At 43.1% G+C, this 288,358-nt stretch overlaps 2 protein-coding genes across 4 annotated transcripts; both read right to left on the reverse strand.

Moving 5' to 3' along the window:
• Positions 1-1,792: 1,792 nt before the first annotated feature.
• Positions 1,793-118,477, reverse strand: LOC126106338 (BTB/POZ domain-containing protein 9). Of its 3 annotated transcripts, none has more exons than XM_049912588.1 (10): positions 118,339-118,477; positions 95,790-95,999; positions 82,392-82,521; positions 61,597-61,827; positions 57,634-57,907; positions 42,910-43,132; positions 30,711-30,940; positions 23,853-24,042; positions 15,657-15,843; positions 1,793-5,934 (listed from the first exon to the last, which is right to left on the reverse strand). In XM_049912588.1, the coding sequence occupies exons 2-10, from the start codon at positions 95,972-95,974 to the stop codon at positions 5,365-5,367; spliced, it is 2,220 nt and encodes a 739-aa protein (XP_049768545.1). In that variant the 5' UTR covers positions 95,975-95,999; positions 118,339-118,477; the 3' UTR covers positions 1,793-5,364. The 3 variants fall into 3 exon arrangements, with proteins under 3 accessions (XP_049768545.1, XP_049768547.1, XP_049768546.1); XM_049912590.1 differs by lacking the exon at positions 118,339-118,477 and adding an exon at positions 117,975-118,031; XM_049912589.1 differs by lacking the exon at positions 118,339-118,477 and adding an exon at positions 117,642-117,748.
• An 81,227-nt stretch (positions 118,478-199,704) lies between these two features.
• LOC126106207 (calphotin-like) lies at positions 199,705-200,427 on the reverse strand. The gene has a single exon (XM_049912439.1). The coding sequence runs from the start codon at positions 200,425-200,427 to the stop codon at positions 199,705-199,707; it is 723 nt and encodes a 240-aa protein (XP_049768396.1).
• Positions 200,428-288,358: the final 87,931 nt, after the last annotated feature.

The following is a 288,358-nucleotide window of genomic DNA, read 5'->3' on the forward strand; positions in this document are numbered from 1 at the left end:
GATAGTAGCAACAGTAATCAGCAAAACTAAGAATTTTATGAACATTTTTGCAATAAATTACACTTGAAATTCACTGAAACAAGACTTGTGTAACTGGGTGTTAACACTCTTGCTCCACCACACCAGTACAAGTTCTGGATACAGTTGTGAATGTAGTAGTGTCTGGTTTCAGTTCCGATATGGTGATCAGGAAAATAACTGAACCCCAGAAATATATTTTTGGTCACTTGCTAATCAAACCCAGAAATCCAGTGATGACTTCATGGACTTCCATTAAAGCATTTCATACTGGGAACACCAGTGGAACTGGAATATCCGTCAATAGTAAACAACCAAAATAGTCTGGAAACTATCTTTTTTTGTGTAGACAGATAATCATTATTGGTGACCATAGAAATCAAGAAAAAGGAGACTAGAAATTTCACCATGCACATTAATTTTGTAAAAAGTTAGTCAAGATGGAGATATCCATTGATAAACTGAAGTAATCTTATTAACAAGTGCATATTGACCACTCCACGGTGCTTCATTATTTGTATTGAAGGGAAATGAACAAAATACAAAGACAAGAAAAATGTGCCAAAGAGAAATCTTTATATGATAGTCCACAAAACTGGAAGTTTTTCCTCAGCACAGTGTTTAGCAAAACAGTTTTCTGGATTACAATGTAGAACTTGACAATTACACATTTCCACACACGTGAAACAAGTCTGTTTTCATGATATTTAGGTACGCTAGGTGGTTTCACAATACTAATCCAGAAATTTCACCACGAATGACCATTTTAATATATGCATCCAAGTACACTACAACTTGTTCTGAGAAACTTTCAAAAAATCTAGGTAAGTCTTGTGTTAGAGCATTATAGAAGATTCTGCAGAGCCCTAGTGATCCATTCTGCTATGAACAAAGAGACTACCTCCTACTGCATCTACACCAGAAATGAATTTGACACAACATATAATGTCAATTTTGAAAAGCAATTACTCTGCAAATGCTTATTCCAAGACTGTCTAATTATTATAGCACAACTGTCCTACAAGGCTAAGCTGACTAAGATCGATATTATGAGGTGAAGATGATCTAATTAGAGGCAGGAATATTGTGGCACTTTTTAATGCCCAAAAGAGTTCATTGTACTTTTACCATAAGTAGCCAAATTGCTCCCTAGGTTATGTCTGCCATGTGCATAGAGGCATGTACATACCTTACTGATCATCACACAACATACAACTTTTCATCTCCTGCACTTTACAATTCTCTACTTACAGAGAAAAGTAAATAGGTACAATTCAAATTTTCTTTATAAATCAACACATAGGATACTTCGCTTTATAAACTGTCTATGGAAAATTTGACTGAATGTAAAAAACTGTTTTGTCTAAAAGCTTTTGAGCAGTTTTCAGTAAGACACTGAATATACACTGACTTCTTCCAAAAGTCATAGAGCCTAAAGTTACAGTACTCCTGCAGACAAAATTACATTCTGCTAGTATACATTATTAAAATCCAGAAACTACTCCATTCTTCAGTTGCTGCAAATTTAGGAAGAAAAAAAAACTATAAACACCAGAACTCATAAATGAAACCAAGGATATACCCTCTATTCTCTACGAAAGTCAGTACCTCCAAACATTCTTCATTAACCGTCACAGCCTATCACCAAATTATCCCTCAACTACCTCTTAAAGGAACATGATCACATTTGATTGACTACACCACAAGCCAGGAAGTATCTGAGGTTACACATGCTCAACACTAAATATAATCCATTAAACTTACACACTAAACACACATACTTAACTGCAAGTAAAATTGATCCAACTGCAATCAACAATCATTTTAAGTTGTATACTTATAAAATCATTTTTGTACAGTGCATAACTTTGCAAACAACTCCACAGCAAACACCAGACTACTGGAATATTGCTCTCACTAACACATCAAGATGTGGTTTCTATGTAATTGTATTAGGCTTACAACAGACAGAAAAATTTTATTCCAAAAAATTTATTTGTAGTTATACCCGTATCACATCATCTGCAGGAAAGACACTGCCATTTTTCAAGTGTTCCCTCAATAACAATGTTAACATCTCTGAAAGTTTCTTGGGGATGGTACTGATTGCCTGTAGTTTGAAGAAATCACCCAGTGACATAAAACATACATTCACTTTCTTAGAATCTTTTAATTCTGTGTATTTCATATCCTAGATGAATCACACTTTAATCAATTACTGACAATTCTCCTAGTCATTTCACAGGTATATTTATAAGCATGTATTCACAAAACCTTCTGTGAAAGAGTGGATGGAGACAAACCTCAAAGCATTCACTGACGATTCATAGCAGTCAGACGGACCACAGCCACAAGGAAACATGAGGAAATGATTCTCAATATAATAAATATGATTTCATTGTGAAGTTACACAAGAAAGTTCTTCATATTGAAATTCGGCCACACTGTTTGCAAATTAAGAACAACCAAGAAAGTTAAGAAGATCTACACAATGAATCTCGACGTTTCAACTCCCACACTAAATTACCTTGAGGCTCTTAAAAGAGAGGCTCTCAGACTATTCATGAACAGCACATTACACTACATTGCAACAAACACGAAAACTTTTTTTTTTCCATGTTGTGTTTGACCATACAAATACACAGGCAAGAAAGCTACCAAACAGCATATCTGCATAGCTAATATTGAGCACTGTATGCACTTTACTTATATCTTTGTATGTAACAACATTAAAAATTTTTTTTCATATTACGTTCATAGTCAAATAATAAACTTATTCATTGTGGTAACTTTATATTATAGCCAGAAGCACCATATTTTATGGAGTACTATCAATTTACAAAGTAAGTGACATCTAATGTTTTTTATCTTTTAATGTGAATTCTTCAATACATCTTATCAAGTTTTTATTTACCGATCTTTTTAAAATTTAAATACCAATTTATACATTTACTTATTTTCAATATGTATATATATGTGAGCACTGAATTTATATTTTCTCAAAAATTATATATCCTTGTATCTTAATAAATTATAATCTCTAATACTTGCATAAATATCTTCTTCATGCTTGGGTGGTATACAATATAAAACTTGTACTTGTTTCCAACAATGAAACCCCCTAATGGCAGTAAGTTAAAACTATTCACAAGCAATTAAAATCTAAATAAACAACAACTTCTCCAAAATTTATATATATATATGAACAACCAACGGTCATGTAAAAATCTAAACAAAATGGAAACCCACTAATGTGGGGAAATTTCCACTACAATGGTACAAACACACTCAGTACACACAATCTAATGGACAAAAACCCCAACTAAATATTAAAGTCACAGAGGCTGCTTTATCCACATATCACAAGACAAAACTATCAATAGCTAAGGTTCATATTTATCTTGCAAGAGATCAATGATGGAAAGTTATAGCAAAGCAGGAGGAAAAACTGGCAACAAACAAGGTGTTCTATCAATGGCCAACCTTAATATAAACTCCTCATCAAAGCATTCTCCATTTGTTTCTCTGTGTTTTTGGTTACACATCATGGAAAAGCCAGAACTGTCAAGTCACAGGGCTCAACACTGCTTTTCTGAAGAGAAGGTAACATTTTCTATCATCTTCATTATCAACAATTAAAAGTTAGCTCTGTATTTCATTATGCTGGTAAAAGTGGGTTGCAATTTATTTGTTAATGAATAAAATATTAGCAATATAAATAAATATGCATACGTAACTTCATCAAATCCAGTCCATAGCTGGTATCAAAAGAAGGGTATGAAATGGGCACTTCCTATCAATAGCAGCCATTTGCTGATGCTGTTTGTGTGTACAGTGAAGACAGCCACAGATACTGAAACTCAAAGCAGACAATGAAACAGAAAATTTCCATATACATTTAGATGGAGAATTGAAGGAAGAAAAAGAAAGGACAAATAATGATTTTTGTCTCTGTTTTGTTTCTCACATTTGCTTATTACTCAGCTCATAAATGCCAGGTACACACGATTCAATCATTTCTATGATTACCTTTTCTCTGTTTCTTCTTAAGACAGTCACAATTACTGAACAGTACTAAGACAATCCCACACATTCTCTCTTCAATGTACTGTCATTATTGCACAAAGGCATTGCGTGACCAGATCAAATCAATCTACCCACTGTTTCTTTATTGCAGTCTCATTTTTATTTTGGCAATTTACTTTTTACTTGTTTACCTAACACTATGATTGACAAGCTCTTCTCATTGCTCCTCCTAAATTTTCTTCGCTTAACTGCCTTCTTGAGAAGTGACTTTTTATCGAGGTAGCCATTTGCTTTAGTGAAACCTCAAAGCCTGAAGTTGAACTACTAGTGCCCTGAATGAAAGTTCAGAGTCTTAACCGTTTAGCACTGCAGGATGTGCAAGTGCAGTTTCTCATTACATTCCAGTCACTAACATTGAAACATCTTTTGATAAATTGGGACACAGTATGTTTCGATTTGTGACATATATTTCGGTGTGTGTGTGTGTGTGTGTGTGTGTGTGTGTGTGTGTGTGTGTGTGGGCACGCGTGCGCAGAAAGAAAAGAAAGAGGGGAGAGAGAGAGAGAGAGAGAGAGAGAGAGAGAGAGAGAGAATGAAGATGAAAAGCAAAATAGGAAATACATGAGATGTCCTCAACACAAGTGCACCCCTGTCATTCTGGAGTCTGAAATATCTGCCCTTCCTTTTTAGCATTCCTCGAACTGATCTCTCTCTCTCTCTCTCCTCACAAAGGAATCAACTATTAGTTCTGAAAACTGGGTTAGTGTTGCATATTTTAACATGTGTCTGTTAGCAGTACTGGTTTTTCACCCCCGAATGTGCGTAACAGGACAGCATTTCTGTCTCAAAATTTTACAGGAAGTCATAAATACAAGATGTGTATCTGGAATACTGAGGCACCAGTAAAATGCAGTCTTTCCTCAACTTTACTAGAGAGAGAGAGAGAGAGAGAGAGAGAGAGAGAGAGAGAGAGAGAGAGCATATGCATATGCCTGGATAATTAAGTACAATGTGAGATACATGTTCAGTAAGGTGTACTTGCCAAATAACATCTAACATGTCAACAATCTTTTCCAAGTAGCAGAGTAAAAAAAGGATTGTGGAATGAAAACAATTATCAAAAGGCAACAGAAAGTACACACAACAGCGTAACACAAACATAACTCAGGCAAAACACTATTTGTGCAGCAGTTACATGACATGACATCACAAACACACAGGATAATGACTCAGATGAACTCCCCGCCGGGTGGGCTACGAGGGCGCCCAGAGGAACACAAGGGCACCACAGTAGCTGCAGCAGGAAGGTGGAGGGGGAGATCACGGCGATCCGCCACCTTCTCGGGGCAGCCGCGCCTCTTCAACTTCCTCTCCTTCCCCTTCAGCCCTCGTGCCGTCAGCAACATCCGGCAGAGAGGACGATGTGGCTGGTGACAGCGAAGGGGGTGGGGGCGGACTGGCGGCAGGGAAGCTCTCAGAGGCAGGTGCAGCAGAAGGACCGGGCCCCACTGCCAGGTAGCAGAGACGGCGACGCACGTGCTCCTCACGCGAACCTCTCTGCTGACACTGGTGGCTGGGGTTGTCGTGCAGGCGCTGTAGGTCCTTTTCCAGTTCCTGCTGCTGTTGCTGCTGCTGGCGCTGCTGCTGCTCACGGTCCTCCCACTGCTGCTGCCGCTGCTCCTCTTGCCGATCGTCGTCGTCATCCTGCTGCCTCTGCGCCTGGAGTTTACTGCTGTTGCCACCACTGGTGCTGCCACTAGCAGGAGTCGGTGGAGTGGGCAGGACCTTCGGTGCGGTTGGTGGGCTATGGCCCAAGCTGTTGCCAGTGGAGGGAGGAGGCGAGTCTTCAGAAATCTGTGCAGGGCATTCCAGGTGCACACAGTGGAATACCTGGAAAGGAGTGTTCGTGTCCAATTCACTGGAGAATCAAAATAACAACCTATACAGTGGACGGAAGCCAGTTCTTCACCGCCAAAGAATGCAAAGATAATATCATTAGCCAGCATAGCATCAAAGTTTTTGGGTGCGAAAGGAACTGACGAACAGTCCACGAGTGTACCGCTGGTCCACAGTGTCCAACGAGTACAATATTTCTGGCAGTAAACCCGTGGACTGTTCGGGCAAGAAATACGCCGGGAGAAACTGAAGAATCACATTATAACTGAGGAAAATTGTTTTAATCTTCTAAAAGATCTGGACGCTAAGATTTGAGACACGTTTTGAAAAAGGGAGAAATGAACTGTCATCTGGACAACGCACCTACCCACAGAAGTGTCTGAACATTGGGAAAATTGACAGACTTGTGCTAAAAAGTGTTAGAACTTCAGCCCAGTTGCCCAGATTTAGTTCCCTCATACTTCCACCTCTTCCCAAAAGCCAATGTCTGCCTTAGCAGTCAGCATACTTTGCCCAACTGACAAGTGATTGCAACTGTAGGTGAATATTTTGATGCACTTCCAGGGGAACACTACAGGGATTCAATGTCGCTGGAATATCATAGGATGAGGTGTATTAATGTTAAGGCAAAAAATATTTCTGAAAACATGAATACTCATTTTCACTATGAAGCCAAGGAAATTTCAGACCAGTTTTGTATATCTGATCTGACAGCAGATACGCAACCCATTCAAATGTGTATGACAGGAGAGCACATCTACGAGTAGCATCACGTGGAGTTCCTCCCAGATTGATCTTGGAAGATCACAATCCTTGGCAAAAGGCTGTGTATGGGGCTTGCCCTACAACACTTAATGTACACGCAAATATCATCACTGTCAACTGTATCCAATATCTTCAGGCTGAAGCTCACACTGATCCACACACACACACACTGCAGAGAGTTGATGTGGAAGTGATAAAAGCGTCTAACAAGGAGACTGCACTCACTCATTGTCACTGACCAAATTATTGGTATATGCTTGGGCATCAATGAAAATGACAGAACTGGGAATTCCCACTGGCCAACTGTTTAGCATTTTTGGCACTGTCCGGGCAAGGCACGAGCCATTTATACTAGCTTAGTTTCCGGGCAGCAGTTGACTCAGCAGAAGGAGTGCAGAACAATAATAATCCAAAAATCATGGGGTAGAGTCCGTTTGGAGAAACTTCCTGTTTTCCTTTTATTTTTATCTTCAATTTTTATGTTACACACATTGCTAGTATATCCAAATAATGCTCAATACATTTTATTTATTAATACTTTTATAAGAGGCAAGAAAAGAAAAGGTGATGGAAAATCTGGGATTGCAAATAAATTTTCAGAAAGAAATTTTACGGCACACATGAGGACCTTGTATATAAAATTAAATCTTTTTGAGAACTTTATATGTAAAGTTAGGTACTTTTATTATTTTGCAGTTGATGATACACACATGCTGGAGATGACATTCACTGTGAACTGGCAGGAAGCTGTAATTATCCTGGCATCTTGCACACATTATAAATGTTACATTTTTACAATAACATGGTTGGTTTAGAATTTCTACACTGCAGAAAAACAAGCTTGGTTTACAGCCAATAAAGTTCATCTATCATCGCACACTTTGGCAGCAAACCATGCATAACGCATCATTTTACCAAATATTGGCGAAGATAGACGGTGCTTTACAGCAGAATGTATTTTCATGCAGTCTACCTGGAATAAGATTCCTTTTTCTCTCTGAATGAGAGAACAGCAGTTTGGAGGATTTTCAGTTAATTCTTAACCAGGCAACAAATATAGACATCGCAAGGTTGCAGTTGCAGAATGCATTCGGGAAGAAACACTTTGATAATGCACGATGGCAATCTTTCACCATCTTGAGAAATCTTGCCCTATGGTTTTGAATTTGTCTGTCTTCCCCCATGAGTAAATTAACAGAAGATTGATTGGTTGGTTGGAGAAGGGACCAAACTATGCGGTTATCAGTCCCTCCGACCTTAGATTAACTAAAACTGATAAAATCCCACATTAAAAGAGGGAACTACAATATCCATAAAATGATAAAACTATTGACAGGGAAGGAAGGAAAAGGATGAAAGAGGTGAGGGAAAGAAAGTGACTGATGACAGGAGCATGAAGGAAGAAGCACAGGAGACAAGAGAGATGCTCAAGACATAACAGACCCCAGAAGGAAAGGAGTGGGAAGGAAGAGGGCCAGGCTGAACCACCAATCCAGCTGAAGCCAATCCAGCTGAAGCCAATCCAGCTGAAGCCAATCCAGTTGGGGCGAAGGGGTGAGCTAGAGGGTCTGCCATACCCCCCACTCACCGATAAGATGGAAGGTCCCCCCCTTAAATAAAGCGATAAAAACCCCCATCACGAATACTACGTAAAACAAGATCCGCCATTGAGGCATTGTCAGCCAACACCATCGGTGGCGAGTCTGGAAAGCTGAAAGTCCGTCGCAGGGTGGCTAAGCTGGGGTAGTCCAATAAGATTTGAGCCATAGTCAACATCGATCCACAACGACAGAGGGGGGGATCCTCACGATGGAGGAGATAACCATGAGTCAGCCAAGTACGGCCGATGCGGAGCCAGCAGAGGACGACAAGATGCCTTACGAGAGGCCCAGGAGGAGGACTGCCATGGAGTTGTAGAATCGTCAATCACCCTGAGCTCGTTCGGTGAAGAAAGAGTGTGCCATTTTGCGTACCAAAGGCCGAAAAACTGATGACGTAATGCCGAGCGAAGGTCTATTTCCAGAATGCCAATAGCACGAGACAGCCTGGTAGTAGCTAACTTAGCCAGTTGATCGGCAAGTTCATTGCCAGGAATCCCAACATGGCATGGGGTCCAAATGAAAACCACCGAGCATCCATGTTGAGCGAGGAGAGAAAGTGAGTCCTGGATAGCGATGACCAACGAGTGGCAAGGGAAGCACTGGCCAATAGCGTGCAAACCGCTCAATGAGTCACTACAGATAGTGAAGGATAGTCCTGAGCACAGGCGGATACAGTCCAGAGCGCGCAAGATGGCTACCAATTCTGCAGTAACCACACTACAACCATCTGGCAAGGAAATAAATTCTGTGCATCGCGCCATAGGTGCAAGCAAAACCAGGCAAGCCAGCAACCATGGAACCATCAGTATAAATCACTTCAGAACCCTGGAATGAACTGGGGAGACAGTAGAACTGGTGAAGATCCATCGGAGGGACAAAATCCTTTGAATCGATTGAGAGATCAAGACAGATCTGTGGCCGAGAGACGCACCAAGGAGGGGTATGTGCATGAACAGAGAGGAGAGGCAGTAAAGGGAATTGCTGGAGTTCAGAAAAGAGCGACTGAATGCGGACAGCCATGGTAAGCCCACATCGTGGCCGCCACTGCAGCAGGGTGATCTCCGTGTCTGGATAAAGGAGACCATAATTAGGGTGCTTTGGGGTGCAGCGAATGTGGAGTGCATAAGATATCAGCTGCTGTTAGCGCAAAACTCGCAGTGGTGGAGTCCCTGCCTCTGCGAGAAGGCTAAGTACGGGGCTAGTCCGGAAGGCAGCAGTCGCAAGTCAGACCCCACGGTGGTGGATGGGGTCTAGGATCTGCAGCGTCAAAGTTAACGCAGAGCTGTAGACAGGACTTCCATAGTCTAAATGAGACTGGACCAACACTTGATACAATTGCAAGAGAACAGAGGGGTCTGCACCCCAGGCGGTATTGCACAGAGACCTAAGAACATTGAGATGGGACCAGCACATCCTCTTCAGCTGGCGAATATCAGGAAGCCACGTCAGCCGGTCATCGAGGAACAGACTCAAGAAATGATGGGTGTCCACTAACTCGAAGGGCTGACCACTGAAGAACAGTTCCGGATGGGAATGGACTGTACGGCAATAGCAGAAATGCACGACACACGTCTTGGCCGCCAAAAACTGAAAGCCATGGGAGAACACCCATGAGTGCGCCTGGTAGATTGCCCCTGTACGACAGCGTTTGGCAGCACCCCTTACGGAGGAAGCGAAGTAGATACAAAAATCGTCAGCATACAAAGAGGGGGAAACTGTTGGCCCAACAGCTGTCACCAGACCATCAATGCCTATGAGAAAGAGAGGGATGCTCAGCACGGAACCCCCCATTTTTTTGCCGATGGAGAGTGCTGTAGGAGCAGCCAACTTGGACCCGGAAAGAGCGACAAGAAAGGAAGTTACAGATAAAAATGGGCAGAGCGTCAAGAAGGGCCCATTCGTGAAGGGTGGTGAGGATGTGGTGGTGCCAGGTGGTGTCATAGGCTTTATGCAGATCAAAGAAGACTGCAAGGAGGTGTTGCCAATGGGCAAAAGCCAATCGGATAGCATACTCCAGGTGCACCAAGTTATCCACTGTAGAGCGGACACACAGAAATCCACTTTGAGTCGATGACAAAAGGTCGCGGGATTCAATGAACTGAAACAGCCGCCGACTCACCATGCATTCAAGGAGCTTGCAGAGGGTGTTCGTAAGGCTAATTGGACGGTAGCTATCCAACTGAAGAGGCGGCTTCCCTGGCTTCAACACCGGAACAACAATGCTTTCCTGCCACTGGGTAGGAAAGACTCCCTCGCTCCACAGACGGTTGAAGGGGGTCATTATATGACGGTGGCCAGCCACCGATAAGTGTCGGAGCATTTGGTTATGTATCCAATCTGGTCCAGGAGCCATATCAGAAACAAGGGCGAGGGCACTGGCAAATTCCCACTCACTGAATGGAGCCTTATATGGCTCCGAGCAGCGATAAACGAAAGACAAAGGCAATCGTTCCGAGCGCTCTTTCACGAAAAGGAACGTGGGCGGATACTGAGCCGATGCCGAAGCTTGAGCAAAGTGTTGAGCGAAATTTTCTGCTACAAAGTCCAGATTGGTAAGAACACCACCATGCACAGAAATTCCTGCAATCCCGGTGGGAGTACGGTGGCCAAAAATTCGCCTGAGTTTCGCCCAGACTTTTGAAGACGAGATGTGTGGTCCTATGGCAGCTACATATCGTTCCCTGCAAATCAGTTTCTGAAATTTGATTAGGTAGCGGACCCGGGCACTGATCAGTAGAAGGGTGCCGCTTGAAGTGTTGAAGAGCACAGCGGCGGTCTTTTATGGCTGCAGCAATTTCCGGAGTCCATCAGAGGGACCATCTTCCGACGTGGGGAACCTGAGGAAGAAGGGATTGCTGAAACAGCTGCTGAAAGGATGGCAGCAGTTAAAGTCTGAGTAGACTCATCAACACTGTCGTGTGGCAATACAGGGGGGATGGGAGCAGAGGAGAAGGCACCCCAATCAGCCTTAGATATGGCCCACCTGGGAGGGTGATGGAGTGAGAGACATTGAAGGAAGGTCAAACAATCGGCTAATGGTCGCTGTCATTTAAGTCATCGTGGACTCCTCACTGAATGGAGGGAAGAAGGCCGGGACTGCAGATGGAGAGGTCAATGGTAGAGAAAGTGCCGTGCACCACATTAAAGTGTGTAGGAGCGCCTGTGTTTAGTAAACAGAGGTCAAGCCCTGCCCGAACAGCATCAACTATCCTGCCCAGGGCAATAGTCGTATGACTACCCAAAGAGGGTAGTGGGCATTGCTTCCCTAATAGCAGGAAGGGAGAAAGGAGTTGCTGAAGAAGGGTGGTGAGGGCATGGGATGTGGGCAGCCTGTCAGGTGGGAGGCAGAGGTTACAGACTGTGATTGGAGTGGCCAGACGGACCCTGACAGCAATGGCTCCCAGAGTGGTATGGAGGGGAACCCATTTACTAACAAAGTCCTTGCGGACCAAGGTGCAAACACCACCGGAAGCCCGCAAGGGGCCAATTCGGTTCCGACAAAGCATGGAACCCACGAAGGGCAGGTGAGTAAGAATTGACAAAATGGGTCTCCTAGAGCGCAATACAAGTGGCAGAGTAGAAGGAAAGAAGTGGAACGTGATGCAAATATCCATTACAATTCCACTGGAGGATTGTCAAGCCAGAGTCCAAATGGGAAGTGAAAGTGCTGGAGTCGGTCACACCGCCGAGTCGCCATTTGTCGCCGATAAGGATGGGGTAATATCCAAACAGGTGGGATCAGACTGTTGGTTCACTGACTGGAGGACGGGGAGGCTGCACCTCAGAGGGTAGCAGACGGGCCTTTCCCTTATTCCTGTGTTTCTGCTGCTTCTCTTGGGAAGGAAGAGAAAAGCAGACTTTGGCGAGAGTGGGTACAGAATTACACCAGGCAATCTTGGCGCCCACATGCCACAAATCAGGCTGCCGATGAGGAGCAGTAGATCGCCTTTCAGAGGGGTGCCAGGGAAAGGAGTCCCAGGAGGGAGCTCCAGTACCGGCGGCCGCCGAAGTAGGGGAGCACTTCTCTGGTGGGGGAGGGGGAGCAGCACCCGAAGGGGTGGGTATGGGTACTGGCGGGGAGGGGGAGTGGGAGAGAAAGGAGGAGACTGAAGGCATGGGGTGAATGGGGCGGGGCTGGGAAGAGGAGGGGGAATGGATGTAACGGAAGCAAAAGTAGAAGACATAGACACAGGATGGAGCCAGTCATACTTTTGATGAGCCTCAGTGTAGGTGAGCCGGTCTAAGGCTTTGTACTCTTGAATCCTCCTTTCTTTCACAAACACCGGGCATACAGGCAAGTGTGGAGAATGCTGTCCATGACAATTTACACACACCGGAGGGGGAGAATAGGCACTCCCCTCGTGGAGTGGGCGCCCACAGTCACCGCAGAGGGGATCAGTGGTGCAGCAGAAGACATGTGTCCAAATCGTAAGCATTTGAAGCATATCATTGGTGGTGGAATATGAGGTTTTACATCACAGTGATACACCATTACCTTGACCTTCTCTGGGAGGACATCCCCCTCGAAGGCCAGGATAAAGGCACCCGTAGCGGTGCGTTTGTCTGGAGGGCCGCACAGCACACGGTGGATAAAACGAACCCCTGGCCGCTCGAGGTTAGCACGGAGCTCCTCGTCAGTTTGGAGAAGAAGTTCTCAGTGGAAATGAATGCCCTGTACCGAGTTCAAAGATTGGTGGGGCGTGACGGACACTGGGACATCACCGAGACAGTCACAAGCACGCAGGGAGCCAGATTGGGCAGTAGAAGATGTCTTTACGGGCAAAGCACCAGACCACATTTTACTCATCAATCCCACTTTGCCATACTTATCTTCAATTGTCTCCACAAAAAACAAAGGCTTGGTTGTGGCAAAACTTCCGCCATCCGTCCTGGTACAAGCCAGGTACCGAGAGAAATGTTTCAACCCAAGCCGGTGAGCTTGATTCTCCTCCCCAGGGAAGGCCGAAGGATCAGAAGGAGTGTCACGTCTGCTACCACTTAGAGACGGCCACAGAATGGCCAGGATGGTGAAGCTTTTGTCACTTCATGCGCAAGGCGCCCGCCCTAGTACCACCCACTCCGATCAGGGGCTTGCCCCGTGGGCGCCACCCAGCCACAGCTAGGGCCATCTGGTACGGCGGCCATTGTCGGGAGTTCTGGTGCCCCAAAGTGATGAGCATCGACTACTGGGTATACACAAGGCGTTAACAGCTGAGGTACTAGCAGTGTGATCCCTGTAGTTTCAGGGGGCTCAGCCAAGTGGGTGCTTAACAGCACCACCACACGGACTGGCTACTGTGCTGGTGACCTAGCAGGAGGGGAGACAGGGTGCAAAGGGAAAGGGGATGGGAGGGGGACAGGAACCTGCACCATGGAAGCTAGGTATGGCGTTCATCCCCAAATGGCTCACACTGAACAGAAAATCTTGGAAATGGAGGTCAAATCCCCAGGGGACCAAAAATGCCGAAAAGGAGATGGAAACAGCAAACTAAACAAAAGCACAGACGGAAATGAAGCCAGGAGGATAGCCAGGCCAACATGAAGTCCACTAAGAGCAAAAAGAGGGGGCGGGGACAAAGTAAGGATAGGGAGGGAGAGGAACAGGGATGGTAATGCAGCCCGGAAAGGAAAGGAGACTGCAATAGCTCGGGGCCCCGTGCACACCACACACATACCCACAAAAGGACTGTGGGCCCCCTGGGAGGAAATTAACAGAAGAAATTTGATTCTTGAACTTAGGGCTATATTTTCAATCTATTTTGTACATTTTATGAAAATATATTGAGGATTGTTTAGGTTTATTTGCACTGTAAATAACGTAAAAATTAAAAAAAGAAAATATGTTCTGCACAAGGATTCAACCCCACAACCCTCAGAGTGTCATTCTGCACTTTTTTTCCGCTGCACCAACCGCTGACTGGAAAACATGCTAACGCAAGTCGCTCAGGCCTTGCTTGACCTGCACCAAAACTGCTATTGCTTGGCAATATGGAGCTCTCACTTCCGTCACTTTCATTTCTGGCCATGCCCTGCACACACCGTAAATGTGGATGAAACTGATGATGACAAGTATGTGCAGTCCCCTCATAAGAAGTTTTAACATTTATAATTTTTAACACAGTGGAATCCCTCTTTTACACTTTTCACAGAGCAAATTTCAGAAAAATGCAAAATTGAGGGAAGTTTTTAAGAAAATACATTGGTTTTCCATTCCACGAGCATACTGGCCATTCGTACTTTTTTAACTAGAAACCCTTAATTATAGTGTGTTTCAATTTCTTATGGCTTTTCCCCCCCTATTTGAGAAATATATTCAAAAGTTTTGGTATCTGCATCAGACAGCTAGCAGAAATCTGAAGCAGGTTACAAAACCTGGACTATAGTGCAGAATGGTGCAGTGAAAGTTTAGCTTTGCTGTTGGGTGCCATCCTAACCAACACCTCAGAAATCAGAACATATCCCAAGGTAAGTGCCAAAAGTATGTAACAAATAATATCATATTAAATTGTTAAGGCTTTCCTTATTAGTTCAGAACTTTACAAATATTTTGAAAATCGCTACCATCACCCCACCTTTTTTTCCACAAAACAATATGCCAACAGTTCCCACATAGTTCACACTTTTTTTCACAAGAGGCTCTATATTTGCGACAGTTTGGACATAGTTTGTATATTATCTTTCTATATCACCCTGAAGATGCACTACCACAGCTCTCACTTATCACTGCAAACTTTCCATCTTTTCAGGCTAATACTAAAGTTATAGCTCTACCCGACACTTCGATAAACTATAAACAGCACTACATGCGGTATAGTTATTGTTAGGTTTGCAGTGTTAGGAGACAAAGCACTAACAGCACAAATTCCTCCAACTTTAATGATTTCCGCCGACTCAGAAATAGGGAGAACAGAGCATCTGTTTCTCCTCATTAAAGTTTCATTAGCTGTTAATAGCAGGAAATTTGTAATCATGACAATGCAAAAGCAGGTTGGAATGAATGTCCTGAACACAGATAATTTCAAGGGACTGATAAAAACATTGTGAAAAATGTAATTCTGGGAATGTAAAAGTAGGACCGTATTGAGTGAAGTGATTTCTCGAATTTTTCATGATAGTATTTCAAATGTACAAGATGTGTAAGCTTCCCTTTAAATGTAATACCCAGGAATGCCTCAAATTTAGTACAAGCTAAAAATGTGTGATTCGGGTGAACACAGGTATATTTTATATCAAAAAGAAATATGAATGTGTGTGTGTGTGTGTGTGTGTGTGTGTGTGTGTGTGTCTGTCCGTCCATCCTGACATTAACCCATCTCCACAGTCTCCAAGCAGCTTTCCACCGTGACTGACCTCATTGGCAGTGTTGTGTGTCCCAACAATGCGGATGAAGACGACGGGCCGGGGCTTGAAGGTAAGGGTTTGCCAGGACCTGCATGCCTCCCTCGTCTTGTCGGCAACCACCTCCCAGTCCCAAGTGTTCACTGACACCTCCACGTAGTAGCTGTAGCTGCGGCTGTCACAGTCCCACAGCAACAACCTGTCAAACAGAGAACATCAATGGTGATGAAATATTTCAGGGCTGAACTCTGAGCACCATCCACACATGAGTAAACTTCTGCAATCCAGCGACAGAATCTGAAATGTGTTCTTTACTCCGAAATAAAATAAAAAGTACCATAGAAGTCAATAAAATTTTTACAAATAAAGCCACCTAGATCATTTGATATGTTTATTTATTTATATTTATTTTACTCGTGTCAGTGTTTCTACTACTGCCACCATCAGATCTGTATTTAACACTAAAGAAACATAAGAATGAGCAGTGTTAATTATACCATGCCAGACAACAAAAGCTACGAAAGTAAAGAATTGAAGATTCACTCACCACAACCTAAAGCTTTTGAAAGAAGTTCAATGTCGATTGTGATGAAACCTATGCCCTAGAGTGCTATCAACTGCCAAACTCGGCTCAAAAGTTTGAACAGAAATGTAAGTGACAAAGCCGAAAGATGGCACCAGTAGTAAATATGTAGCATTTGTTTTTCAAGTTGTACACACATGGTTTCCCTTCTTGTTATAATTTTGTACACTCCACATGTACTAATTCTGCCATCCTAAATGTTAATTTTATGATTGTGAAAATGTATTCATTTAAATCACTTTTTATGATTTTAAAGTTTGTGTCAATTACCACAGCCGATTTCGAAACATGCATCCAAAGCAACACAAATATTTACTGACTGTAAGTGGTAGACTTAAATTTCGTAAGAACAACAATTCCGAGGATGACGAGGAACAAAATGAAAACAACATCTTAAAAGATATATATTGAAAGCCAGTCAGAATTGGTGTTGACATCCTAATAAACACGACAGCTAGAGCGCAGTTTGGGAATGAATTCTTAGGTAAGAGAAAGGTAAAGGAAGAGATGAATTAATCAGATTACAAACAAGCTAGGAAAGCAAAGCCTAAGTTTGCAGCAGATTACAGACTACGACACCCACTTGAAACAATGCCCCATTACAGACTTAACGAAGGTATGATCACATGGACAGGTTCTCAGATGTGAGTGTCTCAAATGCTTGTTAAGTAATAGAACCCAGCATATTGCTCTGGACGGCGAGTGTTCAGATTCAAGGCTGTAGTCAGGAGTGTCCCAGGGAAGTGAGCTAGACCACTGCTGTACTTGCTACCTAAACGATCTGACACACTATGGTGGTTGACGTCTGCGACTTTCACGTAATTGGTCAGCATGTTAATAGGATGTTGGTGTGTGTGTGTGTGTGTGTGTGTGTGTGTGTGTGTGTGTGTGTGTGTGTGTGTGTGTGTGTGTGTCACACAGTCATATTCTTATATCCTGTTTTCTTTCTTAAAAAGTGGGCTACAAACGGGTGAACATTGGGGTAAGTGTTCCCAACAATTGACACACACAGCACGTTTGTCCACAAGTACTACCTGTGTGGAGTGATCATATGCAGCTTCCACACTTCATGTCCACCCTGTGGTGGGACGACGTAAGACAAACATATGCATCGGAAACCATTGGTGGCGGGATGTGACATTTCACATTGTACCTATACGCCATTACTAACTTTTCCCAGGAAAAATATTTTCTCCAAAGACTACAATGAAAGTGCTTGTATCTGTTAGATTATACTCGGGGCGTTTTGTATGCGTGCCGCACTGTTAGAAATGAGCCAATAGTGCTTCATCTGCCAGGAGTGTTAGATATCTGTGGAAGGAGACTTCTTGGACTGTATTAAAATTTTTCTGTGGTGCAATGGTCACTAATAAATCACTCAGTCGTTCACATGTCTGGAGAGCCGTAGAGTGTGCAGCAGAGGAGGCTTTAATCAGTAACAATCCACTGTGCATTTTTCCACAGTGACTGAACTTCTCTAAATTTATCTCCAATGGGCCCCACAAAAAATAATGGTTTCGTCCTCCATCTGTTTGAGAAGATACCAGGTATCAGATGAAATGTTTTGCTCCCAATCGTCTGGCTTGTCCCTCTTCCCTCAGTATAGCAGGTTTGGGAAAGGAGGAAGATTAGCACCATCTTTATTGAAATTTCTAGACCTGTCTGATGACCTGCCAGATCAGAGCATCCATTGTTCTGGTTTAAATTGATATGTTTCATATGCAAAACATCCCCTTGATGTCACCCATCCCAATCCAGGATTCCCACCACAGCAGCCAGCCAGCTGCAACCAAGTCATCTGGCATGAAAGCCATTGCCGGGAGTCAAATACCCAAGAAGACTCCTTTGCATGCATGAGGAGCTAGTAGCTTGTTCATCGGCAATGTGATCCCTGAGTTGTCAGGAGGCTCTACCAATAAGGCAAATAATGACCCCCAAATAGGACTGGCTACCACACTGGCTTTTATGTGCATATGTGAGACTACACAGTTTTAGTGCACACATGGTCTGTAACATTGCATTCAGTAGGAGCAATTTAAGGTATTCTTCCCCCGTCAGGCCACACTACAGAAAAAAATTGAGAATTTAGATCAAACACAGATAGGAACAAAAAATTACTCCAACTGAAGGGTGATGTAAGGTAAATGAATGAATACGTCAAGAAAGGAAAGCCTAGGGGATAGCTAGGTCAACATAAAAGGCTGCCATCATGAGAACGTAAGGAAGAGAAGGAAGGATGGTTGGAGGAGAGGCACTGCAACACAAAAAAGGAAGTAGGTACTGCATTAGTTTGCGGCCCCATGCCCAATACTCCCGAATGTTCAGTTGCAGACAGGCACAACAAAAAAACTGCTAAACAAGTAAGCATTTGGCATGCAACTGTCTCACACATGACCACTGTCTTCACAGCCAGAGACAGTTGTCATGTGTGACAGTTACATTTACATGAATGAATGAGTGAGTGAGCGAGCGAGTGAAGTACAAATCTATCCTTTCCATAATACCATAATTATACAGGGTGTATACGTGGATAAGGAAAAAAAAAAAAAAAAAAAAATTCTCAGATTTCCCGGTTTAAAATTTGCCTTTTCCCAGATGTAAACACACTTTTTCTGTTTTAAATGACAGTATATTTTCCCTCAGAACTGTAAAACTTCTCAATCCTTTGAATTGTTATGGTTTTATACACGGGCACAGAATTTCCTGGCACTTTAGAAAACGAAACTCAGGAGGGGGGGGGGGGGGGGGGGGGGGGGGGTAGATCTGATCCAACGCTAGTACAGGCATTTATTAGAAATGCTGGTGGTGAGACTCAGTAGGGAGCTCGTTGGAGACTCTCGGCCAAACAGGGTTTTGAAATAGTTTTTTATTCCAGACGGGATTAGCTAATACACTGGAGACTAGTTCTAGGGTTAGAAAAAGCATGAATAACACTGTTACAACAGGAGCCAGTGCAGAAGTCCCAGGAGTGGATGCTAACCACAGTACCAAACACTAGCAGCATCTTAAGGCAACAACTTAGTTGCAAAACAATACATAATGAATATGACACTGTTCACTGAGGCACTCCAAGTGAGAGAGAGAGAAGACTTAGGCAGAGCTGGACCGAGGCTGGAGTTGACGGATGCGGATTCAGCGCTCAGATCGTCTGACTGAGAACTCTGCCAAAGTGCGAAATCCAGGGGTTTTGAAGAGTCACATGGGGCCACTGTTTTTACCACTTAAAGCCATCCAGCCAATCTCGTAGGTCTCTTGCAGGTACCTGACAATCATGGTTTAGTTAGGTCCCCACTACTGCTCCTAAGGCGGGTATGTTAATGCAGTTGCACTAAGTCCGTACTTGGTATCAAAATTGTTCAGCTGAAAGCTAAACGTAACTGCTCTGCCAAATAAGGCTTGCAACATTATTATTATACGTCATTTAGCCCTGCCCCTCAGGCTCCCCGGAGTAGGGACTGCAGGGTCAACAGTTTTTGGCGTTTTCGCTATCTTTCTAACCTTTGTGTGTCGTCGCTGTTCTCAGGGCTGGTATCAAGCTGGCTTTATACACTAGTACGTGCCTGTTGGTTACAAAGTTCTACGGTGATAACCTACTACAGCGTCTAGACGACATATGAAGTGACATGTTAATTCCTTGAAGAGTAACTAACGCCCTGGGAACACGTCTGGGGGCATCTGCATTTTCGCAAGGCTCTCGCCTTACCGTTTACTTCATGTAAAAATATCCCTCCTAGTTTTGTCCGCCCTCAGCATCGTCTCTGCTTCCGCACCTTGGAACGCCTGTCCTCCTTTCTCACAGCTTCAAGATAACACTACAGTAGTAAGGAATAATCAATATATTACAATAGTCAGCCAATGGCAACATCACTGTTAAGTAGTGCGAACACACCAAACAGGAAAAGTTAATGGTTTAAATTAATATACATAGCATTGCTACAAAAAAATCAAGCTTTCACATTATTACTGGGCTATGAGGTTAATAGGCTGCAAGAGAAACTAAGCATTCACATATAATATTGATCTTTTTTGCAAGTATTACACTTTTAAGATGTATCACACAAATGTGCCAGTAAAATTTTTAATAATGACATAAATGTCTGATCTTCTGGGCTCAAAATTCTTCTAAATGGCTCGTCATCAAAGAGCTGATTTTTAAATGATAGTCAAACGCTCTACGATTTAATTGATAGTACATTCTCGCACATAGTTCAACTTGCGTAAAAGGGGAATTTCGTGATCCATACTAAAACATGCAGATTTAAAGTGCGTGCTTAAAGTGCACATTTGTATGTCCAGATTCCCAATGAAGTAGGCCTCTAACTGATATTAAGCTTTTCAGTGTGGTTTTCGGAATGTAAATTTCCTTGGAGTACCAGTACTGTATTATCTCATGTTTGGTTTTTTATTATGGCATACTGCCACACATGTTAGAAGACGAAAATGTGCACTTGAAATGCAGCGAATAGTTGAAGCTAGCCAATAGTGTGGAATTTAAACACTTCGTTTCAAATATATTGAGTGCCTCAGTGGAAAAGATTAATAACAGTCAAATTTCTTTAGCAAACTGACAAAAATGATTTCAGTGTTCTGCAAGGCAATTAATGTCTGACTGTCAGAAAGGTGGAAATAAAACAAAATCAGAAACTATTAATATATTTTAGACTTCCATAATTATGTGAATGTATTTTAATTCACTTGATAGCTCTCAGCCACAGAAATCTGCTTTGTTTTCATTTGATGTGAGAGCAGTAAACCAAGAGTAAATAGCAAAATCACTGAATGTGAACACGGGTCACATGGAGACTACCCCTTTCACCACTATAACTCAGACTGCTCTGCGCATCAGCCCTGGATCTACCGATACTTCCGAACCGGGGCAATACTAGATAGTGATGCCATCCCCCCCCCCCCCCCCCCCTCTATCTATCTTGAGCATGAGAGACGGGATGTCAAAACGTTAAAAAATTGAATTTTCAAAAATATGTTCATTTTGTAGTGCACATTTCTCCGAAGAGTCCGATACATAAAACATGTGTGTTCAAGGAAATGTAAGACATGTTATTTGGTATTAAATGTGCCAAAGTGCAGTGCCACGCCTCTTCACACAGCATTATTCTATCGCACATCACTATATTTCACTCTGTGGAATTCAAACTTGCAATATTTTGTAATTGATGCTATCACACTGTATTCAGGGCAGTGGAAATTAAAATGTCCTGTGGTACCTCTCCTGTTCCCAGTCGGCCGATTTGACATCCTGTCCCTCTTTAAAAAAAACTTGCAATTAATACTGTATGGTATTATTTGTAATCGGGAGAACAAGAGTGCTTCAGAAAATTTGCATTGTTTATTGCCTACTAGCTAATAACTTGCTGTTTTGTGTGACATACAATTAAATATTGGATACATAAAACCAGTAAAGACAAGAGACAAGCAAGACAGTACACATTTCTTCAATTCTTAGCGCTTAGCATTTTTTTCTATCTAATATTGCTACAGCTTTATATGCTGTGCTTTCCTTTGTGTGAAAGAATCTACTACCTCTTCAAAATTCATCAAACTTTTGCTACATGGAAAATCGAAATGTTGCTGTCTAATACTGAAAAAGCTGTTAACACAAATAGTACTGAAGGCTAGTATGGTTTCTTGAGCTAATATCGTCTATTTTGTCCCTGTCTATTAGATAAAACAAAATAGGCCTTTCTAATATTGCAAAAATTGTATCAGACAACAAATAAACGAGACTGTTTTGGTACAATTGGTCATTTTTAAAACACAACAAAATATAATCCACAAAGTACTAATATCAAATGCCTATTAGGCCTACCACAAGCAAAAAACTTTATGTCAGGAAATAGTTTCACATTTCATTCATACGCTCCAGTTTCCAAGCACGAGATCGAAAAGTAGTACTAGTACGAAATTTTTATATAAATTTGGAATCATCATATTCTTCCATGATTTGTGTGATGTCCCTGTTTCTTCTCCTTCCTTGTTCTAACAAACAATCTTCTCATCACTAAGTCTAACTATTCCTGCCGTTTTCATAACTTATTCGCCAGCTACCTTCACTAACCCTGCCAGAATCAACGGTTTCGTTATCCCACAATTATTCTCTAATTAGGCGTTGTTACATGTTCGTACAATGCGTTTTCCACACTTCATCCACAACAGAACTTAAGAGGCTGCTAGCTGGGGATTGTACAAACTTTCTTGAATAGACCGAGAAGATTCATGTTTCATTGCTGCAGTATTATTCTGCAGTAGTGAGATACAGTAATATACTTTGTTACAGTACTGGCTCTTACCAGTCAAAATTACAAAAATTTAACTGAAAACAAAAACAATGAAAAACTCCCAGAATTTAAAAAATCTCCTGGTTTTTCCCGGATTTCCCGGTTTTCCTGGGTCGTATACACCCAGTTATGCCATCCTGGATTTTCCACTGTTTAAGAATGTTTTATCTGCATGCCCTATTTTTTCCATATAATCACCTTCCAGTTCTACAGTCTTTCTCCAGCTAGACATGAGTGCGTATATGCCCTGTTGGTACTTGTCCTAGTCACAAAACAATGTCTTCAGAATATGTCATCTCCTGGTAGTCCTCAAAATGTCTGCCATGAATACTATCCTTTAATGGTCAAAGCAAGTGGAAGTCCAGGGATTAGGTAAGCGCTGTAGTGTGAATGACTTAACTTTGTCCAAACCTGTTTGATGATGTGTTCTGAAGTCCTCAGACTTTTAGCAGGCCAAGCATTATCATGGTGAACTGAAACATCCCCAGATCATTATGACACCAAAGTTGCTTCGGTGTGTTGATGCTTACAAATGAGAACATCAACAAACTACAACATGTAAGGGACGCTGTGGGCGGTCTTCCCGCTTGCTGCAAAATTGTGGAACTCGGCTGAACTATCTTCTGATGGCCTTCCCTCTGTGTTCTTGTCAACTATACAAATTCCACTGACTTACACAAATATTTGAGAATATTTGCCATCGTCTCTTTCTCGACATTGAGAAACTCAATGGCAACATGCTGCTTATAACACACGTCCCTTAGCATTTTGAAACACTACTGTAAGTACACTGTGCATTGGAGGACGCAAATTTTGCACATGCACTCAAGAAGCTTCAAAGAATTCATACCTCACATTTCACCATTTTGAACACTGTTGTTGGTTGATTAAAAAAAAGTGAGACATTACTTTGTGGTGACCACCTTACATTTGTGATGTAGGAGTCACTTATTTTATACTATTACATAGTTAATTGTAGCCTCCTGTTCAAAGAATCAGACCACAGTCATGTTTACAACTATGAGCACCTCTCCAGGCCTGTTCAGGCGACAAGTGACAGTGTAACATACTCATTTACACATAACTGTAAGTAACAGTTCATTTCATTTCTGATTTAGTTACGTAATATTTTACTCTCTCCCATTTTCTTTCCCTTTTAAATGGATCATATTAGGATGACTTAGTAAAAAGCCAAAACCAGTAATAATACCGTTCTATGAACTGAAGCTGAACAAATGCATAGTGACTATTCAGAAGTTTGCTTTCTATTCAGATTACTAGCAATCATGTTTTGCTTTTCAAAATGCATGAATTACACAAGACACGAACCTCATAGACGAAATCATGTAGGGCTGACCGAGTTGGACAACTATGGCACCGCTGCCCAGCTGGTGACAGGTGTAGCCTGAGTCCCAGTCATATGTCCTCGTGTCCCCGTTCAGGAGGGCATTGCGACTCCGACTCACACCTTCGATTACCGATGCGCTCTTTTCTATGGTTGCCACATTCTCTTTTGGAGCTGCAAAGAAGAGAAGTAAAAGAACTGAATAACAATAAGAATCTGAATAACAATAAGAATCTGAACAACAATAAGAGCTTGCTGGAAGAAACACACACACACACACACACACACACACACACACACAGGTAGTGTAAGAGTATCCCGTTAAAGTGCACTTACGGTGTACCTGGCTCTTTTGTTGCATGCTGTTGTTGGTAATTTGTAAGCAGTGGTCACAGTCAATCAGGTGATGCTACAAGTTTGCCAATGACAATCTCCCAAATTTGTAAACTTGGTTGCCACACACATTTGGCCTCCCCCCCCTCTTGTCAAGATATACGTGGTTCTGGTTAGGTTTCTTAAAATCTTGGTTGCCCCAAATATTTCATTGTTTTTTCACAATGTCATGATTTCTGAGATGGTGGTTAGCCAGCTAACTGCACTGAAAAAGCAGAGTTCAATTGCGTGCACTTTTACGAAGCACCACCTCTACCCTCAACCCCTTTCCACATGGGTCACACACCTGTGGCAAACCCAAGTGCAAGACCTGTTCCATACAGCACGTCTTACTCCAGTCCTGTCATGGGCTTATCCTATGCTAGTAGAGGTGGGACTGCTGTGAATGCCGTCTCATCGTATACCAGTTCTTCAGCAACTCCGGTACAGCTTATTACGTGGGCATGACCACCAACCACCTGTCCACCTGAATGAAGTGCTACTGCCACAGTGCTGCTGAGAGCAGAGTTGACCACTCAGTGACAGAACGTGCTGCTAAGCACAGCATGTCCTGTTTCAGTGGCTGCTTCACACCCCGTGCCACATGGATCCTTCCCCCTCCAATAGCAGTTTCTCTGAAGTATAAAGATGTGAGTTGTCCTTGTAACACATCCTCTGATCCCGTAAGCTTCCTGGCCTCAATCTCTACTAGCCCCCTGCCCACACCGATCTCAGTACCCCTGCCCTGTGACCGTAATGTTACTCCTCCTCCATCTATGTACACTCCTCCCCAGTCACACTCCTCCTCCACTCCACGTCCCCCTCTCTATCTACTCCTCCATGTCACTGTGTGCTGCACAAAGCTTCCAACACCTGCAGTCATAACAAGCTCGCTACTGTCACGTCCCTATCCCACTCATCTGACTTGGTTTCCTCCCATTGGAACACAGCCAGGAAGAATAACTCCACTTGCTATAATAGCAATCTTAACATAAAACGTTTCTCTCTTTCTCCTCTCTTTTACATACGTAATAAATATACTACACATAAATGAAATATTCTGCTTCTTCAAGCTGCATTTTTCCTGTCTTATTATCCAGTGCTGACTGTTACCCATGGCTGTACTCACATAGCAGTAGTTTTGCTATGAGCGGTCATCGGTAAGCAAGCTAGTAACTTGTAAATATTTGGGTATATAGTGGTCAGATACGGATGGATGTATGTATGGCCGATGTACAGATATATAATGAATGTGTGTATTTTTTTACTGTACGCGCAATTAAACAGAACTTTTGTAAAATTATACAGAAAACTTCTCTTACTTATTAACGACAATTTTATAATAAATAAATAAAGACTTGCTTCATTTTTATGCCTATTACAAAAACTAAATTAAATACGGAGTGTTTCAAAAAGGACTTTTACAACTCTCAAAATTCATATAAATCATAGTACCTACAGAGGTGATTGTAGTATCAATTTTTTGGGAAATACATCAAGTTCTGTCTCGTGTAGCTCGCTAGTGCCCAATCGCACCGTAAGGAGCACTAGTGGCAGTTGTGTTAAAGATGGCTGTTTTCAATGGACCTGAGCATGTTAGCTGTGCGTTTTGGTCTGAAGAATCGAAGTCAGTGACAACAGTTCAGTGTAATTTCCGTACCGAGTATGCTAAAAACCTTCTTAGTAGGCCTAAAATTTACGAGCGGCATAAATGTTTTGTAGAAACAGGTCGTCAAAGCACATGTAACAACGTCGTCGAGCAAGTGAGACAACGTTTTGTCAACAGCCCTACAAAATCGACCTGGTGTGCATGTCATGACCTGCAGACCCGACATACGACTGTTTGGCATGTGTTGAGAAACAGTTTGCATTTGAAACCATATAGATTGACAACTGTACAAGCAATAAAAGACACTGACAAAATTGCTCACAGGAACTTCTGCAAGGGTATGTTAAATCGATTACACGAGGAACATTTCTTGGACAAAATCATCTTTTCTGACAAGTCGACTTTTCACTTAAGTGGCAAGGTTAATACATGTAACTGTAGGATTTGTGGCAGTGAAAATCCACATCAAACATTGTAACATGTTCCTGATATCCCTAAACTTAACTTTTTTTTGTACACTGATAAAGAACAAAGTGTACAGCCCCTTTTTTTTCAGTGAGAGAACCATCAACGGGATAGTGTATCTGGATGTGTTACAACAATTTTTGATACAACAGGTAGACGAGGATACCAAAGAACGAAATGTTTACTTCATGCAAAATGGTGCACCAGTCAACTACCGGCTGTAAAATAACACTAAATCCAGCTCTATATCTTCTTTCAACAAATTTATATGAATTTTTAAAGTTGTTATGTCCTTTTTGGAACACCCTGTATAAGACTGAAAATTACAAAATATCTACTACCTAACACAAAATTGATGTCTGTTTCAAGGAATCTAGTTTGGCACTAAAGCAATATGCACACCTCATAAAATTATTAAATAGTGTTACACTTATAAAGAAAAAAATAAATAATTTGCAGGTCAGTGCAGCACAAATTTTATAATATTTGTAGGCAGAAAAACATCAGCTGCCTTCAAGTGTCTGCCTGTAAGGATAAGCTCAGCTCCTCAACTGCCCCAACACACGATGCAGCACACGCAGCATGATGCAGCACTGCTGCTAATTGCACGAGTGCGCATCTATGCACCACATTACTGAAGTAGCTACACAATGCCCAACATGTACATCATGCAACAAGCTTAATGTTTTTTAACATGGCTTTTGTTCACTGATTATTTTTTTTTTTTTTTAATTTAACCTATATTCTTTATCAGGATTCAATTATCTCCACATCAAATTTCATCAAAAAGGGTTTAGTGGTTTAGTTCTCAAAACATAGCAGACACAGTTACTTTCACATTTATAATATCAGTTTAGGATTCGTATGGTTTGCAGGCTGCACGTAATAGCATGAAGAGTTTAATTAAAGAAATATTAAAAATTGAGAATTCCTGAAAACCACATGCACTTAAAAATTCAAATTCATTAATAAGCATTTGCTTTAAGACTGACGTATGTTATTTGAAAGCCTTTGGTTTCTTCTTTCCAACAAAGATCTTTTCAGGAAGCTGCATTTCAGAAGTTATCAGTATTTAAAACCACTGTCATCTTAAGAATTCTATACTGTTGAAATCTCAAAATGCAATCCTTTCGAAAATCCAGTGTCCTAGTATTGCAGCCCTGGTTCTTTTTTCTCCCAGAAATGTATGATTTCAACAAGTTAAAGAAACTATTCAATTAGTAATTTTGAATTTCCATAAAATTCTTACTGAACTTTGATAAACCCCAGTGATGAAAGCGAACACCCAAAATTAAGCTACATGTAATACAGGATGACAACTATGTGAAATAAAATAATCATTCCTTCTGAATGGTTTGTGTTAGGACCTTCAAACTGCACAGCTGGCCACGGGGCATGATGGGCATCAGTATCTGCATGCACGGTTTGGTTTAGTGATGAAGTCCACTTCCATTTGGATGGGTTTGTCAATATTCAAAATTGGTGCATTTAGGGGACTGATATTACGCATTTCGTGATAGAAAAGTCTCTTCACCCTCAATGAGTGACTGTCTGGTGTGCAATGTCCTCGATTGGCCACCATATTCTCAGATTCTGAACAGGTGTCTTCTTTTTGTGGGGCTAAATTAAGATGTACAGAAATAACTCCAAAAACAATTGCCGAGTTGAAAGAAGCCTTTCAGGATGTCATTGACAACATCGCTGCTCTGACACTTCAGCCGGTCATGCAGAATTTCTGCTATTCGTCTGCGCCACATCACCACCAATGATGGTAGGCATATTGAACATGTCATAACTTAAACTGAGTATCTATAGTGACATTTACATGTTTAATGAAGTGTCTGCGTGCCATAGTTTGTAACTAATTTACATTTTTTTTTCATACAGCCCATTAATTTCACTTTGTAAAATCTTCGTTCTCTAAACACACACACACACACACACACACACACACACACACACACACACACACACAAGTAAGGGTCAATCCTACTTTTATGCCAATATTTAAAATGTGATAAATTTGTATTAAGGCAATTTGTAAAAAATGTTATTACATGTCTTTAAATAGGTGTTGTAGCCAATGCCAGAGTCAGTCTGCCTCCAGCATTCAAAGAGTTCAGTCACTATTTTAGTCAGTCAACGACAAGGAATTACCGAGAAACATGCATTTAGATGGTTGCCACAGAGTCATAGGCTTAGATAGTCACTGTGTTACACAATGAGTAATTTCCTTAATAGCAATCTACAACTGAACATTCACAGAGTAAAAACACTGTATTATTGCCACTTTTTAAATTATGTTTCATTCATTGAAGTCTAGGCCATCTACTGACCTGTCGCATTACAAGAAAGGAGGTCATTATACAGTGTGTTTATCAATTATAGGTGCAAACGAAAGGGACATGTAAGGGGACAATTAAACAAGTAAGGGTACGAATACCGATGGTTTCCCGAACACGACATATTATGCTTCCGTACATGACTAAAGTCTGAGAGGATCCAGAATTACAGATATGTGCTTGAGAACAAATACATTAAACAGGTATTCCACATGGTCACCATTTACATGAAGGCAGGATTCAGCACACCTCCTCATCAATGACCTTATATGTTCAAAAATCCCAGGTTTGTTCCAGAGGCACTGACAACGACCACAATGTGTTCTCTCAGTTCATCGACACTATCAACTGGGATGACATATAACCAAAGCTTTTAACATCCAATGGATTCAAGATGGAGGACCTGGGGGGCTACAATACTGATGAGTCATGACATACTCTTAAGGTTGAAACGTTATGTACTAGTACTTAGGTATCCATAATCACAAAAGAATCAAACGAGGGCGACGTATCACTCTGTAATTTACGCCTCGCTTGTATTGTTTTGAAATAAACACTGGCATGACTGTACTTGTGAGTATCGTATTGGGGAAACCATCGGTTTCTGGACCTATATTTAATAGGATTATTTCTTTGTCTCATTATCCTCTATTTACCCCTTTTATTTGTACCTATGATAGTCAACCCCCGCCCCCTTTCCCCCAGAGTATGACTGACCACCGTTAATTTGGACATTGTAGATAAATGTGTGTCCCCAAGCTGGTCGTAGGTTGTGTTCCTAAAATGAACAGCATAGAGACAGAAGTGACAACACTTTCTGCAGGACCTGACCATCATTTTGCAGGACAATGCTCAAGCAAGTACAGCGCAAGCTGTTACTGATTTGTTTGACTGATGGGACTGCTAAGTGCTATACCATCTACTGCACTCCCCTGACTTAAGCCCTCCTAAGTTCAACTCTACTCAAACTGAAGGAAACACTTCACGGCATTCACTTCAGAACTGCTACAAATTCGTCAGGCAATAGACCACGCCACTTGAACTGTCAACACCACTGGCACTACTAAGAGTATCCTACAACTTCGACATCGTTGGCAACGGGTTATACATAATGCCGGTGACTACTTTGAAGGTCAGTAAAACTTTGAAACACTTATCTACTTTATACGAGCTATTTAAGTTCCAACCCTGGTATGTCACCTTAGATTTCAAGAAGAAAATAATAATTGCAATACCAAAAAAGGTTAGTGCTGATGGGTGTATTTTTCACCATCAGCTTAACACAACAAAGACAGAAATTTCAACACAACTTATCTACAGAAGAATGGAATAACTGGTAGGAGCCAACCTGGGGAGTGATCAGTATGGGGTTCCAGAGAAATGTAAGAAAATGCGATATACCAATTGTCCTCACAACTTACCTTAAAAGACAGGTTGCAGAAGCACAAACCAACGTAGCATTTGTAGTTTTAGAGAAAACATTTGACAATACTGACTTGACTACAGTCTTACTAATTCTGAGGTTATTAGAAATAAAACACAGAGAGTGAAAGTTATCTGTAGCTTGTACAGGAACCAGACTGCAGTTGCGTCACACAGGGGGGCAATCGTTGAGAAAGGAGTGGAATAGTACTGTAGCAAATCCACATGCTATTCAATCTGTACACAACAGCACGCAGTAAGAGAATCGGAGGAGGATTTTGGTGTACATCCTTTCATCAAAGTGAAACTTGGTCAAGGCAGTGAATCTAATAGATGAGAGATTGCAGAAAATGACAAAATGATGGGCTAGATTGATAGAATACATCCTGAGATGCCAAGGAATAATACTTTTGTAATAGAAGGAAGTGGAGGGGGTAAAAAATGCAGAGGGAGAAAGTGGCAAGTACAGTAAGCACATTCAGATGTAGATTGCAGTAATGCAACAACAATAAAAAGATACAAACACTAACTGTTCACAGACTTACTAAAGTAAATTGTAATGATAAAAGCACCACTGATTAGGAAGATTGCCATACGATCAAAGTACTGCAGCACGTATCTGTTCAACTCACCAACAAGTCCATCCAGGAGTGGTGGCATGGATGCGGTATACATTGCCTCAAAGCTCACTACGTGGAACACCTTGTTGACAGTGTTGTTGGTTCCCACAACCCTGATATATCGCACCACTCGTGGCTCGAAGTACAGCCATTGCCAGGAGCGGCAGTAGTAGCGAGTGTGGTCAATTACACGGACCCAGTCCAGCTGATCCATGGATACTTCAATGTAGTATGAGTAGGACCTGCAATACGCAGAATGGTTACACTAGGGACAATACATTCTACAATGCAAGCACAAAATTTTACTTACTATTACACAGAAAAAAGTAATTCTGGCAATAACTTATGGAAATCTGTAACTTAAGTTTAATTTTTTTTCCACGAGTTTAAAAAGCAATGCCAAGTTTGGTTTAACCTACAGTGCACTCTGGAGGTGGTACTTAAAAGTGAAATGTGAGCAATGTTGTTAATGCAATAGCAGAAACTACTAGTGGAACTTTTATTTACAAAGTATTAGATTCACCTGAGAATTAGTTCCAGAATTATAGCTTACTAGAAGGTGTTGCATTCCATAAAATTAAACACACATTTGGCAATCAAATCTTCACAGCCAGCCTCAGGGCTTTATGATTTAGGAACTGTTTCTCACAGTCCACTCGAATTTTTAACACCTAGTAGCCCTCCACTTAGGGAACACTCAGAGTCTCAGAACACCATCATTTTCACAATGAAAAATAAAAATATGATTAAAAATTTAACTTGTGTGTGTGTGAGTGTGTGTGTGTGTGTTTTTTTTGGTCCAGTACCAAACAAGGGCGCGTATGCTGTATTAATACCAATTCTTGCCTGGTGACAGAGCCAGTGCTTCACTGTGTGTATTACCTCATCCTCATCCTCATCCTCAAAATGTCTTCCACGAATAGCATCCTTTCATGACGAAAGACATCAGCAGCTCACTGCAACATGTCAGGTGTTACAGCCGTGGATGGTCTCCCCAAACACTGAAAATCATGGAGCTCTGCCGAAGTGCCTTCTGATGACCTCACCCTCCATGCCCAGCGACTAACTGTACTTTTGTCATCAGCAGTTGCTCCACAGACTTTGCCCAAGTGTTTGTGGATACTCCCCATAGTTTCTTTCTCTGCAGTGAGAAATTCACGTGATGGAAACTTAGCACACTCACTCAGGAGACTTCAAATAGTACATATGTAATGCTTTGCATTCACTGCATTGTTTCTGGATGAGACAAAATGTGGTACACTAAAATTTCATCATGTTATTGCACGGCATTTGTGTACAACAAAAACTGATAGCTGTATTTAGTGATGTGACCACTGATCTTAAACTCTTCTGCCTCTTCTTCTCTCCTCCCCCACTGTTTAATCACTAAGCAACCTCTCACTAACATTTAATGCATATTAACTGCCAGAAACCAGTTGCTTGTGCTTGGAGCAGAAGTTTTCCTATGCTGTATCTACTGTACTCTGCACATCAAGTGGCAAATTGTACCATCCTCCTGACACAGTTGTAGGAACTGCAACTGTCGTAAGAGTATGGTCAAAAGGAATCCAAAACATCTCGCAAATGTGGCCCAGTGAAATGATCTTCCTGGTCCTGCTGGTGCCATGAAGTTCATTAACATATCACCTTCAGCATCACAGCACTCTGTGAAACATCGTAAGGAACATTTGTCGTCAACAACATAGCAACCTGGTTGTACGTTGCCACTAATACACTCCTGGAAATGGAAAAAAGAACACATTGACACCGGTGTGTCAGACCCACCATACTTGCTCCGGACACTGCGAGAGGGCTGTACAAGCAATGATCACACGCACGGCACAGCGGACACACCAGGAACCGCGGTGTTGGCCGTCGAATGGTGCTAGCTGCGCAGCATTTGTGCACCGCCGCCGTCAGTGTCAGCCAGTTTGCCGTGGCATACGGAGCTCCATCGCAGTCTTTAACACTGGTAGCATGCCGCGACAGCGTGGACGTGAACCGTATGTGTAGTTGACGGACTTTGAGCGAGGGCGTATAGTGGGCATGCGGGAGGCCGGGTGGACGTACCGCCGAATTGCTCAACACGTGGGGCGTGAGGTCTCCACAGTACATCGATGTTGTCGCCAGTGGTCGGCGGAAGGTGCACGTGCCCGTCGACCTGGGACCGGACCGCAGCGACGCACGGATGCACGCCAAGACCGTAGGATCCTACGCAGTGCCGTAGGGGACCGCACCGCCACTTCCCAGCAAATTAGGGACACTGTTGCACCTGGGGTATCTGCGAGGACCATTCGCAACCGTCTCCATGAAGCTGGGCTACAGTCCCGCACACCGTTAGGTCGTCTTCCGCTCACGCCCCAACATCGTGCAGCCCGCCTCCAGTGGTGTCGCGACAGGCATGAATGGAGGGACGAATGGAGACGTGTCGTCTTCAGCGATGAGAGTCGCTTCTGCCTTGGTGCCAATGATGGTCGTATGCGTGTTTGGCGCCGTGCAGGTGAGCGCCACAATCAGGACTGCATACGACCGAGGCACACAGGGCCAACACCCGGCATCATGGTGTGAGGAGCGATCTCCTACACTGGCCGTACACCACTGGTGATCGTCGAGGGGACACTGAATAGTGCACGGTACATCCAAACCGTCATCAAACCCATCGTTCTACCATTCCTAGACCGGCAAGGGAACTTGCTGTTCCAACAGGACAATGCACGTCCGCATGTATCCCGTGTCACCCAACGTGCTCTAGAAGGTGTAAGTCAACTACCCTGGCCAGCAAGATCTCCGGATCTGTACCCCATTGAGCACGTTTGGGACTGGATGAAGCGTCGTCTCACGCGGTCTGCACGTCCAGCACGAACGCTGGTCCAACTGAGGCGCCAGGTGGAAATGGCATGGCAAGCCGTTCCACAGGACTACATCCAGCATCTCTACGATCGTCTCCATGGGAGAATAGCAGCCTGCATTGCTGCGAAAGGTGGATATACACTGTACTAGTGCCGACATTGTGCATGCTCTGTTGCCTGTGTCTATGTGCCTGTGGTTCTGTCAGTGTGATCATGTGATGTATCTGACCCCAGGAATGTGTCAATAAAGTTGCCCTTTCCTGGGACAATGAATTCACGGTGTTCTTATTTCAATTTCCAGGAGTGTACATCTGAACCCAGGACCAGACAGTGTGAAGACTTATTTTGTGCATGAACCTATAATTATAACCAGACAGACTGCTCATCTACACATTGTCGGAGTCCACCAGATAAAATTGATGTTGGCTCCTGGTGCCTGCAATAATTTTAACATGTTCAGTCTGCCTTTTAGAAACTCTTCAACAGATTTCACCTCATCTTTTGAAACACAAAATGATCGTATGACAGAAGTATTTTTCTGTCCCCAAGTAATTAACTGAAGAGGTGTCAGGATGCGGTCTTTTGTAGGGTGCCGCAGACTAGCTTGTAATGCTCTGCACTTAATGGTAGCACCAATACTGTTGCACACGTTTTTGCCATGACTTCTTGTGAAAAAATTCCATACTGCATAAATCTAAAAACATGGTAATGCATCCTAAATTTTTTAGATTTTTACAATTTTTGTACTAGCTAGCTGCCCCATCACTGAAGTATTTTGCAGAACGTATGCTTGCTTTTACATATGCCATTACAGTGAGCATAAATTGCAAATTGAAGAGTTACTAGGCTGTTGTCCCAATGGCATCCTTGATTAGCATCTAGCACTATTGATGCCTAATTTTCAGGAAAGTCCAGTATTACTAAAATTTCATCTTGTTTCAAATGATCCTTACAAAATTGGAGATACACAGATTGCACTGTTACTGTGGTCAGTTCGTTTTTTCACAACACAGTACAACAAACTCTTCCACTGTACTGTGCTTTGTTCCAAGAGTTGTGCATTTCATTTGTGTTCATTGTTTATAATTAGTAAATTTGTCATCACCCATAATGAACTCATCACACAGTTTGTTATTCATGTGTTACTTTGCCTTATCTGCACACTTTTCGCACCTGTGCATAATACATGGGCAGGAAGCAATGCCACAATTAGTGGTTTCATTGCATCTTTGTAATCCAGACCAGAGTCCTTTATAGCAGTAAACATCAACTTAGCATTTTGATGGGTTCCACATAAACAGACATTGTCTGTGCTCCTTGCTCTTACCATTTTGGCTGAAGACTGAAAAAAAATGATAAACCCACTTTGGCATTAGGATACTTTTCCTCAAATTTTACATATTTTTCAGAAATGTTACACAGCAACAGCCTATTTTCGCATCTGCACACATACCTTTCCCATTTTTACCGTAACATATTCTTTCTTGCCAGGCATTATTCTGCTGTAGTCAGCATTTTCGTAAAACTTTGATATCAGCACCTTTAGTTTTCAACTCAATTGTTTACCGTGAGCCAGTCAAAGTTCTGGAAGGACTCCTTGAGTTGCTTTAACTTTCCTGGTTTGCTTTACTATATACACAGAAACACCTAATTCCTTTGCAGTATGCTCAATAGAATGGACGGTGCAAGAGCAAGAATAGCTACATTTTTCTGGTGTGTGGATACCACACATTTTTCTTGTGTGGATACCACACATTTTTCTTTCAAATTGTGCAACATTTTGTCCAAATTGGTGCATTTCTGGCATGATTTTTGCTCCTTTGGAACCGATAGTTCTTCCTCCTCCACCATTACTGTGTCATTTTGAGCATTTCCATTTCAGCTTCTTGTAGTTTTCTACTACCATAATAACTGGGTCTGCCTCTTTTCCCAATTCTCTATGTCTTCATGGGAGACATACCGAGAGCAGTCACTGAAGAATGTAACTGCTCAGCCACTGTGGCTGATATTCTTCATCACTAACATGTACATTATCAAAATATCCTTCACTTTTTAGCAGTGTCACACACATTTTTGTCCTGTGCAGGGTTCCACATTAAGTCCTGTGCATTGGTTCACTTTCAATACTGATTTTATATCAACTTCTCAAAGGCTACACCTCACTGTCTTCTTATTGATCCAAAATTGGTCAAAACAACTTTCTTGTAGGAAAGAAAACTTATCCAGAAAAACTTCCATATGATGATAAACACTCATGTTTCACGAAACTGTACTTCTCGTGCCCTCAGTGTGAACACCATGTCTCCATAGCAAGAAATCTTAGTCTGATTCATTAAGATCGTGTACAAAGCAAATGCCACATTTAGTTCCATATGATATTTTACGACATTCAGACTCATGTGTTCTACAAATACTGCAACTTATTAGAACGAAAGCACCACCAGCAAACACTTCTGCCTCCATCCTGCCACTGCCACAACAGCACTGACCAGCCTGAACTAGAACCTCGAAAGCATGAGCAACCTGCGATGCTCACTTGTCTCCTTTCTTCTTCCTGCCAGGCAACGGCTCATCTTGCTCCTGAACACATACATTGTTTAACTTTCAGTTTCCAAATGATTTCCAACACTTGCTGCAACTTTGAGTGAAACATGAACTGAATCTCATCAGATATGGGAGACCACAGCTGTCTGCATCATCTCTCTGAATTGCTAAATCCTATTAAAATATATAAAACCACCACATACATCTGTCAGTTTTCATTGTACATTAATGCCTTGGAATAACATGTCAAAATGTTGAGACATTGCATTGTGGTCTACTCATGCAGTGTATGAAATTTGGCTCTTAATATCGCTTGTCCCTTTCGTGCTACAACACTTGGAAATCTCAGGCTTACTAGAAAAAGTATTATCCTCTACCAGAGCGGATCATATTTGTCATGGTGGGCACCTACAATATGTATTTTTTCACAAGTCACATTTTTAATCACATTTTGAGATTTTTTATTTTCCCTCAGAAACATGTTGTTGGTGCTTTCATACATCGTGTGTGTACCCTAAGTAGTTGTTACTTAGTGGTAAAAATTTCACTGGACTCTGAGGAATAGTTCCATAGTTATTAAGCCCTGAAGTTGTCTCTGGAGATTGATTGCCAAATGTGTGTTGGGTTTGCAAAGTCACACCATCGTCTTTCACAAGCTGCAAGTCTGGAACTAATTCTTAGGGGAATCGAATACTTCATATATGAGCTTTCCACCCATGGTAGCATTGGTGTGCTAAATATCAGCCAGGTCCAAGACTATGAGCTCGAACATATTCTCAAACTGGTTCAATTGACATGAAATTACCCTGCTCTCTCTCCTACCATGTACAGAACTTTCATTTACATAATTAATACTATTTGTCTACCTGCACTTACCCCAGGCAGACGCAAGATGATCTGTATGACAGAGATGACTGAAGCAAAACAGTATGTGAAAAACTGAATGAAGGACATTGCAAAATTGAGATAGACATACACAATGAAACTACTTTGTGCCTTGTAAAACAGTATAAGTGCAACATTCTGTTGTGCTTCATCTCATAAAATGCATAGTTCTGCAAAACAATGAGGAATTAGGCCAGAATCAACATCACCAATCAAAGGGCTACTTCAAAACCATGTGAGCAGATGGCATTTCCTGATTTGAGCGAAAAAAAGGGATAAAATGTCACCAAACCAAGCACAGAATGCCACTATCAATGATGTTTTATTTCAATAAAATGAAATGCATTTTGTGACAAGAATTTTCTTGTGGTTGGAAAGACAGATTTAAAATAGCTTCAATAGTGTAACAAACCAGTGAAGATCTGGAGATGGCATTTAGGGGCTGTGGCTGTAACATACTGAAGAGCCAAAGAAACTAGTACACCTGCCTTGTATGATGCTGGCTCCCGCAAGCATTCAAACGTGCCACAATACGTATGGCATTGACTCGACTAATGTCTGAAGTAGTATTGGAGGGAATTGACATCATGAATCCTGCTGGGCTGTCCATCAATACATAAGAGTGGGGATCTCTTCTGAACAGGCATCCGAGATATGCTCAATAATGTTCATGTCTAGAGAGTTTGGTGGCCAGCGGAAGTGTCTAAACTCTGAAGAGTTTTCCTGGAGCCACTCTGTAATAATTCTGGATTTGTGGAGTGCTGCATAGTCCTGCTGGAATTGCCCAAGTCCGTCAGAATGCACAATGGACAGGAATGGATGCAGGCGATCACACAGGATGCTAATGTACTTGACACCCGTCAGTCGTATCTACACGTATCAGGGGTCCCAAATCACTCCAACTGCACACGCCCCACACCATTAAGAACCTTCACCACCTGGAACAGGCCCCTGCTGACATGCAGGCTCCATGGATTCATGAGGTTGTCTCCATACCCGTACACGTCCATCAGCTCGATCCAATTTGAAAAGAGATTCGTCTGAGCAGTCAACATGTTTTCAGTCATCAACAGTCTAGTGTCGGCATTGACAGGCCCAGGTGAGCCAAAAAGCTTCGTGTCGTGCAGTCATCAAGGGTACACGAGTAGGCCTTCAGCTCCAAAAGCCCATCCTGATGATGTCTCATTGAACGGTTCACACGCTGGCCCTTACTAATGGCCCAGTATTGAAACCCACAGCAATTTCCGAGAAGGTTGCAATTCTGTCATGTTGAACAATTGTACTCAGTCGTCGTTGGTCCCATTCTTGCAGGATCTTTTTCTGGCCGCAGCAATGTCTGAGGTTTGATGTTTTACCAGATTCCTGATATTCACAGTGCAGTCGTGGAATAGTTGTACGGAAAAATCCCCAGTTCACCGCTACCTCTGAGATGCTGTGTCCCATCGCTCGGACGTCGAATACAACACCACGTTCAAACTCACTTAAATCTTGATAACACCTGCCATTGTAGCAGCAGTAACCAATCTAACAACTGTGCCGGACACCTCGTTGTCTTATAAAGGCATTGCCAACCGCAGCGCCATATTCTGCCTGTTTACTTATCTCTGTACTTGAATATGCCTGCCCATACAAGTTTCTTTGGTGTTTCAGTGTAAATAATCAGTTATGCATCATTAACAGTTGCTGTGGCTCTCTAGGACAATAATTCTCTAATTCTCTCTCTTTAATTTCTTATAATTGTGTATGCTACAATTATTCCTCATACTATCATTGTCAATTACATTTTTATACAGAGATTAGTGTGTCCACAATATATTTGCATTGTCATGGTTTCCATGTTTTAACCCTTTCACTGCACATTTACTCTCAGCAGCTCCTGCCCTGTGCGCGTTATTTTCACCCGGCGCATATATATATTTATGACTGTAGCAGTCTACCATTATTATTGAGATAAAAATGAGATGCAAAATCCAGTATTGTCGGTGTAAATTGTTTCCTTTTTTCAAAATCTTTGTTCAAAAAGTCTTAGTTTGTTCAAAAAAGTACTTTATTAGGAGAAAAAAAATACAAAACATATTACATTAGTAATACTTCAAAGTGTGATATCTCTCAAAACAAAAATTCAAACATAAAGGCACATTACATTTTAAACAAATGTATCTTGTGTCACTTCGTTTATCATGTTTTGCACATACAATACACCTTCTCTGGGCGGCCTCATTCTTTGAAGTTCCTGGGATTAGCGAGATAAAGTGGCGCTCGGTTAGGCATAAGGGATTGTCACCATCAGCCGATCTCCTTCCACTACGCCCCTCTGTTTGCGGTTGGTGGTGAATCTCTAGGATCTCCTTGATAAGTTTCTGCTGAAAATCAGATACTGAAATATTTCGTCCCGTTTGAGTTTTATATAATGCATGCGCATTAAGCAGAGACAGATCCACTAAACGAAAAAATAATTTTTTATACCATTTTACTGTTTTTTGTACACATTCTACTGAACTTAGCATCATGTCGCTCCATTCGACTGCCCCCATATTTTCAGTGTAGCTTATGATGCAAGCTGGTTTTGTTTTTTGTTCATTCGTGGTTCTGTCAATTTAGTCAGTCATGTAATTTCGCTTGTATGAAGAGTTGAAAGCATCCTCACTTCCCACTTGTCCTGCCACTTCAGTGTAAGAAGTTTATCTGTTGACAAACTCAATCTCGTCTTTTCTAAGTTTTTTTTTGATAAAGCAGGCATGCCTTTGAGGTTTGTTCTCACAGTTCCACAGGCATTAGTCACTCTGTCATGCAAATAAGAAAATAACGTTGGGCTAGCGTACAAATTGTCAACACACAATGTGAGACCTTTACCAAGGTAACGTTTCAAGTAAAGTGAGAACAATGCTTCCAGGTATTCCAACATTTACACCAAAGTCAGTTTCTTTTTTTACGTCTGTTGCTGCACCCACATAAATAATACAGTCAAGAATATAACCAGTTTCACAATCACATAACACAAAAAATTTTACACCAAATCTGTGGCACTTGGAAGGAATGTACTGCTTGAAGAAGACACGACCTTTGAAGAGAACTAAACTTTCATCAATGCACACATTTTTAAAAGGATAAAAAGCACTTGGAAATATTTTTCTTAAGTGATCCACAATTCGACGTAATTTCCAGATTTTGTCATCTCCAGGGTCCTTACTGTTATCAGCAAAATGCAACATTCTAAGTAACAGAAGATATTTATCTCTCGGCATGATTTGCACAAACATTGGAGTAGGTAGTAACTGATCATTGGTCCAATAACTGTTTATTTCATTTTTTCTCACTTGAGCCACCAGAAAATTTACAGCAAGGAAACAGTAAACTTCATCAATGTGCGTTTTTCCAACATCTCAGTCTTGATTTTTCACTGGCATCATTGCAAAGGTGTTCACATTGCTCAGCTATGTAGCTCACAATTTCTTGTTTTTTTTTTTAAAAAAAAAGAAAGAGAGAGAGAGAGAGAGAGAGAGAGAGAGAGAGAGAGAGAGAGAGAGAAAGAAAGGAAGCAGTCGTATACAGTACATAAATCATCTAAATTTACGATTTTGCAATCGGAACCATTGCTATCGAAATTATACACTTTACGGTCCAAATCAGAGTCTTTCCATCTAAAATCAACTGTTTTGTGTATCTTAGGAGATTTTTTAGGCATAAGCTCATGCTCTTCTTCGGAATCGGAGAAAGAATCGACGATAACATCAAAATCTGGATCTGCATTTACTGGTTCAACGTTTGTTGGTTAACAAATATTTTTTATGTTCATAGTGACATATTTATCAGCCAGCTCGTCGTCATTATCTGTTCACCCATAATTATGGGTGATTATAATCAGCTGGATTGGGCATGACGATATCATCGTCATCACTTTGGTTTAAAATACTAAGCACCTAATCGTCTGTAAACGGACGGTAACGTCGCATCATTTTATTCGGTAACGAGGAAACGGCTGCACACAAACTAAATAATATAGTGATACGAATGAACTCAGCAGAAAGAGAATTCAGTATTCAATAGTCGTTCAGGTATTTCCTAGTATTCCAACAATTAAACTGCATACTTGAAAGGATTTTGGCCTGAAGATAAACTACAGATGCTATATTTACAGGAAGATAGGTAGCAGAAAAGAAATGTGACTTTGGAATCATCATAGCTGTGTTCATAGATATAAAAAAGATTGAAGAGACTGTTAGAAGGGGAGAAATATGGCAAGGTCTGACTAAAACGGAACTGTGCTGAGGAATGCAACTCTGAAGAAATGTACAAAAAAATGGCTGAACAGTGTAGTAAAACATGGCAAAAAAGTGGAACAATTTAGAACAGATAGGGGGCTTCGTGAAGGAACTGTGCTCCTACCTACGCTCTTCAATTACATCATACACAACATCATAAATTAAGCTATCCAAGAAAGGAAACAAAGTAAGGAATTTCTGAGACAATAGAAAATTGCTCAAAATTTTATTAGTAACTCTGTCAGAAATAGGAATTGGAAAATACCTGGCACAACTTAGACCACAACATACAAATCATATGATCTACAAATTTTGGCATATGGATCAAAATACAAGCAACACAGATAAGGTTTCTATGAGCTATCATTGACACGTCAAGAATGGACGAGATAACGAAAAAATATCACACACTTCATACCACTCCCATAAAAGAAACTAGGGAGGTTAATAGGCTGAAATGGTTTGGCCACATTAACAGAAATATTAACAGGAAGAGCTTTGGAGTGAACAATAGAACACGACCAACTGGCAGACCACAAACATTAGGCCGAGAACATGTGAAAAACAGTTTGAATCAAAGAGGACTACACTGGAAAGAAATGCTGAACAACAGCATGTAGGAGAAATGAGAAGATTGGAAGAAGCTCTGAAGACCAGCATAATAAGAAATCTTCAGGAGAGGAGGATGAGGAGTCAAACTCACCCCCTAGTTTTGGGAATATGTCTGGAGTTACTGCATTAACTGCTGTTGGTACGCAGCACCATAGTTCACATAAAGTTGTTGGAAGAGAAGGCACATAGGCAGAATCATTCACAGTGCCAGTGCAAAGTACCCCCCCCCCCCCCCCCCCACAAAAAAAAGAGGGTCAAACTGTGAGACTGGGTGATCTTGGAGGTGAAATGGTACAATGTGTGATTCATATACCTCTTCCGCTCTAGCAGATGCAATTCCATACTCAACAAAAATCATGCTGCACATTTGTAAAAGCTGTACAGTAATTAACTACATTGTGTATGTTAAACAGATATTGTAAAATACCTCCTGTTTCTTTGCTACTGCCACTTCAATTCAACACACTTCGGTAATGCACAGACAAGTTGCAACAGGGAAACAGCTACTGGCTTGTAGTCTGGCATGTAAGGTAAAATTTCAATCTTCAGACACATTCCCAGATGAATTCCCGTTCTGCAGTGAAGTGTGTGCAGATTTGAAACTTCCCCGCAAATTAACGCTATGTGCCAGACCAAGACTTGAACCTGGGGCGTTTGCCTTTTGTGGGCAAGTGTTCTATCAACAGACCCATATGAGCACAATTCACAACCCTTCCTCACAGCACTACTTCCAGGGGTACCTCTCCTTCTATCTTCCAAGAGAGTAATTTCCACCAATGTATGCAAGGAAACTTCTCTGAAGCTCAGAAGGTAGGAGAACAGGTGCTGGTGGAAGCAAAGCTGTGACAGCAAGTTGAGAGTTGTACTCTGATGGCTCGTGCAAAGGTTCGAAGTTCAAGGCACATACTTTTAATCTCCAGAAAGTTTCATTCACGTAGAAGATACAATATTCTGAAACTGGAGGTATATTTTCAAAACACCCTACATTTCATACAATTGTAATTATGACAAACATAATATTTGTCTCAGATCTTGAACTTGGGCTACAAAAATCCATACCTGAGGTCACGGTCCCAAAGGAGCATGCGAATGCTGTTGAGGAGGGCCTGGGTGCCCAGCTTTATGACAATGCCGTGGTCACTGGCAGACTCTGAGATTGCGTGGCGTGTGTACCCGCGCTCCATGTCGTAGTTGTGGGAGTCACCGTCCAGCAGTGCAGCCCTCATCTCTCCCTGCAGAACCTGTGTGCCGTGCCGTGGATGCGCCATGTTCTCTTCTGGCACTGCAAAAACAACCCCTCAACATTTGGCAGTACAGGTACACGGAAATAACAAAAACAGACTGGAACTTTAAATGTAGAAAGTTGAAGCCATCAAATTTCTCATAAAAACCATTATCTAACAAACAAGAGATGAACATACAGGCTTTTCATTAATCCATCCACATACATATATTATTTTTCCTACAATGAACAAAATGATTGGTTGGAAGAAAGTAATGTTTAAAAAGTTTCGGCTGCAAAATTGAATTAAATCAGATTTATCTTTGTGATTCTTCACATTCTCCAAGCGCAATTCATGACGCAACTGCTCACGGGTGGATGGCTGAATGTCTGTGTCTAACTGGCAAAAAAAAAAACTACCACTTTCATCATCAGCTGGAATGATAGACTAGTGTTGTGCCTTTCTCTCTTCCCCTCCCCTCCCTTTGACCTGCCTCTCTGTCCACGGTCCACAGCCAGTGACAGGGGTGCGTCCAAAATCCCGCCCCTCTTCCTCCTGCCACTGAATTGCTTCATCCATGATTTGCACCCACATACACTTACTGGCAGCATTTTTGCTGTCATTTTACCTGCCCTCCACCAGGCTGTTGCCTACTTATCATCATCCCCTGAAATGAGGGACATCCTACCCAAAATCCTTCACATTCCTCCTAATGTGGTATTCCACCACCCACCTAATCTACACTATACTTACTTCATCCTTATGACATATCCACTCCCAAGCCCTTGCCATATGGGTCCTATCCGAGACCCCACTCAGTAACACCTCAGGCTTATCCTACCCCAACGGAGGCGATCAAGTCATACCTTATCTCTACTGAAATTTCTGCACAACACTGTAGGAAAAATAGATTGCTACTTATCATAAAGAAGACATTTAGTTGAACACAGCAAAATTAAAACTTACATAAAGCTTCCGGTCACAGCCTTCAGCAGCAAGAGAGAAACACACACACACACACACACACACACACACACACACACACACACACACACACACACGACCACCAACTCCGGCAGCTCAGGCCAGAAGGCCATTGGCCTGAGCTTCCAGAGCTGGTGGTCGTCTGTGTGTGAGGTATGCTTGCTTGTGTGTATGAATAGTGTATGTTTCTTTGTTTCTCTTTTGCTGATGAAGGCTATGGCCAAAAAGTATGTATACTTAACTGTGCCTGTCTGCAAGTTAACATGTCTTCTTTACGGTAAGTAACAACTATCTCCCCTATACTGTTGATATTCCTATGTGGAGTTTAAATTGTTTAAAATTCTGCACACCATTTGATGCAGGCATGATAACCAACTGTCTTCCCAAATATAAGGCTATCGCCAAACTGGCCGAGAGCAGAGCTAGCAGAACGCACTGCTGCACACAACATGTTAAATTTCACAACTTGTGCCACTGGATCTTCAAGCAGTTTCTCTGAACCACGCAGATGGAAGTTTTTCTTGCAACACACCAGTTGTCCCCTGATATCAATCTTCACTAGACCCCAGCTCTATAATAACCTTCATCCTGCCTAAAACCCTAATTTCCCCTCGTGGTTGGTTGGTTGGTTTAAAGGAAAAAGAGGGGGGGGGGACCAAATTGTGAGGTCATCAGCCCCTTGTTGCCAGTAAAATAATTACACAAGGGAAAGAAGAAAAGAAAGGAAGAACCAGAAGAACGACAGAAGGACAACCGAGACTACTATGTACAAAACAGGAAAAGAAAACCACAGAGAGAAGCAAGAAACAAGTAGAAGGGGAAAAACAAGAGAGCAGGTGACCATGGCAGGCCGACCATGAGAATATAAAAAGAAAAAGCCAGCCACTCTGCGACACATTAAAACATCCACCCTAAAAGCATTATAGTGGAGAACACCAAGGGACAAAGGACATGAACTAAAACTTATATAGAATGATAAAACCCAGCACCATGTATATAATGTAAAACTAAATTAGCCAAAGAGGCAGCATCAGCTAAAATTAATGGCAAGGAGTCCAGTAACTGAAGAGCCCGTCGCAGGGCAGCTAAAGAAGGAAAACTCACCAAAAAAGGTCAGCCGGGCTCCGCACTGACACTGAGGTGGGTCATCATGGTGCAGGAGGTAGCCTTGTGTCACCCAAGCATGGCTAATGTGTAGCCGACAGAGAACAACAAAGTCCCTGTGAGAGGCCCTCATAGAGGACTGCCACACATTCACAGTCTCCATAAAGGCATGCGGTTTGTTGTGCGTGCTGAGGTTATGCCATTTCATCTCCCAAAGCCGCAGAAACCTTGTGGCGTACTACTACACGCAGATCAGTTGCAGAGAAGCCTATCTCCATAAGCGGTTTCCACACAGCCTGTCAGTAAGTTCATTGCCTGGGCTTCCAATGTGACCTGGGGTCCAAACAAACACCACTGAATGACCGAACCATTCCAGGGCATAGATGGACTCCTGGATGGACACTACCACGGGATTAACTGAGTCCTTAGGGCCATATGAAAGGTCCAGGCAAAGCCACGGCCTAGGTGTACACCATGGAGGTGTACGTGAATGGACTTCAAGTATAGGTGGTAAAGGAAAGGACTCCAGGTCAGAAATGGACACGAACTGCAATTGGAAGCCCTGACCTGGGCCACTGATGCAGGAGACGAACCGCCGTGGGTGGAAAAAGGAGACGGTGATTAGGATGCACAGTAGAACTATGAAAGTGTGCAACATAACTAGCCAGCAGTTGTGCATGCCTGACCTGCAATATAGGGACTCCGACCTCTACAAGGAGGCTGGTCACCAGAAGCATCCTAAAAGCTCCTGTCTCTAGGCAAACGCCACAGTGGTGCATGGCTCGAGTAAATGCAATGCTGAGGATGCCGCTGAACCATAAGCCACACTCCCATAGTCAATGCAGGATTGAAGAAGGGCTCTGTAGAGCTGCAGTAGCATAGAGCGATCCACAGCCCAGTTTGTGTTGCTCAGGCAGTGGAGGGCATTGATGTGAAGCCAGCACTTCCACTCAAGCTAACGAAGGTGAGGAAGCAAAGTCAATCGGGCATTGAAAACCAGTCCTAACAATCTATGTATCACCACTACTGTGAGTGGATTGTCATTAAGGTAAAGTTCTGGTTCTGGATGAATGGTACAATGCCGACAGAAGTGCATAACACATGAATTTGTGGCCAAAAACTAGAAACTGTGGGCTAGAGCCCATGACTGCACTTTGTGGATGCAGGTGCCGAACAGCAAGACCAGTACTGGTGGAGCAGTACAAAATGCAGAAGTTATCTGCATACAGAGAGGGTGAGACGGACGGCCCTGCAGCTGATGCTAGACCATTATGGCCACAAACAATAGACACATTCAATACAGAGACCTGCAGGACCCCATTCATCTGCATATGACGGGGAGGGGGGGAGGAGGACTATTGGAGACACCAACTTGGACACGGAAAGTAAGAAGCGACAGGAAATTTTGGATAAAAATCTGGAGCAGGCCTCCGAGAACCCACTCGTATAATGTGGCAAGGATATGATGTCGCCAGGTGGTGTCACACACTTTCCGTAAATCAGAAACGACGGCGACCAGGTGTTGGCATCTAGAAAAGGCTGTTCGGATGGCAGACTCGAGGGACACAAGATTATCAGTGGTAGAGCGAACCTGACAGAAGCTGCCCTGACGTGGACCCAGTAGGCCACATGACTACAGGACCCATCCCAACCACTGACACACCATACCCTCCAGCAGCTTACAAAGAACGTTGTTGAGGCTGATGGGCCAATAGCTACCTACATCCAGCAGGTTTTTATCGGGTTTGAGCACCAATATGATGGTGCTCTCCCGCCATTACGATGGAAAGACGCCATCGCACCAGATCCGGTTGAAGATGACGAGGAGATGTCGCTTGTAGTCAGATAAGAGACGTTTGATCATCTGCCTGCGGATCCGATCTCGTCCAGAAACAGTGTCGGGGCAATGTGCAAGGGCACTGAGGAGCTCCCACTCAGTAAATGTGGCATTATAATATTCATTGTGGCGCATAGTGAACGAGAGGACTTTCCCTTCCAGCCGTCATTTGAGGTGCGAAAGGTTGGGTGGTAATTCCACGACGGAGAGGCTCCAGCATAGTGCTCAGTAAAGTACTCGGCAATCGTGTTTGCGTCAGTAGATAACATGCCATGTTAACATGGGGAACACCTGTTGGGGTCTGATACCTGAAAATACATTTGATCTTTGCCCAGACTCTGGAAGGTGATGTATGGCACCCAAGGGTCCAGACAAATCTCTCCCAACACCCCTGCTTCCGTCATTTGATAAGTTAAAGAACGCAGGCACGGAGCAGTTGAAAGGCTATGAGGTCCTCCAGGGAAGGTGCCGCTTATGCTGCTGTAGAGCCCCAGATGCTCCTTACTTGCGACTTCCGGTGACCACCAACATTTTTGCCGGGGGCGCCCTAAAGAGTGAGGGATCGTGTTTTCTGCCACAGAACAATTGTTTTAGTCACCTGCTCAACCATCACATCAATATTCCCGTGTGAAGGAGATTCAACGATGGCACCAGAAGTGAAAGTTTCCCAGTCCGCCTTGTTTAAAGCCCATTTGGGCAGGCATCTGTGGCTTTACACCAAGGCAGTGAGAGGAAGATGGGAAAGTGGTCACTACCACACAGGTCATCATATGCTCTCCAGGACATATGGGAGAAGTCCTGGGCCGCAAATTGATAAATCAATGGCCGAGTAACTACCATGAGCCACGATGAAATTTAAGAGGCACAGGTAGAGTTGGGACAGTAAATTTTTGACATTTCTGCCATGACCAGTAAGCGTGGTGCTACCCCACAAGGCGTTACGAGCATTACAATCTCCCAAAAGTAGGAAAGGTTTATTAGGGAGTTGATCATCAGTGCAGTTAATACATTCAGGGATACTGCACCATCTGGAGGAAGATCTACATTGTTGTTGTTGTTGTTGTTGTTGTGGTCTTCAGTCCTGAGACTGGTTTGATGCAGCTCTCCATGCTACTCTATCCTGTGCAAGCTTCTTCATCTCCCAGTACCTACTGCAACCTACATCCTTCTGAATCTGCTTAGTGTATTCATCCCTTGGTCTCCCTCTACGATTTTTACCCTCCACGCTGCCCTCCAATACTAAATTAGTGATCCCTTGATGCCTCAGAACATGTCCTACCAACCGATCCCTTCTTTTGGTCAAGTTGTGCCACAAACTTCTCTTCTCCCCAATTCTATTCAAAACCTCCTCATTAGTTATGTGATCTACCCATCTAATCCTCAGCATTGTTCTGTAGCACCACATTTCGAAAGCTTCTATTCTCTTCTTGTCCAAACTATCTATCGTCCAGGTTTCACTTCCATACATGGCTACACTCCATACAAATACTTTCAGAAACGACTTCCTGACACTTAAATCAATACTCGATGTTAACAAATTTCTTTTCTTCAGAAACGCTTTCCTTGCCATTGCCAGTCTACATTTTATATCCTCTCTACTTCGACCAACATCAGTTATTTTGCTCCCCAAATAGCAAAACTCCTTTACTACTTTAAGTGTCTCATTTCCTAATCTAATTCCCTCAGCATCACCCGACTTAATTCGACTACGTTCCATTATCCTCGTTTTGCTTTCGTTGATGTTCATCTTATATCCTCCTTTCAAGACGCTATCCATTCCGTTCAACTGCTCTTCCAAGTCCTTTGCTGTCTCTGACAGAATTACAATGTCATCGGCGAACCTCAAAGTTTTTATTTCTTCTCCATGGATTTTAATACCTACTCCGAATTTTTCTTTTGTTTCCTTTACTGCTTGCTCAATATACAGATTGAATAACATCGGGGAGAGGCTACAACCCTGTCTTACTCCTTTCCCAACCACTGCTTCCCTTTCATGTCCCTCTACTCTTATAACTGCCATCTGGTTTCTGTACAAATTGTAAATAGCCTTTCGCTCCCTGTATTTTACCCCTGCCACCTTCAGAATTTGAAAGAGAGTATTCCACTCAACATTGTCAAAAGCTTTCTCTAAGTCTACAAATGCTAGAAACGTAGGTTTGCCTTTCCTTAACCTTTCTTCTAAGATAAGTCGTAAGGTCAGTATTGCCTCGCGTGTTCCAATATTTCTACAGAATCCAAACTGATCTTCCCCGAGGTCGGCTTCTACTAGCTTTTCCATTCGTTTGCAAAGAATTCGTGTTAGTATTTTGCAGCAGTGACTTATTAAACTGATAGTTCGGTAATTTTCACATCTGTTGACACCTGCCTTCTTTGGGATTGGAATTATTATATTCTTCTTGAAGTCTGAGGGTATTTCGCCTGTTTCATACATCTTGCTCACCAGATGGTAGAGTTTTGTCAGGACTGGCTCTCCCACGGCCATCAGTAGTTCCAATGGAATGTTGTCTACTCCAGGGGCCTTGTTTCGACTCAGGTCTTTCAGTGCTCTGTCAAACTCTTCATGCAGTATCGTATCTCCCATTTCATCTTCATCTACATCCTCTTCCATTTCCATAATATTGTCCTCAAGTACATCGCCCCTCTATATACTCCTTCCACCTTTCTGCTTTCCCTTCTTTGCTTAGAACTGGGTTTCCATCTGAGCTCTTGATGTTCATACAAGTGGTTCTCTTATCTCCAAAGGTCTCTTTAATTTTCCTGTAGGCAGTATCTATCTTACCGCTAGTGAGATAAGCCTCTACATCCTTACATTTGTCCTCTATCCATCCCTGCTTAGCCATTTTGCACTTCCTGTCGATCTCATTTTTGAGACGTTTGTATTCCTTTTTGCCTGCTTCATTTACTGCATTTTTATATTTTCTCCTTTCATCAATTAAATTCAATATTTCTTCTGTTACCCAAGGATTTCTACTAGCCCTCATCTTTTTACCTACTTGATCCTTTGCTGCCTTCACTACTTCATCCCTCAAAGCTACCCATTCTTCTTCTACTGTATTTCTTTCCCCCATCCCTGTCAATTGTTCCCTTATGCTCTCCCTGAAACTCTGTAGAACCTCTGGTTCTTTCAGTTTATCCAGGTCCCATCTCCTTAAGTTCCCAACTTTTTGCAGTTTCTTCAGTTTTAATCTACAGTTCATTAGCAATAGATTGTGGTCAGAGTCCACACCTGCCCCTGGAAATGTCATACAATTTAAAACCTGGTTCCTAAATCTCTGTCTTATCATTATATAATCTTTCTGAAACCTTCTAGTATCTCGAGGGATCTTCCATGTATACAACCTTCTTTCATGATTCTTAAACCAAGTGTTAGCTATGATTAAGTTATGCTCTGTGCAAAATTCTACCAGATGGCTTCCTCTTTCATTTCTCTCCCCCAATCCATATTCACCCACTACGTTTCCTTCTCTCCCTTTTCCTACTCTCGAATTCCAGTCACCCATGACTATTAAATTTTCATCACCCTTCACTATCTGAATAATTTCTTTTATCTCATCATACATTTCTTCAATTTCTTCGTCATCTGCAGAGCTAGTTGGCATATAAACTTTTACTACTGTAGTAGGTGTGGGCTTCGTATCTATCTTGGCCACAATAATGCGTTCACTATGCTGTTTGTAGTAGCTTACCCGCATTCCTATTTTCCTATTCATTATTAAACCTACTCCTGAATTACCCCTATTTCATTTTGTGTTTATAACCCTGTAGTCACCTGACCAGAAGTCTTGTTCCTCCTGCCACCGAACTTCACTAATTCCCACTATATCTAACTTTAACCTATCCATTTCCCTTTTTACATTTTCTAACCTACCTGCCCGATTAAGTGATCTGACATTCCACGCTCCGATCCGTAGAACGCCAGTTTTCTTTCTCCTGATGATGACGTCCACTTGAGTAGTCCCCGCCCGGAGATCCGAATGGGGAACTATTTTACCTCCGGAATATTTTACCCAAGAGGACGCCATCATCATTTAATCATACAGTAAAGCTCCATGCCCTCGGGAAAAATTACGGCCGTAGTTTCCCCTTGCTTTCAGCCGTTCGCAGTACCAGCACAGCAAGGCCGTTTTGGTTATTGTTACAAGGCCAGATCAGTCAATCATCCAGACTGTTGCCCTTGCAACTACTGAAAAGGCTGCTGCCCCTCTTCAGGAACCACAAGTTTGTCTGGCCTCTCAACAGATACCCCTCCGTTGTGGTTGCACCTATGATACGGCTATCTGTATCGCTGAGGCACGCAAGCCTCCCCACCAACGCCAAGGTCCATGGTTCATGGGGGGGGGGGGGGGGGCAGATCTACATTACAGACAGTTATTTCTTGTCTCGCCCTTATCCTGACAGTCGCGGCTTCAATACAGACAGTTTAGGACATAAATACAAATGCCACCTGACACACTATTATAGTCACTAAGGTTCCTTACAGCTGCGGAGGGCAGGAGTCAGTATTGCTTGGAACCAGCTTTCCTGGAGGGCAATGCAGAAAGCAGGTGTAAAGCTTAACAGTTGCCGTAGTTCAGCCAGGTGGTGGAAAAAACCACCGAAATTCCACTGGAGGATGTCGTCATCGTGAGACTAGGATGGCATGGAAAATTCAATGAGGTAGTTCACACCTCTGGGTCAGCTGCTGCCACCGCCTTTTTGCCTGAGCAGCCTACATCCGTTGTGTCTGAGGGTCCGACTGGATCTAGTTCCTCAGTGGATGCCAGAATCCCCACCTCATCCGCAGACGCCGAGCTTATAGGTAGCGGTGGTGTGGGTGCCACTGCAATTCCCTTAGTCTTGGGGACCTTCTTTTTGGATTTCTCTCACTACTCCTTTGGTTTCCTGGTTTCCCTGGCTGGGAAGACTTTACTGAATCAGTCTCCAGGACTGAGGGTGAACGTGAAGCCCTACGGCCAGCTGCTTTTGGGCTCTTCAGCCACTGGCATGTGTCATCTTTCCCACAAGCAGAACCTGGGAATGGAGTGACCCAACGGACCATTTCCTAGCGAGAGGAACCGAAGAAGACTTATGCTTCTCCAGCTCATAAGTGGGGACTGATATCCCCGATGGTTGTGGGGATGATGCTCCCAAAGTAAGTGGTGCGGGAGCAACAGGGAGGGCCGAGAGGTTGTTCAAGCAGCTGGGAGAGACTTAATAAGCCAGAGCTTATTTCCATGAAGCAAGGACCAGTGGCAATGCCAAAGTGACGACACCTCCTGAAATATGCACAGAGATCATCAGAAGGAATATAAGAACTAATGGGCTGAGGTATGAGGACTGCAGCCTTGGCAGCAGTGTCAGCAGCCTCATATCCTGTCAGACCGACAAGACCAGAAATCCACATAAACATCACAGGGGCTATATCAAAAAGTGAGCAAGTGACAGTTTTCCTGGACACGTTGCACTAACACATGGGCAGTGTACAGCACACAGAGGCTTTGAAGGGCGCTGAGAGAGTCTGAGCAGATGACACAATTGAAAAGTCTGTGTCACTGGAGGTACTCTGTGGCCTGATACAGGGTGAAGAGCTATGCTGTAAATACTGAGCAGTGTGCCAGGAGCAGAGACCAAAGAACATCGGCACCAATGATGAAGGCACACCTGACACCACAGTCAGTCCGAGAGCCATCAGTGTACACATAGGTACAGTCGCGAAGTTCCACGAGAAGGTTGTGAAACTGAAGGCGATTGAGTGAGGATGGAGCAGTGTCCTTAGGATGTGAATGAAGATGAAGGTGAACATGAGCCGATGCATGAAGCCACGGTGATGAAGGGTTCACACTCCACAGGGAAAGTTGCAGAGAGCGAGAAATTAAGCTGCTGGAGCAAGAGCCGGAAGCGAACTTCAGGAGGTAACAGAAAAGAGGGACGCAACCCATACTGGCGATCAAAGGTGTCATCGAAGGAAGCGGCATAGGTAGCCACGCATGGCAGATAAACTGCGCGCGTACCTGCTGAGGAGAAAGTCACGGCAGTAGAACAGTGGTAGCTCAGCAGCTTCTGCATACAGACTCTCAACCTGGCTAGTGTAAAAGGCCAAACGAGAGTCACGATGATGGATAGTATTGAGACAGTGTAAGAGGGACGAATGTGCAGATGAATAAACAAAGCACCCGTAATCCAGTTTCAACAGGACAAGGGGCCTGTACAAACGGAGGAGGGTGGTTCGATCTGCACCCCATGAAGTACCATTCAGGACATGTATGACACTGAAGGACCGTGTTCAGCGGGCTGCCAGCTAAGACACTTGGAAGGATCAAGGGAGTTTCCTATCGAGCATGAGCCCCAGGAATTTCGTAGTTTCAATGAATGGAAGAGCAACAGGCCTAAGACGTAAAGACAGTGGGAGAAACGAACTGCATGCCCAGAAATTCATACAACAGTTTTGGCACTGGAAAAACAAATGCCACTGTCGATGCTCCACGAGTAAGGACGACAGACATCTCTGAAGACGCTGCTCAATGAGACAGGTCTGTGAAGAACTGCAACATATGGCAAAATTGTCAACAAAAAAGGAGCCAGAGATGCCTGGCACTAGAGGGGCCATTACAGGGTTAATGGCGATAGCAAGGAGAACGACACTCAGGACGGAACCATGAGGCACACCGTTTTTCTGGATAAAGGTGCCGACAAGGCAGAACCCACACAGACCTCGAAAACTCAATCTGTTACAAATTCCTCCAGGAAACGGGGCAGGTGGCCAGTGAGCCCCACGTATAGAGAATATGGAGGATACCAGTCCTCCAGCAGGTGTCTTAAGCTTTCGCCAAATAGAAAAACGTGGCCACAGACATGGGTGGACAAAGTGACGAGATGGTCAAATGCAGAACGGCACGCTCTAAATCCACACTGTGCAGTGGTTAGTAAATTGTGAGACTCGAGCCACCCTACCAGCTCACCTTGCAAACACAGATGGTGAGAGAGATGAGGAGGCAGCTATAAGGAAGGTGTTTGTCATACACAAACCTAAGTCCAGTAAGAACAGTGGCTTCTTGCCGGTGCACAGAAACGTGCCCTCTGCCCAGATGTGGTTGTACGTATTAAGCAGAAAGTGCTTGCCAGCAAGAGAAAAATGCTGCAACACCTGAATGTTAACAGCGTCTGGTCCTGGGGCAGAGGATCGGGATGAAGTGAGAGCATGATCTAGCTCCCTCATAGTAAAGGCTGAATTGTAGCACTCATGATTCTGAGAAAAAAAGGATATCGCCCGAGCCGCCTCCGCTCGTTTCCGATGGAGGAAAGGAAAGGTGATAGTGGGAAGAGTCCAAAATGTCCACAAAATGCTGGCCCAAGGTTTTGGAAATAGCAACAGGGTGCACTTTAACATCTCCCACTACTGTCAAGGCATGAAATTTGGGAATGGATCTTCGTCCCAGAGAGCCATCGGAGGTTGGCCCACACAACAGAGGAGGGAGTGGAACTGTTAAAAGAACTAGTGAATGGAATCCAGCTAGCTATCTTGCTATCCCAAATAACGCAACAACACTGTGCATGCATCAGTTTATAATGAATGCAATTTGCCATCACAGGATGACAGTTAAAAATATGGAGCACATCTCTGCGCGCAAACTGCATCACAGCATGCCTCAGTCCACCAAGGGACTGGGAAATAGCTTGGTAAAGAGGAAGTGCAGGACATGGAACGTTCTTCAGCAGTATGGATAACGTTTGTAAGATAGTTCACCTAGTCATCACAACATCATTGAAGGCCATCAGGGAGGAGCATGCCGCCAGTCAGCCTTAGTACGTTGCCATTTGGATGCGCACGCAGGTGGGATAGGAGTCAGCAAATGGATAGCGCACGAAAAATGATCGCTTGAGTAAGTGTCACAAAGAACAGACAACTCAAGACGATGAACAAGCTTGACCAGTGCAGAAGGATAAGTCCAAATGGGAATAGGTGTGTAGAGGAGTCATAAACGAACATGGGTGCTCCTGTGTTAAGGCAGATTATGTTGACTGAGAAGATCAGCCAAGAGAGCACCTCTCTGGCAGGTTCTGGGAGAACCCCAAAGGGGATGGTGCGCATTAAAGTCACTGAGCAGCAGAAATGGGTGAAGTAGCTGCTCAATAAGCTGGAGAAAGTCTGCCCTGCTGACATCAAATGACGGAGAGATGTAAATGGTACAAAGGGAAAATGTCAAGAGAGGAAGGAAAAGGCAAACTGCAACAGCTTCAAGACTGGTTGTCAGGGAGAAGATCAAAACGGACTGGGAAGAAATGTGAATGTTCAAAGCAGTCATGTGGACGCAATTTTGTTTCCGGAAGGCAGAATACAAGGGGACGCTGTGATTGTAAAAGCAGCCGTAAATCCTCTTTGTTGGATCAAAGGCTGCCAACGTCCCATTGTAGGAGAGTCACGATGAGCAAAAAATTAAGGGGTGTCACCTTGGCGACTGCCGAGTGCCAGCCTGCGAAGATTCGCTGCTACACAGGGCACAGAGGCAGGAGGATACTGCTCCTTGAGATCCACAGAAGCATCATCATTCTCGTGCTGTTGGTCTGCAGAGTCCAAAGCAGAAGAACGGTTGGTCGTGCACACCAGCGACATGGAGGCCAGCTGGGCAAAGTTATCATGAGGTGACACCATCGAAGAGTCAGCGAAGGAGAAGACCGTTTGCCTTTGTTGGACTTCTTCGAGCCTGTCCAGTTAGCAGAGGAAGACTCAGGTGTTGGTGGCTGGGGGGATGTAGGAAGTCTTCACGGGAGTACTCCTGTCCTTTCCAGCCTGCCAGATGGTGTAACTGGTGACTTTGTCCCTTGAGGCAAGTGTTTGATGGCTTGTTGCACAGCTGCATGAGAGGATGGCGATTCTGCCTTGACACTGGGCAATTTCACAACCTCAGAGCCGAATCTGAGGTTGCATGTCGACATGGCCATGTCCTTCATGAAGGAAGAGGGCAACTGGGGGGCCCCTACACAAGGGGGCGCACCTGACTTCGTTGTCCACAACTCAGGTCACACCTGACAGAGGGACCAGTTGGCAATTTGGGAACGTAGCAGCTTAGACTATCACCGCTCCTTGGGCCTGGTCTGTACCAGCGGGTACATGCGAACCTTACCTGTCAACCCAGGGCTGGCAATAATGCGTGACCCAGTCACCTGTTATACATCAGTCAGACGCCTGAGCCAGCCTTGAGGAGTGCACAGGGAGGAAGAAGAAAAAGAAGAACCTGAAATGCCAAAGTGGAGAAAGTAAACAAAGGAAAAGGGAAAAATAAATAGTGGTGAGACTGTTCTTACGTCAGCAACAGAACAGTACATTCCCACTAACACCCCAAACATGTTCCCAAAGGGAGGGGAAAAAGAATAACAAGATCATAGACGTGCAGCCTAGTAGGGAAATGATGCTGCAAAGGTTGGGGCCCCATGATAGCCAAGCACAAACTGGCCATGGCAAGCCCCCTGGGGGGTGGGGGCACTGGGTAAATATATTCACACTTTTGCCTCGGTAGGTTTTAACATTATTAATACACACATTTTTGACACCTCACCAAGAAAAAAACTGAATAAAGGAGATTAACTCTTTCGGGGCTACAGCCATGCATCTATGCCCAACAGGTAGGAAGGCCTGAGGGCTAAAAGCATTATGTACACCAGGGTGCAGGAGGTGCTAAATGGATAATATAGAATGGCAACTCACTGTTGTCCATGTTTCAACATTGCTGCCAATACTGTCAATATCTGCTTTTCTTGTCAGAAAGCATTACAGTTTTCACCTGCTCCTGGTTCATTTCAATTTACGAGTTGATCTGCTACATGCAATTTGACTTCCTAACCCACACAAAAGGAAAGATGCATACATGCGTAAGCTGAAGGGCTAATTAACTGACGTATAAGATGCCGCAAAAGGCAAACAGTGCAGCAAAATATATACAGTTTCTGAGCAACACTCATTGCTGCATGGAACAGAAGACTGTCCAAGTTCTGAGCGTCTATGAATGGCTCCTTTCAAAACTATGGATCTGGAAACGTACTTGTGCAGCATATACTGTAAATCTCAAGTTAAAGAATTCTTCAGTCACAAATAAAAACACTCATATCTCCAAAATAATTTTTTGTAACCCAGAATAAACTTATAGAAGAAAGGTCAGATTAGTTTTGAAGCTCTATTTCATGGTGACCGTAAACTGCAACCAATATGACGGTACAGTGAGATGATGATTTTAAAAAGAGTAATATTGAAAAGGGTTTCTATGTGCAAGTGGCCTACAGTGGCTGCAGCCTTCAGCGGTCATAGGGCCACGTCCACCGTCCGGAGGCCAGGCGCACAAAACATTCACCCCATTAGCCGGCCGAGCAGGCAGGAAGCTCGGCGCTAGCAGCCACGAAAGGGTTAATAATAATAATAAACAAGAAGAAAGCTATAAATTTTGTAGTATTTGAATCTAAAATATGGATAGCAAGGCAACTGGACACCAGAGGAAGTAACATCAAGAATTTTCACTTTTGCATTTGTTTCCTGGAACGTTCCTTGCTTTATTCCTCCAAATACAAACAGCCCCAGGTTTTGTACTCACGTTTTAAAAACAGCGCTGTTTGCAAATGTAAAATTTCACTTTACTCACAAAAAAAATTTATCAAATGTGAACTTACACAGCATGCCCCTGTAATGGAGATCCGAGTTCCGGGCCTGGGTCCGAGCCTGGATGGCGTCAAGGATCGCATCTGCGGAGACCAGGCCGGCAGGCCTGACAACGCCGAGCAGCTCTGAGAGGGACATGAGGGGCAGCCGCACTGTCGACACCACTTCCCCCAATGCCCGCTCACCACACTCAGGGTTGGCTGCAGCCCACTGGCACACAGCACGGAAGATGTCAACCTCGGGGGCATAGAAGGAGTCGCGTGACAGCAGCTCTGTGAGGGCTTCCTGCAACATGCCATACAAAATGGTTACTACTGACATTTTCCTGTTTTCTGTGGGTGGAGGAGGAGGACGAGATGGTGGTGGTGGTGGTAATTTTCAACTGAAGACTGGTTTGAAGCAGTTCTCCATACTAGTCTATCCCGTGCAATCTTCTTCATCTCTGCCTGACTACTGCAACCTGCAATTTTTGCACCTCCTAATGGTATTAAAGCCATTGTCACCCCCTGCAATTTTTCCTCCACACACCTACCTCCATTACCAAACTGCCGATTCCTTGACGGCTCAGAATGTGTTGTATCAACAGATCCCTTCTTTTATTAAGATTGCATCATAAATTTTTTTCCTCCCCAATTTGACTGAGTACCGTTTCATAACTGTACAAAACATTATCAGTTTATTCGTCACGTCAAATCTGGGTAAAATCTCAAGATTTCAATGAAATCTTCAATTCTCTTTGCCAGGAATAACTGACCAACTTGACTGCTGTTGTGGTGAACATTTACAGCTCACACATGGCTTGCTATTGGTAGGGACTCTGCAAAATTCGCAACTGGTGTTAAATATGAACACAGTTATGATATCTGACTCTAAACACAAAAATGTGAAATTACACAATAAATGCTATTTCACAGTGAACTGTACTCCTATGAACTATTTTATCAGACGTAGTTTGAAATGGCTTTACGTTCTTTATACAAACACTGAAAATGAACTCAGTTTTCGGTTACTGGTACTGCAGATCATCTAGTGAAGAAAGATTTCTAAAAATGATGTGCATAAGAATGTGTTTTCAAAACAAAAATTGCATGAATGCAATGACATATCACTGCACTTGATGCTCTGCTGCCACACTGATTGTGGGAAGTTTAATGGTCCATGTAAAGAGACAATCATATAATGCAATGTAGGACTCAATCGTGGGTCCTAGCAGCTTTAAACAAACACACACATAAGTTTGCCTACTAGCTGAAGTTCAAAAGCTGCTATAATGCTGACACTTTAACATGGCAGTTCTAGGTGACAGGTGTTCTGAATTGTGATTGCGTCAAATACTGTCAGGCGTTGGGTCTGAACCACCTCATTTATGGCACAGCCAGTATCAGCAAGCGATTGCACAGTAGCCCACACTAAACGCTTTGCATTCTGTGCTGCAGGCTGTTTTCTTATTTTGAAATGAGTGAAGAAACTAATCCTGGTCCACTATGGAGATTGATAATGAACATCAAAAACCAAATGGGACTGGCAATCCCCATGACCAGGCATAAGATTGTGCTACTGCAGAAACACAAAACATAGATGCAGGCTGGGTGCCCTGTGAGAAGGCTTGTTTCCCCACCCTGCTTCTCTCCTCTCCCATTATAGTTTGTTTTACACTCGTGGCCATGTGCCGATTTATAGTGTCCGTACCATGCACTGTAAGGTGACCGGAAAACAAAATCCGTTAATATATTTTGACTTCAATGAAAGTCTTCCCCTAACATGTGAATAGACATATTTTTGGTTCTGCTTCCACGTCATCTACCTTGTGGGTTCTATCTGTAGCATTGTAAATTATGGGTCGCAGAGCTACGAATTCCCATGAAAAACATCAAATTTGCTACCCTACAGATTTTTTAATTATCAAACTGGGTGGGAAAAGAAAAATAATGTTGAGAATGGCCTTAAATCAGAGGCATGAAAATGGCACTGCTTCTCAACAGAAACATTCTTTTTCTTTTCAGTCAATTTCAAAGCACTAAGGCTTATTTTCAAGCATGAGGTGTGACAACTCTTTAAAAGTAAAGGCCTAATCATTTATTAAAATATTATATAGGCAAATTTCACCAAAGATAGTCTCGAATTTTGCCGAAAATACATGCTACAGTTTCAGATCCCTAGTAATCGGTTGGTGTACATTGTCATTGTCATTACGTCGTGCTGCCAGAGGCTGTGTCTATGTCTGCATTGAGGGAGCCAATAATCTCATAGGAACGTAGATAATTCAGTGCACTTATGAGTTTTCTCAGTATCAAGAGCTTGCTTCCAAACACTTAAGATTGCAACCACTGTCCACATTAAAGGCATCCTGATTACTGATTCTTTAATACAGAATCCTGGTGTATAGAAGGAAAGGACATGATTTTAGCTTATTCATGTTATTTTTGTTTCTTTGTGAGACTATGTTCATCAACTACTGATTTCACAAGTTCTGGATTTTGAAAGTTCATTCAGTGTTCCACACAGCACTCAGTAACACTACCAACAGACCAACTAATTTAGTTGTTTCCATACTAACAATGAATCTGTACTAAAGCCTACAGCAGGGTCAGCATAAGATGAGCACTGACAGTTGCAGTGTGCTGGGTGCGCCTGCTCCATGGGTCTATCCCAGACAATAACTTGGTGTCTGCTTCATGGGCCTACATCAACCAATAACTCAATGCAACTTTGTAAATGTCTTTATGGCAACACCTCAATGTTGTCACAGCACTGTAGATGGCTATTGTTCCACATACAGCTATTGTTCCCAGATGCAGCCATAAACCATAAATGAAAGCTGGCAAAGGCACGGTGGGCTGTCTCGGGGACCTTTTTACACCACCTTGACCATAGGATTGGTTTCTCTACGATTTTTATCTCCCCTTCACCCCACTCTACCCTTCATTTGCAAACTGACCCATGAATCAGTATGTGACCTATCAATCAATCTGATGTTTTAGTCACATCCTGTGACATCTTTCCTCCCCAGTTTGAGTCAGTACCTCTTCATTAGTTATCCAATATAATGTTCAGCATACTTCTGTAGCATCAAATTTCTTATCTGGACAGTTTATTGTCCACATTTCATTTCTGCACAATGCTACATTCCAGACAAATTTCTGCCATTATCAGGTACTTTGTTTCCCAAGTAACAAACCTCATCTACTACTATTACTGTGTCACATCATGGTGTAATTCCCTCTCTGTCTTCGTAGTCCTTTTGTGAAATCAAAGTTGGCAGCTGTAGAATTTTTCTGCCGTCAGTCTCAAATGCAGGTTCTCTAAATTTTGTCATTAGTGTTTCACAAAAACCATGTCATCTTCCATCCAGAAATTCCCATATGTATCTTCATGAAGTACTTCTGTAGTACTTGACATTTATCGAATTTACCAGTACAAATCTAGCTGCAAGCAACTGAACTGCTTCGATATATTTCTTTAATACGACACGGTGGGGATACAAACAATCGAGTACTCAGGAATGGGTTGCACTAGAGTTATATTTACTGCCCCCTTTGTAGATGAGCTACCTCTTCCTAGAATACTCTTAATAAACCAAAGTCGACTATCTGTCCCTATTACCGACCATAAGCATTCACTCAATTTCATATTGCTGTGCAATGTTTATGCCTTTATATTTAATCAACATTACTGTGTCAAGCAATGGCCACTAATACAGTATTCTAACATTACAGGACTGTTTTTTCTTACTTACCTGCATTAACCTACATGTTCTCTACATTTAGAGTAAGCTGTCATTCATTACACCAAAGAAATTCTGTACAAGATACCCTGTATCATCCCACAGACACTCAACTACATTTTATCACCACTGTTTTACTTTTGTTGATGTTCATCTTTTAACTTTGTTCAAGATATTATCCAGTCCACTGTACCTCACAAATACTGGGCAGAATGCACTGACAATGACAGTGGCCATTGGTAGCACTCACCGGTGACAGCTGCAAGAAAGTCTGGTGCCTAAGCATCTCGGCAGCATGCCTCTCCATGTAGGCGGCACATACCGCTTGCAGGTGGGTAAGACCGTAAAGCCGCGCAGCATCAAACACAATGCAGGCATTCCGCACCTGCAAGGCCTCCCTCAAGTAGTCTGAAATACTCGCCTCCAGGTCCACAAAACCGTACTGGTGGGCTAGGCCTAGAATGTCCAACACCACATCTTCCTGCAAAGCAATTGTACACACTATTAACAGCAACATAGTAAAAAGTCTGACATTATTCTACTCTGAAAACATTTAAGTGTATAAATTTCACCTCACAGCTGGTTGATTTTTTTTTCTTTTTCATGGGGGAAGGAGGGGGGAGGGCAGGGGGGGACAAACAAGCACAGTCGTCAGTCCCATGTTCTAAGTAATCAATGGAGGAACAGCACAAATAGCACAGTCCAGTCAACGAGAAGGGAGAGCAAGGCACCCCAGAAACACTACACATGGTGGGGCACCAGCACCGCCACCAACCTGTCCCAGCACCGCCACTGACCTGTCCCAACATCCATATTATACCATCATCATGATAAAACAGAGATGACACTAGGGGAAAAAGCACAAGAAATGGGGAAACAAAACAGACCAGACAAAATGGAGGAAAAAGATGGGGAGAACCCGACCAGTGTGGAGACAAGGTCAAGGCCATCATAATCAATGCCTACGATAACAGACTCAAATTCCAGAGGAAGGAGGGAGAGCATATTTAGTGTGAAGGGCCAAAAGGCGGGGATAGTCCAGCAAAATACAGATCACCACGAGGAAAGCCCCAAAACTACAAAAAGGGGGAGGGGGGGGGGTGTTTGCTCCTTGCAGAGTAAAAAAACCCTGGGTCAACCTAGAATAGCAATTATGAAGGTGACAGAGGATGGTAGATTACCACCTGGAGAGGAAGAGGGAAGACGCCACGTGGTAGGTGTCTCCTGTATTGGGCGAGGTTTATTATTGGGGAGGGGTGTTGGGTGTGGAGTGGTAGCCTCCCAAGAGTTAGCACAAACCCATCTCTGGACGTCACAGGGAGAATGGGGCATAGGTTCCCGGCGAACACCCTCCCACCCAGACGATCAGCAAGTTCATTATCCAGGATACCTACGTAGTCAGGGATCCAAAGGAAATCAATCGAACACGCAGCACCAACCAGTCCAGCAAGAAGGTAGTGGATGGCAGATACCAGAGGGTGGCTGGAAAACTTCTGGTGATAGCCTGAAGGCCACTCATTGAGTACATACATAACACAACTTGGCAAGTGACGGCCATTTAATTAAGCAGAGGGCTCCATAGATGACCATCAATTCTGCAGTGAACACCTCACATGTGGCAGGCAAGAGATGGTGTTCCATGCCAACAGAAGATGTGACGGCATACCCCACAATCAGTGGATTTAGAGCCATCGGTGTAAAATAAACAAGGGCATCCTGAAACTGCCACAAGGAAATTTGGAACAAACAACAGAACACGACTGGAGTGATGGACACTTTTGAACCCTAGAAGAGATCCATTCAAATCCGGGACACCAAGGGTCTAAACAACGGGAGGAAAGGGGATAGGGAGAAAAATGAGGAAGAGCACAAAGAGGTAAGATGAAAATCAGAGCGAAGAGAAGACAAAGCCCAACTGGCCAATCAACCCGTGGGTGGGCAGCAGTAAGCCACAAAAAGAATGTACCAGGATAGGTGGGGTTGGGGTTGGGTTGTTTGAGGGGAGAGACGAAACAGCGAGGTCATTGGTATCATCGGATTAGGGAAGGACAGGGAAGAGAGTCAGTTGTGCCCTTTCAGAGGAACCATCCCGATATTTGTCTGGAGCGATTTAAGGAAATCACGGGGAAACCTAAATCAGGATGGCCGGACACGGGATTGAACCGCCATCCTCCCGAATGCGAGTCCAGAGTGCTAACTGCTGCGCCACCTCGCTCGGTCAGGAGAGGTGAGCAGAGGAAGAGTGGATACCGAGAGCATAGGGAAGCAGGAGCTGGGACCACCAAATCTAAAGGGGAGGAATCCCAATGTCAACCAGAAGTTGTTGACAGAGCTAGTGCAAAAGGCACCAGTGGCTAAACAGATACCAGGATAGTGAGCCATGTCCAAGAGGAAGGAGCAGCTGGTCTATAAACTTGATAGTCATAGTCCAGACAAGACAGAACTGACGCCCTGTCCGCCGCTCGTGGTCTCGCGGTAGCGTTCTCGCTTCCCGAGCACGGGGTCCCGGGTTCGATTCCCGGCGGGGTCAGGGATTTTCACCTGCCTCGAGATGACTGGGTGTTTGTGTTGTCCTCATCGTTTCATCATCATCCAGGAAAGTGGCGAAATTGGACTGAGCAAAGATTGGGTAATTGTACGGGCGCTGATAACCATGCAGTTGAGCGCCCCACAAACCAAACATCATCACCTCAGAACTGACGCCCAGTAAAGGCAGGGAAAGGTTGAATGATCTGCACCCCCCAAGAGATGTGGGCAAGGATGCAAAGGACACTGAATTTACAACAGTCAACATTCAGATTATGGATATGGGGGCAACCAACTAAGCTTTTTGTCATAAACAAGACCCAAGAAACGGAAGCAGGGGACCCCAGTCAGGTGTTGGGCATCAAGCTAGAGCTCCAGATCAAGATGGACTGTATTACGGTGACAAAAATGCACCACCCTCGACTTAAGGGGGAAGTACTGAAAACTGTTTAAGTATCCACATGGAAGTGCACCAGATGGCACCCTGGAGCTGTCATTCCGCAGAGGCCACTACCATATTTACTCGAATCTACGCCACACTCAAATCTACGCCGCACCTGAAAAATGAGACTTGAAATCAAGGGGAAAAAAAAAATTTCCAAATCTAAGCCGCACCTGAAATTCGAGACTCTACATTCAAGGGGAGAAAAGTTTTAGACCGCGCCTCCAAATCTAAACAAAGTTGGTCCATTGTATATGCGACACAATTTAGATCGAGTGGCACCCTGGAGGTACAGGTACAGTAGTTTGGTTCGAGCCATAAGCTTAAGAGTTAAGCTTTACCAAGTAGCCATTGCTATGTGTCAGGCGCTCCGTTCATATTTATACGGTTACCCTTCCTTTTTCACGTGTTTCGCCTGGTTTGAATCGATTGCTTATTTTGCTTTGATCTGGTAAGTGCCATTTTTTTGTTATAGGTGTTTACGTCACACTAAGCTGAAAATGCATTATTGTACTGTGTCATGCATTGTTTGTCGCATTCTGATAATGAGTTTTTACGACCTGTCACCGCTCGTGGCGTGGCTTGCTTTTGTGCGCCCTACCGCAGCTTACAATTTTATTATTTTTTTTTTTTTAAAAAGAGAGGAATTGAGTGAAAAGAGCGAAACAATGGCAAGAGAATGTTATTTGTTGTTACTTACACTGCTGCTTTCTTTGATAATGATGAACAAGAACCAAATAATAGACTGCGTACGATAGAAGATGTTCTGAACGAGAGTCTAGCGAAAATTTTTCTCCGTTTGAAAATCTTTGCAGATGTCTCTTTAGTACATTATATTCTGCACAGAAATTAAGAGTATCTTAAACTTAAAAATCTAGTCAGTTGCCGTGCTTCATTTCTGACTGTATCACTATTCAGCATAAGAATAATACGAATATAAACATGACATGATATGTATATTCTTCTGCGTTTGCTATTCTCTCCCTCTAGTTTCGTAGTTTATTTGGCACACAGGATTTAAATGAGATAGCAGCAAAGACGAAAGAATACATGGCATAATGTTTACATTCCTCTACATTTTCTTTTAATTTATTTACTGACACAGAGGTTTTGGTGCCAGTATTTATCTTTGTGCCTGCAAAGCATGACTGTGTAGCACTACATATATTCGAAGGCAGAAGTCAGTTGTGGCAGCACCTACCAACATTTTTCAGAGCTTCCGCTTACTTTGCACTCGATTCTAAGCTGCAGGTGGTTTTTTGGATTACAAAAACTGGAAAAAAAGTGCAGCTTAGATTCGAGTAAATACAGTAACTGTGAGCTAGCGCAAATACAGAAATCATCCACGTACAGAGCAGGGGTGACAAGTGGTCCACCAGAGCATCCTTAATTCACTACATCTTTGTTGTCTTTCTATGGACTACACTGTTCTGTGGTAGACTTCTTACCTGACATGTGGGTAGTCTGGGTTCGATTCCTGGAATTGAATATTTTTAATCAAAGGTTCATGTTCTACAACCATTTCTGTGGCACTTAAAATACACACAGATGGAACAATTATACTTTTTATTTTAAACCATTTTTATTAATCTTTTATGAAAGATCAGTGACTAAGCAGTTATATTTGCAACAAGAATAGGAATTTTGTTGCATGATGTGGAATTAGAAATAAGAAGACGTGCATTTTTCATTAAAAAATTACAGTTATATATGTTTTAATTAGCATATATTTAGTAAATTTTATATCTAAATGACATAGGCATTCAGCCCCCCCACCTCCCCCCCCAGAACCATGGACCCTGCCGCTGGTGAGGCGGCTTGCATGCCTTAGCGATACAGAGAGCCATACCACAGGTTTAACTACAATGGAAGGGTATCTGTTGAGAGGCCACACAACCGTGTGGTTCCTGAAGAGGAGCAGCAGCCTTTTCAGTAGTTGCAGGGGCAACAGTCTGGATGATTGACTGATCTGGCCTTGTAACATTAACCAAAATGGCCTTGCTGTGCTGGTACTGCGAACGGCTGAAAGCAAGGGGAAACTACAGCCATAATGCTTTCCCGAGGGCATGCAGCTTTACTGTATGGTTAAACGATGATAGCATCCTGTTGTGTAAAATATTCCAGAGGTAAAATAGTCCACCAATCAGATCTCCGGGCAAGGACTTCTCAGGAGGACCAAGACGCATTCTACAGATCAGAGTGTGGAATGTCAGACCCCTTAATCGGGAAGGTAGGTTAGAAAACTTAAAAAGGGAAATGGATAAGTTAAAACTACATGTAGAGGGAATTAGTGAAGTTCAGTGGCAGGAGGAACAAGACTTTTTCTCAAGTGAATGCAGGGTCATAAATACAAAATCAAATAGGGATGACGTAGGAGTAGGTTTAGTAATGAATAAAAAAAAACAGGAGCACTGGTAAGCTACTACGAACAGCATAGTGAACGCATTATTGTAGCCAAACAGACACTAAGCCCACGCCTACCACAGTAGTACAAGTTCATATGCCAATTAGCTCTGCAGACAATGAAGAGATTGAAGAAATATATGATGCGATGAAAGAAATTATTCAGATAGTGAAGGGAGACGAAAATGAGGGACTGGAATTCGATAGTAGGAAAAGGAAGAGAAGGAAAAGTTGTAGGTGAATAAGGAATGGGTTTTTTTTTTTTTTTTTTTTGTGGTTTTAGGGCGCACAACTTCAATGGTCATTAGCGCCCTGACTACTCTAAGAATGCACCGCGAGGCACAAGTTGACAACAACAACTAAAAGGGAAAACACGATAAAAGACAGACTGACAGGCATAGGATTAAAAAACAGCATCATCAAATGTCCTTAGCGAGGTTTGTCAAATTGATAAAACGAAGAACACGAGCAGCTGCTCGTGGGTCATCCGCTAAAATGGCATCGAAAGTATTTGGCAGGTTAAGATCGAGGCGCAGTGTGTTAAGATCTGGACAGGACATTAAAATGTGTCGAACCGTCAGCAAGTGCCCACATGGGCAGAACGGCGCCGGCGCAGCTGTCAGCAGATGGCGATGGCTGAACTGGCAGTGTCCAATTCTTAACCGGGCTAAAACGACCTCCTCCCGCCGAGAAGGGCGTGAGGAGGACGTCCAAGCCACAGGAAGAGGTTTTAAGGCCCGAAGCTTGTTGTCGGTAAGTGCAGCCCAATCGGCATGCCACAGCGATAAAATGCGCCGACAAATGACCCTGCTAAAATCGGACGAAGGGACACAACAAGAAGCTGTCCGAGGCTGGAGGACCGCAGCCTTGGCCGCGGCATCTGCAGCTTCGTTCCCAGGGATACAGACATGGCCAGGAACCCACATAAAGCTAACCGGAGAACCGACGTCCACCAGCTGCTGAAGAGAGCGTTGGATCCGGTGTACGAAAGGGTGAACCGGGTACGGATCACTGAGGCTCTGGATGGCACTCAGGGAATCTGAGCAGATGACATAAGCAGAATGTCGGTGGCGGCAGATGTAAAGAACAGCCTGGTAGAGGGCACAGAGCTCAGCTGTGAAGACCGAACAATGGCCATGGAGCCGGTATTTGAAACTGTGTGCCCCGACAATAAAGGAACACCCGACCCCGTCATTGGTCTTAGAGCCATCTGTATAAATGAAAGTCATGTTGATGAACTTCGAACGAAGTTCCAAAAAACGGGAGTGGTAGACCGAACCGGGGGTGACCTCTTTTGGGAGCGAGCTGAGGTCAAGGTGAACGCGGACCTGAGCCTGGAGCCAAGGTGGCGTGCGGCTCTCGCCCACTCGAAAGGTTGCAGGGAGTGAAAAAATTAAGGTGTTGAAGGAGGCGACGAAAGCGAACTCCAGGGGGTAGCAGGGCAGAGACATACAACCCGTATTGACGGTCAAGAGAGTCGTCAAAAAAGGAACGATAAGACGGATGGTCGGGCATTGACAGTAGCCGACAGGCATACCGACAAAGCAGTATATAGCGCCGGTAGGTGAGTGGCAATTCGCCAGCATCAGCATGAAGACTCTCTACGGGACTGGTATAAAATGCTCCGATCGCAAGTCGTAAACCCCGATGTTGTATGGAGTTGAGGCGGCGTAAGATGGATGGCCGTGCAGAGGAGTATACGAAGCTCCCATAATCCAGCTTGGAGTGGACGATCGACCGATATAGACCAAGTAGGACGGTTCGATCCGCTCCCCACGACATACCACTGAGAACACGGAGGACATTGAAAGAACGGGTACAACGGGCGGCCAAATATGACACATGTGGAGACCAGCTAAGTTTCCTGTCAAAGGTAAGGCCTAAAAATTTGGTTGTCTCCACGATTGGGAGAGCAACGGGACCGAGTCGTAAGGACGGTGGGAGAAACACTTTGTAGCGCCAGAAGTTAATACAGACCGTCTTCTCGGCAGAAAAACGGAAGCCATTGGCGACACTCCAGGAGTAAAGACGGTCAAGAGAACGCTGAAGACAGCGCTCCAGGACACGTGTACACTGCGCGCTGCAATAGATGGTAAAATCGTCCACGAAAAGGGAGCCTGATACATCAGCTGGGAGGCAATCCATTATTGGATTGATCGCGATGGCGAAGAGAGCGACACTCAAAACTGAGCCCTGTGGCACCCCATTCTCCTGGCGAAAGGTGTCGGACAGGACAGAACCCACACGTACCCTGAACTGTCGATCCATTAAAAAGGAACGAATAAAAAGAGGGAGGCGACCGCGAAGGCCCCATGTATGCATGGTGCGGAGAATGCCCGCCCTCCAACAGGTGTCGTAAGCCTTCTCCAAATCAAAGAACACAGCCGCGGTCGGGCGCGTCCGCAAGAAGTGATTCATAATGAAGGTCGACAAGGTAACCAGATGGTCAACAGCAGAGCGGCGCCTACGAAATCCACATTGTACATTGGTAAGTAGGCGGCGAGACTCGAGCAGCCAAACCAATCGAGAGTTAACCATGCGCTCCATCACTTTACAGACACAGCTGGTAAGCGAGATAGGTCGATAACTGGAAGGCAAGTGCTTGTCCTTCCCCGGCTTAGGAATCGGGACAACAATAGACTCGTGCCAGCATGCGGGAACATGTCCCTCAATCCAGATGCGATTGTATGTACGAAGAAGAAAACCTTTACCCGCAGGAGAAAGGTTCTTCAGCATCTGAATATGAATAGAATCTGGCCCTGGAGCGGAGGACCGTGATCGGCCAAGTGCGTTTTCGAGTTCCCGCATGGTGAATGGGGCATTATAACATTCACAATTCGAGGAGCGGAAGTTAGGTGGCCTAGCCTCCTCTGGCTGTTTGCGGGGGAGGAAGGCAGGGTGGTAATGAGCGGAGCTCGAAACCTCTGCGAAAAAGTGGCCAAAGGCATTGGAGACAGCCTCAGGGGCCCCAAGGACGTCATTCGCGACCTTCAAGCCAGAAACTGGTGAGTGGACCTTAGTGCCAGATAGCCGGCGCAGGCTACCCCAGACAACAGAAGAAGGAGTAAAACTGTTGAAGGTGCTTGTGAAAGCAGCCCAGCTGGCTTTCTTGCTTTCTTTGATAATACGACGACACTGAGCACGTAATCGTTTATAATTGATACAATTCGCCACTGTAGGGTGGCGTTTAAATGTGCGTAAAGCACGTCGCCGAGCACGTAAAGCGTCTCTACATGCTGCGGTCCACCAGGGGACCGGAACGCGACGTGGAGAAGGAGGAGGGTGAGGGATGGAATATTCAGCAGCAGTGAGAATGACTTCCGTGAGGTGTGCGACCTGACGATCGCAGCTTGTGAAGGTTTGATCCTGAAAGGTCGCCCTGGAAGAGAAGAGCCCCCAGTCTGCCTTGGAGATGGTCCAATTAGAGAAGCTCGGAGAGGGGGTATGCTGCAGGAGATGGATAACACACGGGAAGTGGTCGCTCGAATATGTATCAGAAAGTGCATACCACTCAAACCGGCGTACATGGGAATAGGTGTGAGATGTGTCCGAAAGAAAAGTAGGGGCGCCAGTATTGAGGCAGACAAGATTGAGCTGGTTGAAAAGGTCTGCTAACAAGGAGCCCCTCGGGCAGGATGCTGGAGAGCCCCAAAGGGGATGGTGGGCATTGAAGTCTCCAGTTAACAAAAATGGTGCAGGTAGCTGAGCAATAAGTTGCATCATGTCTGCCCTGGTAACGGCAGATGACGATGGAGTGTAAACGGTACAAAAGGAAAACGTAAAAGTGGGGAGAGTAATGCGGATGGCAACTGCCTGCAGGCCGGTGTGCAACGTGATGGGATCGTAGTAAATATCATCCCGGACCATCAACATAACCCCTCAATGAGCTGGGATACCTACCACAGGGGGTAGGTCAAAACGCACAGAGGTGTAGTGTGCCAAGGCAATTTGATCGCATGGGCGTAGCTTCGTTTCCTGGAGGGCTACGACGAGCGGACGGTGCAAGCGGAGCAGCAACTTCAAGTCCTCTCGGTTGGAGCGAATGCTGCGAATATTCCAGTGAATAAGTGCCATCGTAAGAAAAGGAAGATGATAGAAGGGGTCACCTCGAAGGCCGCTTAGGGCCTGGCTTCGAGCGAGCACTGCCGCCGCTATCAGTAGGCGGACAGTCATCGTCCTTTGGGTCTATAGGGTCATCGGCCATCTCGGAAGGATGGCCGGGAGGGGGAGCTTCCTCCGCCGGTGAACGGCCAGATGTACGGCTACCAGCGGTGCGGCCAGGCGAAACGGATGACGGCCTGGGGCGGCAACCGCTGGGTGGCGCACGAGAAGAAATGCGCCGTGGCGGAGAAGGAGAACTGTGCTTCCTATGCGCCTTTTTCGAAGGACGTTTGGTGGAAGTACCGGTCGAAGGCTGGGAGGTCGAGGTACGGAGGAAGTCTGCACGGGATGGTTCCTTCTTGAAGGCCCGTGCATCTGACTTCAGGGTCTTCGTCTTAGCAGAAGCTGAGGAAGGGGCTGGTGTCTGTGGGGTGGTGGGAGGAAGAGGAGACGTCGATCGCGCGATCTTAGCACTGGCCGAACGGACGACCGTGGTGCTGAAGGTCAGATCGCATGTCTGGGTTGCTACCTCCCGGGTAGTCCAAGGAGAGGCGAGGACAGTGCTGTATTTCCCCGCTGGGAGCAGCGTGGGCTTCCTACTAGCCAATAGCTTGCGAGCAGCCGAGGTGGACACTTTCTCTTTGACCCGAATTTCTTGGATACAGCGTTCTTCCTTATAGACAGGACAGTCGCAGGAGGATGCGGCATGGGCACCCTGACAGTTCACACAACGAGGAGACGGAGGTGGACAGTCACCCTCATGGGCATCCCTGCCACAAGTGACACATTTAGCCGCATTGGAACAAGACTGTTGAGTGTGATTGAAACGCTGACACTGGTAGCAGCGCGTAGGTGTCGGGACATAGGGGCGAACAGAAATAACCTCGTAGCCCGCCTTGATGCGCGATGGCAGCTTAACACTATCGAAGGTCAAGAAAAGTGTCCGGGTCGGTACAAGGTCATTGTTGACCTTTTTCATGACCCTATGGACAGCCGTCACGCCCTGCTCAGCGAGGAAAGATTGAAGCTCCTCGTCAGTCAATCCGTCGAGGGAGCTAGAATAGGCTACACCACGAGACGAATTCAAAGTTCGGTGGGCCTCCACCCAGACAGGGAACGTGTACAGGAGGGTGGCCCGAAGCAGTTTTTGTGCCTGAAAGGCACTCTCAGTTTCTAGTAATAAGGTGCCGTTAAGCAACCTGGTACAAGATTTGACAGATCCGGCTATGGCATCTACGCCCTTCTGAATAACGAAAGGGTTAACAGAGGAAAAATCCTTTCCGTCCTCAGATCGAGAAACTACGAGGAACTGTGGGGCAGGCGGTAGTACTTTTGTCACTGTTGGCTGGTCACGTTTCCGTTTTTGGGTCGAAGTCGAGAGAGATGGAGTAGAATCCATTGCGGAGGAATCCCCCATGATTGCCAGCGTCTCCGATGGCGCGCTCCTTCCTTGTGGGGATCCTCTCAGAGGGCACTCCCGCCTTAGGTGAATGTTTACACCTCAGGTCACACCTCCCGAGAAACAGACGGAGGGACCAATCGGCATGGTCAGAAGGTATCAGCTCAGGCAATCACCCCTCCCCGGGCCTGGCCTTTACCAGGGGGTACGCGCGTGCCTTACATGTCTACCCAGGGCGGGGAATTACGCGTTACCCCGTCACCGGCTACGCGTGCAAACGCGTGGGTCGGCCTTCAGGCACGCACAGGGAGGAAGGAAGAAGAGGAAAAAGAAGAGAGAGGGAGAAAGTGGACAGACTGTCTCAAACGCCGAGGCGGAGACCAGAGAAGACAAGGAGAAGAAGGCAATGAGAAGGCAAGGAGAAGAAGGCAATGAGAAGGCAAGGAGAAGAAGGCAATGAGAAGGCAAGGAGAAGAAGGCAATGAGAAGGCAAGGAGAAGTCAAGGGAAAGAGTAAGGAAGACAGTGAGGTGGAGAAGAGCAAAGAAAGGAACCAACAAAAGGAAGGAAGAAACGAGAAGTGAAAAACCAAAAGGACCACAATAATAGGTCGAGGAATCGTCCGTCTCCGGACGCAGGCGCTAACTACCCCCGTGAGGGGGATGGACTCCTTTTAGTCGCCTCTTACGACAGGCAGGAATACCTCGGGCCTATTCTAATCCCCGGACCCGCAGGGAGAGAGAAGGCAAGGAGAAGAAGGCAATGAGAAGGCAAGGAGAAGTCAAGGGAAAGAGTAAGGAAGACAGTGAGGTGGAGAAGAGCAAAGAAAGGGACCAACAAAAGGAAGGAAGAAACGAGAAGTGAAAAACCAAAAAGACCACAATTATAGGTCGTGGAACCGTCCGTCTCCGGACGCAGGCGCTAACTACCCCCGTGAGGGGGATGGACTCCTTTTAGTCGCCTCTTACGACAGGCAGGAATACCTCGGGCCTATTCTAATCCCCGGACCCGCAGGGGGGACGGAATGGGGGTAAGGAATGAAAGAGGAGCCATCTGCTAGAAGTTTGCACAGGGCACCACTTAATCATGGCTAACACTTTGTTTATAATGTTCAGACAGATTTAGGAACCAGGTTTTAAATTTTAAGACATTTCCAGGGGCAGATGTGGACTCTGACTACAATCTACTGGTTATGAACTGTAGACAAAACTGAAGAAACTGCGAAAAGGTGGGAATTTAAGGAGATGGGATCTGGATAAACTGAAATATCCAGAGGTTGTAGAGTGTTTCAGAGAGCATTTGTTAACAACTGACAGGAGGAGGAATGGGTAGCTTTGAGGGATGGAATAGTAAAGGCAGCAGAGGATCAAGTAGGTAAAAAGACAAGAGGAAACATCTCACAAATGGCTAAACAGGGATGGCTAGAGGACAAATGTAAGGATGTAGAGGCATATTTCACTAGTGGGTAAGATATATATGCTTACTGGAAAATTATGAAGACCTTTGAAGAAAATAGAACCACTTGTACGAATATCAAGAGCTCAAGTGGAAAACCAGTTCCAAGCAAATAAGAGAAAGCAGAAAGCTGGAAGGAATGTATAGAGGGTCTATACAAGGGCGATGCACTTGAGGGAAATATTATGGAAATTGAAGAGGACATAGATGAAGGTCAAATGCGAGCTATCATACTGCATGAAGAATTTGACAGAGCACTGAAAGACCTAAGTCGAAACAAGGCCACAGGAGTAGACAGCATTCCATTGTAACTACTGATAGTATTGGGAAAGCCCAAACTCTGCCATCTGGTGAACAACATGTATGAGGCAGGCGAAATACCCTCAGACTTAAAGAAGAATATAATACTTCCAATCCCAAAGAAAGAAGGCGTTGACAGGTGTGAAAATTATCGAACATCAGTTTAATAAGTTATGGCTGCAAAATACGAACACGAATTCTTTACAGACGGGTGGAAAGACTGGTGTAGAAGCCGAGCTCAGGGAGGATATGTTTGGATTCTGTAGTAATGTTAGAACACGTGAGGCGATACTGACCCAATGACTTATCTTAGAAAATAGATTAAGGTGAGTATGTATGGTGAAATTGGTCAAAAAAAGTGATGTTTTCTGATTATTATCTCATAATATTATCTGATCTCTCTTGAATAATTTTATGCATCATTTGTACATTAATTACAATTAGAAGTGTACTTTTTATGATTTGAAAGTCAATAGCGCAAGTGTAAAAAAAATCCAGTCTTTCTGCATTGACTTGCTATCTCTGGAACTATTCAACCAAAAAGGCTGTGGTTTTCAGCTACTTGTACCTTGAATTCATGTTAAGAGAGCAGATGCATTGTGTAAACAGAAATGACAGTATTGCACATGCATCTTGTGGATTTACTTTGTGGGTGTATTGTTTTGTAGGTGTTCAACTGTAAACATATTGGTTTGGTGTACTATTATCCGTTCTTATACCTTTTTTCAACAAGACAAAAAGAAAGATTTTGTTTAAGAAGCGATGTTTCCATGGAAATCAGCATATGACAGGATCTGAATCCATTGCTGATCCTGAAATAGGTGTTTCACAGGCACATGAAAAGGACACGCCAACTTGAAAAGGACACGCCAACTACTGCTTTGAGGATGAAACTCTGAAACCATGAGGATTTATTTATTGACAAAGGAGATCATGTAAATAGTTTAGGTTATGTTTTATTAGATTTCAATGTGTTAGGACAAGTTTTACAAGATACTGTATCATGTAAGGTTTGTGGTGGGCAAATTAGCATCTTTGAGGGTACATCTGTGAAGAATGAACTAGCTAACAAACTTGTTCAGTGAAAAGTTTGCACGCTCCCTACATCACTTTGGACTTCTCAGAAGTGCAAGAATGACTTGTTTGAGAGCAATGTTAGATTGTTGTATGGAATGAGGTGCATAGGTAAAGAATTGACTGCAGCTCAAGTATTATGTGCGATGCTGAACTTGTCAAACCCACCAACCATATCAAGTTAAGTACACAGAAGTAATTGGTGAATGTGTCAAACCTGTTGCTGTTGCTTCTATGAAAGCCACTGCTAAAGAAGCAGTGCTAACAAAATACTGCCATCAGTGTAAATCAGTAGACAATGAAGCAAGTGAAAGACACAAAACAAATTGTGCTAAGAATTATGAGGGAACTAGCGGGGGTATGGAGGCTGCTGCAGTTGTTTCTATGTTCAGACGCTCACAGCACAGCAGGAAAGAGGTGTGTGCTATACTGAGTACTTGGGGGATTGTGATTGAAAGGCCTTCAAATCAGTCATGGTAAGCCAACCTTATGGCAAAAAAACATATTTTGAAGATTGAATGTGTGGGCCACATTCAAATACAAGTGGGAACAAGTCTTCAAGAATTGAAGCAGACAAAAGGAAAAAAGAATTTATCAGATGTAAAGACTCTAAATGGGAAAGGAAGACTTACAGACAAAAACACTGATGAATTCCAACAATATTACGGAATGGCAATAAGGAACAACACACATGATCTACAAGGAATGAAAAGAGCAGTGTGGGCTACATTCTTCCACAAATCATCCACTGATGAGACACCTATATATGGTCTCTGCCCACCTGATGCTGATTCATGGTGCAAGTCCCGCTAAGCTCAGGCAGCAGGTACAGAGGAAAAATTTAGGCACAAAAACAGCATACCATTTGCAATGATAGAGGTAATTAAGCCAATATATAGAATATTAGCTCATCCTGATCTTCTTTCAAAATGTCTCCGTGGTCGAACACAAAACCCGAAAGAGTCTTTCAATAATGTCATTTGGACCCGCATACCAAAAAATGTCTGTGTATGCATGGAAACTCTATGCTTGGGTGTTTTTTATGCTATGATAATGTTTAATGATGGTAATAAGGGTACTAGAGCAACTTGGTATCACTCCAGGACCCAACACACTGCAAGACTTCCAGCGAATGGATCGACTCAGGATCATGAAAGCGTAGCATGCAGTAGAGGAAATGACTAAGAAACAAGAGGCAGGAAAAGAAGGAAGCTTCTACCTTTGCAGGATGATCAAGTGCATGATCCAGATAAAGCTGGCATGGCTCCATATGTGAGTTAATATCAAACGAAATGTTTAAACTTGATTTCCCGGATATGACTTTTTTTTTAAATTTTTGACCCATTATCACAGGAACTATTTCAGATACATATGTCTTATTTTACACTATGTTACCTCTTAATATACTGCACCTGTTAAACCACCAAAACATCTCTCCTTGTAATGGTTTTTACTTAGAGAAGGAACAGTGGACTTTCTTAAAAAATTGAACACAATTTTTGAAAAATCATAACTGATTATTTGTCACCATATTCTGATCCTGGTTCAGTAATCAGAAAAGGAGTGAAACTATACTTCCTAAAATTTCAGATCTCTATCTCTCAAAGGTTCTGAGATAATGGGTCATCAATATTGCAAATTTAACACTGTAGATATAGGACGTACATATTCCCCTTAAAGAAAGACAAACATACGTTTCTAGCATTTGTAGACTTTGACAAGGCTTCTGAGAATGTTGACTGGAATATTCTCTTTCAAATTCTGAAGGTGGCAGGTCAAATGCAGGGAGCGAAAGGCTATTTACAATTTGTACAGAAACCAGATGGCAGTTCTAAGAGTTGAGGGGCATTAGGGAAGCAGTGGTTGGGAAGGGAGTGAGACAGGGTTTAGCCTATCATCGCTGTCATTCAATCTGTATACTGAGCAAGCAGTAAAGGATACAAAAGAAAAATTTGGAGTAGGAATTAAAAGAAGAGAAGAAATAAAAACTTTGATGTTGCCGATATTTTAATTCTGTAAGAGACAGCAAAGGACCTGGAAGAGCAGTTGAACAGAATGGACAGTATCTTGAAAGGATATAAGATGAACATCAACAAAAGCGAAATGAGGATAATGGAATGTAGTCGAATTATATCAGGTGGTGCTCAAGGAATTAGATTAGTAAATGAGACACTTAAAATAGTAGACGAGTTTTGCTATTTGGGGGGCAAAATAACTGATGGTGGTCGATGTAGAGAAGATATAAAATGTAGACTGGCAATGGCAAGGAAAGCGTTTCTGAAGAAGAGAAATTTGTTAACATCGAATATTGATTTAAGTGTCAGGAAGTCGTTTCTGGAAGTATTTGTATGGAGTGTAGCCATGTATGGAAGTGAAACATGGACGATAAATAGTTTGGACAAGAAGAGAATAGAAGCTTTCGAAATGTGGTGCTACAGAGGTTGGTAGCACATGTTCTGAGGCATCAAGGGATCACCAATTTAGTATTGGAGGGCAGCATGGAGGGAAAAAAACGTAGAGATAGGCCAAGAGATGAATACACTAAGCAGATTCAGATGGATGTAGGTTGCAGTAGGTACTTGGAGATGAAGAAACTTGCGCAGGATCATGTAGCATAGAGAGCTGCATCAAACCAGTCTCTGGACTGAAGAACACAGGGACAGGTATTCAACAGGAACAGAAAAAAGTAAGGACAGAAATGACACTATAAACATATATTCTTTATCTCGAGAGCTACCAATGCTTTTCTTTCTTTTTCTTTTTCATCTCTACGCGTTTTACACTTTATGAAAATGTTCGTAAAACATGCAACTTTGTTTAACCGTCAACATAAAACCCTGAGTTAAGTCACTTTTAATATTTGACAGAAACTTAAAATCCCGAATATACTCGGGCAACCTAGGAACAAACCTTCAAAAAAAACAAAACCGCACTTACATCTATTTCATGCCAATAGTAAAGTGTCTGTCCACTAAAGAGCAACCAGTGCTACATATGTAGCCTGGCTGTTGAGGTAGTTCGCACTAGATATTGCCTTTACTGTGTGCAGCTTTGGATAGTCAACAACAAAACAGAAACTTTCAGACTCTCTCCTATATTGTTGCTTGGCAATGCTTTCAAAGAAAACGATGGCTGTAATGCTCCCGAGCTTCACATTGAATTCGGTGGCTCAGAAAGTGAAGAAGAATGTGATGTTACTTCCTTAGAGACAAAGTGACAACATTTCATCAGCTGACTGAAAAGTGCTCATCAGCAGTATGACATGAATGCGCCTACTGTGCTCCGGCCAGCTAAACCGAGATTTATGTTCACAGAAAACTGTTGTGAAATACGTAGTTAAACTTCGTGGCTCCACCGAAACTAAAAAATGACTGGGTTTCGGGATTTTAGTCGAAGTCCAGTGCAAGAGTATACTCAGGATTTTATTATTGGTGCTCTTCAAAATTTTATAACGAATTATTTTGAGCTTTAAAAGATGTCTTTATATGTCTGCATGTAATGTCATTCACTATACGATGTTTCTCATTAATAAAAACTACTGTTTTCTGGAACATCATCAGCCAGAAATCAAACCTGGATAGCCCACACGGCAACAAGCATTATACCACAGAGCCGTGTGAAGTGCATAATTTCACATTTCTACACATTACTTTTAAATCTTATCAAGATCCACCGGAATATTTCTGCAACTTTCTTCTGTCAATACTTCATTATACATAATAATACTACATGCAAAGACTGTGAGACTACTATTACTATTTTCTGTCATGTCATTAATACACAACATGACCTGCAAGAGTCCCAACACACTTTACTGAGGAATGCCTGAAGTTACTTCTGCTTATGTTGCTGTCTCTCCATCCAAGATAACATGTTGCATGCTGCCTACCAGGAAATCCTCCACCACATCATAAATTTTATTTGATACTCCATATAAGCATACTTTTGTTAAAAACAACGTGGTCAAGAAATACTGCATTCATCTGATTGCCCGAATCCATGGCTTTCAGGAACGTATGTGAGAAAAGTCCAAGTCGAGTTCCACACGGTTGACGTTTTCAGAATCCGTGCTGGTTAGCTTCGAGCAGGTCAGTCTATTGTGAATAGCTCATTATGTTTGAGCATAGAATATAGTCTAGGACCCTACAACAGATGGACATTGATAAGATTGGACAGCAGTTTTGTGACCACTTCTGCTGCTCTTGTAGTAGACCATAGAGACCTGAGCATTTCCCAAACTCTCAGCACAGTTATTAAGGGATCTATCTACTACGAGGCTTGTTTGATTTTGATAAGTCTGGTTAAAAAAAAAAAAAAAAAAAAGTTTGTTTCGTAAACAACTCACCTTACTTCTCCACAGTCTTCTTTGAGGGATATACACTTGGTCCAGGGATTTTCCAACTATTTCATCCCATCAGAAAAACAGGTTCTGTCAAACCCAGCAAAATACTCGTTAACTTACTGCCACTTCATCATTTGACGAAACTTTCTTCCCAGCAAACCACAGTTCCAGGAACTAGTCACTTGCAGCTATGTCTAGTGAATTGGGTGGACGAGGAACCAATTCAAAGCCAAATTGATGTACTTTCCACACTGTTATCACTGATGTGTGGGATGGTGCACTATCCTGGTGAAAGAACTTTTTTGCGCGCCAACCTTTATCTTTTTTTCAGTCAACCCAAGTTTCAAACAATCCAACAAAGAAGTGTAATAGGGTGAAGTTATATTTCTGCCTTTTTCCAAGTAGTCTATGAGAATTATTCCTTGGGAATCCCAAAAAGCAGTGGTCATCACATTATCAGCTAACAAAACAGTCCTTGCTGTCTTCAGTGCACTTTCATCAGCCTTTCTCTATTGCTTTGACTGGCGTGTAATGATGGATCCAGGTTTCATCCACAAATTGGCAAAAAAAGTTTTGCAGGTTGCAGTTAAACATCTCCAGACACTTTTAATGAAATGTTGTGACATTTGTGCTTTTTGTCTACTGTGAACGATTACGGCAACCGCCTCGTACACACAGCTTCTTCACAGCCAATTCTCTGCATAGGATATTATGCAATCGATCAACTGAAATGTCTACTGTCTCAGCTATGTCAATAATTCGGTGGTCTTACATTACCACAACATTTTGTCCACGACTTCCTTTGTGGTGACTTCAATTGGACAGCCAGATCGTGCTTGTCTGATCACATTTAAATTCATTATTCCAAAAGTAAATGGTCTTCAATGATGGTGCAGAGTCCACGTGAATTTCATCCAATTCTCTTTCCATCTGTGTGGCAGTCCAATCCTTAAGATGAAAATGTTTAATAACTGCAGCAAACTGTTTCCCCATTTTCAGTTGCAGTTGGCACTGATCAATTCAGAAAGCTGTCAACAATAAACTGTACACTTTACATGGTGAAATTCTTTGTGATCCTTAGAATAATCAAGCTTACCAATCATGAAGGCACAACAAAAACGTTGTTCTCTCTGATGGAAATTTGTCAGACTCTTCTAACCACCCTTGTAAATATAATGATTATAATAGCAGTTTACTTAGCTGCAAATTCTGTATAGCATCTGAGAGGGATTCTACTGGGTCCTAGAGTATCGATTATTTTAAAAAATTTTAACTGTTTCACAATGCCACTGGTAATAATACCTGTATCACTCGTCTATGCAGTGGTCCAAGAAGTAACCTAAGGCACTACAGATGTGTCTTGCGAAGGAAAGCAACATTTGGAAACCAACTTCAAAATTTCTACTTATGCTTTGCTCCCCTAAATTCAGTTCCTGTGTCGTCCATAAGTGGTTGGACACTATCTTAGGTGCCTTAAGGATGAGCCGAGAAATGCTAGTTAGAGTGCTGTAGCTGAAGGTCACAGGTGTTGCTTCTACCAATTACAGCTCTTCTGAACTTCCATTAGGCTCAATAAGAAGAGCCTGGAGGGATCGTTCTGATCACCACACAACTTCCTTATTCTTGTGCTTATAATAAAAGAGAATCTACAGAATGGTTGAGACTTCATGCTCAAATCCCTGTTTCTGTGTGTCTATATTTACTTTGATGAGTCCTTGATGCTTGCCAGTAATGCTGTAAATTCTATCCACCACAGTAAAGGCATGCAAAGTCTGTAAATATCTTGCTGGAGCGCACCAGAATATGGTAACAAGTGTCATCACTTAGTAAGAACTTTGTGATTACATTAAATAAGGCTTTCACAAAACCAATGTTAAACTGTTGTCTCAATCACTTATTTACAGTGTAAAAAACACTGATTTTTATAACCATAACCTCTTATCCATTACAGATAAAATCAGATGCCACCAAATATGTTGCTAGTTTCAATTCCTAACCATTTCCTCACTGACATTTGCACAATAAAGTGTGTTAGTTGCAAGTTTCTTTTTATTTCTTATGTGTACATTAACAGTTTTCACAACCCATGCACTGAAACATGAAAAAATGTTCACTTTAAGACATAAGCGAAAAATATAAAAGAATCTGTTGGACACACTGATTTTCAAATATCTGATTGCACTGGTGACTTCTGCACTGCCGCATAATGGACAAAATACTGGAGTATGGAATATCAGACCAGCTGTGTGATTGATGGAAGAGTTTCTTGCACAAAGATCATCATATTATTCTCAATGGAGAGAAGTCTTCAGTTATAAACTTAACTTTGGGCATATCACAAAGGAGCAGCAGTAAAGTTGGCTGCGTGCTTTCGAAAGTACTGTGATTATGGTGAGACTGTACATTCACGACATACCACAGTTGCCACAACTTACGGAATGACCTTCGTATATTGCCTTGCAAATGCTCTGCAGTCCATTCAAAATACACACACACACATTTCATTCATAGTTCCACCATTCACATCTTCCACTTTTAAGTTCTGTCATGAGACCTGAAAATTCTCCAAGAGATTGAACAAGGTTCTTCTATAGATAAAAATTGTATGCTCCCTTCGAGCACACAAACAAAATTACTCAGCAGTGATGGCATACAACTGTATTTATGAGTTGGGGCAGTTATTAAATTAACAGTTTCCTATAATTAATAGCTCATCAAATGCATAATTACAGAGACAGTCTGTAACTTAAGGAACAAGATAAAGGCGTACCACTTTCTGCAGAATACTCTACAGATAATTTAAGTAGAACATACAGTAAAAAGTTTTATGAAAATATCTAGGGTTAGGGAGTGGGTAGTGGGAGGTTTGGGGGGTGGGGGGAGGCATGTGTACACGCGCGTGCCAGGAGCAGGGTAAGGAATGAGAAAAGGCTAGGAAGAAAGATTCACAAACTTCATGGTAAAAAGCAAAGCACAAACAAATGCTACAAAAGTTTTATCATACCTTTTGGTTTGCCAGGGACATATGACCAGTGTAGATGTACTTGAGGAGGCTCTTAAAAGCACTTAATGAGGTTCCCTTAAGCTCAATTTCTGATTGCTGTGATTCTCGAAGTCCACCAAAAAGCATAGCTCTGCAATTAGAAAAAACACCTATTACTTTATCAAGGTACTGTATAGAAAGGTATCATTAACAGCAAAGTTGACACAAGTGATCAAAAGTTGACACAAGCGATCAAAAGTTGACACAAGCGATCAAAAGTTGACACAAGCGATCAAAAGTTGACACAAGCGATCAAAAGTTGACACAAGCGATCAAAAGTTGACACAAGCGATCAAAAGTTGACACAAGCGATCAAAAGTTGACACAAGCGATCAAAAGTTGACACAAGCGATCAAAAGTTGACACAAGCGATCAAAAGTTGACACAAGCGATCAAAAGTTGACACAAGCGATCAAAAGTTGACACAAGCGATCAAAAGTTGACACAAGCGATCAAAAGTTGACACAAGCGATCAAAAGTTGACACAAGCGATCAAAAGTTGACACAAGCGATCATAGCAGAGCTTGAATGTTTACTATTGTCCACAGCTCATCAATTGTGCTTATGGGGGCATCGGCAATACCGTAGCAGAGGGAGGGCAGTACGAATTGGCAAACAACATATAATTACATTTTGTTCCAGACAACAGAGTCATATTTATCTACAATAATGATGGAAGCTGAAGAAATTAATTAAAATAGTGACAGTCTAAGAAGGGGAAAGTAAGCTGAAGACTTGAATAACTTTGTGACTAAGGTAGTCCATGCAGCTATGTTAGCTATAGTACTGTGCTGTGGTGGTGTCATGACTAACATACCTGTCTAGAAAGCAAGACGACTCAGTTTCAAGGCCAAGCAACAACACAAATTTTAATTCATTTTGTCAGCTTCCATCATTATCGTAGAGCAAATAACAGTTCAGCTGATCAACATTCGCATAATTGACGCTCTACTGTAACATCTTTACACTGACTAATTCTATAGTGTCTGACATTTTCCCCCCCTCATCCTGTCTCCCCGTACCAATGTACCACACTGCCCAATAATTATAACTATTGAAATGCTGCACACTTAAATGCTACTGACCACTTTTCCAGGAGTCAATTAATAACAATGGGTAATAAGTTTACAGTGGTCCATTCTTCATACACTGAGTACATAGTGATATTCTGACACACAAAACTGAAAATTCCAATCCCATTTCTGCTTTGATGATCAATGATACCACTTATCCGAAATCTCTAGCAACTTCTGTTTCTTGCCAAAAACATGGCGAGCTTATAATAATTTCTTGGCACCAAAAAGCTTTGTCTTAAACATATAGCAGTACAAAAACTATGATTCAAGTTTCTGAAGACCTGCAAAGAAATAACCATGCCACAATGCCACCTGCCACTTGTACTTTATCAGACTGCTTAATGCATTATCAGCAACAAGGACAAGTTGTAAAATGAAAGCAAGAGCCGATTACAAATATCGCGATTGTAGCAATTTTGTGAGAGTCACACATTTTCTTCATCTAATGGCAAGCCACTAGCAATCATGGTTGGTAGGTTTAAAGGCAGGAGAAGGGACCAAACTACGAGGTCATCAGTCCCTTGTTCCTAATAAAACAATGCCAAAAGTGTGAAAATGAAATGGACAAAACATATAATACAAAATGGAAAGAAAGGGAAAGCCATTAAGAATGAAGGGAATGCAACGAACACTAAAAGGAACAAGAGAGAACAAGAAAACAACAGAGACACTAGAAACAGAAGAGAGTAAAACACGAAAGCACATTACAGTGGTTGGCCAACCATGAGAATAAAAAGGGCAAGCCAGCCACTCTGCAGCACATTAAAACCTCCACCCTAAAAGCACTAGGATGGAGATGACATAGGGACAAAGGACATGCACTGAAAACTACACAGAAGTATAAAACCCACTCCCACAGATAAAACGTAAAACTAAAGGTGCTGTGGAGGCGTTGTCGCCCACCACTAAAGGCAGGGTGCTGGGAAGTTAAAAGTCTGCCGCACAGCGGCTAAAAGTGGGCAGTCGAGCAAGAGGTAGACGACTGTCATTTGGGAGCCACAGCGACACTGAGATAGGTCCTCGTGATGGAGTAGGTAACCACGCATTAGCCACGTATGGCCAATGGAGAGCCGGCAGAGGACAACTGATTCCCTGCGAGAGGCCTGCATGGAAGACTTCCACACATTCACAGTCTCCTTAACAACACACAGTTTGTTGTGTGTGCTGTTATGCCATTCCATCTCCCAAAGCCGAAAAATCCTCCGGTGTAAGACAGAACACAGGTCAGCTTCGAAGATGCCTATCTCCAGAAGCAGTTTCTGCATCACCTTTTTGGCCAGCCTGTCGGCAAGTTCGTTTCCGGGGATTCCGGCATGCCCTGGGGTCCACACACACACACACACACACACACACACACACACACACACACACACCACGGAACAGCATGACTGTTACCGGGCATAGATGGACTCCTGAATGGACACTACCAGAGGGTGGCGAAAGTAGCACTGGTTGACAGCTTGTAAGCTGCTCAATGAGTCAGAACACAGGATAAATGACTCACCAGGGCATGAGAGGATGTACTCAAGAGCACGAGATATGGCCACCAGCTCTGTAGTGAAAGCACTGCAGCCAACTGGCAAGGAGTGCTGCTCAATATCTCCTCCGTGAACATATGCAAAGCGTACGTGACCATCAGCCATTGAGCCGTCAGTGTAAACCACTTCAGAGCCCCAGAACAGGTCAAGAATAGAGAGGAAGTTACAGAGGGTTAACGGAGTCCTTAGGGCCATGCAAAAGGTCCAGATGAAGCTGAGGCTGAGGCGTACACCATGGAGGTGTATGTGAAAGGACCGCAAGTAGAGGTGGTATAGGGAAGCAGTCAAGTTTGGAGAGAAGGAACTGCACACAAACCAGAATCGTTAGCCCCCATTTTGGGCTGTCGACGCGGGAGATGGATTGCCACGGGCGGGGAAAAAGGAGACGGTAATTCGGATGCTCAGGGGAACTATGAATGTGTGCTGTGTAACTGGTGAGCAGTTGCGCATGTCTGATCGGCAGTGGAGGGACACCAGCCTCCACCAGTACACTGGTCACCAGACTCGTCCTAAAAGCTCCTGTCACTAATCGAACCCCACAGTGGTGTACAGGGTCGAGTAAATTCAATGCTGAAGGCACTGCCGAATCATAAACCACACTCCCATAGTCTATTCAGGATTGGACAAGGGCCCCGTAGAGCTGTAGCAGCGTACAGCGATCTGCACCCCAATTGGTGTTGCTCAGGCAGTGGAGGGCATTGACGTGCTGATATCACTTCTGCTTAAGCTGACGAAGATGAGGGAGCCAAGTCAATCGAGCATCGAAAACCAGTCCTAGGAATTGATATGTCTCCACTACAGTGAGTGGATCATCATTAAGGTAAAGTGCGGGTTCCGGATGAACGGTACGACGCTGACAGAAGTGCGTGGCACATGACTTTGCAGCTGAAAACCGGAAGCCATGGGATAGAGCCCATGACTGCAACTCGTGCATGGCTCCCTGGAGGTGCCACTCAGCAACAACAGTACTGGAGCAGCAGTACGAAATGCAGAAGTTGTCTGCATACGAAGAAGGTGAGATGGAGGGCCCGACAGCTGCTGCTAGACCGTTAATGGCCACTAAAAAGAGAGAAACACTCTGCGGGTCTCCATTCTCCCAGATATAGATAGAACTATGGGAGTCATCAACTTGGACACGGAAAGTACGGAGCGACGGGAAGTTTTGGATAAAAATCTGGAGTGCTCCCCCGGAGACCCCACTCACTCATACAATGTGGCAAGAATATCTCACCAAGTCATGTCGTATGCTTTACGGAAGTCAAAAAAGACGGCAATCAAGCGTTGCCACTTGGAAAAGGCTATTTGGATGGCAGACTCAATGGACACAAGATTATCAGTAGTAGAGTGACCCTGCAGAAGCTGCCCTGACATGGAGCCAGCAAGCCACGTGACTCCAGGACCCAACCCAACTGCCAACATACTATACACTATACATTCCAGCAGCTTACAAATAATGTTGGTGAGGCTGATGGGCCGATAGCTATCCACATCAAGTGGGTTTTTACCAGGTTTGAGCACAGAAATGATGGTGTTCTCCTGCCATTGCAATGGAAAGACACCATCACACCAGATCCAGCTGAAGATGATGAGATGTCGCTTGCAGTCAGATGAGAGACGTTTAATCATCTGGCTGTGGATGCGATCAGGCCCAGGAGTTGTGTTGGGGCAATGTGCAAGGGCACTAAGGAGCTCCCACTCTGTAAATGGGGCGTTACAGGATTCACTGTAGTAAATGAGAGGACATTCCCTTCCAGCCGCCGTTTGAGTGTGCAAAAGGCTGGGGGGTAATTCTCCGATGCAGAGGCTCAGGCAAAGTTCTCAAAGTGCTCGGCAATCGCGTTTGCCTCGGTACATAACTAGCCATTTATGGTAACACCGGGGACAGCTGTTGGAGTCTGGTACCTGGAAAGACATTTGATCTTCGCCCAGACGTGTGGCACCCGGTGGTGGAGATGTATCTCTCCCAACACTCCTCCTTCCGTTGTTTGATAAGGTAGTGAATACGGGCACAGAGCCATTTGAAGCTGTGAGGTGCTGCAGCGGAGGGTGCTGCTTATGCCGCTGTAATGCTCGCCAACGCTCCTTAATTGCTTCAGCAGCTTCCGGTGAGTACCAAGGGGCTGCCTTACGCCTCAGGCACCCTAAAGAGCAAGGGATTGCTTTTTCTGCCACAGAAACAATTGTGGTAGTCACCTGCTCAACCATCACAGTGATGTTACCATGTGGGGGAGATTCAGTAGTGACAGTAGAGGTGGAAATTCCCCAGTCCGCCTTGTTCAAAGCCCATCTGGGCAGGCGTCCATGTGCCTGACGAGGGGACAGTGACAGGAAGATGTGGAAGTGTTCACTACCACACAGGTCGTCATGTGCTCTCCAGTGGATAGATGGGAGAAGTCCTGGGCTGAAAACTGATAAATCGATGGCCGAGTACCCTGAGCCACAATGAAATTTGTGGCGGCCACAGTACTTAAGAGGCAGAGGTAGAATTGCAACAGTAAGTTTCGATGTTTCTGCCTCGGCCAGTTAGCAAGGTACCACCCCACAAGGGGTTATGGGCATTAAAATCTCCCAGAAGTAGGAAAGGTTTAGGGAGTTGATCAATCAGTGAGCTAATACATTCAGGAGTACTGCACCATCTGGAGGAAGATATACATTGCTGACAGTTATTTCCTGAGCCGTCCTTATTCTGACAGCCACAGCTTCAAGAGGGGTTTGAAGGGGCACATGTTCACTACAGGACGAGTTTAGGACACACGCCAACTCCACATGACACTCGATTATAGTCGCAACGGTCCCTGTAATGTCCCTTATAGCCGCAGAGGGCAGGGGTCCGCATTGCTGGGAACCAGGTTTGCTGGAGGGCAATGCAGATAGCAGGTGTAAAGCTCAACAGTTGCCGTAGCTCAGCCAGGCGATGGAAAAAAACCGCCGCAATTTCACTGGAGGATGACATCGTGAAACTGGGAAGGCACGGAACATTCAATGAGGCAGTTTATGCCTCACAGTAACCTGCTGCCACTGATTTATTGCCTGAGCAGTCTATATCCATTGTGTCTGAGGGTCTGGCGAGATCTAGGTTCTCAGTAGACGCCAAAATCCTCATTCTCAGCTGCAGAGCTCCTTGGTCTTAGTGGTTTTCTTTTTGATTTCTCTCGCTGCTCCTTGAGTTTCCCTGGCTGGGAGGACTTCACTGGCTCAGTCTCTGGGACTGAGGATGAGCGTGAAGCCTTATAACCAGCTGCTTTTGGGTTCTTCATGGGCTCTTCATCCACTGGCTAGTGTTGTCTTTCCCACTAGAAGAAACGTGGGAAGGTTCCCAAGGGACCCCTTCCTAGCGAGAGAAGCCAAAGAAGCCTTACGCTGCTCCGGCTTAGAAGTGTGTACGGATGTCCCCCATGGTTGGGGAGGGGATGGGGGGGTGGGGTGCTGCTCCCGAAGTAGGTGGTGCAGGAGCAACAGGGAGGGAAATGCCCCCCCCCCCCCGCCCCCCAATCAATGGGGCAGGTGTAGTCTTCCGGCTCTGAAAGGTGACCTGAGATGGCGAAGCTGACTGTGCCAGAACTGTTGTAGCAACGGCTTAAGATGATGTCATATGCACAGGATACGGGCGTTCAACTTTTCTCTTAGCCTCAGTGTAGGTCAGCCTGTCCAGGGTCTTGTACTCCATGATTTTCCTTTCTTTCTGGAGAATCCTGCACAGTCAGACGAGCAAGACGAATGGTGCTCTCTGCATCTGACACAGATGGGAGACGGGGCACATGGAGTATTGGGATGTGATGGGCGTCCATAATCTCAGCATGTGACGCTGGAAGTACAGTGGGAAGACATATGGACGAACTTCCAGCACTTAAAGCACCGCATTAGGAGAGGGATGTAGGGTTTTACATAACACAAGTAGACCATCACCTTGACCTTCTCGGGCAACGTATCACCCTCAAAGGCCGAGATGAAGGCACCAGTGGCAACCTGATTGTCTTTTGGAACTCGGTGGACATGCTGGACGAAATGTACACTTCGCCAGTCTAAATTGGCACGCAGCTCATCGTCTGACTGCAAAAGAAGGTCTCTGTGAAATATGATACCCTGGACCTTATTTAAGCTGTTATGGGGCGTGTTGATTACTGAAACATCCCCCAGCTTGTCACAAGCAAGTGACTCCTATGACCGGGCAGAGGATGCTGTTTTGATGAAGACTGACCCAGATCTCATTTTGGACATGCCCTCCACCTCCCCGAACTTGTCCTCTAAATGCTCAACAAAAAACTGAGGCCTCATCATCACTTAAGATTCCCCATCAGCTCTCGAACACACAAGGCACCGGGGCGAATAAGATCCACTGCCATCCTTAACCTGACATTTCTCCCATGGTGTGGCCAGGGAGGGGAATGATTTGGGGTCGTACTCCTGTACACTGAATCGAGCTAGTGATCGCTTAGAGACTGCTGGTGTTTCACCACCAGCAAGAGATGGACTCTTGCTTCATCACGTGTCATCTGCCCTGTCCCACTCTGACCAGGGGCCCTCCCCACGGGCTGCCACCCAGTTGCACAAAGGCCACCTGGCAGGATGGCCATTACCCCGAGTCCTGATGCCCCAGGGGGGATGGGCATCTACCCCTTGGCATACGCGGGGAGTTAACATCGCAGGCATCTGCAGAGGCTACAACCAGCAGGGTACATGGCGGCCCCACCACAACGGACTGGCTACCATGCTGGATATCAGGTGCAAAGAAGTCCATGGTCTTCGTCAATGCAGAAATAGTCACTGCATAGTGCATGGTGGAAAACACACCCAGGAAGGTGGCCTCGCCCAAGAGATGGAGAATGGGCAGGACTGTAATGCAAAAACGAGAAAGTCTCAATGCATGATGGACGTGATGCACCTTTTAAGGCGCCCTTCCCCAATTGGCTCGCTCTTTGGGAAAATTTTGAAGAATGGCGGTCAAACCCTACAGAGGGCCATCACACAAACGTCGAAACGTGTGAAACTCCTTTTCGTCACCTCGCACGACAGGCAGGGATACCTCGGGCCTACTCTAACCCCCGTACCCGCAGAGAGGGGAGGGACAGGAGGTTAGTAATTGCATACCAAGTCGGATTGTTTCCATGAATTATTGTGTGCTTTAAAATGTTCAAGAAGAATGATATACCCAGTCACTGTCTAAACCAGAAAAACATTTTTTTCTGAATACACTTGTTAAAATGTGAAACTGGCATACCTTCCTGTACATCGTGAGAGATCTGCTAAAATGATTGATTGATTGATTGACAGAATGGCCATTAAATGGTTGAAGTTTATTCAATGTTGAGGCATAAAGAATAAATACTCAGTCATATACAGCTAAACGCCGGAAATTTGGCAAGTCATTTGGGTGGGAAGAATATGTCTTACAGCCATTACTTTACATTAAGTGGTTTCCATCTTTTCCTTCACGTGAAAAACTCTTCAGGTTGTTATCAAAGAAGATGATGATGAGCGTCTTCACATTTTCACAGTGCAATGAATCCTCCTTTAGACTTCAGGTCAGCAACCACAGAAACCATTTCTCTCTCTCTCTCTCTCTCTCTCTCTCTCTCTATATATATATATATATATGGGAAACATTCCACGTGGGAAAAATATCTTTCTTTTTAAACATCTTTCTTTTAAATTTATATATATATATATATATATATATATATATATATATATATATATATATATATATATATATATATATATATATTAGAGGGAAACATTCCACGTGGGAAAAATATATTTAAAAAGAAAGATGATGAGACTTACCAAACAAAAGCGCTGGCAGGTCGATAGACACACTCTTCCCTCTTTCCTGACGAGGCAACCGTTGGTTGCGAAAGCTAGAATTTTGTGTGTATGTTTGTGTTTGTTAGTGTGTCTATCGACCTGCCAGCGCTCATATATATATATATAATAGAAGGAAACATTCCATGAAGGAAAAATATACCTAAAAACAAAGATGATGTGACTTACCAAATGAAAGTGGTGGCAGGTCGACAGACACACAAACGAACACAAACATACACACAAAATTCAAGCTTTCGCAACAAACTGTTGCCTCATCAGGAAAGAGGGAAGGAGAGGGAAAGACGAAAGGATGTGGGTTTTAAGGGAGAGGGTAAGGAGTCATTCCAGTCCCGGGAGCGGAAAGACTTACCTTATGGGGAAAAAAGGACGGGTATACACTCGCGCACACACACACACTGGAATGACTCCTTACCCTCTCCCTTAAAACCCACATCCTTTCGTCTTTCCCTCTCCTTCCCTCTTTCCTGATGAGGCAACAATTTGTTGCGAAAGCTTGAATTTTGTGTGTATGTTTGTGTTCGTTTGTGTGTCTGTCGACCTGCCAGCACTTTCATTTGGTAAGTCACATCATCTTTGTTTTTAGGTATATTTTTTCCTTCATGGAATGTTACCTTCTATTATAACCATATCATTAATTTGAACCCAACAATTACCTTTGTTATTGTCGCCTTTGCATTTCGAAATCTTTCCTGTCGTCTTATTTCTCTTTATTTTCTCTTTCTGTTTTTACCAGTAGTTTCACTTTGTATTCACCTTCCCCTTTTACCGTAATCTACTATACAATTTTATCCCGCCTATATATGCTCAACAATACGTAACCCACTTCCCAACCATAACCAAAAAATTTTATTTTCCGCTTTCAACACTACCGCTGCTATAAAATCCACCGTTTCTAGTTCAATAACAGCTGCTTTCACGTATTTAACAACCATTTCGGCTAGTTCTAATAACTTTAACTTTATTTCCACTTCCGTTTTTCGCACATCACTGATCATTTTAGCCGTTCCCCACAGGTTTTAACGGCATTATTTCTACAATTGTTAGCCCCATTTTCGTAATCTTTCACCACAACACCACTCCTTTAATACGTTTTTTCGAAATTTTCTCGAAATTTTCCCGAATTTCTCCGTCCTTTAACGTGATTTAGCGGCAACACAACCACCTAACCTTTTTGCACATCGCTGTCTACCAACCCAAGTTCACCACAGAATCAACTTAACCAACACTTTTTCGCCTTTTTTCATACCAGATCTCCAATTGCTTTCTGGTTCACCTTCATCTCTCCCCATATATTTCTAACTTTCTTTTTCATTTCAACCTCATGTTAAACTTTCCACCTTCTAATACCACGTCACCCTCACAACACCCCCACAACGACCCCATTAAGTTTTATTTACACTCCCTCCGCAAACATGCCTTCACCCTAGCCAGATTACGCTCACATATTTTATTTTCTCAGGCTTGTCTGACATTTGGCATAACCCCCAAAGGCCTCACACTTAAAGTTCCCATCTCTGGCTGCAACCCTTCTTTCCATCAGTCCCTATACCAGTTCCAAACTGAACAATCCATTGCCCTCACCCACCTAATCCTTCACCTACACATCAACTCAGCCAATGAACACACCCGTCAACTCCTATCCTTAATAAAAGTCCTCAATCTTTCCTCTCCCACATCCACACCGGCTATTCAGAGCATCCTCCTACCGGCCAACCGCCAATTAGAACAGCATGCCACCCTTCACCTCAAAAAACTATCCAATCTCCTGGTTTCCCACTTCCGGAAAGGCAACTCACTCACCCTTCACAACCTTTCCAGCAAACCTCAACCACCTCTCATTGCACACAAACCCAGTCTCTCCCATCTACTCAATCTCCCACTTCCAGATCCACTCCCTCCAAAACCTCAAAATTCCGATCAACACAATCTGGCACCACAACACCCTAATTCAGTAGTTAACCTTTCCTCCAAACCTCTCTCCCAATCCGAAACCTCTGTCCTATCCAAAGGCCTCACCTTCAGCCCCACTCCCAGATTCAACCAAACAGCCCTCGTCAAAGATTTACTATCCTACACTCGTACTCTCTGCTGGAAGTATCACTTTGCCACGAAGAAAAATGATCCTAATCCTACCCCTAATGATCCAACTCCCCAAGACACTATCCAAATTGAACCCTGCCTGGAACAGTTCCGTCCTCCGTCACAGCGGGACCCACCTCCTCTTCCTCAAAATCACCCTCTCCAAACCTTCCAGGAATTTCTGACTTCCAGCCTTGCCTCTCAATCCTTCTTAAAAAACCTTAATCCTACTCCCAACATCACCACTGCTGAAGCCCAGGCTATCCGTGATCTGAAGGCTGACCGGTCCATCGTCATTCTTCCGGCGGACAAGGGTTCCACGACCGTGGTACTTGATCGTCGGGAGTATGTGGCTGAGGGACTGCGTCAGCTTTCAGACAACACCACATACAAAGTTTGCCAAGGTAATCCCATTCCTGATGTCCAGGCAGAGCTTCAAGGAATCCTCAGAACCTTAGGCCCCCTGCAAAACCTTTCACCTGACTCCATCAACCTCCTGACCCCACCGACACTCCGCACCCCTACCTTCTACCTTCTTCCTAAAATTCACAAACCCAATCATCCCGGCCGCCCCATTGTAGCTGGTTACCAAGCCCCCACAGAACGTATCTCTGCCTACGTAGATCAACACCTTCAACCCATTACATGCAGTCTCCCATCCTTCATCAAAGACGGGATATATGTGTGTGTGCGCGAGTGTATACCCGTCCTTTTTTCCCCATAAGGTAAGTCTTTCCGCTCCCGGGACTGGAATGACTCCTTACCCTCTCCCTTAAAACCCACATCCTTTCGTCTTTCCCTCTCCTTCCCTCTTTCCTGATGAGGCAACAGTTTGTTGCGAAAGCTTGAATTTTGTGTGTATGTTTGTGTTAGTTTGTGTGTCTGTCGACCTGCCAGCACTTTCATTTGGTAAGTCACATCATCTTTCTTTTTATATATATATATATATATATATATATATATACCTAAAAACAAAGATGATGTGACTTACCAAATGAAAGTGCTGGCAGGTCGACAGACACACAAACGAACACAAACATACACACAAAATTCAAGCTTTCGCAACAAACTGTTGCCTCATCAGGAAAGAGGGAAGGAGAGGGAAAGACGAAAGGATGTGGGTTTTAAGGGAGAGGGTAAGGAGTCATTCCAGTCCCGGGAGCGGAAAGACTTACCTTATGGGGAAAAAAGGATGGGTATACACTCGCACACACACACATATCCATCCACACATATACAGACACAAGCAGACATATTTAAATATATATATATATATATATATATATATATATATATATATATATATATATATATATATATATATATATATATATATATATATGGTTAAAATCGCTTAAAATTCAGTAAAACTACACTGAAAAAAAATTGAAATTGTTTACTTATATTTACTTTGTTCTTATATTAGTTCTTTTGTTTAAAACAAAAGGCAGAACCAACAAAGAAGTGATTAAGACTCTCAGACTGACTGGCCGATCACTAGAAAAAAAAAGTAAACCAGCAACTAAGTAACACACTAAGGGCTACAATTCAGGAGCCCAAATTTCATCCCATTGTTAGTTAAAATAGCCACTGTCTTCTTGGCTCAATATAAAATGTATTAAAAACATGGCTTACGGTCAATCATATGACGAAGATGTCAGCAGAAGCACGAAGCCGTGTGTTAATGTTCTGTGTCCTATTCAGAGCTGGACAATGATAACTTCATCTCACTGCAGTTACCAGTATGAGGTACACCACTTCCAGATTGTTGGCTCAATCGACCACAGTTTATTTTTCCTCCTCCTGTCTTGCCAATCCTCCTCCTCCCCCACAGTTGCATGAATTTTTCATGACATGACAGCCTGGAGAGTTGTGGTACATAGATTCCCCAGCTACAGTGGCTAGGTTGTTTCCCCAAAAACCTCACTTGCTCTGGTACCCAGCAGAATGCTACCTGCTTCCACAGCTGTTGAAAAATAGCAGTTTTTCCTGTACCACTTCAATCATTTTCTCTACTTGATCAATTTGCTGCAATTCATGCAGCACAGTAAGGGAACCAGAGCAGATGGAAAATGATTTCGTTCAATGAAACCATATCTGCTCCAGTACCTTCAGAACCATACATAGTTCAGCACTGAAAAGTGTAAACCGACTGGGAAGTCGATACCTGATGACACGATTGAAATGGCCAATTGAGCAGCTAATGTCATCCCCTTGATTTCAGCTGCCTGTATAAACTTTGTAAAATAAGAGCTTATTTTAAATATTACAAAAAAACTGTAAAATAATTCTCTGTTGATGACAGGAAACTGGTGGAAACTGTATACAGGCCTACAGGTAGCCAAGATGTGTGCATTGCATCAAAAACATTAATAATAAAACCACATAATATTCTGAAAGAATAACCAAGAATGGAGATTGATGTCCAATTGAGAACTGACCGAAATGAAACAAAGAAGACTGTGCAAGATGAGGTAGAATACTTCTACTGAAAAGATGCCAGTGAGAATGAAGATCTCTGTGGTCCAATTACACAAATAATTGAATTTAAAATGAGAAAATATTATGATTTGTAAAAAGAAAACTACAACTGTTAATGCTTTGAACACAGTGAAACCCATCTGGTCCCAACGATTTCATAGTCACAAAAGGCATAATAGCCCTCAAGTCAATTGTAGAACTGCAAATGTGGAAGACAAGCTTCAAAAACAAAGAAACAACAAATACTTAAGAATTTTTATAGTACCAAGAGGATACTTTCCATCGATTTTTCGTAACACATGTCTAAATTAGCAACAGTAACCATATTTCACAGTACAGTAGTTAAATATTTGCTGTACCTGAAGTAATCACTTCTCGCTGCAAGAATAACTTTATGCCCGTGGAACTTGTGCCCATCAACAGAGAGGACGACGTCGCTGTACTCATCATTCAGGTACAAGGCCCCGATATGCTCAGATAAGAAGTTCATGTGTTCGATCTCTCCAGTTGGGGCATTGGGCCCCAAGTGGTGGTGACTACTCATTGCACACAACTGCAAATTTTCTTGCCTGTAACAAATTAGTTGACATCACAAGATTAAGTAAATTATCATTAGTCACAGAACAAAGTTATCAGCATTAATTATTGGTTAAATAAAACAACATTACAATAAAAGTAAATAAAAACCAGTCATACACATAACACAAACACAACATAAATTTATTAAAAATTCCAAGAAATAGATTCCCAAGCCACTATACAGTGCATGGCCTTTTTATCAGTATTAGCATTTTTTGCCCTATTCCATTTGTGCAATGATGAGGAAAAACAAAATTATCTATATGTGTGTGTACATGCCTCAATCTGTCTTATTCCCAAGACTCATACTCAAGATATAAGACTCTAGTAGCAAAACGTGACAGTCTCCACTGAACACCAGTTTTTTAAATTTATTTAACAGCACTCACTGACGACAATCTTGCCTTTCTTTCACAAAGTCTCACTTACATTCCGTCGAGTGTGTCTGTTGAACTTTCACATGGACTACGTAGAACTGTTACGATCCCAGAACATCTATGAATTTGTTCAACCCTACCTCACTGAGACTTCAAACACCAGAGGGATACTGCAGAATTGATTGCACAAGCACCTCTTAAGCAATTCTCTTTGTAGATGCACTGTACTTACGCAGAATCCTTCTGGCAAACCAAGCGCTTCTACTTGCATTCCCTACTGCAGCCTTTGCATGTCTGACCCCTTCTGCAACACTTCTCAGTATTATTTTATATTTTTAAACTATGTAACATGCTCCAACTGATGATCACTGACCTTTTAACTGGCAATACAATCAGATTACTTCATTTCGTTAATGCTGTTATGATACACATTTACCCACAATTATGCTGCGATTTCTCTCTGCAGATATCTACATCTACATGACTAATGTGTAATTCACAATTAAGTGCATGGCAGAATGTTCATCAAGCCATCTTCAAGCTTTTTCCCTACCATTCCATTCCCCAACAACGAGTGGGAAATACAAACAGTTAAATCTTTCTGTGCGAGCTCTGATTACCCTTATTTTATTAAAAGGATCATTTCTTCCTATATAGGTGAACTCCAGCAAAATATTTTCACATTCAGAGGAGAAAATTGGCACCTGACCCTAAATAATGAAATGTGGTCATCCACATGAGTGTTAAAAGGAATTCGTTAAACTTCAGTTACACAATAAATCAGTCTAATCTAAAGGCCATAAATTCAACTGAATACCTAGGAATTACAATTACAAACAAATTGAAAGGAACACACAGAAAATGTTGGGGGAAGGAAGGCTAACCAAAGACTGCACTTTATTGGCAGGACACTTATAAAATGTAACAGATCTACTAAGGAGACTGCCTACACTATGCTTGTCCATCCTATTTTAGAATATTGCTGCACGGTGTGGGATCCGTACCAGATAGCACTGGCGGAGTACATTGAAAAAGTTCATAGAAGGGCAGCACTTTTTGTATTATCGCAAAATATGGGAGAGAGTGATATTAAAATGATACAGTATTTGGGCAGGACATCACTAAAAAGAGGTGTCTTTTGTTGCAACGGAATCTTCTCACAAAATTCCAATCACCAACTTTCTCCTCCGATTGTGAAAATATTTTGCCGACACCGACCTACATAGGGAGAAACGATCACTATGATAAAATAAGGGAAATCAGAGCTCGTACAGGGAGATATAGGTGTTTGTTCTTTCTGCACGCTATACGAGATTGGAGTAATAGGGAACTGTGAAGCTGGTTTGACAATCTCTCTGCCAGACACTTAAATGTGATTTGCAGAGTATTCATGTAAATAGGTAGATAGCAGATACAAAGTTGGTAATAGGAATTCTGTGAAAAGATCCCGCCAAAAAATAAGTGTTTTAATGTTTGCCGCTCCAACTCATGGATCATATCCATGGCACTCTCTTCTTCCCCATTTCAGGATAATACTGCTGCTCCTTCTTTGAACCTCTTTTGTACTATCAATCCGATCTTCAGCAGATCCCACATCATGGAGCAATACTCCAGAAGGAGACAAACTTATTGCAGGCAGTCTCTTGAGTAGACTTGTTGCTTTTTCAGAGTTATCTCCCAATAAGTGACAATCCTGGTTCACTTTCTCCACAACATTATCTATGTCATTGGTCAAATTTAGATTTAAGTTTAAATTATTCATAATTTTTATCCCTAAGAATTTAGTTGAATTTGAAGGCTTTATAAAGTGCAATTTATGGTGTAAACAAAATTTAGACGTTTCGTTTTATTACCCATGTGGATGACTTCATTTAGAGTCAATTGCCACTTTTTCCATGATACACATACCTTATCTAAATTATTTTGCAATTAGTTTTGATCTGACGACTTTACTATATAGTAAATGATAGCATCATCTGTGAACAATCAAAGAGGGGAGCTCATATTGTCTTAAATTGTTTATGTAGATCGGGACCAGCAGAGGGCCTATATCACTTCTGTCTCTCTCGATGACTTTCGATCAGTTACTATAAATAGTGAACTTTCTGACATGAAATCACTAATTCAGTTGCAGAACTGAGATGGTACTCCAGAGGCATGCAATTTGATTAGACATCATTTGTGAGGAACACTGTCAAAAACCTTCTGGAAATCTAGAAATATGTAATCAATCTGAGACACCCCGTCAGTAACACTCATTACTTCGTCTGACTGAAGAGCTAGTTGTGTTTTACAAGAACAATATTTTCTGAATCTGTATTAGCTATTTGTCAATAATTTATTTTATTTCACACAATGATGATTTCAGCTTTGTAGCCATTTCAATCGCATGTTGAAATGTCTGACCTGTCTGTGACATGTCATCGTTGAATAAACATCTGTGGCCTTATAGACCAGTTGTGTCTGTAACACCAGAAATTTTTTGAAGACATATTTTAACATTTCAAAATGTACTTAAAAATGGCTACAAGGCTGAAATCATGATTGTGCAAAATAAATGAACAATTAACAGTCAAATGGCACAAATTACTTCCAAAAAAATTCCTGGCCACCATAAAGTAAAGATTGTCAATAAATAGTTTTTGGCAAATCGATATTAGTGATATGGGTCTGTAATTTAGTGCATTACTATTTCCTTTCTTGAGTATTAGTGTGACCTGTGGAACTTTCCAGTCTTTAGGTATGGGCATATAGGTTAGTGATCGGTTGATTGTGATTGTTAACTGTGGTGCCATTATATCAGCATACTCTGAAAGGAACCTAACTGGTATACAAACTGGGCTGAAAGCCTTGTATTCATTAAGGAATTTCAGCTGTTTCACTGCAATGAGGATGTCTACTTTTACATTACTCATGTTGACTGCTGTTATTCTTTCAAATACTGAAACATCTTGTTTAGCAACTCCATTTTAGTGGCATGTCATCAGCAAGATTACCATTGCTATCACACAGTGAAGTTATTGTGTCTTGTCACTGATGTGCTTTACATAGACCAATATATCTCTGGATTTTTTGCCACATTTCAGGAGAAGAGTTTCTATGTGGAAACTATTAAAAGCACCTTGCATTGAAGTCCATACTAAGTTTCAAGCTTCTGTAAAATATTGTTCTTTTAAATTTGGTATTTTTCTTTTCTTTGTTGCCTCTGCAACAGTGTCCTGACCTGTTTTGTATACCTTGGGGGATCAGTACCATCTATTATTCTTTTTTTTTTGTCATCAGTCTACTGACTGGTTTGATGCGGCCCGCCACGAATTCCTTTCCCGTGTTAACCTCTTCATCTCACAGTAGCACTTGCAACCTACGTCCTCAATTATTTGCTTGACGTATTCCAATCTCTGTCTTCCTCTACAGTTTTTGCCCTCTACAGCTCCCTCCAGTACCATGGAAGTCATTCCCTCATGTCTTAGCAGATGCCCTATCATCCTGTCCCTTCTCCTTATCAGTGTTTTCCACATATTCATTTCCTCTCCGATTCTGTGTACAACCTCCTCATTCCTTACCTTATCAGTCCACCTAATTTTCAACATTCGTCTATAGCACCACATCTCAAATGCTTCGATTCTCTTCTGTTCCGGTTTTCCCACAGCCCATGTTTCACTACCATACAATGCTGTACTCCAGACGTACATTCTCAGAAATTCCTTCCTCAAATTAAGGCCGGTATTTGATATTAGTAGACTTCTCTTGGCCAGAAATGCCTTTTTTGCCATAGCGAGTCTGCTTTTGATGTCCTTCTTGCTCCGTCCGTCATTGGTTATTTTACTGCCTAGGTAGCAGAATTCCTTTACTTCATTGACTTCATGACCCTCAATCCTGATGTTAAGTTTCTCGCTGTTCTCATTTCTACTACTTCTCATTACCTTTGTCTTTCTCCAATTTACTCTCAAACCATACTGTGTACTCATTAGACTGTTCATTCCGTTCAGCAGATCATTTAATTCTTCTTCACTTTCACGCAGGATAGCGATGTCACCAGCGAATCGTATCATTGATATCCTTTCACCTTTTATTTTAATTCCACTCCTGAACCTTTCTTTTATTTCCGTCATTGCTTCCTCGATGTACAGATTGAAGAGTAGGGGCGAAAGGCTACAGCTTTGTCTTACACCCTTCTTAATACGAGCACTTCATTCTTGATCGTCCACTCTTATTATTCCCTCTTGGTTGTTGTACATATTGTATATGATCCGTCTCTCCCTATAGCTTACCCCCTACTTTTTTTCAGAATCTCGAACAGCTTGCACCATTTTATATTGTCGAACGCTTTTTCCAGGTCGATAAATCCTATGAAAGTGTCTCGATTTTTCTTTAGCCTTGCTTCCATTATTAGCCGTAACGTCAGAATTGCCTCTCTCGTCCCTTTACTTTTCCTAAAGCCAAACTAATCGTCACCTAGCGCATTCTCAATTTTCTTTTCCATTCTTCTGTATATTATTCTTGTAAGCAGCTTCGATGCATGAGCTGTTAAGCTGATTGTGCGATAATTCTCGCACTTGTCAGCTCTTGCCGTCTTCGGAATTGAGTGGATGATGCTTTTCCGAAAGTCAGATGGTATATCGCCAGATTCATATATTCTACACACCAACGTGAATAGTCGTTTTGTTGCCACTTCCCCCAATGATTTTAGAAATTCTGATGGAATGTTATCTATCCCTTCTGCCTTATTTGACTGTAAGTCCTCCAAAGTTCTTTTAAATTCCGATTCTAATACTGGATCCCCTATCTCTTCTAAATCGACTCCTGTTTCTTTTTCTATCACATTAGACAAATCTTCACCCTCATAGAGGCTTTCAATGTATTCTTTCCACCTATCTGCTCTCTCCTCTGCATTTAACAGTGGAATTCCCGTTGCACTCTTAATGTTACCACCGTTGCTTTTAATGTCACCAAAGGTTGTTTTGACTTTCCTGTATGCTAAGTCTGTCCTTCCGACAATCATATCTTTTTCAATGTCTTCACATTTTTCCTGCAGCCATTTCGTCTTAGCTTCCCTGCACTTCCTATTTATTTCATTCCTCAGCGACTTATTTCTGTATTCCTGATTTTCCCGGAACATGTTTGTACTTCCTCCTTTCATCAATCAACTGAAGTATTTCTTCTGTTACCCATGGTTTCTTCGCAGCTACCTTCTTTGCACCTGTGTTTTCCTTCCCAACTTCTGTGATGGCCCTTTTTAGAGATGTCCATTCCTCTTCAACTGTACTGCCTACTGCGCTATTCCTTATTGCTGTATCTATAGTGTTAGAGAACTTCAAACATATCTCGTCATTCCTTAGTACTTCCGTATCCCACTTCTTTGCATATTGATTCTTCCTGACTAATGTCTTGAACTTCAGCCTACTCTTCATCACTACTATATTGTGATCTGAGTCTATATCTGCTCCTGGGTACGCCTTACAATCCAGTATCTGATTTCGGAATCTCTGTCTGACCATGATGTAATCTAACTGAAATCTTCCAGTATCTCCCGGCCTTTTCCAAGTATACCTCCTCCTCTTGTGATTCTTGAACAGGGTATTCGCTATTACTAGCTGAAACTTGTTACAGAACTCAATTAGTCTTTCTCCTCTTTCATTCCTTGTTCCAAGCCCATATTCTCCTGTAACCTTTTCTTCTACTCCTTCCCCTACAACTGCATTCCAGTCGCCCATGACTATTAGATTTTCGTCCCCCTTTACATACTGCATTACCCTTTCAATATCCTCATACACTTTCTCTATCTGTTCATCTTCATCTTGCGATGTCGGCATGAATACCCGAACTATCGTTGTCGGTGTTGGTCTGCTGTCGATTCTGATTAGAACAACCTGGTCACTGAACTGTTCACAGTAACACACCCTCTGCCCTACCTTCCTATTCATAACGAATCCTACACCTGTTATACCATTTTCTGCTGCTGCTGCTGATATTACCCGATACTCATCTGAGCAGAAATCCTTGCCTTCCTTCCATTTCACTTCACTGACCCCTACTATATCTAGATTGAGCCTTTGCATTTCCCTTTTCAGATTTTCTAGTTTCCCTACCACGTTCAAGCTTCTGACATTCCACGTCCCGACTCGTAGAACGTTATCCTTTCGTTGATTATTCAATCTTTTTCTCATGGTAACCTTCCCCTTGGCAGTCCCCTCCCAGAGATCCGAATGGGGGACTATTCCGGAATCTTTTGCCAATGGAGAGATCATCATGACACTTCTTCAAATACAGGCCTCATGTCCTGTGGATACACGTTACGTGTCTTTAATGCAGTGGTTTCCATTGGCTTCTGCATCCTCATGTCGTTGATCATTGCTGATTCTTCTGCCTTTAGGGGCAATTTCCCACCCCTAGGACAAAAGAGTGCCCTGAACCTCTATCCGCTCCTCCGCCCTCTTTGACAAGGCCGTTGGCACAATGAGGCTGACTTCTTATGCCGGAAGTCTTCGGCCGCCAATGCTGACCATTTATCAAAATTTAGGCAGTGGCGGGAATCGAACCAGGGGCCAAAGAGGTTTTCATTATGGATCAAAGACGCTACCCCTAGACCACGGGTACATGTATATTTGGTATATGTCTTCAAATTGCCATCAATTAATATTTCACTGGACCCAAGCCACACCTGGCATACGCTTACATAGTCAGTTTGGAAAGCGCAGAGACTCACTACTAGGAAGGTGTCACGCAAATTTTTACCTACTTTTCTAAATAGATGAATTTTGCATTTATTTTTCATGGATTTGGATGTTATGGTGTTCAGTCTTGCGAGGATAACCTTTTGGTTACTAATCCCTTTATCCGTCATCATGCTCGCTATTTGAAAAGGATTATTTGCAACCATCTACACTTTGAGTGAGCTCCTGAACTAATTCTTCAAGATAATTTTCTGAGAAAGCATTTAGCACAATTTTTTGTACTATGTTGTATGCCTTGCACCACCTTTAAACAAGAATTTTTGCCAGCATATCGAGGTAGACTGAAGTCACGAACTCCCTGAAATGTTCAGCAACTGTTTTATCAGAGTTGAGGTTCAGTAAAAGGAACCAATCATTAATTTGCTCTGGCTATCAAGTATAACCTCTATCCATACTAACTGAAAGGAACTGTTTCAGTTTCGCAACAAGGTAAACTACTTCTAACAGGAATAAATGCTCCACCACCAAATGTATTTAATATACCCTTTCTGAATACCATTAGGTCATTTGTAAAAATTTCAGCTAACTTTTCTCCAGCTTCAGCCAGCTTTCATTGCTTGGAACAATCTGAGATTCAGTACTCTCTATTGGCACTTGGACGTCTGGTTTTTTCCCAACAAAGCTATCACAATTTACAACTACTGTTTGACCATAACAGCTTGACGATTTCACTAGTGCTGCCAGAAGCGGAAAAAATTGGCACTACTTGAAAGATACTCATTTGTCTCAGAGTAGCCAACATCAAACTGCCCCCCAGACAAGAAGTATTACGAAAGCTTGTGTCCACTATCAACTGGCTTCTGTAAGCACTTGCTGAGGTGTTTACAGTAGAACAAAAACTTACTCAAGATACTTCAAGTCACTTAGGAAAGTTTATTTCAGGAAGTAGTTGCAAGTACTTGTTGCAGAAGAAGTGCAGTAATTCTTAAAAATCAGAGTAGTCGCCACTGTTGTTGCACTATTACTAATGAATGACAGTCATGACTAAACACAATAATGAAAAAGTAGGAAAAGATGTTAGAGGAGTACACATTGATGTTACCGAGAAATGATATTCAATTAAGTAAAGTTAGAGGACTTCACTTACATTAAAAACATTAACGATTTCATATGCAAATTTCAAACATGTCTTGCCTATTGTACAATGAAATATTCGATAACAGGAAACAAAAGTGTGGTGTGGTATCTCATCAAGAGACTGTCTTAATTACTCTTCGACTTTTGGAAGCAGTATTTATTACTTATATAAAAAAAATGTAATGCATATCTGTTTACAGTCACATTAAAAAATACGATAAAATTTAATGACATCTGTACTGCCATTCTACTTTCCCTCCTGGTGAAAAATTGATTGATACCGAATAAATATGATTTCAGGATCACCAATTTAGAGTGGTTGCAACATAGGCATATAAACTGCAATGACTCAATGAGAAAGCTGAACTGTTATCTAAAATAAAAGAAAACGAACCAGTTGTGGATAAACTTTCTGAGAACAGAGGCCACAACATGTCTGTTTACCACCCTACAATTGAGATCTAATTCTGATAGTATTTGCATGGCCCAAAACAAAATTTCGTGGATAACAATGTTGCTGATGACATGTTGAAGAAAAGACTGTAGAATCTTGTTAATGCTTGTTTCCTTTCAGTTACTGTAAAAGACTAGCAAGGTTACTGCAGGAAAGTTCAGCAGCTAGAAGAAGAGTATTGAACATGAGATGCAAGAACGAAATAGCCACCGACGAAACTATCATCAATACCACGCCCTCAAGTGGTGGTGGTGGTGGTGATCTCTAAGCAAACACAGAGGACAGTGATTTTTAGGGAACGTCAATTTGACACTTCTTTCAGGCACTTAGTAAACACTACTACTGTGCTGTGTTTAATAAATACAATGTGCAAATAGATTGCAAAAATCAGTTTTTGATTTTCAGTTCACAGTGTCGTAAATTGTACATTCATCTATTTTCATTTTTTATTATTTTCGATAAATAAATAATATGTAAGTAATAGGTAAAACTCCCAAGCAAGAATATGTCAACAAATTATATGATTTCCGATCCGACGGAAGAGTCACTTCACCGGGCAATACATACGCGAGTGTCGCCTCTGATTTTGTGTGAAGCACAAAACATGCCTTCCCCTCACCGCGTCTCTCCCTTCCACAGCCCCAATGTGGAGGCACAGCCGTTCCCAACAGCTACCGCACCAATCGTCAACGTATCGTGGCCAAACAGTACAATACCGCTTGTTGCTTGGTATAACCTCGACCTGTGTTAACATTGCACCCATTTTGAGTGGTTCACTTGCTGTAATTTCCAGAGGCCTTCTAACCTAAAAATCTGCCTATTCCCTCCACATAGCCCCTACTATTCATGTAATCACATCCTGTGTTAGTACGGCCCTGACCTGTAAGGCGGAATCTGAAAACTCACTGTCCTCTGGCTCATGTCAAGGAATCTGCAGCCTACACCATCACAGAACCATCTGCGCCTCTGATTCAGATTATCCACTTGGCTCTGTACCAAAGGTTGGCAGTCAGTCCCGTTGAAGATGTTGCAGATGATAAACTCTGCCTCCATTTCACAAGCAAAACTGGACGTCTTTACTGCTTCAGATAGCCACCCAAAATCAGACAATCTCTTCTAATCCAAAGAAACACACATTGTTAGTACCAGTATGAACCACCACTTGCTGTTGGCTGCACTCTATGCTCTTCATGACATCCAGAAGTATCTATTTCACATTTGGGATGACCCCCCCCCCCCCCCCCAACTCCCATACGCAACAGAGCACACACTGAACTACTTCCACTTCCTGGCAGCCATATCGTAAGTGGCCCCATTATGTACCTACCATTGGAGCTCCCAACTATCAGTAATCCCACCCTCTGTTACTGCCCAAACTCTGCAGTCTGAGAAGCTTTCTCTGAAACAGGGACAGTGTCAGACAGGATATTTAGAGAGTCAGAAATCTATTCGTCAGATGAACCATGGAGACCCTTCGATTGGCCACCTGAAAAGTCTTTGCTGCCGTTGGCACCTTGAAACAACTTCCCACTCTACCACAGGTCAGGGGACAACCTCAAGTGTGGGCAGTACCAACGGTAGTCACAGAAGTGTAGTAATCGGGGAACACTTGTGACATGCTGAATGTCCCTTGGATCCCCATGTACGGCTCCCCACAGTGATGCCCACTGACAACAGCCTCAAACTGACCAAAGCCAGCATAGGTGGAGATGTAGGTGAAGAATCACCAACTAGGCTCACATCTGAACATGGCAACTACAGTCCTTATCCGTAATAAAGACAGTGAAACTTACACTAAACAGTTATTGAAGTTATTAAAATGCGGAATGCTGCCTGGTAACTACATGAATATGCAATAAATTTAATAATTTTAACCTATAAAGCACACAGGAATATCAAAAATATCTCACTTCTTATTAGAAGCTGTGTTGACTCTCAAACAAAACAGAGTGTTTGATCCACTGTTTCTGGAATGGGAGCTACCACGTTAACTAATGTGTGCACAACTCTCGCTTCACATAGTACAAGCTGGCTTTCTTGATGGAGGAGGCAAATACTTCACAAACATTATGCATTTATTTCACATCACATGACTCATCTTCTTTTTAAATCGAAGCGGACGTCCTCAGAGATTTAAGAGCATTATGTGCACAGCAAATTAAGCATACGTAAACAACAATAATTACTGCTTTATCATCTCATGTAGACTTTTATCAAAAGTTGTCTTAAACTTATGGATTCCCATATGACATAGAAGATGAAACTACCTCATTTTACACAGGTAGTCATCATGAAGTGCTTGTATTTCTATTACAAGTGGGTCTTATAAACTGCCACTTTTCGATGTCCTTAAACGTCACAGCCACAACACCAATTTCCTAAAGGAGCACAAAGCTATTCAATTTTTTTAAAAAAAGCTCAAAGTTAGCAAGATACCAGAGTGCTGTGAAAAGCAAACCATTTTGCTCTACTTTACTGACATGCCCACGTTCAAGTATTGTAAGCATGAGATTGATGATAGTTCCTTCAGATTTTTTCTAACTTTTACCTGAAGTCAATATCTTATCATATTGAAACATCATTTAACAAATATTGACATGAACCACAATTTTTAATCAAAATAACGTTTTCATTTTTTATTATTATTTTAACACAAAAACAAGTATTCATAATGAATTAAAATTTGGTAAAAAATGAGAAAAATCAAACAGAAAATAACTTAAATACTGGGTCATTCCATGTCAGTTCAACCACGGGCTCCCACTCAGTCTCAGGTTTGACTGAAATTCAGTACATTAATTCTACCATGTGTGGAACACTCGTGTACAAAGTATTACTTTCCCCTGCCAATTAGTTCCACAATTATGACTTGTGAAAGAAAGTGGCGTGGACCCGGAAATTGCAACCCGCATCTGGCAGTCAATCTTCAGACCCAACTTCAGGTCTTAATAACTTTGGAACTATTCCACACAGTCCAGTGAAATTTTTACAACCCAGTAACATCCATTTAGAGAACACACACTAGGAATCAAAACACCAACATGTTTCTGACGGAAAATAAAAAATTCCAAAATGTGATTAAAAAATGTAACACATTAAAAGGTACATATTGTAGGTGCCCTCTATGCCAAATATAATTCACTCAAAAAGGGTATAAATTTTTTTGTGGTAAGCTTAATGTGGCCTAAACACACACAGAGCTCATCATTCCCATATCAGTCACAAAAACTGAGTTACATGCACACAAATATATATAATTATGGTCTACTTATGCAGCGTATGAAATTTGGCTTGGATACCACTTGTCCCTTTTGTGCTACCACACTTAGAAAATCCATGTTTTTCAGGTAATTTTTCAAATTTTTGTATATTTGTGTGCATGTAACTCAGTTTTTGTGACTGATATGGGCATGATGAGCTCTGTGTGTGTTTAGGCCACATTAAGCTTACCACAAAAAAATTTATACCCTTTTTGAGTGAATTATATTTGGCATAGAGGGCACCTACAATATGAACCTTTTAACGTATTACATTTTTTAATCACATTTTGGAATTTTTTATTATCCGTCAGAAATATGTTGGTGTTTTGATTCCTAGTGTGTGTTCTCTAAATGGATGTTACTGGGTTGTAAAAATTTCACTGGACTGTGCGGAATAGTTCCAAAGTTATTAAGACCTGAAGTTGGGTCTGAAGATAGATTGCCAGATGCGGGTTGCAATTTCTGGGTCATGCCACCTTCTTTCACAAGCCATAAATGTGGAGCTAATTGGCAGGGGAACTTAAAATTTTGTACATGAGTGTTCCACACAGGGTAGCATTGGTGTGCTAAATTTCAGACAAATCTGAGAATATAAGCTGGAACATTTTCTCAAATTGGTTGAATTGACATGGAATGACCCTACTATATAACTAAAAATATTTAATTTATTGGGAAGGCTCACTTTTCATGAGATCAGTAATTAAAAATGAAAACATTATTTTGATTAGAGAATTGAAAATCATGTCAATATTTCTTAATCAACATTTGAATTACATGAGTAAAAGGGGATTTCTCTCTATTTGTAGGCCAAACAGCTTCAGTTTTCTTTTAAAGAGAGGTTTCCAATCATGGTACACTATAATCATTGCGTTTTATTAATTTAATAGCGCCATGCACACTGCATAGCAAAATTAGTAATTCAAAAGTAAAATTTTACTAATTTGGTACATTATTTACAAAATGTATATTTGTGATGCCCTGTACCTCCTGATCCCATTGAGACCCCATGACAGAATTTTGCTATACGTATTAAGACATTACAAACTATATTTGATATTTTTTTTTTTTTTGAATTTTTAAAATAGCCACTTTGAGAAATTTAAATTTTAAGATTTTCAATTTTTTTCAAAACTGTAATGCCTACCGTGTTGCATATCATATTAAAGACCCATTCAACAGCTTTAAAATGAGACAACTCCCAGGATTTTAAATTTTTTTTCAAAAAATTTAAATCTTTAAAAATCAATAACTTCAAAAATAATTGCACTGTATAACTGAAATCTGTTGATATATTGCTGCAAACCAAAAATCATGAAAACCTGAGACATCAATTCTGAAAATCCAAAATTGAGTTGATTTGACATGGAATGACCCGTAAGTAATCTCGGTACGTCATGACAATCATCATCTTCATTAATGTTTTTGTCAAATTTAATTTTCTATGTATTACTTTACAGGGTTTCTTAAAATTTCGTTCTGATGAAGAAATCCTTAGAAGTGTCAAAACCTAGGACAGTGTACCTAACAGTTATTTGCAACCGGCTGGCTGTATGATTCCTATGTTGAAACTTACATATGGTTGCCGAGAGACAGTCATGTTTAAAACTGTGTATCAGTTGTGTTACTAACCCAAGGAAAGTTTACTTTGGGTAAAAATTGCGTAGAGGACCCCCCACCCCCCCGATATGGTTTTTGTTCTTCATGTGTAATATATATATATATATATATATATATATATATATATATATATATATACACAAAAAATGCATCAAAATACTCTTCTGACACTTACCCACTATCTAATACAAGTGTTCTTAAATTACCTTGAAGTTTTAGTGTTTACGATGAAAAGTTCATTAAATACGGCGAAGCACGGTTAAATACGGCATGGGCATAAACGTGTGGCTATGCTAAACCTCGGGCTATGCTACAGGTCAGTCTGTCGTCTTAACAAGTACCACATTTTCCTGATCACAACAGCCAGAGACAGTACTCGTGTGCATGATTCATACTTGTGTGAAGTTCTGCATGTCTGCTACTTCAGAACACGATTGGCAAAAAGCATAAACATATAGTAGTCTTTTCGCTGTGCCTCTCTGTGACAACCTCTCCTCTACACAGTGAGTAACAAGCTGTTCTTTTCATAATATTATCATTATTTCATCCTGGGATTTCCATTGATTTTAAACTCATTTTGCTACAAAAGAAGAGAAATTACAGCCACCGTGTAAATCATCTTTAATGGACACACCAAGGTAACATAGTGTTACAATTAGAACTTGTGTTGTGTGGTGTTAACATGGCAGCACAGTTCTGTTCATGGATGACAGCTGAAGAGTAATTACCGGATTTAAACAAATAAAAATTAATTAGGTTTAGGGATATGTGGATATTTTTAAGAAACACGCTGTCAGAATAAATATGCATGTATAGAAGTCTAGTCTGCACATGCTGTGCATTGTGTGGATGAAGTAAATTGCTCGTGCACAACTAGTCACACTATTGTTGTAAGGTTTATGCCTTCAGCAGCACCAACTCTTTGCACTTCCATTTAATTATCATGATTTATTTCATGCTTCATGTTCCTCCACATTCGTTGTGTGAAATGTGAGAGGTCTACTAGAATCCCTTATTCTCGTGCAAATGAGCAAGGTCATGTCTGCAAATTACTGGGATAAGCTACTGAAATACCCCCCCCCACCCCAATGGAATACAACTATGAAAAAGTCAATTGGCAATGAAACTGTCAATTAACACTGCAGGTTAAATTGTAGCAGAATATCATATCTGCCTCTCTCAGTGTAGGTATAATAGGACTCCATTTCATTTCATTTCATTTCATACATATGAAACGACTTTTGTAGGGGCCCATCTGCTGTGTCTGCCAACAGCACTATCATCAGTGGACTAGCAACACAGATAAACAGAATCAATAGGAAATCATTAGCAAATGCTGATAGTTCTTGACACAGGTAAAATTCTCCGCATCTAAAGTACACCAGACAGAAGTTAATGGCAGCACAGTGTGCCCTGATATGAAACTTCAAAGCAGACTAAAACTGTGTGCCGGACCGAGACTTGAGCCTTTGCCTTTCAGAGGTGAATGCTCTATCGACTGAGTCACCCAAGCACGGCTCATGACCCATTCTCACACTTTACTTCTGCCAGTACCTCATCTCCTGCCTCCCAAACTTAAAAAAAGTTTCCGGTGATACTTGCAAAACTACCACTCCTGGAAGAAAGGATACTGTGGAGACATAGCTTAGCCACAGTCTGGAGAATGCTTCCAGAATAAAATTTTCACTCTGCAGCAGTGTGTGTGCTGATCTGAAACATCTTGGGAGATTACAACTGTGAAGTTTGTAAGGTAGGAGACGAGGTACTCGCAGAAGTAAAGCTGTGAGGATTGTTTGTGAGTCATACTTGGGTAGCTCACTCAATAAGCACTTGCCTGCGAAAGGCAAGGGTCCTGATCTCACGTCTCACTCCATCACACATTTTTATTTGCCAGGAAGTTTCATAAATTAATATAATGTTTCTCTAGCTTTGACTGGTATTATTTCCTTTAAGAATATGACAATTTTTTTGGATAGCCTCTATACCATATAGGTGCGAATAACACCAAACCATCAGTATAGCAAGTTATAGTTGCAAAATATTCACACAAATTATTTGCTGAAGACATGAAAATTTGGTGGAAGACAACTTATGACCTAGACATTAAATTGAAGATAGGCGTACCTATGAATAAAATAGTTTTCGGGTTTCCAATCGTGTCAAACAATTAAAATTGCAAGAGCTTTTGACCACTGTCAAGTGTCATGAATGCCGGTGGACTGCTTGTACGCCCCTCATATACACTAACTGATGACTGATGTCACTGAATGCCTGCGGCATCGCCATATATGGACATGCATCAAGAGCCAGCATTTGATGCGCAGTGTCCCAAATGTGGAGCGAGGAGATCGGCAAGCATCATATTAAAAATTCAGCAGATTTTGTCAACAGAATCAACAGTCATCAACAAAATCAACAGTCATCAACAAAGTGAAGACAACATTATGGTAGCACTGTTTACTGCGACTTTGCAATGGGTTGCCCATTAGCTCCAGCTGTTCCAGACCTCTTCTTGGAGAATTTTGAGGCTACTTCCCGAGACATAACGCCATTAAAGCCTGGCTCTTTATTTCACTACGATGGCGACATGTTTGTCATTTGGCCCCACAGACGTGATAAACTTCACACGTTCTTAGCGCAACTCAACAGTAACGAAGTTTACCAAAGAAATAGAAACTGACGATCCATTGCCCTTCCTCAACATTCTCTTCTGCCGCTAACGAACTGGATGCCTCGACCACAACATCTATAAAAAAGCCACCCACACCGATCTGTACTTTCACACACTCGGCCATCATCGTCTGGCACAGCAGCACACTGATTTACAAAATTTGGTGCATCGTGCAAGAATGATATCAGCTGCTGATAGCCTGCGCCATGAGTTGGGCCACATACACAATGTCTTCAAGAACAATGGCTGTATCGTCTGTCAAATAAATAAAGCGACTCACAACACGACCACCGATGAGGGGCAGGAAAAGAAACTTCTTTTCTTGCCATTCTGTGGATTTGTGCCAGGCAAGGTAATCCAGCTGCTGAAATGACACAAAATTAGATTAATCTTCAGGCCTCTGACAAAAATCCGTCAATTACTGGCACAGTTAAAGATGCAGCAGGTCTCTGAACACCTGGGGCCTAAAATGCACCTTGTGAGTGTGGCCAGTCTTATGTCAGAAAGACAGTACGCACTGCGGAAAAACAGAGGAAGGAGCACGACAGATTTTACCACCTATGCTACCCTGAGAAACCTGCTTTAGTTGAGCACAGTTTAGAAAACGGTGACCAGATAAAATCTGCCAAAACTACCATTAAAGCTTGGACAACTGGCTTCTTGGATAGCGTAATTAAAGAAGCTATTGAAATAAAGTCAGCATTAACACCCTACATAGAGACAATGGCCTGCAGCTCAGCACGGCATGGGATCCAGCAATCGTGCAGTTAAAGCTGGCCCATAGAATGCAGAATCAACATATATCCGTGTATGGCGATGCGAGAGGCACCAGTGTTGTCACAGCTGACAGCTAGTGTAAGGGCCTTACCAGCAGCCCACTTGCAGTTGTACCACTTAACAATGGCCAAGGAGTATTTGGCCGAAAGCTCTTGCAATTCTAATTGCTTAACCAGACTGGAAACCCAAGAACTTATTATTCAATGTTACCGCCTGCGAGACTCTGCATTCTTATAAGGCATATCTTTGTTTATAGGACCCACACATTTAGAGAATGCATTTTACTACACCGAATTAAACACACAATAAAATTATGAAGGTAGCAGGAATAAAATATAGGGAACAAAATGTTATTCACACCTTAGACAGCAGTTATTAATCAAGGACCATGAAAAGGATGCAGTATTTGAGAAGGGAGTCAGAAAGAGTTTTAGCCTATCACCGATGTTACTCAATCTGTGCAACGAGCGGGCAGTACACAAAAACAAGGAAAAATTTTTGAAGGTAATTTGACATTTCAGGGAGAATAAATAAAAGCTTTGCCATTTTAGACAAACAATTCTGTAGGAGATGACAAAGGATTTGGAAGGGCAATTGAATGGAACAAACAGTCTCTTGAAATGAAGTGATCATATGGCATTTATTGGTCGAGATATCCCCTTCGGGGTTCGGCCACTGTATTGCAAGTCTTTTTAGTTGACGCCCCTTCGGCGATTTGCATGTCAATGATGATGAAAGACACACAACACCCAGTCCCATGATGGAATCGAACCCAGGCCCCCTTTTGTGGTAGGTGGTAACACTACCGCTGTACTACGGAGGCGGACAGTATCTTGAAATGAGGTTATGAGTGAACAACAAAAGCTAAACAAAAGTAATTGCATTAGTCAAATTATATCAGATGACACAAAAGTAGTCAACAAATTTCATAATTTGGGCTGCAAAATAACAAATGATAGCCAAAGTAGTAAGACCATAAAATGCAGACTGACAACAGAAGAAAAGAATTCACGAAAAGAAGGAATTTGCCAAGATATTTGAAAGTCTTTTCTGAAGGTATTTGTACGCAGTTTAATCTTGTACAGAAGGTAAACATGGATGACACACAATTCAGAAAAAAAGAAATGGGAGCTTTTGATATGTACTACTAAACAGTACTGAAGACTTGATGGGTAGATCAAATAATTAATGATGTATGTAATCAAATTAAGGAAAATTGCACAATTTATTGCACAATTTTATTTAAAGGAAGGATTGGTTGATTAGACACATCCCAAGGCATCAAGGAATTAATTTAGTGATGGAGAGAAATGTATAGGAGGTAAAAAATTATGGAGGGATAGGCATGAATAAAGAAAGCAGGTCCAAAGGGCTGTAGGTTGCAGTAATTATTTAGGGATGAAGCAGTTTGCACAGGATAGTGTGTGGAAAGTTGCATGAAACCAGTCTTTGGACTGAACATCACAATAAGCTAACACATCCTTTATCATTTTAAAATGATCCCTGTGGAAATAAATTTGTGTTACTTATCGAACCCAGCCAAAATGAATCCCACAATATAACATCCAGCCTCGACTGATTTGGAAATTATGGTAAAAGGCAGGCTGAGGGCCAGTGGCATATTTACACATTTCATGCAGTAGTGTGGTGGTCACTCGCCATAAGGTACAATGGGGAGGAAAGAGGGCTTGTGTGTTACTTGGCCTACTCAGCCAATAAGAAAACTGTGGGCAGACAAGGCATTTCAAAGGGATACTGTCACATTCTCATGCCTATATATCACATCTCCCTAATTCTAACACAGTCGGAAGAAACAAGCAAACATTTTGACAACAAAGATTAGCCTATTAACTTACAACATGCTATTAGTTTCCAATCAAGCTACAGCCTCATAATCTATGAACTATTCAGAAGAAACAAATACATGAGACTACAAATACTATTAATTTAATTGGGAGTAAAACTGTCACTTCAATGTAACCCAGGCCTCGGGCTAAGCTACATATCATTTTGGCCCAACCAGGTTTTTTTTAGCTTTAACATTCGTTGACTCTGCCAACTTACAACCAAACTGTCACACACTAAGATAATCACAATCTCTTAATTCTTGTGCCTCATTTCACTTGCAGCAATTTAAGCTGCACTATTAGCTCCCAACCTAACCACAACTTCATGCTTCATAACATTTTCTCAAAAAAGCAGCGGAGAAGAGAATTTTTTGTTATTTTGTAAAAAACTGACAGTGTTTCTATTTCAGCACTAGAAATTCATTTTCTTGCCTTTCATTGGTTATGTAACATATCATCCCCCTAGCTATGCAAAACTGACATGTTATCAACCTATGAGCTGTAGAGAAACACCTCTGTCACTGGTGCAGGCCTTGATCCACAGACGTACCTAATAATGGCTTATCAGCTAAACTGAGATGAAGTCCGATATAAAATGTCAAAAACTGTGTTCTTCATGCAGGAAAGACTCTCCCACATAGAAAACTACACAGAAATTAATCCATATCAACAACATAAAGCTGAAGAGACCAATACTTCTGACTCAGATAAATTTAATGAAGTACTAATTTTTAAAAAAAATCTCTTTCTGCTGGGAGAGACCAGTTTGAATTATAACCATCATCAAATCACAACAGATTTACCCTGACAAGCAAGTACACATTGGCTCCGAGCTGTGGCTTCTATGTGATATGTGTAAATTAATTTTAATCTGGGTAAATTAACTGATGTGATTATGGTTATTACTACAGAAACTTGTCATCGCCAATAGAAAGAAAGTAAATTTAGAGTGGTACTTTTTATTCTTATAATAAGAAAGAAACAACAAAATTACAACAAGCTCCCAAAATTTCTTATTTCTGAAGATGTAAATGCAAGCTCGTCAGTTGTTGCAGTATCACCACCAAAATTTCAATGAATTGGTTAAAAACAAAAAAGGCTATGCAAAGCAGAAGATGATGATCTTAAGAAAACTGCAACAATTGTTGGACTTTACCCTAGTGAACTGGAACAACCTACAGTAATCAAACAATGAACTGATCAATTACAAGAAGCTGATCAGATTACAAGAAGCTGATCACAGAAATGAAGGAAAAGTTAAATATATCCAATCATCAATAAGAAATAAGCATTCTGGCATCAATTCCTCAGAGCTGATACATTAAAAACAACTATGAAAGAATTACATGTTTCAGAAAGAAATTCAAAAGCAGCAATGAATTGAAGGATAAAGGGATACTGACTTAACCAAAACTTAAAGCATGGAAAGAACTTCCGGATGACATAGGACAATACATTACAGATTTTGTCCAGGGAAACAACCACCAGCACCAACTGTGCTTCCTCTTCAGTAGGCAGAAAAAAGGTTCAAAAGCTGAAGTACGTGCTACTGAGCAATTTGCTCCTTCACTGAAATGAGGACAAACTTAAGTGTTTCAGATAAACTTAAATGTAGGATATTCTTCTCGGTGGCGTTAACAATTATTAAGTCAGAGGTACGATACATAGTGTTGGCGGGAGGGGGGAGGAATTTCCTACATTTGCTACTTTTAGTAAATTCAGAGGCTGATAACATAGTGAATACATATGTAAGAAAGTTAATAATTTATTAATTTTCTGGCATGCTGACAGACAATGCACTGGCAAATGATCATGTTTCCAGTGCAACATCAAACAATGGTAAATCCAGGATAGAATGTAAGGAAAAAAATCAAACAACAGAGTGAATATTGTTAAAAGTTTCCAGTGTCTTTTACTCACTATCTAACCAGTTCCTGTACGGAAATGGGGGATACACAATGTGAAAATTTTTCATCCAGTGTGAAGAGAGACCGTGTCATGGTTACTTGTTTCTGTTTGTAATGGTTACTTGTTTCTGTTTGTAATTTACCTTTGTTATTTATGTGTTATGTGCATAAATTGTGACACAATGACAAAGTATTGCTGAATTTGAGACGTTTTGCAATCATTCTGAGGAAAATGGCTCTTGCAAACACTGCCCTAGAACCTATGCCATGTTACAGATGGTGCTGTTAGTTTATGTATGTTCCCTGTGTACAGGCTCTACAATTTTCAAAACATAAAATTATTAAGCTGAGAGCATTTTCCAGATAGGCTTAATCAATGGCAAATGGGTCACAGCAATTTTTCACTGAACTGTTGTGCCACTGATAATCAGCAGGATTCTGCTATTCAATGATCCCGAGACTATTACAAATTATAACAAACAGGCTCTCTTAGCATAAGAGTTAATCAGTAATACTGAGCAACACTTTTCTAGCTGGAGGTGCAAGCATGTTCTTAATTATATGAACTGAACAAATGCAGTGCATCTAAACATAAAAACTGCATGGAGTCTACAAATTTCACTAATAAATTAAGCATCTACACTGCTTCATAGTAGGAATGAGTTGTATTACCCAACTGCAAATTAGCCTATATCTCTTCTAGATAAGCACTATCAATGAAGATGTCGATGTAATGTCTGTAATTTGGTGCTCATTAAATCCACGCGGCTTGTTATTTATTACTACTGGGTGTTCTCGCAATTACTAATTGGTGTTCTGGCAAGTCGGGACTTCGTTAGTGCGTATTAGTACAAAATGACAACTTGAGCCTCTGTATGGTACACATGAGCTATAACTAATTACAAACTTACCTGTTCTTAACAGTTACAAACACGTACTATAAAAAATAGAAGTAGTTTTAAGGTTTTTAATCCTGTAGGCACACATGCCGGCACCATATGATGGCATAAAGGCAGGCACTAAACGTCGCACTGCACAAAAAACTAATCGCAGCACCAAATGAATAGTTATTGAACACTGGGTCCCTCTTTCCTTCGTAAAATCCAGTAATTAATAGAATCTTATTTCAACAGAAATGTTATTTTATGCAAAGCACGACTGATTCCGACCCGTTGTACACACAACATACATCGGAAGCTTTCATAACGTCTACTAATTACTTCTAGTCATTTCCGTGTACTCACACTTCCCGATTTGTGTCAAAGTCGAGAATGGTAATAACACTCAAATTTACGACTGTAAAAAAAACTATTACATACAAATGCCAAAAATACTCGTTACGTAAGCAAAACACAAGGTACTGACAGTTAGACACACGAATGGATTATAGCGTCTTACAGGTAATGCTACAAGAATATTTATCTGCCGATCACCCCTTTTATAAATGATACATACGCATTCCACGTGTATTTTCTGTTCCCCCAGATTGACGTCTCCATATAAAACAAATAATATTCCAAACCGTCCATTTAATACTTAAATACCCAAGCATTTCAAGGCTGCTGTGAAAGAAAACATGCTCGATAGGCACCTCAAGTAAAATTTTACCTGTAATTTCAATATGATAAACGGCAAACAGTCCCATCAGCATGTATAACAACTGGAACTCACACACTAAGTTTATTTAGGAACACTTCGGCGAAAAGCTGCACATAACAACTGCCGACATGTTTACTGCGTTCCACTGTTCGCTCTCGAAACGTAACGACCCGTTGCGCAGTTCTTCAGCGAGGCGGGAATTTTAAACTCGTTACAGGCGTTCCTTTCGCTTACGCAAATTCTAGTAGCATACTTTCTTGACATTTTGTAATAATTGATCTGAAAGTGGCTTATAACCGCAGTTTTTATTCCTCTTGAATGTAGTTTTCAGCTTCTGTAGCGACAAACAACTTCTCTAACCAGGGTTGCCAAGTTAGCGAAATTTCCGCTAAATTTGACAGATTTTACACACCCTCCGTGGGTGAAATTTTGCATTTAGCGGTCAACGGATTTGTGGATTGATGTCTGCAACAATATTTTTCCGTTTAATTCAGCCTTTCCATAACACAATTTGTAATTATATTTACCGTGAAAAATCCTAAACTGGCAACAATATGGCTTCAGCTAACTCTTAATAATCAGATTTCGATTTAGTGTTTCCCCTGTCTTAACACAACAGAACAATCCTTTCCAGTCTTCGGTTATTTGCTTTTAGCATTGCAGTTACAAGTTACCTGGAACGAAGTTGGTGCAGTGCATAGTGTTGAATAGTTAATGTTTATAGTGCGTTTAATCGCGTTGTAATCAGTGATTTTTTTTTACTTTTTTATTGGTTGTCTCGTCAAAATGTCGAAGCAAAATGACAAAAAATACACCCAAAAGTTTAGAAAAGAGTGGCTTAGCAACAAACAATTTAAAGACGGACTTCTTGAGATACCCGCCGATCCTTCTAGTGTGCGATGTCGATTTTTGCCAGTGCAATTTAAATTCACGTCTGTCGGATTTATTGAATCATTCAAAAAGCAAAACGCCTGTAAAAGCCGCGGCATCTTTTTCTTCACAAAGGCAGTCGAAACTAGATGCACAGGTAGTTAGCCAGTTCAATGAAATTTCTGTTGCAGAAGCTGCGTTATGTTCATTTGTGGCTGACCATCCCGCAATAAGATCTGTGGATCACCTCTGCAGCCTTTCAAAACGGTGTTTTATAGGTACTCACCATGGCTCTCAGATGCATTTTCATAGAAGCAAGTAGAGTGGTGTGATTAGAAACAATGCTTACCCACATTTCATTGGTTGTCTCGTCAAAATGTCGAAGGAGACGGATGTTTCAGTGTACTTCTGGATGAATCTACAGACATTAGTGCCAGTACATTGTTAACTGCGTGGTGATATACTTTCTTGAGGCCCAAGGTCGCATTGTTCCCACATTCTTGGGAACGGTAGAGTTAGAGGAAGGCAACGCAGTGACAGTAACCAATGGTTTGAAATCTTTGCTGAATGAGTACGACTTCCACATTCACTTAATGCGCGGTTTGGGTACTGACAATGCAGCAATTATGGTAGGCATCAATAATGGTGTGTATCAGAATTTGAAAAGAGAAGTTGTCTTGCCTTAATTCCTCGTGCCTGCCATTCCGTGCAGCTGGCGGTATCTTCTGCCGCCGCTGAAACTTTGCACAGAGTTTGGAATTTTAGTTGTCAAAAACGTATTCTTGGTTTTCCAAGTCTTCATCTCGCAAACTAATTTTATAATGTTATTCAGTGCAGTAAATGACGGAGCTAATCCACTGAAAATAGTTCAGAAGTGCAATACACGTTGGATGTCTATTTTAGAGGCTGTTTCTCGTGCTTTGTCTCAGTGGTTTTAACTAAAATCACACTTTGAGATAGCAGCGTTGCGAGAGAAGTGCTATACTGCCCAAGTCCTCCATAATATGTACAGTGATGATGTAAACGAAACTTATCTTACGTTTCTGAAACCGAATTTGGAAGAATGTCAGCTGGTAAATAAGAAATTTCAGTCAAATTCTGCAGGCCAATTACGGCTCGCTCCTAAACGATGTTGTTTTACTATTCAGTGGGCTCGTAAGGAGAATTGTTGTACCAGGGTATAGAGGCGATCTTTTAACAGCAGATGTTCGCAAGTAGAAGTCGCCAAGAATATACTTATCGGAAGGTCATGAAGTCGAAATCTTACTGCAGCATATGAATACTTCCAACGAAATTTCATCTGAGGTTGAGAATGCCATATGGAAAAGATGTGAACATTTTCTTGTTTCCCTTGCTTCTGAACTGCAACACTTCTTGCCCCAAAATGTAAAAGTGTTGCTAAAAGTATCCTTAACTGCTCCTAGAGAATACTTGAGAGTGATAAAAGAACGAATAGTATCACTGGCTAAGGAAATAGGCTTGTCAGACAGTACAGTAACTAAAATTGATTTTCAGTTGTCCAAAATGACTACAGTCCAATGGAAACAAATCAACAATACTGCAGCGTCCTGAAATGAAATTAGGTCACACGGAGATGCCAGCGGCTTAAATCCTTTCCGAGAAATCTCAGATCTGGTTGTTATGCTTTTGGTTTTACCGTGGTCCAATGCAGAGGTGGAAAGGACCTTTAGCCAACTAAATTTGATAAAAACGTCTCTCCAGAACAGAGTAACTACGTATTATGGTGAACGCCATAATTACAATAAGAGCTGGTCTTAATTGTGTTGGTAAGTGCTGTCACGATTACGAGCTGCCGGAGAATGTTCTCCACGAAATCGGCACCGTGACAACTTATGCCCCAGAGATACCTTCACCTCGGTCTCAGTACTTCAGCAGACAACCTACTGCAGGGCGAGGAGGAAAATGAAATACTGTGGCTTCAATTACATTAATCTGCTGAGTGGAATCTGAAATTAGTAAACTTCCTTTTAGTAGCAGTAGTAATAATAATAATAATATGCCATGACGATGACAAAAAATTTCCTTGTAAGTTATCAATGCAGTGAAATTTCTTTTTTAGGAGAGTAAATAACAATAATAAGTATTTAGTGGAATTTTAACTTCAGTTTAGTGCAATAATTTTTTCTGTGTTGGCAACACTGTCTCTAACCCACATACCGTACAATGTTATTGCTCATCCTTAAATATTGAGCAGTATTATTGACAATCTAGTAGCCCCTTTAGTGCTTGACACAATTCATTGTTTTTGGAACAATGCTACTTTCTTGTGCAATATTTGCTGATTTCTTTCAAATTAATGGAACATAATTATGTTAGCAAATAGCAGGATAATGACAAGTACTTGAAGAGTTTGTTTTGTATTCCAGGCTAGTTAATCGTTGTATTTAAAGCAAACTGAAGCTGTCGAGTCTCTCAGAACTGGCTGAGATTATCTTCAATGACATATGGTGTATCAGAAACACTAACGGACGTAGCATGGATTCCAGGAGTACGCCTAATTCAATATCCTTCCAACTATAACAGGCTCTCTCATCTTTTTGTTGTATAGCAACCATCTGTTTTGTGTTTTTGTGATAGGATGAGAACCACCTCAAAGATTTTACTTTGAAAACATAAATAGTTTTTTTGTGGAGCATTAGCTTGTGGTTTACTGTGCCAAATGCTTCAGAGAGACCACGAAAGATACTGGATATACACAGCGATTATAAAAGCATTTGCTTATTTCTGTGGTTATTTTGTTAATAGCGTGTACAATACTCTGCCCCTTTCTAAATCCATAATGATTATTCAGACTATTGTTATTTGTTTTTTTATACTTTCCTAGTTAATTAAACTATTTACACAATTATTTTAGAAAAAAAAACTGGATAGGACTGATAGTGTGTGAGATTTTCGTGTTTCACTCTGCTCCTTTTGTGGATATGTCGAACTTCCGACATTGTTACTACGTGGAAATTGCGTTGTTACTGCAACAGGCAGAAGATGGCTATGTTGGTGCTGCACATTTTAGCGATTTCTGGTCGAGATGAACTTACGCTGTAGTGTTCGCCTTCGGCCCGCCAGTGTAGAAGTGTGCACAGAATTAGCTAAGTGAAAAATCCGTGCTGTACGCACGTTTGTTTATAAATGACAGCCGGCTTAGGAATTTTCCCTTACGTAAGACCGCTTGTACAAGATCGTGTATCGATTTAAAGTTCTATATTCGCATATTTTACTGTTCGCGTAGGTTCTTTTGCATAATCTTTCATTGAGTGTAGCAATACACCCTTGAAATGTGATACATAATGAAATATCGAACATTCGCGAGCCCCGCGAATTGTTATTAACTGTTATTGTCAATTGTAGACGTAAAGAAAATTGTGTTTTTCTTAAGTTTTTAAAGACAGTACACCTATTCTCGTTCAAAACAATCTTTCATTAATTTCATTGTACAATTACGTGAGAAATAGGTTAGTTTCAGAATTTTCTGACGCTTAGAAACCTAAGTTAGTGATACGTGTGTTTTGAATACGTACTGTAATTTTGTAGCAAATCAGCGTTTGTGGTTCATAATTCAGCTAAAGTATGCATCATCCTTGAATATCATTGTATATCAACGCAAATAAACGTGAGTTTTTGATAATTTTCGGAAGCTATCATTGTCCTTTATATAATCTGAGAGCAATTCGTAAGAAATCGGTGAGTGTGTGATTTAATTACTCCAGCAGATTTTCTAACATCTAGTTTTCTCGTAAGAGGAGTAGTTCTATATATTATCTGCATTTATCGTAAATTACGTTTTCGAGTTTGCTAACAGCTACAATTAACGTCAAAACGTTGTAGGAAACTACTAACTTTTATGACTACGAAGTCTTTCGCGACGGAGTCCTTGCATAAAAAGTTCTCGGTTTACTTGCTGCGTCAAATTGGGTAAAATCCCAAGCTTCACCTCGGTACGCGCCGTTTTCACCGTGACGTCATCCAGCCAATGAGAAGCCGTCCACTGCTCATAAAAAGCGGAAGCCTCACCGTTCCACGACAGTCTGTTTTACCCCTGACGAAGATGACGGAGGTAGTCATCGAAAGCTTGGGATGTTATCCAAATTTTACGTGGCAAGTAAACAGAGAACTTTTTATGTACTAACTTTTATAACACTTTTTTGTGTTATCTTTACAGACATCTCATTTTGTGTTTTTGCTTCAGTCACATAAGGAACTGGCAACTTTTTAGCTCTACAGATTAAAAGATAATAAGCAGGTTCGATTTAGAGTCCTTTGTCCACTGCCTTGTAATACATTACACCAGCCAAAAAGCAGCCCCACTGTGAATGCTCTTCACAAACACGGGATGAGTTGGCTGACGTTTGCAAGCGGCCGAAATCGCCCTGTCTACTGTCAAACGCTTGACAGCTGCTGCAAATTGGTGTGTTCGAGGAGCTCCCGAGAGTCATTTGCCTGCGATACCTGTACCAGAGGTACCTCAAGTACTGTTCTCTTCTGTGAATCCTATATCCTCTGCAGAAAGTACAGGATCTGTCATTACCTGACCGCTTGACTACGAGTGGAGCGTCAGTGGTAGATCTAGGCGTCCTGTACATGGTGGACAGGGATTAGGAAGGACTCAGGGTGCTATACTGATACCCCTAACCAACAAGTTTGAGGTGCTGTCTTTTACTGAAACTGACCCACAGGGACTCACTTCACCTGCTGTGAGGAAACCTGTGGAAATGGAAATGAACGTACAGCATTGTGGGCCAGGTGTCCTCCATTCGGGGAAGTTTGGCAGCCGAGGACAAGTACTTACTGCATTCGACGCCACATTGGGCGACTTGCGCGTCGGAGATGGGGATGAAATGATGATGAAGAGAACACAACACCCAGTCCCTGAGTGGAGAAAATCTCCTACCCTGGCCGGAAATCGAACCCAGGCCCCTTGGTGTGGCATTCCGCCATGCTGACCACTCAGCTAACGGGGCAGGAAACTGGTATCAGGAGGCGGCAAATGCAAAAGAGTAGGCGTCAACTAATCATTGGCAGTTCAAACATACGGGAAATAGTAGCAAGGTACAGGAAAGGACACCAGACGCATCATTGTGTATTGTGGTGGTGGTGGTTAGTGTTTAACGTCCCGTCGACAACGAGGTCATTAGAGATGGAGCGCAAGCTCGGGTTAGGGAAGGATTGGGAAGGAAATCGGCCGTGCCCTTTCAAAGGAACCATCTCGGCATTTGCCTGAAACGATTTAGGGAAATCACGGAAAACCTAAATCAGGATGGCCAGAGACGGATTGAACCGTCGTCCTCCCGAATGCGAGTCCAGTGTACATTGTGTATTCAACATGCTGAAGAGGGTACTGCGGCATCCATTGTAGAAACAGGTTGTAACCAACTGCAGACTGTGGCGCACGTTGGAACGAATGAAGCCTGTCATCTGGGCTCTCAAGTCATTCTAGGATCATTCCAGTGACTGGCAGAGGAGACTGAGAAGATCAGCCTTGCTTGTGGAGTTCCAAAGAAGCTCACAATTTGCAGCATTGTTCCCAGAACCGATCGTGACCCGTTTGTTCTGAGTCAAGTGGAAGAAATAAACCAGAGACTTCGAACAGTGTTGAGAACTGTACGATATACCTAAATAGGTCAGGTGTGCACTACACATCAGAGGCCGCTACTCAGGTAGCTGACTGTGTGCGGGGTGCACACAAGAGTTTTTTTTAGATTTTGTGACTCTCCAGCCACTCCAGATAAAGATAGCTGTAGGAAACAACTAAGTTTCAATGTGAGATCAAAATAAATGCCTCCCACAGGAGAGAGTATTAAAATCCTAATGGTAAGCTGCCGAAGCATTCACGACAAAGTATCAAGAGTTTGAAGCGCTCATGAAAAGCAGCGAAGCTCACGTAATACTAGGTACAGAATTCTCGTTGAACCCTGAAATTGATACAGTGAGATTCTTTGGGAAAATTTAGGTGTATATCTTAAGGACAGACAAATAGAAAATGAAAGTGGTGTATTTGTTGCAGTAGACAATAAACTCAAATCCACTGAGACAGAAATCGAAGATGCATATGAGACTGTTTGGAGAAGACTCAGCATCAGGGGTGGGCGTAGCATGATAGTGGGATCCTTCTACTGCCCATCTCCTGATGTAACTGAATACTTCAGAGAAAGTGTACGACGGTTTTTCAATTTGGAGACATTAGCGTTCATCTGTGCTAAGTTACAACACTGCAATTGACATTGATTATTTTTCAGGAAACTCTCCTCTGCAACACTGTTTATTACCCAAAATATCCTAAATTAAAAAATAACCGGTTGAAATGACCTCCAAAGTGTGGTACTGAAATTTAGAAAATCCACTTTTTAGACCCAAAAATAACAACCAAGGAGTGATTTGTAAGAGTTTACTGTTTTTCTCTAATTATATTTCACAAACTACTAGCCATATATAGAGCAAGAACACTGACAAACGTTTCTTTAATTTTTTATAAATTTTTGAAATTTGAAAAATTTTAGTTTTTGTCAAGTTTGGGGCTAGTTGTCTCTGATGGGACTCAATATACAAATTTAATTTTTGCACATTTTGTACACCTGTATGATAGCAATGTACTGTAAAGATTTCAACTTTGATGTTTGAGTGTGAATAAAGAAATATTCACATTACACTACAGTTGATCTTACTGCTGTTGTCTAATTCATGTGTGATATTGGCTAGATGTAATCAATTATTATTGAAGTTAAGGTACGGAATTATATGCAGAAACTCGAAAAATTACTGAACTAAACATTTATATTAGCTTGAATTTTCAGCTAACATACTGTCAAGACGTGGTGCTTCCTACTCCTAGTGGTGATCGTTAAGAGCACTTATTTCTTCAGAAGCTTCTGTGATGTAGAATAAGGTCTCCCAGTTGGTGTGGTAAGTTCAAGCACTGAAAGCTTCCTTAATATGTTTTCCAATGGTATCCAGACTTTGTCAATGGTAGATTTCTCGAATGACATTCTTGGGCCAACATGGCGATAAAAATGCATAAAAACATCATTGTTTTCCAAACTTGTTCTTGCAAATGAGCTAGCCACCATTGTCCATCATACACATATGCCATATTCAATGTTATTAAAGACAGAGAGACACTGTAAAACCAAATTGGTATGCCTGTCTCCAATCACGCAGAAGTGGCGCAACACGACGTGGGATGGACTGAAATAGTGCTGGAGGGAACTGACACCATGAATCCTGCAGCGCTGACCATAAATTCGTAAGAGTATGAGGGAGTGGAGATATCTTCTGAACAGCATGTTGTAAGGCATCCCAAATATGCTCAATAATGTTCATGTCGGAATGCACAATGGGCATTGAATGGATGCAGATGATCAAATAGTATGCTTGCTGTTACCCATCAGAGTCGAATCTAGACGTATCGGGGGTCCCATATCATTCCAACTGCACACGCCTGACACCATTACAGAACCTTTACCAGCTTCAACAGTCCTATGCTGACATGCAGGGTCCATCGATATTGGTACACGTCCGTCCACTCAATTCAATTTGAAATGAGACTCGTCCGACCAGGTAACATGTTTCCAGTCATCAATAGTCCAATGTCGGTGTTGACGGGCTCAGGTGAGGTGTAAAGCATTGTTGTGCAATCAAGGGTACACGAGTGGGCCTTCGGATTCGAAAGCCCACATCGATGATGTTTCTTTGCATGGTTTGCACGCTGACACTTGTTGATGGCCCAGCATTGAAACCTGCAGCAATTTTCAGAAGGGTTGCACTTTTGTCATGTTGAACGATTCTCTTCAGTTGTCGTTGGTCCCGTTCTTGCAGGATCTAACAACTACGCAAGATACTTGTCTTTTATAGGCGTTGCCGACCACATCGCTTTATTCTGCCTGTTTATGTATCTCTGTATTTGAATATGCATGCCTATACCGGTTTCTTTGACACTTCAGTGTACAATTTTACTGACTCCGTGATCCTAGTAGATATTGGTTTCTGATGTTACGTAACATCAAACTAAGTTTTTTGCAGTGCCAAGGATTTGTGGGATTACTTGTTCGTTTTGTTGCTATACAGTTTTCATATGTGGTTTGAAATATTGTTGTGCTATGAAGGCTGAGAACTGCCTCTTCTTTCTTGATGAGAAAGTAGGTGATGCCTATAATATTATCCTTGCACAAGGCACTCTCCTTCTGTTTTAAGAATTTGGTCTGTGATCGTTCATTGTAGGCTGGCTTCAGTCTTTCACATTTTGTCATACCTCCTACTCCATTGCATGCATTTTTACCACAGCAAGAGGGTTGCAAAGATTTGAAAAATTCTTTTTGTTCTTGTATTGACTACGAGTTCCATCTGAAAGGTATATGAGCTTCTCAACCTTGAGCAACTTTTCTTTATGTAATTAGTTACATACTTTGGAACACCTGGACAACCGAAGTGTTGTGCTCCAAGTAGTCAACGTAGAATGCAGATTGAAGAACTGCAAACTTCATCTTTCTCATTTTTGAACTACAGAACAAATGAATGCACTGCTGCCTGGTCATTAACCCAATGGTAACATTTCCTGCAAAATCAGCTAGGATTATGCATTCAGTTTCATAAAGTTGTGCTTATTTTGCCCTTCAAAACCCAGCTTTGGATTTTAGAGACATAGTGGTGACTTTTGAGATTTTCTAAGTTATCAATTAAAGATTTAACGAACTCTTCCTAAGATTTAACCACTGTTAATATTTCAGCTCTTTCGGTTGTGACCCACTGTTTGAAGGTAATACTGTCACGCATTTCCTCCTCAGATTCGTTAAGCAATTCAAGAGCGGTTTCTTTACCAGAGCATTTATCACACAAACTCATCATGCAGTCATAATTGTTAGCGTCACAGGCCATTATATCTAGTAACTCTTAGAAGTTAACCTCATTGAGTCTTGAACGCACAGTCATCAGGTTGACATTTTGATGACATAACCATATACACATGGAGTGTGTTCCTCAGGATCTGGCCAAAATACACCACTTAGGGCGAAGGTCGCAAGATTTTGACCTTCCATTTTTGCATTCAGGATGAGCGTTTTTGAAAGCTACATGAAGTTCGTTTAAATTTGACAGCACAAGCCCATTTCTGCTTTGTTACTTTGACTCCTTTTACAACAACTCTTAGCTGTCTTTGCTACCTGGACACATTCTACTGTTTTCACCGTCTTCAAAAAACTGCTGGATCTTTTCAGTTGTTTCTTTTATACCCGCTCCTTTCCTCTTTCCTAAAACTGGTAGAATGCCTCGCTCTTTCACTAATTTTTGAGTTAGTCTAATCAAAGAACCAGAAAATTTGAACTCGTGAACTATTTTTTCTCATGAGAGCAAACTTAAAATTTTAACTTTTCTTCTGTAGGTATCACTGAACACTTACTTTTTGATTTCTCGATTAAGCTCAAATAGTCAGTGTCAGATGATTCTGGAGATAGGTTTTCTTCCTTTTTAGAAGTACTGTTGGTGTCTGCATTATTAAAGCATGATTCTAAGTCTTTACTAATTTTGTCTGAAATTCGTTGAATCTTGCTTTTTACAGCTGCTTTCTTTTTCTGCTACTCAGTTTTCTTATTTTCAAAGCAAGAGACATATCTAAATTAGAACAAGCAAAATCTAATTTGTTAATAGCTTCCTCATGAGGAATATAAGTGTCATTAAAAAGGTTACCTAATTCTGGTTCCAGATTCATGATAAATATTTTTGAGTAACAATTTGAGCACATGGAATTTCCAGGAACGTCAGTAAGTTTCACTCGGGAACCTAATTAACTCGCACTTAACAAGGACAAATGTTCTAGTTTTATTTCCCTCAAACCTTTAATAACTGGCTTCTTATGAATTTTGAGTGGATCAGAGCATTTTTTTTTTCAAAAATGTGAATGTACTTTAGCACTTTGAGCAGATTATAGCATTTTTTTTTTTTTACAAAAATGTGATTGTACTTCAATATATATTTTTTCTCATGATATTCTAAAACTGATGGTACAGAAGAACTCACACTTAATGTAAACAAAATATACGTTTATCTTCATCAAGGTTATTAACTTTTTTAAGTTTTTTGACACATTTCGCTTACTATCTGTCCAATAGAGCACTGTTCGTACACTTTCTTACATTCCAATTAGTCTTTATTATTAAATCTTTAAATGATTTTAGTTAATAAAAATTACACTCACGCAAAACATAAAATATTCTGCACTCTCAGTGAAGTATATATGTCCACTCTAACAGAGGTTTCTGAACAGACTGACTACAGCAGTACCACAACCAGCAAATGTAATGGGGATACACAGTTCATGTACAGACTTGTCACTGACTCTGGGACTTGTTACTCTGTCCACTGATCTCCTGTACACCCCTGTTTTGAGGACTGGACTCATGCAAAAACTGTAGCCTTCTCAACAGTAGAGATATTCCACATGCTTTTTATTTTACTTTTATCGTTTGTAGCTTGTAATAAAGTGCTACTTAACTGAGAATAAGCCAATATGTAAAGGTCATTAAGTGTAAGTTCCTATTGTTTATTATTTTATTATTAAGATAAATATCACTAACTAAATACAGGGTCATAGTATTAACTAAATATAGGTTACAGCTAAATTTTATTACTGTGAAACAATAAACCATTTAAATAGGCAAGAACCATAAGATCAATTGCAGTGTAATGTGAGTTACTTCGCTATTTTCAAAAACTCATATCTTTGTTCACAGACAAATATCAATGTTGAAATTTTTCCAGTACTTTGCTATCATATAGGTGTAGAAAATGTGCAAAAATCGAATTTTTATATTCAGCAACACCATAACTAGCTAAAAAACTGTACAAAAAATTTAGATTTTTCGAATTTCAAAAATTTATAAGAAATTAAGGAAACATTTGTCCGTGTTCTAACTCTATATAGGGCTAGTAATTTATGATATCTAACTAGAGGAGAAAATACACTTTGATTAATCACTCCTTGGTTAGTACTTTTGGGTCTGAAAAGCAGGTTTTCTGTTTTCAGTACCAAACTTTGGAGGTCGTTTTGACTGGTTATTTTTGAATTTAGGGTATTTTGGGTAATAAACTATGTTGTAGAAGAGACTTTTCTAAAAACGGTCATGTCAGTTGTAACTTAACCCAGTGCAGAGATATTCAAATTAACACAAATGTCTCCAAATTGAATAACCGTCGTGCGCTTACAAATAAATGTGGCTGCCATTGAGGAAGGGTGTAAGGCAATTTTTTTAAAAAAACTGTTTTAAACTTCTCAATTATGGGGTAATTAGATATAAAAAATCAAAATATTTAAAAATGGTCAAGTAACCCTCCTGGGATCAGTTCATATGGATTGACCCTTTTGATAGTGGTGGGTGTGATAAGACATCCTGTGAAACTTTACTAAATGCTTTCTCTGAAAACTACCTAGAACAGATAGTTATAAACCCAACTCATGATGGAAATATGACCTCTCTGAGGGAGTCTTCATCGAAACTGGTATCAGTGACCATGACGTGGCTGTGGCAACAATGATTACAAAAGTACAAAGGACAACTAAAGCAAGCAGAAAGATGTATATCTTCAGTAATCTAGATAAAAACTCAGTGATGTCATACCTCATCACGAAACTTCCAGCATAAGTCAGGAGCATTTAGAGGAACTCTAGCTCCAGTTTAAAAGAATAGTTGACCATGCACTGGACAGATATGTACCCACTAGAACAGTTCCACCACCATGGTATACAGTCACTATAAAAAAAAAACTTCTAAAGAAACAGAGATTACTGCATAATAGGTGTAAAACAAAACATAGGCCTATAGATAGGGAGATGGAGAAAAAATAAGTTCACTTGTCAAGGGAGCAATGCATGACTCCTTCGTGACTACTGTAGCAGAATATTGTTCACGACATCGCAAACGTAAGAACAGGAAACAGTTCGTAAAAACACAGTAAATACTATTGAGACACACAATTTGATACAAGTCATGCAACAAATAACACAACAGTTTACAAAACAGGGAAGTGTAACACTATAACTTAAGGACATGCCACATCAGGAAAATATAGGACAATAGCTTACACAGCAAAATTAGTCATTTAGCGATTTCAAGAATAGTATTAGTCAACAGTTCAGTGAGGTAAGCAAAAGTATACACTCTGAATTATCTGACGAACTATATGGTGAGTAGCAACTTTCCTTTTCATAATATTGAAAAAGCATCGTCCTTGGACGATAAATAGGAATAACTTGCAGGAGAGTTAGAAAATCTTAGTGAAGCACAGTCTCAAATTCAGATGCGGCGGAAAAAAATTGTGATGGACGCAGTCAGCGAGCTGCAAAACGTGTGCAAAAATTTAACTACAAAAGTACAGAAGTTAAGTCTGAGAATAGACCAGTCAACTTTATAATCAAAATTTGCCAAAAACAGAGAGATAAGACATGTAAAGATGTAAAGGAAATAACTGAAAAAAGCTGAAGCTGGGATGCTGAATAAGGGCAGCACCCTTACTGAAAAGGTAGTGTCAGAGTGCAAAATTTATGTAGATGCTGTAAAAGAAGGTCAAGAGAAAGAAAGTCAATTTCTAGCTAAAATAGATTCAGGTTTAAAGGAAGCAGAGGAAAGGTTGCGAGGCATTACTGCGAAAACTACTGACATTCCAAAACATTTGACAGAAAACAAACCCATGCTTTTAGAGAGGTTAGATACTTTCACTGGCTACCCACAATACGTGGGTTGCCCGTCGAAGGAAAACAGCGAATGTTGCAGAATGCAGCGACACTTGATGCAGCTGTAAGTGTGGCACATGCGCATTTTCCATGCGCTACGCCATAAACGGAACATAAAAACGCCTTCCACTGACAGCGCGGCATCACAACATTACTGGCAGATGAAGGATTACTAAGGCATCGACAGTTTCCGGTATTTACCTCCGAAGGGAAAAGAATACACTCCGTTATTTTTATCAGAGCATCTCGAAATGTTTTACCTCGTACCTGGACCGAAGCCCAGAAAATGAGATTCGTTCTTGTAGACACACTGTGTGACTTTCTGTTATGGGCTACGGACACGGCGGAACGTTGCCACTCCTATGAACAGTTTGAGAGCCTTTCTGGGTAAATATTGGTCTGAGGCCGTACAAGAGAAGCTCAGACAGAAAGTATTCAACCAAGCCCCATTTGATAGCAGTCATGGAAGCTTAAGGGGCTATTTTGAAAAATATTTTAAAAAAACCAGATACAGGACGAGCTCGGCATCTCAAGTAGACGTGCTGAACATTGCAAAGAGCCGCCATCCTTCCCACTTTAGGGAAAAACTCATTAACATTTCGGAAAACGACACAGAATACTTTCTATCTGTACTGGACTTAGTAGATTTGATATCTAAAGACGGACCAGTACAACCCAGGCCTGTTAATACGCAGATACTGCCACAGAGATTTACGGACCAACAAGTGAACAACGGATTAGTAGTACAACACGGATGGCAACCTGACCCCACACAGACCTATGGTAACGGTAGCGGTATTCACAACGGCACTGGAGAACGCCGTAAATTCAAGGGCGGATATAAAAGAAATGGGCAAAAAATTAACAAAAACAACTACAACGGACAATTAGCGTATGGCCAGGAAGTGCAATATGTACAGACACAAGCTACCCGCAATAATCAGCCGATCGCTTGGCAAACACAAAAAAATACCAGAGAGACGAATAATCCATACACAGCGGAATTCGGCCAGCAAAGTAACGCACATATGCCAGATAACGCGAAGAGAATTTCAGTCGAGAGCCTCACAAGATATTAATTGGCGTAATCAAACGCCATCAGTCCAGGTGTACGCAGCTGGTGGTCATGCGGTAGCATTCTCGCTTCCCGCGCACGGGGTCCCGGGTCCGATTCCTGGGGGGGTCGGGGATTTTCTCTGCCTCGAGATGACTGGGTGTCGTGTGTCTTTCATCATCATTTCATCCTCATTCACTCGCAAGTCGCCGTAGTGGCGTTAAAGAACTTGTGGAGCGGCGGACGAACCGCCCCGCATGGCCACCAATGCCATACGCTCATTATCATTATTACTGTATTATCAGTCCACGTAGTGGAAGTTATGCCTAACTCAGAGACCGATGACATCGCGACGCCACAAAACCTGAACCGGTCACGGTAGGCCCCCGTTCTGTGAGTTGGGAGGAGAGTGCGGGCACGAGCTTGATCGGCACTTGCTTTATGAGATACGGTCAAGGTAGAGATGTGAAAAATGGTATACCAAAGTAGTAAGGATACACAGACAGAGGACAAGGTACAAGCTACTATTAAAGCCAAAATATTTGACCTTGATCTATCCATTGCGCAACACAGGTGCTATGACTAATTTGATGTCACAGGGATTCTTTCAAGAACTGAAGTAGCGTGGGCGTATACCCACACTGCCAGTGCCAAATTGCAAAGAACAAACTGCCACTGGTCAGAAATCGAAAGGAGTCAAAATTCAAGCCTTAAATCCCATCCAATTAGGACAGTTTTCTGTACGATACAATTTTTTGATAGTAGAGAAATTAGTAGTTCATTGTTTAATCGGTATGGATATATTTAGGACATACCAGGCACAAACTGATATAGGAAAGCGCCAATGTCATTTCACTTAAACAACTCAGTTCCATGAAAAAGATTCACAATGATCCAGAACTCTTAAATTTCTACCATATATACAAAAAGATCTATAGGAAGGTGCTGATTGCTGCAAAAAAGTCATTTAATGACAAAATAATATATAATGCAGAGAATAAAAGCAAAGAAGTCTGGGATGTTATAAAAAGGAAATGTGGAGAGGCAAACAAACACAGACTAACATACTGCTAAGGGAGGGGGATAAGGTAATAAATGATCCACAACACTTAGCAAACTATGTAAACGAGCATTTTTCAAGCATTACATAGAGGTTACAACAAAAATTCCCCCAAACAAATATATCACCTGTAAATAATGTTGAACTAAATACAATGATGTTACTTCCAACCACAGAGAATGAAGTCAATAAAACTGTTCAAAAACTAAAAAAATTAAAAAGTCAGTAGGCTTAGATGAAGTACCAATGTGTGTACTGAAACAATGCATAGGGATTATACAAGGCCCCTTAACAAATATAATAAATGAATCTTTCACATCAGGGACATTTCCAGAGCAGTTAAATAGCCAAGAGTTGTACCTTTGCTTAAGAAAGGTAATGCAGAAAACATAATGAATTTGGCTTCCTCGAATGCTTCAGCTGGTTTCACCGCTTTTGTAATGGCATATCGCGTCAGATAATCAGTGCAAACAATAATCCATCTATTTCCACTAGCAGACATTGGAAATCGTCTGAGGAGGTCAATCCCGACACGCTGGAAAGGCGTTTCGGCTGCTGGAATTGGTATGTGTCGGCCAGGTGGTTTCTCAGGAACTGCCTTTCTCCTCTGGCACTCTCGACAGTGCGACACATAGTGACGGACACTACTAAATAAACCTGGCCAGAAAAATCTCTTGTGGATCCTATCATATGTCTTAATAAATGCTAAATGTCCGGCCTCAGGTGTGTCATGGAATTTCTGGAGAACATCTGGGCGCATGTGTTTAGGAATCACTGGTAGCCACCTCTTTCCAAATACATCAAAGTTTTTCTTGCAAATTAATCCATTAACTACCTTAAATTGTCCTTTCACATCCTCTGACTGATTTAAGGCAAGCATAATTTGAGATATATTGGCGTCCTTCTTCTGCTCAGCAGAGATATCCTGGAGTGCAGAGTGACAGTCACTAACTTCATCAAAGTCTTGATGGTCTTGCACAGGGTTTCTTGAGAGACAGTTGGCATCTTGGTGTTTTCTTCCACTTTTGTACACTGCGGTAATGTCATACCCTTGAAGATGTAGTGCTCACCTGGCGAGTCGTCCTTTTAAGACCTGTGAACCAACAAAGTGAATGATGGTCTGTAACAACTGTGAACGGCCTTCCATAGAGACACTGTCAAAATTTGCACATGGCCTAGATCACAGCAAGACATTCTCTTTCTGTTTCTCTTGTCTTTTGTATGTGTCCTAGAAGCATAGGCTACCTTCTGCTTTCCATCCGAAATCTGCACCAGAACATCACCGACCCCTTACCCACTGGCATTTGTGTGTAGTTCTATAAGTGCTCTCTCTCATCATCAGACCAAGTACATGGTCAGTCATCAGAGCTTTCGCAGCACATCGAAAGAATCTTGTTGAGCACCACCCCAGATAAATTTAGCATCGGCTTTTAACAACTCTTGGAGTGGCCTGGCTTTGACAAAAAAAGTCTTTGAAAAAACGACGGCAATAAGAACACAATCCGAGGAAGCTGCTCATATCTCTAATGCCTTTTCTGGGTCTGGTTGCACACATTCATTTGACACAAGGTGCCCAAGTATTTTGATTTCTTTTGCTCCAAAGAGACATTTTCCTGGATTAAGTTTCAGTTGGGCTTGTTGGAGACACTTAAGAACGGCCCTCAGTCTTTTTGTGTGTTCATCAAATGTCTCTGAGAACACTATAATGTCATCTAAATAACAAAGACACATCGTCCACTTCAGATGACTTAGAAGATTATCCATCACCCATTCAAAAGTTGCTGGTGCATTACACAAATCAAACGGCATTACCGTAAACTCATACAGGCCCTCAGGGGTGACGCATGCAGTTTTCTCACGATCAGCGTCATCTACTTCAATGTGCCAGTATCCCGAGTACATGTCCATGGTTGAGAAAAACTTAGCCCCCTTCAGACAATCTAGTGTATCTTCAGTTCGCGGAAGAGGGTAAACGTCCTTTTTAGTTATCTTGTTAAGCTTCCAGTAATCAACACAAAAGCGCCAACTGTCATCGTTCTTCCTGACGAGAACTACTGGTGACGACCATGGGCTCTGTGAAGGGTGAATGATGTCTTTCTTCATCATTTTCTCTACCGCATCACGAATTATTCGACGTTCCGTTGCTGACACTAGGTATGCTGTCTGGCTTATTGGTTGATGGTCTCCAGTGCTAATCCGGTGCTTCACCATCGATTCGTCTAATTTGCTCTTCACCTGTGGATTGAAGCCTTCAGAGAACTCTTGAAGAATGGCAAGTAGCTTCGTCTGTTGTTCCTTAGTGAGACCTGGTGGTAGTTGAGCTAGAAGATCTCGTCTCGTAGTGGTAGCGTTAATTTCGCCCACAGACTTGGCATGGGAGGTTTCTATGATGCTCAGCTGTTCTGCAATTAACGGCTCAGCGTTTGCTACGCACATGCGTCTTAGAAGGATCTGCAGTTCTCGGTGACAGTTAACTATTCACAATTTACCAAATCCGTTCTGAAACGAGGCAACAGAGGCTGGGATGACCAAGTTATTTGTCAGTGGTATGCTTCTCTTACATTCCACTACAAGATCCGACACATGACAGCTACCTTTCTAGCGTTGACTGCAGGAACGATCACTTCATCCAGCACACACAGCCTCCACACACTCAGATGCTTATCTTGCTGTCCACAGTATCTCATCTCGTCTAGCATAATCTTCGAGCGACCACAATCTATAACTGCTTGAGAAGCTTTCGAAAAGTCCCATCCGAGAATGACGTCATGACTACACCCTTGTAAGACGATGAATTCTAAGGGCTGTGTATGGCTACTTATACCCACACGAATGACACATCTTTGTGTAGGTTTTACGTATTTCCCATTAGCCACCTTCAGTAGAGATGTTTTGTTGTCAGCAAATATGGTTTTCTGCAACTGGCGACGGTACTTCTCTGAAATGACTGAATATGATGCTCCAGACTCCACAAGAGCTTGGGCTACTTGGCCATCCATGAAGATATCGACGTAGTTTCCTATCATTTTTGTAGTGATCGACGTCGGAGGATTTTTCTCTTCAGCGGCCTCACCTCCAAGGAAGATTGGACCCACTAGTTTTCCAGGTTGCAGCGGCTAGGTGATTGGCTGGAGCTTCTAAACAGCGATGGAGATCTTGATCGGTATGTTGGGGAGTGTCCTCTCCAGTGGATAGCTTGCGCCGATGGTGACCTTCGTCATCCTGCACCCACATCTTCTTGTTCATCTTTATTGTCCCGGAGTTGGCGTCATAAGATAGGTCTACGTCTTTTGGCGCGAGCGTCATCAAATATCAGCCGCCTTTCTCGACAATAGCGCACCACATGTCCTGGTCATCCACAGTGGAAAGATACTGCTTGGTTATCCTGGATCCTCCAGACATCAGTCTTCCTTGGTGCCTAAACAGGTTCCTCATGTGGCATTCGCTGGGGTCTCGACTTTTTTACCATCTTAAAGGGAAATGAAGGACGAGAGATTGGGTTCAACGTCTGTTCCACTTCCTCCCTTATGACCTCTTGAAGCGTCTCGGTTTTTTGCTCGCTGTGCAATCCAAGTGCATTCTGAACTTCCTCTCTCACTATCTGACGAAGAACGCTTGTGAAATAAGTTACTTCCTCCATCACAGACATCGTTTGGAAGCCATTCAAACTTCTTGCATGTAATTCTTTTTTGATGCATTGTCTTGATATACTGGCACCATTTTATTAGTCATCTGCTGTCGAAACCTCCTTCAGGACTAGGGCTTGATACATGTCGTCAGCAACACCCTTCATGAGATGTGGAGCCTTATCCTCCTCCTCCACTAGAATAATGTCACATAGAGAAGGTGTAAATAGATAAATGACAAACACTGACTTCACTTAACGAAGGTTTATTCAGCACTTGCACATACAAGAGAGCAGAGCGAACTGCCTCCAACCAGTACACATATGGTATATATACAGCTACAGAACATTCCAGTACAATGATTCTTGCCATTTGTGGATACTTCTAGAATGTACTCGAACAGAATATAGAAATATGCAACAATCCAATATCATAACCACTATACTACAGCGACTGCATTACTCGGCTTCTTCTGCGACAATATTGTTCCTACTGAGGTCGAAGTTGACTGTGACAATAATGTTATCTGGTCATGTATAACAGGTGTATGTGAAACCAAGTTAATTGTTGGATGTTTTAACTGGCCACCTGACTGCTGTGACAGTTTGTCATTCAAAGATAGTCTATGATGATGGTGAGTATCATGTAAATACCAAGATCATGCAATACTAGTTGGAGGTTGCAGGGTGGGGGGTTGCAGACAGACAGTCATATGAAATACTGTGGAACACAGTTGTCTAAAATTGCTTTGAGCAGACCTCATGCAATGGAAATATCTTAGGCCTTGTAGCTACAAATAGACTGGACCTTACAGAAATGTCATTACAGAAATGGATATTAGTGATCATGATGTCATTGCAGTAAATGTGGTTATGAAAGCTAATACATCAGACTAAGAGTGTGTTTCTGCTAGATAGAGCAGTTAAGTAATTGTTAGCATCTCACTTAGACTGTGAATTGACATCACTTAGTTCCAGCAAGATCGATGTAGTGGACTTAAGAGCAAAGTTTAAGCAGATTGTAAATTGTGGTCTGGAGATATATGTGCCTAGGAAGTGGATAAAAGATGAAAATGGCCCATCATGGTTTAATAATGAAATACGGAAGATGCTGAGGAAACAGAGGCTCTTGCGCTCTTGGTTCAAAAGAGAATGCACAAATAATGACAAGCAAAGGTTAGGAGAGCTCTGTGCATCTGTGAAAAGATCTATGCGCGAAGCATGCAACTACTGTCACCATCGTACCATAGCAAGAAATCTGGCAGAGAACCTGAGAAAATTCTGCTTGTGTGTAAAATTGTTAAGTGAGTTTAAGGTTTCCATTCAGTCCCTTGTTGACCTGTATGGTGTGGCAGTTGAAGATAGCAAAATGAAAGCCAAAGTTTGAATTTTCATATTCAAGAAATCATTCACACAGGAGAATCTCACAAACATAGCATCATTTGACCATCAGATAGACTTCTGTGTGGATGACATAGTAGTAAGCATTCCTGGTATAGAGAAACAACTGAAAGATTTGAAAGTAAATAAATCACGAGGTCCAGATGGAATTCCAGTTTGGTTTCGCAAAGAGTACTCTATGACATTAGCCCCTTACCTAGCAAGCATTTATCATGAATATCTTGCCCAGCACGAAGTCCCAAGCGATTGGAGAAAAGTGCAAGTAACTCCAGTGTATAAGAAGGGTAGAAGAGCAGAACCGCAAAATTACAGACCAATATTTGTAACTTCTGGTTGCTGCTGAATCCTTGAACATATTTTCAGTTTGAACATTATAAACATTTTTGAGATTGAGAACCTTATGTCTATGATTCATGTGGTTTTAGACAGCATCACTCCTGCAAAACTCAGCTTGTCCTTTTCTCACGTAATATACTGAGGACTACAGATGAAGAGCAACAGGTTGAGTCCATATTTCTAGATTTTCAGAAAGCATTTACCTTAGTGCTCCATTGCAGGCTGTCAATGAAGGAATGAGCATACATAGTGAGTTCAGATATGTGAGTGGCTTGAAGACCTCTTAAGTAATAGAACCCAGTACATTGTCCTCGATGGCAAGTGTTGATCAAAGATGAGGGTATCATTAGGAGGACCGAAGGGAAGTGTGATGGGACTGCTGTTGATCTCTATATACATAAATTATTTGATGGACAGGGTGAGTAGTAATCTGCGGTTGTTTGCTGGTGATGTTGTGGTATATAATAAGGTGTCTAAGTTGAGTGACTGAAGGAAGATATAAGATGACTTAGACAAATTGTCTAGTTAGTGTGCTGAATGGCAGCTGTCTCCAAATGTGGAAAATGTTGATTAATGAGGATGAGTAGGGAGAACAAATGTGTAATGTTTGTAGTGTCATGCTTGACACAGTCAAGTCATTTAAATATCTGGGCGTAAAGTTGCAAAGCGATATGAAATGGAATGAGCACATGAGAACTGTGGTAGGGAAGGCAAATGGTGGACTTCAGTTTATTGGAAGAATTTTATGAAAGTGGTTCATCTGTGAAGGAAACCACACGTAGGATGCTGGTGCAACCTGTTCTTGAGTACTGCTCCAGTGTTTGGGATCCATACGAGGTCAGATTGAAGGAGGACATTGAAGCAGTTCAGAGGTGGGCTGCTAGGTTTGTTACCGGTTGATTCAAACAACTCCTAAGTGATATGGAGATGCTTCGGGAGCTCAAATGGGAATTCCTGGAGGGAAGGTGATGTTCTCTTTGAGGAACACTGCTGAGACAATTTAGAGAACTGGCATTTGAATATGACTGCCAAATGATCCTACTGCCGACACACATTGTATGTAAGGACCGAGAAAATACGAGAAATTAGGGTTCATATGGAGGCGTACAGACTGTTGTTCCTCATTTATTTGTGAGTGGAAGAGGGGAGGGAATGACTAGTAGTGGCACACGGTGCTCTCTGCCATGCACCATACAGTCACTTTCAGAGTATCGATGCAGAGTAGAAATGGGCACCATTTCTTGTTATTTTCAGTATGTGTAATTGCATTGTATCTTGTAATCATTAATCATATGAATAATTTCTGATAAAACATTTTTTTAAATTATAAACAGATAATTTGTGCAAGTCTTCTTTTTTCCAGAAACTTTAATTGTGTGATTGTTACCTCCTAATTTAGCTCCAATGAAACCACCTCTCTTGCATCCGTAGTGTGTATAGTTTCAGGAATATAATGTTGACTTATTTGAAGTTGATCATGGATAATAAAATATTGGTATTACTGGTTTGAATATTTTCAACTTTTCCAGATAATTGTTGTTATCTACCATAAGTGTAAGTGGGGTTTAAAAATAGTATAATTTTGATGTAAAATACTGTTGTGTGTGGTCTCATATGACTCTTACAAAATGGGTGTGAAGAGCTACCTGTAGTGATGCTGTAAATTTTCAGTCATAGTGATGGCATGTGTTTCGGTACTAGAGAGGCGTGCAAGTAAAAAGGCAGATGCATGATGCTGTCTTTGTAGGGAGAGATGGAGAATGTAGTTGTGTAATACAGGGTGACAGTTATTGAACTAAATGAAATAAAATTGCCATAACTTCTGAACAGTTTGTATTAGAACGTTCAAGCTGGACTGTTGGCCGCATGACGGGAATTACTATGTGCCTTGCTGTTGTCAGCCACTTTCGTTTGGATGGGTTCATCAATAAACAAAATTGGCGCATTTGGGGGACTGAGAATTCATATTTCACGATAGAGAAGTCTTTCACCCTCAACGAGTGACTGTGAGGTGTGCAATGTCCAGTCGTGGAATAATCTGTGAGATAGTCCTTGATGCCACGGTGACTACCGAACAGTATGTGAAGGTTTTGGAAGATGATTTCATCCCCATTATCCAAAGTAATCCTGATTTTGACAAGATGTGGTTCATGCAAGACGGAGCTCGACCCCATCGTAGCAGGAGTGTGTTTAATGTTCTGGAGGAGCACTTTGGGGACTGCATTCCAGCGCTGGGCACCCAGAGCCCACTGGCATGGGCCTCAATTGGCTGCCATATTCTCCAGACCTGCACACATGTTACTCATTTTGTGGGGCTATATTAAAGACAAGAGTATGGCAATTATTCCAAAACCACTGCTGTGCTGAAAACAGCCATTCAGGAGGTCATCGACAGCATCAATGTTCCGACACGTCAGTGGACCCTGCAAAATGCCGCTATTCGTCTGTGCCACATCATCACCAATGATGGCAGGCATATTAAACATGTCATAACCAAAATCTGAATATCTGTAGTGCCATTTACATGTTGAATAAAGTGTGTGCAAACTGTAGTTTGCAACTATTTTATTTTTATTTTTTCATATGGATCAATAATTGTCATCCTGTACAGCAACTGTGCCATGTTCCTGCTTCTGACTCCCACTAGGAAAATATATATGCTCAGAAAGCTGTTCTTCTTGTCTTGTTTGCTTAATGCCACCCATAATGAAGCACCTTCACCTTACTAAACTAACACAAAAACCTGCACTAAATGTTTTGTGTGTCCCTTGAAGCATACACTAGAGGTGGACTTGGTAGAATTACATTGAGGTGACGAAAGTCACGGAATAGCGATGTGCACATATACAGATGGTTGTAGTATCACATACACAAGGGCAGTGCATTGGCAGAGCTATCATTTGTTCTCAGGTGATTCATGTAAAAAGGTTTCCAACTTGATTTTGGCTACACGACTGAAATTAACAGACTTCAAACGCAGAATGGTAGTTGCAGCTAGAGGCGTAGGGCATTCCATTTTGGAAATTCTTAGGGATTTCAATATTCCGAGATCTGTCACAACAAGAGTGCCATGAATACCGAATTTCAGGCATTACCTCTTATCACAGACAATGCAGTGGCAAATGGCATTCAATTAATAACCTAGAGCAGTGCGTTTGTGTAGTGCTCTCAGTGTTAAAGACAAGTAACACTGTTCGAAATAATCGCAGATATCGATGTGGGACATGTGATGAATGTATCCATTGGGCCAGTGTTGTGAAATTTAGCAATAATTGGCTAAGGCAGCAGACGACTGATGCAAGTGGCATTGCTTACTGCACGACATCATCTGCAGTACCTCTCTTGGGCTTGCGACCACATCCGTTGGACCCTAGACAACTTGAAAACCGTGATATGGGCAGATGAGTCCTGATTTCAGTTAGTTTGAGCTGACAGTAGGGACTGAGTGTGGCACAGACCCCACAAAGCCGTGAAGCCAGTTTGTCAACAAGGCACTGTGCAAGCTGGGGGTGGCTCCATAAAGGTGCGGGCTGTGTTTACATGGAAGGATTGAGTCCTCTGGTCCAACTGAACTGATTATTGACTGGAAATTGTTATGTTTGGCTACTTGGAGACCATTTTCAGCCATTTGTGGACTTAAAGTTCCTGCGCTAGCAATACTTTCAGTATTCTGGACACCCATGGAGGCAGCATGACTCAATATTTCTACAGGGCTCTTCCAGTGACTAGTTGAGTCCATGGCATATCTTGTTGTTGTACTACACTGGAAAAAAGGAGGCCCAACATGATAGTAGGTATCCCATGACTTTTGTCACCCTAGTGTATGGTACTGGCTGGGTTGGAACGTGGTTCACTACTGCTTGCCATTGTGCATCAACTCATCACCTACCTTATTATTTGCACACATGTAGAATACTGCCCAGAGGTGAAAAATTCTTCCAGATATCAAAGGACAGGATGTGGAATGGATCAGCTGATCCTACCAGTACTGGGAGTCGGCCTTATCCCATTACATAATGCAACAGAACACTGACAACATTCCTTATTTGTCTGTATTAGTTTTTAGAATGTTGTTCTGATAACAGATGGGTCAGTTGTGTAACCTGAGATCTATCTTAGGATCAAATGTGACAGTTCAGTTGAGATTTGATGAAGCTAACTGATATGCAGATACAGTGACATACTGCTCTGGTGTAAGGTAGGATGAAAGATGATGGTTGCGAGTTGGGAAAGCAGTATCAAATTCTTGATTAATTCCTCTCCAACGCAATGTTTCTCTTCAGAGTGCCAACTCGGTAGGGGATGAAAGAGAACTTACACGCAGTTTCAGAAAAGCATGTCACAAGTTGATGCTTGTTGTTGTGTTCATATGACTGCAAGAGAGGGAATACTGGGACTGAGTTCAGATCAGGCACAAGTACTCCTCCAATCACAGTGTCTCAGTACAATGTGGTGGAACAGGAGGCAAAAATTCCAGTGGTGCCCCTGTGTGAGTGCCCCAGTCCTAAGTTTTTGTACAGCTGTGCTGTATCTCCGTAATCTGACTTTTCCTGCAGATTGCATGTGATTTAAGTCCAGGTCATCAACCGGCAGCTTGCCAAGATGACACTGACTAAATCAACTACTGCACATTTCTCATATTGCAGGAGTTGTATTTATGTTCCTTAGGTGTAATGAATTAAATACACAGAAATGAATGGAAGAATGAGGATGAACTCCATGAAGGTGCAATGATGTGAAATGACATTATTTTAGCCTTGATGGTTTGAGAACACCCGGACTGTTTTTGTAAATATCACTGAAGAAAAAACTGCAACCTGCCACAGTTGTTGAATGAATGATTTATTTTTCTATAACTGCTTTAATGCCTGGGCCCATCATTGTATGCCAGTGAGAATTTATTGCACAAATTCCACATTTTGTCCTTTGTTTGCTGTGCAGCAATATTGTTGTTCTTGATGTTCACTTTGATGAGACTTAGAATCATTTTTTTTTTGTTATATGCTTTTTGTTCATCACAGTTCCTAGTTACAGAGAAATAAATCACTCATTCAAGAAGTGTGGCAGGTAGCAGTGATGTAGACATGAGCTAATACCAGTGAAAATGGTAGAGTGATATTGCCAAACCTGCGATGTGATGCACTGATTTCATCCCCATAAAAGAGTTTACTTACATTTGATTCATTTTGTGTCTGTCCCTATGTCTGTGTGTATCTTGGTCCTTGTGACAAGCAGGAATCACAGGTGTGAGTCATGATCTAACGCAGACTTTCCGTTGCCGTGAAGTAATTATTTGTATTATGTGGACTGGTCTTTAATTGTGATTTGTTTATTCTGCATTGCAGTTCTAATAACTCATTTACTTTCATTCAGGTGGAGACTGGTCCACTTGTATCTGTGAAACAAGAGATCGAGTATGTATGCATTAAGCAAGAATCTCCATTAAGTACTAGAATTATATGTAGGCTTTCATTGGATAGTTTGCACCTATTTTCAGGCATATGCCAGTTTATTTCTTTCAGCATTTCCATGACACTCTCTCACTGGTTAAACAGATCTGTGACCATTCGCTCTACTTATATACTGTCAATATCCTCTGATAGTCCTATTTGGTATGGGTCCCACACACTTGAACAATGTTCTAGGATGTGTCACACAAATGTTTTTTGTGAAATATCCTTTGTAGACTTATTGCATTCTTCTAGTATTCTAGCACTGGAGCACAGTCTGGCACCTATTTTGCTTAAGACTGAACCTATGTGATCATTTCATTTCATATCCCTACATTGTGACATCCAGGTTTGTAAGCAATGATCCACTCCAACTGTGACTCATTCAGTGGTGGATACAGATAAACCTCAAGGAGGGGACACTGAAGATATCTTGAGCTACCTTTACTTTTACCATAATAAAAAAATAATAAAGTCACATGCAAAGTTTAAGAAAGTTTCATTTAAACTGATTGTACACATATAGAAGACAATGCCATCTTTTGATATAAAAAAGTTAAAATTGTGGTTCTCTTCCTTAAATGATGAATTCTATGCACCTGGTCTTCCTGGGAAATTGGTTAATTACATCATCAATAGGACAATCAGTGTCAGAGTAAGTGTTCAACAGAGCTAAGCGATAAGTCGATCCTCCTTCATTGTCGACCTCAGCCATGTCTTTGGATGCCGCAACGTTGAAAAACTTCTTTCTACTATAGCAATAGATGCAGGTAGACAAGCAAATATTTTGTACAGTTTGTGCAAAGTAGGATGTAAGATCTAGGACAAACAGACAACGCTTGCATAACAGAATCTATGCACTAGACAGAAACGTATGAAATAACGATGATGTGGATGCGCGTGCTACATAGGAAAGTAAAACTACTCAATAACTTGGTTCAGTTGAGTCGACTAATGAAAGAAACTAATGAATAGCATGCGGGCTGACTGGTGGGGGTGGCACAGGTGGCAATGCGGGTGGCCCTGCAAGGGGGGAACGCGTGCCCCGCGCACCCCCATATGTATCTGCGACTGGATTCATTTATGTTGTAGTTGTGGGATACTACATGTTTCCATTTTGTGATGAGCACAATTGTATATTTCTGAACATTTCAGCAAGTTGTGAACCTTTACACTACTTTGAATTCATATCAAGATCTGACGGAATATTTGTGCAGCTTATTTCAGACACTGATTTGTTATAGATAACTGCATCATCTGCAGGAAGTTTGACATTACTACCATCTATGGACTACTTTGATGCATGACTGTCAGGCTGTCATGTGTGAGAAATGTGTTGAGTTTCATGTGATCTAAGTTTTCAACATTATCCTGGTTGGAAATGAGGTGGTCATTCTGTTCAAGATATCTCATTAAGTTTGAGCTTGGAATATATTCTAAGGTTCTGCACCAAATGAATGACAATGATTGGTTTTCTGATCATTTCTACTATCCTCCTTGTAGACGTGTTGTGATCTGTACTTTTTTCCAAACACTCAACACTGTTGGTTTAAAGTATCTACGGTATATCTCAGCTGCAAATTCAGTATGGAATATGATAGGACCCCAGAGTGTTGCTAATCCTTTCAGACCTGAATTTTTTTCTGGAGGAAGGAAAATTTTTCTTTCTCTGCTAATGCTCTTAGGTGATTTTTTAATGATTTTAGTTGCAATATTTCTTCAAAAATATGTATCCATTTTTGAAAAATGCTTTGTACACTGACTTCATTTTGTGGACTAAAATAACTGACTGCAAAATATTTTCTATTGTAGTAGATAGTGAAATGATCATTCAATAATTACCATGAAAAATAACAATAACAATATTCAATTATACAGTGGAATACAGTGAACTAACCACATCCGTGTGTTCTTGTGGTTACATGCAACGCTGCACTCTTACATTGACTAGCTGAGTTTTTGTAGTGATGCCCAACAGTTATCAGCACTTGCACTTGACGAAAAGGTTGAACATTCACAAAAGTGTACCTCAGGTTTCCATTGAGAAAAAATACTTCTGTTGCAGCTAAACCACAGTAAAACTTAATGTATATAATTGTAGCCAGGGGATGTGAAAGGGTTAAATTGTAACAATTTCAACTGTTTCTCAGTACCATTGATCTCTGCACTGGTGTGAGAATTACATTGGAACAATAATCCTGGATTTTTCTTTGTAAAGAAACATTTGAAAATGGAGTCCAATATTTCTGCATTTGTTTTTACCCTCAATTTTAGTTCATGTTTGTACATGTGTCTGGACACTGTTTTACAACCAATAACTTTTACGTATGATTTGGATTTTTTTTTTCTTCTGAGATCTGTCAATACTGTCCTGTCCCAATACATACTGAAGACTTCACACATTAATATATTGACAGCTAAACTCATTTAATTCAACATCTCTCTATCTATAGCCTTACATTTTGTATTACACCTATTATGCAGAAGTCTGTTTCTGTACAGCAGTTGTATGGTATGGAGGGTCCCTTGGATTATGAACTGTTCTACTCAGTGCATATCATCTAACCAGTCCATGGCCAACTATTATTTTAAACTTGAGCCATATTTGTTCTGCACTCTTCAGTCAACATCTAATATTTCTAATTCCCCGAGAGGTCATCAGGGACTCTTTATCTAGCTTGCTGAAAACAAATTCTTTCTGGTACTTGTATTACTTGGTAAAACTGCTTAGTGGTTAGTGATGCAAGTTTCTATGTGGCCATCATCAAAGAGGCCAGGTCTGTTTGTTGCTGTTAGATCCAATATATTCTCATCATAAGTGGTCTTCTGTACTATCTGCTCTAGGTCCAGATAGTTTGCAGAGAAGGCATTTAATAATGTTTCACAGGACAAATTATTGCATCTGCCTCTCACAAAACTGTAATTACTCCCATTTATTGCTGAGTAACTATTCTTCTCTGGTAAGAACAGCACTGTGTACTGTGTACTGGAGTATTATCAGAAGGTTTCAGTTACATCTCAGGGTGAATCTGACGGTTGATATTCAGTCTTGCCCAAATGATCTCACCTGTAGCTTCAGTGTCTATCATGGTGGATTTGAATTTCTTGCCTTCTGAGACAAATACATCACCTTCATTTCTCTCTAACCTATCCTTATGATATGCACTTAAATTTTCCCCAAATATCTCATTGCTATCAGTTTTGAGTTTTAAACAGCTTTCTGCACCTAATATTATGTGATCTGCACTATTTTTCAGAAGCACTTCAAACTGTGGAACTTTGTTGGCTCAACAATTAATCACTAGGATTTTAATACTCTTGCCTGTAGGTGACATGTCCGTTGGCCTTACACCAATTCTTCTGGGTCTCATACTGATCTTGTTATCTATACTTGGAGAGTTGTCCAATCTGAAAAACACTTGTGTTCACTCCACAGTCAGCTACGTGGTTAGCAGACTCCATATATGAGGTATATCCACAAAGTAAGTTCCGTTTGGTTATATAAAACAAATGTGTACAGATACTGAAAAAGTATTTATTGTAAAAAAAATCTACAACTGTTAAACTACTTTTCTACATAGCTTCAGAAATTTTGTAGGCACTTGTCATAGCGTGGCACAGGTCTTATATGCCTTCTTCATAGAAGGCTGCTGCTGTGTATTCAACTGTGTGGTAACGAGTACTTTCAGCTCGTCATCATCATTGAAGTGTTGACCACCAAGGACAGATTTTAGATGTAAGAAGAGATGAAAGTTGCTAGGAGTGAGGTCTGGGCTATACGGAGGATATCCAAACTTGCCTCCAATTCATCTGTAACCACAGACGGGCGTCCACTTCGTTCTTCACCGTGCACTTGATCACGTCCTTCATTGAACAGTCTGACCCATCTTCTAACCATTGAATCACTCATAGCATTTTGTCCATAAACCTTGCAGATTTGCTGATGAATTTCCTTTGGTTTAACTTTCTTTGCAGTTAGAAAATGAATCACAGATCTGATTTCACACATAGCGGCATTTCCAATTATGGTTGACATTATAAAGAAGCACTACAAAGAACATGTCGGTGGTAGCGATCTTAAAATGGTGTACATGTCTTCTCTTTGAGTCACAGTAACTGCCACGCATGCTCGGAACTGCGATTGTAATGCTGCCGCAGACAGATATAAAAACGGAACTTACTTTGTGAATGACCCTCATATAATGCACCCCTAGTTAATAAGGAGGGCCCTACAATTATCAACCCTATGATGCAAGTCTTGGAAGTTGAAGCCTAACTTGTCACAGAATCTTCAAAGCTTCTTTTGAAGCCTACCTTTCAGCTCAGAACAAAGGGCAACAATCAGTCCTGGGGCCATTGCTGCAAATTGTGAGATGTGCGGATTATGATGTTCATTAAAATTGTATGTGCAGGGCTGCTGGTCTTATCAACCTTCTCTGACTGTCACACAAGATCAAAGTTTGACTTTGGAGCCCAGACAACAGGTATAATTTGCTATGATGTCTGCCATAGTCTGCAGTTGTTTGCATCCCATCCCCTCGATGGCTGCCAGAATAGTTAGCATGTTGAATGAGGCTTCATTGCTGCAATTTCTCTAAAGGATGTCATTATTTGCCATAGGTTTGAACTCTGGAAGATTTATAGTCCCATGCCATTTTGCATTTCCTTCCTATTTACTTCTGACACAGCAGGTTCCCACCAGGGGAAGTAAATCTCTCTAGCTTGTGTTCAATTTCAGTGGAAGACAGCACCTCAAACTCTTCCATTAATCCTTGTCTCCTCCCGTACAAGGTGCCTAGCCCTACCATTTACACTCCACTCACACCCATTGGTACACTCGATTTTTAAATTTCATCATCAGTACTGGCACATCTGAGCTACCAATTTCATCTTTATTCAAGAGGCATCTACTTTGTTTGGAACACTTGGCTTTGCAAATTACACATTTCAAAATTTGGCAAATGCACCAAATTTATTGATTTTTGCTACTTTCCTCTCTAATGTTACATGAAAATGGAGTGAATGAGTAAAGCACAAGTGAAAATTAAGTAGAATCATTTTGGTGTTAAACCTGTTAATATCAGAGTCATACTGTAGTTTTCGAATGATACAACTGATCTATCACTGTTTTTTGAAAACGTTCAGTTTTGATCATCTCCATGTAGCAGCAACATCTAATGTAGTAGGCAAATGTAGCTGCAGAATTAGAAAGTGTTTTCTTTTGCATTTATGTGACACTTTGTTGCCTAACAACAATGTAGTGGTCACAAAGTAAAAGTATCTTTGGCAAGCATGCTCAGACAGCTGCAGTTTGGCATTCAGTTAGAGCACAGATGATTATTTTAGCTTCATTTATTTAGTCATCCTGAAATCATCTCACAATGCTATAGTATTTGTCATCATAATGCAATGAAAACAGAGCTTGAATATAGACAGACAGAATGTGTAAGTATGTTGTTTGAGAATAGGGCAGGTTATTGGCCAAGACCTGTTGCTAGAAATTATTTAGGAAAGCCACAGACAATCTAAATCAGTACGACCAGATAGAGCAGAATCCATCCTTGTGCATATGAGGTCAGTGACTTACAACTGTACTGCCTCATTCATTTGATCTCTGTTGTACAGTGCTACTTTGATCACAGCAGTTTGCACTAGGTGGAACTATACTACGAAACATAGTTTTCCCCTGCATCACTATTCACGCTATAGACACCCAATGGTAACTCCAGGACTATGAACTTGCTCCATGCCCCTTGGACTCCCTTCAGTCCCCCCCCCTCCCCCCCACCTCTGCCCCCGGGGGATTCGTGGTTATTTTGAGAGTTCGTACATGGCACACACGGGGTCCCTTGAGTTATTGCAGCCCATTCTTCTTCCTGGGATGCATTTTCTTCACCGTGCACCTCTCTCCCCATCCTCTCTCCTTCCCCACTGCCCCCTCCTTCGCCTCTCTTGGTGTTGTGATTTAAGTTGACCTGGCTATCCACCTGATACCCTGTATTCCTTGCGATTTTGTTCCTCTTGCCCATTCTCTTTCATCCTTCTGGCATTTTGGTCCCCTTTGGGGTTTGACCTCCACTTCTAAATTTTCTTAGTGTGAGCCATTTTGGGAAGAACTCTCTCCCTAGTGTCTGTGGCACGAATTCCTCTCCCCCGCTTCCTTCCCTTCTTCCTATCCCACCGTAGACCCCCTCCTCAATGCTAGGTCACCAGTCCATGTGATGGGACTGTTATATACCAAACTGGCTGAGTCTCCTGACAACACAGGGATCACACAACTGATACCTGAGCTGCTGCCTCCCCATGTATGCCAAGGAGGGGCTGCTTGTCATCCTGGAACATTGGAATTTCCTGACAGCCCTTACCATGGCTGAGTGGCACCCGTGAGGAGAGCCCCTGATCAGAGTGGGTGGTTTTAAGACAGTTGCTTGGCGCATGAAGCGTATTGAGCCACAAACATCTGGCCGTTCTCAAATGGCCACCCCTTTGCATGGTAAAGGGTAATTGAATGCTGCTTCGTATGACCTGGCAGCCTCCCCTTCCCTAACTACACCCCAGCAGGAGAAACAGGCTCGCCATGTTCGGATCAAAAACTTTTCCCGCTACCTGGTCTGTACTAGGCTGGACAGGGACGCAATCAATGCCAGAAAACCATCGTTTTTTGTGGAGAATATCAAGGACAAGTTTGGTGAAATGGAGTGTCTGTCAGATGCGGTTGGGCTCCCTGTTAATGAAAGCTTCTTTGGCCACCCAATCTGCAGCTCTTCATGCTTGGGATCATGTTGGCAATGTTCCAGTGTCTGTTACCCCTGGCATGTCTCTGAATACATTCCTGGCAGTGACTTATCATAGGGACCTTATCCCACAAACTGATGAGGAACTCCGGGCTAATCTGGAGTGACACACAGTGTTCATTTTGTTTGACGTGAGTAGAAGGGTCGTAAAGACAACTGCACCAATATTGGTGCCTATATCCTGGCTTTCGAGGGAGATACCCTCCCATAGAAAGTCGAGGTTATGTGCTACAGATGTGATGTGAAGCTATATGTCCCACCACCCATAAGCTGCTTTCGATGCTTGTGTTTTGGATATGTGTCTTTCTGTATATGTGTCTTCCTGCTATGCAGCATACTCTCTGTGTGGTGACTGTGGACACCCACTCCATGAGGGAAGCCCCATGTTCTTCCACCTGTGTCTGTTTCAATTATCATGACAGCCACTCTCCTCACCAGATTGCTCAGCTTACAAGAGAGGAAAGAAGGTCCAATATTACAAGTCCCTGAACCACCTATCTTATGCTGAGGCTCACCAAAAATATGACTGGCTCCACCCAGTGTCACTTTCTTCTAATTTTGCCTCTGTTACATCCTTTCTCCCTCCTACCTCTTCCTTACCCCAGCCCCATCCTCCTCTCCCCTATTCTACCCCTATCATTCCCATGCCCTGGCCTGTGGGTGCCGCTCTCCTTGCTGAAGAAATGCCTCCTCTTCTTCAGCACCTGCTCGTGATCGGGCTCCACCTCAGGACCCTTCCACCCGCATCTCTCAGACCAGAAGCCTACTGCCACAACTTGGCCATGAGACATACCGTGTGTGCACTGCGAGCTCACCTGCTCTTTTTCAGTTCTCGATCTTGCAGAAGCCTGCTCACCCTCTGTGCCCTGCCCTCCTCAACCTCTGAAAGAGAAGAAGAACAGGAAGAAGAAGAAACATAAATCCCAGGACAAGGCCACACCCTCCACCCCTCCCACTCTCCTCCCTCCCTCGTGGTGCCCTGGAGGTGCCATCTCCTCCCTCACAATATGAGTCTGACATCTTATTTATGAATGTTACCCAATCCTTGTAACAACTGTCCAGGTGATGTGATGCCCCGTCGTTTCTTTATGCCTAACCTGGATTCTCACCACATGCTAATCCTGTGGAATTGCAGTAGATATTATTGTCACCTACCAGAAATTCAACACCTTGTTTCCTCTTACTCTCGCTCTTACTCTCTGTTCTGTCTTGCTCTTCAAGAAACATGCATCTGTGATGATGGATCTCCAATGTTTTGTGGCTATCGGGCATTCTGTCAGATCTGTGCTGGCCTCGGCATAGCATCTGGAGGGGTCTACACTTTGGTTTGCCCCGATGTCATTACTGACTGGATCCCCCTGTGTACCAAACTGGAAGCAATAGCGGTTAGAGTGCAAACAGCCTCAGCAATCACTGTTTGCAATGTCTACCTCCTTCCACGTAGGCCATTTCCTTATTTTAACTGTCTACCTTTATACATCACCTCCCACCCTGTATCTCCTCCTTGGGAACTTCAGTGCCCACTACACCATATTGGGGAGTGCCTCTTTCATGGGCGGGAGTCTTCCAATTGACCAGCTTATTACAGATGTTGATTTGTGTCTCCACAATGACAGTTTTCCTACCCACTTCAGTGCCTTTCGTGGCACCTTCCTGCTGTCAGTCTCACAATCTCCTCCCACACTCTCATGGCTTCCCTACATTGGTCACCCCATGATGATCCTTGTGACAGTGACCACTTCCAGTGATATTGTTCCCCTGCCCCCCCCCCTCCCCCCATTGGGCATTCTGCAGAGCCAGCTGTCCCTTATACTCTTCTGCTGTGCACTTAGACACCTGTCTCTCGGTTAGCATTGATACGGTCATTCAAGACAACTCTGCTACTATTCTTCATGCTGCTGGCACTGATATCCCTGTATCCACAGGTCCCTCTCATTGTTGACTGATGCTGTGGTGGACCAAAGACATAGCAGTCACTATCCGGGACCACCGATGGGTAGTGTGGGTAGTGCAGCGATTTAAATGATACCCTTCGCAGACCAACCTTATCACTTTTAAGTGTCTCCATGCTACCTTATTAAGCAGAGTAAATGGAATGTTGGGAGTGCTACTTTTCCTCCCTGTGAACGTATGTGTCTTCATTGCAGATTTGGTCCAAGCTCCGTAGCCTTCTGGGCCGCAGTGACAATCAACTGTCCAGGGTGCTCTGCGGACTGGTCCATTGGTCCTTGCAGAATACCTCATCACAGCACCTGCATCCTCTTATTGTCCTGCTACCTTTCTTCAGCAGAAACAGAGAGTTGTACAGCCCCCCCTCTGTTTCCACCTCCACCAAGCTGAACCCTATAATGAACCCTCCACTGAATGGGAATTTTTGCAGGCTGTTACCTCTTCACATGCCACAGCCTCAGGCCTGCATTCATCCACAACCAGATGATCCAACTCTTGGATGTTACCAAGAGGCAACATCTCTTCAGGGTCTTCAACTGCATTTGGCTCACAAGTGTCTTCCCCTCACAACAGCGAGACAGTAAAGTTATCCCCATCCTTAAGCCCAGAAAGAACCCAATGTCTATTGACAGCTACTGCCAGATTATCCTGATGAACGTACTTCATAAAGTGCTAGAGAGGATAGTTAGCTTCTGATTATGGTGAGTGCTCGAATCTCAGGGTATTTCATTCCTGTATCATACTGGCTTTTGAGAAGGAAGATTTACAACTGACCATTTACTCAGATTGGAAACAGCAATCTGACAGGCTTTTACTACCCACCGACATCTTGTTGCAGTCTTCTTTGGCCTACATAAGGCATACGGTACAGCTTGGTGCCATCACATTTTAGTGACTGGGGCTTTCATGGCTCTGTTCCAATTTTCATCCACGAGTTTTTATTCCTCTTCCGGGTTAGAGATGGGACTTCACCCAGCACACCTCAGGTTCAGGAGAATGGTATCCTCTGTGTTGTCACACTCTTTCTCATAGCCATCAGTGGTTTGTAACCTCTGTTGGGCCTCTGTTTACTCTGGCATTGTATGTTCATGATTTTTGGATCTGGTACAGCAACCACTTGGTAGCATCTTGCTGGATCCAGGGCACCACCTGCAGCTCGTGGTCTAGTTGCTAGCATTTTTACCTCTGGATCACAGGGTCCTGGGTTCAATTACTGCCCAGATTGGGGATTTTCTCCACCCGGGGACTGGGTGTTCGTTTTGTCCTCATCATAATTCAGGAAGTGGCAAGTTGGAACAGGAAAGATTGCAAAACTGTATGGGTGCTGATGACCTCAATGTTGAGTGCCCCCAAAAACTGACATCATCATAATCATGATGCAGGGAACCATCAATGGGCCTCTGTGTGCCTCTCCCATGGCTTCCAATTTTCTCCCTCCAAAATGTAGGTTATGCATTTCCCGATTGACCCACAGTACACTCCAATCCAGACCTTTATGTAGGCAACTAGTGCCTAGATGTTGTAGCACAGTCTCATTTCTTGGCCTTATTTTTGATAAGCTGACATGGCTGCCACATTTTCACCACCTGAAGGCTACATGCATGCGGAAACTTAATGATCTCCACCTCCTAGCTCACACATTGTGGGGTGCAGACCGTTCTACTTTTCTCCACCTTTACCATGCTCTGATTTTGTCGAGACTAGATTATGGTAGTCAGTTTTATGGCTCAGTGGCTCTTTCTACTCTGAAACTACTTGACCCTGTTCATCATTGTGGGATGCGTCTGTTGCTATTGGTCCCTTTCACACTAGTTTTGTTGATATTCTCCTCGCAGAAGCGGGGTTTCTGTCTCTACAAATATGATGGAGCCAACTCCTGGTTACTTATGCAATTGCCATTCACTGATTCCTTGACCAAACTGTGTTCCCTGTCCCCTTTTAAAACAGTGGCCTTGCCAGTTGGAATTCATCTCACTTCCTCATGTCAGGATTTCCATCTCCACTCACTGGAATGTGCCTCATATATTTCCTTCCACACCCCCTCCCCTTGGATGGTGCCTAGACCGCAGATTAGGACTGATCTGTTCCAGGGTCCTAAGCTCTGTCAGCCCTATGGTCTTCTGGCGCCTTGTATGTTCCATCTTTGCAGAGTTCCAGCATGCTACCATCTTCTACACTGATGGTCCTAAGACAATAGATAAGGTGGGATATGCTTTCATGTCTCACACTGGCTTGGAACACCATTTACTGCTGGGATCATGTATTGTGTTCACAGCAGAGCTGCTGGCCATTAACAGGGTCCTGCATTTTGTTACTCAGGTGCCCTTCCACAGCGTTTTAGTATGCACTGACTCCAGCTCACATACCGATGCTACTCTCATCATCTTTTGGTCCCTGCTATCCATGACCTGCCATCCATGACCTGCCATCGTGCCTGCTCAGTTATCTTTCTCTTGGTTCCAAGTCATGTGGGCATTCCAAGGAATGAACTGGCTGACCATTTGGCTAAGGAGGCAGATACATACCACAATTCCCCTTCATGATTCCTGGTGCACATCGAATCTCTCTCTGCCCAAAAGTGAAATGACATCTGGTGCACTACTGCTCTCAGCTATAAACTCCACACAATCGAGGAGACTTCAGCAGTTTGATGCTCTTCCTTCCACTCCTCTCAAAAGGAATCCACTGTCCAGTGCTGTCTGTGCATTGCTCATACCAGGCTCACCCATTGTTTTCTCTTGCATAATGAGTCACCCCACAATGTGTCTGTGGAGCCAAACTGACAGTATCCCATATCTTGGTGGAATGTCCCCCTTTTTTGGCCCTTCGTACTAAATTTAGCCTTCTGGATTCCTTGTTTTTCATATTAGCAGATGATTCATGGATGGCTGAACTGGTCCTCAGTTTCCTATGTGAAAGTGGTTTTTATTTTCAGGTATAAGGTTTTACTTTACCCCTGGAGCAAGGTGGTTGCGGTCGGGGCCTCTCTCCTTTTCTTGGTCTGGGACTTATGACCACTCCCCTGTGCAAATACTGCTATTTTATCCCTCTGTTTTTACAGTTTTTAGATTTGGCCTACCCTTTTATGCCTTCTACTGTGTGTTTTAACTTCCTCATTTTATAGTTTGGCCCCTCCGACTGGATCTGTGCGCTTTTAGTGGGCCCCCTCTCTTCTGCAAGTAATTTTGGAATCGTGAGATTGCTAGCCTCACCATTTAGTGTCATAACCTTAATCAATCAATCCATCAGTCAGTTAATGGTCAATACATCCCTCGAATCTCTTTGGAAACTGATCAGAGATTCATACACATGCTAATGTGCCCCCCTGAATCTCTCCATGTTCTCCCTTTAGTTCATATGGAAAACACAATCCAGCATCCCTCTATGAAGATTGGAATGTTAAAGTACATCATGCATGATAAATGTCCAAACCCGGTGCCAAGGCAGCTGCGATGCACTGTGCACCACAGATGACTAATGAATGCAAGCTGTTGAGATGTGTACTGGCAAATAGATGCGAAAATATTGAGTAACAGACTACACAGATGAACCAAAGGACTAGCAAGAGCATCTCCTCAATGACAATCCAACAAACGTTACCGCAGAAGGGCCTCAGCAGCAAGTGCCCAGTTCATGAACCCATGCCGACTGCTGTTCATTGGCAATGAAGGCTGGAATTTGTGTGCCATTACCACAGCTGGATGTCTACAGAGTGTTGACAGGTGACCTTTTCAGATGAATCACATTTTATACTCCATTGGATTGTCGGTTGTTGGCACTTACTGTGTGAAAAGTCTGAGAACAAACACCCTGTAACAATCATCAGAAGGGTCCAGGGAGGAGAAGGGAGCATTGTGACCAGGGAATGTTTTTGTGACAATCTCTGTGTGATCTCGTCTTTCTGGAAACCACAGTGGATCGACACAAGTACGCACCTACCCTCGGGAATCATATCTGTACATACACGCAATTAGGTTTTCCTCGCCACAATGGCACTTACTGGCAGGATAGTGTATTGTGTCACACAGATTGCAGTGTACATTTTTAGTTCAAAGACAGTACTCCTGTTGTCTCTATAAACTCCCCAGACTTAAACCCAGTCGAGAATCTGTGGAATTACCTCATTCGGGTTGTTTGTGCTGTGGATTCTCAACCGAGAAACCTATCACAGCTTGCCATGGAATTGGAGGCAGTATGGCTTCACACATCTATTGGTGCCTTCCAGAATGTGATTGGCAGTCTTTCTGCATGTCTCATAGTGGTCTGTGCTTTTTACAGCTGATAACATCAGTGTGGCTGGACATTATAGAACCCTAAGAACATAAAATGCTGAAGGCATTCCTTTTGCCAGTATCTGTGTGTAATTCCATGTTAACTGATAATCATCTCTAAATACTTTATTACACAATCATAGGTCTGTGCTTAATGCAACAACCTTTTCCCTCTTTATGCTGCAGTGCATGCTTTTTATTTTATTTGTGTTCATTTGGGAACCTAACACAAAAACTTACAAATGGTAGCCCCCATATGTACCCAAAAAAATTATTAATTGCAATTGGCATCAAATTACATAGAGCAGGTGCTTCATATATCATTTGCTACATAATGTAGAAAGAATATAAAGTTGGGTCAGGATCTTGACATCACTTAATGGACACTGTAACTTGCACAATAGTAACTCAGTACACTCCATTACAGGATGTGCAGGAGTGGGAGGTGCCCGACGATAGGAATGATGCACAGGATCCACTAAGCGTCGATAAAGAGGTGAGTGCATCTTTGTATTTGTCTTGTGTTGTTGTGAATATTAGCACTGCATGGGATGGAATGATAATTTATCTATACTTCACAGAAAAGTGAATGGTATGCTTAGGATTTTGAACTTATGTTGAAAATCTTGTCATAACTTGCTGGAAATAATTACAAAACCACAGTCTATCTCAGTTCTCTACAGATAGTATGGAGCAAAGATAAAGCTTACTTATTAGTAAGTTGCTCCCTCAAAGCATCTTCCTTTTAGATTGTTTGAAAATCAAGCAGTTTGATCCCTGTGTCATACAGGGACTGATGTCTGCATCTTTTTTGTGGTGTCATGCCAGGTGATAAGCACAGTCTTTTGTGGTGTTACAGATATCATGACCATAGTCTCTGGCAGCTTAAGGCCAGACTGCAAGCAGCAGGGGTAACCGGGTCATGATAAGAAGGGTGGAAAGGGGGAGGGAGGGATAGCAGGGTAGGGGTGGGGGATGGTAAAGTGCTGCTAGTGGGAGCGTGCAGAGATGAGGTTATGAGGTTGAGAGAGGGTAGGGCAGCTAGGTGTAGTCAGGAGGTTAGACAGAGGGGGGATGGGGGGGGGGTTGGGGTGCTGAGAGAGCAGGGGTAGTGGAAAAGGAGAAGTAAAAAGACTGGGTGTATTGGCAGAATAGAGGGCTGTGTAGTGCCGAAATGGGAATAGAGAAGAGCCTCGATGGATAAGGACAACGAATAATGAAGGGTGAGGACGGGAGGGTTATGGGCACTCAGGATACATTGCAGGGAGAGTTCCCACCTGTGCAGTTCAGAAAAGCTGGTGTTGATGGGAAGGATCCAGATGGCTGTGAAACAGTCATTGAAATGAAGAATATCATGTTGGGTAGCATGCTCAGCAGCTGGGTTATCCGGTTGTTTCTCAGCCACAGTGTATTGGTGGCCATTCATGTGGTCAGAAAGCTTGTCGGTTGTCGTGCCTGTGTAGAACGCAACACAGTGGTTGCAGCTTAACTTGTAGATCATACGACTGATTTCACATGCAGCCCTGCCTTTGATGGGATAGGTGATGTTCATGACCTGACTGGAGTAGGTGATGGTGAATGTATGGGACATGTCTTGTATGTATGTCTATTACAGGGATATGACCTATGAGGCAAGGGTTGCCAGGAGGGGTTGTGTAGGGATGGATGAGGATATTGTGTAGGTTTCGTGGGCAGCAGAATACCACTGTAGGAGGGGTGCGAAGGACATTCATCATTTCAGGGTACAATGAGAGGTAGTAGAAACCCTGACAAAGAATGTTGTTATTCCTAGGTGGTACTGAGTCACAAGGGGAATGCTCCTCTGTGGCTGGGTGGTGGGACTTTGGTGGTGGTGGTGGTGGTGGTGGGTGACTAGATAGGAAAGGCATGGAAGATCTGTTTCTGTACAATGTTTGGAGGGTAATTACAGTCTGTAAAGGCCTCAAAGAGACCCTCGGTATATTTTGAGAGGAACTGCTTGTCACTACAGATGTGACAGCCATGGGTGGCTAGGTTGTGTGGAAGACAATTCCTAATATGGAATGGGTGGCAGGTGTCACAGTGGAGGTGTTGCTGGTGTTGATAGGTTTGATATGAACAAAGGTAGTGATGTAGCCATCTTTGAGGTAGAGATCAACATTGAGGACGGTGGCTTGTTGAGTTGAGAGTAGGACTCGGTGGAGTGAATGGGGAAAAGGTGTTGAGCTTCTGGAGGAATGTGGATAGGGGGTCCTCATCCTTGATCTAGATCACGAAGATGTCATTGGTGAATCTGAACCAGGTGAAGGGTTTGGAATTCTGGGTGTTTAGGAAGGATTCCTCTAGATGGTCAACGAATAGGTTGGCATAGGATGATACCATATGGTTGCCCATAGCTCTACCCCTGATTTGTTTGTAGGTAATGCCTTCAAAGGAGAAGTAATTGTGGGTGAGGATATAAATGGTCAAGGCGACTAGGAAGGAGCTTGTCAGTTTGGAATCTGTCAGGCATTGGGAAGGGTTGTGTTCAGCAGCTGGAAGGCTATAGGCATTAGGGATGTTAGTGTAAAGATGCAGCAGTGACAAGCTGGGCACCATGTGGTAAAGGAACAGGAACTGTGGAGAGTCAGTGAAGGAAATGGTTGGTATCTTTTGCGTAGGAGGGGAGGATGCAAGTAATAGGCTGGTGTTGGTCTAAGAGAACAGAGATTCTCTCAGTGAGGGCATAGTAACCATCCACAATAGGGCATCCTGGGCGATTGGGTTTATGGACTTTAGGAAGCATGTCGAAGGTAAGAGTGCGGGGAATGGCAGGGGTGAGGGGAGAGATCGACTCTGTGGAGAGGTTCTGGGATGGGCCTAAGAATTTGAGGAGAGACTGGAAATCCTGCTGGATTACTGGAGTGGGGTTACTGGCAGGATTGGTAGGGGGATGAATCTGACAGCTGGGGGAGTCCTTCGTCCAGGTAATCCTTGGAGTTCGAGACATTGATGGAACTCTTGTCAGCAGGTAGGATTATAAAGTTGGGATCATTTTCTAGGTGCTGGATTGCGGTTCTTTGTGCAGATGTAAGGTTAGTGTGCATGTTGATGGATTTGGGGAATGCTGGTGAAGCAAGGTTCGAGGTTAAGGTATTTTGGAAAGTTTACAGGAGGTGATTTTAATGCAGTGGGGGTGGATCATGATTGTATGGAGGAGTGAACTGAGTCAGGCAAGATTCAATGTCAGTATTTAGTTGAGACTGATTCGTAGCGTTGGTGTCGAAAAAGTTTTTCCACTGTAGGGACTGGGAGAAGGAGAGTAGGTCTGTAACAAGTTGTGCATGATTGTATTTGGAATTAGGGCAAAAGGTGAGGCCTTTGGACTGGACATGTGGGATGGTTGGAAGTTGTTGTATAGGTGGTGGATAGTGGTAGTCCAAGGCAGGAGTAGGAATTGAACAGGGTGGAGGGTTTTTTGAGGTGGTGTTGTGCATGTTGCTCTACTTCCTGTAGGGTAAGACGTTAGATGTGTGTTATGCAATTCAGTAGTTTGGGATTGCATAGCAGGAGAATTTTGTGGATGGAGAGGAGGTACTGCAAGGCCTGATTGATATGGTTTTGCGGGCTGTGTTGGTGAGAAGTAAGGATTGGCAGAATCTGGACAGGTGGAGGTCATTATGGAAGGAAGGGTAGCAGCTACAGATGGGTAATTTGATCGTAAGGCCATTTTGGGGGATTCCAGGAGCGAAGCAACAACCCAAGAACAGTGTAGGGGACTGTATTCTGTCTAGGGATAAGAAAGCTTATCTGTATTGATGCAGATGGAAGGAGCAAGGATCTATGGTGGTAGGAAAAACACATAAAAATACATAAATAATGTGGAATTGTGTCCAAAAAATTTCCTAAATGCATCCAAACACATGAAAAAATCACGAAAAGGATGAAATGGATGAAATAAGGGGAAATAAGATGAAATTTGAGGGACTACGCTGATAGTAGAGGTGAAAACCAACTATTTCACAATGAGATCAAGGAAAAAAAGAATAAAAAGATTATAATGTCGATTAGTGGTCTGTAGGTGCATAAGTGTGAAGAAGGGAAATGGCAGATATAACCAGATTAGGTGAAGTTAGTAGGTGGGAACTGGAGTAGAGAGGAGGAGGAGGAGGAGGAGGAGGAGGAGTAGGGGGGAGGGGTTGGGAGAATGAGATAAGAGTTTGTGTGGCACAGGAAAGATGCGGGAAATAATCACATGAGAAAATAATCACATGAGAATACACGACAGTGATGCAGGGAGAATGATCAATTTGAAGGTATAGGATTAATGATATTAGTGGGGGTAATGTGGGAGATGTGCTGCACCAACAATCAGTGTGGTCTAGTAGCTATCTGTTGTGCACAACCAAGATGGTCGATACAGTGTGGCTTCTAAGTAGAGCATGCATTGCAGTTTGTAAGGTGAAAAAAGAAACAAAGGAAAGAAGAGAAAGAAGGATGAACACTGACTATAGTGATGCTTTAGCAAGTAGTAACAAAAGAAAACAGCACTGGATTACAGGATGGAAGAAAAGCCGTCAGCCAAAATTAAACAATGGAAAATCCAGGATGGAATGCAACAATGTCATGAAAAGGGTAGTTGCTACTTCACCATATAGTGGATGTTGATTACTTTAAATTATGCGACATTTTTCTCACTGCATAAACTAGTTAACTTAATGTTTGGTGTATGAGATCAAACCAATGTTCAAAAGACACAGATAGCTTATTAACAAAGAGATAAGGAGGCAGTTGTGTCACGGTTATCCCTTCATCATTGACCCACCCAGATAGCTGTATGTGTTAATGTACCACTTCCGGGATGGGGAGGTGCGCTGGCCTCGGATCGAATCTGCCCAGTGGATTAACGACGCAGTTCAGTGCACTGGCCAGCCTGGATGCAGTTTCTAAGTAGTTTCCCAAATCTCACCAGGTTAATACCAGGCTGGTACACAAGACTGGACCCATGTAGATGATTCACAAAAATTTAGATAACTTTCAATGTCTTTTATGTGAATAACTTCACACGCAAACAGTTGGGGTACATACATTCTTTCCCAACGGGTAACAGAGTAGTGATTGGGAGGATATCTGGCACCTCTTAAGCTAACCATGCCAAATCCATTCATGACAATGTAGACCCTGTGCTGACATGGGACATGGGGAGAACGAGAAGAAAAAAAAAGATTATTATTCATTTGATGTTGGATAGTTAAATAGCTGAAGGTACAATTTAACTGTGGATGAGCAAATGATTGGTTCAGAATTTTACCCTTTTATGCAGTGCCTTTGTAATAATCTACATCCTAACTATAAAGCTGATAAATTGAAAGGTACTGAGCAAATTTCAGCAATTTGTGGAATCTGTCAGCAAAATAAAATTGCCAAAAGTAAAAATGGTCACACTTGTTTGCTGAAAAAGTGAAACAGAGTTTCATTATATCTCATGGTATACTTAACATTTCGCATAGAGGAGCATTTTCTTTGAGAATAGTGTTTTATTTGTAATGCATGGCTAGGAGAAAGGTAGATGACATCTACAAGAAAATTAAGGAAAACTTTTGGAAAAAGAAAAAAAGCTGTATGAAGACAAAGAGGTCAGATGGCGAGCCAGTACTAAGCAAAAGAATGGAGAACTGGAAGGTGGAAACAATACATAGAGGGCTATACAAGGGAAATGATCATGAAAGGGAATATTATACAAAGGGAAGAGGAAGTAAACTAAGATGAGCTGGGAGACATGATGTAGATGTAGATATGATATTGTAAGAACAATTTGACATGGTATTGAAAGATGCAAGTAGAAAAAAGGCCCCTGGAGTATACAACATTCGACTAGAATTTTTGAGATCCTTGAGAAACTATTCCACCTGGTGTGAGAGATATGAGATGAGTGAAATACTTTCAGATTTCAGAAAGAAGGCAGTAATTCCAATTCCAAAAAAGGTACATGCTGACAAGTGTGAATATTATCACACTACCAGTTTATCAAATGATGCTTGAAAAATACTGTCACAAAGTATTTACAGAATAATGGAAAAACTGTGAAAAACTGGTAGAAGCCAACATTGGAGAAGATCAGTTCATGTTTTGGAGAAATATAGGAGCACTTGAGACAGTACCCACACTATGACTGATCTTAGAAGATAGGATGAAGAATGCAAACAATTATTTATAACATTTGTAGATTTGGAAAAAGATTTTTACATTGTTTGTGAAATTTTGAAGTAGCAGAGGTAAAATACAGGGAGTGGAAGGTTATTTACAACTTATACAGAAACCAGATTGCAGACAGAATAGTGGAAGGACATAAAAGAAAAACAATGGTACAGAAGGCAGTCAGACAGGATTGTAGCCCATACCAGATATTAGTTAATCTGTACATTGAGCAAGCAGTGAAGGAAACCAGGGAGAGATGTTTGAAGGGAATTTAAGGTCAGGAAGAAGAATCAAAAAGTTTGAGGTTTACTGATGACATTTTAATTCAGTCAGAGATCCAAAAGACTTAGAAGAATAGTTTAATAGAATGGATAGTATCTTGAAAAGAAGTTACAAGATTATAGTGACCAAGAATATCAGTGAAGGAATCAGTGGGTATACTCAGTGTATGAGCTCTGAAAGAGGAAACTGTTTTGTATCGCAAGTTACCTGAAACAACGTGTGTGTAAATGAAGGAACATACACAATAGAGAATTACCGAGTGAGGCAGTGCAGCTGTTAGAACACTGACCTTGTATTCGGGAGGATGGAGCTGCTCTGTCTGGCCATCCTGATGTGGGTTTTCCTGTATCACTAGGGCATATGCAGGAGAGGTTCCTTAATGTAGGCCATGGCCAAATACCAGTTGTATCCCTGTATGGCACCTGTCCTATTCTGTTAAAGCCTGTTACAGGTATGCTGTGTATTATGTCCAATTGATTGGCATTGTATTACCTGGGAAAATTGTGTATCATTGTGTGATAACATTCTGATGAATAAACATAAGTAAATAAATAAATTAGTAAATAAGTGAACAAGTGTGACTACCCATGCAAGTAATGATCCACAGGCAGTACAACCATCACCATCATTTTATTTCTAACACAGATCCTGAAAGTAATTCACAAATAAATGTCCACGGTGATGCAGTTCCGTATAAGTCTGATGGATGCACACACACAAACACACAAGCAAAGAAAAAACAGTTTTATTGAGTTAGGATTTACTAGAATAGTGTCATTGAAGTAACTAGTTCATATGTTGTGGTGAAGAACACTGGAATTGCTTCAATTAGTCTCGGGTGTGACGTTCGGTAATGTTTTGATAGCTACACAATATAAAATCAGCACCTGGAGACGAGGAGTAGCTGTCTCATTGAAATATTGTACAGCTTTCACAACATGATCTGATCTGACATTGAAGCAGTTATTATGTCAGGGAAGTCTCAAACAGTGTAACACAGGAATTATATGAAGTTCAGAATAAATGTCTGTCCCTTAAGGCAAATGCTTGACACTGGCACGAAGTCTTAAGTTCAGCCAGCATATACCATCCCAGGAGCACAGCGTAGGGCACGGTAGGTGGAGGCAAAGGCTCTGGTTGCGACTGCCAGAAGCTCGTCGGTAGTGTGGCTGTGTCGATCCTTTGCGATTGGTGCTGGGGTTGGAACTCTGGATGTTGTGAGGAGTAGATCCTGTTGTAGCTCCATGGGTAGAACTGCATACCTGCTGCCAAGCATTTGCTTAAGTTACCTATCTGGTGTGCTTGACATGGGATTGGCAGGTGCAGTATAGTGCTGTGAAAGCACTAAAGTTCCATTGGCGCTGATATGGGTACCACTCCTTACCACAGAGTCTGTTAGAGGCTAACTCGTAAATGGATCAATGTGTTTTGATTATCTGCTGTGTTGGTATGTAATCCAGCCTGTTGTGAGGCTGGTGTGCCAGCCTGTTGTGAGGCTGGTGGGGGTCTATGGTGCTGTAGGTGTAGATGTAGGTGTGGGACACAGCAAAGATGGACATTGACAAAGCTAAAATGAGGGAAATGCAACATAGTGAAACTACTCCCTTTATCATGAAAGTTTCAGGACAGGTTTTTTTAAAATAGAAAATTGCACTTACCAATTAACGATCCTAGGTTTATTGACATAGTCTCCTCGGCTCTCTATACACTGTTTCTCAAAGTCTCAGAAGTGAGCAGGGAAATTTTCAACTGTGATGCTTGTAAGCTCATTTGCCACAGCCTGCTGAATGTCTGTGATATCTGTACAGATCTTTCCTTTCAGTTGCCTGTTTACTCACCGTACGAGAAAAAATTGGAAGGTGAGAAATCGGATGAATACGGTGGATGTGGGATGGCAACAACAGAATGTTTAGGCAGATATTTGGTAAGAGATAAAGCAGCGTATGGCCTTGCATTGTCGTACAGCAAGAATCGGTCCTGAGAATGCCACAAATCGGGGTAGTGGCGTCGAATTGCTTGTCGCAAATGTTTCGAGACTTAGACGTAAAGGGTTTCGTTCGCTGTTTGACCTGGAGGAACGTACTCGTGGTGAACTAATCCTTTACTATCAAAGAATGTGATAGACATTGTCTTTGTTCTTGAAGGTTGCCATTTGACTTTTTTTGAGGCTGGTGATGCGGGACTCTTCCATTCGGCACTCTGACACTTCGTGTGAGGGTCATACTAGTCACCAACTTTCAACCCCAGCTATAATCTTTGACAAAAATGTGGTCTCATGTCTGGCTCTGTCCAGTAGTTCAGCAGAAATGCTTCATCTTTCCTCTTTCTGTTTGTCTGTTAGTGAGTGAGGGATGAGTGTCATATTTCCCTAAATCTGTGGATAAAATATTATGACACCCACATCACAATTCTATTTAAGTTCTTCTGACATTTCACACACAGTTACATGACAATCTTCTTGCAATAACTACCTTACACACTCCACGTTTGCATCGGTGCGTGCTGTAGATGGATGACCAGCTCTCGGATCGTCTTGCGCTGAATCTCTGCCTTCACAAAACTTTTGTGCCACTCAAAAAACTCAACTTGTTGAGAACGCTTTGCCTGCATATGCTTGCTTAATCATTGTCCACGATTCACTATGAGTTTTCCTGAGCTTAATGCAGAACTTAATGTTCAGTCTTTGCTCACAATCACATCCTTTGTGTCATGGTAACTAATGTGCCGAGAACCAAAACAGTGTGTTGCTAAGCACAACCCTGCCACCTAGTGAGATCACACAGAAACATAGCCAAGGTCGTTTTGAGGATGCACACCTATCAGGTAACATAAAAACAACATTTGTTCTTTTTTAGTAGTGCAAATGCAGATAAAGAAACCTGTCCAGGAACTTTTCTGACAGAGGGAGTAAATCAAGAGATGCTGAAGGAATTGGATAAGGAAACAGGACACTAAAAGTAGTCAGTGATTTTCATTTTTTGGCCAGCAATGTAACTGTTTATGGTTGATGTAGAGGGGATATAAAATGCAGTCTGGGCAGTACCTGGAAAATTTTTCTGAAAGAATAATTTGTTAAAAGTGGTAAAAATTTAAGTGCTAGGAAGTCTTTTTCAAAAGTATTTGTCTGAAGTGTATTCTTCTACAAAAGTGAAACAGGGATGATAAGCAGTTCAGATAAGGAAAGAAGCTTTTGAATTGTTGTGTTACAGAAGAATGATGAAAATTAGAGTAGTACATCAAGTAACTGATCAGGAAATACTAAACTAGGGAAAAATAAATTTATGGCTCACCTTGGCTAAAAGAAGAGGTGGGATGAGAAAACGAAACTGAAGCATCAAGGAATTGTTAGTTGGGTAAAGGAGGGGGGAGAGCGAGTGATTGAGAGAGAGAGAGAGAGAGAGAGAGAGAGAGAGTGTGTGTGTGTGTGTGTGTGTGTGTGTGTGTGTGTGTGTGTGTAGGATTTGTAAAGAGAGATTAGCATGTAGAGTTGCATCAAAACAGCCTCTGGACGGAAAACCTAATTTGTTGTAATGAACTATATTATGCTTCGTGGCAAGAGTTGGGGCAGTGGGTAAGTGGTAGCCTTTGAAATTCAAAGGTCTGGGATTTCTTTCTGTCATTTATCATATTTTCTGCATTTGGCAGTGATTTGTCATTGAAGAAAATGTCAAGTTGCACTTTTGTGTGGAATCCATGTTAAATTGGGTTAACCAATTCTGAAACCTAAAGAAAGTGCAGGGATAAGAGAGACAACAGGGCAATGCACACTAAAGCAATCTATTTTTCAAACCAACTTCCAGGATGACTAATTCTTCACTTCTTAACGTCAAAATGATCAGGTGTTCAGCATTTATTTTAAAAAGCCATGAAGCAAAAATGGTGGTTATTTATTAGTCACTGTGCATTTAATGTGAGTAAAATATTTTCTTTTCATATAACTGGCCAGAGCCACAGATTCGTATAGTTATGAAGAAAACATGTATTTCATTGTTCGTAATTTAATCTTCTTGCTTTTGATGCTACAGTTAACACTTTGACTGTGGTCATGTAAACATTGTGGCTGTTTAGAATGCAAGCCATTTTTATTGATTTTCAGTATTTCTTATTAAGGAAAGTAACCAACATTTTACTTTGATGCTGACCTTTTGTGAAAGCTAAAACTACTTCACTTGTATTACCTATCTCCAGCTTCTTTAATGTTTAGTTTTTTCCCTTGCATTTTTAAGGAATGTTTAGCAAAAAATATAAAAATTTACTGAAGTAGAGGGTTTGGGTGGTAACTGTTCTAGTTCTCATAATCTATTATTTTACTTTCACTGACTAAAAAGTAACATGCTAAAACCCTAATTATAAATTTTCACACTTTATTTTCACATAGCAAATTTTGTGATACGTGTCCTCAGACTTTGCCTGTCGGCAGTTTTGCCCACCATACCATTATGAGTTTAAACAGTGGCATCTTCTTATTTTTTACTGTATTTCGATGAATGCATACATTCACTAGATGTATGACGAATCAGTGAAATCTAAGACACATAGGGCCCATCGATATACACGATTTCCTATATATGTCACATCAGTGGATGGGATTGGCAGTTAATGTGTGAACAGTACTCCTGCTACTTTAAATCCAATCACTATCTTCAGACCTTTCTGCACCTTTCTAGTTTCTTCCTGTTAGAAACTAACTTTGCTTACATTCCACTAAATATGGAGCCAGTATCATATGTAAATCACTGTTATTTATTTTGACATTTTATTTGTGTGCATTCAAAAGTCAGGAGTAGATTTTAAACGATTTTGTTCTTTTGTGTATTTCTAATCCTTCTGAAGCCTGCTATTATTTTCAGAGTGGCACATTATCAAATCAAATTATGCTTATCTTATTCAGGGGATAAGTTTATGTCCTGAGATCTTGGTGCATAAGTAAACACACGAATAAAAGTATTTACTTACTTTCAAGCTTTTATTACAGTAAATCATCAAAGCACTGAAACGTGAACAATACATTATGAGCCAAACAAACACTGACCCCACGTAAAACAGTCTGAAGCCAACACAAATAAGGCACCAATGAAAGATGAGGGAAGAGATAGTAAATTACATGACCCCAACAGCAATCACCTTCATAATCATTCACCAGTCAGTATACTTCTAGTCTTACTAGAATTTATTTTTAGAATTAGATTTATTATACTTAAACAATATTTAACAGACTACATGTGACATATTACTCAAAATTTTTCTAAAATATGTTGACTTAAAGTTCTCTTACAAAATGTGCCTCTCTGGCACAGATGTAATGCTCTTTTTCATACAATTTAGAGACTGTTCCATATTCACATAAATTCATACTTCTATCATGGTTTGTTAACTGCTCTCCTGTATACAGTTATTACCAGTATACATTACATAAAATTATCCAAGCTCTGTTTCATAACAACTGATCTGTTTTAAACAACATGAAACAGTGCATTAAAACAGTGAAGTACCCATCACCCATTACTTATTATTATGGAATGTAAGTTACACAAATTTGAATAGCAACACACTTTGTATTGTGGGCAACCACAGCTGTAACAATGCATTATTGTTAAACACAACTGCAACAGCTGTTGAATAATCCTTTATTATCCTTTATTTGTACAACCAGTTTTGCAGCACTTAGTTGCATTATCAGGTATATCTGAATATAAAATAATAGAGATTGGAGGAAAACTTGAAAACTTTTTGACAAGAGCTCCAGTGAAATAAATATGTAACTTCAATGATGAATAGAGACAAAATACTCAAAATAGACAATAACCCTCAAGAGAATTGAGTAGGCAGTTAGCAGAATACTTACATTCAAGTCGTTAACATTGAAACATAGACATTATTTGACACCCCCATCACTCTGTCGTGTTGTATTAAAATGTCCTGAAAGGAACTGCAGTTGAAATAAGGGTGGCAGAATGAAGGAGATGGCTGTGGTAAATGTGTCAGTTCTAAAAAGGAACACAGAGAAACATAAAATAAAATGTATCAACTGGATCAAGGACCGGACAAAACTAAAGACAATCTATTGTGTCATCGTTACCCAGAGAACAATAACCATATCATCATGCAGGGCCTTGAAATGCACGGTACTATAAAAGTTCTAAAATCATATAAATTCATATAAACTGGAACCCACGATGAAAATAAGATGGACGGAAGACAAAACAAGTCGCAAGGGGAAACAAATGAGAGGGTAGGGTAACCGTATGTGCCCGTGCTGGCTCTTGGTGTGATATGTTGGGTGCATCGATAAGACCCAGGACTTTTATCATTCTATTTGTTTCTCTAGCCACTTGCTTTGTCTTCCTCCTATGTTATTTTCAGTATGGACTTCAGTATTTAATTACAGTTTATATGATTTTGGAACTTTTTTTGTACTGTACATTTCAAAGGCCCACATGATAGTATGGTTATTGTCCTCTGGGTAAGCATGATGCAATAGATTTTCTTGTTTTGTCCAGTCGTTGATCTGGTTGATATATTTTTATTTTATTGTTGTCCATGTTCCTTTTTAGAACTTGAGGCATTTACTATGGCTGTCTCTTTTGTTATGTCATTCTTATTTTGACTACTGTTCCTTTAAAAGATGTTTTAATACAACATGATGGTGGTGGAGATGTCAAATTATCTCTAGGTTTCACTGGTAATGATTTGAATGTGAGTATTCTGTGTACTGCCTATCAGATTCTCATGAGGACTGTCTATTTCAGGTATTTCATATCTAACCATAATTGAAGTTACATTTTGGTTTCACTGGAACTCTTGTGAAAAAGTTTTAATTTTCCCTACAATCTGTTTTTTTTTTTTTCTGTTCAGTTGTACCTGATGATGCAACACTAGTGTTGCAAAGCCAGTTGTACTAATAAAGGAGTATTGAACAGGTGCTGCAGTTTTGTTGAACAAGAATACAAATTTCAATAAATTCAAGATGAAACATAATATTTAAATATTCAACCAAAAGTGTTAATTGTGTACTCAGTCGATACTCTGAAATGAAAATTTGTAACATCAAAATATATAAATTTATTGCCTTCTTCATTAAAAGTATACACATATAATATACTAATAAGTCATAGTTGGTTACATGTTGATACTAAAAAAACAAAAAGATCTTAAGATATTTGCATTGAAATGTATGAAAAACTACTGCTTAAAATGGAAGGCAGTCAGCTCAGTGCATGTATTTTGACTTCTTGCACTTCCTGTCCAACCAAAGGAAGATGGAATCTTCCAGTGGGAAGGAAAAAAACCTTCAGTTCTGAAAAGTCTTGTGACTGACACTGACATTGGCTGTGAGAGTCCTTCTGAAGCACCAGGGGGGAGGGGGAGGGGGGGACTAGTGATCCACAGGATGTTTCCTCATAGCTGTATTCTTCGTTGTCATCCACGCACACCAAATAAATCTGTCAGCACACCATGGCTGTGTCTTCCACTGCTGTATCCATTTATCCTTTGTGTCTGAGCAATGTGATCTGGTGTGAACAACCACCATATGCTGTGACCTGGCATTATGTTGACATCCATGTGAATCGGTGTCAAACCACCGATAGCAACATTATGTGCTGGATTTTCTAGACTGAGAGTAATTTATTTAGTACTTCCAGTTTCATTGCATGGATCCATTAAAATGATAGACTTCTTGTATTTTTCTTTAAAACCTACAGAGTAGTAGCTTTATAAACCAGTGTAGGTCATGTACACTTTGCATGTGCGTAATCTGATGTGGTAGGAGTTTGTCGAGAATTACTTCAATTTTGGCAATGTTCAGCTACCTACTATGTTTCTAACAGGGCAGCAGCAGAACCATGCTTTAACAAAGGTGAGTAGAACTCATTCCATTTGTCATCATACCTTTTCATCTTGAGTAAAGAATTACATTTCTTCTCTGCTAGTGTGTATTTAAGGATAATGTTTGAGCGTTCTATTTTGCATTACAACTTTTGTTAATTCTGGCACAGCTGAATCGAGATGCACTATCACCTGACAAAAGTGACCAGAATAATGAAAATCTAAGTTAGTGAAGCATAAGTGTCTGAGGCATATCACCCACCAAATGATGACGTAATGTGGTTTATTGATACATTTACCAGTATAGTTGGTCTGACTGGCCTTAATAATTTTACTAAATTTGATGATTTTAATACAGATGTAAGTTCACAACCTTTTAAATATAGTAAGCTCAGACACTACACAAACACACACACTAAAATGGATTATGCTACAATCAGCAAAACTGTTAGAGATAATGTAAACTACAGTTTGTAGTGTGTCTGTTCATGTAGTGTCTGAGCTTACTATATCTGAAAGGTTGTGAACTTGCATCCGTATTAAAATCATCAAATGTAGTAAAATTATTAAGGCCAGTCAGACCAACTACACTAGCAAATGTATCCACAAACCACATGACGTCATCGTTTGGTGGGTGATATGCCTCGGACACTTTATGCTTCATTAACTTAAGGTCATCACTGTGGAACACAACACTCATTTTGAATCCTGCTTCTGTGGCATTGTGTTAAAGAGGAGAATTTTTTTAACCACTACATGTTTTCTGACATAAACTGTCACACCATTGCTTTCATGGCATTGGCTGCAAGAACTATTTGCTAATAAGTAGCCTTTTAATTGGTAATATATTATTTCCCTGGACTTTCATCTGAGTAAATAGTAAAAATTGTGTTTACTGTTCCTTTATGAATATTTGCAATATGTAGAGTTTGTTTCTGAAGTATGGTGCATTTAAATGCATCATCTTTAAAGGTGGTATTCCTTTGTTGGATTACTGTTTTGCGTGAGTTACATTTACTTAAGTTACATTTATTATTACAGTAGCCTAATGCATTAATTGGGCATTTATGATTGTGTTGCAATAGTTATATATTTTACAGCCTGGATTTTCTCCAAATACGCAGGACTCTGACATATCTGAACTACATCCCTGAAGATTAGTTGACAGTACAGTATAAATTTGCTACATGATGCCTGTATAGTGCCACTTTCATAACTCTAATCATTTCATTCAAAGGCATTTGTTAGGCAGGAAATCCAGGGAAGTGGATTGATCATTTCTCTGTGATTTTGCTTGAAAGTTTGTTGCTCTCCATGCCTCACCTTAAAGGTTATTTTCTTTTAACTTTTTCAGGAATGTCCATCTCCAGAAGACCATCTTATTTCCAGTACATTCAATATTGTCAAAACAGAGTATGAGGATTATGAGGGGCACACAGGGAGCAGTGATGACGGGGAGGTGAGTCACATTCCTCTGTAACACAACGATCCTATTATTCAGGCACTCCACGTGTCATTATGTATAATTGTGCCTAATGAGGAGAGAGTTCGACTTCTTGAAACAGTCTATGCAGTGATGTAGATTAAGGTCCAAAGTATCACACCCTGCAGTCATTCACCCTGCTGGTCTCTTGTTTGCGAGAAGTGGGCGAAAAAATATTTTGGAATTTGGCGTGATGTTCTATGGCTTTAAAAATAATTATGCTAATCAAAGTATTTTCATAGTGTAGTGATTATCGTGAGGATGTCACATGAAAAAGTTTGTGGGTTCAAATCTTGCCAGCTGCATTGAAATGTCTTATATTTAAATCTTTATTGAAATTTCTTTAAGCATTATTTTTATTCAATTAACTGGTTTAAATGTAGTTTTTTTTGCTTCTATTCCTTTGCCACATCATTTTAATCAGCACATTAACTGTGTCAGTTGCTCTCATTTCTTCTTCCTATCATTCTTTTTCCACTTGGAATCTTTCTGCATGTAAATTTCATTATTTTTATTTATCTGTCATAACATTTACACATTTAAAACTGCTGATTTGTTGGTTAAAAACAAAAGACAAATCTATTGTATGGACTGTGCAGTGGTGTCAAAAATGTTTTTCTCATTACTAGCTGTCCATTATTTTTAATGAAAATTGTCACATAAACATTTAAAACATATATTCTTATTGCATTGTGTACAAAATAATGCAGATGAAGGTTAAAACAAAAGAAGGGATCATAGCCTATGTAAAACAAGATTCAGAAAAATGAGGAATAAACATAATTGATGCAATTACATGAACAGAAATAGAATATGATAAAAGAGAAATAAATAAATTGAAACCAGTAAATAATGATTATTAAAATCACATTCACAGAGGTTCAAATTGGAAATGGAATGATAGGAAGAAGAAATGACAGCAACTGAAACAGTTAATATACTGATTAAAATGATATAACAAAGGACTAGAAATAAAAAAATTACATGTAAACCAGTTAACTGAATAAAAATAATGGTCAGTCATTTCAATATAGCTTAAAAACATACAAAAATTCAAAGCACATGACAAGATTCAAACTTAAAATCTCTCGTTTGCAAGGATCACACAAGAACTAGAAGTGCCTCAAGAATTTCGGTGTACATTCTAGAAACACTCAGCCTTCCACCATCTCAAACACCCGATATTTTACGTACGAGTGTGGGAGACTGAGAACATTTCTACCAATCCACCTGTTTCTATGTGCAGGTCGGAAGTTTGTTATTAGAAGACTGTAAGGGGGGCAAGTCACAGACGATGACAACTGTTTGCCGCCATCGCCACAGAAGACATGATGAAAACTCAAGGAATAATTATGGAATATTCTTTGATGTGTTAGTGAAAGTGATTATTGTAGAAAAAGAGAAGAAAACAATTGACTATATACTTTTAACTCACTTCATGTGTTGGACTCGGAGAAGTCAAGATGCATGTTCATATTTTAATATGGTTTTCAAACCAACTATTATGTCTCAATGTACTTAAATATTTCTAAACCTTGAGATACAAGTGAGACATCGAAGATATTTATATTTTGTTCTGCATAGCAATTCTAGTACATCGTTAATCAATGAGTACGTTGGCACTAAAGTTCATATATGTGATCAATAGATTACAGAAATAAGAATATATTATTTTCTGTCACGATAAACATTAGATTGCAGCAACCAAAGTGACAAAAGAGAAGATGCCAACTTTTTGAATAAGAAGGTTGGGTGTGGAAAGTAAGCAGTTTTCACACATGTACATTGCGCCGACAGCAATGCAGTATCCAGCCACCAATGCCGACTGCACCAGTTGCTGCTCACCAGTGCTGACTCTGTGTCCACTCGCCAACAACGATGCTGAAAACAACATTCAATGCTGCTGGTGCCACTGCTGTCCACTGGCGCTGATTACACATCCGCTCACCAACACAGCTAGAACTCTATGATGGGTGAGCAAAAACCAATAATTATTTGGTAAAGTTGAGGAGACGGTTGAATGATAAACTGTTAGTGTATTTACTGTACTCAGTGGTGAATTTTCTTCTAGATGATTATTAGGTCTAAGATCAATAAAATTGTGGATCAAGAATACCAACAAACTTCAGAACCAACCATGGCCATTAAAGTGACTAGGGGAATGTCAGATTGGTCTGAAGTAGTGAATTTAATCAAAGCTCAAAATGCCCGAACTGCAACTTTAAGTGAAAAATTAGATTCACAGAGTGCAAATTCAACCACTTTAAGACAAGAACTAAATGCTAGATTAGATGACCAAAGTGCTAAGTTGGATGACTCAGCCACTCTAGGTGAAATATTAGATGCTCAGAGTGTAATTCTAAGTAATCAAAGTGAAACCTTGAACAGTCAAGCAGCAAATATAGTTTTAATAAAAACTGAATTTGAGTCTAGTTCTTTGAATACTCATGTTAATTAACTATTTACTGAATTTAACCAGAGACAGGATGAGCAGTTTCAGAATTTATCTAAAAAACTAGAATTGATATTGAAGACAAATATAATAATGTAGAATCTGAATTTAGTGAAAAATTAAAATTTTGTGGAAATGTATGTAATGTTAAATTTAATTCCGTAAGACAGGAAATGAATACTTTGAAAGAAAGCACAGCTCAACCTAAGGAAGTAATGTCGATTGTTGTTGTTGTGGTCTTCAGTCCTGAGACTGGTTTGATGCAGCTTTCCATGCTACCCTACCCTGTGCAAGCTTCTTCATCTCCCAGTACTTACTGCAACCTACATCCTTCTGAATCTGCTTAGTGTATTCATCTCTTGGTCTCCCTCCACAATTTTCAACCTCCATGCTGCACTCAAATACTAAATTGGTGATCCCTTGATGCCTCAGAACATGTCCTACCAACTGATCCCTTCTTCTAGTCAAGTTGTGCCACAAACTCCTCTTCTCACCAATTCTATTAAATAACTCCTCATTAGTTATGTGATCTACCCATCTAATCTTCAGCATTCTTCTGTAGCACCACGTTTCGAAAGCTTCTATTCTCTTCTTGTCTAAACTATTTATCATCCATGTTTCACTTCCATACATGGATACACTCCATACAAATACTTTCAGAAACGACTTCCGGACACTTAAATCAATACTCGATGTTAACAAATTTCTCTTCTTCAGAAACGCATTCCTTGCCATTGCCAGTCTACATTTTATATCCTCTCTACTTCGACCATCATGTTATTTTGTTCCCCAAATAGCAAAAGTCCTTTACTACTTTAAGTGTCTCATAATCTAATTCCCTCAGTATCACCCGACTTAATTATCCTTGTTTTGCTTTTGTTGATGTTCATCTTATACCCTCCTTTCAAGACACTGTCCATTCCGTTCAACTGCTCTTCCAAGTCCTTTGCTCTCTCTGACAGAATTACAATCTCATCAGCAAACCTCAAAGTTTTTATTTCTTCTCCATGGATTTTAATACCTTCTCCAAACTTTTCTTTTGTTTCCTTTACTGCTTGCTCAATATAAAGATTGAATACCATCGGGGAGAGGCTACAACCCTGTCTCACTCCCTTCCCAACCACTGCTTCACTTTCATGTCCCTCGACTCTTATAACTGCCATCTGGTTTCTGTACAAATTGTAAATAGCCTTTGGCTCCCTGTATTTTACCCCTGCCACCTTCAGAATTTGAAAAAGAGTATTCCAGTCAACATTGTCAAAAGCTTTCTCTAAGTCTACAAATGCTAGAAACGTAGGTTTGCCTTTCCTTAATCTTTCTTCTAAGATAAGTCATAAGGTCAGTATTGCCTCACTTGTTCCAACATTTCTACAGAATCCAAACTGATCTTCCCCGAGGTCGCCTTCTACCAGTTTTTCCATTCGTCTGTAAAGAATTCGCATTAGTATTTTGCAGCTGTGACTTATTAAACTGGTAGTTCGGTAATTTTCACATCTGTCAACGCCTGCCTTCTTTGCGATTGGAATTATTATATTCTTCTTGAAGTCTGAGGGTATTTTGCCTGTCTCATACCTCTTGCTCACCAGATGGTAGAGTTTTGTCAGGACTGGCTCTCCCAAGGCTGTCAGTAGTTCTAATAGAATGTTGTCTACTCCTGGGGCCTTGTTTCGACTTAGGTCTTTCAGAGCTCTGTTAAACTCTTCATGGAGTATCATATCTCCCATTTCATCTTCATCTACATCCTCTTCCATTTCAATAATATTGTCCTCAAGAACATCACCCCTGTATAGACCCTCTATATACTCCTTCCAACTTTCTGCTTTCCCTTCTTTGCTTACAACTGCATTTCTATCTGACCTCTTGATATTCATGCAAGTGGTTCTCTTTTCTCCAAAGGTCTCTTTAATTTTCCTGTAGGCAGTATCTATCTTACCCCCCATGAGATAAGCCTCTACATCCTTACATTTGTCCTCTAGCCATCCCTTATTAGCCATTTTGCACTTCCTGTCGATCTCATTTTTGAGACGTTTGTATTCCTTTTTGCCTGCTTCATTTACTGCATTTTTGTATTTTCTCCTTTCATCAGTTAAATTCAGTATCTCTTCTGTTACCCAAGGATTTCTACTAGCCCTCATCTTTTTACCTACTTGATCCTCTGCAGCCTTCACTATTTCATTCCTCAAGGCTACCCATTCTTCTTCTACTGTATTTCTTTCCCCCATTCCTGTCAATTGTTCCCTTATGCTCTTCCTGAAACTCTCTACAACCTCTGGTTTAGTCAGTTTATCCAGATCCCATCTCCTTAAATTCCCACCTTTTTGCAGTTTCTTCAGTTTTAATCTACAGTTCATAACCAATATATTGTGGTCAGAGACCACATCTGCCCCTGGAAATGTCTTACAATTTAAAACCTGGTTCCTAAATCTCTGTCTTACCATTATATAATCTGTCTGAAACCTTCTAGTATCTCCAGGTTTCTTCCATGTATACAATCTTCTTTCATGATTCTTGAACCAAGTGTTAGCTATGATTAAGTTATGCTCTGTGCAAAATTGTACCAGGGGGCTTCCTCTCTCATTTCTTAGCCCCAATCCATATTCACCTACTACATTTCCTTCTCTTCCTTTTCCTACTGTCAAATTCTGGTCACCCATGACTATTAAATTTTCATCTCACTTCACTACCTGAATAATTTCTTTTATCTCATCATACATTTCATCAATTTCTTCATCATCTGCAGAGCTAATTGCCATATAAACATGTACTACTGTAGTAGGCGTGGGCTTCGTGTCTATTTTGGCCACAATAATGCATTCACTATGCTGTTTGTAGTAGCTTACCTGCACTCCTATTTTTTTAAATTCGTTATTAAACCTACTCCTGCATTACCCCTATCTGATTTTGTATTCATAACCCTGTATTCACCTGACCAAAAGTCTTGTTCCTCCTGCCACCGAACTTCACTAATTCCCACTATATCTAACTTTAACCTATCCATTTCCCTTTTTAAATTTTCTAACCTACCTGCCCGATTAAGAGATCTGACATTCCATGCTCCGATCCATAGAACGCCAGTTTTCATTCTCCTGATAATGACATCCTCCTGAGTAGTCCCCGCCCGGAGATCCGAATGGTGGGCTATTATACCTCCGGAATATTTTACCCTAGAGGACGCCATCATCATTTAATCATACAGTAAAGCTGCATGCCCTCGGGAAAAATTACGGCAGTAGTTTCCCCTCGCTTTCAGCCGTTCGCAATACCAGAATCAAGGCCATTTTGGTTAATGTTACAGGGCCAGATCAGTCAATCATCCAGACTGTTGCCCCTGCAACCACTGAAAAGGCTGCTGCCCCTTTTGAGGAACCACATGTTTGTCTGGCCTCTCAGCAGATACCCGTCTGTTGTGATTATTCAATCAAAAATCCCAGGTGTCACTACACGCATTGTTAGTTTGCGAGTAGATAATATAGGACGATGTTTTAAAGGAAAAATAGCCAACTTTGACATTATAAATGTACGTAGTTTGGTGGAACAATTTGAAATAATTAAAGATCGAGAAGTTACTGTGAGTATAATCTCTGGAAACATTTCGATGGTTGCTTTTTCTGAACTTAATGATGCTAGCAAGGTTATGGATGACTTGTGCGAAGAATTCAAACTTGTCCATGACAAAGTAGAAAATAAAATAACTTAACTTAATGTTGTGTTTCCTAGTAAAGTGGTAATTGTTTTGCTGTGGGAAGACCTTCACACAAAATTTAATGTGAAGTACTGGTCTGCATTTGCCCAAGTGAGGCTAATGTCAGATCCATGGGATCCGGGTGGAGTCACATTTCTGTCCCAGGGATGTTAACGTTCGGTGTTAATGGAAGAAGTGATGACTGTCAGATCCCTAGTTGTTTTCAGTGTTTCTTCTGTACTATTTTTCCTGTATCAAATTCCCTTCAAATCTTGAACTATTCTGTAGTCTATTCTTGAATTCTTAAACTGTCCCATAGGTTTGGTGTATATGAAACCGGAATATGACTAAAAGATATACTGATTAAAGAGGATCACAGATAAACAGTGATCTCTAGAAATGAAATGAAACAAATAGAATATTATATTAGTGGAAAGTATAATATGAGGGTACTAATTAAACAGAGTGATACTGAGATGACATAAACAGAATAGAGTATTGTATGTGTGCAAAAGATACTAATGTGGTTAACTAAACAGCTAATATGCTATAGTAAGGTGAAGGTGAGAATGTCGATTCTGTAGGAGACATTTAACATAATACCTCCTTCAGCTTCTAACTCAAGTACTGGTGAAGTAGTGATCCTGGGGAAGGGGGGTGGGAAGGGTTTTCCTTTCATTGGGGCTATCTTCTTTCACTTCTTTATGTTAGCAACTTTTTCCTTCATACTTCTCATCTGGGTACGTGCTTTTCTTTTCTTACCATATTGATATACTTCTATCATAGAAGTCCTTCTCTTTTTCCATGGTTACAAAGAACCTTCAACTTATTTCACATAAGTAGGCCAAGGAATCAGGATACGCAAACACACATCTACATACACACAAAGACACACTTAATCACAAACAGGGGAATTATGAATTAGAAACCTGAAGTGATGTCAGAACTGCCAAGGGATGTAGGGGAATAAGGATATATGTACATCTGAGTAGATTCACACATTATATGGTTTGATATGTGACTGTTCTGCATCGTTCAATTTTTTTTCTTCGTCACTTCTTATATATACATACATGTATATAAAGAAAGAAAGGTAACAATCAACTCATCCATCTTGGAGGCAAGTTTATAGGGAAACAGATGTAAACAAAAACTACAATTCATTTTTAAATGAATTCATGTCTTAACTTAGTCTTGGTACTGACTTCCTTCTTGCAGAAGAGAGTAGATCGTAGCTGAGCGCTCACTGCATTAGCTTTGCTACACCTTGCTTCCAGTTCTTTCACTATGTTGCCATCCTGTGAGAATATGCATCCTAAGTACTTGAAACCGTCCACCTGTTCTAACTTTGTTCCTCCTATTTGGCACTCAATCCGTTTATATTTCTTTCCCACTGACATTACTTTCGTTTTGGAGATGCTAATCTTCATACCATAGTCCTTACATTTCTGATCTAGCTCTGAAATATTACTTTGCAAACTTTCAATCGAATCTGCCATCACAACTAAGTCATCCGCATATGCAAGACTGCTTATTTTGTGTTCACATATCTTAATCTCACCCAGCCAGTCTATTGTTTTCAACATATGATCCATAAATAATATGAACAACAGTGGAGACAGGTTGCAGCCTTGTCTTACCCCTGAAACTACTCTGAACCATGAACTCAATTTACCGTCAACTCTAACTGCTGCCTGACTATCCATGTACAGACCTTTAATTGCTTGCAAAAGTTTGCCTCCTATTCCATAATCCCCCTAGAAACCTGGTCATATGCCTTTTCTAGATCTATAAAGCATAGATACAATTCCCTGTTCCACTCATAACACTTCCCCATTATTTGCCGTAAGCTAAAGATCTGGTCCTGACAACCTCTAAGAGGCCTAAACCCACACTGATTTTCATCCAATTGGTCCTCAACAAATACTTGCACTTTCCTTTCAACAATACCTGAGAAGATTTTACCCACAACGCTGATTAAAGAGATACCTCTGTAGCTGTTACAATCTTTTCTGTTTCCATGTTTAAAGATTGGTGTGATTACTGCTTTTGTCCAGTCTGATGGAACCTGTCCTGACTCCCAGGCCATTTCAATTATCCTGTGTAGCCATTTAAGACCTGACATTCCACTGTATTTGATGAGTTCTGACTTAATTTCATCCACCCCAGCCGCTTTATTGCACTGCAATCTGTTGACCATTTTTTCCACTTCCTCAAATGTGATCCTATTTCCATCATCATTCCTATCCCATTCTACCTCGAAATCTGAAACATTACTGATCGCATTTTCACCTACATTGAGCAACTCTTCAAAATATTCCCTCCATCTGCCCAAGGCATCAACAGGATTCACCAGCAGTTTTCCTGACCTATCCAAAATACTTGTCATTTCCTTCTTACGTCCCTTTCGAAGACTGCAAATTACACTCCAGAATGGTTTTCCAGCAGCTTGACCCATAGTCTCCAACCTGTTTCCAAAGTCTTCCCACGATTTCTTCTTGGATGCTGCAATTATCTGTTTGGCTTTGCTTCTTTCTTCAACATAACTTTCTCTGTCTACCTGGTTTCTGGTATGTAGGCATTTTTGATACGCCTTCTTTTTCCTTTTACAGGCTGCCTTGACTGTATCATTCCACCAAGCTGTTTGCTTCATCCTACTTTTACACACTACTGTTCCAAGACATATTTGAAACTCCTTTTTCTGTTAAATGGTTGTTATGTTATCTAGCTGACATTGTATCTATTACTGTATTTATAGTATGTCTTACTTAAACTATTTACAATTCAACATTGAATTTCCCTAGTATTTATAGTAAGTTTAAATTGAACCCTGTACAATTTGACACGTTCCATATCCTTGTGATTGACTTACTAACTGGATCTATGGAACATGAAATAAATAAATAAATAAATAAAAAGAGAGACAGGAGCAGGAAAAAGGGCATAATAATTGTAAAACAGTGATAAGCTAAATTGGAGTTAATCGCAATAGTCATTTTTGAAAAAACAGGACTACAAGTACTCTGATGAGTTATAGCATAGTATCTACTGAGAGTGAGTAAATACAGGTAGACATAGCATCTACTATGAGTTGAAATATATGTGTAGGCATAATATCTGCTTATATGAATATAATAGAGGGAAACATTCCACGTGGGGAAAATATATCTAAAAACAAAGATGTGTGACTTACCGAACGAAAGTGCTGGCAGGTCGATAGACACACAAATAAACACAAACATACACACAAAATTCAAGCTTTTGCAACCAATGGTTGCTTCGTCAGGAAAGAGGGAAGGAGAGGGAAAGACGAAAGGATGTGGGTTTTAAGGGAGAGGGTAAGGAGTCATTCCAATCCCGGGAGCGGAAAGACTTACCTTAAGGAGAAAAAAGGACAGGTATACACTCGCACACACACACATATCCATCCGCACATAGACACAAGCAGACATTTGTTGTTTTTAGATATATCTGCTTATATGGTAGAAGTGAGGAGTGAAAGAGGACTCTAGGTTATTAAATGAAGTATTAGAAAGTAGAATTGAGGTGTAAAGTAGATTTGTAATTTTACCAGGGACTATTTGATCGTAGTGAACATGAAGAAGTATATTAGGGCAATGAACCATGAGGCCTAATCGGGAAGGATATGGGGGGCGCACCCAGCTTTTATGGGATATAAAAGGCAGATAGGCAGACCTATGGAAGGCTGACATATACTGTGCAGACAGGGGCACTAAGAAAGGGATTGACCTGTACCAGAGGAGGATAGGAATAAGAAAGGGGTGTACCTACCAAAACGGAAGGAGAAAGTGTACTCCTAGGATCAACCCATGTAAGATACAAGTACCGTTCCTAAAGGGAAAAAGGGGAGTACTGTGACAGAAGTCATACATTTAAAGGAAATAGTCTGGTGAGTTTGAATTCTATGCATCAATAGCCTTATTATGTTTCATGTTACAAATGTCCAAGGAGATAACACTTTTATTTTACCCAGAGTTTCTCCAAATTACAATATGTGATAAATAAGTACTTATTTAGAAGAGGTAGTACAAAAAATAGGAACAAACAATATATTACTCATGAGTCAGGTACACCTGGGATTTACGATTGGAAGAGGAATAGAAAACAAAAATTTGGTACTCACGAATTTTTGGAGATTGAAAAGAGCTAACTCCAACATGGATTGAAAGCTTCACGTTTTACAATTGTGGTAAAATATGCACGGTTATTAGTAGAAAGAGATGTACTGTTAAAAGATAAAGAATTATTTTGTGTGATATTATTGTACATAATGAATATGTATAAAATATCGTGTGTTCGAGCCATGGGGAGGGATATGTAGTGCCTCAAGAATTTCGGTGTAAATTCTAGAAACACTTGGCCTTCCACCATCTCGAACACCCGATATTTTAGGTATGAGTGCGGGAGAGTGAGCACGTCTCTACCGATCTACCTATTTCTGTGTGGAGGTTGAAAGTTTGTTGTTAGAAGACTGTAAGAGGGACGAGTCACTGACAATGACAAGTTTTTGCCGTCAGTGCCACAGAAGACGTGATGAAAACTCAAGGAATAATTATGTAGTATTCTTTGATGCATTAGTGAAAGTGACTATTGTGGAAAAAGAGAAGAAAACAATTGACTATATACTTTTGACATACTTCATGTCTTAGCTCTGCTTCAGGCAGAGTGCATGTGGTGTCCATAAATTATTGGATTATTAAGACCTATGATATTGCACTTGTGTTTTATTGAGTCTGACGTTTAAAGACACCCGCTGGCTTGCCAGAATTTACATACTTATGTGAAAAAGCATAAACGTTGCTTTGTGTTGAGAGTTGAAAATATACTATGAATGAATTTAAAGTGTTCCACAAGTACACAAATTATTTCAAGAATAGGGAAGTAGCTTAATAAATTCCTGTAACCCACTATAGTCTTTGGAAAAGAAGCTTTTAGAGATCAATGTAACTGATTACCCAGGGAAGATGATCAGCTGCATTTCAAAATTTTTTCCCATCGATTGCTTGGAAATGAGGGTCCACCACCGTGAATAGCTGTAGGGTGTGATACCTTATACCTTAACCTACATTACTGTATAAATGGTTTCAAAATGTCATTCCCACCATTGGGCACCTCTATGTGTAAGAGACCCCAAATAATTATTTGAGAATAAATATTCCAGATCCAACACCTTCCTGACCTCCTGAGAAAGAGTAGACTGGTCTCTGTTTTCAGAAGCAATTGTTTTAAGAGAATTTAATTATTTGTTCAATACAGTAGCAACCATTAAATTCAGATAATTCCAACAGCTTCTTTCTTCCTCAAGGAGGCAAAGTGATACACAAAAATGTTATGGCGGTTGGAGCCTTGGCAAAATGTGAAACCTTTCTGAACAAAAAGTTCTGTCCACCAAGTTACAGCAGGCAGTACTTGGCCACTACTCCTCCTAGATGTTGACACTGGGCCTATTTTTCTGAGGTCAGAAGCTCATTACAGAGTGGATGCTCTGAAGACAAAAAACTCTGGTGCACTTTTTGCCAGATTCTCTTTGGACCAACAACAGCAGCCAGATGACTCCAATGTTAAGACGGTCTGTTCTTCGTAATTTCCATCTTTCATCGAATTACAGTTTTCCTCATCATTACCTTGACCAGAAGATTGTAATATCCCTGACATATTGGATCACATTGTACTACCAGTTATTAGCATTTCTTCCTGTTCCATTCACATATGGAGCATGGAAAGAATGATTGTTTGAATACCTCTGTGCTTGCTGTAATTATTGTAATCTTTAGGGCCCAGATTTTAATTACCTAAAAAACAGTGAAAAATGCAAGCATTTATGACCTAAAACGTACATAAATATGACCCTAAAAATAAAATATGACTTGATAGAAGTTTATTTAAAGCATTCTTGTTTGTTATTTAATTTTTTATTAACCAGAAAAAAATTCACTTTTCAAAATATTGTAAGTATAGTTCTTTCTTTCTGTAGGGTTTGTGGCTAATTTGCACCTATTTTTTGAATGTCTGAATGTTTTATTTTCTAAACACAAAGTGCAGTGAAAAGATCATCTATCCAAATAGTAAAACAATGTTTTTATTTCTACATAGTATTTAAAGTGTTTCATCTTATTTAATACCATATGTTAATCTTCAGTATCTGTAAAGTTGTACTGGATCACAAGGTGCATTTCCAGGTTTTCCACTGTCAAAGATCTAGCATTGTCGCTGAGGATAATTTTGGACCTGGAAAAGCTCCTCTCCACTTCACAAGACATCACTGGAGCGTATTTGAAGGCAGCCAGGTCACTGGAGTTCAGCTTTGTTTCAGTATCTTCAAATGTTGTAGCATTCCCTGAAAGACTGTCACAAATTTAGCACAGTATAGAATATCCAGGATTCTGTTGGAGAACACTTCGCAATTTGGTTTTCACTTTGTCAGCCACATGACCACGAGCTCGACCCAACGAACTCTGCACATGTTGCACAATACTCAGGGTCTCACATAGTTGAGTGCCAACAGCTTCCAGTCATTTGATGGCTTTTGATACCACTGAAAATTTGGCGTTGATGTATGCCAAATTTCGAGACAATGTATCAGTAAAAACTTCTTTCACATTTTTGATAGCAATTGATTCATCGCTATCAAGCTCACAGAAAGTCTTTATTTGGGTGTAGTTGGTGCAGTAATACTCAGCAGCATTAAGCCAAGAACCCCTACGTGTAAGAACAGGTTTAGGTGGGAGGGGTGTTGAAGGTGCTTGTTCCTTCAATTTCTGCACCCGTAGCGGAGCCTTCACATAGATGTTCTTGCCACAGGAAATTAATTTGTCCATGTCAGGGTAATTTGATCGCACCTCTTCGGCAACTCTATGCAACGCATGTGCAAGACAAGTGGCGTACACCATACTGGGATAGAGAATCTGAAGCCCTTTGGCTGCTTTAGCCATATATGAAGCACCATCTGTTACAAGCAGCAAAACGTTGACTCTTTTCACACCATACAGCCACAGTAGATTCAGAGAGTTGTCAAACAAAATAGCAATTGTCAAATTGTTTACTCTGTAGAGAGCTTCACACGTTAGTAGAAACATATCTCCAGGGCCATCAGCTTTTGGAACACCAACAACAACATTTGCAATATATCGCCCACTAATATCCATAGTTTCATCTATCAACAGCCAGATCTTTTGCTCAGCAATATTAATTTTTATTTTCTTGAGCACATCATTGTAGCATTCAGATAAATAGTTCTTTCTCAGTGTAGATTCATCTGGAACTGGATGTGTTGTGTACTTCTCCAAGAACCATCCGAAGCATGGATTCTTCAGCTTTTCCAATGAGATGTTGCAGGACACCATCTCTCACAAATCCTTGCAGAATGACTGCACGGCTGACGATTGACCTGTCTGTTCAAATAACAGCATTTGCCTGCTGTTATTTTCAGCACTTCGTTTCACACAGCTGCTGCGTTTAGCGGTATTACAGTGTTGTTGCACATTAAAGCACTTTTCTGTACTAACTTTAACTTCACACAGTTTACAAAATAATATTTTCCCATCAGTACTAAAGAACTTCTCTCCAAATTCTCTAACATATCCTCGCAACTTCATGCTGTCGGAGCACTTTGCTTGAGGCATGTTGAACAAGGCAAAGGCCGTATTCAAACTGGTTACTGGGAACACCTGTGTGACTTCGATGATTATTACAGCAGAATCTGCCTTTGTTGGCTCTGAGAGCGTATTGTCGACTCTGCTTTATGTTCACTCTGTTTTATGTTCATGAAATGACTGTTGTGGTACACCGATTTTCTGCTACAGTCCTGAGAAATAATGTTGTGTATCAATTTATCTTTCATATTAGCACGTTAAATATTGTCTCATGAGCAACATATTAATTTTGTTATTCGTGTGTCCCGTAACATACAAGAAAAACGGTATGTGCATTTTTGGCAAAAGTTGACGGAAATATGACCTATTACTAAAATTTGTTGAAATATGATTTTATATGCACAGTCAAAATACATTTTTTGACACTAAAATGCCTAGGTTTGTGTATAAATTGTTCTAAAATTTGCCCTATAGTTCAGAAAAAAATATCACTTGTCATTAAAATACGGGCCCTACTAATCTTATGCTCATGATCCTAATATGAGCAATAATAGGAGTTGTAGCATATTTCTAGAGTCCTCATTTAAAGGCAGTTCTTGAAACTTTGTTAATAGACTTTCTCAGGACAGTTTACGTCCATATCCAAGAGTCTTCCAGTTCAGTTTCTTCAGTATCTCTCTTACACTATCCATCGGATTAAACAAACCTGTTACCATTTGTGCTGCCCTTCTCTGTACACATTCTGTACACCCTGTTAATCCTATTTGGTACAGGTCCCACACACTTGAGCAATATTCTAGAACTGGTCGCACAATTGAGTGATACTAAATTTTTCTGGGGCAAAAAGTGGGCAATATGAAATTTTTGTCATGTGATCTCAAGAACAACTTACAGAGGCCCCTTCAATGAACTGTGGCTACTAACTGCTGCTTCCCAATATAATTATTTATTAATGAAATTTGTGATGAATAAATCTCTTTTTGAAACAAACAGCTTGCCTCATGAATCAGTACTAGAAATAAGAATAATTTTTATACATAATTAAAGCCATTTTATAGGGTCAAGAAAGGTGTCCATGATTCAGGACACACATTTTCAGCAAGTTTGCCAGTAGCCATAAAAATAATGACAAATTAATTTACATTTATGAGGAGCCTAAACGATCTATGTGTGACCAACTCTTCTACTACAATAATGTGTTTCATGGTAGAACTGACTGATGTCTATATTATTAATAATATCAAATGATGTGAATGTTATATAAGATCTGAATTACTGAGGAGAGCACCATTCTCCGTTCTAGCCAGAGTGCAGGATTCTCCAGAAAGAAAGGAAAATCATGGAGTACAAGACCCTGGACTGACTGACCTACACTGAAACTAAGAGAAAATTTGTACACCTGCATCCTGTGCGTATGATATCATCTTACACCGCCACCAGTTTGGCAACCCAAGTAACCTCTCAGAGCTGGAAGACTACACTTGCCCCCTTGATGGTGGGGGGGCATTTCCCTCCCTCTTCTTCCTGCACCACCTACTTCGGTAGCAACACTGTCCCCCCTCCGCCCCCCCTTCCCCAACCATCGGGCACAATCCTCCCCACTTCTAAGCCAGAGAAGCGTAAGTCTTCTTCGCCTTCTCTCGTTAGGAAGGGGTCCCTTGGGTCACTCCCTTCCCATGTTTCTGCTATTGGGAAACATGACACCCACCAGTGGCTGAAGAGCCCAAAAGCAGCTGGTTGTAGGGCTTCACACTCATCCTCAGTCCTGGAGGCTGAGCCAGTGAAGTCCTCCCAGCCAGGGAAACCCAAGGAGCAGCGAGAGAAATCCAGAAAGAAAACCCTTAAGACCAAGGAAATTGTGGTGGCATCCACGTCACCGTTACCTACAAGCTCTGCGTCTGAGGATGGGGTGGAGATTTTGGCATCCACTGAGGACCTATATATCGCCAGACCCTCAGACGAAATGGATATAGACTGCTCAGGCAAAACGTCGGTCGCAGCAGGGGACTCTGAGGCATAAACTGCCTCATTGAATGTTCCACGCCTTCCCAGTCTCATAATGATGTCATCCTCCAGTGGAATTGTGGCGGTTTTATGCACCATCTGGCTGAGTTACAACAACTGTTAAGCTTTACACCTACTATCTGCATTACCCTCCAGGAAACCTGGTTCTGGCAATGCAGACCCCTGCCCTCTGTCGCTATAAGGGATATGAACTGTAGTGACTATAATCACATTTTCGTTATTTTATTTGAATAGCCGGCCGGTGTGGCCGAGCGGTTCTAGGCGCTTCAGTCTGGAACCGCGTGACCGCTACGGTCGCAGAATCCTGTCTCGGGCATGGATGTGTGTGATGTCCTTAGGTTAGTTAGGTTTAAGTAGTTCTAAGTTCTAGGGGACTGATGACCTCAGATGTTAAGTCCCATAGTGCTCAGAGCCATTTGAAGTGATTAAACGTAAATTAAATGTAATGCTCATTTGCAACACTCAAAATAAGATAATAATCGAAGCAGACGAAATGAATTAAATTTTGTACTGCGGCTGAGACTCGAACCCGGGTCTTCTTGCTAGCTACGCGGAAGTGCTAACCATTACACTACCTCAGTACAATGGTCAACACTGCTGCATGAACTACCTACGCTGAGCGCGTTCCCCAACACAAACTTCAATTTATTTTTTGTCAATACTGCCAATGCTCTCCGTTACAGGCAAGCACTGGACGTAATGGGACGTCCTTGTACCATTAATGATCTCATAGATCTTATAATTAAATGTTTTCCTGAGACATTTAAGCCTCTTTTTATTATCTACGATAATGATCGAAGCAGACAAAATGAATTAATATTTGTGCTCTGGCCGGGACTCGAACCCAGGTCTTCTTGCTTGCTAGGCGAGCACGTCCCATCACGCCCAATGCTGGGGTGCTTGCCTATATTGGAGAGCCCTGGCAGTAGTGACAATATGTAAGGGAAAAATGAATTCAAATTTGTGTTGGGGACGGCGCTCAGCTTAGGTAGTTTGAGCAGCAATGTTGACCATCGTACTGTGGTGGTGTAATGGTTAGCATTTCTGCCTAGCAATCATAAACACTTGTTTATTATTATATGTAAGCTTGTTATTGAATAGCTTTATAATATCTATAAATGGTTCCATTAAAGAGAAAAATTCTTTATTAGATTTTTTATTTTTATTAATAATTATATATATACCACACACAGATGCAGGTTCTTTAATAAATATCATTGATGCTTTGGTTTAATCTTATAATTTTTTGAGTGTATATAAATTAAGTTAGTTCTGCTACAGTTGTTTGTGAAAATAGTAATTAGTGATGATGAAGATTGTGCAGTAAAATATTTATTTGATTTTGGTTATTTGAATAATCCATTAACAAGCGAAATAATTCAAATCAGTGATGATTTAGTGAAAGAACAATTAATATTATTTTAAATAACACACAATCTTGAGATAACTGGTGAATTAAGTAAAGAATTTTTAAATTTTATGGACAGTCCGAGATGTGGTGTACAAGAATCATTTGGGAGCTATAGAACTAGTATGTATAAATGGAATAAGGAAAATATAAAAATGGAATTATAAGTGAGCAAAGAAAAAATGTTACAAATAACATAGGCAGCATTTCATTTATGGCAAAATGTATTAATATTAAATTTGCTCTTAATTTTAATCATCCTGATATAGTAATTACAAGTAAAAGACAATTATACAAGGTGTGACAATAAAGTAATTAGGCTGATTTTCTTTCCAAGATGTGGCAACCCTGCAGGCTTGCATAGACACAATATCTTCAACCTTGGTCCATAAACTGCTTCTAGTCCAAGTGGCACTTCAGTGCAATTGCTCAGTCATGAGTTGTGCTGTAATAAGTTAACATGTGTTTGTGTCTCTTGTCACAGAAATGGAACTGCATAATACTGTGCAACAGTATGCCATTTCTTTTTGCATTAAATTGGGTGAAAACGCGACGACAACTTACGGTAAGCTTCAGAAGGCTTTTGGAGAGGAGGTTCTGCCAAGAGCTCAAGTTTTTCGTTGGCTTAAAATGTTTAGTGAAGGTAGAATGAATGTTGAACGTGAAGATCACAGTGGAGGACCATCAACCTCACGAACGGATGTGAACTTGGCCAGGGTGCGTGAACTCGTATGATCTGATTGAACATTATCCGTGAAAATGATTGCAGAAGAACTGAACATCAATAGAGAAACGATTCATCTAATAATAACCGAAGATCTTGGTATGAGAAAGATTTGTGCAAAAATGGTCCCAAAAAATCTCACACCATTACGGCGAGAAACACTGAAAAATGTGGCAGCTGATCTGTTATAGCAAACGGAAATCAATCTAGAATTCCAGAATGAGATTTTCACTCTGCAGCGGAGTGTGCGCTGATATGAAACTTCCTGGCAGATTAAAACTGTGTGCCCGACCGAGACTTGAACTCGGGACCTTTGCCTTTCGCGGGCAAGTGCTCTACCAACTGTGCTACCGAAGCACGACTCACGGCCGGTACTCACAGCTTTACTTCTGCCAGTACCTCGTCTCCTACCTTCCAAACTTTACATCCCCCAGGCTGTGGCTAAGCCATGTCTCCGCAATATCCTTTCTTTCAGGAGTGCTAGTTCTGCAAGGTTCGCAGGAGAGCTTCTGTAAAGTTTGGAAGGTAGGAGACGAGGTACTGGCAGAAGTAAAGCTGTGAGTACCGGCCATGAGTCGTGCTTCGGTAGCTCAATTGGTAGAGCACTTGCCCGCGAAAGGCAAAGGTCCCGAGTTCAAGTCTTGGTCGGGCACACAGTTTTAATCTGCCAGGAAGTTTCAATCTAGAATTGTTGAGCTATGTTATTAAAGAGTGGGTGCCTCCTGGACAAACAGTTAACCAAAATTACTAGAAAGAAATTTTAGAAAGACTTCATAAAAGAGTTCTTTGTGTCCGTGCCAACATTGCTGATAATTGGATTCTGCAGCACGACAATGCGCCATCCCATACTGCTCTGTCAGTACAGCAATTTTTAATCTCAAAACAAATTTCAGTACTACTACAGCCACCTTATTCACCAGATATCGCTCCGTGACACTTTTTTCTATTTCCAAGAGTCAAAACGGCAGTCAAGGGACACCATTTTCGAACAACACAAGATGTCCAAACAGCTGTGACAAGGGTCTCGGAGGATATTACAGAAGATGAGTTCCAGAAATGTTACCATCAATGGCAGAAGCACTGGAAAAATTGTGTGCAATCAGAAGGTAACTACTTTGAAGGAGACAACATTAAACTTGACTAAAACGGTAAGCAATATTTTTTTTCACATCAGTCTCATTACTTTATTGTTTCACCTCGCATACACATGAGATATCTGGTCATCAATGTTCAAAGGAACTAGATAGAAAAGGAACTCTGTTAATTCATGCATTTTTTCCAGTTATGAATAATGATCTTATAGAAATGCACATGGATAAAAATAATATTTGGTACATGGAAATATGTAAAAAAACTCAAAAATATCAGACAATTTTATTTCAAGTTTCAGTTCAAGAAATTGATCACTCATTAGGTTTATATGATTCACATGTTTATGAATCAATAATGTGTCCATTATACATGGTGAGTCACTAACTATTTCCACCTAGAATAATTCCAAAAGTATGATAGTAGCTGAAAAGTTTGTGGGACCAATGTTGCATGGCACAACAGGGCCCATAATATGATAGTTTTTTGTTGCTTAGAGGGGGTTGCATCAGAGATATGAAGGTCAACTTCGTTTTTTTAAATGGGATCCTATTTTCTGATAGGAGCTATCAAGGCAAACCTAATGATGTGTAACAGTAAGGTCTTTGAAGGTCAACAAAGGTCACAAAGGTGGCATGAACGACCATTTACAGAAGGTGTTTGAAGTGATGACCATGGTATCAGTGCAGTGCTGTAATCTTCCTATCATGGATTGAGTGGTATTCCTTATCACTTCGGCACTTATCGAAGCACATGCTCTGACAATTCTCTCTCGTATATCGTGGAAATAGTAAATATTCACCGAATATGGTGAATCCATCTAACATGCCATTGACATGTAAACACCATTCAACAGTTTCGCAACACAACACTATTAGGAATGGCGAGACTAGTATCCTCGAATCAGGCGAATGTGAATTATGTATTCTTTTGAAGACCAACTCGATATGATCTCATTTACGGAGAATGCTAACTAAATTCAGTGAGAGCTAGAGACTTATACACTGAAAGATATCCTCAACATACTCAGCTTACATGTTGTACATTTAAGTATGTGTATGACAAATAGAGAACTAGATCCCTAACGCATCAGAAACATGCCCGGCAAAGGAAAGTTACTAACGACAAAATGGATATTAGAACTCTTGCCACTCTGGTTCTAGCTCCTTGTGTTAGTTCACATCAAATCACAAGGGAATCTGCCATGAGCCAGAATAGTGTTGTTCGTGTCCTGCATTGCCTTAAATGTCATCCTTACCATATCAGTCTCCACCAAGGATTAATTGGCACGGATTGTGTGCATCATATTGAAGTCTGCCAACTTGGTCAACTTCAGATTCAGAAGGATGACACATTTATTAATTTTATTTTATTTACTGGCAAGACTACATTCGCGAACCATGGAAATGTTATTTTGCGTACCATTCATTATTGGGCAACTGAAAATCCATATTGGCTGCAGCAAGTTGCACACCAAAATCCATGGACAGTGAATGTATGGTATGGGATTCTGGAGGACAGAATTATAGGCCCCTATTTCATTGAAGGAAATTTTAATGGTAGGAGCTACACCACATTCCTGCAAGAAACATTAGGTCTGTTATTGAAAGAAATACCTTCTGGAACAAGGAACAGGATGCGGTATCAACACAATGGGTAATTAGCACATTTTTCGCTGATGGCAAGAAATGAGTTGCAGAGAAAATTCCCAAATCATTGGATTGGACATGGAGAAGATATATTGTGGCTGGCTCATTCATCAAATTTGATGGCTTTGGATTTTTTCTTGTGGGGATTCATCAAAGATGTTGTTTATAAAGACATTCCAACTACACCTGAAGAAGTGCCAAAGAGATAAGAATTATCAATCAGTCCATGATAAGAAGAAAAATTAGATAACACATCAAGCTGTTTAGTTAACAAAACACTAAAAGTACAAATGCCAAAGGAAGGGTCCTATAATCTTTTTAAAAATTATCAACAAACATAAAAGGTTCACTTGATATTTATGCTGATTTTGAATGTTTGTTATTAAAGATGGAAAATTGTCAGGGCAATCCAGAAAATTCATGTACAATGAAATATCAAAAACATGATGCAAGTGGTTCTGTTTTTACATTAAATATATAAATGGGCATTACAAACAACAGCATTTTTAAAGAGGGCCAAATTGTCATAAGAAATTTACTGATTGTATTAAAAAAAGTTTAGAAAATTGAAAGAATTTATTCTGAAATTGAAGAAATGATACCATTAACTTCTGAAAAACAATCAAGATATTCATGTTCAAAAAAGAGCACATTTTGTGATGTCATTATTCACAGAAAAAGGAAAAGGCTCATCTTCAGGATCATTTAAATTTATAAATCAATTATCTCATAATTGTAATTTGTAGCTGAAACATCGAAATTATTTATGTAATTTATTAGGATTCGATTTGCATCTGATTGTGAAAGAACTTTTTTATCTAAAAAATGAGATAGATCTAATACCAATTAATGAACACAGATTTTAGTTTTGATAAGACTACAAAAAGCTTGAAAATGAGGTTTACTGTTAAACTTAAATTTATGAATTTGTCACTTAAAAATCTTTCAAAAAATTTGGAAAACATCAAATGAAAAATGTTAAAAAGTTTTTCTCAGAAGTGTCAATCTAGTGATCAGAAAAGGTCTTTATCAATATGATTACATTGATTCTTGGAAGAAATTTGAAGAGACACAATTACAGCAAAAGAAGAATTTTATAGTAAACTGAATGCCAGTGAAACAATTGATGAAGATTATAGACATGCAAAAAAGTTTGGACAAAATTTAGTATAAAAATTTTGTTGAATATCATGATCTATATCTTAAAACTGATACATTGTGATTGACTAATGTATGGTTTGAAAATTGTAGAAAAACGTGTATTACAGCTTATGATTTAGCTCCATCTTGGTGTTTTGCAGCACCAAGTTTATCTTGAGATGCAATGTTGAAAACAACTAAAGAAACACTTTATTTACTACATGATTATGATATGATTGTAATGGTTGAAAAGGGTATAAGAGGAGAAGTATCAAAGTGTTGTAAAAGATACGTTAAAGCAAACAGTAAATATATTAACAATTTTGAAAGTAAAAGATATCAAATTATTCAACATATTTAGATGTGAATAATTTATATGGTTGTGCTAAGAGTCAATATTTACTATATAGTGGATTTCAGTTGGATGAACCAAATAATTCTGATTGTATAAAAAAACTGAAATATCAGATACTCTTAAAATTGGATATATTTTTGAAATCTATTAACAATATCCAAATGGATAACATGATTTAAATAAAGATTTACCATTATCTTCTGAAAATAAAATTGTACCAGGACTAAAGTAAGAAAAGAGTTGATTACTCTGAATTACAAACATAATCATGTAGTACACAATAGAAATATTAAACAGCATCAAAAATGAAAGATGATTGCAGTGGAAAAATAATGGAAGAATTTTGTGGTTTGAGAGCAAAAATATATGCTTATAAAGTTGATTATAAAATAGAGAAAAAAGTCCAAAGGAGTTACGAAATTAATTGTCAAAAATAGAATAAGCTCAGAAGACTATAAAGATCGTTTGTTTACCAATAGAGAACAGTATTGGAAAATTTATATATCAAAAAGTGAAAATCATGAAGTCTATACAGTTGAAATAAACAAGAAAGTGAAGAGATTTCATGATGACAAAATATATGTTTTGGAAACTAAAATAGATTCATGACCATATAGATGTTACAAATTATAAAAAAAATTTCTATACAAATGGAGATTAACCAAGAAGCTCAAAAAAAACTAAGTGAGTTAGAGATTTATTTATTTATTTATTTTATCCATCTTTCAGCACTAACGTGCAATCGATGTCGTCAGAAGAGTTACAGCTATTTGTACATTGTGTTTTACATACCAAAATATTACATAGTAAAAATATAGCTTACAACAGCCTCAACACCTAGATCCATACATAACAGTAAGCCATAATTTATCAGCATTAACATGCAATCAATATTGTCAGAAGTATTATAGCTATTTGTACATTATGTTTCATATAGCAAAAATATTACATGGAAAAAAAAAGATAGCGTTGTACCCTATTAGCTTATAGCTAGGTACCTCTACATCCATAACTATACATAACAGTACAAGCCTTAGTTTATCAATAAATTAGGTCATCTTTACAACTATTCTGAAATTCTTCTACACTGTAGAAAGTATTTTTCTTCATCCACACTTTGGTTTTAGTTTTGAAAATATCCATTGGAACCAATTGAGCCTGTACGGGTAAAGTGTTGAATAATTTTATGCCTATGTATTCATAGCTAGATTGGGTTTTCTTAAGCCTGGTTGTGGGTATATCAATCATATTTGTTTGTCAAGTATTGTGTTGATGAACTGATTTCCTTATAGTGTAGTGGTTTAAGTTTTCTTTTATGTTTAATAGGCAACAATATATGTAAAGAGATGGGACTGTGAGAATTTTTAAGTCTCTAAAATAAGGTCTACATGAGGTCTTGTTGTCAGTGATTCCGTACAAACGTCTAATTGCTTTCTTCTGCCAAGTGAAAATTTTTTTGGCTCCTGGAGAGTTACCCCATAAAAGAATGCCATATTGTAGATGTCAATGAAAGAAGGCATAGTATGACTGAAGCAATAAATCTTGTGTAACACATGTGTGTAGTTTGGCTAGTAGGTAAATAACTCGTGATAGCTTTCGACATACATAATCTGTATGTGTGTCCCAAGTTAATTTTGAGTCAATGTGTATTCCTAGTAGTTTAACAGATGATAACTCCATGTTACTGTTTGATAAACTGAAGATTATCTTGACAGTCTTTCCATGGTTCATAGATAAGTCATTAGCTTTAAACCAGATATTAGATATTTTGAGACACTCTTCACTTTCCTCCTTCAATATGTTTATATCCTTTCCAGAATTAGCTAATGTTGTGTCATCAGCATAGAGGATAGATTTACAGGGTAAGTTGTTCGGAAAGTCATTTACAAACAATATAAATAGTAGAGGGCCAAGCACTGAGCCCTGAGGAACACCTCGTTTTATACTTAAAGTCTGTGACTGTTGGTCATTATGCTTTACTATTTGTTTTCTATTGCTGAGGTATGATTCAATTAGTGAGAGTTCCAAGTGTTTGATTCCATAGCAACACAGTTTATCTAATAATAATTTGTGGTTAACTGAGTCGAAAGCCTTACTCAAGTCAATTAGAATGGCTTCAGCAGATAATTCTGACTCAAATGCACTTAGTACAAAAGAGATAAGGTTTTCAACTGCTTTGACTGTTGATAAGTTTGACCTGAATCCATACTGAGAATCATTTAATATATTATTGTCTGATAGGTGTATGCATATTTGCTGCATTATGCAATGTTCTATTATTTTTGAGAGAATAGGCACAAGTGAAATTGGTCTATAATTATTGATACAGGACTTGTCACCCTTTTTGTATAATGGTATGACAACTGTTTTTTTGAGACATTCTGGAAAGTGTCCACTCGAGAGCATCCAGTTTATCAGTATGCAAAGAGGGTATGTTATGAGATCTACAACTTTTTTTTAATTACATAGTTTGACAGACCATACACATCTTCAGATCTAGAGTATCCTAATTTAGAGGTTGCTTTAATTATATCAGTTACTTGTACTTCTCTCCATTTAAAAGCTGACACTATGTTTGTAATGTTTTGTTGAAAATTTCTGCCAGATATGGGGTGAGAAATAGGTGTATGTGTTGAATTGGAATTCTGGTTGCTGTGGGTTGGAAGGCTGAGATTGGCAGAGTTGACAAAAAAGTGATTGAAATCATCAGCAGTGACGTTAGCAGCATTTGTGTTGTCTTTGTAGTTTATATCCATACCTAGCTCTGCTTTTATTACTTTCCATGCAGCGTTACATTTATTGTGTGATTTTTTAATGAAATCACCATTTGCCTTACACTTGGCTAATTTAATTTCAGATCTATATTTTCTTTTCAGGTTTTTGTAAGTTTCTTTATCTACTGCTCCCTTTTTGACCTTATCGTGACAAGTAATTACCAATAGTCTCAGTTTTTGTAATTGGGGTGAAAACCACTTCTGTAAAGTTGAGTGGCTAGGTTTCCTAACTTTTTTGTTTTTTTGTTTTTTAACCAGTGGACAGCATGTGTGGAAGATTTCAGAAATGATTTTGAGGAATGTGCTGAAGGCTTCATCAACATTTCTGGAGGAATGTATAGCAGTATTCCAATCTATAGACTTAAGTTCTTCTCTATACTTGCTAATATTTGTATCTGTAGATAGTCTGACACACTGAGTTTGTTCCTCGTCTTCTTTTGGTTTTTTAGTAATTAGTTTCACCCATATACCTCTATGGTCTGACAGGTAATCGACATTAAATAAGCCTAGCTCAAAATCACATTTGTATACATTTGTTATTAGATTGTCAAGACAGGAGGAGTGCCTTGTAGGACTTTCATTAGCACAAAAGAGATTATAGGATCTTAACATGTTTACTAAATTAACATTTCTGGCTGTCATTTTCCTAATGTCTATGTTTAGATCCCCAAAGATTAAAATTTTGTATTTAGTATATTTTTGTACACTGATCACAAGTTTTTCTAAACGTTCTATAAATTGTTCTACATTACTTTCAGGAGTGTGATATAAAGACACAGTTATGAGCCGTATACTAGGTATAATAAAAGCAGCTGCTTCAAAAACACCTTTAATGCATAGGTCACTAACTTCAAGAACAGAAAACTTTAGGTCTAGATCATTGCTAATATATATGGATGAACCCCCATAGGATTCACTGGGTCTGCAGAAGTATGTAGCTAATCTGAAGCCTGATGGTACATACAGTTTTATATCCTCTTCCTTTAACCAATGTTCGTTTATACATAAAATCATTCTTTTGTTACTTTTTAATAGTATACCAAGCTCATCAGCTTTATTTTTCAGAGACCTGACATTTAAGTGCAGAAATAAGATACAGTTACTGTCACAGGAGGGGAGGAGTACAGTATTATGGGGCAATGGAGAACATTTAATTGTTTTTTCAGCCCTGGAATCTATGTTAGGTGGCGGTTGGACTTCCTTGGGATAAACCATAAAAAATCTTCATTTCTCTTTGGTAATTTTTTGGGTCTGTTTGAAACACGGTTGGAAGTTTGTTTCACTTTACTGTCCACAAGTTTTATAGGAACATGTTTTCCCAAATCATTTGGTATCACTTCATCATGAGACAAAGATGATACTTTACTTACTGTGACTGGTCTATTCTTTTCTGCTACTCTTGAAGGTGATGGAGGAGGAGCTGGTAATGTTTCTGCTGTTGGTGAAGTTGGTTTAGTTGCTGCTGGTGGAGGAGTTGTTTCTGCTATTACTGGTAAAGGAGTTGGTTCTGCTACTGCTGGTGTGGGAGATGGTGCTGCTGCTATAGGAACTGGTTCTACTGCTGGAGGAGTTGCTTCTGCTGTTGCTGATGGTGTTTCTTCTGCTATTGCTGGTGAAGTAGTTTGTGCTGCTACTGCTGGTGAGGGAGATGGTGTTACTGCTGTAGGAGCTGGTTCTAATGCTGGGGGAGTTACTTCTGCTGCTGCTGAATGTGGTTCTTCTGACGCTGCTGTTGATTCTACTTCTGTTAGTATTGCTTCTTTAGGTACTTCTGCTGCATTTTCTGCTACTGTATCTGATTCTGCATTAGTCACTCCTAGAGATACTTTCTGTGATGCTGATACAGGTACCACTGATGATGTTGTTGGTAAGTATTGCAGTCTCTGAATAATTTCCATTAACTGTATCTTCCATTACTTCTTGGTAAAACAACAGTATAATAATGTCTGGAAGATGGCCTTGGAAGCCAAAAACCGGTTAACAAAATGAAAGTAATACTGTAGAACAAAAGCAAACTAGCACTCTTCATCTATTAGAGATAAATATTTTATATAATATTACTGGATGTGCATATATAAATACTAAATATGGAGAAAAAATTTTTTTAGAACTTAATAGTGAGTTTAAGGTTATTTTATCAGATAAATATTGTAACATAATTACTAATTGGAATTTTTAATTAATTTAAAACCAACAGATGAAACTGAAATATAAAGGAATGAAATAACTTAAAAATAGAAATAATGAATTTCATGATCTGGAATTCGTATTGTGAAAATTTGGACTTTTTGATAATGATTTTTTTATTTACATTTTTACGTTCACCATAATCCATTTATGTAGATCCATTTATGTAGATTATCCATTTATGTAGATCAACGTTTTTCATGCAATCAACGTACAATATGACGGGTTAGCTATTTCATCTATCCATATACTTTTACATTTGTATCAGCAGTGTAATGCAAATACATATATCTACTACCAACCTATCTTATGATAATTGTGCCTACTATTTATATTTACCTATCTATGTCTGTTAGTCTTCACTGACGTATGTTGTATCTAGAGTGAAACATGATACATCCGATGAGATCAGATGACTTATTGAGCAGTTGGATGCTGTCGAGAAGAGGTGAGTTCCAGAAGGGGCACACAATATTGAAGAAGACATAGACAGCTCATATGTTGAGGATGAAGAAGAAATATATGAAATGGAGACTGATAATTGTGGTGAGGATTTCTTTTTTTACATCGGAAAAGACAAGGAAACTATTTGGTGCAGCAAACTCCCAGTGAAAGCTGCTTCAAGAGTACCAGTGAAGAATATCATCAAAAATTTTCCCAGTCCAAAGTGGATTAGCAGGGATACTCTGAAACCCATTGATGCATTTCTCAAATTTTTAGGCCTTGACGTTATTGATACAGCTGTAGACTGTACCAATGCTTTTATTGCGAACATAAGGGATGAAGTAAAATACTCCAGAGGTCAGGACTGTAAGGACGCTACATGGGATGAGATTATAGGTATTTTGGGTCTTTTATTCCTAGTTCGAGTGAAGCATGGGAATCATGCGAACTGTAGAGAGCAATGGAAAGATGATGGAACAGGTATCATGAATACAAGGGCAACATGCAGTTACAAGCACTTCCTGTTCTTGCTTCAATCAATGAGATTTGATATCTGTGTCCAAGAGTGTAGAGAGAAAAGACTGACAGGCTCCAGCCGTCCACAATATTTATGACAGGTTTTTGGCCATCTGCAGAAATAATTACAGTCATGGTGAATTCATAACAATTGATGAGATGCTGCTCGCCTTTAGAGGTAGATTTGGTTTTGTCCAATATATGCCTAGCAAACTGGCTAAATATGGACTGAAATATTATGTAATATGTGACAGTAAAACATGTTATACATCAAATTTCGAGGTATGCTGTGGAAAGCAGAGGCCAGTCCCAAGGGATGTATCAAATAAACCCTACGATGTAGTTCAAAGACTCTCTCTCAAGATATTCAACATTCCAACAGGAACATTACAATGGACAGCTACTACACTAGTGTGCCATTAGCTGATATCCTTCTTGAGAAAGGACTGTCATTGGTACCCTAAAAGCCAATAAAAGAGAAATCCCACCTGAATTTATTTCAAAACCATGGGAAATTGGTTCATGTCTTTATGGTTTCAGTATGATAAAACACTTGTTTCCATCCAGACCAAGCAAAGGAAATGTGTACTCCTTCTATCGACTATGCATGACCACAGAGTTACCAATGAAATGACGGGTAAACCACTGATCGACACCAATTATAATTCCACCAAGGGAGGTGTTGATATAGTCAATAAAACGTGTGTTGCTTACTCAACTACACGCCGAACAAGGAGATGGCCTTTGAGGATTTTTTCAGTTTTTTGGACCTGGCTGGCATAAATTCGTAAGTGGTGTTTCTCCAAAATAAACCTGAATCCACGATACACTGTTGCGGCAACTTTCTCAGTGAATTAGTGCTCAAACTTTTCGAGGCTCATTTGGAAATAAGGGCTCAGAAGTGCACATTTGCAAAAGATATCTGACTGTTTCCTGTAAAATACCATGAGCCACCTCAACCAATTGCAGCCCCAGATGCTGCAAAAAGAAATGGACCTTGTCATCTATGTGGAGGAAAAAAGTGCAATCATGCAACTATCAAATGTAATGATTGTAAACAATCTGTTTCGAAGAAACACTCACGACATATTGCAATCTATAAAGATTGTTTTCTACTTATCTCGAATTTCAAGAGAGAACCTTACGAACCTACAAATTATGTTCAGACCGGTAGTGGTCTTTTCAGTTACTGTACTCTTGCTTAACGGTGGTTATTCTGATAATGTTCTCAGTGTAAACAGCGGCCTACTATTTTGCCTGTCAAATTCTGGCTATATTTTATTATAGGTTTGACTTGTAATCTTATGAAATTGGCTGTGTTCAAAAGATGTACGTTCTTTCTTTCAAAAGGTTAGGTTACCACCGATAACGAAATATATTTTTGCTTTAGTTACTTGCGTTTGATATTTTATAGTTTATTGAGGAATGATTTCTAGTTTACATTGAAAAAATATATTATATTGAAAGACTGTAACCTGGTCATGAACCAAACACGAGGGTAAGTCAATTACTATCTGCAATTTAGCTATAATTTTGTTTATTTTGGTAGTACTGCTGTTTTACGTTGATGGTGCATGCTTTGTTTATTTTTTGTTATATCTTTGCAATTTTCAAGCTGCTAGATTAGTTTCATTACCGCTACCGTGCTGTTAATCATGGCTGCTCCACTGTCTATTTGTACCAAAGAAGAGCAACATTCAGTGATCCGTTTGTTGTGGTCAGAAGTCGTATCAGGCCGAAATTAATCGAAGACTTTGTGTACAGTACGGGAACAGTGTTTTGCTACAATGGAGTGTCTATGAATGGATTGAAAAATTCCGAAATGGTCGCGCTAGTGTTACACACGATGAGGGAACCAGACGACCTTTACCGCCATAAATGAAGAAACCATTGAGCATTCATGTGAAATGATTCTCTTAGACAGATGATTAACTATTCATGAAGTGGCACATCGTCTGCAAATTAGTCACGGTTCTGCCTATAAAATCATCCACAACAGACTTGGGTTTCATAAAGTTTGTGTAAGATGGGTCCCAAAACAACTCACACAGTTGCATAAAAAAAAAACATGCTCGGACATCTGCAAAAAAAAAAAAAAAATGGATTGTTATAGTAATGAAGGGAACAACTTCTTAGACACGATCATTACTGGTGACAAAACATAGATCCATCATTACAAGCCAGAGAGTAAACGGCAGAGTTTGGAATGGAAACATCCAAATTCGCCATGCAAGCAAAAGTTCAAGACCCAACCGTCCGCAGGAAAACGGATGCTTACGGTTTTTTGGGATGGACAAGGTCCAGTACTGGAACATTACGGGGAAAGGGGCACAACAATAAACAGTGTACGTTACAGTGAGATGCTTACAGCCAGGCTAAAGCCTGTAATTCGAAGCAAACGCCGAGGATTGAAGTAAAAAGGTGTTGTGTTGTTGCACGACAATGCTCGTCTGCATACTGCTGCCCACACTGCTGAAACGCTCCAGAAACTCAAATTTGAAGTACTGGATCATCCTCCATATAGTCTCGATATTGCCCCTTCTGACAATCACTTGTTCGGTCCACTCAAACAGGCATTAATGGGCAGTCGATTTGTCTCGTACGAAGCAGTGAAAGAAGCGGTGAATTACCGGCTTGCAGCTCAACCGAGAACGTTCTTTTATGAGGGCATCAGGAAGCTTGTACAATGATGGACCAAGTGCGCTGAAACGCAAGGAGAATATGTCGAAAAATGATGTTCTTGTAAGTTTCCTATTTGATTAGAATAAAATTTTATAACTACTTTGCGGATAATAATAGACTTAACCTCGTATATAATTCAGATCGATATCACAATTTGTTTCTAATGATTTTACCTATCTTACATCTGAAACAGGGCTGCGGCATGAACGGAAAAGCTGATTTTCTGGAGGCAGCAGTCAGTGCTGAACGTGCCCGCGAGTTTCACACGCGCACTCACCCAGATGTTAAAAGACATCTGCAAGATTGGCAGTTATTTACTATCTGCAGCAATTTTAGTTTTCGCTTATGCTGAATCAACACTTTCCTTACTTTGGCTACACTGTTTATTCCCTGTTGCGTTACTGAAATATGTTATCAGGCATAGGTAAATTAAATGAGCACTTTAGACCCTAAGTCCGCATAGATCTTAGCTCTATATAATTTCACTGCAGACATTGCGGTTTTTTGTCCTGAAACCGTTCAGTTTTATACTAGCTGGTTATAAGAGATATCAGGTGTCAAATTTCTGTAGAAATATGTTTAATACATATCCCTTGTTTATGATTATGTTGTATAATATTATTATTGCCAATGGATTTATGTCTTTCAGTGTTAAAATTATCTAACATGGTTTTCAATTGTTATTTGTTAAGTGGAAAAGTAAATCAATTATCCAAACTAGTTGGATTTAAGAACAGAAACATTACACCTCCGCCTCATGCTGATATATTGACCCTTTAACACTAAAGAGTACATGTCTGCTAAATTTGAGATTTTGACTTATATACATTGCTGATTTACATTTTTGTGTTCTTTGTTATAGCGAACTGTGTTACTGTTATAGTACAGAATGAGATGCAAGCTCCACTTTAATGAAGGTTTTTTAAAAAATCTACTTTGAGATGGCACATGTTGACTGACAGTACAAATGAGGCATATTTGCTGACTTCCTTAACACACAGATTTCCACCGAATGTCCCCAAATCGCTTTACAGGCATGGCTGGGTTACATTTGTTAATGTCTTGAGTATTTTGTTCAAACAAAGAGTGAGACAGAACTGCCAGTTGTACTTCCCTTCAAGTGTGTAAAAATCAGTACAGCTAACAGTCACATATAAAAGTAAATTAGCCTAGCTTCCAGAACTAATAATTGCTTCTCTGTGGAGGAAAGAGTCATAGTCTGGGGAAAGGATGAAATGGAAGAGCAGATCATTTGGCCTCCAAGACAAAACGACATGAGGAAACAAATTCAAAACCACCTACTCATTACTATTTACATAATATATTCTTCAACTATTCATTGTAGATAGGATTATTGTTACAAATAACGAAGGCCAAATTTATAGAAAGGAATAAGACTCCCTTGCTGTTCACCGATGTGGCTCCTTTGGACGGCATACAGAAAATAGTTAATGGTATCACACTTTTATTCTCTCACTGTAGAAATTAAAAAAAGACTTGCCACAATTTTTTTCTCTGCCTCAAACTAGACAGAAGCAATGGCGATAAGTTCTCTTTCAAAATAATGTGAGAGCATTCTTAATCACAACAAATGTGGGGAAAACAAATCACATTAACAAACTGTCAAAGTAGAGATGATCGTGTAAGGCAACATGCCTAGATTATCCTTCCTACTACAGGCAGAAGTCATGAATGAGGTGTATTGGTTCAAAACTGAACATTGTAGTGATGTACAACAACAATAAAACAAAATGTAGAATTCTAATGTATATTTTGAAACAGATGTCTAGCAATTTCTTCATTGCCAGTTCAATTTATGGCTCTTTAGAGTGAATAGATGTGGTTGTCATAAACATGCTGCATTTAAGTTCTTGCAGTGTGCTAGAAGCATATGAAGCAAGTCAGTTATGATAATATTTTCAGAAGAGAGATCTGGCTCAAAAGAACTGCAATAAAGACAAACTAGTGCCTTGTTTCTTTTAAAGTTAATAATTAAATCTACAAGCTTCATTGAACACTCCTATATGATGCTGTGGCCAATATGTCATCTGATTATTGCCCAAATTGTATGTGTTTAACTTGTCCGCAGCCAGTCAAGACAATACTTCAGACTTATGAAGTGAAATGAAATGGCCACGGCAAGGGCGTACACTGAAATCGGGTATGTTGAAGACTACATGACGGTGCTGCCAGACATTAGACAAGTGAGGTGATATCAAACTATGGAAAATCTAGGATGGAAGAATATTATGAAAAGGAAAGTTGCTACTCACCTTATAGCCAAAATGATTAGCCACAGATAAGCATAACAAAAAGACTGTCACAATGGAAGCCTTTGCCCAACAAGGCCTTTATCAAAAATAACACCCCCCCCCCCCACACACACACACAGAACACACACAAACTCAAACTCAACTCACACACACCACTGCAACGTCTGGCAGCTGTAGACACATTGCAGCTGCTTTCAGTGTATGATGGGAGTGGCAACTGGGTGGGGGGTAAGGAGGAGGCTGGGGCACAGAGGACAATACATAGTAGGGTAGGGGTGGGGTACAGTGAAAGGCTGCTGGGGAGCAAGCAAGGATGGGGTGGAGAGAGGGTAGCGCAGCTAGGTGCAGTCAGGAGGTTAGAAGGAGGGCAGGGGAGAGGTGGAGGTGGGGGATAGCGGAAAAGGAGAGAAGTAAAACCACTGGATTCATTGGTGGAATGAGGGCTGTGTAGTGCTGGAATGAGAACAAGAATGGGGCTGAATGGGTGAGAAAAATAACTAAAAAAGATCAAGACCAGGAAGGTTACAAGAACGTTGGTTACATTGCAGGGAGAGTTCCCATCTGCGCAGTTCAGAAAAGCTGGTGTTGGTGGGAAGGATTCATATGGCACAGGCTGTGAAGCAGTCATTGAAATGAAAATGTGTTGCGCAGCGTGCTCAGCAACCGGCTGGTCCACTTCTTTCTTGGCCACAGTTTGTCGGTGACCGTTCACGTTGACAGACAGGTTGTTGGTTGTCATGCCCACATAGATGCAGCACAGTGGTTGCAGCTTAACTTGTAGATCATATGACTGGTTTAACAGGTAGCCCTGCTTGTGATTGGATAGGTGACGTTTGTGACCGGTGGTGGTGATGGTGATGGGAGGATGTACGGGACATGTCTTGCATCTAGGTCTGTTACAGGGATATGAGCCATGAGGTAAGGCATTGGGAGCAGGGTTTGTGTAGGGATGGACGAGTATACTGTATAGGTTCAGTGGACAGCGGAATACCACTGTGAGAAGGATAGTGGCTAGGACATTTCTCATTTCAGGGGATGATGGGTAGTGAAAATGCTGGCAGAGAATGTAATTCAGTTGCTCCAGTCCTGGGCGATACTGAGCTAAGAGGGGATTCCTGCTCTGTGGCTAATGATGAGTCTTTGGGGGGCTGTGGGAGACTGGAAAGATAATGCATGGGAGATTTGTTTTTGTACAAGTTTGGGAGGATAATTACAGTCTGTGAAAGTCTCAGTGAGACCCTCAGTATATTTCAAGAGGGATTGCTTGTCACTGCACATGCGATGACCATGGATGTCTAGGCTGTATGGAACGGATGGCAGCTGTCAAAGTGGAGGTATTGCATGTGGTTAGTAGGTCTGATATGGACAGAGATACTGATGTAGCCAACTTTGAGGTGGAGGTCAACATCTATAAAGGTGGTTTGTTGGGTTGAGTAGGACCAGGTGAAGCAAATGGGAGAGATGATGTTGAGGTTCTGGAGGAACGTGGATAGGGTATCTTCACCCTCAATCCAGATCGCAAAGATGTCATCACTGAATTTGAACCAGGTGAGGGGTTTAGGGTGTTTAGAAAGGATTCCTCTAAGATGATACCATCCTATGCCATCCTGTTCATGGGCCATGAGAGTGCCCATAGCCATACCTTGGATTTATTTGTAGGTAAGGCCTTCAAAGAAGAAGTAATTGTGGGTGAGGATGTAGTTGGTCATGGCGACTAGGAAGGAAGTTGTTGGTTTGGAATCCATCGGGCTGTGGAAACATTTTTTCGCCACCATCCCTACCAATCAGACTCAACCAAAGGCAAATGTTGAGCCCTGCCTTACTCAGTTCACTCCTCCATCCAACTGTGATCCACCCCCACTGCCCCCAAATTATCCTGTGTTAACTCTCCAGAATTTCTTAACCTCCAACCTTGCCTCACCATCATTCTCCAGATCAATCAACATGCAAACTAACTTTACATCCACAGAAAGAACCACAGTCCACCATCTAACAACTGATTGCAACCTTATGATCCTACCTGCAGACAAGCGCTCCACCACTGTTGTTTTGAAGTACAAGGATTACCTGGCATAAGGACTCTGGCAGCTGTCGCATACATCCACCTACAAGCCTTGCCACAGTGACCCTATTCCAGATATCCAGCAGAATCTCCAATCACTCCTCAAATCCTTAGGCCCATCCCAGAACCTCTCCCTAGAATCCATCTCTCTGTTCATCCCTATCACTCCCCGCAGTACTACCTTCTACGTGCTTTCTAAAGTCCATAAACCCAACCACCCAGGATACCGCATTGTGTTCTGTTACCACTGAGAGAATCTCTGCCTTCAGCCTATTTCCTGGCACCTATCTTCCTACATAAAAGATACCATCCATTTCCTCCACTGACTCTCCACAGTTCCTGTCCCTTTACCACACACTGCCCTACTCGTCACTTTTGATGTCACCTCCCTTTACACTAACATCTCTTATACCCATGGCCTTACCACTGTTGAACACTACCTTTCCCAATGCCCAACAGATTCCAAACCAACAACCTCCTTCCTATTCACCATGACCAAGTGTATCCTCACCCACAGTTACTTCTCCTTTGAAGGCTTACATACAAACAAATCCAGGATATGGCTATGGGCACCCACATGGCACCATTTTATGCCAACCTATTCATGGGCCTCTAGAGGAATCCTTCCTAAACACCCACAATTCTAAACCCCTCATCTCAGATTCATTTTGCGACCTGGATCAAGGATGATGATGATGGGTTTGTGGGGCGCTCAACTGCGTGGTCATCAGCGCCCATACTAGGTCTCAGTTTTTACACAGTCCCTCATCATTCATGACAGTGGCTAGTTTTTGGACTATGTAAAATTGATGATGATGATGATGATGAGGAGGAGGAGGAGGAGGAGGAGGAGGAGGAGGAATAGGACAACACAAACAACCAGTCCCCAACCAGAGAAAATCCCAACCCTGCTGCGAATCGAACTTGGGACCCCATGATCCAGAGGCAGCAACGCTAACCACTAAACCACTAGCTGCAGACTACATCGAGGATGAGGACACCCTGTCCACATTCCTCCAGAACCTCAAAAACTTCTCCCCCATTTGCTTCACCTGGTACTACTCAATCCAAGAAGCTACCTTCCTAGATGTTGGCCTCTACCTCAAAGATGGCTCCATCAGTTTCTCTGTCAATATCAAATCTACTAACCACATGCAATAACTCAACTTCGACACCTGCCACCAGTTCCATACCAAGAAGTCGCTTCCATACAGTCTAGTCATCCAAGGTTGTCGCATCTGCAGTGACAAGCAATCCCTCTCGAAATACACCGAGGGTCTCACTGAGGCCTTCACTGACTTTAATTATCCTAACAACCTAGTACAAAAACAAATCTCCAATGCCTTATCATTCCAGTTTCCCAAAGTCTCACCGCCTGGCCAGAGAGGAACATTCCCCTCACAACTTGGTACCACACAGGACTGAAGCAACTGAATTACGTTCTCCACCTGTGTTTTGACTATGTCTCATTGTGGCCCAAAATGAGAAATGTCCTACCCACTATCCTTCTCACAGTGCCCTGAGTCGTTACCAACAAACTGTGCCCAAGAAACAAGTGGACCGCCCTGTTGCTGAGCATGCTGCCCAGCACGACGTCCTTCATTTCAATGACTGCCTTGCAGCCTGTGCCATATGGATCCTTCCCACCGACACCAGCTTTTCTGAACTGTGCAGGTGGGAACTCTCCCTGCAATATATCCTACGTTCCTGTAACATTTCTGGCCTAAACCTTTGTTTGTCATTGTTCTCACTCATCCAGCCCTTCCCTGTTCCCATTCCAGGACTACACAAACCCTCACTCCACGAATGCACCCAGTCATTTTACTTCTCTTCTTTCCTGCTACCCCCCCCCCCCCTCCCCGCCCTCCGTCTAACCTACTGATTGCGCCCAGCCGCCTTACCCTCTCTCCTTGTGTGCTCCCAAGCAGCACTTCACTGTTCCACACTCCTGCCATGCTATCCCTCGCTCTCCCCACCCCAGCCTCCTCCTTACCCCCACACAGTTGTTACTGCTATAATTGTAATTGTAGTTGTAATTTTATTTCTCCTGTAGATCATACATTGTGTGCAGAGAAGCACATGATGATACAGGCCAAGTCAAAAATGGAGAAGAGATGAAACATGATTTAAATGATTATGACAATGATCTTATAATGATAGAAGTGTTCATATAATGTGTGTGTAATGCCAAGAAACAGGAAAGTGTATAGGTGGATATTTTGCAAAAAAATTCAGAATTGCACAATATTTCTAAATAAGTCCACATTATTAAGGGAAAGAAACATACAAGCAAATAACATGGAAATTCAAAACTAACATATACCTTTTAAAATCCATTACTAAAGTAAAACAGTAAAGGTGACAAACTGCTGCATTAAGGCATTCGGGTTTACATACAAAGTACAGAACACAGACAGAACAAATTTTTATGTTTCAAGATATTCATGTATACTATAACTACACTTTTGCAATAAATATTTATGGACAGCAGTTTTAAATTTTGAAGTGTGTTTTATTGTTTTAATGTTATTAGGTAGCTCGTTGTCAGTGGCGTAGCGTGAGGGGAGGCTTTGAGACTTAGTCTCCCCTGTATTCGTACTTAAAAAGATGCCGTATTAATTCATAACAAAAATATAAACAACTTTCTACCAAGAGCACTAAATGTGCGAAGCCCGTCGGTTTTGTATCCCGCGCCGCCGCACCCTGAATATTGGTGTATCTGCCTGCTTGAGACTCAACTGCTCTGTCTCTGCCTCCCTTCCCTTACCTGGCTGTGTGCGCCTGACCGTTAGTGGCATTCCCGGCTCCCCTCTTACACGAAGGCCGGTGCGCTGCACTTGCTAGCAGGTATCGAGACTAGTCTCTGCCGCTTCTATGGTGGCTTTTAACACGGAAGTGAACAGTCGGGCAGTTTGTGTTCGTAGTCATTCTTGGGTGATTTTAGTGCATATTTTAGTTGTGTCGCCAACATGAGTGAGCCAGGAACTGTACACCTTATAGAATTTTTGTTAAAGACGCCTTGTTGTACATTAACGTACGAAAAAAAGTGCGAATTGAAGGACAAACGACCTGCTCCTATACTCAGTGTAGTTTTAAGTGAAGCCAAACAAAAACGCACTTTTCAGACAGCCTGGTACGAAAAGTATGCTTGGCTGACTGTGAATTCAGTTAATAACAGGTTATATTGTTATATAAGTCTTCTGTTTGGTGGTGAAAAGGAATGATGCAATGAGGGTATTTGTACAACAAATAACTTTGACAGGAAAGCACAAAAACATCAGACATTAAAACGTCATCACCTGCAGAACAAAGAATCATTTCAGTTATTGGGCAAAAGTAGAATTGAGCACGCCCTTTCTGAAGCCGCTGGTCTGAAAGCAATAAAATACACTCCTGGAAATAGAAATAAGAACACTGTGAATTCATTGTCCCAGGAAGGGGAAACTTTATTGACACATTCCTGGGGTCAGATACATCACATGATCACACTGACAGAACCACAGGCACATAGACACAGGCAACAGAGCATGCACAATGTCGGCACTAGTACAGTGTATATCCACCTTTCGCAGCAATGCAGGCTGCTATTCTCCCATGGAGACGATCGTAGAGATGCTGGATGTAGTCCTGTGGAACGGCTTGCCATGCCATTTCCACCTGGCGCCTCAGTTGGACCAGCGTTCGTGCTGGACGTGCAGACCGCGTGAGACGACGCTTCATCCAGTCCCAAACATGCTCAATGGGGGACAGATCCGGAGATCTTGCTGGACAGGATAGTTGACTTACACCTCCTAGAGCACGTTGGGTGGCACGGGATACATGCGGACGTGCATTGTCCTGTTGGAACAGCAAGTTCCCTTGCCGGTCTAGGAATGGTAGAACGATGGGTTCGATGACGGTTTGGATGTACCGTGCACTATTCAGTGTCCCCTCGACGATCACCAGTGGTGTATGGCCAGTGTAGGAGATCGCTCCCCACACCATGATGCCGGGTGTTGGCCCTGTGTGCCTCGGTCGTATGCAGTCCTGATTGTGGCGCTCACCTGCACGGCGCCAAACACGCATACGACCATCATTGGCACCAAGGCAGAAGCGACTCTCATCGCTGAAGACGACACGTCTCCATTCGTCCCTCCATTCACGCCTGTCGCGACACCACTGGAGGCGGGCTGCACGATGTTGGGGCGTGAGCGGAAGACGGCCTAACGGTGTGCGGGACCGTAGCCCAGCTTCATGGAGACGGTTGCGAATGGTCCACGCCGATACCCCAGGAGCGCAGTGTCCCTAATTTGCTGGGAAGTGGCGGTGCGGTCCCCTACGGCACTGCGTAGGATCCTACGGTCTTGGCGTGCATCCGTGCGTCGCTGCGGTCCGGTCCCAGGTCGACGGGCACGTGCACCTTCCGCCGACCACTGGCGACAACATCGATGTACTGTGGAGACCTCACGCCCCACGTGTTGAGCAATTTGGCGGTACGTCCACCCGGCCTCCCGCATGTCCACTATACGCCCTCGCTCAAAGTCCGTCAACTGCACATACGGTTCACGTCCACGCTGTCGCGGCATGCTACCAGTGTTAAAGACTGCGATGGAGCTCCGTATGCCACGGCAAACTGGCTGACACTGACGGCGGCGGTGCACAAATGCTGCGCAGCTAGCGCCATTCGACGGCCAACACCGCGGTTCCTGGTGTGTCCGCTGTGCCGTGCATGTGATCATTGCTTGTACAGCCCTCTCGCAGTGTCCGGAGCAAGTATGGTGGGTCTGACACACCGGTGTCAATGTGTTCTTTTTTCCATTTCCAGGAGTGTACAACGCCCAAGTTGCATACAGCAGGAGAGTATTGGCGCGTCTTATTCAGGCAATTGTATTTCTTTGTAAACAAGAACTAGCCTTTCGTGGCCATCGAGGAGACGAATCCTCCAGCAACAAAGGTAACTATCTGGAATTGAGGATTAACTGCTCTCCTTGAGCTAGTAAATCCGACATCATCCTCAACCTTTAAAGGAGCGTCTCCAGGTATACAGAATGATGTAATAGAAATGATAACTCTGCAGTTCTGAATTTCAGATTTTATTTTCTCATTAACTGCCAATTTCATTTCGATTCAGGCTGATGAAACATTAGACGTATCATGTAAGATTCAGATGAGTATAATATTCAGGTACTGTATTGCAGACAAAATTGAGGAAATATTCGTTGGATTTTACGATGTTTCTGGAGATAAAACTGCTGAAGGTTTGTCAAACATTGTTCATGCAGTACTGAAAGAATGGAATGTGGAAGGAAAAGTGGTTAGTCAACTATATCATGGCGCTTCAGTAATGGCGGGCAGAGAAAGAGGACTACGGTACAATTGGTGAAGCAGTTCTGTCCCTATGCGCTGATTGTTCATTGTTACGCACACCAACTGAATGTGGTACTGTTACATGCCCCCAAAATCATACGACAAGTACGCTTGTTTGTAAGTGATCTTACTGCATTCCATTCGTTTTTCAGCAAATCATCAAAACGAATTGTATTGCTAACTGAGACAGGATTTAAACCGCCACATGCAAGCAACATTCGCTGGAACTTTCGTTCCAGGGCAGTTTCAACATCTAGTCATTTCTCAGGACTATCTAGTTTTTTTAAATTATATATTTGATGATACAGACTCTCAGTGGGACCCAGAATCTTTGAGCTGTGCTTTGGGAATGAAACGACGGATAGATGATCCTACGTTTGTCTACTTGCTTTGCTTCTACAGAAAGTGCTTTGTTTATGTTGATCATCTCTTTAATGTTATTCAGTCAAAATTTGTCAGTATAACTTCTTGCCACGACCAAATAAGAACTGTTTTGAGAAATTTACGACAATTAAGAACGGACACATTCGTTGATGAATGCATTAAATGTAGCTTGTGTTTGAATGGCAACTTATCATTCTGTGACAGTCAAAAGACATCTCTCAGGTCACTAACTTACGAGATACGGGATTTGCAAATTGTTCAGATGGAAAGAAGGTTTCAAGACTTTCCCCAAATTCAGTTTGTTGAACTTTTGAACGAAAAGTGTTTCCCGAACTATCAAAAAGAATTCCCAAAGTTTAAACTGCTTCAATTATTAGAACAGTACCCTTTTTTCAAAGAAGAACAAGTTGAAAATGAAATGTGTAACATATACGCTGATGAGAAAAAATACTTATCTCCAAGAATCCTCTTAAAGTACATTGTCAAAAATGATTTAGATTCCGTTTATGAAGAAACAACGAAGTTCCTGATTTTGTTTTTGACCCTACGCGCAACTACAGCAAGCAGTGAACGAAGCATTAGTACTCTTAAATGAGTGAAGAATTATTTAAGGAATTTAATGTCCAACATCCGGCTGTCGTATTTGAGCACGTTAGCAATAGAAAAGTCACTACTTGGAGAGCTATTCAGTGATCAGATCTTTGTAGTCCGAGCTATAGAGTTATTCGTGGAAAGAAATGACAGGCGCATTGCACTTGTGTATTTATTTATTTATTTATTATTTCTTACACCATGGATCCAACTGTGACAATTTCACATGGATGTAGTGTGTGTCAATTTTTACATTGTCAGTGACAAGTACTTGTACACTATGTTTACAGGTAAAGAATATAAAGTTACTTAACCACTACAATGATCCATAACACAATATAATGGAATGAGAATCCTTAGACCTACAGATTACAGGTATAAAACAAAGTAAATTAAACCTGAAAAGGTCATACAACCCAGACTGTTAAATATAAGCAGTTAACACTAAAAGAGTTACATATGTGACAAGAATGTTCAGCTTAATGTTCAATTTATATAATAATACATCTTATTTTAAGGCCGTTTCTCACTGTGTTTCATAAACTCTTCCAAACTGTAAAATGACATGGCTAAAAGAAATTGCCTCAGAAGCTCTTTAAATGTAGATTTGTTGGCAATTTCACATTTGATTTCTGGAGGAAGAGCATTAAATATCTTTATACCAGAGGACTGTACACCCTTCTGCACAATCTTCAAATTTTTACCTTCAGTGTGGAAATCATGTTTCCTCCTTGTGTTATATTGATGGTATTCACTGTTACATTTGTATAAATCAGTGTTTTTACTTATGAAACACATAAGTGAGTATATATATTGAGAAGTAGTTGTTAGAATTCCCAGATTCCGGAATAGGCTTCTGCAGCTGCATCTAGGATCTACACCAGACATCACTCTTACAACACGCTTCTGAGCAATGAATATTTTCTTTGCAAGAGGTTGATTTCCCCAGAAAATAATTCCATATGCCATCAAAGAATGGAAGTAACCATAGTATGCAGCTTTTTTAATGCTTAAGTTTGCACTGACAGAGATGATTCGCATTGCAAATACTGAAGAGCTGAGTCTCTTGTAAAGATCTAAAATGTGATGGGACCAGTTTACTCTACAGTCAATCTTCACGCCTAGAAACTTTGTTACTTCCACTCTTTCTATGACCTATGTGGCATATTTAAGTCATTTCTTCCTCAGTTTTGGCAGTTGGGGTGAACTGAATATAATTAGTCTTACTCAGGTTAAGTGAAAGACCATTTGCAGTAAACCATTTCATTAAATCTATAAGAATAGTATTAACAGACTCTTGAACATTTTCACATTTAAGACCATTAACCATTATGTTAGTATCATCTGCAAAGATGGTAAAATTGCACTGAATCATTGAAGAATAAGGTAAATCATTTATAAATAACAGGAACAGTAAAGGACCAAGAATAGAGCCCTGTGGAACTCCGCAATTTATGTGTCTCCATTCCGATGAAATCATTCCACCACACAAATTGTCTGACTTATCTAAGACTACTTTCTGTTTCCTCTCTGTCAGGTATGACTGAAGCCAGTTATTTGCTACACCACTTCTTCCTAGATGGTCTGCCTTCAGTAACAGTATTTGGTGGTTCACAGTGTCAAAGGCTTTACATAAATCACAAAATAACCCTGTTGTCACCATTTTCTCGTTTAGAGATTCCAAAACCTTATCTATAAAAGCATATATTGCTTGTTCAGTTGACAGACCTTTCTGGAAACCAAACTGATGTTTGCTGAGAATATTGAATTTATGTAGGTGTTCTAAAATTCTAGAATACATGAGCTTTTCTAGTACCTTTGAAAACACAGTCAGGAGAGATATTGGTCTGAAATTTTTAACATCAGTTTTCTCCCCTTTCTTAAAGAGAGGCTTCACGATAGCATACTTTAGTCTATCAGGAACAATTCCTTGCTGCAAAGAGGCATTGAAAATATGACACAGTATATTGCTTACAGAAGTACAACACTGCTTTAACAATTTACTAGAAATATTGTCTACTCCACAGGAGTTCTTGGTTTTCATGGATGCAATTGTTATTTCAATTTCTGATACTGTAACGGGTCTAATATGCATTTGGATGATTTTGTTAGGGAAAGCATTTCGCAAAAAGGTCAGGGCATCATTCACAGAACCCTTGCAGCCTATTTGCTCAGACACTGACAGGAAGTGTTTATTAAAGATTTCAGCTATGATCTCAGGATTTTGCACAAGATTCCCTTCATGTTTGATTATGAAGTTTTCTACAGCTCTTTTTTTATTGTTCCCTGTCTCCTTGTTAACTATTTGCCAGACAGTCTTCATTTTATTATTGGAGTTATCAATTTCTTTTACATAATACAGTGCTTTTGATGTCTGAATAACTTTCTTTAGGATTTTACAATACATGTTATAATGGTTGATTAATTCTCTGTCCCTTGACCCTCTGGTTGCAACATAAAGTTCTCTCTTATATTTACATGACACTCGAATACCCTTTGTGATCCATGGCTTCTTTAAGGACCAGGAAATATTGTTCCTAACAAACTTTTTAGGAAAAGCTTCTTCAAAGTGGGATAGGAATTCATTTATGAATATGTTGAACTTTGTATCAACATCATCTACTCTGCGAACTGAATTCCAATCTTCATGCTGCAGCTTATGGTTAAAAAATTCCAGGGTCTCTTTGTTCGTAAGTCTGATTGCCTTCCAGGATGGGACTGCTTTCTTGACAGGTCTGTAGTCATGTAGAGTGAGGAGCTGTCCATCATGGTCTGATATGCCATTTACTATTGCAGTGACAGTGAGGTTTTGGTATAAATTTACATCTAAAAATATATTGTCTATCAGAGATTGACAGTCAGGTGTGATCCTAGTAGGAAAGTCAACCACTGATGTAAGATTGTAGGAACTCAGCAAATTCTGGAGCTCTACTTTGTTGTTGCATTCCATTGCGAAGTTGACATTAAAGTCCCCAAGTAAGATAATGTCATTATTTTTAGAAAATAAGGTTGATAGTAACAATTCTAACTGAACCATAAAGACTGTGAAATTGGTTCCTGGTGCCCTGTACACTGTAACTACTATTAATTTGGAACTGTTTAATGACACTTCTATTGCACACACTTCGAACTGTTGGTCACTGCAATATTTCCTTACATCTACAGATCTAAAAGTTAAATTATTCTTAATGAAAATTACTACTCCACCTTTTCTCATGCTATCTCTACAGTAGTAGGTGGCAAGGCTATAACTGTCTATATGTAACATTTCAATTCCTTCTGTAATATGGTGTTCTGAGAAACATAAGATCTGAGCATTGTTCATAAAGTTTTTGTTATTTATGTTAACTTCTAATTGATCTAGTTTGCTTCTTATTCCCCTTATGTTTTGATGAAAAATGGAGAAGTTGTTTGGATTATTACCTATTTTGGTGGTTTCTTCTTTCTCGTGCCTGTGGTTAAAAAATCCTTCAGATGAGGAGGACACACAACTTTACGTTTACCTCCTGTTCTCTGTGATGATGTCGATTTTTCTTCAGTAGATGCTTCCTTCTTTACTGAAGATGATGAAACTGATGACTTGCTTGTTGATTTACCTTGAGCTGATGCTGTCAATTCCCTTGGAGATGATGAAGCTATTGACTTGCTTGCAGGTGGGGATAAGATTGCTGTTGCTGAAGGCTCCAGGAGTTGTACTGCTGTTGCAGCTGGTGTTTCTGCTGGCAGTGATATTAAGAAAATGTAAGTGCTTCTTCTCTTGCTGCTGGTGTTCTACAAATTTGTCATCGTTTCTTGAACAAGTTAGTTATTATTATTATTATTTGTGGCGGTGGTAGTAGTAGTAGTAGTAGTAGTAGTAGTAGTTGTTTTATTTGATGCGTTTTGTTTCATTTGTTAACTGCAGAGTTTCCCCAAGCTTTCCAACCACACTACGCCACTGCTCGTTGTACAGTCTGTTTCCTGTTTGCAGTGGTCCATTTTGTTTTAGTGTTCTTTATGTATGTTGAACATGTATACCCTACTTTCTTCTTGTGTTATGCAGGTGGATACTCTTGAATGCATAGACATGGTAGTGGAAGGATGTGAAGTTTCTTAAATAAGGGCTTGCACGAGTTTCTTGCGACAGCATTTTCTATGGGTCTTACAATTCTCCTTTGGTAAATAAAACACTTTTGCTGGCAGATGCATTTCCCCAAAAGGTTATGCCATATTGCAATAAAGATTCTGCCTGGGCGAAGTATACATTTGTAGTGTCTCTTTATATGTGCCACCAGAAAGAATTTTGTTTGTGTAACAAATGGTATTCAGTTTGTTTGTAGTGTATATTGCATGTTGGATCCATCTTAGGCCTTGGATCTGTATTCCCAGGAATTTTGTAGCACTTACATTTTCAAGGGTTCTGGTAAACACCTCTATGTCTGGTGTTAGTTGCAATGCACTTACACACATGGCAAAATAAATGCCCACTGTTTTTTCTGTGTTTATTACTAAATTGTTTACGGAAAATCAGTCTGTAATGTGGGTGGCACACTTTTTAATCTCATGCAATAATTCTTCTCTGGTCCTATCTTTTACTATCACATTTATGTCATCTGCAAATTTTATGTAATTATGGCATGGGCTGGTCGGTTCCAAATCATTTACGAAGAGTAGAAACAGAATAGGTTCTAGAATGGAGCATTCTGATACACTGTACTTAATGCTCTGCTTTTCTGAGCAGTAGGACTTTATCTTGTTCCGTTTTTGGATAGCAAGTCAACTATTTCCTCTCTATTTTGGAGATATGATTTGATCCATTCATAGGCTGGGCCCCTAATACCTACAGATTCTATTCTCTGATGCAAGGTGATGTGATTGACGACATCTAATGCTTTAGAGAGGTCTAGAAATATGGCTGAGATATGCTCTTTGCTGTCTATTGCACTCGAGACTTCATTTAGGGACACAAAAATAGCAGTCTCAGTAGATTTAGATTTTCGGAATCCGTGTTGTGTATTTGAGAAGTAATTAGTTTTTTCTATGAAATTGATTAATCTTTTATAATAGAGTTTTTCAATTGTTTTGGAAAAACTTGATAGTAGCAAAATGGGCCTGTTTTTACTTTTGCTGTCTTCAATTTGTCTGGGAACACACCTTCTGATAGAGAAGTTACAGATGACAAGTGGCCTGGCCATGAGAGGAGCACATTTCTTCAAGATGTAGTCATGGATATTGTCAGTACCAAAAGAGAATTTGGGCTTCATTTCTTTGATTATAGGGTGTATTTCCTTTTCATTGATGTGCTATAAATAGTAAATCTATTTAATATAATCTTCAGTAATGGCGGGCAGAGAAAGAGGACTACGGTACAATTGGTGAAGCAGTTCTGTCCCTATACGCTGTTTATTCATTGTTACGCACACCAACTGAATGTGGTACTGTTACATGCCTCCAAACGACAAGTACGCTTGTTTGTAAGTGATCTTACTGCATTACATTCGTTTTTCAGCAAATCATCAAAACGAATTGTATTGCTAACTGATACAGGATTTAAACTGCCACATGCAAGCAACACTCACTGGAACTTTCGTTCCAGGGCAGTCATTTCTCAGGACTATCCAGTTTTTTTTAAATCATATATTTGATGATACAGACTCTCAGTGGGACCCAAAATCTTTGAGCTGTGCTTTGGGAATGAAACGACGGATAGATGATCCTACGTTTGTCTACTTGCTTTGCTTCTACAGAAGGTGCTTTGTTTATGTTGATCATCTCTATAAATAGTAAATCTATTTTTCTATCCCCCATCTCGATTGATTCCTGGGAGTACACTGTAAATTTTGATCTATATGTTCAGCTAATTGTGTAAAGTAGCAGTTGAATGTATTTGCAGTTTTTGTAGGTTCAGTTATCACAGCTGACTTCTCCATTAGGCAGTTAATAACATGGAGATACGTCTATTCTACTGCAGTTTCCTTCCTTAAAATATACATAAGAAATTCTGCCAATAAGATGAAAGTTATATGGAATGTGTCATTTGATATTATTATTGCTTGTTTGACAACATTTTTGAAGATCTTTTAATGGGTTTTGTAATAAGTATCAAATTCTGGTGATTTGAGCGATTTGAACAATCGGTGTAGTAATCTTTTTTTGTTTGAGGAAATGTCACACCGAAATGGAAAATGACAATTCATTCTAAAACAGAGAATAAAGAAAAATATGTGACAATGTACTTACCTGTAGGAATGACACAAATCATACAAATATTCCAGAGGCATCCTTATCCCTTCAGTATCAGTTTGAAAGCATCCCCGAAATGCAATCCATAATGTTTATATACTCAATACTCAAAGACACAAATTTTTTTCAGAACTTTATGGCACTTGTACTGATGTGGCTTTGAAAACAAATGAGTATCGCTGTAGTCAGTTGACTGATGGAATTGTGCTTAAAACATTGTGTGAACCAAATACTTAACAGAGATCTGATGAAAAATTTGATTTTTTGTTTACACTTCAATTAATGATTACATCTTTGACTACCTGTCTCTGATAACTTTTCTTCAATATAACGCATTTTGAAGCAACAGATTTGAAAATGGTACCCAGTGAAATGAACACTCATTGTTTTGGAATAACGTTATGACATAATGTGTGTAGTTCTAATTTGATTCACTGTGACAAATTTACTGCCAGGGAGAGAAGTGTGAAGGCAAGCATTTGCGTTAAGTACATGAGGTTAAAACCCAGTACCCCTTCTAGCTTACTGTCATTGAGCCCTCACAGTCAAGCAATGCACAGCACGAAATACACGGTATGTGCATCTTGTTCTGTTTCCAGCAGCCATACAATTACGTGGACTGAAAGTGACGTGCTCAAAGCTTCAGAAAGAGAATTTACCTGGCTCTGCCACATTCTACACAAATGTGATGATTAATGTAGCCCTGACATGAGCATCCTTCTACCTCACACACAACAGCTTCTGTAAATGCGACAGTGCTTATGACTTACAAGCAGAAATTGGGTCTACAGTTATATCAAAATGAAAGCAACTTATTAGATAATGTCATTCATGTTTTCTTCCCCATTTGAGTTTCAGTGAGAAATCAAGCTTTCAGCAATTTCCCTGTCATTTCCAGGAGCTGTCTGTCCTAAATATGAAATACCACTAGAATATTATTTAATAATTACACACAGAACAGCTCCACAGGATTCATTCAGACACTCAGGTCCTGTCAAAGATTATGTAGGATGTTACCAAAAGCTCAAGTTATCTCTGTGCCCTCACACGAGGAAACTGAGAAAATTTTATTCAAGACTACTGTCACAAAAGTAATTTTGTTTACTGGGAAATAATATTTATATATAGCATACACTCATTGAAATAAAAGTGTCACAGAGTTGTTTATTTGATATTTTAAATACTACAGTCATTTTTCTCATATATATCATTGCCAAAATACTGCAGGTGTTCTTTTTTTTCATATCTTGAGGTTGCTTCATGACTACACCACATTAATAAGCACTGCTAGAGGAGAAATGAATGGCAAGTGACAGACATTCAGGGGCATTAATGAATAACACCTGTGTATTCAAACCATACTTTATTTCATTTTGAATAATGGTATAGCTACTCACACCATAACTGGACATCATTATGAGCATCCACAGGGATGCCTGTAATAGACAGTACAGATCTAAAAAGTGATTTTGTCACTAATCTGCTATAAAACATATCAATGATGTTATACACATATTACATTTTACAAGAGAAACAAAACATCTCTTTGGTGCTGTACAATATTTTAAGTAATTGTCATCAAACAACAACATGATTAGAGCTAAATAAATATTAACGTTCTACAAAATAATGAAATTAAATGATCGTATGGCATTGTTGGTCAGGAGGCCCCATGCAGGGGCCTGTTAATTCTTTACCAGTAATGGCTTTGACAACTGAATTACGAAATATTGTTGGACAATGCTGAATGTAAAACAAAGATCAAAATACATCGAAAACTTACATTCATTTTCTCTAACTTGCTTAAAAGAGTATACAGGACACTGTTATAAACACACTGATTAACAATTAATTTAGCTGATGGGATGAAGAAAGTATTATTGTTGTTGTTGTTATTGTTGCTGTTGTCACTGTCATTAATGCTGTTCATAGCACTTAGCATTATACACATAGTGTAATTACATTTTCCATTATCCTAATACTGTCACCTGATTCTCTAAAACAAATAAAAGGTAAAATAAATAAATATATAGGTATGTCGAGCAACTAAGTAGACACTTAAAAGTACAGAAAACAATGTAGGAATTACAGAAAATATATATCTTCACCTACTGCTTTTAAAGCAGAATAGTAACTCCCTGCAAATGGGGTTTTCGCCCCAAACGGTAATACCAAATCTGAAACTGAAGAACTGTAGCTGTTGATACTTTAAGTCTGTGGTCAGAATGGATCTGTCTGGTGCCAACATCATTTTAGCAGTGAAGCTGAAGTATCTTCTTTAGTATCAAATATCCAGAACCTTCTGATGCCAAGTACAGGGGGTAGGGCACAACCTGGCAACATCTGTATGAACAGGATCAATACAGAAGTGATATCTGAAATGTACAGTACATCTAAGAACAGTGTGTCACCATTGTGGCTGCATACCAAACAAAAGAATTTCTGATAGAGGACCTGAGGGTAGTTTGTGCCTCCACAGCACTCATCCACAGAAGACTGTTTTCATAGTCACACCAATCCTATCATCACAGCCAGCAGCATCATGGACAAGGTGAAAGGGCTTTTCTGGTGAGCGCAAGATACTGGCAGCACAGGTCCTTAATGATTTTAGAAGTGCCTTGATGGTTTTAGACGTTGTGAAGTGATGCTGATGGCTACCACATTTATCCATTTTGTTCACACTGCAGTTACTGCTCAGTCATCTGAGGGTAGTTGACTGGTCTCCAGCAGTGCAGGGTAGCCTTGCAGTAATGACAGTGCCAAGTGTTTTCCACCAGCCCCATCAAATGTTTTGGTGACAACGTCTTCATGGAAATGTGTCAGGACAGGTCCTGTGCAGCGTATTCCAGGCCCCGTCCATCATGTCGTATGCTGAAAGAGACAGGCTTGGCGAAGCACCTTCTATCGACCCATTTCAGTTTTGATGCACACGGTTCCTGCCGACACTTCTGTAATAGACTCCAGTGTTAGTGTCCCATACACTCATTGTTAGATGCTTGGCATAACTATTACTATCATTAGCACTAGCAGTAGGACAGTTATCGGCACTTGAGATGGTATCCTGATGGTGCAGAACATTGCTCACATTTGTTGATGTGACTACACTCACTGGTAAGGTAGATAAATATAATAGTGTTCAGCTTCTGTAGCCATGACACTGGCTTCATTCCTCATAAATATGTCTTTGGGTATGCAGAGAATTGTAAGAATATTAACTTTACAGTATTAAAAACAATAACAACAAAAACAAAAGCAGTAATTGTTATAAAAATTAGCTTAAATGGAAACAACGTACATTACAACAAGCAAACAATACAATGAAAATACCACAGACAATACAATCAAAATGCCGGTGTTCTGTTTATTTTTATGTACAAATTGATTAGTCTCCAACTACATTTCCATGATGCATGTACAGAACAATAGTATGAAAACTAGCAACCGTAGACTGTTCAAATCACAGTTAATTTTGTGTAACTGACAGGTGCCTGTAATCACTCAGTAAATTTTAAAGCTGCAAATAGTAAGAACCCAACGGTGTTTTATACCAAAGGATATACAAGCCAGACACATGATATATCAAGTGTTTTTACAAATGAGACTATTTCATATAAAACTTATGATTTACAGTATGTGGTGAACTAATAACCCTTGCAATACTAATACATGTGAAGATTGTGCTAAATTTATTATAATTATCACATTTAGTTCTAAATACAAATAAATGACTTTTACATAGTCATCATATTTACAATTCCATATAAAAAATGCAAGTAAATAAATCACAAATAGATTGAACCAAATTAGAAACAAATATCAACTTCCACAACTCCAGAAATATTTGCAGCAACTGAACCACACAAACTGAATGTAGCTAAGGAACTCAACAGTCATGAAAGAGGTTACAACAAAGTGTACCATAGAATCAGTAGGACAAGAGATGATAGTTCCAAAATTGCCCTAGGGCCATCAGAGGTAAAATGGAGATGACATCACTAAGGATTATGCAACAAAGGAAAATACACACGTTGACAAATAATGCCTTTTCATTGTACTGTACTGGTTATAATTGGTTAAGTTCATTCAGGACTGATATGGCTGTTAATCCATGTATACAGAGCTCATTCTTTTTCGCACAAAAATAGTACTCTATTTATTTGACTTTTCCCATTTTGCATATGTGCATAATACGTAACCAAGTAAGAGTGAACCTATGAAATGTAACAGTTACAGCATGAAGCACCATGAAGGTACCTTTACATTTGAAAGTGCCCACAAGAAAATTATCATCTACAGAATTCGGCATACAGTAAGAAAGGGAGGAGTGTTTTCAACATTAATTATATTACTATTTACATTACTTTTGATTCTCAGTAAATTTTTCATATACATGTTGCAAAACCCATTTTGAACACTGTCAAACAATTGTCTAATGGGAATTTGTTGACCTCAACTTAATTTTTTGGCAAACAATGAACATTTACATAAGAAAATGAATGAGGACATTACCTTTTAACAAGAATAAACTAGTCACAACATCAGAAGGTTTTCAACATAAAACAATAGTGAATCTATGAAGAAAAGAAGCTACTTTTGAATAGTTATAATTTTTACAACCAATGTAACTGTAAATGTAGGTAATGATGGCTAATATATTTAGGGTGAAAATCATCACACATTATTTATATTTCATGCTAAATCATTAATTTGCTATGTCATGTAAGGAATTTCAGTTAAGCATTTCACTTGACAGATTATAGTTTAAATAAAGTTTGAAAGAAGTGGTCTTGGACACAAAGGGCCATACAGAACAGGTGTAGCTCATCAGCCTATTCTACATTGGAAATTCCGATGAGCACAAATTTATTGACAGTTGAGCACTTTCAATAAATCTACACATGGTGTACACTTAACATTATCTCCTGCAAAACATTCATCATCAACCGTTGTTTGGAGAGCTGTGTACTAATCACAGTGGCTCCATTTTCCAAATAACCCTGTCAAAAACACACAGGTACTGGGCAGTTACGTAACATCAGGTGAAACCTCAAGAACATCAGTAATAATCACAAATACAGCAACATTCATAATCATAGAACAAAGAAAGTTCTAAGTTACCCAAGGAGACAAAAGACAAGCAAAACTCGCATATTTAAGTAGTCAGTTGAAGCATACCTCCCAAATAATGATACTATGAACTCAAGGCATATTTACATAACACAAGGTACGAATGCTACCAAATTAACATTGCTTAACAATAAACAACTGACACAGCTTAACAAATCTTGGTGCTAAACCCTATGGCCAGGATCTGTACATCACTGCAATGATACAATTTCAACTTTAAACAAAAAGTTGTGCCTAGTACTGTGCAATGTATAAAGAGCGTTCAAAAAGAGATGAGCTGGAGGCATAAGTACAGAACCCAGTACCTGTATGTTACGAGTAGAAGTAGTGACTGGCTGTTGAGACACTTGTCCCACAGTGACCCAAGGCGGTGGTGAATGGCTGTCTCATAAAATTCCTGGGGCCGCAATGTTAACCAGTTCCACACATACAGCTGGACATTGTCGTCTAAGGTGAATCGTTTGCCACTCATGCCATTTTTGGTACGCTTAAAAAGGCTCTAAGTACAGGGAGAGAGGTCCAGACTGTATGGAGGGTGGCCGAAAACCTCCCCTTTGAATTTCTGCAGGAGTGCCGCAACTGTGGTGGCCATATGAGGCTTTGAATTGTCGTGGAGCAGAATGACCCCATGGGTGAGATTGCCAAATGATCAAATCAAAATGACCCGGCAAAGGATGGTCAAGGTTTGCAAGTAACGCTGGGCATTCACTGTTGTCCCATGCTGCAGGAAGTGAATCAGAAGGGGGCCATCTTGGTCAAAGAAGAATGTCAGCATAACCTTTCCTGCACTCATGTGGATGGCCTTGGCTTTTTTTGGTGGTGGCGACCCTGGATGCCTCCACTGGAGACTTTGTCATTTTGATTCTGGTTCAAAGTGATGACACCATGACTCATCTCCAGCCACCACTCGTGCCAGGAATGCATGCCCTTCCTGAGCATAGCACTGCAGATGACCAAGACAGCGGGTCATTCAACATGCTTTCTAGTGTGGTTGACGACTGGGGCAACTATTGGGCACACACTTTGTGCATGTGCAGTCGTTCATGATGGTGTGAACATTTCCAATGCTCAATCCAACCATGGTGACTGTGGCTTTCACTATCACTTGGAGGTCCTGGGTAATGAGTGCATCATTGGCTAACGACACCCATCCTTCCCTGAAGTGCTTCTGCCATGCCTTGACCCTTGCAAGGGATCTGCAGTGTTTGCTGTACACTTGTGACTTTCGTCAACGGATGTCTGTTCCTTCTACTCCTTCTGCTGTCAGAAAACGAACAACAGCTCCTTGCTCTTCTTTTTTGTTTGTAATGTGACTGGCACACTGCTGCTAGTTCTGTATAGTTATGTGACATGCACGTGTGCCCTCTAGGGACAGGCTGTCAATTTCCATGCCCTGGTCAGAACCACACCCCTTTACATGTGCCATGATATTACTCTCCTGTCACCGGTTTGCGCATTCCAAACTTCGACTCATTTCTTTTTGAGCACCCCTTATAACATAGAAGACAGCACCAAATTACCAGACTAGGTCTTGTAAAATCAGGAGTGGTTGTGTCATTTGCCCCAGTTTTAATCTTGGCCATACTGGGAGAAACTTTAATATGTGATATTGTGAACACATGGGTGCATTATGACAAAACATTTAATTAACTCTGCAATGGCCAATTTCATAAATCAATATGGACACACTGTCTCAAACATTATATATAACTTACAAATATTATATACAACTAACAAAAATAAGGGAAGAGGCCTAATAGAAAACTAGAATGATGTATGACCTCAATACATTCTAAATGAGCAAGTAAAGACAGCTAACAAAATGGATCCCCAACAATCATAACAGAAAAGCACTTGGACCACACATTCCAACTACCACAGAAGAAAATGAACAGACATAAAGATCCACAGACTAGCCACAGATTCCAAAGAGCAGGTTACTAAAAATATTTTTAATTTTTCCTATAAAAAGCTATTATTGTACTTACATGAATTTATACTGAATGTTACCTGTTTATGAAGTCAGTCTCACATTAATTAAATAAAAACTTGCACAGTTTCACAAACCTACTCTTCCCCCAGCTCCACTTCATTTTCGGTAGCACAGTTCTTTCAAATAACTAGTGAGCTCTAAGCATGACTAAATACACATACATATATGTAAGCTGTCTATCTACACAAATGGCCACTGTTAAATTATGGCTACAGATTGTGTTCTTCACCAGCAATCTTAAATGGCTGTGGATTCTAGCAAAGATAAAATAACAAAATTATATGCTTCACAGATATCAGCCAACTGAGTCACATAAGATATCTATAAAAAAAAAATCAGGCTTCAGAGGCATTCGAAGTGTGTTCATCTACAGAACATGAATTACTGAGTATGCCAGTTACTCTTTTACAACATTCATGTCCACAGTATTCAGTGTAGCATTCAGTTCATCAAGATACATAGGGCAATGTGTCACATATCTTGTGACCATCTGCATATTGCAGATAACAATATTGTACAATAATTATGACATATTATAAAATGTTTCCTTGTATCTATGCTCCACCTTCCACATTATCAAAGTACTGAAACACTTGGTTGTGTCATTTAGGTGAAACAGTAGACACATAGACTATCATATCAATGAGTGTATTTGTTGCTCACAGTCTGACTTTCCTGTATGAAGCACTTTATGCCTTTTGGCATCATGTTTTGTATAACTAGTTACTGTTAATAATAAAGTGTGAGGTTTGAGAATGGGTGAGTCAGCCCAAAACGGGTAACCACAGCAGCAATAAATTGCTTATTCATGTAACTGAGACTGACAATATAAAAATTCATCAAAATTTCCTTACTTAAACATTCAGTTTCAGACTATAGGGTGATTTTTGTGTCTAGGGAGTAACATATTGAACTACTGACAGAAGGCTGAGTAAATGCTTTTATGTTTTGAGAATGCTTATGGACTAATGTAACTGCCAAACAATAGCATGTGCTCTCTATGCAAATGTGCATACCCTGTTATAGAACGGGTAGCAAATCAAAGGAAAAAGAAATTATGCAAAATAATTATTTACAAATCAAAAACTAAAAATACAGATAGTGAAAATGGTTGCTGATATGGAATTGTGCTGGAATATCTTTAAAGAATTAAAAATTATGATCATCTATATAAATTCACATGTTAGCTAATATCAGACAAGAGCATTTTTCGCAACAAACAGTCAAGTGTCCGACTATGAAACTGGAAGTAAGAATGATTTTCACAGAGCAGTGCAGAGCAGTTAACAGTCTGGCGCTGCTGCCTTGAAAGGGTAGCAACTGTGGATGCAAAGTTAGTTTGACTTTAGACAGAATGTTGTCATTATCTGCAGAAAGTAGGATATCAAGTCATTGGAGTTATGATTATGGCACAGTCAACAGAAGGGCCTCACCATACTTTAGTAACCGTCCCAAGATTAACAGTAAGGTTTTCTGACAGGATGCATATTTTAGAAAGTAAACGTAATAATTCGCTGAACTGGAGTGACACAGTTACAGTTCCTGTCATTCAGCTCTGAAATAGCTGGTTGCACTGCTGCTGCCACGTCTGAAGGCACTGAACACACTGGAAAAAGGGAACATATTAATTATTCATTTGATAAATTAAAACACTTCCATTATTACAATCTTTTAACATGGCAACTCTGTCTCTTTAATGATGGTGGGCCACTTTAAGAATCTGAAATCTTTTTATCCAACAAGTTTTTCATCATCTATAGCCATTGCTCTTAATGAATTTGGTCCCATAAAACACACTGAGCACTGGAAAAGTACAATTAGTGGTGGGATTTGTCAGTGTAAAAAGTTCATTGAAAGGACAGAGTTCAAACAAGAGCTACCTGAAGCCAACTGCAGAAAGTTCCTCCCCTGCTTTCAGTTCTATATAAGACTTTTCACAGGGGTTAAGCAAGCAGCCTCAGGTGAGTAAGGAGACACATTGTGAACTTAAGCACACAACTGATGCCATCATTGATTTGGCCAACTGTTGGCTTCACAATAATGGGAAGAGATGCTGTCTACCTTGTAAATTGCAGACTGATAATTTAGAAGACAAGTTTCGAACGGATGCGTAATGGTAAATATGTTTTGGTTTGCCAGACATTTGAAACAGAAAGTAAATTAAGAATTCAGAGGTACGTTTCATTAGTGCTGAAGTCAGGTGATAGATTATTCTTTTATAAACAGTGTTTGACACCTTTTGCGTGACTGAACCACAGTGGATGATGGCAAGATGGCATCACATATGCAAGTAGTAGCCATAAAGTGCCCTGTAGAAACACTACTGTATACAATTTAAAGTTCATAAACCGTCAAAGTTGTTTTTACAGTGGTATTCACTTGTGCTCTTTCACACATTTACAGACGTATCTAGCACATATGAAGAAAATAATGAGAATGTGGCTTTGTTCAGTGCAGTGGACAAGATATCTCAAGATGCAATGCAAGAAGAATTCTTAGTAGCTAAAAACTATATTAGAGATATTGAATAATTAACGAATGCATTGAGTGTTGACATTGGAAAATGAACGCAGTGATACTTACAACAATACTAAGGAAACTGTGTTAGATGAAGTGCTCCAATATCTTCTTCAAATATGAGAAACACATTTAAACTCCTTGTGCACATGAAAGAAGACTGAAATAGCTAACAGATCAAGAATTCGTATTGTAAATGACATCGACGTGACATTGAAAGCTTCAAAGCAGAAGCAAGTTAACAATATACAGTGGAATTATAAAGGCATTAGAAGTGTAGTAAATGGCTTAAAAACCAACTTACCATCAGAAAGCCAAACAAGCTATTGAGAAAAGAGGCAACAGAACAATATACAGGGTAATTCTATTAGCATTCAAAGTGTAAAAAATGGCTTAAAAATCAATTTACCTTCACAGCGACAAAACAAATTGCTGAGAGTAAAGGCAACAATACCGTCATCATCAGCACTCCATACAGGCACGATTTAATAGAAAGCTCAAGTGTAAATACTGAAATTGTAGATATTTCGAAACTTTCTGTTTGTGAAACAAAAGTATTGTTAAGTTCTTAGACATTAGTTCCAAAGAAAGAAGCTAGTTTACTTGTCACATAATGCACAGAAATCGCCTAGGAAAATATGTACTAGCAAATTAACAGAAACAGTCAAACTATACGAAAACACCATGCCACCAATCACACTGAAAGTACCTGCACTATTGGAAGGAAAACAAACAGTGGCATCAAAATATTCACTTTCACCTAATGAAGAAGCAGAAAGGACAACTATATCTACGAAAACTCGTAGCGAATTATCACACTGTCAGAATCTGGATATTACAATAACAGTACATCGAACAAAGCCTAGATCACAACATACTCCCATTGTATTAAAGTCAACATCAGATGGTCACATTTGTTCTGGGAGTACAGTTTGAAGAAGCAAGATCTCAGTATCTCCGAGAAGATCGACAAGAAAATAAATGTCAGCTAATAATCAATATTTTTTATGATTAAGTCACCTCTTTCCCAAGAGGACATAGAAGAATGTGACAGTCTTAACATATACTCGCCACACCCGCCCCCGCCTTACAGGTGGGACAGCGACACCCTCAGTGCCGGCTGGCGGACTCTATGAAACTATTTGGGAGCTCGGCAAGTAGGCAGCGAAGGACGAGAAGTGCATCCGCTTCTCCGGAGTGCGGGGTGCACTTGCCGGTGAACACTGGGAGAAATCGTCGGTGACGAGGCCACTGAAGGGGACCAGTACACTGGCAACAGTGTGCTGAACTCGGTGGCTCAGGGTTGCCCTTGACCTAGGGACGAGATTGGTGGGCGAGCTGCATCTTAGTCCCCCCCCCCCCCCATGCCAGAGGAGCCGGTCCAGGGTTAGAGACGGGCTCCCAACCTCTTTTTTATCGCTTGTCAAATCATGGCCAAACCAGAGACAAGCGATTCGTGTGCGTCCGCGAGAGCTTCGGATCCCGACCCATTGGGGCAAATGAAAGATATAGACGAGAGTGTTAGCGAGAGACACAACAGGATTACGCAACTGTTGGAGTCCAACGTAAAAATCGGTAAAATAAGCCAGACTGCTATACTAGCAATAAAAAATGAGCTTGCCTCCTGGGCGATTGCTCATGCAAGGCTTGAGGGGAGAGTCGTTGAACTACAACGAGAGAATTTCACTCATAGGAGACAACCGGCTAAGACAAGGGCAGGTGTAGTAGCTCAGGCTGCCCCCAAAACTCAGACAACTAGAGAAACAATAGCGAAGGCGACACAAAAACCGGACACGGCGGTCTTTTTAAGACCACTGCCCAGCCAAGACACAAAGAAGGTCCAGGAAATTTTCACCACCATGGTGATACCCAGTTCTCACCAGTTGCCTGAGAGCCACCATCAACATCGTTGGATCTTCTAAACAGGATAACCTTAGTGTTTCTTCACATATACCGTACGTGTTCCCAGGGGGACTGTTATTATAAGTCTTTTTATCTACAGAGGTCACTTGGTCTACTGAGTCTTTTAACATTTTCTCCGTGCCATCACCAGTTACATTTTTATCTACATGCAGATTTGTTAATGCTACAATTGTCTTCAGATTGTTCAGCAGCCGAACTGGTACCAAACCAAACGACGGTTACTTCCCCACTGAGGCCACGAAGCCCCCGACCTGGCAGGAGAAGTCCGTCGCCCCGCTTGGCTCCACTGCCGCGACCGACACTCTCCTCCTGTCGGCCAGGAAGGACACGACCTGGCAGGAGAAGTCTGCCATCTCCGGCTGCACCATGGGAACTGGAACAAAATAAGAATCCTCAGTTTCGTCATCATCCAAGGAAGATTGCGATCTCCACCTACGCCAACTGTCCGCATCCCATGCTAATTTGCTGGGTGACTTTTGCTTTTGGACTTTACGGCTAGTCGCCATAGTCAGTCCGTTGGATTAGTCTCTGAGGCAACAGTTTGTAGGTCTGTCATTCTCTAGGAAGGGAGTCTATGACTCTCTTTCTGTATCTACAAGGGATGCAGATTTCGCATCTATCACATGATTTTTTGTCATGCCTATCTTCACCACATTTTCCGCAAACTGAGTTTTGGAAATTACGGTATTTAGCCACATGCCCGTAGCCCTGGCATTTCGTACATTTCGCAAGTGCTGTGTAATCTTTAACGGATATAGCTGTGTAGCCAATATACAGTTTATTTGTTTGCACAATTATTTTTCTTAGGTCGGGCGCCACCTCTACGGCGTGATGCACCGCAGGTCGGTCCCGTGGACCTATTTTAAATCATAACTTGAACTTTTCCATAAACTCTTCCCTCGTCATCTTGTCCTCAAAGTTTTGCTCATATGCGCAGTTGATGACGTCGTCCTGAGACATAAACGTCGGGACGTCGTACATCATCATTAGAGGTCTCCGCTTTCTGGGTTTTTCGCATATAAAGGAGTCATTTAGTTTCTTGTTTGTCAGTAACTTGTCGCAGTCCTCAGTTGAGGCTAATTCGACTATTAGTATATTTTTGGTTGTTCTCACATTATTAATTTTAATTTTGTCTCTTCTCGGGTTGACACTTTTCTCGAACTGTTCTTTGGCTTTCTTTGTATCTTCACCTTTTTTGGGTTTGGCAAAAATAGTGGGTACAGTCTTTTCAATATTTTGCTTTATGGTCTCTTGGACCATCTTTTTTGGTTTATTGGCTGCTGTGACTGTAGCATACGACTTTTGAGGTTTCTGAAGTTCTTTGCGGAGCCGCTCATTTTCGGCTTTAACTTCCGCGTATTGACCCTCTAACGTTGAATGGGCAACAGCCCAAATCGCAATATTCTCTTTTAATGCCCTTATTTGATCTGCATTTATCTTGCCATGCTTAACGCTCTGATCTAGCAATCGGAGGAAGGAAGCATGTCTGTCCATAACTGTTAAATTCTCATTATTATCTCCGATACGAGCATCATGCTCTGAAGGCGCCGATTCACTCTCCGTAGGATCAGCCATATTTGAGCATGAAGAGTGAAAATTTGGGGCCCATCTGCTAACCCGACCGGCACCTCTGGCATGGGAGGGGAGGGGGGAGGTTAATGGTAGCTGACCCACCGGTCCCGCCCCAGGACCAAGGGCACAAATCGAGCTGCTAGGTTGAACGTGCCATTTCCAGCACGCTCGTCCTCTTTGACGGCCTCACCATCGTGGCTTTCATCCATCCCTCCCCAGCACGTGCCCCCCACACTCCGGGAAGGCAGATTCACCTTCAGTCCTTCGCCCCCTACTAGGCCTAGCTCCCACGCAAGGCCAAGGAGTCGGTCCTACTCAGGTGCCGGGCCAGTCACCCAGACTTTCAGGGGTCTGGACCCAGCTAACCTAGCTGGGGACATATCACCACGCCCCGGCTTGGCAGATCATGTCTTGGAAATCCAGAGACACGGCAAAGGACACTTGACGGCTCGGGCCAGAATCCCAACCCGGCCAGCCAGACCGTCGGAACCAGAGTGCGAGATGTTCGGCGCACTGTATTTCAGGGACAGGTGTTGTGTCCCAGTTGACGCAGCTTCCCCTACGCCATGCACCCTTTGCTTTCGCTTTGGGTTGGGGGCACTTAACGTACTGCTGTGACAGGAGTTTTACGTCCTACCTTCACACGTCAACGCACACCTATCAACGCAACCCGGAAGGTGTTAAAGGAGTCAGTCCGGGTCTTATACGTGGAGTTTTACATCAACAAGACGGTGCGGCACTCAATCTCGAGTTACGTTCCCCGGAGGGTCTCCACACATACTGGGGGATCATGACTGACCATATCTCACCCACCGCTTTTGTTAATTCACGGTGGGCCAGTGCGGACCAGTCTGGGTTGTACCAAGTTAAGAGCTAGCCTTTTAACGTCATGCATGGACGGCCCTTCCTGTGTTAGCTTTACCCCATCCAAGGGGGGTACTGAGCGCCAGGGCTATGTCAAGGCCACGGGACAGGACACTGCAGTCCCTGCCCCACTCAGGTTCCTCTGAGCCCTGCTGTAGACAAAGTTTCAGGGAATCCTGGCGGTTTTAACCAAGTTCTTTGGGGCAACACACTTCCCCCGGGTGGCGCCACGCAGACCGCTTTCCCAGCAACGCCCTCAGTGCCGGCCGGCGGACTCTATGAAACTATTTGTATCAAGTTTTGAACACCGCTCTTCCCGGCGGCCGTGTCTCAACGGCGGCAATATTGCCGCCCCTCGCCACACCCGCCCGCACGTTACATGTAGGACAGCGACGCCCTCAGTGCCGGCCGGCGGACTCTATGAAACTGTTTGTATCAAGTTTTGAACACCGCTCTTCCCGGCGGCCGTGTCTCAACGGCAGGAATATTGCCACCCCTCGCCACACTCGCCCGCACCTTACATGTAGGACAGCGACGCCCTCAGAGCCGCCCGGCGGACTCTATGAAACTATTTGTATGTCTATCTTGAGGTCAGTCGCTTGACGGCGCGTTTCGGCGCGGCCCTGCCCGTTGCCGGCGCGCCGTAAGGCACGGAAGCTCGCACTGGGGCGTATCGCTTTCAGTCGTGCGTGCCGCAGCAGTCACCACTCGGGGAAGTGAAGCGTCTCTCATAGCCTCTCCTTCCCAAGTGGCTCTTTCCGCCTTCCCGTGGTGCCAGATGTTAAGCTTGGCATTCTGCCTTGCGACAAAAGGGAGAGCTGCGACCCAACCCGATGCGAAAACGAAGGGTGCGTGGCACAGGGGGAGCTGTGTCGAGGGACTGAACATCTGTCCCTTCTGTTCGCAGGGCCCAGACCAACAGGTGCTCTGCATGCGGGCGACTTTGTTTGTCGGCGTGGGATCGCGGCGCGAGTCGGCAAGGGTGCTTCGCCGCGCCCCTGGGTAACCGGGGCGTGTTCTGCCAAACCCCAGGATGTGGTGACATCGCCTGGGCCAGGTTAGATGGGTCCAGACCGCCGAACGACTGGGGGACCGATCCGCCACCTGAGTAGGAGTGGGTCCTTCGCCTTCAGGTGGGAACTCGGGCAAGTAGGCGGCGAAGGACGAGAGGTGCATCCGCCTCTCCAGAGTGGGGTGCAGTTGCCGAGGAGCGTCGCATGAAATCGTCGATGACGGTGCCACCGAGTGGGACCAGTGCGCTGGCAATGTCGCGTTGAACCCAGCAGCTCGGGAATGCCCTTGACCTAGGGGCGAGGTCGGTGGGCGAGCTGCAGCAGTCCCCCCCCCCCCCCCCCCCCCATGCCAGAGGAGCCGGTCCAGGGCAAGGGACGGGCTCCCACATCTCTTTTTATCACTCGTTACCTATGATGGCTGAAACCGAAGCGAGTGCGCCTTTACCTGCTTCTATGATGTCTGCTCCCTCTCCACAGGACGGGATGGGACAGGCAGACGATGAGAGCGTCGTGCAGAGGCATGCAAGAATAACTATGCTCTTAGAGCAAAACGTAAAAAATGGGAAAATTAGTCAAGCGGCGCTTAATACAATCAAAAATGAGCTATCGGCCTGGGCCATAGCTCATGCAAGACTGGAAGGCCGCGTTATGGAGTTACAAAAGGAAAATGAAAGGTTAAGAAAACAACCCACTAAGACTTGGGCGGCTGTGGCTGCACAGGCGCCAACTAAACAAATTTCAACGACAGACACCATTGAAAAAGTTGTTAAATGGTCAGACACAGCAGTCTTCTTGAGGACCCTGCCTGGCCAAGATACTAACGTTAAGAGGATACAAGAGCTGTTAACAACAACGATAGATCCAGTCAATGATAAAATTAAAAAAGTCAAACCAAGCAGAAATTCTGTAATTGTGGAAGTTGCCAGTGAGGAGGATAAAGAGAAACTTCTAAATAATAAAAAATGATGTACCCACGGTTATGACGAATGAGGAGCTACATGAGACAATCAGATCACAAAATTTCTATGATGTGGATGAACAGGAATTCAAAAACTCTTTCAAGTTGAAATTCAAAACAGGGCCTCGAGATCGTGATGTGGTACATCACGTGGCCGAGGTCTCTGCGCAATTATGGAAAAGAATAAGATCAATGGGCAGACTATATGTAGGCTTTCACGCCATTAACACCAAGGACTATATCGTGGTACCTCGCTGCCATAACTGTGGCGACCTGGACCACATTCTGAGGCACTGCACCAGGGGGTCGGCTTGCTCCAGGTGCGGTGAGAGTGGTCACAACCGCAAGGAATGTAAAACAACAGGGGTCTGCATTCCGTGTAAAAATCGTAGGAAGAAACCCTGTGGTGCCACGGGACGGAATTGCCCCACTTACCGGATGCTAGAACAACGTCTCATTTCAAGAATCGACCATGGCTGAGCAGAGCTCAGTTAACAGGATGCTTAAACACAAGTCCCCGAGTAAAAGAAGGAGGGACGCTGTGAAGGCTAATAGATTTAAGGAATTTTTAAGGTCGCTTTTGGGCACCTTAAAAATTACGACAGTCGAGAAAGAAATTCAAACAGATCCCTTTATGGTGGACAGATGCATTCAAACTGATTCTCCGGACAGGAACACAGCTCCCCCTTCCCTAGACCGGGGAGAAAGGCCGAATAAAAATCTTCAACGGCAGAAGCATCCGGTAGTGGTGGCGGCCTCCCTGGCCCCTACTCACGAAACTAAACAAACTAAACGACAAACACTCCAAGAAAGTACAGTTACTAGCACCAGCGCAAACCCAACTGTGGCAGATACCCCACTAATCAGGTTACCGCCTGTAGATCCGATTTTGGGTGTATCCCAACATTGAATTTACAAATTTGTGGAACTTCGTTCGAAGTTCATCAATATGACTTTCATTTATACAGATGGCTCTAAGACCAATGACGGGGTCAGGTGTTCTTTTATTGTCGGGGCACAAAGTTTCAACTACCGGCTCCATGGCCATTGTTCGGTCTTCACAGCTGAGCTCTTTGCCCTCTACCAGGCTGTTCTTTACATCTGCCGCCACCGACATTCTGCTTATGTCATCTGCACCGATTCCCTGAGCGCCATCCAGAGCCTCAGTGATCCGTATCCGGTTCACCCTTTCGTGCACCGGATCCAACGCTCTCTTCGGCAGCTGGTGGACGTCGGTTCTCCGGCTAGCTTTATGTGGGTCCCTGGCCATGTCGGTATCCCTGGGAACGAAGCTGCAGATGCTGCGGCCAAGGCTGCGGTCCTCCAGCCTCGGACAGCTTCTTGTTGTGTCCCTTCGTCAGATTTTAGCAGGGTTATTTGTCGGCGCATTTTATCGCTGTGGCATGCCGATTGGGCTGCCCTTACAGCCAACAAGCTTCGGTCCTTGAAACCTCTTCCCGTGGCTTGGACGTCCTCCTCACGCCCTTCTCGGCGGGAGGAGGTAGTTTTGGCCCGGTTAAGAATTGGACACTGCCGGTTCAGCCATCGCCATCTGCTGACGGCTGCGCCGGCGCCGTTCTGCCCATGTGGGCAATTGCTGACGGTCCGCCACATTTTAATGTCCTGCCCGGATTTTACCGCGCTGCGTCTCGATCTTAACCTGCCATGTACTTTAGATGCCGTTTTAGCGGATGACCCACGAGCAGCTGCTCGTGTTCTTCGTTTTATCAATTTGACAAACCTCACTAAGGACATTTGATGATGCTGCTTTTTAATCCTCTGCCTGTCAGTCTGTCTTTTATCGTGTTTTCCCTTTTAGTTGTTGTTTTAAACTTGTGCCTCGCGGTGCATTCTTAACGTCGTCAGGGCGCTAATGACCATTGAAGTTGTGCGCCCTAAAACCACAAAAAAAAAAAAAAATTGAATTTACAATGCAACTGGCGAGATTGGAGCAGCCGGCTATCCTGACCACTGCCTTACGACATGTGGTCCGGGTAGGACATGAGGATGGAAGAAAGGTCACCTTCTCGATAATGGAGGCTGTGGATAGAATACAATTAGTCAGTGAACCTTCCCACCGAATTCGGAGCCCTGCGAGACTTACTCAAGAAAGTGTTTGACAGACGTGGGGAGAAATTTGACTTAAATGACATCTACACTCAATCAATCCTATCTAATAGTCGAATCGCCTTTGATTGGAGCAAGACTTGGCCTGATGATAGAATGCACACTTCCTTCCCATAAAGACTAAATTAACTGTTGGACAACTAAACATGCATAACAGCAGACAAGTGATGCAGGAGCTCCGAAGAGAGTTGGAGGAGAAGAGGCTTGACGTACTCTGCTTGCAGGAGCCGTACTCTCAAGCTGGGAAACTTTCATTTGCAGCCGCTACATGGCAAATAGCTAGTAGTGGGGAAGCCCCCAAAGCGGCAATTGTCATCACAAAACCAGTCTTTACGTGTAACAACACTTGCACAATTTTCCACCAGTCACTGCAACGTTGTGGAGGTACAGGCTCCCATGGGAATTATAACCTTTATAAATATGTATTTTCAATACGGAGACACCATTAACAACATCTGGATCACCTAACCAGAGTAGCCACGGCGTTGCGGGGATGCAAACTCGTTATAACAGCCGATATAAATGCAAAATCCCCCCTGTGGTACAGTGGCACAAGAGATGAAAATGGCGAAAAAGTGGAGGATATGATTATGGCTTTACAACTTGTGGTTGCAAATAGACCTGGCAACCCTCCCACTTATGCAGCGGGTGGGGGGGGGGGCGGCACCAATATAGATGTAACGTTAGTTACACCAAATTCTGCCAACATCATTCAGAATTGGGAAGTCAGAGAGAACGCTACAACAAGTGACCATAATCTTATAATGTTCAGCCTAGGAAATGGAGGCTGTCACTGGGCCGCAGGGTGGGAGTTGCAACTGAACTTCAAGAGAGCTGACTGGGAGAGACTAGCGAGAGAGTGCGACATTCCTCCATTGCCAGAAGGTGACGCACAACAGGACCTGGACATACACAAGCGGGCCGAAGAACTGGTAGGCGCAGTTACCAGAGCGGTTAAGGCAGCTGTTCCAACCAGGAGGAGGGCCACGGCGGCCTCCCCGTCACCATGGTCAGCTGAACTTGAGGAAATGCGTCAGTCTGTCAGGCAGTGTCGTCTGGTGGGAAAAGCAAAGATGGTTACTGCTATACTGGGAGGCAAAAGACAAATTTCAAAAAGAACTGAAAGAAGTCAGAATACGCAGTTGGGAAAGATTTGTGCTGGACCAGCTGGCCTTGGATCCATGGGGAGTACCTTACAAACTAGTAAGGGAAAAGATCCGATCCCCAATGATGCTATCAACGGTCAGGCGCGGGGATGGGATGACAGAGTCCTGGCAGGAGACTGCCGAGGTCCTTCTCTGGTCCCTGTTGCCTGTGACGATGAGGCCAGCGACACGGAGGGCCAGTCCCAGTTACGAAATCAAGATCTGGATAGAATAGCTAACAACAGGGCAGTCTACCCCTTCTCTGAAGAGGAGGTGGCTGGCCACATCAAAGCACTAAAAACAGGAAAAGCCCCCGGCCCAGACGGCATTGTGCCGGAGGTGGTGCAGTTCCTGGCACCTCAACTGGTGGCACCACTAACCCAGTTATACAATGAATGCCTAAGACAGGAAAAATTCCCGAAAATCTGGAAAGAGGCAAACGTTGTGATAATCAAAAAGGGACCCAACAAGGACCCAGCGGTTGTCGAAGTCCTATAGGTCGATTTGCCTATTGAACATCCTTGGGAAATTATTTGAAAAACTGCTAGCTGACAGCCTGACTGCACACCGAGTGCTGTGTGGGATGAGTGGCAGGCAGTTCGGCTTCAGGCCGGGGCGATCGTCAACTGATGCGATCGCTCTGGCGGCTGAGGTCTGCGACTCTACACCATACGAGTACGTTGTTGGCATCATGGTTAACATCAGTGGCGCGTTTCACAGCCTGTGGTGGCCTTCGCTCTTCTCCTGCTTGCGGGAGAAGGAGTGTCCAGGGTCGCTATATGGTTGCCTGAGGAGCTATTGTGAAGGGCGGGAGGTCTGGCTATCATCCCCTAGCGGTAGAGTAGGAAAATCTATAACTAAGGGATGTCCCCAGGGCTCCGTCTTAGGTCCCCTGTTCTGGGACATCCATATGGAACCGCTTTTAGATAGTTTGGAACAGAGTGAAGAAGTGCTAGAAGTGATAGCCTATGCGGATGACCTCCTTCTGCTGGTCAGCGGCCAGAGCCGTGAGGACATCGAGCTAAAAATAGACAGAGCAATGACCAAATTACAACTGTGGTGTACAAATACCAAGATGACGATCTCACCAACAAAATCGACGTACTTATTACTGAAGGGACAGCTGGTAAGGAACCCTACAGTCAGAATCGGAGGCTCACCAGTTATAAGACAACAAGAGATAGGCCATAAACGATTTCACCTCCCACCACACCTAATCAAGTTGTACCATAATAGTATATTAACGTCAGTAGTGGGTTACGGATCGGGAGTCTGGGCACATAGGCTCACGAGGGTGGTGCCTGCCATGGCAGTGAGAAGAGTACAAAGAAACACGCTTTTAAGATCTATAGGGGCGTACAGAACATCTCCAGGAAGTGCACTTTTAATAATAATGGGGCTCTGTCCTTTAGATATAAAAATACAAGAACAAGCAGCATGGTATTGTGTTAAGAAGGGGAACAACGCGAAAATAGAGAACATCCTGGGAGCACTGGTAAGGGACAAGGGAGAAATACGTAGAAGGGGCGAGGACTTATGGCAGCAGTCTTGGGAAATAGAAGAAACTGGCAGAAGAACCTTCGGGTTCTTGCCAGATGTAAAAGAAAGGCTAGGGATGAAGTACTTTGAGCCAACGCGGGGTCTAATACACTTTCTCACTGGTCATGGGGCCTACCCGACATACTTGTGTCGGTTTGGGAAAAAGGCTACACCCGAGTGTGACTGGTGCTTCGGAGGGCACTCCCGACCATGTGGTTTACGAGTGCCCCCTTTTCGATTATGTAGCAATGACACTAAGACAACAACTTCCACATAATAACACATATGACTTATTAAGACATGAAGGAACTTTCGACACTCTAAACAAACTGGCAAACGAGGTGTCACGAAAAGCATTGACGGCATACCTGAGTGACTTTCACGATTAAGACATATACCAAACGTGTCCCATTACGGGATACATGAGGGTCGTTCATGATTAGCGACATTTACCGAATGTGACCAATTACCCTCATCCTATACCGCCTGTACGTGGACAGGTCGACTTTTTAGTTGTAATCCGCCACGTGCAGGATTAGGGGGATCAGGGTACACCAATGAAGACTAAAGCACCGGAATTGATGTAGGTTGGCATAGTAGTTGTAGCTTTAGATATAGATATTAAGATAGGAACCTGCAGCGACAAACAGTCTTGGCCAGCCCAGTGTCAGGGGCACGCTCATCGGGATTAGCTCGATGAGCAGGGCCTAAAGCAGTAGGTTTATATCTATGCTGACACACCTGTAACGCTGCAGGCAGTTAGGAATTAACAAGTAGGAAGATACTAACAATTAGTAAGTAGAATATAGCTGTAGTCTGCCTATTATCTTCTAGTATCCTGTCTGTAGCTTACAATAATTAACATAGCATCATTTAATAATAATAATAAACAGAAAAGCTGTTGAACATCTAATATGTAGAATAGTTATGACCCACTAAACACTAAGGTAGTGGGTTCTTTTGTATAAATATTGATGTTGAATAAAGAATTTTTTTAAAAAAAAAATAAATAAAAACTATTTGTATCAAGTTTTGAACACCGCTCTTCCCGGCGGCCGTGTCTCAACGGCGGGTATATTGCCGCCCCTCGCCACACCCGCCCGCACGTTACAGGTAGGACAGCGACGCCCTCAGTGCCGGCGGGCGGACTCTATGAAACTATTTGTATCAAATTTTGAACACCGCTCTTCCCGGCGGCCGTGTCTCAACGGCGGGTATATTGCCGCCCCTCGCCACACCCGCCCGCACGTTACATGTAGGACAGCGACGCCCTCAGTGCCGGCGGGCGGACTCTATGAAACTATTTGTATCAAATTTTGAACACCGCTCTTCCCGGCGGCCGTGTCTCAACGGCGGGTATATTGCCGCCCCTCGCCACACCCGCCCGCACGTTACATGTAGGACAGCGACGCCCTCAGTGCCGGCGGGCGGACTCTATGAAACTATTTGTATCAAATTTTGAACACCGCTCTTCCCGGCGGCCGTGTCTCAACGGCGGGTATATTGCCGCCCCTCGCCACACCCGCCCGCACGTTACAGGTAGGACAGCGACGCCCTCAGTGCCGGCGGGCGGACTCTATGAAACTATTTGTATCAAATTTTGAACACCGCTCTTCCCGGCGGCCGTGTCTCAACGGCGGGTATATTGGCGCCCCTCGCCACACCCGCCCGCACGTTACATGTAGGACAGCGACGCCCTCAGTGCCGGCGGGCGGACTCTATGAAACTATTTGTATCAAATTTTGAACACCGCTCTTCCCGGCGGCCGTGTCTCAACGGCGGGTATATTGCCGCCCCTCGCCACACCCGCCCGCACGTTACAGGTAGGACAGCGACGCCCTCAGTGCCGGCGGGCGGACTCTATGAAACTATTTGTATCAAATTTTGAACACCGCTCTTCCCGGCGGCCGTGTCTCAACGGCGGGTATATTGCCGCCCCTCGCCACACCCGCCCGCACGTTACATGTAGGACAGCGACGCCCTCAGTGCCGGCGGGCGGACTCTATGAAACTATTTGTATCAAATTTTGAACACCGCTCTTCCCGGCGGCCGTGTCTCAACGGCGGGTATATTGCCGCCCCTCGCCACACCCGCCCGCACGTTACAGGTAGGACAGCGACGCCCTCAGTGCCGGCGGGCGGACTCTATGAAACTATTTGTATCAAATTTTGAACACCGCTCTTCCCGGCGGCCGTGTCTCAACGGCGGGTATATTGCCGCCCCTCGCCACACCCGCCCGCACGTTACATGTAGGACAGCGACGCCCTCAGTGCCGGCGGGCGGACTCTATGAAACTATTTGTATCAAATTTTGAACACCGCTCTTCCCGGCGGCCGTGTCTCAACGGCGGGTATATTGCCGCCCCTCGCCACACCCGCCCGCACGTTACAGGTAGGACAGCGACGCCCTCAGTGCCGGCGGGCGGACTCTATGAAACTATTTGTATCAAATTTTGAACACCGCTCTTCCCGGCGGCCGTGTCTCAACGGCGGGTATATTGGCGCCCCTCGCCACACCCGCCCGCACGTTACATGTAGGACAGCGACGCCCTCAGTGCCGGCGGGCGGACTCTATGAAACTATTTGTATCAAATTTTGAACACCGCTCTTCCCGGCGGCCGTGTCTCAACGGCGGGTATATTGCCGCCCCTCGCCACACCCGCCCGCACGTTACATGTAGGACAGCGACGCCCTCAGTGCCGGCGGGCGGACTCTATGAAACTATTTGTATCAAATTTTGAACACCGCTCTTCCCGGCGGCCGTGTCTCAACGGCGGGTATATTGCCGCCCCTCGCCACACCCGCCCGCACGTTACATGTAGGACAGCGACGCCCTCAGTGCCGGCGGGCGGACTCTATGAAACTATTTGTATCAAATTTTGAACACCGCTCTTCCCGGCGGCCGTGTCTCAACGGCGGGTATATTGCCGCCCCTCGCCACACCCGCCCGCACGTTACAGGTAGGACAGCGACGCCCTCAGTGCCGGTGGGCGGACTCTATGAAACTATTTGTATCAAATTTTGAACACCGCTCTTCCCGGCGGCCGTGTCTCAACGGCGGGTATATTGCCGCCCCTCGCCACACCCGCCCGCACGTTACATGTAGGACAGCGACGCCCTCAGTGCCGGCGGGCGGACTCTATGAAACTATTTGTATCAAATTTTGAACACCGCTCTTCCCGGCGGCCGTGTCTCAACGGCGGGTATATTGCCGCCCCTCGCCACACCCGCCCGCACGTTACAGGTAGGACAGCGACGCCCTCAGTGCCGGCGGGCGGACTCTATGAAACTATTTGTATCAAATTTTGAACACCGCTCTTCCCGGCGGCCGTGTCTCAACGGCGGGTATATTGCCGCCCCTCGCCACACCCGCCCGCACGTTACATGTAGGACAGCGACGCCCTCAGTGCCGGCGGGCGGACTCTATGAAACTATTTGTATCAAATTTTGAACACCGCTCTTCCCGGCGGCCGTGTCTCAACGGCGGGTATATTGCCGCCCCTCGCCACACCCGCCCGCACGTTACATGTAGGACAGCGACGCCCTCAGTGCCGGCGGGCGGACTCTATGAAACTATTTGTATCAAATTTTGAACACCGCTCTTCCCGGCGGCCGTGTCTCAACGGCGGGTATATTGCCGCCCCTCGCCACACCCGCCCGCACGTTACAGGTAGGACAGCGACGCCCTCAGTGCCGGCGGGCGGACTCTATGAAACTATTTGTATCAAATTTTGAACACCGCTCTTCCCGGCGGCCGTGTCTCAACGGCGGGTATATTGCCGCCCCTCGCCACACCCGCCCGCACGTTACATGTAGGACAGCGACGCCCTCAGTGCCGGCGGGCGGACTCTATGAAACTATTTGTATCAAATTTTGAACACCGCTCTTCCCGGCGGCCGTGTCTCAACGGCGGGTATATTGCCGCCCCTCGCCACACCCGCCCGCACGTTGCAGGTAGGACAGCGACGCCCTCAGTGCCGGCGGGCGGACTCTATGAAACTATAGTAAACAAACAAATTACTCAGAGCCATAGTTCTAACACAGTTCACTACCAGCCACTGCAACGTCGTGGAGCTGCAGTCTCCATCTGGAACCATTATTCTCATTAACATGTACTTCCAATATGGTGATGACATTGAAAGGCATCTAGCACATCTCACCACAGTTGTCGCGGCGTTGCGGGGGCGAAAAGTGATTATAACTGCGGACATAAACGCAAAATCCCCCCTATGGTACAGTGGCACCAGGGACCCAAATGGAGAAAAGGCAGAAGAGGCCATTATGGCCTTGCAGCTGGTGGTGTTAAACATGCCTGGCAACCCTCCGACCTACGTGGCGGGAGGAGGCCAAGGCACTAACATTGACGTGACCTTGGCTACGCCAAATACTGCGCATTTAATACATCAGTGGGAAGTGGTACAAAACGCCACCACAAGCGACCACAATCTAATCACTTTTAGAGTGGGAGACGAGGTGAGCCACTGGACCATGGGGTGGGAGGTGCAATATAACTATAAAAGAGCCGACTGGGAAAAACTTGCTAGGGAATGCGACATTCCTGCATTACCAGAAGGTGACGGACACATGGACATTGACGTTGACAACAGAGCTGAGGAACTGATGACAGCATTAACTCGAGCGGTTAAGGCTGCTGTACCTACTAGGAGAAAGGCCGTGGCGGCCTCTCAGTCACCATGGTCAGCTGAACTGGAGGAGATGCGCCGGTCTGTTAGAAGGCTCAGGAGGCACTACCAGCGCAGTGTCGTCTGGCTGGAAAGACAGCGATGGCTGCAGCTATACCGGGAAGCGAAAGAAACTTTTCACAAGCATTTACGTGAAGTAAGAACAAAAAGTTGGGAACAATTTGTTCTAAACCAACTCACTCTAGACCCCTGGGGAGTCCCCTATAAGATTGTCCGGGAAAAAATCCGCTCTCCGATGGAGCTCTCAACCGTCAGGCGGGGGGACGGGATGACGGAATCTTGGCAGGAAACTGCTGAGGTCCTTCTCCAGTCCCTGCTGCCTGACGACACAGCGGATGGAGAGACAATAGAACAACAGCAGCTGCGAGAGAATTATAACAGCAATGAATATGGAAACGATACGGCAGTCTACCCCTTCTCTGAAGAGGAGGTAGCTGCCCACATAAAATCCCTGAAGATAGGGAAAGCTCCCGGGCCAGACGGCATTGTGGCGGAGGTGGTGCAGTTTCTGGCCCCCCAGATAGTAGCCCCTCTGACTCATCTATACAATGAGTGTCTCAGACAGCAAAAGTTCCCCAGAATCTGGAAGAGGGCAAACGTAGTGATCATAAAGAAAGGAGCGGATAAAGACCCGGTAGAAACAAAATCCTACCGACCAATCTGCCTGCTTGATCTGCTTGGGAAGATTCTAGAGAGACTGCTGGCTAACAGACTGGCTGCACACCGAGTGCTGTGCGGGATGAGCAGCAGGCAGTTCGGCTTTAGGCCTGGGCGATCGGCATCCGATGCAATTGCCCTGGCGGCCGAGGTCTGTGGCTCTACCCCGTACAAGTACGTTGTCGGCATCATGGTGGACATAAGTGGCGCCTTCGACAACCTGTGGTGGCCTTCGCTCTTCTCCTGTTTACGGGAGAAGGAGTGCCCAGGGCCGCTATATGGGTGTCTGAGGAGCTATTGTGAGGATCGGGAGGTCTGGCTGTCATCTCCTAGCACAAGGGTTAGGAAAACAATCACAAAGGGATGTCCCCAGGGCTCCGTGCTAGGTCCCCTGTTTTGGGACATTCACATGGAACCATTATTAGACAAATTACAGCAAAGTGATGAAGTGCTAGAGGTGATAGCCTATGCAGACGACCTCCTCCTACTGGTCGGCGGCCGGAGCCGAGAAGACTTAGAGCCTAAGATCGAACGAACAATAGAGACACTGCAACTATGGTGCCGAAACACAAAAATGACGATTTCACCAGCCAAATCCACATATCTCCTCCTCAAGGGACAACTTGTTCGCAATCCAACAGTCAGAATAGAGGGCTCACCAGTCCTCAGGCGACGTGAGACCCGATACTTAGGCATCATCATTGATGAAAGGTGGTCATTTGGAAGGCACATTGAAACTGTAACCCAAAGAGCCTTACAAGTACTCAACAACCTCATCTCCATCGGACATAAACGTTTCCATCTTCCACCTCACCTCATCAGATTATATCATAATAGTATACTCACCTCCATAGTGGGTTATGGTTCGGGAATCTGGGCACACAGGCTCACGAGGGTGGTGCCCGCCATGACAGTGAGAAGAGTGCAGAGGAATATGATCATGAGATCTATGGGGGCATACAGGACCACACCGGGAGGAGCCCTGTTAGTAATAATGGGGCTCTGCCCATTAGATATTAAAATTCGTGAGCAAGCAGCGTGGTACTGGGCAAAAAAGGGGAACTTGCAGAAAATAGAGGAAATTTTAGGAATCAGAACAGAAAACAAAATTGAGATTAGGCTAAGAGGGGATCAGCTGTGGCAACAGTCATGGGAAGGTGAGGAAACAGGGCGTAGAACTTACGAGTTATTACCAGATGTTAGGGAAAGAATGAAAATGCCATATTTTGAACCAACTAGGGGACTGATTCACTTTCTCACTGGACATGGACCCTACTCGACATACCTATGTCGATTTGGGATAAAGGCGACACCTGCGTGTGACTGTGGTGTTCCGGAGGGTACTCCTGACCATGTAGTCTACGAGTGCCCCCTTTTCAATGATGTGGCCTCAGACCTACGAGACCAACTACCTCATACAGACACGTACAGACTGCTGAGACAACAAGACACGTTTCAGACTATTAACAACCTGGCTAACGCGGTATCACAGAAAGTCTTAAAGGACTACCTGCGAGAACCAAATTAGCATTCATCCGAGACCCAACTAAATACCGATAACGTCAACTACCCTATTCCCAAACCGCCTGGGCGTGGAAAGGCCGACCTCGTTGTCTGGAATCCGCCGCGACTCGGGATAGGGGGAGTGGGGTGAAATCTCACGGACTAGACATACGCACCCAACTTGACCTTAGGATAAGTTAGTTGTAGGACCTAGATATAGATACTAACCTTAGGAACCTGCAGCGACTAACTCCATGGCCTGCCCAGTGTCAGGGGCACGCTCATTGGGGTTAGCTCAATGAGCAAGGCCTACAGTAGGTTTATATTTCCAGCTGACACATTTGTAAGCTGCAGGCATAGTGACTAGTTTACAGTTAATTAGCTAGATTACTAATTGGTACTCATTTAACATACTTAACACTTAATTTGCCCATTGTAGTATTCACATAGTTGCCTTTAACTAGTTACTAATTACACGTAGAATAGCTGCAATCTATATAAATGTATAAGTACATTCGGCCCACTAATCATGTAAGGCAGTGGGCTACTTTGTATAATTATATGTTTTATGGAATAAAAAAAAAAAAAAACTATTTGTATCAAATTTTGAACACCGCTCTTCCCGGCGGCCGTGTCTCAACGGCGGGTATATTGCCGCCCCTCGCCACACCCGCCCGCACGTTACAGGTAGGACAGCGACGCCCTCAGTGCCGGCGGGCGGACTCTATGAAACTATTTGTATCAAATTTTGAACACCGCTCTTCCCGGCGGCCGTGTCTCAACGGCGGGTATATTGCCGCCCCTCGCCACACCCGCCCGCACGTTACATGTAGGACAGCGACGCCCTCAGTGCCGGCGGGCGGACTCTATGAAACTATTTGTATCAAATTTTGAACACCGCTCTTCCCGGCGGCCGTGTCTCAACGGCGGGTATATTGCCGCCCCTCGCCACACCCGCCCGCACGTTACAGGTAGGACAGCGACGCCCTCAGTGCCGGCGGGCGGACTCTATGAAACTATTTGTATCAAATTTTGAACACCGCTCTTCCCGGCGGCCGTGTCTCAACGGCGGGTATATTGCCGCCCCTCGCCACACCCGCCCGCACGTTACATGTAGGACAGCGACGCCCTCAGTGCCGGCGGGCGGACTCTATGAAACTATTTGTATCAAATTTTGAACACCGCTCTTCCCGGCGGCCGTGTCTCAACGGCGGGTATATTGCCGCCCCTCGCCACACCCGCCCGCACGTTACATGTAGGACAGCGACGCCCTCAGTGCCGGCGGGCGGACTCTATGAAACTATTTGTATCAAATTTTGAACACCGCTCTTCCCGGCGGCCGTGTCTCAACGGCGGGTATATTGCCGCCCCTCGCCACACCCGCCCGCACGTTACATGTAGGACAGCGACGCCCTCAGTGCCGGCGGGCGGACTCTATGAAACTATTTGTATCAAATTTTGAACACCGCTCTTCCCGGCGGCCGTGTCTCAACGGCGGGTATATTGCCGCCCCTCGCCACACCCGCCCGCACGTTACATGTAGGACAGCGACGCCCTCAGTGCCGGCGGGCGGACTCTATGAAACTATTTGTATCAAATTTTGAACACCGCTCTTCCCGGCGGCCGTGTCTCAACGGCGGGTATATTGCCGCCCCTCGCCACACCCGCCCGCACGTTACATGTAGGACAGCGACGCCCTCAGTGCCGGCGGGCGGACTCTATGAAACTATTTGTATCAAATTTTGAACACCGCTCTTCCCGGCGGCCGTGTCTCAACGGCGGGTATATTGCCGCCCCTCGCCACACCCGCCCGCACGTTACATGTAGGACAGCGACGCCCTCAGTGCCGGCGGGCGGACTCTATGAAACTATTTGTATCAAATTTTGAACACCGCTCTTCCCGGCGGCCGTGTCTCAACGGCGGGTATATTGCCGCCCCTCGCCACACCCGCCCGCACGTTACAGGTAGGACAGCGACGCCCTCAGTGCCGGCGGGCGGACTCTATGAAACTATTTGTATCAAATTTTGAACACCGCTCTTCCCGGCGGCCGTGTCTCAACGGCGGGTATATTGCCGCCCCTCGCCACACCCGCCCGCACGTTAGATGTAGGACAGCGACGCCCTCAGTGCCGGCGGGCGGACTCTATGAAACTATTTGTATCAAATTTTGAACACCGCTCTTCCCGGCGGCCGTGTCTCAACGGCGGGTATATTGCCGCCCCTCGCCACACCCGCCCGCACGTTACAGGTAGGACAGCGACGCCCTCAGTGCCGGCGGGCGGACTCTATGAAACTATTTGTATCAAATTTTGAACACCGCTCTTCCCGGCGGCCGTGTCTCAACGGCGGGTATATTGCCGCCCCTCGCCACACCCGCCCGCACGTTACATGTAGGACAGCGACGCCCTCAGTGCCGGCGGGCGGACTCTATGAAACTATTTGTATCAAATTTTGAACACCGCTCTTCCCGGCGGCCGCGTCTCAACGGCGGGTATATTGCCGCCCCTCGCCACACCCGCCCGCACGTTACAGGTAGGACAGCGACGCCCTCAGTGCCGGCGGGCGGACTCTATGAAACTATTTGTATCAAATTTTGAACACCGCTCTTCCCGGCGGCCGTGTCTCAACGGCGGGTATATTGCCGCCCCTCGCCACACCCGCCCGCACGTTACATGTAGGACAGCGACGCCCTCAGTGCCGGCGGGCGGACTCTATGAAACTATTTGTATCAAATTTTGAACACCGCTCTTCCCGGCGGCCGCGTCTCAACGGCGGGTATATTGCCGCCCCTCGCCACACCCGCCCGCACGTTACAGGTAGGACAGCGACGCCCTCAGTGCCGGCGGGCGGACTCTATGAAACTATTTGTATCAAATTTTGAACACCGCTCTTCCCGGCGGCCGCGTCTCAACGGCGGGTATATTGCCGCCCCTCGCCACACCCGCCCGCACGTTACAGGTAGGACAGCGACGCCCTCAGTGCAGGCGGGCAGACTCTATGAAACTATTTGTATCGTCTGGCGTGAGGTCAGTCGCTTGACGGCGCGTTTCGGTGCGGGCCCGCCCGTTGCCGGCGCGCCGTAAGGCACGGAAGCTCGTACTGAAGCGTATCGCTTTACGTCGAGCGTGCCGCGGCAGTCCTCACTCGGGGGAGTGATGCGTCTCTCGTAGCCTCTCCTTCCCAAGTGGCTCTTTCCGCCTTCCCGTGGTGCCAGACGTCAAGCTTGGCATTCTGCCTTGCGTCAAAAGGGAGAGCTGCGACCCAACCCGATGCGAAAGCGAAGGGTGCGTGGCACAGGGGGAGCTGTGTCGAGGGACCGAACACCAGTCCCTTTCTGTTCGCAGGGCACAGACCAGCAGGTGCTCTGCATGCCGGCGACCTCGTTTGTCGGCGTGGGATCACGGCGCGAGTCGGCAAGGGTGCTTCGCCGCGCCCCTGGGTAACCGGGGCGTGTTCTGCCAAACCCAGGTGGTGGTGACATCGCCTGGGCCAGGTTAGATGGGCCCAGACCGCTGAACGACTGGGGGACCGACCCACCACCTGAGTAGGAGTGGGTCCTTGGCCTTCAGGTGGAAACTCGTGCAAGTAGGCGGCGAAGGGCGAGAGGTGCATCCGCCTCTCCGGAGTGCGGGGTGCACTTGCCGAGGAGCGTCGTGTGAAATCGTCGGCGACGAGGCCATCGATGGGGACCAGTGCGCTGGCGACGGCGTGCTGAACCCGGCAGCTCTGGAGTGCCCTTGACCTAGGGGCGAGGTCGGTGGGCGAGCTGCAGAAGTCCCCCCCCATGCCAGAGGAGCCGGTCCGGGGCAAGAGACGGGCTCCCATCTTTCATCACTCGTTACTCATCATGGCGGCAACCGAAACGAGTGATTCTTGTGCGACCAAACGCGCTTCTATTGCGCCTGATCCCTCTCCCCAGGACGAGCTGGGACAGGCGGAAGGTGAATCAGTGACACAAAGGCATGGAAGAATTTCACTGCTCTTAGAGCAGAATATCAAAAACGGGAAAATAAGCCAAGCGGCTTTAACAATTATTAAAAATGAACTTGCTGCATGGGCCATCGCCCACGCTAAATTAGAAGGACGAGTAGAAGAATTGGAAAAAGAAAATCAAAGATTGAGAAACCAACCAACTAAGACTTGGGCGGCGGTGGCTGCGCAGGCGCCAACCAAGCCGCAGACTACAAAAGATAGCATTGACAAAGCAGTCAAAAGAACAGACACTGCGGTCTTCCTCAGGACACTGCCTGGGCAAGACACCAGTGTCAAGAAAATACAAGAGTTGTTTACGAAAACCATAAACCCGACCAAAGATAAGATCAGAATAAAAAGAATAAAACCTAGCAGAAACTCAGTGATAGTGGAAGTGGCCTCAGAGGAGGACAAAGAAAAAATATTAAATAATCAAAAACTAAACTCACTTGTCAAGTGCGAACCTCCTAAGAAAAGGCATCCACTTGTAATTCTTTACGACGTACCAACCATCATGACAGATGACGAACTGACAAATACAATTAGAGAGCAGAATTTTGATGACATAGACGAGGAAGAATTCCGAAAGAGCTTTAAGTTGAGATTTAAGACGGGGCCTCGGGGGCGTGATGTGGTACATCACGTAGCTGAGGTCTCGGCACAGATGTGGAAAAGAATTACAGCAATGAGCAGAGTATATGTAGGTTTTCACTCAATCAACGTAAGAGACTACATCGTGGTACCTCGCTGCCACAACTGTGGTGACCTGGACCACATCCTAAGGATGTGTACCAGGGAGTCGGCGTGCACGAAGTGTGGTACAAATGGACATAACCGCAAAGACTGTAAAGCAGCAGCGGTTTGCATCCCCTGCAAAAACCGAGGGAAGAAGTCATGCGGAGCCTCGGGACGCAGTTGCCCAACATACAGAATGTTGGAGCAACGACTTATCTCAAAAATCGACTATGGCTGATCACAGCCCAAGAAATAGGATGCTAAAACATAAATCCCCAAGTAAGAGGAGGCGGGACGCCATGAGGGCAACTAGATTCAAGAATTTCCTAATGGCGCTTTCAAGCGCCACTAAAACGGAAATAATAGATAAGGCCATACAAACGGAGCCTTATATGATAGACAAAAACATACAGACAGATCCTCCAGCGCTAAACATGGATCCCGCCCCTCGACGAAGGGAAACAAAGCCGACATTCCACCCAAAGCGGCAAGAGCATCCTACAACAGAAATATCTCCGATAAAACCTGGAGTAAAACCCATACAAGATAGTGCTGTCACAAGCACAAGCTCGAAGCCCACAGTGCATAACCCCCCAGTGGTCAGATTGCCACCCGTGGACCCGGTAAGGGTTTATCCCAACATCGAGTACACGATGCAACTGGCCAGACTGGAAGAGCCGATTACCCTGGCCACTGCCTTACGGCATGTGGTCCGTGTAGGACACAAAGAGGGAAGAAAGGTAACCTTCTCGGTAATGGAGGCTGTAGATAGAATACAGCTCAAGTCAGTGAATCTCCCAACCGATTTCGGAGCCCTGCGAGACTTACTGAAAAAAGTCTTTGAGAGACGATGTGAAAAGTTTGACCTTCAGGACATCTACGAACAGGCCGTACTGGCAAATGGACGAATTGCTTTCGACTGGAGTAAGACCTGGCCAGACGACCATATGCACACATACTTCCCATGACGACAGAAATAACAATTGGACAACTGAATACGCATAACAGTCGACTTGTTATGCAGGAGCTCCGTAAAGAGGTGGAGGAGAGGAGACTAGATGTGCTCTGCCTGCAGGAGCCGTACTCCCAAGCTGGGAAAATAGCCTTTGCTGCTACAACATGGCAGATTGTCAGCAGAGACGAGGATCCTAGAGCAGCAATAATAATAACAAATAAACTCCTAAGGGTAACTACCCTCTCACAATTCGCAACACGTCACTGCAACGTCGTGGAGCTCCAGTCACCAATGGGAGTAATTATACTCATAAACATGTATTTCCAATATGGAGATGAAATAGAACGACACTTGGAACATCTGGCAAGAGTCACCACGGCGTTGCGAGGACGAAAAATAATAATAACAGCTGACATCAATGCTAAATCCCCCCTATGGTACAGCGGCACCAGAGATGTGAATGGAGACAAAGTGGAGGACTTTCTAATGGCTTCACAGCTTGTGGTGGCAAACAAGCCGGGCAATCCTCCTGCCTACACAGCAGGAGGAGGACAAGGCACGAACATAGACGTTACCTTAACATCACATAACGCAGCCAATTTAATAAAGAACTGGAGAGTTATAAGCAATGCCACCACGAGCGACCACAACCTAATAACCTTCACCTTGAGTGAAAGAGAGTGCCGCTGGACCATGGGATGGGAGGTGCAGTATAATTACAATAGAGCGGATTGGGAACTTTTAGCGAGGGAGTGCGACATTCCTGCATTACCAGAAGGTGACGTACACGAAGACTTCGACATAGACAAAAGAGCTGAGGAACTGGTGGGTGCAGTACAGAGAGCGGTGAGGGCCGCCGTACCAACCAGGAGGAAGGCCGTGGCGGCCTCGCCTGCACCATGGTCGCCTGAATTAGAGGAGTTACGTCAATCTGTTAGAAGGCTAAGGAGAAACTACCAGCGCAGTGTCGTCTGGCTGGAAAGACAAAGATGGCAGTTGCAATACAGGGAGGCTAAGCAAGGTTTTCAGAAGGCATTACGTGAAGTGAGACTACGTAGCTGGGAAAGCTATGTGCTGAACCAGTTGGCTGTAGATCCGTGGGGTCTCCCTTATAAATTGGTACGGGAAAAAATCCGCTCTCCTCTGGAGTTATCAACTGTCAGGCGAGGGGATGGGATGACGGAGTCTTGGCGGGAAACTGCTGAGGTCCTTCTCCAGTCCCTGCTGCCTGACGACAATGCGGACGAGGAAACTGAAAACCAAAAGCAACTGCGGGACGCATATTTAACAGAATACAACAACAACACGGCAGTCTACCCATTCTCGGAAGAGGAGGTGGCTGCACAAATAAAATCCCTGAAAAGAGGGAAAGCTCCAGGACCAGACGGCATTGTGGCTGAGGTGGTGCAATTTCTGGCACCCCAGCTGGTCGCGCCGCTAACTCGCCTTTTCAACGAGTGTCTCCAACAAAGAAGGTTTCCCAAGAAGTGGAAAACTGCGAATGTGATTATAATTAAGAAAGGACCAGAGAAAGACCCAACTGACGTCAAATCATATAGGCCAATCTGTTTATTGGACCTATTTGGAAAGCTCTTGGAGAAACTGCTGGCTGACAGATTGACGGCTCACCGGATGCTATGGGGGATGAGCAGCAGGCAGTTTGGCTTCAGGCCGGGACGGTCGGCATCTGATGCCATCGCTCTGGCGGCTGAGGTCTGCGGCTCGACCCTGCATAAGTATGTCGTTGGCATCATGGTGGATATCAGTGGCGCCTTTGACAACCTGTGGTGGCCTTCGCTCTTCTCCTGCCTACGGGAGAATGAGTGTCCAGGGCCGCTATATGGGTGTCTGAGGAGCTATTGTAAGGATAGGGAGGTTTGGCTATCATCCCCTAGCGGGAGAATTGGAAAAACAATCAGTAAGGGATGTCCCCAAGGCTCTGTACTGGGGCCCCTGTTTTGGGACATCCATATGGAACCCTTGTTAGACGAACTGCAACAAAGTGAAGAAGTGCTAGAGGTGATAGCCTACGCAGATGACCTCCTCCTGTTGGTCGGCGGTCGTAGCCGAGAGGACATAGAGCCAAGAATCGAAAGGGCCATTGAAAGACTGCACCAATGGTGCCTTAAAACGAAAATGAAAATTTCTCCTACTAAGTCTACCTATCTATTACTAAAAGGTCAGCTCATTAGAAATCCTACAGTGAGAATTGATGGCTCACCAGTTCTTCGGCGACGTGAGGCGCGATATCTGGGAGTCATAATTGACGAGAGATGGAACTTCGGAAGGCACATAGAAGCCGTAACGCAGAAAGCTTTACAAATATTAAACAATCTCATTTCCATTGGACATAAACGTTTTCATCTCCCCCCTCATCTCATTAAACTTTATCACAATAGCATCCTCACATCAGTAGTGGGTTACGGCTCGGGAGTCTGGGCGCACAGGCTCACGCGGGTCGTGCCCGCCATGACAGTGAGAAGAGTCCAGAGAAACATGATACTAAGATCAGTGGGGGCCTATAGGACGTCACCGGGGGGAGCTCTGTTAGTTATAATGGGGCTCTGCCCACTAGACATCAAAATCAGAGAACAAGCGGCATGGTATTGGGCGAAAAAAGGAAATGGGGAAAAAATAATAGATATTATGGGTGTGAGAGTAGAGGATAAAAGGGAGATAAGAAACAGAGGGGAGGAACTGTGGCAGAGGAACTGGGAGGAAGATGAAACGGGGAGAAGAACTTTCGAGTTCTTACCTGATGTTAAAGAACGCGGTACCATGAAGTATTTTGAACCCACACGAGGACTCATCCACTTTCTCACTGGTCATGGACCCTATCCGACATACTTATGTCGGTTTGGGAAAAGGGCAACCCCCGAGTGTGACTGTGGCGCGGCGGAAGGAACTCCCGAACATGTGGTTTTCGAGTGCCCTCTCTTCAATGACGTGGCAGAAACTTACAGAGACAGACTTCCACATAACGAGACATACGACCTTCTACGGCAGGAAGACACTTTTCATACCTTGAATGCTCTGGCAGAAGAGGTATCACGGAAGGTTTTAACAGAGTACCTAAGGGATCTAGGGTAAATACAAAATACCAAATTTTGACCAACCAACCGATTAAGACTTGATCTCAATCCCATACCGCCTGTGCGTGGAATGGCCGACTTCTGTTAGTTGGAAACCGCCACGTGCGGGATTAGGGGGATGGGATCAACCGAACCGATTATGACAAAAGCACCAAATAAGACGTAGGTTAAGTTAGTAGAGTAGGATTAGATTAGAATACTAACATAGGAAGCTGCAGCGATTACTAACCTTGGCCGGCCCAGTGCCAGGGGCACGCTCCTCGGGGTTAGCTCGGGGAGCCTGGCCATTCCAAGTAGGTTTATACTCACTGGCACACCTGTGACGCTGCAGTTAGTAGTCATTATTAGATTAGAAATAGGTAAATTAAACTGCTCATTGCTACCGTAGGAAACTAACACTAGCTTAGGAACTTAAAGTAGTACTTCATAAATAGAAATCATAGGTAAACTAAAGTATTATTGTTGTTACTGTAGGAATTTAACATTACTTCAAGAACTTAAAAAGTAGCTCACTAACACAAATTGTAACATTAGCTGCAAAATTGTATATAAATTATGTAATAATTATGGCCCACTAATCATGTTAGGAGGTGGGCTAAACATGTATAATTAATATTGTTGTTAATAAAATTTTTTTTTTTTTTTTAAAAAAAAAAACTATTTGTATCAAATTTTGAACACCGCTCTTCCCGGCGGCCGTGTCTCAACGGCGGGTATATTGCCGCCCCTCGCCACACCCGCCCGCACGTTACATGTAGGACAGCGACGCCCTCAGTGCCGGCGGGCGGACTCTATGAAACTATTTGTATCAAATTTTGAACACCGCTCTTCCCGGCGGCCGTGTCTCAACGGCGGGTATATTGCCGCCCCTCGCCACACCCGCCCGCACGTTACATGTAGGACAGCGACGCCCTCAGTGCCGGCGGGCGGACTCTATGAAACTATTTGTATCAAATTTTGAACACCGCTCTTCCCGGCGGCCGTGTCTCAACGGCGGGTATATTGCCGCCCCTCGCCACACCCGCCCGCACGTTACAGGTAGGACAGCGACGCCCTCAGTGCCGGCGGGCGGACTCTATGAAACTATTTGTATCAAATTTTGAACACCGCTCTTCCCGGCGGCCGTGTCTCAACGGCGGGTATATTGCCGCCCCTCGCCACACCCGCCCGCACGTTACATGTAGGACAGCGACGCCCTCAGTGCCGGCGGGCGGACTCTATGAAACTATTTGTATCAAATTTTGAACACCGCTCTTCCCGGCGGCCGTGTCTCAACGGCGGGTATATTGCCGCCCCTCGCCACACCCGCCCGCACGTTACAGGTAGGACAGCGACGCCCTCAGTGCCGGCGGGCGGACTCTATGAAACTATTTGTATCAAATTTTGAACACCGCTCTTCCCGGCGGCCGTGTCTCAACGGCGGGTATATTGCCGCCCCTCGCCACACCCGCCCGCACGTTACAGGTAGGACAGCGACGCCCTCAGTGCCGGCGGGCGGACTCTATGAAACTATTTGTATCAAATTTTGAACACCGCTCTTCCCGGCGGCCGTGTCTCAACGGCGGGTATATTGCCGCCCCTCGCCACACCCGCCCGCACGTTACATGTAGGACAGCGACGCCCTCAGTGCCGGCGGGCGGACTCTATGAAACTATTTGTATCAAATTTTGAACACCACTCTTCCCGGCGGCCGTGTCTCAACGGCGGGTATATTGCCGCCCCTCGCCACACCCGCCCGCACGTTACAGGTAGGACAGCGACGCCCTCAGTGCCGGCGGGCGGACTCTATGAAACTATTTGTATCAAATTTTGAACACCGCTCTTCCCGGCGGCCGTGTCTCAACGGCGGGTATATTGCCGCCCCTCGCCACACCCGCCCGCACGTTACAGGTAGGACAGCGACGCCCTCAGTGCCGGCGGGCGGACTCTATGAAACTATTTGTATCAAATTTTGAACACCGCTCTTCCCGGCGGCCGTGTCTCAACGGCGGGTATATTGCCGCCCCTCGCCACACCCGCCCGCACGTTACATGTAGGACAGCGACGCCCTCAGTGCCGGCGGGCGGACTCTATGAAACTATTTGTATCAAATTTTGAACACCGCTCTTCCCGGCGGCCGTGTCTCAACGGCGGGTATATTGCCGCCCCTCGCCACACCCGCCCGCACGTTACAGGTAGGACAGCGACGCCCTCAGTGCCGGCGGGCGGACTCTATGAAACTATTTGTATCAAATTTTGAACACCGCTCTTCCCGGCGGCCGTGTCTCAACGGCGGGTATATTGCCGCCCCTCGCCACACCCGCCCGCACGTTACATGTAGGACAGCGACGCCCTCAGTGCCGGCGGGCGGACTCTATGAAACTATTTGTATCAAATTTTGAACACCGCTCTTCCCGGCGGCCGTGTCTCAACGGCGGGTATATTGCCGCCCCTCGCCACACCCGCCCGCACGTTACATGTAGGACAGCGACGCCCTCAGTGCCGGCGGGCGGACTCTATGAAACTATTTGTATCAAATTTTGAACACCGCTCTTCCCGGCGGCCGTGTCTCAACGGCGGGTATATTGCCGCCCCTCGCCACACCCGCCCGCACGTTACAGGTAGGACAGCGACGCCCTCAGTGCCGGCGGGCGGACTCTATGAAACTATTTGTATCAAATTTTGAACACCGCTCTTCCCGGCGGCCGTGTCTCAACGGCGGGTATATTGCCGCCCCTCGCCACACCCGCCCGCACGTTACAGGTAGGACAGCGACGCCCTCAGTGCCGGCGGGCGGACTCTATGAAACTATTTGTATCAAATTTTGAACACCGCTCTTCCCGGCGGCCGTGTCTCAACGGCGGGTATATTGCCGCCCCTCGCCACACCCGCCCGCACGTTACATGTAGGACAGCGACGCCCTCAGTGCCGGCGGGCGGACTCTATGAAACTATTTGTATCAAATTTTGAACACCGCTCTTCCCGGCGGCCGTGTCTCAACGGCGGGTATATTGCCGCCCCTCGCCACACCCGCCCGCACGTTACAGGTAGGACAGCGACGCCCTCAGTGCCGGCGGGCGGACTCTATGAAACTATTTGTATCAAATTTTGAACACCGCTCTTCCCGGCGGCCGTGTCTCAACGGCGGGTATATTGCCGCCCCTCGCCACACCCGCCCGCACGTTACAGGTAGGACAGCGACGCCCTCAGTGCCGGCGGGCGGACTCTATGAAACTATTTGTATCAAATTTTGAACACCGCTCTTCCCGGCGGCCGTGTCTCAACGGCGGGTATATTGCCGCCCCTCGCCACACCCGCCCGCACGTTACATGTAGGACAGCGACGCCCTCAGTGCCGGCGGGCGGACTCTATGAAACTATTTGTATCAAATTTTGAACACCGCTCTTCCCGGCGGCCGTGTCTCAACGGCGGGTATATTGCCGCCCCTCGCCACACCCGCCCGCACGTTACAGGTAGGACAGCGACGCCCTCAGTGCCGGCGGGCGGACTCTATGAAACTATTTGTATCAAATTTTGAACACCGCTCTTCCCGGCGGCCGTGTCTCAACGGCGGGTATATTGCCGCCCCTCGCCACACCCGCCCGCACGTTACAGGTAGGACAGCGACGCCCTCAGTGCCGGCGGGCGGACTCTATGAAACTATTTGTATCAAATTTTGAACACCGCTCTTCCCGGCGGCCGTGTCTCAACGGCGGGTATATTGCCGCCCCTCGCCACACCCGCCCGCACGTTACATGTAGGACAGCGACGCCCTCAGTGCCGGCGGGCGGACTCTATGAAACTATTTGTATCAAATTTTGAACACCGCTCTTCCCGGCGGCCGTGTCTCAACGGCGGGTATATTGCCGCCCCTCGCCACACCCGCCCGCACGTTACAGGTAGGACAGCGACGCCCTCAGTGCCGGCGGGCGGACTCTATGAAACTATTTGTATCAAATTTTGAACACCGCTCTTCCCGGCGGCCGTGTCTCAACGGCGGGTATATTGCCGCCCCTCGCCACACCCGCCCGCACGTTACAGGTAGGACAGCGACGCCCTCAGTGCCGGCGGGCGGACTCTATGAAACTATTTGTATCAAATTTTGAACACCGCTCTTCCCGGCGGCCGTGTCTCAACGGCGGGTATATTGCCGCCCCTCGCCACACCCGCCCGCACGTTACATGTAGGACAGCGACGCCCTCAGTGCCGGCGGGCGGACTCTATGAAACTATTTGTATCAAATTTTGAACACCGCTCTTCCCGGCGGCCGTGTCTCAACGGCGGGTATATTGCCGCCCCTCGCCACACCCGCCCGCACGTTACATGTAGGACAGCGACGCCCTCAGTGCCGGCGGGCGGACTCTATGAAACTATTTGTATCAAATTTTGAACACCGCTCTTCCCGGCGGCCGTGTCTCAACGGCGGGTATATTGCCGCCCCTCGCCACACCCGCCCGCACGTTACATGTAGGACAGCGACGCCCTCAGTGCCGGCGGGCGGACTCTATGAAACTATTTGTATCAAATTTTGAACACCGCTCTTCCCGGCGGCCGTGTCTCAACGGCGGGTATATTGCCGCCCCTCGCCACACCCGCCCGCACGTTACAGGTAGGACAGCGACGCCCTCAGTGCCGGCGGGCGGACTCTATGAAACTATTTGTATCAAATTTTGAACACCGCACTTCCCGGCGGCCGTGTCTCAACGGCGGGTATATTGCCGCCCCTCGCCACACCCGCCCGCACGTTACAGGTAGGACAGCGACGCCCTCAGTGCCGGCGGGCGGACTCTATGAAACTATTTGTATCAAATTTTGAACACCGCTCTTCCCGGCGGCCGTGTCTCAACGGCGGGTATATTGCCGCCCCTCGCCACACCCGCCCGCACGTTACATGTAGGACAGCGACGCCCTCAGTGCCGGCGGGCGGACTCTATGAAACTATTTGTATCAAATTTTGAACACCGCTCTTCCCGGCGGCCGTGTCTCAACGGCGGGTATATTGCCGCCCCTCGCCACACCCGCCCGCACGTTACATGTAGGACAGCGACGCCCTCAGTGCCGGCGGGCGGACTCTATGAAACTATTTGTATCAAATTTTGAACACCGCTCTTCCCGGCGGCCGTGTCTCAACGGCGGGTATATTGCCGCCCCTCGCCACACCCGCCCGCACGTTACATGTAGGACAGCGACGCCCTCAGTGCCGGCGGGCGGACTCTATGAAACTATTTGTATCAAATTTTGAACACCGCTCTTCCCGGCGGCCGTGTCTCAACGGCGGGTATATTGCCGCCCCTCGCCACACCCGCCCGCACGTTACATGTAGGACAGCGACGCCCTCAGTGCCGGCGGGCGGACTCTATGAAACTATTTGTATCAAATTTTGAACACCGCTCTTCCCGGCGGCCGTGTCTCAACGGCGGGTATATTGCCGCCCCTCGCCACACCCGCCCGCACGTTACATGTAGGACAGCGACGCCCTCAGTGCCGGCGGGCGGACTCTATGAAACTATTTGTATCAAATTTTGAACACCGCTCTTCCCGGCGGCCGTGTCTCAACGGCGGGTATATTGCCGCCCCTCGCCACACCCGCCCGCACGTTACATGTAGGACAGCGACGCCCTCAGTGCCGGCGGGCGGACTCTATGAAACTATTTGTATCAAATTTTGAACACCGCTCTTCCCGGCGGCCGTGTCTCAACGGCGGGTATATTGCCGCCCCTCGCCACACCCGCCCGCACGTTACAGGTAGGACAGCGACGCCCTCAGTGCCGGCGGGCGGACTCTATGAAACTATTTGTATCAAATTTTGAACACCGCTCTTCCCGGCGGCCGTGTCTCAACGGCGGGTATATTGCCGCCCCTCGCCACACCCGCCCGCACGTTACATGTAGGACAGCGACGCCCTCAGTGCCGGCGGGCGGACTCTATGAAACTATTTGTATCAAATTTTGAACACCGCTCTTCCCGGCGGCCGTGTCTCAACGGCGGGTATATTGCCGCCCCTCGCCACACCCGCCCGCACGTTACAGGTAGGACAGCGACGCCCTCAGTGCCGGCGGGCGGACTCTATGAAACTATTTGTATCAAATTTTGAACACCGCTCTTCCCGGCGGCCGTGTCTCAACGGCGGGTATATTGCCGCCCCTCGCCACACCCGCCCGCACGTTACAGGTAGGACAGCGACGCCCTCAGTGCCGGCGGGCGGACTCTATGAAACTATTTGTATCAAATTTTGAACACCGCTCTTCCCGGCGGCCGTGTCTCAACGGCGGGTATATTGCCGCCCCTCGCCACACCCGCCCGCACGTTACATGTAGGACAGCGACGCCCTCAGTGCCGGCGGGCGGACTCTATGAAACTATTTGTATCAAATTTTGAACACCGCTCTTCCCGGCGGCCGTGTCTCAACGGCGGGTATATTGCCGCCCCTCGCCACACCCGCCCGCACGTTACATGTAGGACAGCGACGCCCTCAGTGCCGGCGGGCGGACTCTATGAAACTATTTGTATCAAATTTTGAACACCGCTCTTCCCGGCGGCCGTGTCTCAACGGCGGGTATATTGCCGCCCCTCGCCACACCCGCCCGCACGTTACATGTAGGACAGCGACGCCCTCAGTGCCGGCGGGCGGACTCTATGAAACTATTTGTATCAAATTTTGAACACCGCTCTTCCCGGCGGCCGTGTCTCAACGGCGGGTATATTGCCGCCCCTCGCCACACCCGCCCGCACGTTACAGGTAGGACAGCGACGCCCTCAGTGCCGGCGGGCGGACTCTATGAAACTATTTGTATCAAATTTTGAACACCGCTCTTCCCGGCGGCCGTGTCTCAACGGCGGGTATATTGCCGCCCCTCGCCACACCCGCCCGCACGTTACAGGTAGGACAGCGACGCCCTCAGTGCCGGCGGGCGGACTCTATGAAACTATTTGTATCAAATTTTGAACACCGCTCTTCCCGGCGGCCGTGTCTCAACGGCGGGTATATTGCCGCCCCTCGCCACACCCGCCCGCACGTTACAGGTAGGACAGCGACGCCCTCAGTGCCGGCGGGCGGACTCTATGAAACTATTTGTATCAAATTTTGAACACCGCTCTTCCCGGCGGCCGTGTCTCAACGGCGGGTATATTGCCGCCCCTCGCCACACCCGCCCGCACGTTACATGTAGGACAGCGACGCCCTCAGTGCCGGCGGGCGGACTCTATGAAACTATTTGTATCAAATTTTGAACACCGCTCTTCCCGGCGGCCGTGTCTCAACGGCGGGTATATTACCGCCCCTCGCCACACCCGCCCGCACGTTACATGTAGGACAGCGACGCTCTCAGTGCCGGCCGGCGGACTCTATGAAACTATTAAACCCGGCAGCAGATAAAATAAAAAATAAATAAGGTAAAGGCAACCAAAAACGTTGTTATAGTAGATGTTGCCACTGAAGAAGACCGGGACAAAATACTAAATCATGACAAACTCAAAAAGGTTGTTAAGTGTGAACCGCCCAAAAAGCGGAATCCCTTAGTAATCCTATACGACGTACCCACTGCAATAAACGAGAACGACATCTATGAGACAATAAATCAACAAAATTTTGAGAACATGAGTCTGGACAATTTCAAAAAAGAATTATATTATGCTTTAGAACTGGACCTAGAGAGCGCGATGTTGTACATCATGTAGCTGAAGTTTCGGGAAATATGTGGCGTAAGCTCACCACTATGGGCAGAATCTATATGGGGTTCCACTCGAGAAACGTTAGGGACTACCTAGTAGTTCCCCGGTGTCATAATTGTGGAGACCTCGATCATGTTCACAAACACTGTGAGCGAAAGCCGGCTTGCTCCAGGTGTGGCGCAGAAGATCACACCAGGAAAACCTGTGGCAAAACAGGGATATGTATCCCTTGTACAAGAAGAGGAAAAAAGAACTGTAATGCCACGGGAAGAAATTGCCCCACATATAGGTTATTAGAACAAAGACTTATTTCGAGAACTGATTATGGCTGAATCCATATCAGGCGGCAGGAAGCCTAAGAGAAAGTCTCCGAGTAAAAGGGTGAGGGATGCACTAAGGGCCAGCAAATTTAGGGAGTTCTTACAAGGAGCTACCAATATCCGAATCACAAAAGTAGATACAAAAGATGCTGGTGTCAAACGGACCCCTGTGGTTACATTGGTGCTTCCTCTCCCCTAAGACGGGGACTAGGGTCGCTTAAAGAGCTAGAACGACCAAAAGGGCATCCTGTGGCAAAACAACAAACGAAAGTACCAGAGAAACAACAGATACAACTCAACACAATAAGCAGCACATCATCCTCTACCAACCCTGGCATACATAAAGGTTTGGGCGTAGATCCCAATAGGGTATACCCCAACCTAGAACATGCACTACAATTAGCATGCCTGGAGGAGCCGGCGGTCCTCACCACAGCCCTGAGGCACGTGGTACGTGTCGGTCACGAATACGGCAGAGACGACACCTTCTCGGTGATGGAGGCTGTCGACAGAATACAGCTGAACACAATGAATCTCCCCACTGACTTCGGAGTCCTGCATGACCTAATCAAAAAAGTCTTTGAAAGGCGAAATGAGAAATTCGATCTCGATGAACTTTACAGTCAATCTGTCATTACAAATGGAAGAATAGGTCACGATTGGAGCAAGAACTGGCCCGAATCGCATATTAGAACATACTATGCACGAGACCCATTTAAACGTAGGACAGATTAACTCACATAACAGCAAATTAGTCATGCAGGAACTCCGCAGAGTCGTGGAGGAGAGGAGTCTGGATGTGCTCTGTCTGCAGGAACCATACTCCCTGGCTGGACGAATCCCATTTGCGGCAGAAAGCTGGCAAGTCATTCACAGCGGAGCAGAACCCAGAGCAGCTATAATGATCATCAACAAAGCACTAAGAGCCACAGTTCTCTCCCAGTTCTCCGACGATCACTGCAACGTCGTGGAACTACAAACACCAACCGGAGTACTGTACATCATCAACATGTACTTCCAGTACGGTCGGGCAATAGACGAATTCTTAGACAAGCTCACACAAGTAACCACGGCGTTGCGGGGACGTCGATGTGTTATTACAGCAGACATAAATGCTAAGTCCCCCATGTGGTTCAGCGGCACACGAGACGACCGAGGAGAAAAGGCAGAGGAGACCATCATGGCGCTACATCTAATAGTCACCAATAAGCAAGGAAACCCGCCCACCTACGCAGGAGGTGGGGGCGAGGGCACGAACATTGATGTTACATTGGTCACGCCCAATCTCGCCACCAGAGTAACAAACTGGATGGTCTGGGATCAGGTAACAACTAGTGATCACAACCTTATCACTTTCTCATTGGGAGACGAGGAATGCCGCTGGGACATGGGGTGGGAGACACAGTTAACTACAATAGAGCTGACTGGGACCGCCTGGCAAGGGAGTGTGAAATATGGACATTACCCGATGGTGACGAAGATGTCGAAGGATACGCCGAGGAGCTGGTGAAAGCACTTGTTAGGGCGGTAAAAGCTGCCGTACCAACCAGGAGGAGAGCCGTAGCGGCCTCTCCGACACCATGGTCAACCGAACTGGAACAGATGCGCCAGTCGGTCAGGAGGGCGAGGAGGTACTACCAGCGGAGTGTCGTCTGGGAAGAAAAGCAACGTTGGTTGCTAAGATACAGAGAGGCAAAGGAGCACTTCCAACAAGAGCTTAAAGCAGTAAGGCTACAGAGCTGGAAAAAATATGTACAGACGCAACTAGCCACGGACCCATGGGGTGTACCGTACAAGTTAGTACGGGAAAAGATTAGGTCACCCATGGTGCTGTCCACCGTCAGGGATCAGGGCAGGATGACGGAGACCTGGCAGGAGACTGCTGAGGTCCTCCTCCGTGTCCTGCTGCCTGACGATGATGAGAATGATGATTCTGAGGCACAACAGCAGACTCGGAGACAAGATCAAGAGGAATACCGGAACAACAACATGGTATATCCCTTCTCCGAGGAAGAAGTAGCCACACAGATAAATGCCCATAAAAGAGGCAAGGCTCCTGGCCCAGACGGCATCACTGCAGAGGTGGTGCAATTCCTGGCCCCCCAGTTGGTAGCACCTCTCACAAAGTTATACAACGAGTGTTTACGGCTCGGGAAATTCCCCCAAATATGGAAAAGGGCAACATTAGTAATAATCAAGAATAGCCCAGACAAAGATCCACGAGAACCTAAGTCCTACAGGCCCATCTGTCTACTAGACACACTGGGGAAACTTTTTGAGAGGTTGCTGGCAGACAGACTGGCAGCACACCGAGCTTTGTGCGGGATGAGTGACAGACAATTTGGCTTCAGGACTGGGAGATCGGCGTCTGACGCCATCGCCCTGGCTGCAGAGGTCTGTGCCTCTACCCCGCACAAATACGTGGTCGGCATCATGGTGGATATCAGTGGCGCCTTTGACAACCTGTGGTGGCCCTTGCTCTTCTCCCGATTGCGAGAGAAGGGGTACCCGAGGTCGCTATATGGCTATTTTAGGAGCTATTGTGAGAATAGGGAGGTCTGGCTATCGTCCCCTAGCGGGAGAATAAGCAAAAAGATCACCAAGGGGTGTCCACAGGGGTCAGTCCTGGGGCCACTCTTTTGGGATATTAATATGGAACCCCTTTTGGACAACCTTCAGAACAGCGACGATGTGCTAGAGGGCATAGCCTATGCGGACGACCTCCTCCTGCGGGTTGGTGGCCGTAGCCGTGAAGACTTAGAGCCGAAAATTGAAAGGGCCATATCAATCCCAAGTACATGGTGCCACATGTCTAAAATGAAGATTTCACCAACCAAATATACATATTTACTTCTAAAAGGACAATTAGCTAGAAACCCAACTGTAAGGATAGATGGCTCACCAGTTCTTCGACGCCATCAGGCGCGATACCTGGGCATAGTCGTCGATGAGAGGTGGACTTATGCATCACACATTGACACTGTCACACAAAAATCATTAGAAACATTGAATAATCTAATTGCAATTGGACACAAGCGATTCCACTTACCACCAGAATTAATCAAATTGTATCATAATAGCATCTTGACATCAATTGTAGGATATGGATCAGGAATCTGGGCCCACAGACTCACGAGGGTTATGCCTGCCATGGCTGTGAGAAGAGTGCAGCGGAACATGCTACTCAGATCAGTAGGGGCATACAGAACAACACCAGGCGGAGCCCTAACAGTACTGATGGGGCTCTGTCCGCTTGACATAAAAATCAGGGAACAGGCAACATGGTACTGGGTAAAAAAGGGTAACAGGGATAAAATAGATTATCTAATGGGGATTTACGTGGGAAACAAAATAGAAATCAAACGAAGGGGGGTAGAACTTTGGCAACAACAATGGGATAACGAGGAAACCGGTTGTAGAACACACGAACTGCTGCCCAATATTAGGGAAAGGTTGCAATTAAAACACTTCACACCATCACGAGGACTGCTGCACTTCCTCACAGGTCATCGACCCTACCTGGCATACTTATGCTGGTTCGGGGAACGGGCTACACCAGCGTGTGACTGTGGGGCCACACCAGGCACCCCGGAACACGTGGTGTAGGAGTGCCACCTCTTCGACGATGTAGCGGCGCAATTACGCCAACAACTACCAAACCACGACACGTATCACCTGCTCAGGCATGAGGACCACTTCTCAATCTTGAATAAGTTAGCCAATGAGATCTCACTCAAAGTAATAAGGGACTATCTCAGGAACAATGATTAAGATCTCACTACACCCAATTTGACTCCACGCACCTGACCTGTTCTGCCGAGGCGTGGACTTGGCCAGCCGCCTCACGCCTGGAATCCGCCACGCCTGGGATTAGGGGGGGGGGGGGGTGCGCCCAACTACCGATCTGAGACTCTCACCGATTTTGACACTAGGTTAAGATAGGTTAGACGTAGGATAAACTAGGATAAAAACATTAGTATAGTACTGGAGCGATTTACAACTCTGGCCAGCACGGTGCCAGGGGCACGTTCACCGGGATTATCTCAGTGAACATGGCCAACAACGTAGGTTTATACTATGCTGGCACATTTGTAACGCTGCAGGTAGAAGTAGCTTAGCACAAGTAAGATAACACAACATAGGAAGATAAACAGTAGTTCCCATTGTGAGAGCAATAGAAAACTAATATAGAGTAAGCTGTAGTACTAACACCAAACTTTATCAACTAGGACCCACTAATTGCATAAGGTGGTGGGTTGTTATGTATGATATATATATTGAGAATAAAGATTAAAAAAATGCAGCCAACCTAATAAAGAATTGGATAGTTGTAAGCAATGCCACCACTAGTGACCACAACTTAATAACCTTCACCCTAAGTGAAAGAGAGTGCCGCTGGGCCATGGGATCGGAGGTGCAATTTAACTATAACAAAGCAAATTGGGAACTTTTAGCAAGGGAGTGCGACATTTCTGCATTACCAGAAGGTGATGTACATGAAGACCTAGACATAGACAAAAGAGCTGATGAACTGGTGGGTGCAGTACATAGAGCGGTGAGGGCCGCTGTACCAACCAGGAGGAAGGCCATGGCGGCCTCGCCATCACCATGGTCGCCCGAATTAGAGGATTTACGTCAATCTGTCAGAAGGCTAAGGAAAAACTACCAGCACAGTGTCGTCTGGCTGGAAAGACAAAGATGGCAGTTGCGATACAGGGAGTACAGGGAGGCAAAGCAGAGTTTCCAGAAGGAGTTACGCGAAGTGAGACTCTGTAGCTGGGAAAGCTATGTGCTGAACCAGTTGGCCTTAGATCCGTGGAGGAGGTGGCTGCACAAATAAAATCCCTAAAAAGAGGGAAAGCTCCAGGACCAGACGGCATTGTGGCTGAGGTGGTGCAATTTCTGGCACCCCAGTTAGTCGCGCCGCTAACTCACCTATTCAACGAGTGCCTCCGACAAAGAAGGTTTCCCAAGAAGTGGAAAACTGCGAATGTAATTATAATTAAAAAAGGACCAGAGAAAGATCCAACTGATGTCAAACCTTATAGGCCAATCTGTCTATTGGACCTATTTGGAAAGCTCTTGGAGAAACTGCTGGCTGACAGATTGACGGCTCACCGGATGCTGTGGGGGATGAGCAGCAGGCAGTTTGGCTTCAGGCCGGGGCGGTCGGCATCTGATGCCATCGCTCTGGCGGCTGAAGTCTGCGGCTCGACCCCGCATAAGTATGTCGTTGGCATCATGGTGGATATCAGTGGCGCCTTTGACAACCTGTGGTGGCCTTCGCTCTTCTCCTGCTTACGGGAGAAAGAGTGTCCAGGGCCGCTATATGGGTGCCTGAGGAGCTATTGTAAGGATAGGGAGGTTTGGCTGTCATCCCCTAGCGGGAGAATTGGAAAAATAATCAGTAAGGGATGTCCCCAAGGCTCCGTATTGGGGCCCCTGTTTTGGGACATGCATATGGGACCTTTGTTAGACGAACTGCAACAAAGTGAAGAAGTGCTAGAGGTGATAGCCTACGCAGCTGACCTCCTCCTGCTGGTCGGCGGTCGTAGCCGAGAGGACATAGAGCCAAAAATCGAAAGGGCTATTGAAAGACTGCACCAATGGTGCCTTAAAACGAAAATGAAAGTTTCCCCTACTAAGTCTACTTATCTATTACTAAAAGGTCAGCTCATTAGAAATCCTACAGTGAGAATCGATGGCTCACCAGTTCTTCGGCGACGAGAGGCGCGATATCTGGGAGTCATAATTGACGAGAGATGGAACTTTGGAAAACACATAGAAACCGTAACACAGAAAGCCCTCCAGTTACTAAATAATCTCATTTCCATCGGACATAAACGATTTCATCTCCCCCCTCATCTTATCAAACTCTATCACAATAGCATCCTGACATCAGTAGTGGGTTATGGCTCAGGAGTCTGGGCGCACAGGCTCACGCGGGTCGTGCCCGCCATGATAGTGAGAAGAGTCCAAAGAAATATGATTCTAAGATCAGTGGAGGCCTACAGGACATCACCAGGGGGAGCTCTGTTAGTCATAATGGGACTCTACCCGCTAGATATCAAATTACGAGAACAAGCGGCATGGTATTGGGCAAAAAAAGAGGACGGGGAAAAAATAACAGATATCATGGGTGTGAGAGTAGAGGATAAGAGGGAGATAAGAAACAGAGGGGAGGAACTGTGGCAGAGGAATTGGGAGGAAGATGAAACGGGGAGAAGAACATTCCAGTTCTTACCTGATGTTAAAGAACGTGGGACCATGAAATATTTTGAGCCCACACGAGGACTCATCCACTTTCTCACTGGTCATGGACGCTATCCGACATACTTATGTCAGTTTGGGAAAAGGGCTACCCCCGAGTGTGACTGTGGCGCGGCGGAAGGAACTCCCGAACATGTGGTTTTCGAGTGCCCTCTCTTCAACGACGTGGCGACAACACTTAGAGACAGACTTCCAAACAACGAGACACACAACCTCCTAAGACAAGAAGACACTTTCCATACCCTGAATGCTCTGGCAGAAGAGGTATCGCGAAAAGTCTTAATAGAATACTTGAGGGATCAAGAGTAGATACTGAATTCTTCAACCAACCGATTAAGACCTGATCCCAATCCCATACCGCCTGTGCGTGGAATGGCCGACTTCCATCAGTTGGAAACCGCCACGTATGGGACTAGGGGGATGGGATCAACCACACCGATCATGACAAGCACCAACTATGACGTAGGTTAAGTAAGTAGAGTAGGACTTAGTTTAGAATACTAACATAGGAAACTGCAGCGATTACTAACCTTGGCCGGCCCAGTGCCAGGGGCACGCTCCCCGGGGTTAGCTCGGGGAGCCTGGCCACTCCAAGTAGGTTTGTATTTACTGGCACACCTGTGACGCTGCAGTTAGTAGTCATTTCTAGGTTAGAATTAGGTAAAATTAAACTGCCCATTGTTATTGTAGGAATTTAACACCAGTTTAGGAACTTAAAAAGTAGCTCACTAATAAAAAAATTGTAATCTTAGCTGCAAAAAACTTAGACCTATGTAACAATTAATGGCCCACTAATCATGTTAGGAGGTGGGCTAAATATGTATAATTAGTATTGTTTGTCAATGCCGGCCGGCGGACTCTATGAAACTATTTGTATGAAGTTTTGAACACCGCTCTTCCCGGCGGTCGTGTCTCAACAGCGGGTATATTGCCGCCCCTCGCCACACCCGCCCGCACGTTACATGTAGGACAGCGGCGCCATCAGTGCCGGCCGGCGGACTCTATGAAACTATTTGTATCAAATTTTGAACACCGCTCTTCCCGGCAGCCGTGTCTCAACGGAGGGTATATGGCCGCCCCTCGCCACACCCGCCCGCACGTTACATGTAGGTCAGCGACGCCCTCAGTGCCGGCCGGCGGACTCTATGAAACTATTTGTACCAAGATTTGAACACCGCTCTTCCCGGCGGCCGTGTCTCAACGGCGGGTATATTGCCGCCCCTCGCCACACCCGCCCGCACGTTACATGTAGGACAGCGGCGCCATCAGTGCCGGCCGGCGGACTCTATGAAACTATTTGTATCAAATTTTGAACACCGCTCTTCCCGGCAGCCGTGTCTCAACGGAGGGTATATGGCCGCCCCTCGCCACACCCGCCCGCACGTTACATGTAGGTCAGCGACGCCCTCAGTGCCGGCCGGCGGACTCTATGAAACTATTTGTACCAAGATTTGAACACCGCTCTTCCCGGCGGCCGTGTCTCAACGGCGGGTATATTGCCGCCCCTCGCCACACCCGCCCGCACGTTACATGTAGGACAGCGGCGCCCTCAGTGCCGGCCGGCGGACTCTATGAAACTATTTGTATCAAATTTTGAACACCGCTCTTCCCGGCAGCCGTGTCTCAACGGAGGGTATATGGCCGCCCCTCGCCACACCCGCCCGCACGTTACATGTAGATCAGCGACGCCCTCAGTGCCGGCCGGCGGACTCTATGAAACTATTTGTACCAAGATTTGAACACCGCTCTTCCCGGCGGCCGTGTCTCAACGGCGGGTATATTGCCGCCCCTCGCCACACCCGCCCGCACGTTACATGTAGGACAGCGGCGCCCTCAGTGCCGGCCGGCGGACTCTATGAAACTATTTGTATCAAATTTTGAACACCGCTCTTCCCGGCAGCCGTGTCTCAACGGAGGGTATATGGCCGCCCCTCGCCACACCCGCCCGCACGTTACATGTAGGTCAGCGACGCCCTCAGTGCCGGCCGGCGGACTCTATGAAACTATTTGTACCAAGATTTGAACACCGCTCTTCCCGGCGGCCGTGTCTCAACGGCGGGTATATTGCCGCCCCTCGCCACACCCGCCCGCACGTTACATGTAGGACAGCGGCGCCATCAGTGCCGGCCGGCGGACTCTATGAAACTATTTGTATCAAATTTTGAACACCGCTCTTCCCGGCAGCCGTGTCTCAACGGAGGGTATATGGCCGCCCCTCGCCACACCCGCCCGCACGTTACATGTAGGTCAGCGACGCCCTCAGTGCCGGCCGGCGGACTCTATGAAACTATTTGTACCAAGATTTGAACACCGCTCTTCCCGGCGGCCGTGTCTCAACGGCGGGTATATTGCCGCCCCTCGCCACACCCGCCCGCACGTTACATGTAGGACAGCGGCGCCCTCAGTGCCGGCCGGCGGACTCTATGAAACTATTTGTATCAAATTTTGAACACCGCTCTTCCCGGCAGCCGTGTCTCAACGGAGGGTATATGGCCGCCCCTCGCCACACCCGCCCGCACGTTACATGTAGATCAGCGACGCCCTCAGTGCCGGCCGGCGGACTCTATGAAACTATTTGTACCAAGATTTGAACACCGCTCTTCCCGGCGGCCGTGTCTCAACGGCGGGTATATTGCCGCCCCTCGCCACACCCGCCCGCACGTTACATGTAGGACAGCGGCGCCCTCAGTGCCGGCCGGCGGACTCTATGAAACTATTTGTATCAAATTTTGAACACCGCTCTTCCCGGCAGCCGTGTCTCAACGGAGGGTATATGGCCGCCCCTCGCCACACCCGCCCGCACGTTACATGTAGGTCAGCGACGCCCTCAGTGCCGGCCGGCGGACTCTATGAAACTATTTGTACCAAGATTTGAACACCGCTCTTCCCGGCGGCCGTGTCTCAACGGCGGGTATATTGCCGCCCCTCGCCACACCCGCCCGCACGTTACATGTAGGACAGCGGCGCCCTCAGTGCCGGCCGGCGGACTCTATGAAACTATTTGTACCAAGATTGGAACACCGCTCTTCCCGGCGGCCGTGTCTCAACGGCGGGTATATTGCCGCCCCTCGCCACACCCGCCCGCACGTTACATGCAGGTCAGCGACGCCCTCAGTGCCGGCCGGCGGACTATGAAACTATTTGTACCGGCCATCCTCACTACAGCACTTCGGCACGTCGTGCGCGTAGGGCATAAACACGGAAGAAGGGTCACTTTCTCCACAATGGAGGCTGTAGACAGAATACAGCTTAGGTCAATGAACCTTCCCACTGATTTCGGAGCCCTGCGTGACTTACTTAAAAAAGTGTTTGAAAGGAGAGGGGAAAGATTCGAGCTGGACGAAATATACGCACAGTCTGTCTTGGCCAATGGGCGGATAGCATCAGACTGGAGCAAACCATGGCCCGAATGTAATTTTCATACATATTTCCCGTAATGCCACCAAAAGTTGTAATCGGACAAATTAATACCCACTATAGTCGCCTTGTCATGCAGGAGCTGCGAAGGATAGTGGAGGAGCTGAGACTGGATGTAATCTGTCTTCAGGAGCCATACTCTCGAGCTGGGCAAATCCCCTTCATGTCAGCCTCCTGGCAAGTCATTTCCACCGGGGAAGAACCCCAAGCAGTAGTAATCATCACCAATAAAGGGCTAAGAGCAACAACAATAACACAGCTGTCAAACAGCCACTGTAATGTGGTGGAATTGCAAACGCCTCTTGGTCTGGTCTTCATAGTAAATATGTACTTCCAGTACGGTGGGAATTTTGAGGACCACCTAGATCATCTTGCGGAAACGACCACGGTATTACAAGGCAAAAAGGTCATTATCCCGGCAGATATGAATGCGAAATCCCCCCTATGGTACAGCGGCACCAGAGACGCAAATGGCGGAAAGGCTGAGGAGTTCATCATGGCCCAGCAGCTTGTTGTGGCCAACAAACCAGGAAATCCCCCCACCTATACAGGTGGAGGCGGTTTAGGGACCAATATGGACGTCACCCTGGCCACATCTAACATCAGCAGTAACATACATAGTTGGAGAGTTAAGGACCAAGTCACCACAAGTGACCACAATCTAATTGTTTTCCAACTCAGTCAAGAAGAGTGCTGCTGGGACCTGGGGTGGGAAATACAATATAACTATAATAAAACCAACTGGGAACGTCTGGCTCGAGAGTGTAGTATTCCTCCATTCCCCCAGGGGGACCTGGACGTGGATAGGTACGCCGAGGAACTGGTGGCATCAGTGGTTAGGGCGGTAAAAGCCGCTGTTCCAACTAGGAGAAGGGCCGTAGCGGCCTCTCCATCACCATGGACTGCTGACCTCGAACGTCTGCGCCAGTCTGTCCGACGGGCAAGGAGGTATTACCAGCGATGTGCCATCTGGCCCGAGAAACAATATTGGTTGCAGCAATATAGAGAAGCAAAGGAAGCATTCCAGAAGGAATTAAAACAGGTTAGAATGAGTAGCTGGGAGGATTATGTACTCAGACAACTCGAAACTGACCCGTGGGGAGTTCCCTACAAGTTGGTCAGGGAGAAGATAAGGTCCCCAGCGGTCCTCTCCACTCTCAGAGAGGCTGGAAGGACTACAGAGTCCTGGCGGGAGACCGCTGAGGTCCTCCTGATGACTCTACTTCCAGGTGATGAGGAAGACGGAGAAACAGAGACCCAGCAGCAAATCCGTAGGGCAGATCATCAGGAGTACACCAACAACACGCGGGTGTACCCTTTCTCTGAAGAAGAAATTGCTGTACAAATAAAATCGCTAAAAAAGGGAAAAGCACCAGGGCCAGATGGTATAGTAGCGGAGGTGGTACAGCTCCTCGCCCCACAGCTGATAGCACCTCTTACAGGTTTATACAATGAATGTCTCAGGACTGGTAAATTCCCAAAGATCTGGAAAAGGGCAAATATGGTCATTATTAAGAAGGGCAAGGACAAAGATCCTATGGAGCTAAAGTCCTATAGACCAATATGTCTCCTAGACATCATGGGGAAACTATTAGAGAAGCTGTTGGCTGACAGACTGACTGCACACAGAACTTTGTGCGGGATGAGCGATAGACAATTCGGCTTTCGGCCGGGACGATCGGCGTCTGACGCAATCGCCCTGGCGGCTGAGGTCTGTGGCTCTGCCCCGCAAAAATACGTGGTTGGCATCATGGTGGACATCAGTGGCGCCTTTCACAACCTGTGGTGGCCCTCGCTCTTCATCCACTTGCGTGAGAAGGAGTGCCCAGGGACCCTCTATGGCTGTCTCAGGAGCTATTGCATGGACAGGGAGGTCTGGTTATCATCGCCTAGCGACAAAATAAGCAAGACCATTACGAAGCGGTGTCCCCAGGGCTCCGTACTGGGACCACTCTTTTGGGTCGTAAATGTAGAACCATTGTTAGAAAACCTACAACTCTGCGAGGACGTGCTAGACGTGATAGCCTACGCTGACGACCTCCTCCTGTTGGTCGGCGGCCGTAGCCGAGAAGAACTTGAACCAAAAGTAGAAAGGGCAATCAACATACTTGCTGAATGGTGTCAACAAGCCAAAATGAAAGTTGCACCAAATAAGTCAACATACCTTCTCTTAAAAGTTAGCCTGGTCAGGAATCCCACAGTGAGAATTGATGGAATTCCAGTTCTTCGGCGTCGCGAAGCGCGATACCTTGGAGTAATTATCGATGAAAAATGGAACTACACATCTCATATCGAAACCATTACACTACGCGCAATAGAAACCTTAAACAACCTCATCAACATTGGTCATAAAACATTCCACCTGCCACCTGCTCTCATCAAATTATATCATAACAGCATCCTTTCATCAATAGTAGGTTATGCGTGTGGGGTCTGGGCCCACAGGCTCACGAGGGTGATGCCGGCCATGGCCGTGAGAAGGGTGCAAAGAAACATGATAATGCGGTCTGTAGGTGCCTACAGAACGACACCCGGGGGGGCCCTATTGGTGTTAATGGGATTATGCCCGTTAGACATAAAAATAAGGGAACAGGCCGCATGGTACTGGGTGACTAAGGGTAAAATAGATAAGACAAGGGACATATTAGGGGTTCAGGTAGGAAACAAACCTGCCATAAAAATAAGAGGGGAAGAGTTATGGCAAACATCTTGGGAGAACGAAGAAGCTGGCAGAAGGGTCTTTCAGTTGCTGCCAAACATCAAGGAACGACTTGGGATGACCTACTTCGAGCCAAGCAGGGGACTATTGCCCTTTCTCACGGGACATGGACCATATCCGACATATCTATGTCGGTTTGGAAAAAGAGCTACACCAGCGTGTGACTGTGGCGTTCAAGACGGAACACCGGAACACATCATGTATGACTGCCCGATATATGATGATGTGACGCATGACCTGCGATCGTAATTACCAGATCACAACATTTATGCCCTAATACGACGTGCCGATACCTTTAGTATCCTTAACAAATTGGCAAACGAGGTATCACATAAGATTTTGCGAGAATTCTTAAGAAATCAAGAAAGATGATATCGAACCGGATTAGACTGATATGTACTCGCCATACCGCCGGGTGCGGAGCAGGCCAGTCTCCCTTGACTGGAATCCGCCGCACTACTGGACCAGGACAGCGAGTGCATCACCCACCAGGCTACGACAACTGCACTCAACTTAGACATAGAACCAATATCATTAGTAGTAGTATTAGACTTAGAACACTAACAAATAGGGACTGCAGCGACAAAACAGACTTGGCCAGCCCAGTGCCAGGGGCACGCTCACATGGGTTTAGCTCAGTGAGCAGGCCTTACAACAGTAGGTTTGTAACAGCAACTGGCACACCTGTAATCGCTGCAGAATATAACAGAATAGTAGGATAGTCCAACAGATTAGCCTTGTCCATAAGTTAGTCGTTACAATACTAAAAAGTAGAACTTGCTGTATTAGAAGTAGTATAATACATAGACCCACTAATTATTAAGGTGGTGGGTTATCTTTTGTAATTCACATAGAGTTGTAATGTATTGTGTTAATAAAGATTAAAAAAAAATATATTTGTATGTCTGGCGTGAGGTCAGTCGCTTGACGGCGCGGGCCCGCCCGTGCCGGCGCGCCGTAAGGCACGGAAGCTCGCACTGGGGCGTATCGCTTTCAGTTGAGCGTGCCGCGGCAGTCCTCACAGGGGAAGTGATGCGTCTCTCATAGCCTCTCCTTCCCAAGTGGCTCTTTCCGCCTTCACGTGGTGGCAGATGTTAAGCTTGGCATTCTGCCTTGTGACAAAAGGGAGAGCTGCAACCCAACCCGATGTGAAAGTGAAGGGTGCGTGGCACAGGAGGAGCTGTGTCGAGGGACCGAACACCAGTCCCTTTCTGTTCGCAGGGCACAGACCATCAGGTGCTCTGCATGCCGGCGATCTCGTTTATCGGCGTGGGATCGCGGCGCGAGTCGGCAAGGGTGCTTCGCCGCGCCCCTGGGTAACCGGGGCGTGTTCTGCCAAACCCAGGAGGTGGTGACATCGCCTGGGCCAGGTTAGATGGGTCCAGACCGCCGTACGTCTGGGGACCGGCCCGCCACCTGAGTAGGAGTGGGTCCTTGGCCGAGAGGTGGAAACTCGGGCAAGTAGGTGGCGAAGGGCGAGAGGTGCATCCGCCTCTCCGGAGTGCGGGGTGCACTTGCCGAGGAGCGTCGCGTTAAATCGTCGATGACGGAGTCACCGAGGGTGCCCTTGACCTAGGGGTGAGTTCGGTGGGCGAGCTGTAGAAGTCCGCCCCCCATGCCAGAGGAGCCAGTCCGGGGTAAGAGACGGGCTCTCACTTCTTTTTATCACTCGTAAAAAATGGCGACATCAGAGACGAGTGATACTAGTGCGCCTTCGAGAGCTTCTTTTGCGCCTGATCCCTCTCCACAGGACGAGGTGGGACAGGCAGTGGAGGATTACACAGTAATGCAGAGGCATTCTAAAATTACGCTGCTCCTAGAACAAAGCATTAAAAACGGCAAGATAAGTCAGGCAGCAATCTTGCAGATAAAAAATGAATTGGCTGCATGGGCAATTGCTCATGCTAAATTGGAAGGAAGAGTAGAGGGGCTAGAAAAAGAAAACACCCGGATGAGACTACAACAACAACAACAACAACAACAACAACAACCGAGCAAGACCTGGGCAGCGGTGGCAGCACAAGCCCCCAGACAAAACAACACAAAAGAGGCAATAGACAGGGTGACAAAGAAACAGGAGACGGCAGTCTTCCTTAGGACCCTGCCTGGAAAAGATACAAGTGTTAAAAGAATACAGGAACTTCTGACCACTACAATAGACCCAGTTAAAGACAAAATTAAGATAAAACATGTCAAACCAAGCCGCAACTCGGTAATTGTGGAAGTTGCGTCTGAAGAAGACAAGAACAAACTTCTTGAAAATCCCAAATTAAATGCAGTAGTGAAATGTGAACCCCAAAAAAGAGGAACCCCTTGGTCATACTATATGACGTTCCTACTGTAATGACCAATGAAGAGCTGTCTGAGGCAATCAGAAAGCAAAACTTTGAAGACATAAATGAAAAAGAATTTCAAAATAATTTCAAACTAAGATTTAAGACGGGTCCTCGGGACCGTGATGTCGTACATCACGTCGCCGAGGTCTCCGCAACAATGTGGAGGAAAATTACGGTACTGGGCAGACTATACGTGGGATTCCACGCCATAAATACAAAAGGTTACATTGTGGTACCTCGTTGCCACAACTGTGGTGACTTGGACCACATCCTGAGGCACTGCACCAGGGGGTCGGCTTGCTCCAAATGCGGTGATAACGGACACACATGGAAAGACTGTAAGGCCACAGGTGTCTGCATCCCTTGCAAGAGTCGTGGCAAAAAGTCTTGTGGAGCCACAGGACGGAACTGCCCTACCTACAGGATGCTCGAACAGAGGTTGATTTCCCGCATCGATTATGGCTGAAAATGGCATACCATGCAGGATGCCAAAGCATAAATCCCCGAGCAAAAGGAGGAGGGATGCAATGAGAGCAAGTAGATTCAGGAATTTCCTGAAGTCGCTTATCAGTGCCGACGTACCAACAGTCGACAAATCTATACAAACTGACTCCCCCACCAGGGACATTGGAATACATACTGAGCTCCCATCAGAGGTTAGAGCACCCTCCTCCCAATGCCGGGACAAGATGTCGATTAAAAATCCACAACGGCAAGAGCATCCTGTGGTAGTGACAGACAATGTTATAAAACCTGTCCAAGAAAGCACAATAACGAGTTCCACCACCAACCCCAACACCAGAGACAGCCCGGTGGTTAGGTTGCCTCCCGTGGACCCGGTGAGGGTCCAGAGGAGACGATAATGGCTCTTCAACTGGTGGTGGCGAACAGACCAGGTAATCCCCCCACCTACGTGGCTGGAGGAGGACAGGGCACCAACATAGACGTGACGCTGGTCACGCCGAACGCATTGAATATGTCACAAGAGTGGAGAGTGGAAGACAATGCCACCACCAGTGATCACAATTTAATCACCTTCACTGTAGGAGGCAGAGAGTGCCGCTGGGCCATGGGGTGGGAGGTGCAAAGAAATTTCAGAAAAACAGATTGGGAACGCCTAGCCAGAGAGTGCGACATTCCTCCATTACCAGAAGGAGACGCATGACAGGACTTCAACGTGGACGACAGAGCCGAGGGACTGGTACGAGCGGTAACGAGGGCGATTAAGGCGGCCGTACCAACCAGGAGGAGGGCCGTGGCAGCCACACTGGCACCATGGTCAGCCGAGCTGCAAGAACTACGTCAGTCTGTTAGAAGACAGAGGAAGCACTACCAGCGCAGTGTCGTCTGGTGGGAAAAGCAAAGATGGCTACAGTTATACCGGGAGGCACAGGACAACTTTCAACAAGAGCTACAAAAGACGAGAATAAACAGCTGGGAAAGTTTTGTAACTAATCAGCTGGCCCTCGATCCTTGGGGTGTACCATACAGACTGGTGAGGGAGAAAATCCGCTCCCCAACAATGATATCAACGCTCAGGCACGGTGACGGAATGACGGAATCTTGGCAGGAAACTGCCGAGGTCCTCCTTCGGTCGCTGCTGCCTGACGATGACAGGAATAATGACACCGAAGAGCAGCGTCAATTACGAAACGAAGACCTTCATAGGTACGTAAATGACGAAGCGGTCCTCCCCTTCTCGGAAGAGGAAGTTGCTGCTCTTATCAAGTCCTTAAAGAAAGGGAAAGCCCCCGGACCAGACGGCATTGTGGCGGAGGTAGTGCAGTTCCTGGCCCCACAACTAGTTGCCCCACTTACACATCTTTATAATGCATGCCTTAGACAAGGCAAATTTCCAAAAACATGGAAAACTGCAGACGTGGTAATCATCAAAAAAGGCCCCGAGAAGGACCCTGCTGTGGCCAAATCCTACAGGCCCATTTGCCTGCTGGATGGCTTTGGCAAACTCCTTGAAAAGTTGTTAGCGAACAGACTGACTGCTCACCGCATGCTGCAGGGGATGAGCGACAGGCAATTCGGTTTTAGGCCGGGACGATCGGCATCTGATGCAATCGCCCTGGCGGCCGAGGTCTGCGGCTCAGCCCCATGTAAGTATGTTGTTGGCATGATGGTGGATATCAGTGGCGCCTTCAACAACCTGTGGTGGCCTTCGCTCTTCTCCTGCCTTCGGGAGAAGGGATGTCCAGGGCTACTATATGGGTGTTTGAGGAGCTATTGTGAAGATCGGCTATGGCTATCATCCCCTAGCGGGAAAGTCCGGAAAACCATCACCAAGGGTTGCCCCCAGGGCTCCGTGTTGGGTCCCCTTTTTTGGGACATCCACATGGAGCCTCTTCTGGAATGCCTGCAACAGAGCGAAGAAGTGCTAGAGGTGATAGCCTACGCTGACGACCTCCTCCTGCTGGTCGGCGGCCGAAGTCGCGAGGACATAGAACCAAAAATAGAGAGAGCACTAAATAAACTACAACTATGGTGCCGTAACACCAAAATGACGATCTCACCAACTAAGTCGACTTACCTGCTACTTAAAGGACAATTAACGAGAAACCCGACTGTGAGAATTGACGGTACGCCCGTTCTACGGAGACGAGAAACGCGCTACCTAGGAATCATCATCGATGAAAGGTGGAACTTTGCAAGGCACATAGAAACCGTAACCCAGAAAGCCCTACAATTATTAAATAACCCGATTTCTATAGGACACAAGAGATTCCACCTCCCACCTCATTTAATCAAGCTCTACCACAATAGTATACTGACATCAATAGTGGGTTACGGCTCAGGAGTCTGGGCTCACAGGCTCACGAGGGTGGTGCCTGCCATGACGGTGAGGAGAGTACAAAGGAACATGATATTAAGGTCCGTGGGAGCATATAGAACTTCTCCGGGTGGAGCACTGCTAATCATAATGGGGCTCTGCCGTTTAGATATTAAGATTAGGGAACAGGCCGCATGGTACTGGGCCAGAAAGGGTATTAACACCAAGGTAGAGGAAATTATGGGGGTAATAGTCAGGGAAAAAGGGGAGATAAGGGAAAGAGGGATAGATCTATGGCAGGAGATATGGGAGTCGGATGAAACTGGTAGAAGAACCTTTCAGTTCCTACCAGACGTCAAGGAAAGACTAAAAATGAAGTATTTTGAGCCAACTAGGGGTTTGTTCCACTTTCTCACCGGTCATGGCCCATATACGACTTATCTAAGTCGGATTGGGAAAAGGGCGACGCCTGCGTGTGACTGTGGTGCACCGGAGGATACTCCTGACCATGTGGTTTACGAGCGCCCCCTTTTCGATGATGTAGCCGGGACACTGAGACGACAACTACCAAATACAAATACCTATGACCTTTTGAGACAAGAGGAAACTTTTCAAAGTCTAAACATACTAGCCAACGAGGTATCACAAAAAGTATTAAAAGCTTTTTTGAGAGACCTACAAGCCTAGTTAAATAGAAAACACTGATTGCGACCACATCTCCGGTCCCATACTGCCCGATCGTGGATAGGTCGACTTCACAGTTGGAATCTGCCACGACCGGGACTAGGGGGACTGGGGTAATCCCGAATAGGACAACGCACCAACCATGACGTAGAATAGGATGTAGATTTAGGCAATTAGAATAGGATAGTAAATTAGGAACCTGCAGCGATAAACCACCCTTGCCTGCCCTGTGCCAGGGGCACGCCCATAGGGATTAGCTCTATGGGCAAGGCTTCCAAAGTAGGTTTATATAATTACACTGGCACAATTGTAACGCTGCAGGCAGTTAGAACTAACCCTTTTGTAGTAACTAGAAGTCAAGCTAACTTAAAATAAGAAGTAGTCTGCCTAGTACTAACCACATAACTGTCTGTAATTAAGTATAATGTGGAAGCTGCCATTGTATAAAGTAGGAACATAGGACCCACTAATCAATAAGGTGGTGGGTCAACCTTGATTAATTATTATTGTGTTATGAAATAAATGATTTAAAAAAAAACTATTTGTATCAAGTTTTGAACACCGCTCTTCCCGGCGGCCGTGTCTCAACGGCGGGTATATTGCCGCCCCTCGCCACACCCGCCCGCACGTTACATGTAGGTCAGCGACGCCCTCAGTGCCGGACGGCGGACTCTATGAAACTATTTGTACCAAGATTTGAACACCGCTCTTCCCGGCGGCCGTGTCTCAACGGCGGGTATATTGCCGCCCCTCGCCACACCCGCCCGCACGTTACATGTAGGACAGCGACGCCCTCAGTGCCGGCCGGCGGACTCTATGAAACATAATTCCCGGGCCATTCCATCATTCTTTCAACATCATCACAATCTCATAACATCTCCGGGCTGTGGAAAGGTGAGGGTTGTCGTTGTGTCAAGGAAGGACGTTAAACTCCCGTCAAGGTAGGACGTTAAACGCCCCCAACCCAAAGCGAAAGCAAAGGGTGCGTGGCGCAGGGGGAGCTGCGCAACAGAGGACACCACACCAACTGTGTCCTCACGCCAGTGGCTGGTTTGCCGTCGTGGGATCCTGCCCCAAGTCGGCAAGTGTGCTTCGCCGCGCCTCTGGTCTTCCGAGGTGTGCTCCGCCAAGCCCAGGAGGTGGTAACACAACCTGGGTGAGGTTAGATGGGCCCAGACCCCCGAACGACTGGGTGACCGGCCCACCACCTGAGTAGGAGTGGGTCCTTGGCCGTCAGGTGGAAGCTTGGGCCAGTAGGGGGCGAAGGGCGGGAGGGCATCCGCCTCCCCGGAGTGCGGGGCATACTTGCCGGTGCGAGATAGGTGAAATCAGAGGTGGCTAGTTGTCGAGGAGGACCAGTGCGCTGGAAACGGCGCGCTGAACCTGGCAGCTCTGAGGAGTCCTTGGTCTAGGGGCGAGGCCGGTGGACGAGCTGCACTTAGTCTCCCCCCCCCCCCCCCCATGCCAGAGGAGCCGGTCCGGGGTAAGAGACGTGGCTCCCAATTTTTTCGCTTGTCAAACTGGAATGATGGCTACAGAAGAGAAAAGCGAATCGAGTGCGCCCACGCGGGCTTCTATGCTAGCTGATTTATCGCCACAAGATGGCTTGAATCAAGCGACAGAGGAAACTATGATAGAAAGATTCATGAGGCTAAGCCAATTTATAGACCAAAATGTCAAGAACGGAAAAATTAGTCAAGCAGCCGTTCAAACAATCAAAAATGAGCTGGCGGCATGGTCAATTGCTAGCGCCAAATTAGAGGGCAGGATAGAGGAGCTAGAGAAGGAAAATGATAGACGTCGGAAGCAGCCAACAAAGTCATGGGCTGGTGTTGCAGCGCAAGCGGCAACAAAGCCACAATCTACCAAGGATACGATTGCGAGAGTGTCGAAACGACCTGACACAGCGGTCTTCCTGCGACCACTCCCAGGACAGGACATCAAGAGAGTTCAGGAGGTCTTTGCAACCACAGTAAATCCAGCCAAAGACAAGATAAAGATTAACAGACTTAAGGCAACTAAAAATGTAGTTATTGTAGATGTTGCCACAGAGGAGGATAAAGACAAGATACTGGCAAACCAGAAACTTTGCAAGTCAGTCCGATGCGAGCCCCCACGAAAGAGGAACCCACTGGTCATCTTATACGATGTTCCAGTCTCACTGACCAACGAAGACCTTTGTGACACTTTATACCAACAGAACCTAGATGAAATGAACATTGAGACTTTTATGAAGGATTTTAAGTTAAGATTTAGGACAGGACCGAGGGATCGAGATGTAGTCCACCATGTGGCGGAGGTCTCAGGGGCTCTCTGGAAAAGATTGACAACTATGGGCAAGGTATACATAGGCTTTCATGCCATAAATGTCAAGGACTTCCTGGTGGTACCTCGTTGCCACAACTGCGCAGATATTGATCATATACACAAATACTGTACTAGGAAGCCGGCTTGCTCCAGGTGTGGTTCTGAAGATCACCTAAGAAAAAACTGCAGCAAAACAAGTGTTTGCGTATCATGTACACGTAGAGGAAAAAAGTCCTGCGGGGCATCTGGCAGAAACTGCCCTAACTACAAAATGTTAGAACAGCGCTTAATAGCCAGAACTGATTATGGCTGACGCTGTAAATCGAAACAGGACAGCTAAGAAAAGAAAATCCCCTAGCAAACAAAGAAGAGATGCTGAAAGAGCACGAAAATTCAAACAATTCATAAATCAAACACAGAACACCAAAGAAATAACTATGAGAAGCGTAAGTACACAAACAGAACTAGCAGACGAAGCAGACAAACAAAAAAACCCCACAAAAGATATAACCAGACAGCTTGAACCTTTAAATTCTGATCCTCCAGATGTCACTTCCACACTCAACCCTGAAGCGGCAAACTTTGTCGCCCGATCAGTAACAACAAGGCAACCCCCCACAACAACACTAAGCACCCACACGCCACCTAAGGACTCAAGACTCCAAGGCACAGACACCGCCACCCCTACACAAGACGCCACCCCTAAAGAAATTCTACAGGATAGCTCTGTCACAATTACCACACAATTGGAAACAACAGCATTAAGACCCACAGGAGTAGACCCTAGGAGAATCCACCCAAACCTAGAATTCGCTATGCAGCTTTCCCGCCTGGAGCAGCCGGCCATTCTCACTACAGCACTTCGGCACGTCGTGCGCGTAGGGCATAAACACGGAAGAAGGGTCACTTTCTCCACAATGGAGGCTGTAGACAGAATACAGCTGAGGTCAATGAACCTTCCCACAGATTTCGGAGCCCTGCGTGACTTACTTAAAAAAGTGTTTGAAAGGAGAGGGGAAAGATTCGAGCTAGATGAAATATACGCACAGTCTGTCCTAGCCAATGGGCGGATAGCATCAGACTGGAGCAAACCATGGCCCGAATGTAATTTTCATACATATTTCCCATAATGCCACCAAAAGTTGTAATCGGACAAATTAACACCCACAATAGTCGCCTTGTCATGCAGGAGCTGCGAAGGATAGTGGAGGAGCTGAGACTGGACGTAATCTGTCTACAGGAGCCATACTCTCGAGCTGGGCAAATCCCCTTCATGTCAGCCTCCTGGCAAGTCATTTCCACCGGGGAAGAACCCCAAGCAGTAGTAATCATCACCAATAAAGGGCTAAGAGCAACAACAATAACACAGCTGTCAAACAGCTGTGTTGGTGTATCCCATTAGACATAAAAATAAGGGAACAGGCCGCATGGTACTGGGTGACTAAGGGTAAAATAGATAAGACAAGGGACATATTAGGGGTTCAGGTAGGAAACAAACCTGCCATAAAAATAAGAGGGGAAGAGTTATGGCAAACATCTTGGGAGAATGAAGAAGCTGGCAGAAGGGTCTTTCAGTTGCTGCCAAACATCAAGGAACGACTTGGGATGACCTACTTCGAGCCAAGCAGGGGACTATTGCACTTTCTCACGGGACATGGACCATATCCGACATATCTATGTCGGTTTGGAAAAATAGCTACACCAGCGTGTGACTGTGGCGTTCAAGACGGAACACCGGAACACATCATGTATGACTGCCCGATATATGATGATGTGACGCATGACCTGCGATCGCAATTACCAGATCACAACACTTATGCCCTAATACGACGTGCCGATACCTTTAGTATACTGAACAAATTGGCAAACGAGGTATCACATAAGGTTTTGCGAGAATTCTTAAGAAATCAAGAAAGATGATATCGAACCGGATTAGACTGATATGTACTCGCCATACCGCCGGGTGCGGAGCAGGCCAGTCTCCCTTGACTGGAATCCGCCGCACTACTGGACCAGGACAGCGAGTGCATCACCCACCAGGCTACGACAACTGCACTCAACTTAGACATAGAACCAATATCATTAGTAGTAGTATTAGACTTAGAACACTAACAAATAGGGACTGCAGCGACAAAACAGACTTGGCCAGCCCAGTGCCAGGGGCACGCTCACATGGGTTTAGCTCAGTGAGCAGGCCTTACAACAGTAGGTTTGTAACAGCAACTGGCACACCTGTAATCGCTGC

Source organism: Schistocerca cancellata, chromosome 10 (genome assembly GCF_023864275.1).
Source record: "Schistocerca cancellata isolate TAMUIC-IGC-003103 chromosome 10, iqSchCanc2.1, whole genome shotgun sequence".
Taxonomy (NCBI): domain Eukaryota; kingdom Metazoa; phylum Arthropoda; class Insecta; order Orthoptera; family Acrididae; genus Schistocerca; species Schistocerca cancellata.

What these genes read in the sequence shown, in the direction of transcription:
- LOC126106207 (XM_049912439.1), bottom strand. Translation starts at nt 200,427, where the DNA reads ATGGAAATTATTCAGAGACTGCAATACTTACCAACAACATCATCAGTG.
- LOC126106338 (XM_049912588.1), bottom strand. Translation starts at nt 95,974, where the DNA reads ATGAGTAGTCACCACCACTTGGGGCCCAATGCCCCAACTGGAGAGATC. An exon ending in CTTTCTTGCAGCTGTCACCG is followed by an intron (nt 57,908 to 61,596) that starts GTGAGTGCTACC and finishes GGCATGTTGCAG; the next exon opens with GAAGCCCTCACAGAGCTGCT. An exon ending in CCATTACAGGGGCATGCTGT is followed by an intron (nt 43,133 to 57,633) that starts GTAAGTTCACAT and finishes TTGTTTTTGCAG; the next exon opens with TGCCAGAAGAGAACATGGCG.